Below are 288,358 nucleotides of genomic sequence, written 5' to 3'. Positions count from 1 at the left end.
ATGTAACTCAAAACCATAACTCTGCTCTCTTGCTTTCCTTCATTTTAGGCAAAAACCACGTTGCAATAAAAATGCAAACCTTATTCCTCTATCACCACTCCAGTAGGTAACAGAACTTCATAGTCAAGAGAAAGGGTTAGCATTTTTTTCCTTTGCTTTGCAAAGCTTAAAATCCTTCAGAAATTCCCTAATTTCATTTTTTCTCCTCTATTTTAACCATACACTTTCTGCATGCCAGATGGGTTTTCCCCAAGCTCTCACACCACTATGAAAACGGCTGCATTGTTTGTTAATTTATCACTGTATTAAAATACAATAGGTGAACCATACCTATGAATTATAGGTATACCTCCCATACATTCTGTACATCATGCTAAGCAAAAGCTGTGTTGTGTTAACTGTCAAGCTGAAAAATAGCTGACATTTGTTATTTTAATTGTTTACTTTGCTGAAATAAGCTTATATGAGAAGCTATGACTTTTATTAAATCTTCACTACAGCACTATTTTCACAGATTGGGAAGCAAAAACTAATTTTCAAAACTGCTTTGCCCTACAAGGTCACCGCCAACAGCTTGAATGCACATGTCAAGGAGACATCTGCTTCAGAGATACCACTCTATGTTAAATGTGCATTATTTAAAAATTTAAAGATACTTTTCACTTTTAAAAGTGCTTATTCAGTAATTATGTCGCTTTTAACTGGTGTTTATTAGCAAAGAATTTTATCCCCTGTGGATTGTTCTACCATTTCATAATAGCCCCCCTAAATTAGACCTCAGCATTTGCTTTAGAAATCCCAGTAAAGCATAGCCATGGATGAATTCACAGACAAGCTGTCTGTCACTGATCTAAATCACCACAGATTTACACAGTAAGTTTATACATTTTCTTTGCCCAAGTGTTTTGAACTCATTGATGAGACCAGGAAATTTCTCATCTGTTTTTTCTTTGAAATGAAAAATCTTGTTCTCAGTTAATCAATTTTTTCCATTTCAAACAAATGCAACTATGCTTGGCAAAAGAGAAAAATTCTTGGTACATTGCCCCCATGTTTCTCTGGCTGTAGTTCTCAAGTTAGCAGTTTCCCAATCTGTACTGTCACTGACTTCAGAAAAGCTTCATGTGTAAAGAAGACAAAATGTTCTGGACAGACAGACCTTTTCTTCATCTTTCCTTCCTGTTTCTGCATCTACTTTGTAATGGGATACAGTTAAAACCATAACTATTTTGTTTTGTTTTGTTTTTTGTTTTTTTTTTTTTTTACATGGGTGTTTGAGGATCAGTGCATCAATTGATTTCTATGAATTATATTTCACTTCATTGAGGTCTAGCCTTTCAATTAATAAAACTTGTACTCTCAGGATTGATCTCTTGCTTCATATTTATGGAGAGATTCCCATTGACTTTGAGCTCTGAGTGCTAGAAATAACAAGCCCAAATGTTTATGATTATATAGTGAAACAGCTCACTCGGCCTCCACTCTCAAGTGATTAAAGTTTCACTGTCAAGATTAAAATAGGCCCAGATTTTTTTTTTTTATTTGTTAGAATATACATATTATGCTTTGAATTTTAGAAGATGGAAAGCTCCACTTACCTATTTTTTTTTTTTTTTAACAAGGGATGATTTTTAACTTTTTACTGCTCAAAGTATGGTAGTAAAGTTACTATATCTAACTTTGGTCTTAAGGATCCAAGAGCAGCACAGGTTATGAAGAGAAAGAAAATTAGACCAATACTGGAGAAGCAGAGAGGTTTGCGGTAAAAACATTTCACTGGGGTAAATACATAAAAGAAAGGCGTATAGATTTGCTTGAATTTAGATTTCCTTACAGACATATGCAAAGGATTGTCTCTTTCATGCTTTCCTTCCTGGGCCATGAATTCTGCTGATCCTGTGTTCTCATTTCCCAGGGTCCTCAGGATTCTACACTGATTCAATGAGCCTTTCCAGCAGCTGTCAGTAGCCTGACTAGGACATCTTTTATGTCTGTTTATAGTTTCCTTGCTTACATCTGTCTTTCTTTACACATTCCATAAAAACAACTTTCAAATTCTTCTAAGTAATGCACCTTTCAATGAACAGGATTATTCACCAGGTATTACCCAATTCCCATTTGTGGGGGAATTCTGGGTTAAAGGAGCAAGCCAGATGGTGCAAATTGCCTGGCTGACCTGTAACTGCACGGCTCCACAACGTCTGTGCAGCATCCCCGTTGCACACGTTCGTGGATGAACTGCAGTGGTGACAGGTCTGACTCTGTTTCTGCAGGAGTCAGCTCTGCTGTCCCACCTCAGCCCTGAACCTGCTGCAGCTGAGTCAAATATTTGCTGAGCCCAGGGCTGTAACCTGCTGCTGCTGCCTTCATCTTTCATTTGGTAACTGCCTGATGCCACCTGTCTACCCCACCTCATACAGCAACTGGGACCAAAATGCCTCCCCAGAAAACTGGAAATATGTGTCCCCCTGCTGTGTTTGTAACTCCACCAATACTTTCTTGTGGAATTGAAGGAGCACAAAAATGCTTCTATCAAAGCTCAAATGGAACAACTTTTTTCTAATCCTAATATCCCTGGAAAGGTAGAGAGATCAGGTTTTCAACATATTAGGACTCACGCAGCTGAGTTAGATACGCCACAGGGACAAAGAAGCCATAGGATTTCCTTCCAGACAAAACTGTGTGACAGTTTCATAATTTCCCATTAGAAACTTGTTTATCAAATGTACTTACTGCATGGCAGCAATGCAAAGAAGGAGCTCCAGAAGAAGGTGGGATGAAAACTAAAGAGTTGCTGAATCCCAGCAAACCATCTGTCCTGACCTCATCTCCACAAAACCGGGATGCACCAAAGAAAGACTGCAGCCCTGTTAAATTGGCCAGCCCAGGGAGTTTGAAGGAGTAGTTGTGCAATTCATTTTCTACTTAATTCCTACAGTCTACATTCTACTATTTTCCACAAATACCACATATTATAAATTACAGAAAAGCCATGACTTTTTTTTATAAGATATCAGAATTCTTTTGTATTAACAATGTCAAATGATGTTTTATTTAGATGTCTATGTTAAACTAAAATATCCCAACTTACATGGAAACACTGTATTGTTGTCTACATTCATATATAGTCTGAAAAAATAATAATGGAAATTATAAAGATAAAATAAAAGTTTCTGTGACTTGTATCAATTATAGATCTAAATTTGGAATCCATTATGGGGTTTAAATAAATAAAAGAAAGAAAAGGACTTTATCATGCAGGGAAACAGTTACTCTAGTCTTTTAACTTTGGCCACTGAACAAAAATATATATATGTATTGCCTATTAACATCTGCCAACAACAAAACAAGATTATATCGAGAATTTTTCTAAGGTATATAAAGATATTTATTGAAGTTGTGCCATTCTGTACCTTTTGGAAGCTTGTTTTCAGTTCCTGGCATTTTATAAAAATTTAAATTATACATCACTGGTTAGTAATAACCCCAAATACGGGGAAAAAATACAAACCAGCACTAAAGGAAAAGATAAGTCTAATAGCAAACGATTCTGACTTATTTTTGTATAAATGCTGTGTGCTTTCTAATAGGATTAAAGACAATACACAATATATAACCTTTCTAGTATAAAAAAGCAATCATCTTTTAAGCTTTTCTAAGAGAGTGGTAAGAAGCAAGTGTATAGATACAAACTGGATACTTACAAGATAATATTCAAACTGAAGCAGGGGAAACAAGCAGTTGTTGAATGGTTAATCTCACGTATTTTTAAAGAAAAAAAAATTTACTGGGTTTTTTTTCTCCACTCTATCATCAATAATGCAACTCTGCTTTGTTTACATATTCCTTACAAGTGACCTGGGCTTTATTCTCCTTCCTATCCCTGCTTCACCCTAAGCTTTTTTAAGCTCATTTGTTTGGAGGAAAAAAACAACTAAAACATAACATTAGGATCTTTTATAGCTGAGAACTATTAGGATGAAATGTAACAGATATTAAACATAGGAAAGTTGTTAAAAATGTGCTAACACAAGTGAAATCCAAAAAAAAAAATATTACAGCGTGTGAGAAGCAAATAAAATTTTTCTACACATGTCCTTCAAAAAAGTTTAATACATAGTCAGGTCACATTATTGCACATCAAATTCTCTAGGTCTCTAGCTGCCAGTAGCAATTATCTGTAAGAGAACATATTTTCCCTCGTGACTAGCTATCGGGAATTTTTGACTATACCTAAGCGTAGCCTTGAGCAAAACTCCTACAGGGCATATTTGGAAGAGAGTATTTCATTTGGATGAAATATTAAGATTTCTGTGCAATATGTCTATCTATAAATTTATACATCTGTTTCAACATATTGATCTGTTTATCTGTTTACTTTAATTACATGAAATAGTTGTATTAAAATGTAAACAGTTCTGAATCTATACATTGCAGTGCAGAGTTTGAAGAGCAGTGTTCTGTTTCCCGAGGCTGCTGTCTGTAATAGCACAGGCCACCAATGGCTCCCACCCTGCAGGGCTCTGGGGGTGCACCCCAGGGCTGGCAGCACCCCTCACCCCGAGCCAGCACCCCTCACTCAGTACCATCTGATGGCAGTGGGGTGTGCCAGCGTTGTCATGGTGTGACTGATGGGTGGCTGGGGAAGGTTGGAGTCACTACGGAATAGGAACAAATCCCACCACTGCAGAGGGAATAGAAAGTAATATAATTGATTATCTTTAAAAATGTATGAGGCAATCCAGCTTGCTAGAGGATTTTAAACAGTGTGTGCTATGTCTGCTGTGATGGTTTACAAACCTTTAGATGACAGTGCGCCAAGTTTGCTACCACAGGTCTTCAAACAAGTTTCCAGTGTCAGGGTGCTGTAGATGGACAGGAAATGAAAACTGTGTAGTTGGATGATAATGGTCCATCCCACAGCACACAAGAACCACTGGACTCTACTAACAAGAAACAATGCAAATGTGAAGTAGAGTTAATAATGTATGAGATTAATTTAATTTCTGTCCTGTAAACACAGATGTAACCCCTGCGTTCAAATGAAATTATGTTGGCTTCATTTTGATATGAAGTGGGTCTCAACAGTACATTAACTATAAGAATGATTACTTGGTCTCATACTACACCCTCTGAAGTCTACAATAATCTTTTCATTGATTTCTAGGCAGTCAGATCAAACATTTATGCATTATGCATGTGTATTTATTGCATAACCACACTTAAAGTTATGACAATAGAGAGGTAAAAATTAACAGATTTTTATTCAAACAGAGCTAGAGAAAGAATGTTATTAGCAGGTTAGGGATTAAAAAAAAAATCTAACAGCAATAGACAATCACTAATTTTCTTCAACACAGAAGCTTGAATAAATACCAGAGCAAACACAGCAAAGACTCCAAAAGCTTTTACATGTGCTTCTATTACTGCAAAAGGAAACTAACATTACACCTTTGACAAATGGCTTATTCTTTGGGTCTTTATGGACCTGGTAGAACAAGAGTTGATACTATTTTCAAATGACCATGAAATATATGTAAAAGCAAAATAGCATAAATTTTCATCTCTCCTTTTAATAATACACTCAGAATCTTAAATTCTATTCTTTCTTCCTGGATTTTTCCAGATCTATCCTATTTATCTGATTGGATTTCTGTCCCATCGTTCCACATATTAGAGCTAATTAGTACCCCTGATGAGAAACAGTCCACCGATGGAAAAAGCAGTTGGATAAGATCTACATTAACAAATGTAGTTCATTTAATATCATTTGTGCTGCTGCATTATTAATAATACATAATTACCCTGTACAGGCTGCAAAGGGGAAGAATAAAATCATTCATTAATTTCTTGGGCTTTACAAAAGGAGTGGTATATTTGCCACAGGCTGGAAGAAAGGTATTGGACTTAGGGAATGTCATTCATCAGTTTTCCATGTCACACTAAAATATTAACTATTTTTTTGTATGGAAAGTACTGCTTTATTTAAATGAGATCCTTACCCAAGCCCAAGATATGATGTGCCATCAAGCCACTGGAATCCTCAGTTGTTATTCTGAAAGCAACTGAGCTAAGCAGCAGGACAGCCAACTATCTGAAAGCTGAGATTTCCAGACAGCTACTGAAGGTTGTTATCAATGCATAGAAATTCCAGACCAAACCCATACAGAATTTCCCATTACCTACACATGGCTATATTTATTGTACAATCTATTACTTATCTACTAATCAATCTAATATTTTTTCATTTACATGTGTAAGTTACTCCAGACTTTGAACACTGCAGAAAGCAAACATAGAACTGCTTTAATTTTACAAACTCTTCAGTCCAAATCAGTACTTTACACCACTTACAGAGCAATGTCAGATCCTGCTAAATTGCAGGCTAAAAGTACTTTTTAGGACATAGGATAAATTCATCCAACCATGCATCAAAATCTGTTGTTCTCACTCCAGTAATAGTGTCAGTGCTGCTGCACATGTTCTGCCTAAAGAATCTGTGTTTTTGGGGGGCTGGTTTGACCCTTGCAAGAATGTTACCAAACATACAAAGCTATCCTGCCTAATGACTTCTTCTAGAACTCTCATGTTGTTTGAAAAGAGAGAGGACATGCATGCTAAAACCCAGATGTTCTTTATTTTTCCTGGGAGCAAGTCCGATTGTTTACGGCTGCTGTGAGTAATGGATATGTCCACATTTATTCAAACAGGAAGGGTCTCCAAAGCAGTTTCCCCCTGAACAGGAGTGGGAGATATGTGGCAGGGACACACAAATCAATGTTCTTTATTACCAGGAAGATTTTGGATGACAATCATACTTGCTTTCAGAAATGCTTAGCTCACCTCTGACAGTACCTCAGAAATTTTGAAGAGTATTCCTAGTACTTTCTACATACTTCCTACAATAGATTGTGATTTAAAGAGTCAATTCAGCTGTGTCAAACTGCTTTAAAAAATCAAGAAATAGAATACTAAAATAAATGCATGAGACAGAAATTTGGGAATCTCTAGAAAATTTCAGGTACAGGAAAGACTGAATAAAGAGTTGAGTCTAGAAGCCAGAGCTGAGCTTATCTTGAAGACAGAGGGGGAAAAAGCTCATTTTATATGAATTAAATTACCATACCTGCATAACAGAGCATGTGGAAAGGGGCCCAGCACAATTAAATATGATCAGTTGGTAAAAAACAAAGTGCAGTGAATAACTGCTTGTCCCCTTAGTTAACCACAGAAAAGAACAGGTGTCATTGAGTCTGCACTCCTGTAATGGAGGGGATAATTCACATTGAAATTCTTAAATGTTACAGATTCTTTAGTGAAATATTTAGAAACTTGCTGCCAAGCAAAACACTACAGTGGAACTATTTTTTAAAGGAATGACTGGACAGCAAACACAAGGTCACCTGAAACTGTTGGTATCATTTGGTACAAGCCTGAGGAAAAAAACCCCACTAGTATTTATTATAGCAAAAGGATGTGTGGCGGTCATGCTTTACCCTGAGAAGTCAGGGCACTCTCCTCAGGTCCCCAGTCAGAAATGAGACATGCAGGAACAAAGAACATATAACAACAGCAAGGACTCACATCCATCTGGACCCAGTAAAAGTTGCACAGTTGAAATTATACTGTTTAGAGACACAGTCAGCAGCCTTCAGTCTGACAGTGCTGAGGATGGAAAATTAACCCACTTTCTGGAGGTACTGCAAACCCTTGAGCCACCTGCATCCTCTTCAAGAGTCCTACATCACCTCCTTCAGAAAAAACATAACCAAATCCTCTCACTCACCTAACAGTGATATCCAGCAACACAAATTCACAAGAAACTAAAAAATCCTGTTAAAGGACATAAAGAAATGCTTCAAAAAGACTAAATGAAGGGAAGCAAGGTAATAGAAACTAACTAAAAGCTTGAAGTAAAACATGCATTCCAGAGAGATCTGAAGTGTTTGACATCAAATTCTTCTTTCAGTTGACTTCTCAAGCTACTTATTTTAATCCTATGAAGTGTGAGCAATCCTAAAGGTTTCAAGTAAATATTAAGCATTTTAAAGAAAATAATCTTAATGAACATGTGATCAAACAGGACTTCTGGGATTGCTCAGATCACTGTGTATATTGTAATGGTCATTTATTTTGTCTAATAACTAAAATATAAAGACGTTCCTCTCGTTTCACAAAAATCTATACAGTGATATGTGTGTGTCTCTAGCTCCACTTTAAATTAATGAAACAATATGGTCTTAAATCTGTAAATTAAGAACTATCTATATTCAAAGACTACAAATTGGGAATTATTTGAATGCCACAATCTCACCTATACAACAAATGAAAAAGTTATATTTTCTTAAATAATGTAGGAGACATTTTTGTGATACATGTTTCAACCTTAATTTTGAGAAGTCATGAGGTGTCATTAAATCCCAAGTATTTTCTCAAAACATATTAAATTCAAAATACTATATATGTTCAATGTAAATAATATATATATTTAAATATATGAAAACAATATACTCATATATAAATAATGCAATTCTAAAAGACCAGAACAGACTCCAATGAATTTTAAGTCATACAACACAACTGAACTCAAGGTTAACAGCAATTTTATCCTAAATCGTGTTTGCTGCCAACAAGTCCTAGTTTTCCTGCATTTACTACAGGATGCCACACTGAAGATATATCACAATATAAAATAGATGTTAACAAATAGAAAAAGCCAGAAAACAAGACAGCCAATACAAAATGGGAAAATTCATGGACAACAACAGACATTAACTTGACAATCAGTCCACATGCCTGCAGTGTATCTGTCCCATAACTAATCCATCAGGATTCACTGATTCAAGAAAAAGCATCACCAATATAAGTTGCTTCCTCACAACCAGGGCTTCCAGGTAGCAGAGGCTCTTTTTCCTCATTGGAAAAAACAACAAACAAAACAAATCTCTAACATAGCTGGGCATTTCTCACCAGTCTTTCAAGGGTTGGGGATCTTTATTCAGCCTAATCCACTTGCTGTGAATGATGATCACAAATTCTGTGAGAGAGGAAACTCGTGGGTATAAACTTTAAGAAGCTGAATATATCCTATTCTTATCTACTTGATTAAATATTCCAAAAGAATATTCAAAGGCTAAAACTGAAATTATTATCTACTCCCTAATGATCAGAAAGGCTTTGGAAGAAATTCAGAGCAACAGGGGAAAAAAAGGGGGAATAAAGAGGTTACCATAATCCAGGAGTGTTTTCCACCTCCCTTATTCAAGAAAAATGGAAAGAGAAAGTCAGAAGACATTCAGCAATTTGACATTGTCTCACTCTGTTCATGCTAGGCTATGTTGAATGGCTTGCAGGTTTTTAAAGATTTCTAGAAGTTTAAGATTCAGGCGGTTGGGTGCAACTCAGGCAGATAGATCACATTGCAGCTTACAAATCAAAAGTTCTTGACAAAATGGGTATGTCTGATTCTACAAATTGTAAACACCCAGAACTTGACACAGGCAGCTCTAATAAATATTGAATATAAGATCCATCAATGAGCAACTTTTTTCATACTTTCCCTTCAGGTATGACTGGGCTTTTGACTACATCCCACCTCGCTGCTCAGCCTTTGCTTTGTGTCAAAAGACACAGAGAGCCTGGAGTGGTTGCTAGCACATCTATATTGATCAGATTTGGGGCATCTGAGCTGACCTCTCAGCAGTGTTTACACCGCAGCCCTGTGTGCCAATGAACTACTCTCTCCACTCAGCAAGTGTGATTTGTTTCCTTCAGTGCACCTGCTGTAGCAATGTACACCAGCAGTAACATGCTGCTGAAGCCACTGCAGGGAGTAATGCAGCAAAATGTCACACATGGATGTGGATAATACAGATTTGCTGAGCCCACAGAGCTGCTCTCTGAGCTGTCATCTATAAGGCCCTGTAACAAGTTTCTTCATTCTCCCTTCAATGAGGTACAACTAATTCCTGCATTTGTTGACTGAAAACACTTTACACCCGCATTTTTGTTTTTCTAAAACCAGAAGGAAGAAAAGCAATGCAAGACCTAAAATTGCATTAATTAACCTAAGTCCCATAACACATAATGGGACTTCATTCACATCATGAAGTCAAACCTTTTGTACATTTGGTCATGTTTTTTTAATTCATGCATTAGCCAACTGGGATGACAGTATTTTAATGCCCTTGAAGTTGAAACATATTTTTCACTCAAAATTTTTAAAGCTGTCACATATCTGACACATCTGACAGCCTTGGTCAATCCATTATCCCTTCCTCCCCACCAACTTGAGGGGCAGTGCTCAGTGCTCTGCCTCCAGCAGCTCTCTGCTCCCCCTCTCATCGACACCAGGGAGCAGCCAGCAACCTTCTGACTGAGGCTTCAGACCAGCAGCTTCTAATTCTAATCTATCACACTGCAATATCATTTCAACAGGCAAACTATTACACAGAAATATTTAAAATGAAGGAATTTTAAAGAAAGAGGGCAAAAAATATCACTAAAGTTTGCATTTAATGAAAATATTTCAACAAGTGAAGCATAACAATGCGATATTATGTCTAATATAGGTGACATCTCAGAAATCTCGTTAAAAACTAGAGAGCAGGCTTTATTTGAACTTTGCTGCCCTTATATTAGATTCCTTTTTTAGAATTAATTTATTTCCTTGTAGTTCTCATTATGTTTTATTGCATTCATGGAATAGTGCAGCATTTCTCTAACTAATTTAACACCTGTAAATTCCCACAGCTGCTAATGAAAGACTGTGTAGACTACCAGATAAATTCCTAATTCATATTTCAAAGGTTGTGAGTTCAAATCCTATTGAGGTTGTACTTATTAATGTTTCTATTAACTCTTTTCCATCTCTGAAGTTACAGATTGAATTAATACTGTCAGTTTTTGAAAGGAAGGAAAACATATCTGCTCAACAATGTCACACAAAGTGGGGATGAGGCAGGAGAAGGAAACAAACTTAGGACAATTCAGATGCAATCTCTATGCTTTTCAAAGTGATGGCATTCTTGCAATTAAAATGAAAAGCAATGAACTATACATTGTGACTCCTTTAAGAAACAGTGAAAATCCAGAGGTTTCTTCATACAGTGCAACTGCACTGACTAAAGCTTTGGCTTCCATTCCTGTCTTTCTAATATATTTTTCTTTACATTTATCATTTATCTCCCACCACCTCAGTTTATTCATCTCTAAAATAGATGCAATGCTGACTGACCTCCTAGTTAAGTAATCCTTAATCCTTCGGACATCCATAACTACTTCCATTAGAATTTTAAAGCCAATAAATTAAATGCATCTCCAATGGGATTTTGTCAGATTTAATTCATTAGTTATGAGAAACTTAATGGAACAGCTATAGATGTTCAAAGGATCAATTATAGCTAAAAAACAAGCACTTAGAAAACCATTTAGCTATATCAAAAAAAAGAATATATCACTGGAAATAACCCTGCCCAAAGAGACACCAGGAACCAAGCAGCCTCTAATATTGCCCATGACTGACATAGCTTTAAATGCAGCAGCTTTCTGGAACAATGCTCTAATTTTTGCTGCTACAGATATACATCTGCTATCAGAAAATATTATGCAAAAAGTTCAAGGTTTTTTTTTTTTAAATATATTGTTTTGCATATTAGATAACATCTGAGAAGCTGTGTTTTGTGCAGCCATTAAAGAAAGTAATTTGACTGGTGTACAAATATGCAATACTTGATTAGCAACCAGTACACAAAATTCCCTTCTCATTTCTTGAGTGGTAATTGCTTTTTTTCAAAAATACATCATTTTCTCAGAGTAACATCCTATTCTCCTCCTGTATTTTCTATTTACAAGTATTCACTGTACTGTAATGTTGACCTTCAAGTCATAAGGCTAAAAAAGTTTTCTTTAGTTTACTTCTCAATCTATTCTTATATAAGCGATAGCACATATTTCCAATTATGCACAACATTCTATTGAAATTTAAAAGAATTCATTTGGACCCACAATTCTATATTTACAATATAAATGCCTTCAAAAATCCCATAAAAAAAAAATCCACAAGAAACACACAGGAATTTTTGAGCCAATCTGAATAATTAGTTTAATCTGTTTGAAAATAAGTGGATATATATGTATCAGAAACACTGTTCTGACAATTTAAAATGAAAATGGTTCTCTTATTTGGCTTTCTCCAAACCAGTGTAAAACTGCTCAGACACGATGGGCTCCAGTTCTCTAGCAAAAATACCTATTTTTCCCACATACACCATGCTAGCAGGAGTCACCAAAACTCCCAGGGTGTGCAGTCTCTGGTGGAAAGGCTTGTGAGCAGTACACCATAACTGACAGTAAGCTCATGTCCTGACTCACAAGAGTCACTGCACAAGGGCAGAAACTTTTTGACCATTTTCTTTCATTAATTTGAGCACTGCTTTACACTGTGCCTCACGTTTGGGCCACAGTTATACCCTTAGCCAAATGACAGATGCAGACTCTAGCTTTCCTGACAGAATTTGCTTTCAAAAAGACTGACAAGTTCCTACTTGTTCTTTTTCCGGAGAAAAAATAATATTTTCATATATATAACTGAGGGTCATGCTCTTGGTATTTTCAGAGCTCTAAAAGCTCCAGAGACATAAGGGAGAGAGAGCTGACTTCTTACTGTTGATCACAAACTCTATCACAAGGAGAAAGAAGATTGAGACCTTGGTGTGGGCTGTCAAGATTTATACCAAGGGGGGCTGTCTTCAGAAGAAGGATAAATAAAAGCCAAATAACAGGCTCTTCAGACAGAGCTTTAGAATCAGGGTGCATGGGCTGAGGAGCCCCATCAATAGCATTTCTGCAACACGACCTGCCAAGAAAACTAGGGAGGCTCTGAAAAATGAGTGAACGGGGAATGGGAGAGTTTATTTATCCATATGGTAACAACATTCAGACAGCTCCTAGTAACATGCAAGATGCAGTAATATACTTGAGAGGAAATAATTTTGAAATATATTGTCTCCAAATTCTTATGATTCATACTAGCTTGTACAATCCTTCAGGCCAAATACCACAGTCCCTCCTCAGCTCTCATTCAAGGAAAATCTTCTCAAAATCAATAGAAGTTTGCTTATATAAGGAAAAAAGTGAAAACTAAGGATAAAATAAGGCTATGATTCATGGTACACATGAAAATTATTTTGGTTGTTCAAACATGCAGAGTATAAATCATAATAAAAAGATGCTGTACCACTGATGACCTAGTTTTCAAAATCTATATACAGTTAGTAATGGAACTCAACACAAACTCCAGCACATAAGAAAAGTTAAAGTCTATCACCTGGTTGACAGTTTTCACTCCTGAATGTCATGGTCTTTTCAGAAACTGTCAGCCCCCTACATTGCACCAGCTTTCTTGTTCACAGAATTATGTATGAGTATTTTGAGAAAAGACTACATGCTCTTAGGATGGGAAACATTCTACTTATGGTGCCTCTGCATAAAAATAACAGTCTTATAATTTCTTTTATTTTACCTTCTAATAACACAATCTGGGATTTATTTTGGAAGATTTGAGTGCTTTAGAATAATTTATCTCTCACAAAAACCATTACCATAACAAATATTTAGCTATTATTTAGGTCATGTTTAATTCATTTTACTAAGTAAAAATGTTATTAGTACAGACGCTTATGAAAATAAGTAGGATTGTTTTATTATTTAAAATTATATAGTGAAATTTTACAAACAAACATGAAATGGACAAAGACATTTCACAAGATATGTAAATCAAAAGACAAATTATTATTTATTCCTTTTTTTTTTAAGGAGGCAAAGCACTCTGTTCATTATCAAAGATGCTGATGCAACCTTTAGGGTTTGCCACATTTAATCGTCTTTGTTGTGAAAAGTGAGCCAATGGTCCCCAGATTTCACCAATCCTACACTTCTGTTATTTAATTTTCCAAATTTTTATTCATTTTAACTTATTACTCTTACTATTACCACATTCTTGTTTTAGACTATGAAATGCATGTACACATGCATTATACAATAAAGCAAAGCTGCTTAAATATTAGTAGGATGTGTACGATTTCTTTTCCTCCTTGGTTATACCCTTTTATTTTGTATTCATGCTCTTCACTCCATCATCATTTTCTGCTGAGACACACCATTGCAAACCCCTTCCAACCCAATCACTTTCATGCTTTTAATTTGCTTATGCTCTCAGTTTCTCCTACCAGATCTTTCTTTCAATCTGTTTCATGATACTTAAGGCTCTCCTTCCCCCTCTCTTCTCCCATCTTATTTCCACTCTGCTTTTTTTTTCCTAATAGTCTTTATATCTCCATCACTTGCATTCAACATGACACATTTAGGAATTTACTTCTTCTCTCCTCCTTATCTTTCTGACAAAGTACCTGTTCTCTCCCCTGCTGTAAAATTTCTCCAGGATGTTTTGTGAAGCCAAAGCATGATTTCTCATCAGCCTCTCTACTGACACATTAGCACATTGCTTCCTCTACTCTGCAGCAGAACAGGCTGTGTGTGCATGATGGGGTGTGTATTGCAGCAGATTGCAAGGATGGGGGGTGTTAGAATGCATCAATGTGTGTGTGTCTATGTGCATGCTCATATATGTGGGCTCATGTATAGGTGCCGGTTGCCAGCTAAACTCCTAGACCCTGTGAATGACTGCAACTAGAACTTGACCATTATTAAATTCCACTTCCAAGTCATGCTGTAAAAATATTTTGCCTTAAGCAAATTAAAACAGATGCAGAAGCTTAATATGAAATAGGAAATGCTTCCACCTCATTACCTTTCAATCTTTTAGAGAGTCTGAATCAAACTAGAACATGTGGACAGTACACGTGACAGGATGATTATATCTTTAAGTGTAAAAAAAAAAATTAGAATTGCTGATTGTCACCATATGATATCCAAAGGAATGAGGGAGCTGCTATTGGACAGCAGAGGACAGAGAAGTAGCTCTCTGCAGATATGGGGCAGCCAAAAGCACAGGGAACATGAATCCATGGGAATGATGCAGGCTCTGGATAAGAGAAAAAGGAAAAAGAAGTCCAGCTGAGGCAAGGACAAACATGTGAACATTAAAATCACCTGAACCTGAGTAAATATCTAAACTGAAGAGCCCCATGGGTACATGTTCTCTTCAGATAAACAAAATGTATTCTAATTATTTAACTCTTTCCTGGAACCAGAAACTGAGATATGAGCACACATGTAGAATTTATTTGGATGTTTCTAATACACACACATGAAAAAATGTTTGTTTCCTGAAGTTAGCTGTAATGAGACAGGAATCTTGCATGCCATTTTATAGATTCCTGAAGCTCCTTTAGAAATTTTAAGCAACACTCAAATCACCTCATTTCTACAAAATTACTGACATATCTGTTTTTAAGAAGGCAACCTTTCGATGTAATTTCTTCACAGTGAAGCACTGGGAGTGAGGACACTATGCCTGCTGCTAACCTCTCACCTCCAAATTTTGCTGTTGCCTCTATTTCCTTGTACACCTGCTGTTTTTCAGCACAGACTAGTAACCCAAGGGTCATGCTAATCTGCATTTATCCAGCCAACTGCATTGCATCTGACTGACCAATAAGGGAGGCACCTGAGTGATACTGCACCTCTTAAAGAAGTACCTGGATGGTTCTTTGCACATATAAGAGGCAGCACTTCCTATTCATTGAAAACCAGAAGCATGCAGAAAAATCCTTAAAAAGAAAATAATATCTAAATCCAGTAGTACACTGTTAAACACCTGCCATGTCTCATGCTGAATTGTCATCCCTTTGCCCTCCAAGAACTTGACAGGCCAAGTTCACCTCCCAGACCATCTTGATTTGAAAAGAAATAAAACATTCACCTTTTGAGCCCTCCAAGTTTTAGAGGCCAAAGGTCTACAGTAGGCAAACAGGTTAAAAGGACAAGAACAGTTTTACAATTAAGATACACTCAAGTGGGCTGATTTTAATCTAATGCCCCAAATACAGAAAATATTTTTGAACTCCCATATCTCATTTAGAAACACACTTCTCTCTTTTTCTCTGTCTCCTCTCTTTCAAGGAACAAAAAGAAGTAATGACATTCACTGATGACACATTTCAAGATGGGTAAGTGTGGTAGCAAGAATTAAATACAGGACATTGGCAGAATAATGCCAGCAAGAGGAATAATTTCACTAATCATCTCACATCTACCTACCCATTGGTTCTGCTATTTGGAACTTCAAGCTAAGCTTTCTGTCTTGAAATAGCAGGTCTTTGTTTCAAAAAGAAAAAATACCTACATATAAAAGCAAATCAAACGTCTTTCGCAAGATATGTATACATATAATGGCAGGCTTTTTCATTACTACAGCTATGTGCTGACTATATTCAATTTAGTCCTGTCACCCTCCTTCAGTTTCACAGTAATATAATTGTTATTACATTTTCATCAATATTTCATTTACTTTGAAAATAATACAGTCTCTGTCCACCTCTAGATAGGAAATTATTTTTTGTTTCTTATCCACCTTTACTGCAATAATGAAATATCTCCAGAATCATTGTTACATATGTTTCTTTTTTGAAATGCCATCCTTACACAGAGCACCCTGACAACCAGAGACAAAAAAAAAAAAAACTTTCCAGAAGTCACATTTCTCAGTGAGCACAAGATTATAATTTGAACAGTGCCATCAGTCAGATGGACATAGAAGAGATTGTGTATTTCATAAGGTTTTAGAACTACTGTCAGCCAGCAGTTATGTGTCACATCCATACAAGAAAACAACTTGAAATATAAATTTTTCTTCTGTCTTCTGTAATATATTTACTAACTCTATTGAGCAGCATATAATGAAGACACTTGTGACTAAGAGAATACTAACACGTCAGTATGTGGAAAATAAGGCAGAAAAGCATATTTTTGTCATTTTCAGAAGTAAGGGGGCATCTAACTTCACCTGCCAGTTTTCCCTATTTTGTCAGAGCTGAACAGAACAGTTCAGGCCACTCAAATGGGCTTCCTTGTTTCTTCAAGCCATCAGCAATGTGTCACAGTTCAAGCAAAGGACACGGCGCAAGGAGCGCACACTGCAGGAGCTGCAATCACTCAGCGATGTCCCTGCCATGGCCACTAGAAACTCTGGTGGCTCCAGGCCAGACAGCTGGTAGCTCTAAAAGATGAAAACATCACATCAACTACTCCCACGTACTGGGTGAAATGAGTCTTGTCATCTTGATGCATTTATCCACTGTGTGCATTTTGCAAGTTACTGCTACCAAGAGATGAGTGGTTATAAACACTCTACAAAATGCAGGAGTCAATAGAAATAGTGGTTCATGACTAGCTCAAGATGAGAGTCATTACTATTTTGGTGGAGGTCTTGGCCCTTTCTGAAACTTCTCTTGCACACTCTGTGCCTCTGCAAGGGTTTGCTCACCTAAGGACTGTAAACAGTAGGCAGAAAACAGCAGAATTTCTAAAGACAGCAATAGAAAACTCTGTGTTACATGACCAAATTTCTACATCATTCCCACTTGGCCAGGACTTTGACCATAGTGCATTAACCCATGACTGGTCTCTAGGATGACCAGTGTCTTCCCCCTTCACACACATTACTTATTTAGACAACACAGAGTAAATTGCAGGATGTACACTGTAACATAAAATCACATCAAAATTAGTATTAAAAAAGACCTATTTTTTTTTCTAGAAATAATTAGTGGAACTAGTACAACAGAAGAACTTTTCCTATAAAATGCTTCAAGTGGTGAAGATCCCTTGTGTTTTGCTTATCAGAGGAGTGATATCTGAATGGTGAAAATTCCTTTATTTCACACTTAGGAAGTATCAAAAAATATATTTTCCCCTGAAATCAATGTTTGGATTTCCTGCAGGAAAATATATTGTGTGTGCCCAATACAGTTCTTTACAGTTGCCTACAGAGAACTAAATGTTGACTTTTTTATTAATGGAAGTGAAGGAAGGGTTTTTTCCTTCATCTCGTTCTTACCAAATTTATTGCCATTAACCTTGCAGATAACAAGTATTCCATCTTTTTCTCTAATGACAGAAATGAAATAAACTCAAGCCACTTCAGCACTGCTTTGAAACTCTCCCTTCTGATGTGTCATCAAAGCAGTCCTGAACAGGCTTTAAAATGAGATGGTTAAATGAGCTGCAGTTCTGCAGCTCTCCCTCCTCCCACCTGTTGGATCCCATGACCTAGAAGTGAAGAAGCCACCTGCATCCCTCCTGCCAGCTCAAACTGTTCCATGTGATTACTGCAGCTGTATTCAGGGTGCTACAGAGGGATGCAGAATCACAAAAAGTATTACTGAGACAATAGCAATACTAAGTAAAATTCCAAAAAGAGAGCCCTGTAAGTGGGGGGAAGCCAACTGCCACCTGGACAGCCAGAACTACCTTCCTCAATGCACTCCACTGTAACTGACATGGCACAGCTACAGTCTTGACCTGGTAGTGTTTCATTTTATTAAACTATCACTGTTCCTAAATTCAGCCAGAATGATCCCAGATCTGTAATTTTTCTTCCACTCAAAAGCATACTGCTGTTTTGGAAAACATCCCAGTCTCCAAAAAGATTATGAGTAATATCATTCCATTAATACTGTTCCTTAGGAGTAATTTCATCACTATGTAAGTCTATAAAAGGGTTCTTACAAGGAGGGCAATAGAGTTGAACTAAAGCTGTGCAAAATGTACAAAGAGCCACATGAAACTATATAAAACTCACCAGGTCTGAGAAGTGCACTAATAATTTGAACCAGCAGGGCTTTGCTCTAAATTTTATTGAGCCAGAAAACCTTTCATTAAAATCAGAAATGTAATTTTGGTCACTATCTGGAATTGTACACATTTCTGGAAGCTAATTATTTCTCTTTGCTCCCCTTCTCCCCCTTCCAGGATGAATGCTGTGACTGTTACACAAAGCCACAGGTATGAGTTTCATGGTTAGACTTCTGGAAGGCTAATTGGCTCCATGTGACCAACATGAAACCTGCTACTGCTAAGCAGAGAGCCTCTCTGTACCTGACTGACATAATTCCAAATTCCAAAAAGAATTCTGAAAGACACTCTTTAAAACACTAGCACACTGAGTTGCTGCCTCCTGCTGCGGCTGGCCCAGAGAGAAGCGCCGCTGCTCTCGGCAAGCACATCGCTCCTGTGGCCTCTGCTTCCGAGGGACAGCTCCCAGCTTCGTCCCTCTGGCAAAGAGATTATGGTGTTACAGATCTCTGCCAGCTTCCACTCAAAGTTTCACTGCCTATTTGTGTAACCAGGGAGAAAGAAGCAAATCAGCGTTAACTCTTTATCTGGGCTTTCCTAAAACAAAAACAAAAACAAAAAAAAAAACAAAAAAAAAACAAAAAAACAAAAAAAAAAAAAAAAAAAAACAAACAAAAAAAAATTATTAGAATAGAAATTCAAATTTGAAACATAAAGTAATCCCTAGATGGATGAGGCACTGCCACATTCATGTCTTAAGTCTACGGTAAATCCAATGGCAGGGAGCTAGGAAATGATGGTTTGTTTGTTAAGTCTTTTGTTAATAGCTCTAGCTAAGAGTGTTTAAGTATAACATATACTCTCCACTCTCCTGATCACACATGCAGTAGGAGCAACTTAACACCCAAAAACATTTACAGGTATGCAGGTTCCAGATCCACACATTCTAATGGAAAAAAAAAAAAAAATGGATATACAGTGTATTTGGGGGGAACTAGAGCTTCATCACTCTTTGAGCTTCATCAGTCTTTAATATATATAAATCTGGTTTCTATAGCACTTACATGACCAGAAGTATAAAATAACAGCAGTAGCAGAAGCAACATCTTCTATATAAAAAAATTAATGAAAGTGGAAATTACTCCTTAGGAAGGGAAGAATTTACACAGAAACAGTAACCAGACCAGATAAAGTGTGAAAGTCAGGGGGTGAGCTTGGCATATTCTCAACACTGTAATTCTTATTTAAATTGTCACAGCTGAAATTGCAAGACTTGTTCTGTTTAAGTATGTTGAAGTAAAAATTTTGATAATAATTGAGCCTTTTAGACAAAACAGGATCAAATATTTGAAAATACTAGAATTTATTTTACTGATTAAAAAATAAGATATCATTCAATTTGATGAGGGCAATCAGAGCAAAAATATATAAGATCTGAAAGAAAAGAGACATTACACTTTAGTAAGAACTGGATAACCTTAATAACTCAAGTAGCAAGAGAGAGGTGAAATTGGATAATAAGATGTTATTAAACTAAAAGCATGGAAAATAATAATTAAAAATGACCATAACCAACAGATGACCCTTCATAAAGTCAAACAAGCATGCTGTGCTGCAAAACTGTGGTGTGATGTACTTTCAAAATTCATGTATCAGAGTAAGGTTTGCTTAAAAAAAAAAAATTAGGAAGTTTGTTGGCAAATACAAATAATGACCTTTATTGATCACAGCCTAACAGTAGATACATAGCATTCTGTCTTGCCTTCTGAATATTTGTAAGTAGCTGACATCAGAATTTACTTTGCTTAAGTGTAGAACAGTCAGCATCTGTTTAAAATCACAAAACTGTACGAGTAAACAGTTTGTGATCAAAAAAACCCCAACCATACTGTACTGTGAAAATGACCCTGAGATCCACCAATGAGGAATACATAATTATGGAGAGTAATTAAATTCTCTTTTTTGTTAGCATTTGCAAGTGATTTTTCCCCACAGATATCAAAAACATTGAATTAACTTCATTTTTGGTCATTTCCAGTGTTTCTTTTTTTCCTTTTTTTTTTAATGAAGTCTTCCTTTAACATGAACTGCTCTTGGTCACCTTTTGAAACCGGGTGTTGTTCCTTTGTTTACCAAATACCCCCTGAGACATCAAAAAAGCAATGTTGAGAACCAGGCCCAAAGAGCATATGGGTTAATCATCATTATTTCTACCCCTTCACCATTCAGAAGCAGATTCTTGCTGTAAATCACTGAAAACCAAACTCCACAATGTCTTCTTTCCTTCTACCCACATTTTCATTTCAAGCATCAGCTCACAAAAACATTTTGCAGGGAAAAAAAAAATAAAAATCAACTTTTCCCAGAGCTTTTTTTTTCCAGTTGATTGCTACTTCTTGGCACCAATTATAAGCAACTGCTTCACAGCTGAGCCAAAGCAGCACAGTCAGCAAAATCACAGCCTCTCTATTTGCAAGCAATCAGAGAGACTCGATGCAAAGGGGCAAAGGTGAGACAGACACCAGCCTAATAGGCCAAGGAGGAATATGGCCCTTGCTCTGCTCAGTCCAGGCACCCTGGCTGGTCAGAATGTAAATCTCTGGTAAACAATTTCACTGCCTGTCTGATAAAGAACTGCAAACTCAGTAGGAAGCACAAAACTGCTGGGACAAGGGGGACTACAGATCCTGCCACTAAAGCCAGTGTTAAAAATAAAAGTGTATAATGAAGTCACTGCCCAGCTGGAGTGAGGCATCTCTGGTCATTGGTCAATAGTGACACAGGTAACAGAAAACAAAGACCATATTCACTGCCTCTCCTTCATGACAGGAGACATCAAACAGCTGTCTGTACAAGCAACCTTGTGGGAATTCACAGTCTGCCTCAGTATCATGCTTCACACCTCAATTCCTGGCTCTAGTTCTTGATCTTGCTTCTCACCTGCTGAGCTGTGATTCTTTACTCTGTCCTCCATGTGCTACAGCTTGTCCCTGGCTGGCCTGCTTGGCCAAATCCAGCTCTGCCCACTGGCCACTGCCTTGCTGCCTGGAGGCTTTGGAAGTCTATCTCAGACTGAAACAAATCCCTCAACCCTGAAATAATGCATTATTTAATTACTGTGGGTCCTCAGTCATGACTCCAGAGTTGATTTCTTAGTCTGTCATCACAGCCTGATCTATCTCAGTAGCACAGCCATCTTATCCAGGTGGTGCAGGGTGTGGTTCTTCAGCTCAGAATATGAACTCCACTAGAAGTCAGCACAACAGCATTTGTCAGTGTGCTGGGGTCTCTTTGCATCTCTACTCTTTGCAGGCTTTAGCAGAGAAGTCAGCTTGATTAGATTTAACTCAGTCTTCTGGAGAGCGCTCAGTCATACACGATCATGTTTAAGTAATAAGTACCACAGAAGGTGAACAAAGTGTGATATGCATAACACAGAAAGCAGTTCTGATCACCTTGGTACCACACCCTGCAAGCTGTTGGCAAGTGCTATGGCTTTAGCAGTAATTTTGGATACAGTTGGGTGACTTTTTGCATTGATCACTACAGAAGTGCCTGGTTTTACCATTAAGTAATTTCCCTGGCTGATCTAGCAATAGTAGCAGTGGATACTGAAGTAGATTACATTAACCTAGCTCTCTGTATTCATAATGAAGTCCTATAAGATCTGTCTTAGTAGAGAGTGAAAAACAGTAATCAGCACACCAAGACAGAGCACAAGCATGAAATCTGCCTAGAGCAGCAGGCTAGAACAGGCAAAAGTCAGAAGCTCAAGTGAGAAACCCTCACTGCTCCCACAGGAGCACAAGTCTCCTCCAAGCTGGTTTTGCAACAGTAGGGCACAGGCTTGTTGAAAACATGCTATAACTCTCTGAGGAAGGGATGGTTACCAGCCCTCACCCCTCAGCCCTAATGCTGCCCCACAGAGCTGCTAGGCTAAAGGGGAAAAGGAGCTGACAGAGCAAAATACAAAAACCATGGCCAGATGTGGGGTGAATACCCACTTCTGGGGAAGGATCAGCACACCATACAACCAAGAAATTTTGAAACCATTTGTGGAAAAAACAATAATCAGGGCACAGAATGGATTTTATCAACAAGAAATCACTTCACTGTTGGCCAGTTCAAACTACAGTACCACTAGCCTGTCTTTGAGTGACCAAGGACCACAAGATCCTTTCTGGCATTAGGGCCAGCCTGCTCTGCAATCCTTCATCTCTTGGTTAATAATGTTACTTTGTGGGTGCATATACAGTCAGAAACCCAATAGCTGGCACAAGCTTTTGTCTTACTTGCTTTCTGCTTACACACTGACCTTGCTGACTTTCCTCACTTGCTCTGCTGCATACAGTACTAGCTGTGAACTGCTGCAAAAAGCTGTAGAACTCTTCCCATACACATACACAAGAAACTTCTTCTTCTTCATTTCCCTGTTTTACACTCATGCAGACAAAAAAGCCACTTGCACTACTCCCCAGTTTGTATGCACATAATTTTCTTACACTCCTGCCCCAAAGTTAAGCAGGAAACTTACCTAAAGCCTACCAAAGACTTTTGTCCACTGACCAGATCCATAAACAGAAGTTTGGGGATGATGAGTAGGGAAAAGCAGAATTGAAGCACTATGTCATGCAAGAAATCCTGGTAGAGACTGAGAATACTCTGAGAATCACACTTCCTTGCAAGGATAGCCATTTGTAGAGGACAGTCTTTCAACCCTCTCAACGGCAGCTGTGTTGAATTATTGTAATTTTTTTTGTTCTACAACCCATCATAAGAAATTGATTTGGAATTCTTTTTAAACATTCATATCATTTGACAAAGAAAATTCCCATTAATGCAGAAGTCATAAGCTCTACTGAAAATGATGCTCTCTTTCACGGGTCCTCATTTTTCAAAAACATGCAAAACTACATAACAACCAAACTAACAAATAGTATTTCATCACTTTTCTTTCACTTTCAATAATTCATAGCCCTAATATTTACTCTATTACCTGTGCAGCGTAAATATTAATGACATGCCACTACAAACTTTCTGACTAGATCAACAAGAGAGAACTCTTGCCCTTGGCCTAAAGACAAAAGATTGTCACTGTGATTAATAACAAAAGTGACAAAACCTTGTAACTGCAATCAAGAAACATATTATTCTAGAGAAACAATTCATTACTTCCTAAATGCATTTCACAAAGGTTTGAGATGTGTTTTAAAAAACATCAGAAAATCCACCCTGAAATTACTGTATTGCATGGAAGCTTTTGCAATCTTTTGTCTGCATTGCAATGTTCCAAAAGCTCTATGTCTCATATTTAGCAGGTCTTCCACTTTGCATGTTTAATGTTACAATACACTAGTAAAAATGAAGGTTACGTCCCAGTTTCCCTGAATGATTAACTTCAGCATACTTTTAGAGGAAAGAAAATTTAATTCTTACTTAAGGAGGTAGAATGGAATGCACTGTGCCACCAGACTATTCACCTATACAAAAATAAATTAAACAGGGCTCTTTCCCCCAGTTTTCCCTGAATGCAAAGCAACAGTCATTTATGATTTCATGGAATTAATCTACTCAAAACTTAGAAACTTCTGAAGACACAAATCTGTTAACACATTGAAAAGGTTCTTGCACTTTCCTAATGCTACTATTACTAATAAAGCTTTATCTGAACCTGCTTTAATGCACAAGTTTATTCAGTGCTGTTCAGCCACTTGATGAGCCAAGGTTAACATTTCCACTGTGCTGACACAAAAAATAGATAATGAAAGTAGGAATCTGCAACTCAGTATTCTTTAAAGAGTCATAAGAATCTGGTGAGAGACTGTCACTGTGTATAGGCAAAGACAATCTGGACTCCTGGATTCTGAACTAATACTTTGAACAGAGAGCTCCTCCCCGCTCGCCCCATACTCCCCACACAATTTCCTGTTTACTTCAGGAACAGAATGGGCACTTACCCTTTTTTCAGCCCATTCCCTTGGGAAGCTATAAACTTGAAATGCATTTCTGACATCTTGACAACTATGGATACTATTCACTGGGGGCTGCCTGAGATGGGCAGAATCCTATCATCTCTCTCATCCACAGCCATCAGGAAGAGCTCAAAAACCAAGTCAGATATTTAGTAGCAGATGAGTGAAGCGCAGAGTTTTGGCAACCTTCACCAGTCTTTGTTCATCAATTCTGTTCAGCTTTTCTCTCCTATGTTTGGCTTGCTGATCAAAGTCCAAAATGTGAGGGCTACAATATGCCTAGTTTAGCATGCAAATGCAAAGATCAAAAGCAGCCCTCCTTTTTACGAGCGCACACGCACTGTCTTAGTCAACAACCATATACATCCCACTTCTGGTTTTGCCCCTGGGAATATGAAATCTGAATTAGACTCAGAGGACAGGAGAGAGAAAATTAGTGGTATGTCATTTCCACCCATTCCAGCAGAGTTAGCCACAAGTTGTGGCATAAGCAATAAATTATATACTATGAAATTTCGAAGAACCACAGTCAATCAACATGAGATTCCAGTGTTTGCTTGTTTCTTTACTTTGGCCTTTATTTAATTACTACTCTGGGTATAAAACAATTTTCATGGATGGCTCAATCATATGGAGGCAGGAATATCTGGACCCACATCAGGTAAAGACTTGTGCTCCAAATATACACAGGGGAGCTCACTTTGAGCAAAGAGAAGGAGCTAACCAGTGCCATTGTCTAACTTCGCTTAGCACACAGATTTAAAACCTAGCAATTCAGATGTGAACAAGAGGAACTACTGTACCACAAGGACAAGATTTTTCTCTCTACTTCCCTATAATTTATAAACCATCCATAATGATGGCCCCTTCTGGTTCAGAGAACCCATCAGTAGGTCTCCCCTGATATCCATCAAATCTGCCCAGAGTCATCTTCAGGATCAGTGTGTGATAGCTTTTCTAATAATGCCAGCTCAACTTTGATCCTTTTTTTCAGAAGGACTTCTTTTCTTGCTTTATGCAAACATTGTCTCTGTATTGCTAGTGTGACTGCTTTTCCTCTCTTTAACAAAAAGGAAATAGAATAGAATAGAATATTTCCACTTAAAGGGACCTAACACTCATGATCTAGTCCCAGTGCCTGATCAATTTAAGGCTGACCAAAAATTAAAGTATGGTAGTAAGGGCATTGTTCAATTGTCTCTTAAACAGTGACAGGCTTAGGCCATCCACCACCTCTCTAGTAAGCTTGTTTCAGAGTTAGTCTACTCTCTCAGTAAAGGAACATTTCCTAATGTCCCATCTAAATCTTTCCTTGTGCAGCTCTGAACCATTCCCACATGTCCTATCACTGGACAGTAGGGACAAGAGATCCACTGTGGGGAGAAGACCACAGCTTGGAACAAATGAAGACATTAAAAAGTGCAAGATGTACCGTAATCCACCATGGAGAATAATACAATGTTTAGGTGTTTGGATCACATTTCTGCCCTCCTTCCCTGCCAAATGAAATTGAGGGAATAGAGCAGAGCTCCCCAGCTGAACATTTTCACAGGTCCTGATTCAGAGTTCATATTTAAAGAGGATGATACACAAAAGAATTTCTACAGAAAAGCTGGAGACTTAGTGTTACTTTAATCTTATCATAAAGCAGGATGGATTGTTCAATATCTTCTACAACAGAGCCAAGGAAAAGAGGCCTTAGCCTACTTTACCATTTAGTGAATATCTGAATGAGTAAATAAGAGGATCAGAGCATTAGGGGAGGAATAAGGACAGTTTCTATTGAACCACCCAAGGCTATTTAATTATTTATAACCTCCTTGATTACTAGTGAGAGGGGTCAAATCACTTTTGTAACACATGATTTTTTTATATCATTTTTCAGCTGGCAAGGTAAATGATTATGGCTTTTTTCCCTCTGGCTCCAGATGGGCTATAGTTGTTAATGTCTGTTATGTTAATAGAGTATGCAATATTAAGGAATATAAGATATTTATAACAAGTTATAACAGAGCTATGACCCAAACAAATCAGATATAAAATTTTAATGAATTGGTCCCTCAGTCTATTAATTTAGTTGTAGGGTAGAAAGCTAGCAAACATATTTTCTCTCTCAGGCACTACAACTGCAGAAAAACATTAGCCAGGGTCAAACTCTGTTGCACACTATTAAAAGAGAAGAATATGTTTGAAAGTAAAATAGAGTTTAATTTCAGGAAGATTTCTTACTAACATCACTAATTAGAAACAAAAAGTAGAACTACTTTTTCCACAAGTTGTTTCACTATTTCATACAATTTTGACAATACACATCTATAAAACCAAGAATTTAAAAATCTAGAAAAGATCCTTGATGAATTTACCATTATTTGTAATGGAGTAATGTATGCACAATGGTAATGTTTTCAGTTTCTTCTGGAAACCAAAGAATATCCTTTTGCATATGTGTATACATGCATGTATAAACACTTACTGGGTTACTGATCCCAAGGAATATTGGGATACATTCTTCACAAAATCCTCCAGACTTTAAAAACTGCTTAGAAAGTATACCATGTTTTTTCTTAAAAAAATGCGTTCAACTAGAATTTTTCTACACCATTTTAATAAAGGTCTTCTAGAAAATGCCTAAAGAAATTAACTGTGATTAAAAAAATGCATTATATAAATCATATTGTAAACCCTAACTTATTTTCAGAATCAATCATTTAAGGAGAGTCTTGTTTGAGGTTTTTTTAAAGAGTTGACTTGCTATCTTATGTCCAGGAATGTGTAATAGTTACACACAAATTCAGTTACCTAACAAATATCAATCCAACTACATGACTGCAGTTACTTAAGTCTCCAACCCAGATGTTTCATGTTGCTCCTTTCTCTCCCTCTCCTTCACTTTAATATTCAAATTTCTCATTTCATCTTTACCTGACTCAATTACCCTTCAGGATAATCTGCCCACACTTATCTATATACCCACTTAATTAATAGCACTGCCATTGCATTATGACTCTCAGAAATGTTACATTGGAAAGTGTTGGAGGTTATTTAATTACACAGCATTAACCATTCATTCCCATGATAATTATATTCCTGTGCACCCCCATGCCCACATAAATAAACACAGAGAATTTAATTCTCTCTTTTTGCTGGCCCTTGATCACAAACATCAGCACTGCATAACTGAGATCAAATTGACCCTGATCCCTCCAGTTCAGTTCAGCCACTGCAAGCGGTGTCAGTTCTGCATCACAGCCAGGTCTGAGTGGCTCACCTGCAGCACCTGCAGCAAAAGCTTACCCAGAGAGTTGTGCCTCAGTTTGCCTTGTACTTCTGGGTGCTTTTTCATAGAAACTATGTGGCAGAATGTCACATCCAGACCAAAATGGCTTTCACCTGTTTTTCATGATATTCTAGAAACACAGCACATTATAGCCTAATATATTTGTTGTCCTTTGTGAATCTTGGCCATCCCCAGGATTTTAATTTTTTTTAATGTTTCAATTGCCAAATAAACCATTAAAAGCTCCAATAAAAATGAATATTAATGTACTAATAACGCATACTCCTCTACACTACAGAATAACTTACTTTTACTACAGTTCTGCTTTGTATAGGGTGCAATAAAAACAACATCTTGGCATTTTATATTCACATTCTTTCAATTATTTTAATACCATTAATTAAGTTTTAAGTTTACAAGTTAAGTGTTGTTTACTTTTCTGCTTGCCAACACGCAAATACAATATCAAATCTGAGAGTCAAGCTAGGTCATCTTCTGCCTCATGAACAACAGCCAACAGAAGCTGAGTATCTCAGCTCTTTGCTAAATGTGGCCTGTGGAAATTCACAGAGCATTTCCCAGTTGGGAACACTGTGCTAAAGATTTCTGTTTGGAGAAAACTAAAAAGGCAGGGGGAAACTCCTAACATCTACTTTTTAACTTGGTCAAAAATGTATTAAATAGAAAGCACGCTTTACAAGATTTGGAAGCCTTGTGACTGCTTTCTGTGAAATAATTGCTTATTGATATCTGTGTGCTCTGTCTCCCATTTCTCTTCAAGTATTTTCCCATGAACACAAAGGATCGATCCCCAGTGTAATCAAGTTAAAATCTTCTGAGAAATACTTGGAAACAATCTCTCAGTCACTCAACATGGAGAATGTTTTTTGGGGTGAGGGGTAGATCTATCCTTATTTGTACTTTATAATGACAAGTTATTAATAGTTTCCACCATAATATTTGAAAAATATGAGAACAAGGGGTATTTCCAGCAAACTGTCAGTCAAGCTTATTGTCTGGATGCACCACCTACAACCACTACCTTGGTGAAGGTTTAATTCAGGATGCCAGGATCCAGACCACTATGAAGAGATTAAAAGGGAGGAGAGAACTAGAAACTAAGGAACATGGCAGGGGTCTGGCACATGTTTTAAAAACTGCTGCATAACAAATATGCTTTGGAGAAGCTTCTGGAAGCAGCCACAACACAGAGGCATAACATGACCAGCAAGGAGAATATTCCCCTCTGCTCAGAACACTCCCTGCTCCGTGGCACACAGGAGCAGGCTCAGAGCACCACACTTAATTCAGCTGCTTCCACACAAAGAGGGAGCAGGAAGTCAAAAGTCACCCTTAAAATACTCTAGAGGAACGATGAAAATATGTTCCTCATGACAAAACCAGAACACCTTGGCTCACGCTGGGGCTGACTTGATAACATTACACACCCCATGTTATATGTAGGAAATTTTAAAGCATCTTGTAAAATCAATTTCTCTCTAAAAATACCATAGAATTCAAAACACTGCCTATATTTCACAGTTTACTGCAAACACAAATATTTTTTATCTGAAACACATTCTTCACCACTCTGAAGCAAGACATTTAGCAAGGAAAAAAATTAATTTTGTGAATGATGAAACAAAAACAACCAGTTGCATTAAAAAATTTATACTGTGATGAAGTAGCAGAAAGGGAAAACATCTGGATGGCAATTAAATTTATCCACTGTTTTATATCCATTAATCTCAGGGCCTTTGAAATCTACTATAAGTTCATACCTGGACATTAAGTATTATAATAGTCATTTTACTGAGAGGTAAACTGGGAGACAGATATTTTTTCTGTCTCAATTCTCTTAAAAAAAAGAGGAAAAAGTAATGTCAAGGAAAAAAAAAAGCAGAATGAAATCAACAGTTTCTATTCTCTTAGCTATCCCACCACACTCTCCCTCAGCTCTCCTTCAGCTTTATCTGAATGAAACAAAAAGGTATTTGAAGTTGTCCTCACCAAGCTACAAAATGATACATGCAGAGTTACTCCTGCCATCCCCTGTTCTCTTCCCAGTCATGCACGTACTAGACCTGCCACCACTAAGTATATAAAGGCTGCATGATCTGTACTGGTTTCAACAACCAGAAAATCTTCCCACTGAGAAGATCTTTCCAAATTACAATAATCTTTTGTCTTTTCTTTTTTTGTAAGTACTACCAAAGACAGCCAGTGTACCTTCAGATCTGCAATCACCTCTGCATGACAGCACACACAAATACTCATATGTAAAAGCAACTACCCACATGCACAAAGCTAAGTCACACTATAAGCTCTACATAAAGAAATAAATCATTTTTGTTGTTTTTATTATGTTAGAAAACACTGAAGAACTTCAGGACTGTTCCTAATGCCTGAAGATTTAGTTCTCAGGGAATACACACAAAAATGGGCAAGGAATTCTGTTTATATAAAATTTTCAATATAAGCACACAAAGATTTCCAACCTCACTTTGATAAAATGCACCACATAGCCAACAATTAAATGAAAACTAATAAAGTGCTCCCACATTAGGCATGAAAACCTAGAAAGGCACATCTGTACTCTTACAACCATTTAATAGACCAAACACTAGCCACTGCTTCAGCAAGTGGAAAAAAAAAATCAATGCACATGTACTAATCAGAAGCTGGGAGCCACCGTGGCTGCCCAGGAATGCCAAATCCTACAGCTGACACTGCCTTTCCTCCACCATCCCAACCCAGAGATAACCCTGACCACTTGGTAAACTTCCCCTCTCTGTGACTGCTGGGGTATGGAATACAGAGATAAAAATAAAATACCCTTTTCTGTTTTTCTCCACTCAGCACTGCCACTCAATCATTACCTGCTAGACTTAGGTTTAATCCTAATTATGAGGAAACAAACAGTCATAATCTGAAAAAGCAATTTTACCATATTAATGCCTATTAGCTCAACAGAGTCCATTCTCTTCTCTCAAAAAAAAAAAAAAAAAAAAAAAAAAAAAACCAAAAAAAAAAAAAAAAAACACAGAAAAAAACCAAACCCACAAGCCTAAAGACTATGGGATTTCTTAACAGCTCTCTTTTCACACTTTACAGGAAAAGAGTCCGATGGTAAAATGGTAAAGAAATTCTACATTTAATCAGCAGGGAAAAGGATTTAGAAGCTGTATGGCACCCATTTCAAATAATCCTCATTTGCAGAAATAAAACAGATTTTTTTATTTTACTTCGATAAAAGTAAAACCTTTCTGAACTGTACACTGTTGAATTTTGGATTAAAGCACTACAGCAAGAACTTTTAGTTCAGATAGACAGAAGATGATGAGGCTCATTTTTAATTTTCCATGTATCAGAAAGCGTGGTAGAGTTAAATAGTGCTGGATAGAAATTCAGGCTGGAAGCAAGTCACAGAAACATGGCCTTGCTTGTGTACAGTCTAGCACAGTGCATGTATACAGTGTGGCTCTTTGTGTTTTGAGATCATCATTAAGTTTTATGAGCATGACAAATCTGCTAAAAAGCTGATTTTTTTTTTTTTTAAGAAAAACAGACACACATTTTCCTTCTGAGCAGGTTGCTTTGCTCATTTTTTATACAGCCTTTCAGCCCATCATGAGGGTAGTGTATGATTAAATACAAAGTGATAGCTCTCATTTCTCTTGTTTACGGTGATGATGCCACTTTTTACAAAACAGTTGACTTGCACTTTACATCACTCTTTCATTAGCTCATCTTGCTCCCCTAGGTTACCCTAGCCATTCATCACCCTGAATTGCACGCAGAAATAGTCCTAAAGTCATCTGATTTTCTATCTTCTCATACTTTCCCAGCTTCCACCACAAAAAACATGAGGTTATTCTTTTAACTATTAAGGGGGCAGAAGGGGAAGGAAGACATGGGCTCAATTCTGGTTCTAAATCTTTCACTCTTCTTACCCTGTAAGGGAATCACCAAATATTTTAAGGTATTTGTTTACAAGTGGCTTGTATATGTATGTTAGAAAATTAACAAGAAGTTAAAAATTATCTAAAGTGATAGATGTTGTACTTCCATCTGAAACCTATTTCTGTGGCCAGAGTTAGCCCTGAGAAGGGTGAGCTCCATTCTCTGACCCTTGCTGGCCACTGGAGCCTTCCAAACCTCTCAGCAGGGCAGCTGCCAGCAGAGTCAGACTGGGGAGCCCAGCCTCACCTCCCAGGCAGCCACAGCCATGCCATCACCTTCCCCATCAAACACAACAAACCCCCTCGAAGCCCCTATCCATCTTAATAAACATTACTGAATGAAAAGCTACTCCCAACCAGCTGAGCTCTCTGAAAGCAGGTCAGCAAATGATCCAGCTGCCCACTGATGCCTCACTCCTCCCTTGCAGATGAGCTATTTGGCACCTACCTTGTCAACCCGCATGATTTCACGTTTCTGCAGAGCTGGTTTTAGTTTTGAGATGCTCAGCCTTTTCCTCCTAAAGTCTGTCTTTACTAAAGGGGGTTTTAATGTATTTTTTGCCAGGTCTTATAAAGTATTTCAGGCAGCACCATGACTAACACTAAGAAAATACTGAGCATATACACCATGGATTCTAGGCTAGCTTGCAAGATTCAGAACATGTTTGCAAAACTCAGCAATGTCTAACAGAAATAAAAATATCTTTTCAACCAGTGTTAATAAATGATGCATATTTCCTCTGTCAGCAAGCTGTATTTTCTCCTTTTAAAATTTTATAATATTCAAAAAGATATCTAAAACGTAACTCAAGTTAGAATAAATGAAGGGCCAAGGAAAATAGTGATTATAGGCAATATGGTGACTTGAAGCTGATCACAATGATGACTGCCTAAATGCAATATTTTAAAATTCAAGTGTTCTGCAACTGTTGCATATTTTTCACATTTTCAACAGCATACATTTTTAATGTGTTTAGCGATTCTGTAGGAATCAGAAAAATATAATTGAAGGTTATGGGAAAAGTTAGTTTGCATCAAAGTAACTACAGATTTCTATAGATTGTGCATTGTCAGGTTTTTTGCAACAACTATTTTAAATTTTTGGTAACACTAGTGAGAACAAAACCACACACGTAGGAGGGAATAAAGGATAGACCAGACTATCTCTTGCTGAGTTCATATAGCCTCTACAGATGCACTTACCAACAAAAGATACAAAGAGCTTAATGATGCCTACATTTGCTGAATTATATTTCTCTTCCAAAGATATACACAATATTTCTATATTTTTGAAATAAAAATATATTAAATGTGTTTCTTGATTTTTCAGAGAGATATAACAGTTACATTAATATTGACCATATTTAGAGGAAAAAAACCACCAGAAAGTTATTTTTATTTGTTGCTCTTAAGGAAACTTGGAGTCAAGATCAAAGGGCACTTTGATTTGTTTGAAAGTTGTAAATGATCCATTTCCAGATTTTATAAAGTTAGTGTGCAATCTGTGAGTACTTGTGCCATAATGGAGAAGGAAGGCTCTTCAGCTTCACATGTCAATGTTGTAAACATGTAAATCTGGAAAATATTTTCCAAGCAGGCAGCCATGTGTAAAATTTACAGAACCTGTCATGAAAGAACTGCAGCTGCAGAAGTGAAAACTTCTCACTGCATCTTGAAGAATCCAGATGGGGGGATGTGAGAGATTTTTTTTTTTCCACCATGGAGGGTTCCAGCTGGATTGAGTTGTTGGTGCCATCAATTTTTAGAGCAACACTTCACCAAATAATGAAACACTGATTATCCAATCACAAACAACAGAACAGAGGAATCTCTTTAAAAATAAAATAGAAAAAAATCTGAAGGTAATTACACCAGTATGTGAAAGACTGTGGGCTAATTTATGACCGTTTTGCAACATGTCCAGATGTCACTGTGCTGAGACCACCAAAGTTACATTGCACAAGACCAAAAACAAAAAAAAAGTAAGGAAAAATACCAGTTCAGAATTAAACAGCAACCCAGACAGGCTATTGAAAAGCAAAAGGTACAAACCTGAGATTTGAACTATATAGATATATTATATACTCATATTGTGTATGAGGATACATACAAACATGTATGTATGAGGTTATATAGAATATATACACACAATCCCACTCAGCCACAAAATCACATTCACTTTATGGTCCTTCTATGGGATCTTAGGAGAAATAAAACTTTGAGCACCTCTTCACCCAAGCGCTTTCACCTCTGCAGAGAAATGGGAGAGTTAAGCCGTGTTCCTCCCTTCTCAACAATGAAGCCTCTGCCACTCCCAGCTTGTTTGACAGGACAACACCAGGAGCTGCTGTAATTAGACACAAGGGAGAATTCTGGGAGGAGTGGAGAGGAGTGATAAGCACACCCCACCCATTTTAGTGCACACTAACTGCTCGTCTTTTCCAGCTCATCTTCTTTGACAATGCCAGGAAATAGAGACCGAGATGCAGCCAAAGCCTTTGCTGTTGCTTATAGCATCATTGCACCACACTACCCAGCAAAGTGCACTAGGAAGAGTTATGAATTAAGAGTTAATTTTCACCTGAGAAAAGCTATCGCAGCCATGATGTTGTTTTACATAAGTAAGAACACTGTTGAAAACACACCAAGGAGTCTTAAATAAAAATCACTGTTAAACCACATAGCTAAAAAGATACAATTGTCAAAGTTAAATCCATGACCTCCCTACAATGATTCAGGAACAGTTTGGTCCTTTGATTTAAGTGCATCCCTTGACGCTGAAGCCAATTGTGGGAGATCATCTGTGCCAACCATCTTTTAAAATCTCCAAAAGAACTGAGGTTTTTGCTTTCTATTTATAGATGTATTAAAAACTTCTTAGGATATATTTAAAAATGACATGTATGAACTACTAGATGGCACAGAAAACAATGACAATTCCATTAATATAGAAATCAATGCAACTATTACTCCACCAGTATGTAATATTTGTGATATGCAATATTCTGGTATAATAATATACACTATTTCAAAATGAAATCTGCACTTAAATGCCAATATCCTCTCCTTCTGGCTTCTCACTTTATGACACTAACATAGGATCTCATTCACCAAGCCAATTGAAATTTTAATAAAAGAAAGCTGGAGTTTCTAATAAACTCCCGCAGCGAGCAGATAATACTAAACATCTTTAGCAGCATGCTGGTTTTTATTATTATTTTAGCTGTATATTAATATGCTAGTATTTGTAAACTCTCTAGTGTCACCAGATTTATTTCAAAAGGCTTCTCCACATTATTCTTTTGTGAGTAGCGTGTGTGACAATGAAATAATTTCAGTGAGTCTTTACTATACAGATGTATAAACTGAAGAAGAAAATACATCTTACCTTAAAAAGGACACTTTCAATATTACTTATTTGCCATTTGGGAAGATGGTATATTGAATTTTCTTGTTAAGGGTAAAATTTTAACAGGAAGACTAGCAAAGCTCACTGTGTGAAGATTTATTACCGATTTTGATACAGATAAATACACATGCTTTGTCCTGCCTCAGTGCTGCATGCACAGCCAGGTGAGATGTGCACAGAATACGGTGTCCAAGCACTGGCCAGGACCCACAATTGCTCCCAGCCAGCAGCAGGCCAGGTAGTTTAAAGAACAATTGCTTTAAGCATTTTTTCAGACCTTATCAGTTTTACTTGCAGCCCTACAAAAGGTTCCACCGAAGAAGCACTGGAAGGCATCACAGCCTAGACCCAAATTTTTGCTTTCCATCCTGGAGAAGAGCCTTTTCCTAGGGGATCCAGGCTACTGGTGTGCTCAGCTCCTTTCCTGTCCCATAGGCTTCCAGGAGTTTAATGCCACTGGCATAAGTGGTTCCAATAGACCCAATAAAGCCTTTGAAATTGATCCCAAAATGGGTCTTTGTCCTCTCAAAACGTTAGGGTAAGACATCTAGGAATCAAATTCTCTCCTCTTTTGAGCACAAAATCTGTCTACAGTGCTTAATTCAAGCAGGTTGCCTCAAGTATTTGTGTGGCAAATCAATTAGCAGCATGTTTAACAACATATATATAAAACCTTGTACTAATTTTCATAGATATTAAATTTAGCTTTCAGATGCTGAAAACACACATATGCAACTTTCTTATCTCATTTCAGGATAATAGCTGTAATTTTCAATGACAAAAAAAAAATTAGTTATTTGATTCCTAAACTGCCTGTACACTACCATTAATTCATTATCTCTTCCATTTTATTAGTTATGTTCTCAAACTCTACAGTGCACAAACATTAATTTGAACAGTAACCTACCCTTAAAATGCCAAAGTTTGTATTAATTTTGGCAAGTTTAAAAAAAATGCATTCATTGGCTTGCAAATGAAATTTATTCATACGAAAAAATTCCTCCCATACGCTGAAGCAGCTCATCATTAACATTCAAGGAATGTGAACACAGGCTTCATAGAAAACCATTAAAATATAAGGCAGCTTTCAGCCTATTTTAAGAATTTCAGAGAAATTTTGCATTCTCTTTCCCATGATGCCATGTTGATGTCAGGCTGCATTTCAAATAAAATGACAATGAAATCATTTCATTTCCATGCAATGTGCAAAAAAAAAAAAAAAGTCAATTTTTCTCTTGGCAAACTGAAGTCTGAAGTAATTAAGCACTGCTGTGTGGGTGGCAGCTTCTTCTCTGAAGTCAGCCTGAGATAATTACCATGTTAAAGTCAAAACATCATGTGCTGTGCTGATAGATAGATGGATGGAGAGATTGGGCATCTATTAAATGATCCATTTTGTTATGCTCCCTGGGAAATGTGCCATTGATGCCAATTAAAAATATATATTCCAAGTATTTCTAAGTGATAAAACTTCTATTCAGTAAATTGAATTTATTATTTACTGATCATGAAGTACTTAAAGACATAAAAATCTGGACAGAAAATCTAGGGGGAGAATTATATACTTTATGAAGCTCACAAGCCCCTCAATATCCGATTGCCAGTCACAAAATGTGCTCTATAATACCACTTTTAACTAAGATACTAAGCTATTTTCCTTTCAACATAAAATCCCTAAATAAGATGGAAATACAACAGATAAAAATCATCTAAGACTTCTAAATTCACATATATTCTATGGTATAACAAAGGTCTCTTTCAATGTTAATAATAAACTCTCTCTCAGCATATATTTATAATTAAATGTCTTCAAGTCTACATTTTTGGTGTCAGAAAAGTAAATGGACCAAAACTAAGGCATACCAGCAATGATTAATCGGTGCTATTTGTTGAGATGCCTCACAGCGAGGCTTAGCATGATAAAAACACAAAAGAATTCCATATGTAACAAGTTTTACACACGTATTACCAACACTGTCTTTAGTGCCTACTCCCATCACTCCATCAGTGAAAGGTTTCCACTATCAGGATGTGAAAGAAATGCTTCCCCTAATATTTAAAGGGAGCAGTTTTTATGCATTGGATTTGGATTTCATTTGCAGTGAATTCCGAGCACATCCACCTGCACCAATACCATTTTAGGTGCTATTGGAAGACATTTGTGTCATGCTTTAATAACCAAGGGCTAAAGGCAAGGGTTTGCTATCAGAAGCATTACAAAAAGAAACGACTTTCCATTCTACCTACTCTGCAGGTTATGTTTGATCTCATTTAAATGCTTTGAATAAGATTTACTCTTCACTGTTGCTATGATAAAGGTCATAGAACTGAAACTGTGCTTTTTTAAAATTAAGGACAGGAATTTCTGAGACTCTGAAGAAGGGTTTTTTTCATATTCCCCAAACATAAATGAATGTCATAAGAAAAAACTTGTGCACTTATAATAAAATGCTAATAGGTTTTCTCAGCAAGAAATAAAAACAATCAATATTTTATCTCTAATAGTAGATTTAGGTCTTGCTCTGAAGCACCTTGCTCAAGGTACTCAGATTCCACAGAGGCCAGCATTTGAGTAAACCCAGTATTTGTGTTACTGTTGACAGAAAACTCTGACATGCAATCTTAAGACCTTTCTGTTTAACAGATTTAAGCTAAAATCCCAGGCTGAGTGAAGCTTTAAAATTATCCTGAGAAAAGTTTAAGAATCTGTAAGGGCTCAGCCTCACAGCAACTATAATCCAAATATATGATTTGCAACAGCAGAATTTATTCAGAGTTTGCATAATATTTTCAACAGACAATTTTCAATACCAGCATAATTCAATTTTTAATGTGTTTCTAAAACATGTAGCTTTCATCATACTAACATGCACATGTCTTTCCTAGCTCTTAGGAGATATTAAGCACAATGGCACAGAGCTATGAGAATTAAAAAGAATCTACATGTTAAAACAAGGGGAAAAATGGTTAAATAGTATAAGGGGGGGGGGGGGAACACAACCAGCCTCAGACTTATCAAAATTTCTTTCATTCTCCATAAACACAGCAGTCTTGGCATCAGGCATCTGGAAAATAATCCTGTAGCATACTATAAATGCAAGCACAGATACTATCCAGTTCTTGTCAAAGGAATGCTACCTCATCTCTAACAAAGCTTGAACCCTGGTTTCACATCCCCCCTAGCTGCCTCCCAGCTGGGGCTATGCAGGGATGGGGGTGGTGGGTGCACAGACACCTCCACAGCTCAGGTGTGCAGAATGGCCCAGGAAGAAGCCAAGTTTGCAAAGCCTTCCCAGAGCAATGTACAGTGAAGACAGAGATCTGGATGCTATAAATCAGAAAACTACTTGCTTTCTTGAACAGGCTCATTTTCTTTTTCTTTATTTTTTTCAATAAGCACAGCTATTCGTCAGTTACTTGAAGTGCTATATTCTTATATGGTTTTAGAACAAATGTAATATGTATTTGCTAAATCATCACCATAACTGATATGAAGACCTTTATAGTGCCTGCACAAGTATTCATTCCTACAGCATTCTGCCACTGAAACATCTTTTTTTAAATGCAGAAATACTTTCAATTTGTAGAGAAGGACACCAAGGCTCAAAGAAATAGGATAATTTGTCAACTGTCGTAAAAGAAAAGTCAGTGCATGAAGCAGGCAGACAGCAGAAGTGTCCTAAATACCAACATCCATGACCTCTTCCAACCTTAGGCCAGAGTTCCTTCCCTCATTTATCCACCTGACACCCCTCAACAGTCACACCAGCTAAGTGAGCATCTCAGCAGATCCAAGGATCTCTTTGGGAGTGTTGCAGAGCACACAGACATGTAACTTCCTCAGCTGCCACAGGCACAATTTTACTTTATTCTGTCTTACAGCGCAACACCTTTTTGCAGAGGACGACTTCACAAAGCAGAGAATTCTCAAAAATCCCAGGGATTAATTTTAACCATGAGAGTGGAAATTCAGGACAAGTAACAGGTAACCAGGTACTACCTAGCACATAATTAACCATTTCAGCGTTGAACAAGAGATGAGAAAAGTGAGGCAATGGATGTTGCATGTCTGGGCTTGAAGACTGAAGAAATTCTCCTGCAAACTAAAGCGGAAGACCAAGAGCACAACGCACATGGCAAGAAAAACGGAGAACTTCAACTGAATGTACTTTTACAATAACCAACATTGTACATTAATAGTTCTATTTATAACAGCAACAATACAGGTGCTCAGGAGAGTGTTACTTTGTTATGTTACTTGCAATTATGTTTTGTTGTAACCCATAAATCTGTCAAAACAAAGAAAGCAATTAGGAATTTCCACATGAACAGGCAAGGCTGCTCCTTCCCACACAAATGGTGCAAGTAAACACCTTAACCCATGTGCCTGGTGGGGATTAGGCACTGAAACCTCCTCCTGCCTACTGCTGCCAAGTTTTGTGCTGCTCCATGTGTAACACTTTTATGCCAATTACCAAATGAATGGATTTGCAGTTACAAATAATCTGCATATTAACTAGGAACTTTAGTACAGACTAAGCAATAAGAGAAGTACAAAAAAATTTTTTAAAAAATGACATATGAGAGAGGAACATATGCCTATTACAGAAAATCTATGAGAAGGAGGTAGCTGCAAGGAAAATGTTTCGAGGGGAATCTGAGGTACAGTCAAAGGTCTGTCACCATCACCGTCCCTCTCATGAACAAAGTCCCTGTTTGTGCTTGGTGCCTTGTCTTCTCCACTTGCAACTTTCAGGGGAGCAGCAAGAGGAAGAGCAGCAAGAAGTGGCCATATGGCTCCCAACACATCAAGCATCAGTGAGCTCCCGATGGCAAGCTGCAGGGATGGCAAAGTGGCCAGCTCATGAGTTCTCAGCCACAGAGACAAAATGCAATTTTCTGGCAGCCCAACTGCAGGAACAGAAAAGTGATTATTTTGCTATTGACAAAAAATAATACATGTGAAAACGTGTGCAAATTTTAAAAACCTGACAGCCTGGGAGCAGGGAAGGCAAGTGGCTTGAAAGCAGTAAAAGGCCAGGTACAGAGGGATAAACAGAAAAATGTTGTTTTGCATCCATTTTCCAGGTATTTTTGAAAATTTCAGTTACCAGATAGAAATAAACAGCCAGGTAGAATGGTCCATATCAGTTCAGACAGTCAAATTTTCATTTTAAAACATTTTAATAGTTAAAAAACTGGACTCCATGCAATTCTATTTCTTACAATTTGCAGTTAAAAATCTCAATTAAAAAAGCATTTCATTTTGATGACTATAATTTAGTTTTTCTCTTGCCATAAATAAGTGCTCAGAAATGTTTACAAGTACTGTATCTTTTGTATAGTTCAAGGCACAATATTTGTATTCTTGAAGACAGAGTGACATCTAAAGGGATTCTGAAATACTCAAATCTTGCAAACAGAATCCAAACTGACAAAGTCAAGGGCATGTCATATTTTTGAAAACTGATGAGTTTTCAGGTTTGCTGTGGTTGATTGTCCCAAGTAACCATGAAAAGAGGATCAAATTCCAATTTTAATGACATGCCTCAGGGTGCCCTCAGGACAACTGCCATTTTTATCTTAGATTCTGCAGGTCCTCAGTGAACAAAAGAGGGAAATCAGCTTTGAATGGATTCCTTGCACTGTTGTCAAAAGTAATCCAACTGTTCTAAATATCTATATCCTAAAATATTTTCTTACAGCAGTTCTTACTAACCTAAAGTATTAAGAAAGCAGAATATGTAAATGGCATTTTTAGCTGCCAATTCTCCAAGCAGATCCCATGTTTCCTAATCAATAGGTATTATGACTAGAGTCCTTCATAAGTGGAACCTCTCTCCAAGACATTCACACACAAACAAAGAAAAATCAAAATATGGTTTCTATGTCTAGTTTTGGGAGCCAGGGTGGTATTTTCATGCATACAAATACTTCTACCATATGTTAGAAATATTTCTTAAATTATATCTTTCTGTAAATTATATCTTTTTTAAAACCATATTAGGATTTTAAAAAAATCAACATCAGTTTGTAATATCAAAGACAACAGTGCAGCAGAAATGTGCAGCAGAAATGTGGTAATGATGAGTTAGGTAACTTTACAATGGGCCTTTATTTCATTTTCCCATTAAGCATCTTCCTGAACTAACAGGGGAAAAAAAAATCTTACATTAAAAACATATTTTCCCCTCTTGAGCTGAAATCATGGTAAACTCTTGTGAATTTCTTTCTAGGAACTTGCCCCAGTGAACTACTATCAGCAGCAAAGCACTAACAAGCTGATTTAACTCTTTCTGGCTAAAAAGAATTTACCTCAGCTTTGAAGACACGTATTTACTAAAGGAGAAAATTAGTCATAGCAAACTTATGTTAGGACAACAGCACAGAAAACAGCTCTGGAAACCTGTTCTAAACAATTTATGTATCAATTGTAGGCAAGTGGGTTCTTCTGCCTTAATCATACAATCACATAATTGATTTAGTTTTCTGGTTTGTTGTTTGATTTTTTTAAAATAAACTTAGTTATGCTAAACTTTACCACAACTACAGTATTCCTTTTTCAAGTCAGAAGTAGTTGGCAAGGCTAATGTAAAACAAAAAGTGGGACCTGAGGCACTCAGACAATAAATAATGACAGATCCTTTCAGCAAGTCTTAATCAAGGAGATTAAAGCAACATGTAACTCTAGATGCATGTTAATAAAACAAGTGGTGAAAAATAATAAATGGAACATACAGAAAGATACATATCTCTGTGCTTCAATTAGTCTTTGTGAACACTGTCTTTTTTCTTCCTCCCCCAGCACTTTCAAACATATTGTAACTGACTTCATTTTTTGATGATTTTCAAAAGAAGAGTTCACACAAAGAGGAACATTTGAGTTTTTCTTTAAAATAATTTTTAAATCCAGTACCATTTTTTTGGTAATATATTTAAAATGGCCTGTGTTTGTGCTGGTTTTGGGCCCCATTCAGATCCTGACCAACTTCCCAGGGTGATGCAGGTTCTCACCCCATCTGCTACAATACTGATAAGAATTCCCAGACAGGCAGACATGGCTGTAAAGCCTTGAAGAGAGAACAGAATTAGAATGGTCTTTATTAGACCATGGATCAGTGTCTGTAGCTGCAAAGAAATTCATTTGCCCTATATCTACAATGCAGTTTGAACTTTTCCTTCGTTTGGCAAAGTACATCAAGTCTGATTTAACAATTCTCTTTGTGGCTTTGCTTTTCTGCCTACAGCTTCATATATTTACAAAAGGATAGATACATGAAGACTTCTGATAAAGTATAAAAAATAACTATCACTATACATGCTTGTATACAATTGAAGAAAACTGTATTAATAGAAAGAATAAGTTATAAAATGCTAGCAGCTGACATGGTCATGACTTCAATGTGTAGAGAGATTTTTATAAGTCATGCTCATTTATTGCACTAAGGAAAAAATACAAACCTCATTCTGCATTAAGAAAGCAGTCTTCAGCTCTCCAAGAAATATTGTGAAAGTAAAAGTTGGTATCCACAAAGCTGAATGAGGATGGTTATGAACTGCTTACAAGTAGCACACACGGCACAATTCACCTGCTGTCAATACTGACATGACATTTCATTCCTGAAGTATTCCAAGTTAATAACATTCACAAGCAAAACAAAAGTTCTGTTTGTTTGGCAGCAGCAAACTGGGGTCTGGATAGAGAACTGCACTGCTCTGGGAGAGGTCCTCTCCAGATCACCTCCTTTGAACACCTCAATGTGGAATTCCAAGCAAGCAAGGAATGGCAAGCAGAGCAACCCAGATCTGCTCCAGCTCAGCGGCAGGAAGGGGTTCCTGGCTCCTCTGTAGGTCACACAGCTTTATCTTGAGTCCACAAAAGGTAACAAAGGGCTCATCTAATGGAGGAAAGGAAACAGCCATGTGGGCAATGCAAAATGCATTGACATTGCATTGCATATACAGATTGAGAATATTTTTTTCCAACTCAGGACTTTCATATGGAAGATTTATATCTTAATCATTTTTTCTTTGATTGTTCATTCTCTATTAAAATTTAAAGGAATTAAGTTGCTATGGAGTAGATCAACTGGTGTTTCTGTTTTGATTTTTATGAGGATGTCTGCAGAAAAGTATCCACCCCTAATTCCTTGCAATTACTGAATTCTGAAATGTAAAAAAATTAGCCACAGGGTTTTTTCTAAAATCAAACATTCTTTAACCAGATGTGGGTTTTTTTAATTTAATATATTATATATGCATATATTTAGCAAAGCTTTTGTAAAGGGTAAAGAGTCTAAAAAAATAATATATTCAGTTCACAGTAGAATGAGTCCCAGACACAAAATCTCCAATATTCAGCTATTGCTGCTACAGCTTATGCACGTATCAGTTTCAGAAGAAGAAAAAGAACAAGTTTAAATAACAAAAAAAAATTGAGCAGGCAACAAAGGAAGATAGAAAATGAGACAACAGCAAAAATTAAGTAGATATACCTCAGAACATGTCTTGTGTGCATGGAAGCAGAAACAAACTTCATTTTTTTGTGAATGTCCAGTTTTCCCCTCTGAGCACTCTGCTGCCACAATATTCCCCCCCCCCCTAAATTTTTCTAGATAAATATTCACATTATAAATTACCTAGAGCCAGGAAGAACTACTCAGTTCCTCCCAGCTACACCTCCCTGAGTCTGGATGTGCAGAGAGAGTGGGCAACAAGGACAGGCATGCAAAATCATTATACCTAGAAATGTTTGAAGAAATGAGACAGAAATAGACACTCTTTGCTCTATCTCCTTCTACTTCTGTTTGATATGTGCTGTGTTTCTGGAGCATAAAGAGAGAAAAGCAGAGACAGAGGGTACTCACACATTCAATCCATGCCCCAAACAGCCACAGCATTCATTGCCTCAGCACGCCCCTGCCCTGTCCTTCTGGAGAGACACCCCTTCACCCAGAGCCAGGAACAGGACATCGGTAAGGACAATGTCCAGCCATTGTCAGAGCCACAGACCCTCTTCCTAAATATCCAAGACATTTTTACCTCTCATCTTGGTGCATAATTAAATAAACAGATCTATCAGGAAGGGCTGTGAGAAAGCCATAACAGAGCACCATGCCACAAATGATAAATGACGGTCATCTTGGAAGGTCTCCAAGTCAGAGACATCCCAGTTAGACAAAGAACCTTTCTAACACTGAGGAGGAAGGTGCCACATTTCCCCCAGTTCTGTGTGGAGCTCAGTTTAGTTAGTCATCCCACGTCAAACACAAAAAACAATGTAAATTTAAAATCAAGCTACACTCCAACAATTAATTTAACAATAATGGGTTAAAAGGGTATATTAGAAAAATTCGAATTTACCAGTATCACTTGCTTGTAACTATATTAAATTTGAAGTACAAGATAGATGCTTCTAACTTCTCAATTAAATAAAAGAAATAGTTATTAAGTGATGACAGTAATTTATATATGACTTTTTTCCAGAATTTCATGCAGCTCTTTTTATAGTAGGCTCAGTAAATCTGATGTTTACAGATCAAGAGAAAAGTTAACCAAAACCAGCTATTCAAATATTCCTAATCCTAAAGCTTGCTTTAAATTACATATGTATTTCAATTCACATGCTCACTCATTGAAAACTGAGATCTCAGCACGTTACTCTGAAATTTCAGCCAATCCAAGAAATAGACATGAATACAGCTCTTTCAGAGCACCTCCATAGAGGAAATACACTGGAAAAGACCACCTCTAGATTATTTAGTGATTGCTGTAACACCATACAGATATGTGCACGTACCAGCAATGGCACATGATGGAAGAACCTTTTCATTTCCAGTTTAATTGCAGATCAGTCATATATGCTTATATTTCAACACTGCCTTTCAAGTTCCATAGCTTCTTTCTTTTGTCATAAGATTGGCTCTCCACCATCCTTAGCACTCCAGAAGAATTCTCTCACCTGTCCTACACTGAATTTAACATTCTTGACTAGGGCTGATCAACAATGTACATTAGTTTTAATACTTATTTCCTACTGGAAATGCAACAATGCAATATCTGATGAGTACTATAACCTCTGTTATTGTTTACAATGTCAGTATCCCACAGCTATCCTTGCAGCTGATTCACATATTTGTAATTTTCTTTTCATTTTTTCCCTTTTCTATAATCTCTTTAATTTGAAGCCCTTCAATATTAAAGCAAACAATCTGATGTCAAAAGAAGAGCATTTTATATCCAAATACTGAACGCTAGGCCAGGGCTCCTTTTCTCTGTGGAGACAGTTGGCATGGAGAGGTAAGGAAGGAAATCAATGACCAAGCATAAAAGGCTTTTAACTGAAGGGAAAGGTGGGAGGGTAAAAAAAAATAAAACAAAACATCAGACCAAACAAAAAAACTACCCACAACATTGTATAAGAAACTTTGGCACTATATTAAAGAGGTTAGCTAAGAAATCATTTTTAATATCAGAGGTTTCCAATGCACAGCTTTCACTATATATAGTATAGTGCTAGAAGGACTGGTTTGCTTTGTCAATGCTTTTCTTTCAGAAGAGAGCTCAGATCTTCAGAATTACAGTATCCTCCAGCCCAAATTCCTCATATTAACTACCTGCTAGTAAATAGAGCCTTTCTGCATTAATAAAGGATATTTCTATTCACCACCCCCACCCACTTGCAGGCATTATAGCAGCGGTTTTTGTCTCTTCTGAAAAATATATCAATAGGAAAACTCCAAAGCTCACCCCCTACCCTCCAATCTCTTTCAGTGTTAAGAATTGAGAAAATTGCTTTATGTAAAAAGTCTGGAGTATTCCCTCTTGTTGAGAAAAACAGAATATAGATAAAAGTTCATCTGCCATAAAAAAGAAGGATGGTCAAGACAAAGTGTGCTTTGTGAACAGCAAGCCTCAGTGGCCCTCTGAATGGGGAATGGTCTTTCCCAAGGTTGGAAGGCATCTTTTTTCACTGTGGGTGATCCAGGACTAATCTCAAGCAAAGTAGTAATGATTACAAATTACAGACCAATTTCTATCTTGCCTGCTGTGACAAAGATTACTGAAAAATTGGTTCACTCACCAATGATGAGCTGTCCAACATTGTGCACACTAAAATTACACAGAACCACCCTCCAGATTTTTGGCCCCTGATGGAATTCAAATGGCCCTAGAAACATGACCAGTAGTTTCTTCAGCACACAGATCAACAGCCACATTTCTGGCCCTGTGGTGATGAATTCAAAAGCCTTGCAGAATTTTCTTCTTTTTAGTTTTACTTTTCCCTGTTTTTTTTAACAGTATACTATAGCAGTGAAATGCTAGTTAATGTGCTCAAATTGTGGGACTAGTCCTCAACAGGGCCTCCTCCATTTGCTTTATTGCAATGTTCAGGTGGGTCTGGGAGAAACAAAACAAAGATATGTCATTTCATGTTTAAATTCATTTCAGAGTGTAACTCTTGGCAATTAGGTCTATTCATAGAACCCCATAATGGAACAATATTTGTTTCTGAAGTATATATCACTGCACTGAAAGAGATGAATAGTACCTCCTCCAAGGAGAAGACAGATACTGAAAGGTTGAAAGGATGCTTTAATGGAATATACAATAACTTTAATAAGAACAACACACAAAACACACTTCTTGAGAAACAGGTCTTACTAGGCTGAAATAAGGTGCTGGCTCCTATGATGCTCCAATCTCTATTCTAACTGGTTTATATATTGTTACCCTTGGATGCCTGAAATATGTTTTACAAGCCCAGGATCTTTTTGAGTCACAGAAAAATAAGAACAAAATTCTCCCACAGAAAAAAGAGAAACCTCTCAGCCAGCTGGAGAGAAAGGAAGACAGATCATATAAACCAGAACAATTGAACACAACTGATAACCCTAGCACCAGCTGAATTTCGAAAAAAACATACTATAAAAAGCAGGTCTTGACACAAATACTGAGGTAGCAGGTCAACATGGGCTGAAATGGTGAGCCAATAGTGGGATGGGGCAGCAGCCTAGGGGTGAACACATCTTTGCCAAAACCAGCATCTTCCAATTGAGAATTTTAAAGCATTTTAAGAAGAGCAGTAAGGCATTATTCTCTCCAGTTTATGAATAAGCAAACAAGAATGGTAAGGCAGCTTACTCAATGTCACACAATAAGATGTAAAGAGGGAAGAAGCAGACCCCAGGTCTCTTGATCACAAAATCTCTCCATTTCATTTAATGAACTTGCCTCCCAGATGCAGAGAGATATTATAGTGCCTTAGGGCAAATCCAGATTTTCATAACTAAGCAGAATGTGAATCAAAATGGATAAGAAATTGCATCCTAAGTAAAACTCTTACTTAAGATATAAAAATGCAAAAATGTTCTTTTAAACGTCACACAGTTTGGAAAAAGACCTTTGTTCAGCAAAGGAGAGGAGTTTACCTTCCTGCCTCACCCTCTACAATCTCAGTATATACATTCAAGATGAGCTACTAATTTGGGCACTTAAAATTTTATACATTATGGAAGATGCAGTAAACTGGAAACATGGGAAATCTGGGGGGCGTGAAGCATAAATAAATGGGCACTTCCAACATTTGTGCAACTAGAAATGTCTTCAAGAATGGCACAGTGGGCTGGGCAGGTGAGACCTAACATGGAAATACATGGGAGGAAGTCAGAAAAAAGTTGCAGGACAATTTCCAATCCACATTTCATGGGTAACCCTGTACTTGCAAAAGGGGTCAGTACTGTTAATAGTCAAGACACATTAAGGAAAGAGTGAGCACAAAGGAGAGCAGAAGGCAAAGCATGATGCTGTCCACAGCACAGCACTTGTTCAGCACTGCTGCCAGCAGACCTGCAAAGACTGGAAAAATACTGCTCTCATTTCATTTGGCCCACTTAAAGATTTGGAGGAAACAGAAATACAGCTTTATTTAATGTTCTAAACTGCTCTCTGTGTATGAGGAGATTGGACAGCCATGCCAGTTTGTGTTGAATCTGCACATTATGTTTATGTGAGCTTACATCTTTTTAATGCAGCACGGTTACACTTACAGCAGTTTGCAGCTTCCCCAGGAAACCATTGGAAATGGGACCTGTGCCCAACTGTTTTTATCCTAGTTAAGTAAATAAATGAAATATGCTAATTAGCACCCTATTAGTTCACAGCAGGGAGTAATCCAGGGTACTTTTATTGGAAATTATTCTGTCATTCAGGAAGCTGCTCTGTAACAGAATGCAAACTGGCCCAATTTCCTCTTTTTACCAACAGTGGATGTCATCCAAATAATGGAGATGCCACTAAACACAATATGTAGGACACAGTGGTGTTGCATGAAACCTCCTTTCAGTCTCCCAAGAGCCTGGCCTAGAGATATGCTGGCAAAGCCCCCACTAGAGATGCTGTCTGCATTTAGATTGAGGGGTTGCTTTGTCAAGCACACTTTTAAGCACATAGTTTGTTTTCCTCCCTACAACTGGCATTTCAAATATTGCTCCAGAATACTTTCTGAACTTATACAAATCCATATTAATGTTGACTTTTTTTTTGTCTTATTTGCCAGAAATACTGAGGATGGGACACACCAGAGGTACATCTCCATACAACAGGAAATCGGGCATAAAAAAGTCATAAATTCCAAACTCAGTATTTTCATACTGCAAATTGGTTTTACATAATTTATATAAAAAATATAGTTTAAGTGGATGTAACTATAGATATTTTACCTCTTTGCTAACAATGTAGAGTTACCAGCCTGGTTAGTGCAGATCTTTAAAATCAGCCTGGCAACAAGATGACATTGGAAGTAATGCAGGAACTAAGAAAAAAAGCTTAATAAAAAAGTAGCATGTTTTCCAATCCAGTCTTTCAGAAACACCCATTTTCAAAGAGCTTTGGGGCTTTTGGGGATTAGACACTGTGACACATCTGTCAGGTTGCCAGTAAGCATGTCAAAACCTCCATCATGGTTTGAGTTATGCAATGAAGCTTACTTATGTTATAGAGATACCAGTAGAACACCTTTCTTTTGTTATCAAATTTATATGAAAAGTTACGGGGATTACCTTGGATTTTCTGACTGCCATTTAAACCAGAGAGGAACTTCGGTTTTTATTCCGCTGAGCAGAAAGGCAGTTTCGAGTGAGTTCCCTGTAAAACTTCTAGGTCTTCCTTCTGAAAAGGCCTACATTCAAGCAGTACTATATTGCATAGACTTAAGGCTCAAAATACAATTTTTTTTTTTAATTAAAAATATCACTATTTATGACAAGCAATTTTGGTTTTATTTAAGCATTTGAATCTTTCAATTGACATAGGGTCCAGTTTTGTTTTGTACGAATTACAGTCTTAATTCATTAATAAAGTTGCGCTGCTCATGTTCACTACAGTTCCTGACAGAGTTATTTAATCCCGATATCCATTTACACCATAATTGTAGCATTTACATACCTGAGTGCTAGCCACTGGAACCAGTATTTCAAATTTAAAGGGTCAATTTTAAAGTTGCAAAATTCAGATTAAGAAAAGGAAAGCAATAAGACCTTGGGTAGCACACCACAGTCCTCTAGCATTTCAAATCTACAGTAAATACTCCTTCAAAAGGGAATTTTTGTAACATAAAGAGAGGACCATACTACCAAGTGGCTAATGTAATATGGGTCTCCTGCCTTCAGTTTACAGTGCCAGTTAGGTCACCCAAGGATCAGGTCTTGCTGATGCTGTCAGGAAGGACAGTTTTACTCTGTATGCTTGGAATCCCTGACACAATGTGGCTCCAGTTCTCAGGATCCTCTCCTTTAATATCTAATAATATTGTGTGTTTTGTATCCAGGACTGTTCACAAACATGGCCAGTGGGTTTGGTCAAGATAAGTTTATTTTATTTTTATTTTTCTTCTACAACTGAGATGCTAGGGTCTTCACTGAAAACTAAAGAGGTAACATCAGTGACTCACAGCATGATGTGACTGTCAAAGGACTATCGACAGATCTGTAGAGAATACATAACGCATAGATCTTTCTTTGGGAATAACCCCTTTTATCATTAGAATGCTTTCCCTCATGCAGAATAAGACCCTGGGATTTCTCAATACAGAACAAAAGTCAGAGCCCTGCAATGTGACACAAAAGAGAGTGGTATTTAGGCAAATGGAGCAGTTACGATAACTGCAGCCCTCAGACCCAGCACTGCTCCTGCACACAGCTGCACAAATACCCAGGGAGGCAGCCCTGACACAGAACCTGCTGGTGCAAAACCCACCTGTGGAGTACCCTGGAAATACATACCCTCACTCCACATGTGAACTCGGAGCAGATCTGAGCCCATCTGTTCTTTCACCACTGGCAAATGTTCACCAGGGGAGGACTAAAAGGCTACCTGTGTCTCACCAGTAGCTGAGATCATTGACTCAGCATCAGAGAGTACCAGAACATCCCCAAAGAAGTCAGGAGGACTGAAACACTGCTCTGCTGGCAAGGAGACACCACGGTCAGATTAGCATTTATCTGCTCCAGTAACTGTTGAACACATAGTGGAATACATCTGCTACATACATTTATTTAACCTGTTGAAAAGTCATGCGGAGAGGAGAATGAGCTCTGAATGCTTTTACACATTTACAGTTGCTGGGAAAAACATTTGCCTTTAAATCCACATGTTCAATATATCCATCTCACTTTGAGTCTGGCCTTCTGAAAGGAAAATTCACAGCCTGGCATTGAGGATGAAAAAAAACTGAGAGAAAAATCCCTATTGACACATTAAATTAGACATGTTTGCAGGGCCGCCAGAGACAGCAATTACTCTGCTGCAGCTTCTGTGGATAGATTACAGCAGAAAACACTGACTGCTACCAGGTAATTCTACCTGCTAATTACTTGGGAAGACTCAGGTACTAAACTGACCTGAATGTTTTCATGGGTCCTGGGACCCATTAAAGGAAAGAACTTTCAAAAGCCACATAGTGATGCTGACAGGAACTCTGGAGCTGTTCAAAATCCATCAAAAATATTCTTGCAGTATAATGATTAGAGTTTCAGTCGGCCCCAGTCTGTGCAGGCATTCACATTTCTCAGCAGTTATAACAAAAAGAAGTGCTTTAATGGGGTGGTGATTTTTTTTTTCCCCATTTTTTTTTCTTCCAATTCTGACAAAAAAGTGCCCACAGCCCCTGATGTGTGTGCAGCACACACAGCCCCAAGCACAAACCAACCCAGCACACAGGTGGCTTTGCCCTGCAGAATGGCCCCGTTTGCCTTGCACCAGCAGGATGGGTGGGCCCTGTGATGGGGTGTCCCCAGTGGTTCAGTGAGCTCTGGAACAACTTCTGAGCCACCAGGACTTGGGCAGCACAGAGGGCAGGAGCTGGAGCTCCAACACTGCTCAAAAGGGCTTGCTGGGAGGGGATAAAACAGATTGTCACATCCAAACCATTAACTCCCCAAAGAGGTGATGACTTGCAATTTTTTTTCGGTGCCATGCTGAAAAAATACCTAAAAAGGTCAGAATTGGGAACCCAAGTTGCAAACAGCTTTCTCCTGTGGCAATAAGCTCCCTAACCCTGCTACCAAGAATGCTCTGGTTAGAAAATTTTCTTTCTTTGACAGCTAATTGCCAAAAGAACTGTTAACCATGGAATGTCCAAAAAAGAACCCCAGACCAAGGTGCAAGCACCTTTCTATCTTAAAAAAGGTTCTGCATGCAATTACCAAGGCAGAAAAAAAACACACAGAAAGCATAAGGAAGCTTTGTGTAAATAAATCTGTATCTAGCACCATTTTCCAGCCAGCACACCTACCCCATGGGGGACTGGGGTTGTCCAGTGTCAGGCATTAAATGAGGCTGAGGTATCCTGGTCAGGAGCACACAGCAAACTTTGGATACACACTGTTAAGTTCACATTTATAAGCAGTATTTCTTTCAGTGTCTTCTACAGTACAAAGGTAAGTGGAAAATTTTGTCAGAGCTCCAATACACAGGCAAAGCCCACATAATCCAGGACCCAGAAAATCTGCATTTCACATCTAAAAATTCAAATCTTCTATGACAAAGACAACCTGCCATTTGCCATTCTGTAAGAATTTGGGTATAATTAAATACTGCTAGAGATGCAATGAAAGATGTGTTATTTCCTGTGAGGAAAAAAGGGTGACTTAGAGGTTTTTAATATTATAGTTATTGCTTTTCAGAAAGTCTCCTCAGGAAACATCAGAAAATCCCTTCTCTCCAAATAGACAAGCCTAAAATTACAGATTCATTAAATCAGTGTGTGGGTAAGAAGTTTCTTCATATAGTATCACTATGTTTAAAAACACAACCTCCTTTCATCTGGTGAGGCTGAGCAATCTGTAACAAAAAGAGAATATATAAACAAAGCACACTGCTCCCTGGCACAGTCTTTGCTGTCAAAACTTGCTCCTGCCCATTTCCCAGTCCTACCACCGTCCCAAACTGTTATTTCAGGGTTGCATTAAACACATCAGGATGTACTTATTTAGTGAGCAGTGATGCCACCAGCCCTTCAGCTTGACACCAAATACATCTGATCAAGGCTCTGCTACAGAATTTAATCCACTAGGCAGCTGCCTAACATGTGAAAATATTCTCTACACAGTGTGTCTTACAACACTTCTGAACAAAACTGTTCTCTTTACTATATCCAGCAAAGAGTCCATTAATCTTTTTTTGAGATTACAGCATACATGAAATTATTAATAACAGTGCAGCAGAAATATTAAATAAACAAGTTGAGAATTGTAAGATATATACACATTACAGTTTATATAGGTTTATATAGGTTATCATCTAGTGAGTGTAACAAAACAAAATAAGTATGGAGTAAACAATTCCATAAATACTTTGAACTGCGCTAATCTTCCTATTCCATCAGACTAATCTAATTTATCTGAGCCAGTAAACCAAGAAAAAATGTGAGTTGCTCCCATTTTCCCACAAATAGTATCCCTTCACATTGTCTGTGACCACAAAAACTCTTGGACACATTTAACCAGATTTTGGTAAACATTATCATTAGAATTTTTTTTTTTCCTCCTCCAGACTTTGCTTCTCTTCTGTAAAATGAGCAGCTATTATCAACATGTGAGTTCTCCAGCTAGAAAGGGAACCAGGTGTCCAAATCAGGACTCAGTGGAAGCTGATAATTATGTATGTCAAGAGACTCTCTGGTTTAGTGGATGTTGCTACCTCCAGAGCCAGCACACAACTCCTGATAACAAGGCACAGAGGTAGCAGCTGCCCTCTGTACTTCTTTGGAGATGCAAACCACTTGATGACAGATTTGTTAAAGCTAGATTTTTAGATTCTTGCTTATGACTGCACCTTGCTTCAACAAGGTGCTCAGATCTGTATGCTGTTTTCAACAGGACAAGAGTCTCACCAGAAACAAAGATCACAGGGCCTTGAAGTTAAAGTTACACTCGAGGCCTTGCTCAGTGTCTGCTTCTTCTCACAGCGCTCTGCATGCCAGAGCAGCTCCTGCAGAGGTGCAGAGGGGGCTGCACATGGGCTCCTGCAGAGGTGCAGAGGGGCTGCACATGGGCTCCTGCAGAGGTGCAGAGGGGCTGCACATGCAGTGGGCTGCTGTCACACTGCAGATATGCTGAGGAAACAGAAGGATTCTCCTGATGCATCTGCGAGTACAGGACAGGCAGATTTGTTTCCCTAAGAGTTGCGCCAAGTTCCAGCCGTGATCTGTAAGAAAATTATTTTGTTTCTAGGCTCTGTTGCTGATATATAATCAGCAGATAATATTTGCACAACATTTCACCAACTTGTGGAATATTGCAAACATTAATATCCATAGAGCACAATGAGCAGGGGACTGAGAAGACTTACTAATGCTACTCCAAGACCACCCCAGTGGCTCATTAGCAGTTGACTTTACAGTTATACATGCAATTTTCCACACAGGCCACCTCCTAGGGAAAACAGATGGTGAGAAAGAGCCTTCTTTCCCCTTACCACCATCCCTGCAAAGAAGTAACTTCTCTGTTTTGACAGGTATTTTCCTACGATTAACATTTAACTTCACAAAAAGAAGAAAGTATTAATGTGTCTTGAGCAAATCAACAGCTATACCCAGGAGAAATGAACACATTCAAAACAAAAGGGATATTTCTATATTTGAAAAATTACATAACTATTTTTGCCTTTTTTTTTTCCTTTCAAGAAGCTTGCAAATGTTAGAGATATATTCGGTCAGTGCTTCAGCTGGACAGTAACATGTTTCTGTACAGTAGATGAAAAATGAAATTATATTTTGTATCTCTCATTGGTTTATGTATTTCCTGGCTTTATCAATTTTGTTCTCACAGATATCCAGGAATGCAAAAGAAATAAAATGCATAGCTAGCTCCAGCAACACAATTCTGACTCTGACACAGCTCAGATAAAACTGTGTCATATATAAATATTTTACTGAGTCCATGGATAACTTCTGTTCCACATCATGGCAGTGGTCCTAATGTCAGGGAGGGCAAGTAAAGCTCATGGTCTTCCTTTCACTATGCAATAATATTTATCTGTGAGGTAAAACCACATCTGAATCACTGAGCCTTACTTTCACCTGACACGTAAATTTAAATAAAGCCACAAAGGCAAAGCTTCCTTCTTCAACCCTGACAAAAAATATTCCAAAAAGACATTAAAAGGAGAGACCATCTTTTTCTGAAAGACAGAAATGTTTTTCACAAGTCAAACATGTATCATAATTGTTTCTGTGCTTGCACTGTAACTGATTTAAAGGTATTTATAAGTAAGACAAAGATCTGGATATTTTATTTACAAAAGCTATTGCAGTTTTCAGCAATTAACTGCTGATGCTTTGAATGGAAGGATGCAAGAGGACCATCACAGGTCTGACACTCTAGAAACCCTCTGCCTCTAGCAGCAAAAGCACATACACTAATGAACTGGATAGCTCTTCAAGAACAGCTGATTTATATAAACTACAATGGTTTCTACTGAGTTAAATGTATTTATAACACATTGCAAGATATAAATATGCAGCAGGAGGGGACCCCATGCTTTGCATGTCTTTTGATCAGGCACTGTGTTTATTGTCACTCATTTTAAAATCAGATACCAAAGTAGAAGGGACTTCAATCACAGTAACCCTATCTCATGGTGGTTTCAGAGAGCACCCTCCAGCAAAATGCCTAATTAGCAGCATTTTCTGAAGATTTGGGGCACCCAACTTGAGAAAATCTGTGTCTGATTTCCAGAGATGCTGAACAATCATAGCTCATGTTGGATCAGAAACAGCACAAGGTAGCTTGCCTGAAGGGCAGAGATGCTTCACAAGACCAGACATTACAAGACACAGGATGGGTGGTCACTTCAGTCTGAACACACACCCAGCAGCAACAGAAAACATTACATGTTGCCTGATTCCATCAGCATAAAATTAAGCTTCTTTTTTAACAGACAAGCAAAATTAAAAAGCTCTGGTTTGTATTTGAATTGCTGTTTTGAAGACTGTGACATCTGTTGTCGAGTTAAGCATAAGCAGCATCTCATATACAGACTCACTTATCTTGGTGCATAGTCTCTATATTTTAAGTTGTTCTTAATTTCTATATCTTTGACTCAGATTTTGCATAGAACCGTGATTTTTCAAATATAAGGGACATCCAGCAACTACTTGAATGTATTCCATGCAGCAAGAATGAAACTCAAGAAATTTAGGTACATTTACCAAATGCCTCAATAATAATGCTAGAATTAAAGGGACAGAGGAAAAGAATCTCCATTGCCTCCAGAACTCAGAATATATGTTTCTCTGGCTTTTTCTTTTTTTTTTTTTTTTTTTTTTTTTTTACTGAAAAGAAGGGAAAGAAGAAGCAAGATGTAAAGACAGCTACAATGGACTACAGAACAAAACTAGTCACATTTCATCTACTCAGAGTGTCACACAACACACAGAATATTTATATCACCAAAATTTCCAAATTTAGAAAAGTCAGACAAGTTCTTGGTTTAGAGAGTGGGCAACTTTTTCCTGGTGAGGGAGTAATATTTGGGTTTGGAAAATCTAATGAATGGTATTTTTGCTTTATAGTTCTTTTACAGCTGCTGGTTATGTATCTGATGTGACTGTCATTGATAGGAAGATATTGCACCGATTTTTATTAAGGGAAACAAGCATCTAAAGGCTGACCTAAACCAAAACATCATGTTTGCAAAGATTTGAATTCACATTTGAATTTAAATGCTTTCAATTACTGAACCACATTTTTACGTTTTGCCTACAAGGTGATGTGGGCACAATAATAAATTAGACCCACTGAGGGGGCTCCAGACACCAAACCCTCTAATGGTGGTCTCCAACTGAGAACTATTTGAACTGTTTCAGATATGTGCTCTAGGGAAAGTGAAACAAGCTTCAAAATTCAGATAAATGTTTCTAAAGCTATTGCTTATCTAGCAGAGTTATTGCTTTACAGACAAACATTTTCAATCCATGGAAGGGTGTGGGCACTGAAATACCAGAAGGGATAGCTCTCAATTCCCTTGAGCGTAAACTAGTCCAGTTGAAAATTTTGCACAGGGAAAATTTTAGCTCATTGTGATTAACAGGTTTCACTGCTACAGCAAGTAACTGGCAGTGTGTTTATCCGCTCCACAAATTATTAATATCCTGTGTGCCCATTGCAATATGCTGTTACCAGGTAAGCCCTTTTACTCCCTCTAGAAGGGGCTCAGGAAGGATAAGCAGCACTGCCTTCTCCAATAAATAAATTTGAAAAAAAAAAAATAATAAGCTGCCAACACACAGACGTGTTAATCTCTTCCACTTGAGAATTATGAAGGGGAAAGTAATATGGTCTGTAAATTATGCAGGCAGCCCAGGAAGCTCAGTTCAGTGTCACTCCATGCCACTGGTGTGGTCATGGTGTGACTTCTTAACAGTCTGTAGGAATCTTGGGGAGGAGGGTCAAGATGAGGGGGGTGACTTGTCCATGGAATTCACAGTCTAAAGGTATTTGGCATTTCATTCCCCATATTAAACAGATACTTTATAAATGTTCCTGCCCAACCACAAGGAATTTTCTCACGAGTTGCCAACGATTTGTTATAGGTCGATTCTTGCTTAGAGAGCAAGGGAAAAGAGAGGGCACCCATTCCAAAGGGCTGCCTTAGCACAGTGACATAGATATTGAAGTAAAACAGCCAGAGTCACACAGAGAAAATAAGGACCTCCAGTCAGCCATCTCAGATAAAAACAAACATGATCCCTACAGAAATCTACAGCAGTCTGAGAGGTACCCTACAAATGTGTCTCTCTACTTATGGCTGCATCTTTCTGTGGAGTAATTCTTTAAATGGACTTCAACTTGACATGTTCCCGCCTTGAAAAATGTTTCCCTGTACTGTCACCCTACTAAAATGAGAACTAGCACGTTGCTCCACAATTTCAGAGGAGCAATGTCTGACCTAGGGCAGAATCTTAAGGTTTAGAGTCAGTAGAAGTGCAGACTGTCAAATTCTGCTGCAACAGTTCTGCTTTGCCTTCAGAACTGATCCACAGAAGTACCTGGGGTCCACTAGAGAGGAAGTCCAAACAATGGCATGAACATGACACTTGCTGTTCAGTCTCACAAAGACTAGACATGGGTCAATTCTATTTGGAGGGAGCAAAATATTTGCTATGTTACTACTATAATTTGTAAAATGAGCGCTTAGATTTCACATTAACAACTATGCTCTGAAAGATAACAAAGAATGTACAGTATCACCCTCTATAATGCACAGATCCAGGAATTATGAAGAGGTGGAAAAATCCAGTCTGCATCGCTAGGAAAGTTTATAAAAAATTCAGAAGTATTTAATAATTTACACAGTTGGACCACTGACCTTAAAAGTTATGTTAAAAATTAAGAACCTCAAAAAAAAGCTATTCAAAAATACAGACTACACTTAACATAGGTTATTTGTTCCCCAAAATTATTAAATATGAGTGAATTTAATAAAAAATTACATATGAATACAATTACATGCATAAGTAAGTGTGATCAGATCTGAGAACTTCAGAGCCTCAGCCTGATGCAGCATCAGGCTGAGGCAACGAGTGAGTGTGGCACCTAAGGAAAAAGCCTCTCTGAGGCACTAACAATTCTCATCTGTGCTCACAATACTGAGGACATTTGCAGCCTGGCAAAATATTTATTGTGAAACTCATCTGAATTTAGATTTCATTGCGAATCAGACAACAATCCCTTTCTCTACCATACCTAATGTATGAAAAATTATCTCTAAAATGTCAGATCCTTCCATCTTATTACACCTTATCTATTCATCACACAGGCCACAGTAAAACAACATCTAAACAATGATTTAAGAAACACAGCTATGATCTGAAATCTGGTATAAAAAAGGATGTGCTTATTAAGTGTCAGTAACATGGCATTCAATGGAATAAGTGTTAACATCCTACCTGAACAAAATTCATAACTCAATTAGAATGACGAACATATTCTTCACATCTCTTTAAAACTATTATATAGATTTATTGGTACAGAATACCAGTAATTTGGTCACTTGGCCAGTGATTAATCCCTAGGCATACACTCTGTAAAGCACTTCATGATTTGCTATGAAGAAATAAGTACACACTGCAAATATAACAAGCCCTTCACTTGAGAGGAACTTTTTTGGGTTTCAGTTAAAAAAAAAAAAAGAGAAAGCAAGCAGTGTTAACTTCCATACATGAGAAGTGTTTCTTTGATTGCCAGGTGCTGAAATATCTTGCTCAATTTGCCTTGACTTAGGAAGTGCTCTCTGATCTCAAAATTGTTGATCCTAAAAAAAAAGAGCATTGTCTTAAAAGAGCAAAGCAGACAGTACAATAAAAATAATGAGCTGGGAAGACTCTTAAACCTTTTACATAATAGAACCTCTCATTGCACTGAGGAAGATTCCCTCAAGGCCCAATGTAACTCTTTACTTTTATTTTGGTTTAAACAGGCAAACATCATAGCATCAACTAAAAAAGCCACTTATTTACTAAGCATTCAAAGTCTACAGCAGTTAAGAGGATTAATTGTCTTCATGCATATGAAATTTAAACATAGGAGATTAAAGACAAACCAACCTGGTCACACACAACTAACTTCAATTAACCTATCTGCACCCCCTAAGCATTTTTGTTAATAAGCACAGACCACTGGTCCCAATTCAGATGCTGATCTTGAGACAGGTTTTCTCCATGTGAACTGAGAGAGAAGCACTGTCAGAAAGCTTCAGAAGGAAAAAGAAAAGAAAAAAACCCAAAAACTCTTGGAATAAACTGTAAAGCAGCAGCTGCAAAAATATGCCAGCTCGACCACAGCGGAAAACATATATGGAGACCTCCACAGCCACCTTCCAAAACTACTGGCATTTAAGCATCCAAACCCTGGAAGCAACTTTAATGTAATTTGAAACCAACTCTGACTGCAATTGATGGGACAGGAAACATTACAAGCTATAGCTGCTCCACTCATTTCAATGACATTACAGTGCTGAAGTGATTTATATCTATCACATTAAACATCTTCTAATGGCTACTACAGCCATTTTATTCTTACATAATTAAATTAATAACAGTCAAACCTCAGCTCTGCCTGTTACAAAGCTGTGTTCTTTCTGACCTTCACCACGTAAGAGGTTGCCAGCAAAGAGCTGCAGCAATACTAAGTCTTGAATAGCATACACTTGTCAATATTGGTTTTCAGTATTAGAATCAAGTCCAGTTCTTCCTAGTGATGCCTTTTCCACAGCAAAATACTATCTTGAAATCTTCCTGGGTGCACAAATTGCAATCATTGCAATAACCAATGGCTGAGAGGGTCAGGGAGGGAAGAAGCATTAAAGACTCCTGTTAAAGACTGTCAGTGTTGTAAAACACAGGGTTTATTTACCCAAAATGTACAGGACTTGTCCATAACAAAGACAAGAAATTTCATTTAATCATATGAACAACCTATTTTGTGTCCTGTAAGGACAATTTAACACTGGAACACATTGCCCAGACAGACTGCAGTGTTTCCATCCTTGAGGATGTTCAAAACCCAGCTGGACACGGCTATGAGCAACCTGTTCCAGCTGACCCTGTTCTGAGCAGGAGAGTTGCACTTCAGGATCCAGTCTACTCCAATTGCTCTCTGATTCTGCAGCAACTGTTATAATAGTGGTACCCACTGCTTCAGTCTCCCAGCAGAACAGCAGCAACAAACCCCCTCTCCACAAAGTCAGAAACCTCTGTTACTCATCCATGGCATGGACGTTTCCCTGCTACCCATCTTCTGATACTTTTGATCTCTTCTGATTTCAAACCATAACACCACTTCAAGCAGCACCCCTCGAAAGTATTGTAATGCAAGTCCCACATTTAACACAAGATGTCATGGATTTTTCAGTTTATCTGGTTTTTTGAACAATGGTACCACTGCCAGCTGTCACACCGTGTGCCTTTCCACTGAACAGGGCAAAGTACATGGCCAGTAGGTGACAAAGAGTCACATAGCAAAACTGAACCTAGGATCTCTAGTTTTTCTGATTAATAGTTAATTAGAAGAGGTCTTGAGATAATACCAGTTTTAACCACTGGTCTCATTTGCAAAAGTGTCTGTCCAAATGGATAATTTTCCTGCTAGCCCTTTGCAGGTAATCGCCTCAGCCAACTGCAAAGCACTGTGTACTCCTCCCTCTGAAGTGCCAGCAGAATTATTGTCTAATTTCACTAATTTCCAACCCATTACACCTGCACAAGCCCATGTACTCTTCATAGAAGCAGGCAATATCAGAATTTGGCCTGATCTGCTGTGATGGCATATAAAGAGCATCCCACAGAAATTGTGGAGAATTGCCAATTCAGAAGGGAATACCTGGCTGACAGAGCTGCCCTCCCCTGAAGCCAGACCTTTCCTGCTGCACACCCTTCCTACTAACTCTCCACAAAACTCTAGGTACCTGAAGGAATCCAGAGCTCTAGATTAGGAATGCCACTTTTTTCTTTCATCCAGTTAGAGTAACATACCCTCTTCTAAATAAACTGTAATTAGAGCAGTTCTAGATAGCTGCTCTAATGTCTGGTCTCAAGTGTATCACTTTGGCTACAGGAACAATTAATTCATTAGTAAAAAAGTAAAGAGTTTCAGTGTAAGAAATTATATGTATTCTCTCCTGCAACATTTCATGGCCAGCCAATTGACTTGATGATTTGGGCATTCAAATTTTGGACATAGAAAGATAACAGTGAATCTAATTGGTGGCAGATGGACCATGGCACATTTCAACAGTTTCTCAGTGACTGCAATCTTTCTGCTAATAAATCAATGCAGTAAACCTCTGAAAGTTCTTTAAAATAGAAATGGTTAAATATCCAGTGAAATACAGACTTGAGGCAGAGACGAACCCCATGTACCTCTTGCCCCTAATTTCTCTAAATATTTAGGCAGGACCAGTGAGTTTCTTGCTCCATTTTTAAAGGAACAGAATGATATATCATGTGAAATAATTTTCAAGTCATCTAGTGTAGATTCCCTGGTTTATGTTTCCTTCTTGAAGGCTCCTTCACTAAAGCATTGTATATAACATCTGGAAGTGCTGTAACATGTTTCTAGAATCAAGGAACAGGTTTGTTGTTTGAGATTTTTTAAAAGTAGAACTTCAACAATGTAGCAAACACTTCACAAAACAAAACAGCACTATTTACAATAATCATGTCGTGATTTTTTTTGCAAAATTGAAACTCATAGAAGTAAGGTCTAGAAAGTCATAGAAGTAAGGTCTTATGTGGTCCATAAAGGATATCAAAATATAAATCAAAATTAAGAGGACAGAATATTAGAAACTATTGTGTGGTAGCTACACAGGAAAAGAAAATGCAATTATTCATTTAATAATATCTTTCCCTAGCAATTATGTATTTTAGACAGAAACAGTCAGACCTTGCACACAGTCATGAAACTCAGGCCAATTGCAAAAGTTGGGTGTTCATCAAGCAAAAAAGAGCCAAATAAAAACAGCAGGTTAACCCAGAACTAAATTATGTAGAAATCTGACACCTTAGCTGCCCTTGCAAAGCCATTTCTCCCTTGGCTGTAATGCTTGCATGGACCCCACCAGCACAAGGCAGTGAGCACCTCCTGAATCACAGGCTGGTGGTGCCCTCTGATTGCCAGGGGAGAGGAGAGGTGCCTGGATTAGGGCTGTGCAAGTCCAGGCACAGGACCCTCAGTGCAACACCAGCGCCTGCAAAAGCTCGCCACTGCTTAATTAGGGGGGGAAAAAACCCACCAACAAATCTAAAATATCTCACAAGCTTGAGTGAGTATTCAAACCATCAAGGTGAAGCATGAATTAAAACCCCACTCCATCAAAATATTGCTAAGTAGAAAGTGTTTCTTTCTTGTTGAAACTCCTCTGAGTGATATAAGTAAAATTTATAATGAAAAAAGAGATCTCATCTACAGCTCAGTATCCAGGATATTATCCTAAGATACCAGAGAGCCAAATTTGGATTTGTACTGCAAGGTAAAAACCAAAAATATATTAAAAATAATAATAAAAGAAGAAAATTTCTCACTATGCAAGTATTCTGGTCACATCTCAGCACACCACAGTTCCTCTGCTTTTGGTTTCAGCTGCTTTGTGCATGAGCACCATTCAGCTGCTGCCTGCTCAAACAGTGCCTCTGCAATTCAACTTCGCTCATCTTGTTGCAGAGCTCTGGTTTCAAACAAATTATTGACTATGAGGTATCAATAACAGGTTGAGGTAGCAAGGGCAGGATGATTTTAAAACAGTCATTGCCACTTAAAAGGAAGATCAAATACCTAACAGCTTACGTAGCTGTTAAGTATATGTGAGATTCTGAGCCCAAACTATCAGTCAAAAGTCACAAAGAAAGTCTGAGCCTCCAAAAATCAAAGCACTTTAATCACAACCTGTTATTTTAGCATATTCCATACACAAGCAGAAGGCATGTCTGTTACTCTAGCAAGACAACAAAATTGAGCAGACCCCTCACCCTGTTATCTACTGCAGGACTGAAGTCTACAATGTCCCCTTAACTGGTTAACTGGTAGAGTGTTCCCAGCAATAGAAAAGGTATGAGCCTTGGAGACACATCAACTAGGTCAACCTGATCAAAATAGCTGCCTAAGAACGGGCAGCAGTGGTTTTATAAGAACTCTCCAGGCTGGCTCTCTACTCTCCAGTAACACCTAGCTTGTTTCAGAGGGATTAGGACAGTACTGAAAGGACAGGAATTGCAGAATAAACAACCATTTCTGGAATGAAGTGCTTCCATGAAAAGGTAAATCCTTGCTCCTGAAAACTCTCACTATTCAACAGACAGCAAAATTAACATCAAACTAACCAACAGAAGTTTCCCTTCCATAAGTTGGCCAGAAAGGGAAAAAAAACACCATTCTCTTTTTTCATATTCCTCATTCTTTACAGACCTGAGCAGTCAAATCAAGCAAGTTGCTGTCAGATTTGCCTAGACATTTATACTGTATTACTGATTTCCCAAAGAGGGCCTGTCAACATTGAGACAAGGCTCTGAAATCCACTATCCAATCTCATCAGTACAGGAGAAACACACACGCTGTAGATTAAGCCCAAATGTTAAAGTGCTCATTTGAATCATCAAGATTTCCTCAATATATACACAGTAATTAACAACAAACAAAAAAATCATAGAGAGGTGATAATTTGACAATGGTCAATTCTCTGCAAGAAAAGCAGAGGAAGCCTGACCCCACAAGAAGGGATGTATAATGCCTGGAGACCATCTTTAGACAGCACTGTAATCTAAATGAAAAAAAAAAAAAAGCTCTTGTCCATAATGCAGCATGTGCCACTTAAATACTAAAGATATCTATTTTTAACCTTGTCTTTCACATTTGCTAGACTGGCAGAACCACTTTAACCTAGAAGTCTTTGTGTATAATCTTCATTTCTTGTCTGTCCTCTTCTGTTTTTATCTTGCATTCTGTGTGTATACAGCTGGTATATAAAGAACCTTAGCATGAACAAAACTAAAAATCACTTAGAAATCCTCACTGTAAAAAGAAATCACTGCATTATAGGATTAATCTGTTGAATATCAGGGTTTTTTAACTGCAAAAAATGTAGAAACTGGCCATGTGTCAAGGTTAGTCAAGGTTAGCTGCTGAATTCATGAAAAAGACAGACAGGTTTGTGTCATCAAACATGATGATTAGTTTCTCAGTCCCAGAGTGTCATTTCACAAATCATTGATAACCTCATCAGGTGAGGTAAGTCAGTTCACATTTCAAAGATAAAGCCCTAAATAATTGCCTTAGCAAAAGTAATGAGGATTATGAAAGCCAGAAAACCATGATTTTATCAAAACAAATACGAAAAATAATCTTGAAATCAGTTCTAGGCATTCTTACATATTCTAAAGCATCATTTTTTACCTATTTAAGACCACATTGCATTTTTGCAGAAATCAAAATCCCAAACAAGTCAACTTTTCTTTCTAAATATTTGCTTCCTTTAAGTTTCCGTACAAGTTCAAATCCAACACCCATGTAATAGTACATTATACGATTTTTTTTAATTATGTAGAGCACAAATTTATGGCAAATGGTGCATTAGGCACAGGTATTCTAATGTTTATTACCAAACCCCAGCTATCTAAAATTCCTGGTAGCTGAAATAAGGTCGTATGCTGCCGTACCTAACTATCAGGGGAACTTATTTAACATGATTAACTGAAACCCTGATCCTCTGAATTCATATTCCCTCTGACATTTGGATTATTAAAGCTATAACTGCTCTGAAAAAGAAAAGGCTAAAATGAGCTAAGAGGCAAAGACTTTTCTAATTACTTTGTTATTTTAAAACGAATGCCAGGTGATTACCTAGGCAAGAAGAACCAGAGTGCCCCAGCTGGAATGGCCTACGGTGCACTCGGACACGATGCTGGAAGGCACAGCACGGCCTGAGACACGAGGTACAAGAGTTACAGTAATGTGATTACACGGCTGCACAATTCAGGAATGTGAAAATCCTGATGGTTCAGTTGCAATTCTGCTGGTCATTTTGTGTGTGTAATTATTATTGATTTATTTCTTGACTCAATCTCAGAGAAAGCACAAAAAAAAAAAATCCAGGTGTAAATGTAGGTTTTAAATGGTATTTTCATTTGGCATTAATTGTTTCAATGGTATTTTTAATTCTGCTGTCCAAGATATAATTTTTTTTCTCTTGACTTCAAGTTATCACATACTGTGCTTTAGCAAAATGAAGCGATCAAGTGTGGAATGGGCACTGAAGGCAAAGACTCAATAAAAGAGCAGCATGCTTTTCAATCTGGCCTTTTAAAACATCCACTATCAGAGGGCTTTGGAGGTTTAAGGGATTAGATACCATGACACATCTGTCAGATTATTATGTAAGAAAACTTTCCTGCTGTTTTCTGTGGGGAAAATGTCTGCTATGGAATATTTTTTTAAAAATTAAAACAAAAAGACACAAAAAGGCAATATTTGCTTCATAGTTTTTATTTCATGGAGAAAAAAAAAAAAGATAACTTATTTTTCCTGGCCTAAAACCAAATTATATTTAGCACTCTGACTGCAGACTTCTATCTGAATATGGATTAGCAGAATGCACATGCTTTTACTGTTCACAACAGAGATTATGCAAAGATATCAGGATTTGTAGGTTGGCCTAACTTAGCAATAATTTACAGAGCCAGGAATCACTGACAGCATGCAAAGAATTGCAATGAAATGTGAAATGATAATTCATGTTACATTCCAGTTACATGCTTAAAAGCACTTTAAATGACTGCTAAACTTAGGAAGCTTTTCTGTCTAAAACAAAAGCCAAAATAATTTTATGAAAAATACCCAATATCATCCTCCTGCTCACACGCTTTGTTTGGGTAACACAGTTACATCTCGTCTGTGGTGTGGCAGCAGTGTCCACATCCTGCTGCTGAGGGTACTGCAGAGCAACAACCAATCTCCAAATTCACATCACACATGGCTGGAAAGCTGCAGCTTCATTAAAATTATTATGAGAAGCAGAAGTCTGAAGCCATCATCCACCACCAGTTGGATACTACAGATTTAAACAATTATTGTAAGTTCTGTATTGGTCCATTCTGATCTTCAAGTTCTGCAATTCCCATGCCCCTGCTGAGTTCTTTTAGACATCTCGCCCTTACAGCAGGGGACCAGATGATGCAGGGCTGTTTAGGTGGTAAGAGCTACAGTGCTGTGCTACACAAACAAGTCACAGAGGCAAACACAGCAAGAGCTGAATTGGATGTTTCTCCTATTCCAATAAATTTTCTCTCTCCTAGCACCTGAAATTTACCTTTGCCAGGAATTCCATTACCAACTGCACAAAGCACTTCAAATTTTACTTTGCATAGACATGAACAGAAAATAGTTGTCAATAGATAGAAACTAGAAAGAGGCAAACTAAAAATAATCAAAAACCTGGAACACCACTACAGATTATGATCAGGGGAACAGAAAGGGTTGGTTTGTTGTTGTTGTTGGTTTTTTTTTTTTTAATAGGCATACGCATAGATATAGATATATAAAGTTTCTCCCAAACTTGACCTTCACAGAAGCACAGTATGACCATGAAAAGTAATCCTGCTCAAGGATCAATTCTAACTGGTTTTTTATACTGACATTATCACAAATTGGAGCTACAGGGTTCCAGTCTCAAGAACTGACCCATTACTCCCAAAGGGTGCAGGCCACAGCAAGAAACTCCTGTGCAACTGCACAGAGTATATTAGGGCACTTCCTGAGCACAGGAAGCTCTCAGCACTGACACACTCATTTACTTAACATTTCAAAAACATCATCCCACTTACAGTGGGGCCCTTGTTTCTTCCTCTTTTCCTGACTTTCTGTGAGCTGGAAGCTAAAGGAGGGGTGTTCTTGCCCGCACAAAATCATTGCACCAAAATTTCCCCGAATTTATAGTCTATGACTCGCAGTTCCATGTTCTCACTCGTGGCATTTCTGTAAACCAGAGCATCCTCAGTAGCAGGCTTACAAGAGCCAAAGAGCAGAGCATCAAGAGCCATGAAAATACACACTCCATGCTAAATAAGAATGGTTCAGAACATGACAGATTATATTGATGAATATATAACTTGCTAATAAAGGATAAGCACCTTTTGTTCACAGAAATTGTACAAACACTAGTCTGGAAACACTGGGTCATATTTTGTCTCTGTGTGTACCACTGCCATTCATACTGAAGTCAGTTTAATGCTCATTGATAATTTAACACAGTTAAAATACCATTCATGGCTGATGATGTACATATATAGACAGCAACTATAGTCAGTTTAGAAAACAGTCAGTTCATTAACAATATTCTTCACAAAAAAATAGTTTCTAGGAAACTATGTACCAGAATGTTGATTCAGAAATCCATGAGAGTCTCTCGTTTACATGTCTCTTGTGCGAACAATCTTCCCTCAGCTGGGTTCCCTAGCCTGACTTTATAAACCTTGATAAATCTCATTAATCTGGAAAGGGGGAATACTCTTTCCTCATATTGTAAGTCAGAATTAGGAAAGTGAGTTCAGTCTATAAGACCAAGTAATCCATAAGGTTGCACAGCAGCATTCCGAAATTCAGCTTTCTAAACTATGCCAACACTTCTCATTTGGACAGAATCACTGTACTCCGACTCTGTAGAAAACTAGCCAAAATTTTGTTGCAAGACCCCATACCTTTGCAACAGGCATTTCAAAAATGCTCTATTTCAATCTGAGATGTGAAACATCCAGAGTCCTAAGACTTGAAAGCTTCAGCAGCCCCAGAATTACTAGTCTATGCTTCTTTCAAATGATTATTTAGTCTGAAAATATTTGGAAAAAGGATGATGCCTTGGCTCATTGTCAGAAAAACAATCTTTATTGAACACTCTAGTATTCCAGAAATCTGGATTTAATTATTTTGAGCAAAATTCATGTGTACATGCATGCAGATCTGTAGAGATATATACATTTTGTCTTATTTACATGCAGCCCTTACATTTAGACTTTGGGCAGCTTATGCAGACGTTTCTTCTAGTGGGATTGAAAAACAGGTTCAATCCAATGTTTATAAGCAGCTGGCAAAGAGATGTGAGCATGGCTCTTCAGGGGCAGAGTCTGCCTGGCACACACAGGGTCACTCTCTGTGCACAGGGGTCTCAGATGAAGAGCTACTCATTCCAGCAGACACACCACAACAAACAAACACAGGCTCAGAGCCTCCGGCACAGCCAAATCTTGCTGCATCTTTGCTCAGCTCTCCAGAACCTAATGTACTCTCACTCCCACACTGAGCATCTATCAGGGCTTTCCTTTTGTTCTTCACAGGGAACCGCCACAGAAGTCTGAAATTAATTATTTATTTATCTTTCAACAAAAGTAAATAGGGGCACATACATTCAAGAATACAGGCTACAGTGCACTGCAATTTCCTTTCCAGTGACACCCACATCTAGCACTTCCTGGCTTCAGCAAGGCTTTCATGCAAGATTTCTACTAAAAACACCATCATTTGCTTTGCCTCTGGCCACATTTAAATTCAAACACACTCCTATTTTACATACATCTCATATTTCATTTCTGTTACTATGCATCATCCACATTCCTAATAACCATGATGGGATGACGGTTTCTTACAGCAATTTTTCAGGATTTTCTTTTCCTCTTTTCCTGTACTCTGACTCTCTCCATCCTGCCACAAGCCCGAAGATGTTGTTCAGCTATTTTCTGGCCCCTCTTAAGTGAATCCTAGTAAAGCCATTTGGTCGACAGGATCTGTTCAGAGTCTTTGCGGAGATTAGGACGTGCCGTTGAGTCATGGGGGGCCACTGGCACAAGCTGCACTTTGGAACTCTGGCCCCATCCATGCCTGAAGACCCCAGGTTACAGAACATCCTCCCAAACATGGGTCTACTGCGTGCAGCCAGTGCTGCTGTACTGAGGAAATGTCTATTACTGGGACATTGGAAGTGACTGGAAAGTTTAGATCTTAGTTTCTAGTGGTTTAGCAGGAATATATTGGATCTCTTTTAGTTCAATCTCTGAACAAATAGGGAAAAAGAAGTCAAATGATTCTTTCTGTCCTGCATACAAGAAAGGGGGAGGATAAAACTTCCCTTCTCAGCCTGGTACAGGACAGATTTGTTGCTCCCGTTTCCCTTTCCCACTGCAGTGAGATCTCCCCTTGTTTCAGCCTACGAAGATGGCCGGATCTAGCGCTGCTCTGAACAAGGTCACACCCAAAAACCTTGATGCCAGCCAAGGGCCACAGGGTACACAAATGCATAGACAATGTAAACAACCAACTTGCTAATAACCACCCCCAAATCCAAGTTACGAGAAATGACACAGGTAGGTTTTGGACACTGCAGGTAAGCGCGCTTCCAAAAACAGCCTTGTGCATTACAATGTCCTTGTTCTTTTCTTTTGAGGATCATTTATCTTTAGTTTTGCATTAAAGTTCACAGCTGCTAACTCAAGATGGACATAATAGTAGGAAAGGGGCTTAAAGAAACTTCCAAACATTTACCTAAATAAGAATTTCTGAGGGCATTTATTAGCTTTGCGGCTAGAAGGATTATTTAGCAAAATAAATATGAATATTAAATAAAACAGTCTACACACTCAGGATGGTGCCAAATACTAATGTCAAAAAAAAGCTCATTTCTAGGCCTACAAGTGCTTTTTTTCCAAGTCAATCAAACACGTAGCTGATCCCATGCCAAAGCATTTAATAAAACTAAAAATGTTAAGTACATCTTAATGGCTTTAGCCAAAAAAAATTCATGAATATAAATTCTGTTGTTGAAAAAAGTTTCTAGCAGGAAAGAAAAGCAGCAATGTTTCAGTAAATGTCTAAGCATGTATCCTAAATGCAGTCATAATGAATGAGGAAACATATTGTACATAAACATTTGAAAGACAAAAATATGATCCATAAAACATACATCATCAATAACTATAAACCTAAATAATAATTACACCACATTCATCACATTCAGAGGCAGGTAAAATATAGACTAAAACGGAGGACAATATGCTCCTGCTCACAGTGTAAAATGGCCCCTTGCCTGCAGCACGTACAGTGTGCCTATGTTGCTCTCTTTTGGTGAATGTGCAGTACTGACACAAATTTCTCTGTGCAACAACTCCAGCCTTAAAAATATTTATTCAACTCTGATTCCAAAACTAATCTTACAGATAACCTTTAGCTTCTGATTTTAATCCTATTTAAATGCTGATTATTTTTTCATTGTTATTGCATCTCAGAAAAGGTTAATGATGTAAAAAGTTAGCTGCTCTTGTCCTTGCCTCTTCACCAGGCCTATATGCCACAAGCTACTTTACCAAAGTGGCTCAAATACTTTACAATACCTTATCTACATGCACAAAAATATTAATCAAAAATACGTATGTTGAAAGGGAAGAATAGTTTTGGAAAAAATACTATGATAAATTGTTTCAGTTTTTTAACATGGCAATGGCAGTTGTACTTTATTGCACTGGAAGTTAAGGAAGGAGAAGCAAAGGCCAGCAAACAGTAAAGCATTCACTGAAAAATTCAGTGTAAATACAGTTGTTTGTGTGTAGTGGCAGAATAAAGAGGATATGAAAATTAAAGCAAATGGATTTGTTCACTTCATGCTTGTTGAGAGACCCCCACCACAGTCCATAGAGCAGAGACCTAGCACAGCATCATAACACAGTCTTTCCCACTTTCTATACTCTCCTGCACCTCATCCTCTCTGTCCTCCTGGTTTAAACTCTTCCTTAGCCACCTTCTCACCAGTGATATCTTTAGATCCTTGTTTTCCTCATCTCTTGTCCTATTTTGTCTCTTCTGTGTTCGCCTGTTTGCTTGTACATATGTTGCACTATAAAAATGTTGAATAGTAATCCCTGTCCTTTCCACCTGGGCTGCACAAAACTGGAGTAATAATGTTTATAACCAGTTCTGTGTGGTAGTTATACAGAGCCCAGTAACCTTCAGGCTATTTCTCATTCAGGACAAATAATCTAAATTAAAGAGATTAATCCTTAGGGTACACATGGACTTAAGGTACTAAAGGAGGGCAAATACTTTGCTCCATTTATTTTTGTGAAAAAGTCTAATCATCAAAGGACAGTCTTCTTAATTTAAGCACCTAAAATGAAGCTTTCAAACCTATATGAATAAAAATAAGCAAAAATCATTCCTCATTAACAAGACAGAAAACTTATTGGTTCTCCTGGATTTCAGTGGCACAAAATGAAGTGCTCAGCATCTTTAAATCCTCTTTCTTTTACTGAGATGTATTAACTGTGGTGACATATAATTTTAGCCACCACAGTTTGAAAGCTTTGTCCTTCTTCTTCTGTGAACAACAAATAAAGGAATACATAGATTTTGCATAAGTATAAAAAGAATAGCTACTTAAGGACTTAGTGACATTTAGAAAAATCTTATCTTTTAACGTATTTCAAAAAGCTACTCATTCCACTTGATCCAGATGCACCCACCTGCGGCATGGGTTTTTGCTCCCCGGCTGCACGCAGCTCTTGGGAGCCCGGCTGTGGCGTAGCTTCCACGTGCTGCCGGGGTTTGCTGCCGCGGGTTCCCGGACACGGCTCCGTGTCTCGGGCGCGTGGGCTGGCCAGCCTCTGTTACCGTGTGCTAGGGATCCGGTAAAGGGGTAAGGAATTTGTCCATTTACTCCATGCTTGGCTGGAACGGTTTATTGGTCACGTGGCGCGGTTCGATGGAAGGATGCGACCGCTCCCGGCACTCGCATGGGAGAAAACAGCCCCTGGGTGCCGGCGGGGTAGGATTTTATGGAGGGGCGGGGCGAGAGGATCCACGGCCTGCCGGCCAATAGGGGCGGCTGCCGTGGCGGTGACGCCAGCAACAGCGACCAACCAGAGAACCCCACAGGGGCGGGCACCGAGCCGCGGGCCGAGCGGGATCATGTGGATTGGGGTGGCAGGCACGGGGTTTCCCGGGGCCGGACGGGGGAGTGGTTACAGGAGCGGCAGAGGGGGAAGATCCGGCAGCAGGCAGCGTGGGGCCAGAAACCACGGGGGGGAAACAACACGGGGGAAGCGCGGGGGTACACAGGACTCGGCTAGCTAACACAAATAAGAACCCCTAAAACCCAATCCCAGGATGCAACAATTCCCTCTTTTTCAAAATATAAAAAAGAAGAACGGCTGCTTGATCTTCGCTCAGCTTCTGCTCTTGGCGTTTCAGCTGCTGCAACGGCTGCCCTTTGCAGATGGAGAGGGCCTGCTGCGATGATGCTGGGGTGGTTCTTCCCTGGGTGCTTGGGGATAGGGGTACTGGGACAACTTTATTACAGACATGGGGATTTGGGGCACACGCAGACTGGGGTGGCTAGAAAGTTTTCCTGGTGCTTTGGGGAAAAACATTTTTCAAGGAGATCGTAGGGTCCTTTTTCCTTTTGCGTCACCTGCGGTTTGATGCAACCCCCCGATTGGTGGGGTCATCTGCCGCACTCAAAGGCACCCTGATGTTTTGAACTACCACCTGCACAATTACTTGGTAAATCACAGCTCCCCTTAAGGTGCTGTGGCCTGCCTTACTTTTATCTTCACGCGAGGCAGGTGCGTGTTGTTTCTTCAGTTTTTTGGGGGAATGGGGTCTCCCTCCCCCCCTCTCCCCCCTCCCACTGTCCCTGGGGGTACCCTGCCCAAAAATGGACATTGAACAACAAAATGTCCTCTCTGATCACAGTGGAAGCTCTGGCGTCTTGCTGGAGGCTGCTTCGGACCAGCGTTCTTTGGAGGCACAGCATCCAAGGCAGCAGTGTTCATGGATGCCGCTTCTAGGACAGGCTTGTCCTGAACCTCCGAGCCCTCCACATGCCTCTCAGCTGTCAGCTCGACCTGTTCCACGGAATCTGGAAAATGCTCAGAGACCCACAACAGCTTCTCCCTCCCCCTGCTTCCCTCCCTCCCGGGTCTCCGGGAACCATGGGACTGCAGAGTTGGGAGCTCTTGTTCCCCCCCTCCCTCCTCTTCCCTCCCTCCCGGATCTCTGGGAATCATGGGAATGTGAGGCAGGGGCTCCGATTCCCCCCCTCCTCCTTTTCCCTCCTGCCCAGACGTCTGGAGCCCATGGGAACTTGGAGGTAGGGGTTCTCGTCCCCCCCCTCCTCTTCCCTCCCGCCTGGATCTCTGGGACCCATGGGAAGATGGGGACAGGGTGCGGGGAGCAGGACGGGGGCTGCCTCCCTCAGGCAGCGGGGTGGAGATGGCAAAGCTCTCCCCGGTGGGGGAGGGCTGGGTCAATGACTCAGCAGGGAAGACATGCAAAGGACTCGAGGGAACGCCCACACGAGGGGGAACAATGGGTGAGGGAGTAACCTGACCTCCTGAGGGGGCGGCGCCCACGCCTACAGGGAGGCAGGTTGGGGTTGGGTCAAAGGCGGGGACACTGGGAACAAAGAACAGAAAGGGGTTGTGGGAAGAAGAGCCCCTGCTGTGCGGCCAGCCTCTGTTACCGTGTGCTAGGGATCCGGTAAAGAGGTAAGGAATTTGTCCATTTACTCCGTGCTTGGCAGGAACGGTTTATTGGTCACGTGGCGCGGTTCGATGGAAAGACGCGACCGCTCCGGCACTCGCATGGGAGAAAATGGCGCCTGGGTGCCAGCGGGATAGGGTTTTATGGAGGGGGAGGGCGAGAGGATCCACGGCCTGCCGGCCAATAGGGGCGGCTGCCGTGGCGGTGACGCCAGCAACAGCGACCAACCAGGGAACCCCGCAGGGGTGGGCACCGAGCCGCGGGCCGAGCGGGATCGTGGGGATTGGGGTGGCAGGCACGGGGTTTCCCGGGGCCAGATGGGGAAGTGGTTACAGGAGCGGCAGAGGGGGAAGATCCGGCAGCAGGCAGCGTGGGGCCAGAAACCACGGGGGGGGGAACGACACGGGGGAAGCGCGGGGGTACACAGGACTCGGCTAGCTAACACAAATAAGAACCCCTAAAACCCAATCCCAGGATGCAACACCCACTTAATCGGTAAATCAAAGAAATCATACATGGAAGTGTGAGAGTTAAACCAATGAAAGTTTCTGAACCTCTTTAAAACTTCCCTAAAAATCTGTGAGGAAACCTGTGTAGTTAAATTGCTGCATCCATACACAGAACAGAGTAATAGCAGGAGAATTATTGCGACCATGCCATTTGATTAGTATTCCCACTACAGCTGCTGCCCCAGGAGTAACTAGAAGTTATACCTAATGCAGATATCATGATGAGTGAAATTTTAAACTAATTACTACATATAAATAGTGAAGACAGAGATTAATGGAGCCATACTTCAGTCAAATGATTCCACCAAAGTAATGAATGGTAAGAAGTGAAATTGAATAATTCATAAACAGCAACACAGCTCTGGACCAGAAATTGTAGTAACTGTTTTAACTAATGGCCCAAACATGTATCTTTGCAACATAGAACAGAATCAAAACAATAGTGTAACTCAGGGGACAGGATATCAGATAAGATGTAATAATAGAAACTGGTCTCAAGAGGAACAGAATGATTGTAAAATCATAGAATCATCAAGGCTGGAAAAGACCTCTATGATCAAGTCCAAGCACTGCCAAATCCACCACTAAACCATATTTCTAAGGGCCACATCTACATTTTTTGAATACTTCCAGGGATGATGATTCCACCACTTTCCTGGGCAGCCTGTCATAATGCTGGACAACCCTTTCAGTGAAGGAATCTTTCCTAATATCCATTCTAAATGTCCCCTGGAGCAATTTGAGGCTGTCTTCTCTTGTCACCTTGGAGAAGAGACTGACCTACTGCTCTCTCCAATTACCTGTCCTTTCAGGTAATTAGAGAGTGCAGAAAGTTCCGTCCTGAGCCTCTTTTTCTCCAGGCTAACCACCAGAAAAACAGATTTGAAGAGTTGAGAGAACCCTGAGTAATTATCTGCTACAGCACTTCTCAGCCCTCTCCATCCTACTCAATCCTAGCATCAGACTGCTGCTACTTCAGAGTACATCGGGGCAAAACCAAGGAGGAGACACCTGGGCTCAGCACAAGGACAAACCTTGTGGATAAGTGTTTGAGATCTACACTCCCTGGTCACATGTTTTCCCAGGGTGCCCTTGCAATTTGTTATACAGCCATAATTCTTTGTTTCTCACTTGAACACTGCTTGCCAGCACCTCGATGGGGGTCATGCAATCACTTGAAGCTAGGCAGAATAGAGTGCTGTTCAAGAGGAAAAGTGTATGAATTCCCACAATCTAACACAAAACAAATATTTTTTTTTGCTTTCTGCTTCCCTCAGAGAGTGACTTGCCACTTGTGAGATAAATTCCAAAACAAGGAAGATTTTAAACCCACACTGCAATGTGTAAGGACTCATTTTCAAACACTTAACACAAGTTTAAGTCTAATGCTTGCTAACATGGGCTGAGTCTCAGTGATGTCTACTCATCCTGCCCTGAGTTTGTCAAATCCCTTGCTCCACTGAATACCACCCACTGCTGTATAGCTCTGGAAACCAGTCCCAACAAACTGCAAGACAATTTTCTGCACAACTCCATTAATTGTGTCTTGATGCCCACCCCATACAGCTCACCACCCTGCATGTCTTCCTTTTCTACCATCCTGCAAGCCAGCTGTAGAGAGCAGAAGAAAAGCTGTCCCAGCCTGGAGAGCAAGGGGAAGGGAAAAGTAATGCTCTGTACACTCTTTAGGCTGGAGTTCTCTGCAGCTGGTGGGATGCAGCCTGTTACATCCATGACCCTTCACAGCTCAGACCAGTCAATTCACTCATGCTGATCTAATAACTCCTTCATTGGAATGATTTCAGTTACAGTTGAGCCCAAACATAAACAGAAGGCAGAAATCTGCTGGTTACAGTCCCTTGACACAGCTGATATATCCAAGAGCAACTTTCTACCACTGAGGTTTTATTAAGGGTCACAAATATTATTTTGCCTTTTAATTTACAGTTTACAGAATAAATGCAAAGTTAAACACCAAATCCCAATTACCCATAGTAAGTGGTGAAAAATACCCTGAAATACTGAGCTTTAAAAATTAAATCAAAAATAGAAATAAATAAATAATAGCCAATCAGTGTTTTTGCAATTATGCTAACTTTGATCTTTAATATCTCCAAGTTGATTTGTATCCTATTGCTACAGAAATCAAATCATTTTTGCAGTTGATAAACAATCAAGTTTACTAGTTAATTAAATCCTTTTTAGATTTCCCCCCTCTCTTTCAATTTTAATGGAGCAAAACTTTGAGCTTTTAATAGCAAAGTGGAGCAGCATTATATAATTCTTTAGTTGATGTTCTTAATTGCAATTACTGGTTTAAACTAGAGAACTCCTTTGGGGGCAGCTCAAGAAGGGTTTTTCTTCCTTAACTAGAGAATTAATTAGAAAATACTTGGCTTTTCTATACCTCTGATAATCTACCTTTTTCTCTTCCAAACCACTGCAAGTTTCCCATATCACTGCGATGACATGAACTGGGTTTGTAAATTAAACCCGATTACATGTGACATACTTAGTTCATACAAGTTACACATTAGTGATGTTTCAGAATCCTAAATAACACTACTATTTTATGCTGCATTATAAGATACTAAAAAAAAGTTTTCCTGTGATGTCCCATAACACAAAAAAATATGAAAAGCAAACTGCTTTTTAAAAGGTGAAAACTTAAAGAAAGCACCTTTGATTTGCATTTTTCAACATCTGATTGCACAAATGCTGCTGGCCCTCATATTCCACCTGATAAAATCATGCAAGATCATAAGTTTAAAAAAACAAAATAAACACCAAACCACTTACTTGATATTGATTTGTAGAAAACTACTGCTATCTTAAGAATTGCTTCTCAGCTACGTAGGGGTAGGGCTATCTGCATTATTTGATGAAAGAGTGTTAACAGAAGAAAATTTTCCCAGAAACAATAACTACCAGTACAAAAAGGCCAGGGTACTGCTGGAAGCGCTGGTTGCAGCGGCACACAGGCGACACTGCTGGCACCTGCTGAGGATGGAGGCAGAGTGCAGTGCTGGCAGAGAGAGCACGGCTGCAGTGCCGTGGTGTTTGCCACATTGCTGTCAGGTTTCCACATAAAGTTCCTGAGCTAGAAATAATCTCAGCACTCAGTAGTTTAAGACCAACATGACCAAAATGTGAAATCCTTTCTCCACACAGAATAGCAAACCTTGATATTGAATTTTATGGGTGTACAGACACAAGAAAGGAGCATTGCTGGACTGCACTTACTAGACAGAGGAGGCTCACTAGTAAGTGTGCAGTGAAAGGAAAGTTGTTTCTGAAAAACGTGACATTTTATTTAAAAGTAATAAAATGCAATAGCACTACACAGGAAAGTACAATTTAGTGTTGATTAAATAATTAAAGTGTTATACTTCCTGCTGAGGCTCTGCAAGCTAAGCTGCAACTCAGGTGAGGTACAAATTCCTAAATAACAAAAATGCTGACATGACAATATGCATATTAGAGTTACTGGATGTTGTTATCATTGATAAAATGTATATATACACAATTGTCCTCCTAAAATTGTAAAACAAGTTATATGGCTGCCAACTCACAGAAATGTGTATACCAACTTTATTTACTTGAATTTACTATAATAACCAATAAAGCTACCCTGCACAGGAGAAAAAAAATTACTGTGAAATAGATGTAATCACTGTGAAAGCTTGACTGAGAGCCAAGCCTCTTCACAATGTAGGTGTTTCTCAAGTAAGAGTAGACATACAACTACTTCAACATTCTAATCCTAAGTAGGTTTTTTATTATCATTAATAATACCTGAATTGGTGTACTTGAAAGAAAGTATACAACAGGCAGAGGTGTTGCACAGTATACTAATTGGATACTATTTGGGCAACTGAAACATATTTTCTGTAAAAGAGGTATATTCAAACTCAGATAAGCACATATACTTGGACAGTTTCAACACTGTTTCACATCAGATGATGATTCATATTTCTATTAAAGCTTTTTCCTCAAACCCATATTTTTTTAGCATTTGGAAGTTATAAGATATACAAAACTTACTGTTTCCTCCATTTGAGTGAGTTGGGGGAGGGAAGAAAGAAGAAAAACTGCAAAGTTTAGGAAGAACAGTCTGAGTTAGCAACAACTTCCTCTACTACAGCAAACAGCCACCCTACTCTGACAGCTACTACAACATGTGCAAGAGGCACCAACGGCTTGGGAGAAGGCAGCTACAGAACTACTGCACTTAGCCTGCTTTTCAAAAAATTCCCTTGCTACCTACCTTCCCATTATTCACCACTGTGAATAACTGTGACCAGTATTCATCATTGTGACCAGTATTCTCATACTCAGTGGCACACCTGTAGGGCAAAGCATTTGGCTTCTCAGTTGGACAAAAGGCACATCACAGCTGAAGGAAGTTGGGGGTTCTTGTGTTTCAAAACAAAAGCAGAGGGCCATGGTGACAGGAGAGGAACATACAGGCTAAATCCACTGCAGACAGAAATAGAGGAAAGCACCAACTCTGTCCAGTGTGCCATATAATCAAGTTTAGTGAGTATAATCCAACCACACAGCTTTAGGCAGTCATTCTGATTAATCTGGCAAACCATCCCACAGATTAACTGAATTAAAGTTTGGAAAGATGCTGTCAAGTCCATTTTACCAATACTTGTAGAAGTTATTTTGAGTGCCAGAGGAGCATATCTTTCACCACACCAGTAAGATTTCTCAGTTGCTTCTGGCTGCATAATGTACTAAACACCAAAGCAACCAACAGTGTGACTGAAGTTAAACTGCCCCACAGCACACTTGTCTACTACTGTGCCATTTTGATGCAGCTACTTTGTTCAGTCTCTGAATCAGAATAAAAGAAACCAGTGGGCTTGAATCCCACACAACTGTGAAAAAGCACATCACGCCCATGAAGATTACAAACCCTGCATGGGGAGGAAAGAGGCCTGACTCAGCAGAACACCTGCAATCACCTAACAGGGCTGAATGGAAAAGGATAGGTGGGATGGAATAAAGTCCAACTCTTCCAACACTTATGTATTTCTGAGATTACCAACTATTTACCAAAAATGTGTCTGCACTGCACAGTGCCCCCAGTTCATTAGTTAACAGAAAAAGTCCAAATCTCTGCACAGGACAATTTGTACTACTTCTCATTGTCTATGTTTAGTTGTTTGACAAATTTAGTATCTTTGTAAGGGACATTGTAAACCAGTTATTTTACCAAACAAACAATAGAACTAATGAAACCTGTAGCTGTATGTGACCCACAAGTTCCCAGACAAGCAAGCAACGTCAGAGCTGCAAGAGCAGCTTCAATTTTGAGCGAGACCTTTCAGCACTCAGCAGAGAGGTGCTTGCACGCAAGGGCTGCTCAGGGCATGGGTACTTTCTCCTAGAAACACATTTGGAATTTTCATATTTGTCTATTCTTGTGCCAGATGTACCTTTGCTGAGTCCACTTGCATCACTCAGAGTTGTATTTCTCTTTGCAAAGTAAATTAATCCCATCCCTCTTGTGCAAGGACAACCAGAGTGATAGTCTGATACCTGGGTCAGATCAAGAAATCTGTGCACTACATAGTTTGAAATACAAGTATTGAATGACTTTTTTTTTTAAATCTTGAAATTGAAAGCTTCTATTTAGAAAATAAGGTCCTCTATGTCCTTCTGATAAGCTTCCAAAAGAGCCAGTGGATTATGGGGAATTTCATAAGGAATAACTGACTGGGTATTAATGATATAGGATAGTCAGATGACACTGCACCACTTAGTTAAAAACAATATATAGCATTAGTGAATCCATCTCTTCTGCCATGGCAGAATTACTTGCCATAACAGCAGATTATTTCCATAAAGGTGGGCACAAAGAAAACTTTTAATGTGAAACCATCTCCAGGATAATGTTTTTTTTCTCACCATATCCTCTTACTTTTTATACTATTTTTGGGCTCCAATCTACCTCATGACTGCCCCCTCAGCCTTGAAAGGCAGCGAGTGGGCTGCCCGTGCTCACACATCCCTCCGGCAGCACTGTGTGACAGGAGCTGGGAGCAGTGGTGCTGTGAGGGCACAGCAGCAAGGGTGGATAGGAGTCACCTCCCTACGCTCCCCTACCCTGCAGAACGCTGCTGATCAGTCCTGACAGGGGCCAGCACAAAGGGGACCGACTGCTGTGCAGCCACCTGAGCCAGCATGGCACGCTGAGGCAGCTCTGGGCACCCGTGTCAGACACCACTGCAGCCAGGCACGGGCTGCACTTCACTCCGTGGTGCTAAAAGCAGGCTGACCCACGCCGTGGGTACTTGGGGCCACACACAGTAGCCTTAACTGCGTCATTTTCCAGCATAAGCTATAGCATCTCTATTGAAAGGAGGGCAGGACTCAGTTCAGTATTAACAGATCTCCTTTCTGCAAAAATATTGCCTTTTGTTTTAAAGAAGATATGAGGATATGTTAAAAACATCAAGAATGCATCTGCATTGATTCCCTACAAGCAGAGTCTTCTGTTTCATATACGTAAAAGGTAAAATTACCCCCATTTCCTTAAGAGTCCTAAAGTGCTACAGGTATTTACACACTAACAAAGACTCTTCTGTCTTAACAAGAGATTTCAATAATGTAGGGAACTGCACAGAGGTGGCTGGCAGAGAACAAAGAACACAGATGCAGAATAACAATCTAACACACGGGAATTTTACCACATATAGAAAAAAATTACGAATGTTTTTAGCAAATGCTGAAGTGAAAGATTTGTCAGTAAGAATGCCATTTAACAGCAAATTATTTCCTCCTGAAAATGGATTCCCATTGCAACAGCTTCAAGTTAACTGTTTTAAAAATGCATGCAAAGCTAACTTGCAAATACTTATACTTGCTAACACCTAAATCAGATGCTATAACTTTCAATGTAATTCAGTCTTTTCACAGAATCAGTTAGGCTGGAAAAGACCTCCAAGATCAAGTCCAGCCTGTAACCAAACACCACTATGTCACCTAGAGCATGGTACCAAGTGCCATGTTCAGCCTTTTCTTAAACACCTCCTGGGATGGTGACTCCACCAGTCACCAGGTGACCTCCCTGGGCAATCCATTGCAATGTCTAATCATCTCTCTGAAGAAATTCCCACAAATGTCCAACCTGAACTGCCCTGGCACAGTTTGAGACTATGTCCTCTTTTGCTGTCACCAGTTCCCTGGGAGAGCAGCCTGACCCTACCTGGCTATACCCTCCTTTCAGGGAGCTGCAGAGAGAGATAATGCTACTCCTGAGTCCCCTCCTTCTCCAGGGTAAACAACCCCAGCTCCTTCAGCTGCTCCTCATAGGATTTACCCTCCAGACCTTCCACCCATTCCACTGCCCTCCACTGGACACCCTGCAGCACCTCCACGTCCCTTCCTGCACTGAGGGGCCCAGAACTGGACACAGCACTCAAGGTGCCTCACCCGTGCCAAGGACTGGGGGACAATCACTGACCTAGGCCTGCTGGCCATGCTACTTCTCATATAAGCCAGGATGCCATTGGCCTTCTTGACCTGTGCTGGCTCGTACCCAGCAGCCCCAGGTCCCTTTCCACCAGGCAGCTTTCCAGCCACTCTGCCCCAAGCCTGTGGCACTGCAGGGCTTTGCTGTGACCCAAGGGCAGGACTCAGCATTTCTCTTTGTTGAACCTCATACTCTTGATCAATCCAGCCTGTCCATATCCCTCTGGGCATATTTTTAATATTTTCACTTGAATATACAGGGAAGGTCATAAACCATAAACTTAAGGTTTTATGTATAAAAGTGAATTTGTTCTAGAACTCCTAGACCAGATAAGGAACCTTTTAGATATAATTTTAAGCTCTGAGTAATTTGTTTTCTTTTCAGTACAGAGGATCTCACTTAGAGACTAATTTTTCTATAATGAGTATAAGACATTCTTTCTAGGCAGGACAATAACCCAAGGCCAAGGTCTACAAATAGGTGTCCTTATGATGTACTTCAAGTAACATTTCCTCCAACATCATCTAAGCAATATTTTCAAAAAGGTATTTTCCTTGCTCTGGTCCTCAAATAACGCGTGAAGTCTTTGTAATTTTTAATAACTGGCATTTCCGAGCCCATCTCTGCGCTGGGGCAGTACGAGCGCCGGGGCTGGGTTCGCGCGGCCCCGGAGCCGGGTGAGCGCTGCCACCGCCCGGCCCCGCCCGGGGCCGCTCCCCGCCGGCCTCCCCTGCCGGGTCCCGGCCCCGCTCTCGACTAATTAACTGTAAAATCCGTGTACCTGTAATAACCGCGGGGAATGATAAAGAAAAAGGGCGATACTTTTAACTAACCGCCAGCAGGGCTCCCGGAGGTGCCGCTATTGATAAAGGAGGAGCTCAGCGCTCCCCCGCTCCTCTCCCAGCGCCGGGCGGGCCGGGCTGGACACGCACCGGGCGCGTTCCGCGTGCTCTGACACACCCCTACAGAACCCTTTACCTCACTTCAGTCGTGTCGGAACCGGGTAAAGATCATCGCTGGTAACATCTCTGTGCTCCTTTGCTTGGCATCACAGCTCCCACGGCACCTGAAAACAGAGCCGGGATCTCGCTGCGCTACCAAAGACATTGCGGGGCTGCCCTCACGGCCGCGCTCCATGAGCTCGTTGCTCCCTAAGCAGAGCCCGGGTGGCAGGGCCAGGATGAGGGGTGGGCAGACCTGCTGGTCAAAAGGCTGCAGATGCAGCCAAAGCAGGGCTTGCAGGAGCTCAAGGTCGCTAATTAAGACTTTTAGGATCACTGGTCTGATCACAAAGCAAATTGCTGCTGTTTTGCAGAGGAAAGGGGTAACTGCTTCCACCTAGGGCACTACCTGCAGTTGGGCTACAGGTGCAGTCCAAAATTCACCCGCAGAGCACACACGCTGGTTCTGAGGAGCTGCAAAGTGTAGCATGATGTTTATTGAAAGTGCTGATTCACACATTATATTAGGAACACATGACCGCTTTAGGAAAGGTTATCAGAAATACAAATATGTTAAGTCATGTCAGACATAAACCACCATCTGGTCCACTTTTGTACATGCTAAATGAAATGTTTTCCTAGATTTGTCCATAGGTATGGAGAGTAGCCCTCTCTCTTTTGGCAGAGTATTCTGTACAGGCTGACCTGGCCCAGTAGAAATGATATAGTGAAGTTCAAAAAAAAAAAAAAAAAAAGACATGTGCACCTCCTATCCTAAAGCTCTGTTTGAGTCTGGCAAGATAAGCTGCTAAGCTGGAAGCTGATCTTATCCTTATGGCCAAAAAGTAGAATACAATGGAAGCCTCCTCCAAGAAGAGAAAATTTATAGCTTTTATTAGGTGTTACAGATAACCAGAGTATGCTTTAATAGTCACTGTATGGACCAAAAGAGATATACAATTAATGTGAACATACTGTATTACTGAACTAGTATTACCACAAAAATTAAAAAGGCTTTACCAGACCAAAAGATGGCTTTGATCTGGTAATCTCAAGAGGGTTTTTTATTTGTTTACAAATATTTTTGTTATATATTCTGCAATTCTAGAGCTGAGGCACTACAGCACAGGCATCAAAAATCTCAATCAAATTCCCAGTTTTTATATATCCTATGACTAAAACTTCTTAAAAAATAATTTCCATACAACTTCAATCTCAAATCTCTTAAGTCTCTTAAATTGCTGGATATCAAAAAACACTAACATACTTGCTCCTGAGGATAATTAGCCCCCAAATTATTTTTAAAGTATACCTGAAATACGTTGATAATTTACAAACACGCTTCAGGGTTAAATGATTCATAAGCACACGCATCTTTGGTGAATAATAACTATTCTGTTCTTTACTCAAATAAAAAACCTAATTATTTTTAAATCTAGAGTAACTGATTTCTTTAATAATTATTTCTCTAATGAATAAGGCTCACATGGCACAATGCTGAGTGGGATGAATGGCTGTATGTATCAAACCTGGAATGATGTTTTCAGGCTACAAATCCTGTAAATGCTAGGCTCCTGCTCTGGCTCATTTTGGTTTTGTGCTGTTCAGCCAGCCTCAGGAATCTAGATCTGAATGAGAGCTTTCTAATGAATTAGATTTCCAACATTTAAAGGTGTCAGCAATCTAGAAAATGCTGTCCATTGCAAAGATACATTCTACAGTAGGTATTGGATTGCATGCTAAAAACTACAACAAACCAATTAGTTTAAGTTTTAAATAATACATTACAGCTGCAGTATTTCCTAAAAATGTCTGCTTTACCACTTAGGCAGTGTAACAGAAAAACTATGCACTATGCATGCGTGTGGAGCTGAGGATGACTGCTTGCTCCCAAAGGAAACCTAAAGGCACAGGATACAGGTAATGTGAATGAAAACCTGGAAACAAACATTGGCTTCCATTTTATTACAAGAATCCAATTAGAATGCCTAAACTGATATTTTACTGTTTGTTTATTAGATGCCTTCGCTTTGGCTAAAAGATACTACATCATGTCCTTTAAGAAAAATAGCAGTATTAAATAGATCTCATTTCAGAAGACAAATAAAAATATGTCTGCTTTAGGTTTGGCTTACAGAGTTTGGGGTTTATTTTAAACATATCCAAGAACTGATCAGATTATTTTTGATAACTGTTACTGTTCTGCAAGAGTTTTCTAGTTATCTGCTTTGTTAAAGGACATTTGAGACAATAAATAATATAGTTTACAATAAATAATTTTCAAGTCAAAGTATTGTACTTACAAAATAATGTAATACTGTAATAGAATCTTCAAGAACAATTCCATTTTATATATTCTGCAGCAAAAATAACATTTCTAATAGGAAGGAGTTACTTATAAACCTAGCAAGATCTACACATTCACGTGTGTGTAAACAACAAGGTTTATTATGTTCCCAGAAAAGCTATGCTTTTACAGTAGGCTTTCAGCTAAATTTTATTATAATATGATGGTAGGAAATATATAACAGTGCTTATGTTTAGCTCCATCACAAGTTAAAAAAAAGAAATTGAGTGCTATTATTTACAATCAGCCATCTCCTTTTACTTCACAAGTGACTGTATCTGTGTGTGAACAAAATGTTAGGGCGAGGCGTTCCAGAGGGACTGCAGCTAGGTTTGGATGAGGATGATTTCAGGATGAACAGTGAAGGTCTTGGCAATAAATACCTAGAAAGGATATGAAAAATACAGCAAAGTTTACAGACAAAGCAACATTCAAGAGCAAAAGAAGTAGTTGTTAATGTGCCAGACTTTATAATTGGTGTGTGCAGGAAACTCAGTACAGTAAATACTATTTATGAAACACAGAGGGCAATAGGCACAAACTAACCCAGAAAAGGAATCTAAACTCTGTTGTATGAGGATCAAACAGCTTTCCAGTCCTTTTTGTTTCAAGCCATGAAATAAATAAACAATGGAATCCTGTGTAAATAACAGAATCCCGTTTAATTTAAACTGGGCAAAAACTGCAAGTGACATTAAGCATCTTATAAAAAGTTGGATTGTAAATTAAAAAAAAAAAACTGGTTAGACACCAAAAAATATTTCCATCTCTAATGTCATAAGAATAGACATGCTACCACTACTGTAGTTAAAGGAAGAAATGATCCTAGAACCTAGTAATTCAATTCACATCAGTGACTATTTACCTTTGAAATTCAGGCAACTGTCTAGCTTGTATTTATTCTAAAAATACAAACAGCAGTTTATCATATGCCTAATATTAATTCTTAGATATTTTCATGCTGTAATTACCTAAAAGTTAATTGTAGAAGTCAATACAGTGTGCAAAAAATAACATCCATACTAAATCAGAATTTCACAATGAATTATGTCAATGTTAGGATGGATTAACAGAACACATTGTATAAATTATTGCTTAAAAATTGTTGTGCAATTCTAGTGAATCATACTGATTAATGACAAATAACTTAAAAGACTGGTTAGACTGATCTCATGGATAGAAACAGCAGCACTGTGTCAAGGGGAACAATCTATATAAGAAAGTGTACACATTTGCTTTGTTTAAGCTTGAGAAAAACTTGATCACCAATATATTTTTTAAAGAATTTGTGAAAAAATAAAGTCTCATTTGGAATGGGTTGGTGGCGAGCTTGACACTTCACTATGTCACCAGACAAGTCCACCCTTTGCTTGGTGATACAGTACAAAACTCTAGTGCTTCCCAGAGAATATGCCATGTAATAGATAAGGTCGTTTAGCAAGCTGTAAGGACCTAGTGGCAGATTTTTTTTTTTTTTTTTTTTTTTTTTGTAACACAGGTTAATTTATGACTTTTTACACAGTTTGATTTTAGGTAATTTTCTTAGGAGATTTTGGAATAGTTTTTGAGCAATCCTATTATTTCATTTACTTAGTGGATTTACAATTAAGAGATTGAATTGAAAAGGAATTTGAGAAGTTATTAAAGAAATTCGTGTCAGTTTTCATTATCTTTTTATCTCTCCCTGTACAAATAAATTTTCTTAGCTAAAGAGGTATCTATTTGTAAACTGTGAACGCTTTAGTTTCATAAACTTTTGTTTCTTAAACGCAAACAAAATAAAAAATTTGTTTGTGCTCAGAAAAAGCAAAGTTCTTCAAATTAGTTTTTATAATGTCTTGAAAAAATTGACTTCTCATACATTTATTACATTATACTCTAATATTTTCTTGCACCACACAATTTTATGGAGAGTCAGGAAAACTATTATTAGTAGTGGAGATTCATTAAAAACAGAAACCTAAGTGAAAAAATGAATTGGTATTGTGGTTCTCCCACTTCTAGAAAAGTAGTTCATTACCCTTACAATTGTGGGCTGTAACAGACAAGAGAATTTATTTCCATGTATGTCTTTCATTTCACAAATTCAGACTACCATGGTTAACTGGCATATTGCTGTATTCATGTCTAGATGAAACATTTAACTGTAACTTTAATCAGAGTATGACACTCCATTACTGATATTTAGGATATAGAGGGCTTAGATTCCTCCAGCCTATGAAATTAATGAATAACTTCTACTCAGCATCCAAAGAAATACAGAAACTGGAGACGAGAAAGTTGTCTTGGACCATCCCTTTCACTGCATTCCAAAAGCAAGTCAGTTAGCTGAGTACATTAGAGAAATCTGATCTGTTTGAATAGCTTGTGGTTGGTCATGATGTAAAATTTTCTGCAGTACTAATAGTAAAGGCAATAAAAACTTTGAGATTTTCTAGTTTTAGCTAATCCAAAAGACTTTACCATACTCCTGCTATAACTCAGTAGATGTTAATATTGAACATGATTGGTTTGTGGCTAACCTACTTTTGCTGTGATCAAACAAATTTAGTTTCTGGTTGGCTTTAAATTATGTTAGAGTGTCTTAAGATCCACATGTCAATAATGTATGGGTCCAGTGTATCAAATAACTAATCTGGAATATATCAAGTAAGCAATTAAGTAATAAAATAAGTTTCATAGATAATATACCAAAAATTTGTTTTAAATGCTTAAATCACAAAGCCCTTCTATGAAACAATATATGTAAGATATTTTATATAAACAAAACATTCGTAATTTTTATATACACAATAATTAAAATGGGATAGAATTTGGATCCTAAGTAATATAAAACTGACATTTAATTCTCTATCTATGATTGTTTAATTGCAAATTACTGACTGCCACAGCTGGAGCATTCTCAGTAATCCCTACACTGATAATATTATAACCCCTATTGTATCCAGTTGGGGAACTAAACCAGCCAATGGAGAATCAGGTAAGTGCCAAATAATTCTTTTACTATATGATGCTGTTTTGCAAGGTTTGAAAATATATTTATGCTCCATAAGATGGAATAATAAAGCTTTTGATCTATAGGTTTTGGAAATCAACTTTGCAAAACTATGCAATACAGTAAATCAGATGGCACTTACCTGACCCTTGGCTGGAGCTGTGCCCCTATAGCAGCCCACTGCGAATGTGAAGCCAGAAGTATCTGACATGTTAGGATACCTCTAGGAATGCAAATCTGGAAACAGTGACTTTGAGGGATCTGAGAAGGGGAAGAAAGGAGATTTTCAGTTCACTTTATGGAAAGCCTTTGCTGCAGCTAATTAGGCAGTAGGCAATCAAGAGTTTTTAATAAGTGTACAAGATGTACACAAGTTTACAGAAGTTTAATAAGACATATGAGATGTGTATGTCAAGTTTTCTTTTGGCAGCACTACATGACTGGGGTAGTGAGATTAGAATGACTGAAAGTCAGGGTCAAGGGAAATGCTGGGAAGTTTGGTGTGTTTTTTTCTTAAATACAGAGGGAACCAGACTTAAAGAAAAGTTTAGTGGTAGCAACATGGAATAAAAGCTGTTCCAGTACTATCATTTATATGTATAATTTAGGAGGAAAATATTCAAATTTATACCTTGTATCATCCCAGTGGTGGCTCATCCCAGTTGGGGATCCTCTTGAATCTGATGAATGTTTGTAAACTACCAGCAGGCAGTGTTTACAAAGCTGTACTATTCGCTGGCAACACTGGAGCTGCTCCGGAGTCACCGCCTCTGAGCCTTTACTGAATATAGTTTCCCAAGAGCTCCTATGATGGAAAAAGAAACAAATTCATGGTCTCTGTCACAAACTGCAATCTAAGAGCTTCATTGCTTTATATCATATTTAACAAAAGAGGAATAAGAGAAAAAGCACGACCTTGCAGGAAAGGTACAGGAAAAGTTTATACTATTTACCACAAATACTGGCAGATGCTGAGTCCAAAACACAAAGTAAGAAGTTAATCTTTATATGGGAAATGTCCACTGCCATTTTTCTTTTGGTTTGTTCCCTGAACTGTTTACAGAGCCATTACTTAGGTTTAGCACATAAAGAGTTACGGTCACAAAATTGTACATTTGTCTTACAACAGGAATAACACAAAACACTTATTCAACAGGCCTGAATGAAATTATTATATTAAAGGAATTAATAAAAGTAATAAATTATTTCTAAATGTCCACACAGCATAATAATACTTTTATTTTAAGTACGTGATACTAAGAAACAAATATGATTTACAGGAGAGTAGTATGTGTTCTGCTTCCTTATCCAAAAAATCATATGAAGAGAGTCTCTCAGTTTAGTCATTCAAATACTGCTTATTATTTCCTTTGGTCACATGGGTTTTGTCTACAATTAAGTGCCACTTGCAGAGTACATCTATAGAAAAATTCCTTTTGTTTTCTTAAGAAGCCATTTTTCTTTGAGAAGAAAAAAGCCACCAAGGCCTACCACATCCATATAAACCAGGTATGTTTCAGCACAGAAGACTACAATAAGTTGTTCTTTGCACAGATCTCAGCATTCTTGTTTGTGTAAAATTCTGACCAAATTATAAATCATTCAATCAGTTTTAAAAGACAACACGGTGCTTGTGAAGAATTTTTTTGGACAAAATTATTATCCAGTAGCACAGATGGTTTGTAAGATTGAGCTTCTTTGTTTGTGTATGAAAGAAGCACTTCACAGAGTGAGAAAAATTTCCTGCATCTGGCTTCGACATCGCATCCAGACCAATTTAGCCTTGCCCACAGAGAGCAGCAGTAGATTTCACAATGCCCGTGTAGAAAGTTCATCCTTCAAACAACATCATAGAACCAGCAAGCTCACTCCTGCCTAGTAAGATTTTTTTTAACTGAGGTGCATTTCACTGTGAGGGTGGGGAGACATTGGCACAGGTTGCCCAGGGAGGCTGTGGTTGCCCCAACCCTGACAGTGTTCAAAGCCAGGTTGGATAAGGCCTTGAGCAACCTGGTCTAGTGGGAGGTGTCCCTGTCCATGGCTGAGGGGCTGGGACTGGATGATCTTTAAGGTCCATTCCAACCCCTTAACATTGTATGAGTCAATGATTCTATGATTAGGATGGAATTAAGACCATTAATGACTAAAAGATGAGCTGTATGTATAGCTAACTGATTGGTCAGCCTGGCTCCTCTGTCTAGATGTTATGTTCCAGCTGAAAACATTCAGTCCTACAGAATTTTCATTGCAAACGTAAATTTCAATGCTGCAAGCATTTGTCCTTAATTATTATTCATACAATTGTTTAAGTATTGTTTGTATACATCAAAACTTTAATTTCACAAACTGAATAATCATAGAATCATTTAGGTTGGAAATGATCTCTTAAGATCATTGACCCATACTACTACTTTTCTTTAATGTATTTTTTGTCAATTGTTTTCTGTCTGGGAACTGTCCACATGTATTTTTATATACAAATTAATCTATTGTCTTCAGTCTTTCCTCATGAAGTCATGTTGGTAGAAAGTAGCAAGATGACAGTCTAAGTATTACATTCCTTCAACAGATTCACATTGCTACACATAATTATATTATAATTCACTCCATAAAACTCAGAAATCCTGTAGAAGAAACTTTCCTGATAAATTCCTTAGGTTCTGGACTTTGTGATAACTTTTCTACAGTTAAGTGGCATTTTTTCAGTGACAAATAATATATGGCCTGCTGCAACTGTGACTGACTATGAACTAGTACTATATAGTTACCCTAATAACATAAGCTGAGATTTGGAAACATGCACATGAATTTTAATGAGCTTTCATATAAATGTGCCTGTGCAACTTCCTCCATGTGTTAGACAGATTCAGTTTATTCTCCATTATACTGCAATCAACAGGGATCAGAATTCTTTTTCCTAAGTTTAATTGGTTATGCTGTAACTTTAGCTTCCATACATTAGTAAGAAATCACAGACTCCTCGCTAGATACAAAAAAAGAGTATTATACTGGATTGTGCAATGTGGTCAATCATGTGTTATTCTTTTTATAGTAATCTGAAGTCAACTAGTTCTTCTAGTTTTCTTCTATTGGTTTTAACTGTTCATTATACAGTAAAACAAATGAACCTTTATGAAACACTTTACATCACCTTTTTTTCACAGAGATTTTCTTTGTTCTTTCTTTTCATTTAAATAGCACATACCTAGCAGAGATCTAACCAGCAAGAGGAAACCTTAAGGCCATTAGCTCCACTCTTCTCCCAGGACGTCTATCTTATGAATAGTGAACACACTACACTCCTTAGTGTATTTTCATATAGTAATGTTGTTTCTGAATCAGCACATTTATACCTCTTTCCCAGCGTGTTTCTCTACATTCTACACACACCCTATGTTTATTCCAATCTGTTCCTTAAAATGGCACAATGAACTCTTGGGGAAGAGTGATGAGAAGTTGACCTCTCTGCTACAGAAGTGCTGCCCCATGTGTGTTATGGGGCAAGAAGAAAGCTTGTAACTGAATAAACAAGACACTGGCAAGTTGCAAACAGCCTTTTTGTTTTCTTCCATGAATTCTGTATTATCTGTAACAAATGTTTTACATGCAGAGTGATTGTTACATATACTGGACATTTGTATATTACTTTTACAGTATTTTTAGTATCTTTTATGTAACAAGTCTTCTTACAAGGAACTGGATCTTCGTCAAAGAATATCTCCACTTATAATATTTTATGACAACAAAAGCATTGAGCTTGTACTGCACACTTCACACACCTCTGCTAGCATGAAGAAAAGAAAAAATTGTAAAGAATCCTAACAGCTTGCACAACAACAAGCCTTCAGCAATGAGATGATGATAAAAGACCTGTTGATCTTCTGGACCACTCAGATCCCTTTTCTTCTTGTTATCTATTTTCTTGGAAAACAATTAACAAGGGTAATGTGCGAGTTCTCCACATATGATCAATGACTATATGTGAACAACATATTGACTTGATTCCTTTGTACATACAATATCCAACAGCACATTAATTGTTGTAATTCATTTTCAATACATATCTTAGAACACCTTATACAAGCTAACAAAACCCCCTCCCATTCTTTATACATTTTATATAGTAACAGAGAAAATGCTCTTTTTTGTATACAATATATTTAATATTTAAAAATTTTTATTCCTATTTTATGAATAAATTGGTGGGTGGGAGGAATTGTTTAATACCCTTGATGTGATCCCCCACATCTATATTTCTACCAATGCCTTTGATTTCAGGAATCTGAAGTGGAGGTTATAGAACTTATTTATTCCCCAACAATGGCCAGATCTTTTCTTCCCTATAGAAAACTTGTATTTGCTACCCAGAACAAAAGGCCTGCTTACATGGACATTTCATACTCTGCATATACTTAACTTTCTACCAGTATAGGAAACAGTGAATGTAATCAAGCACAGAAATTTGAACTCTTTATTAGTAAATCACAGAAGTGACATTGCACCTGGCATGAGATGTCAGCTGCACTTGTGACTGAACTCTCCTTATGAGTTTGGAGCACAAATAGATACTATGATTTCTGTGGATGGCAAGTCCACATTAGACACAGTGGTCTGGCCTAAAAACCATGCACCATCCAGCAAAAGAGTTGACTTAAGGCTGAAATATTTTGAATATTAGATTTTTTACTAAGATTATTAAATTTGTAAATACATTACTAAATGTTTGATTCCATTTCTGAAAAGGTTGGCCTTGATTGCTAGATTTCATTCAACTATATATCTTAAGGTGCTTTTAAAACAAGTTCAATGTATTACATCGCTCTTGTAAATGAAAATGAGCAACAAAGTATGCCAGCATTGATTGTAATTATGAAGTTATGAAGAAGAAGAAAAGAAAAATCAGCTTACCCTGAACTACAGAAACAGTTCCATAGGCCTTGACCATGGCTCCAGAGTAAGCGATTAAATACACGGTTAAAAAGACGGTAGAGATGTAAATTTTCAATGTCTGGAGCTTTCCAGACATGCTGTAGAACTGCACGGACACTTGTCCTGACTATATCCAAAACCTAGGAAAGAGCATTCCGAGTAAATCAAAGGCATTTTGCAAAACCAAAAGCCAGCTGATGGCTGATGCCCTGCATGCATACAGACAGCTATCCCTGTACATATGACCTGTACATTCCTACAGAGGTCTGGGGTTCATTTCCGTGCATTCATCAGCTAACTTTTATTATATGCTCTTTCTGTTAGTAACATTTTGCAAAGCCAAATCAAAATATTTTATTTTTATTACTGGAAAGGTCATTTCTGTTTTTTCAGTCTGTTCAATATAAGCTCATTTAAATGACAGAAAGGATAAAAAGAAACAAAATGGATACAATTAAAGACTAGAAGCAACTTGATTAACCCAAGCATTGTATATCTTCTTTCCCACTCCCTTGTAAAATACCATTTATTTTATAAAGAACTAAAATGTCCTGAAAAACTACAAACTGCCTTTGGTTTAAGGTCTGTTTAAGCTCATTGTTACCCTGGATCAAACCATATTAGTGTAGCTGGCAAGAGACAGTAGTGAAATCAGTAAGTAAGAAAATAATCAGCAAGATATCTGTGGTCAATAGAAACATTTAAAGACACGCCATGGATTTATTACATACAGACTACATTTAAATGCAAGAGCATAAAGGCTGAGCTGCATTCAGTATAGTGCTAGACAGCTGCACATCCAGCTTACCAGAGTCCTGCCACTGAACTGGGGCATGGAAGGAAGGTGGGAATTAATTGTGCCTGCTTTTAAATATCTGGATGTTCTCTTAACTCAGTCTTCTATGTTCCTTTCATGATCCCTGGAGAGAATCAGACTCCAGAGTGTCTTGGATTCTGTCTATTTAGATACTATCCATAAGTCTGGGAGTAGTTTTGTGACCAAAGTAGTATTTAGACCACATATTGACACTCTGAACAGTGTGAAATCTGTCCTACAAAAAAGCCTACGATGCATGTAAACTATCAACATAAAAGCCAGTTAAATCCATGACATTTCCTTTAAAGGAAACATCCTTTCTGCCTCTTTTGCATAAGAGCTTCTTCCAAAAAAGCAATCACACTCAAGTGGGTGGTAAACAGATGGAGGTGTTTGCTAATTTGGTATAAGATTTTATAAATTAGAAGGTACAATGCTTTCCCTGGAAACTTTCAGATATGTAGACAAACTGATTCACGTGGTGAATCATGGTTCTCCAAAGGTGAAAGAGATTTAGTAGAACAGTAAATTGTGAAAGAATGGTGTGGAATTGCAATTTTTAGATCCTACATAACAAACTGTTGTTTATAAATTGTCTGACAATGAAGGAAACAAAGCTTAAATAAACAAAATGCTTGCAATAGCACAAGGAAGCTGTGTAGTATGCCTAATGGGCAGAAAAATCTATAGATACCTAATAATGAGAGCCTTGATGAAATATGGTTTTTCCCATGTTATTTAAACACTTTTTGAAGACCTGGGATTAGTCTGCATGCACAGGTCTTGCAGTAATTCCATGTACATAATAGCCCAAAGTAAATACAATACTGCCCTCTCTGTTGGGAATCTTTATGAATGCAAGTGTCTAACCCACTAAAACCCACACCCATGGCCTACTCCTCCCAAAGAGTGAGATAGAAGGAGCAAGATATTAAAATCTAAGGGTGCTGATCTTTTTTTGTGACAGCAGGAGCTAAGCCCAGGTTTTGGACTGGCCCATGCCTGTAGGACAGGCTCAGACTTTCAGACACTTCCTCTTCCTAGCAGCACTAGCCTTCATGCTTCTCAAACCCTTTTCCTTGTATCTCACCTGTCCAAGGCATTCCCACACACATGGCTGCTATCTGTGGTCAAACACACACTTGAAACAACTCAGTCACTAAAGCATATCAAGATCAGCCCTGCATTTCTTTGCAATGTTACACTGACTAATAGTATCTCCCTGTGTCAAAAAGAACAATTCCACCCTATATAGACTCTCTCACTAGTCCAAAAGACATAAGCTAAGGACAACGATGCCAGTGTAGAGCTTTTTCTTTTACTGTAGTACCTGAAGTTGAAGAAAACTAAGAACTGAACATCTTAGAGCAAGCCACAGACTGCCAAGTACTCTGGAAAAAAAAATCTTTCTTGCTGTTTTTACTGTGCTGATATTGCCAATATGCCAGAGCAGGAAATGTGCCGGTTAATTGTCCTTAATTTGCAAACATGGCAAAAAAAAATCATCCATTTAAGAATAGAGACAAGGCATTGCACAGGGCTGGAACTTCATGAAACTTATATCTTCATTTTTCTAAGTTAATTTCCCTAGCTTGCCTTAATTTTTCTCTTTAATTTATAACATTTACTTTAACAAAACAAATTATCTAGGTATAACGGAACAAGACGTTATGAAAGGGCATATTCAAAACCCTCTGGTAACCATCAAAACACGTTTAAAGAAATTATGTAAAGCAATGCAACATGAAGCAGTCGTAACTCCTCCCATATCAATATCTCTTTTTATTGAAAGTCTTAGAGGTTAAATTTATTTTTAACATGAATTGATTTAATTGGTTTACTTTCAACTTACTTCTCAGTGCCTCCTGTACCTGTGCTGTAATGCCAGAACATTACATACTAAGAATATAAGTGTAAGTTTAATTTTTCTATATCGCGTTGAATAATTGTTAAGCAAATAGAGCTGTCAGGTATGAACACTGTGCAATCTAGTACATTGCCCAGGTATTTTCTTCTTGTTTGTTAGAATTTCCCAGTAAGTAAGAGTGAAGGGGACTGAGATTCTGTTTTGTATTTCACAAAGTTGCAAAAGCTACCTTTGAGACAGATTCCTTACTTGCATAAATATTCTCCACCTTGCTCATTTCTCCTTCACTCACCTCATTGGAATATAAAACATACTTATTTCAAATCAACAAAAGACATTTGGCAGTCCTCAGCTGCAATGTCATTGTCAAAGTTAATCCGTTTTTATAAACTACCCTTCTAAGAATAACTATCTGATTGCTTGAAGGGATTGAGGTTAAAAGCAGTTTAAAAAAAAGGCAAATCATTTCCAGTGCAAGCAAAGATGAAGGGCTCACTAGTGCTTCAGGAATTATAAGTCTCCTAAAGTTGTAAAAGATGTCCTCACAAGAAGAGCAAAAAGTCCACATTTCTGATTGTGCAGTTTTTGCAAGTAACAACCTGGCACATCAGACTCTGTGATCCTGACTTTGTACATGTGCCCTTGGTTTAACATGACTGCCAGTCAAATAAAGGGCAGAACCACCTTCTATTGCAGGCTTTCTGAAACAATGCTTAAAGGAGAAAATTCTTTGCTTGGTAGGTCCATTTTTTATTCCACGTGATCTGTTCTAATGCTGTGGGTCAAATACTCCAACAGCCAAGTGCAGTATCACTACTTCTAATGGAGTTTTAATATGCCTGCTCTGAAACTGCTGACTGGTGCAGCCCTTATCAATCAAATCTGCCATGTGAATACCCTTCTAAGAATGTTAGCTAGAACTGAGGTATGTAAGCACTAATCATTTATTTGCTTGCTTTTTTTAGGAGACTAATTTTTTGAGAAATTGATTTTTAAATTATAATCCAGAACAATCATGCTTCTCCAAATATGAAGCAACATAATGTCCTTTAATAGAATTAATGTGTATCTGTGTTAGTACCAATAGCCTGTATTTTGGCATCTCAAGTCACTCCCAGCTGCTGCTAAACACCAGTAGAAACACTGCTATGCATCTACTTTAGATGACCTTCTGAAAATGAAATGTCACTTACTTTTCGTTGCTTTGCTGAATCCAGTTTTACCAACCAAAAGGATGACACTTTTGTTTTATGATATTTCCAGTTATCCATAATCTGTGGTCATTGTAAAACACAAGATAAAAATACACATGAAAACAACTGAAAGCTGGTCTTTCATTCACAAGCATTCTTAACCCTTAAAAATGTGAGCATCTTAAAGACCACTGTGAGAAGTTTTCTCTAAAAGAAATAGCAAAATATGTGCAAATTTATGTGGGGCAACATTTGCAAAGATCTGTGTGATGCTTCAGTTTAATACCACCCTCTTTTCTACCTGATTCTGACAATCATACGCTACAAAGCAGTTAGAAAGTTGTCTGACTGACTCAGCTCGGATTTTTGAGAGTAGTAAGTTCAGTAATTCATAACAGCTGATCTATTTAAATAGTGAGGGGTTTTGCTGCATATGGGACATTAGACATACCTGGAAATCATCCTTTCTATAAATAATCATATATGAACTGCTGCACTCTCCTAAAATGTAAGTGCTACCAAAATAGCTCAAGCTGCAAACATACATTTTTATTCTCATTTTGTTATTTTATCTTTCTGCTTTACTCCAGACCTTCAACAAGTTCTGTCTCGCCAGCACTCGTTTTCATCCGTGATGAACTCTTTCCCATCTGGAATTGGTTATGGTCAGACGAATTTCAGAAGAGCTCTGCCCCAGAAAGGTGCGGGGCTCCCCAGGCCGGCGCTGTGCGAGGCAGCACCGCCAGACGGAGCGCTCGCAGCCGGCTCGCACAGAACCGTGCGCACTCGGGGCATCACGGACAGCATCTCACGGAGCATTCTAGCCCTGCTGCTCGAAGCCCAACCTGCTGGCTCTGAATATTATCTTCCACCAGCACCAAATCAACCATCATTACAGAAGAATTCCTTTCCACTCCAATGTAGCTGCAGAGATTGCTAGAAACATAATCAACATTCTGGAAGCTCACAGAGCTCAGGACATTTCTGGCCAGATAATAAATCAGATGAATTTTAACATATCAAGGACTGTGCTCACTATATCAGAGCACAGGTGTTAGTTTGAATCCTTTCATTTTCCTTCTAAAATGAGAAGAGAACATCCATCTTTATTTTTTTCTTTTCCATCCTGTTAGCTTCTTTGCATTAAATGTTTACAAGGTATTTAGAAACCATGCAATTTCTGCTTATATATCAAGTATTGGGGTTTAACTGACCTTTATTTCGGCATTGTTTCACATGTCTTTGATACCAAACTACAAGGCTCAGGACAACATTAGATGTGAGAAAGGCGAATTTGGTAGACTACAAGAGCCAAAAAGAACATGACTGGTGTTCTTTATGACCCTCAAACCTCCATTCTGCCTGCAGTATACTGTACTGTGATCACTAGTATGCCTGCTTGAGAGCAAGTTAAACAGGTCAGGGTCTGTTTTAACAATATCAGATGAAATATGAATTGTAACATTCTTCTTGGCTTACTTGAAAGTTTGAACTCTCTATACAATGAAAAATTGAATTTTCCTAACCCTCCTGATTATTTCTCACATATTTTATAAGGACATAGGAATGTTTTCAGTGCTGCTCTTTTAAGGTCAGAAAGCATGCAAAGCTCCAAGCTTTCAAATTCTTTTGAGTTATCCTGAGTTCTGGAAGTTTTAGGGCCACAGGAGCTAATGAATCATAGATTGAGCTTTTTACTTTTCTTCATTTCAGTAGCCTAAACAGTGTCTAGCCTGTTCTTCTTTCTTATTTAGAGATACTTACATCTTCTATAATTAATTCAGATTCTTCATTTGTTTTTCCTGGGAACTTTATTCTCAAGTCATTGATAAGGAGAAGAGTCTCTTTTGTCAAAGCAACTTCTTGCTCTTTTGTTTTCTGTTGCAGCAAAGACTCACTCTAAAAGCCAACACAAAGCAGAGGAAAACATTTCAAGCGTGCCATTAAATCACATTACAAAGATGTTTGCTTGATCAAGAAAAATTCTAGAGTGACATAAAATATATTATTAAAGTGCATAGACATATTATCTAATACAGAACTAATATATATCACATACATTAATGCATCACCATTACTGAGAGTTGTCAAGAAATCCAAGAAAAACAGTTAAAATGTATGCTTGTTTGAAATAGAATAAACAAACATATATTACGTATTTATGGCACCCACAATTTAAAGTATAAATCTGAAATTGAGATAACAGAGTTTGAATTTAAATTCAACATAATGAAAAATATTATTAGTCATAAAAGCATCCTTTCAGTTCGTCACTTCAACAATTTAACATAAACAGGCAGTATATCACAGGGCCAACATTTCAGGAAGCATTAAAAAGGACACTGTTGTCCTGCTTTAGTCAGTAAGGGTCTGACAGGGCCTCCAGTTGTCCAGAGTTTTGTTTAAAGTATCAGTGCTTTTTACACCAACGCGGATCTGAACCCCTGCAGCGTCTGCAAAAGACCATCCCTGGAGGATTTGGGGGTCTTCTTTAAAACATGGCACACTAGTTAGAAGTGTTTCTGATCCTCTTTCTTTACTTTCACATACTTTTGCATTTTCACATTTGCAAGACCAAGTCAGTCTAATTTTAACGTTTTTCAAGATTTTTCAAATTTTTTTGGTATTTCTAATCTTTGTATCCTGTAACAACTACAATACTTAAGGGTATTTTTATTTAAGTGAGTGATAAATATTTTCAAGCACAAAAAAATACTTTGGTATTTGGTATGTGTTAATGTGGCTGAAATAATAAGATAGCAAATATTTTGAAATCCACTTTTGTTTATAACTCCTATAAGAACATGTCTGTAATTCCAACTATAAATGATTTATTTCAAATTTTGTTTCCCTATGTTTAGAAGATTTGGATCTCAGCAGACTCCAAAAACGGCTTTTTTCTTGCCCAAGGATAGATAAACTAACACTTTATCCAATTATTTCTTCTTAGTAAGTCACAGTTTATCAATTTTAATGTTATTCTAGCAGTAATATATATATCATATATAATATATAATATATTATTCTTAGTTGCAAAAATAATTATGAACAGAATTCCATTCAGAATACAGTGCTAAATTATAAGTAATTCTTATCCATTCTGTAAGTAATTTTATTCACATCATTTTTAGGAAGCATGACCTAAGCTGTATCACCCAAAGTAATTGTTCTGCACATCAAGATCAAGATCATTTCTGTGGTGGAGCTTTCTCAATGAAAAAGAGAGTATGCTTTCTTACTAATGTTAGTTTAAACGAGTAGTCCATTTTTAACATCAGATGGTAAAAATCTGCTTTTAATCTTTCAGTAATTTGTATTTGATATAAAGTTAATGTGAATAGAAAAATCCATATTAGCACTGTCTCATTAAACTCTCAGGGTACATCATGATGATAAAAGGGTACTTTTTAAACTTGAGATAGCTAATGCAATAAAAAATACCTTTTACACGTTGTTGTGAAGACACAATCTTAATGTCTTTCCAATTCTATTAGCTGACTTTAAAGATGGAAAACCATGTTAAGGAGTATTTCACAAGATGACAGCACACAATTTTAAAAGGACCTTTTTTCATCCTTTAGACAAAACTTCACAGGCAAAACAGACAATGAGCGTTCTACCAGATAAAAATGATGATTAGAGATAGTAAATACTACTAAGCAAGTTAATTAGCATTACAAAGGATTGCTCACAATCAAAGCTCACCACAATACAGAGAGGCAGCAAATACGGGTTAAAAGTGCCAATTTGTTTTGCCCCATCTCCACACAAATTATTTGGGTGATGAAAAATATAGGTCAGGCATCAAAGCACAAATGGAAACACTCTGGCACCAGCAGGCAATGCAATCTTGAATGAGGCTGGGGATTGATCCCTGCAAACACTGCCTAGGGATAAGTGAATGTGGGCTCCATCATGCCAACACAAAAGAAGAAATGCTTGGGCTGTGAAGGAGATACCAATGAGGATGACAATCTGCTAACAAAATGAAAAAATATATATGGTCCAGAAGTACACTGTGAAAAGTATAACAAACCACACAAATTCTAAACAATTAAAAGTGTTTGATCTGATCTATTAATTATTTGGGCCAATTGCTTGTCTGTCTCAAGGAGAGGGTTCAAATGAAAGATACTTTATCTTCTTTATTAAAAAAGAGAATGGCTTCTGAATCAGTTACTGCAGTGGTGTATCCTGAAGACCACAAACACTGCATAAATTTTCAGCTGTTCACTTTGGAAGTAGAGCTCTACTGCAGTGGTATAGCATATGCAAAAGAGGTCCAGTAGGTTGAAAATTAATCTCACCATCTTTTACAACGGACAGCCATACAAAAACTTACTAATATTTTGTTCTGGAACAATGTATTTACCCTTGGATTATACACTGAGTCTGAAATCTGGATGTATTTTTGTTACTGTAAAGATTTTGAAGGGGGTACAGCCTTACTTCAGAACCAGGAGCCCCCAAACAAATCACAGAAAATTTTTAGGAGAGGTAATGATTCTTTCTATTTTCAAAAGCCTATTTAGGAGTGAAAGTTTCCCATTCACGAAGTGAAGGTTTCCCATTCTCTTAAGACACCCGTTTTCACAAAATGTAACATCTGTATTGCTGCACCACGAACACTGAGACATCACAGCTGGCACTCATCCCATATCACACACAGGTCTAGGGATTTTATATGCTCAAGTGTCTGTCAAAACAATCTTGACTACAGTACCTCAAGTTTTCCAATGTTGCAAAAATTACTAGTGTATTTATTGAGTTTTAGAGAAGAATGGAACACATTTTGAATGCAACCTCTGTGTTAACTCACCCCTGAAGAGTTCATTGTTCCCAAGGCGGCTGTGTGAGAGAATCTGGCTGAAGATGGGCTACGACTTAAAGAGTGAGACCTGTTCACTGAGGCTGTTCGCTGCATTTGGAGAGAGGCTTTGGCTGAAAAGGGGCGCTGCTCAGCTCCCTGGGACTGCATAGTGAGGACTGATATGGAACGAGGGCAGCTCACAGAACGCCTTATTGGACCTGTGGATTGGGTGGGGGACGAAGATGATGGAGACTTTACATTTTTATTTGAAGGTTTGCAGTTCATTCTACCTGCAGACAGATCAAATGAATGATGTTATTACTTATTATTTTCTTAATACCCATTTCTCAGTCTTTGTAACTAACAACACATATGATCAATGTGTGCATAGATGTTGTACTACAATGTGTGTTGACTAACATCTATGTAGAAGTCAGTCACGTCAGATCCCCTAATAATACAGAATTTACATTCTTATAGGAACATTTTTTTCTTCCTCATATTCAGCTTTAACCAGAGTCGAATCCACTATAACACGCATGAGATTTATGAGAAAGGGTATGTGCTCTTTAGGTCAAAATGTATGTGACTTCTGTGTGTGGTTTTCTGACTTTAAAGATATGGAAACAGGAGAGAAAATTTGCTCAGTGGATCCTATACTTGCAGATTCAGTATCTCTCATTTGCTAAGGCATAGTTACACCATTTTTTAATTCAGTTTTCTGCTAAACAAATGCTGCTATGAAAAATAGAATTTTAGAAGCAGCATTATACATATGCAACTACATTATAAAATTCTTTGAGACAATACATCACTAAAACAAAAAATAACATGGTATATATCTATTAATTTAGAAAACATTTTAAAGAAACTGAAACAAACAAACCAGTGTTTAACCCTGAGATACAAAGTTGACACATTCTAAAAGACTGAGGAATTTAATATAATTAATCATCAATGCCAGACTTACTTGGAAAAGTGATCATTTAACTTACCTGATCGTTCCAAGGATTTGTATTTATTTTCTTCAAGATCATATGAAACTTTTTTCTCTTTTTTTTCATTGTGATCTTCCTTTTCCGTTTCTTCTCCTGATTCTGACACACTGCTGTCACTATCACAGCTACTGTCACTGCTGTGGTTCTTAGGTTTCCTTAAGGAATGTGCACTTTCTGGCATTGAACACAAGGGCTGAAGAAAAAAAAAAAGAAAAAACACCCAATAAATTGAATTGAATCCCAAAGAAACAGCCGCCTATCACACTAGATCCCTGATTCAGGCAGGTTCAGGCAGTATTTGCACAGCTACAAACTTTCCCAAATTAGTTGGAAATTTGTCCTAAATTTTAGAATAATTGCTTAAATATTTCACTAAATTCATTCCACTGTAATTCTAATCTTTGTAGACTAATCTTTGAAGAGCAGCATAATATAGTAAGGGTGGGGGAGGAGTTATTTGAAGTATGGGCTGCACTACCAAACATATTGAATTATGGCTTGAAATCATAAATCAATTGATTCAGAATACCATTTACAATCAGTTCAGGTTCCTCACTGATATTTGCAATAACTGAAACTACGGCTTAACAATCATCGACATAAGTAGAAAAATACATCAGGGAACTTTGTCTGTTTTACTTTTAAAAAGAAAGTGATTAATCTAAACCCTGCAGAGAGCAGAAACCAAAGAATATATAACAAGCTGTGCTGGGGGTTCTTGATGCCTCATATGCACATGGGATTCAGTGTCATTAACTAATTAATCCTGTGCTATTACCAAGGATACTGCAAGACAAAAACCAAAAAGGTGGAGACAGAGAAACTGATCCAAGAACAGAAACTACAATTGAAAAATTTTTGTCTTTCATCTACCATTAGTCAGACACAAAAAAATGCAGTATCTTCCATTACTTCTGTTCTCCTAAGTAGGCTTATGTGGTCACCTTCTTTTCCTACACACTTTCCTTCCAGTAAGTCTCAGCTATAAGAAGCTATGCTGATAGCCTCATCTATCAAATGGATTTCAATTAAAGATCAGATTAAAAAAAAAATTAAAATCACAATTTCTGGACATATTTTGAGTCAAAGTGAAAAAGAACTCTCAGGAAGAATTTAAATTTTCCTAATGTCTTAGCATGATGTAATGCACCTAGATTTATCATGAGGGTAACAGGAAAAAGCCCCAAAACCTCCTGTTGGTGCAAGATATACTTTATAACTAAATAGATGCTACCTAAACTTCTATTCCAGACAAGGAAGGGAAGGGATTTCTGTCACTAACTAACAGTATGTTTATGCCATCCCAAGCTGTTAGACCAGATAAGGAGTTAGAGAAGAATACTGCATTGAGGAGAGCCCTGACAATTGTTGTTACACAGTGAATATATATAAGATTGATATGTATCTGTCTGCCAAAGGGATAAAAGTAAGGTGCCTCAACACATACCACTTTATTAAAAATAACTCTTCTTATCATGAAATGCTGTGTATGATGGAGCCATATTGATCAGATATTCCTGAGGAGTTACACAAGGTATAACAAACATTTTCAGTAATAGCTCACAGGGGTATACATGCTCCTCACACATTCTACAGTAAACAATATCAATTAATAAAGAAGAATAAAAAGAAAGATCACAGAAATTACAAAAAGCAATAATAACAAATAATAGCTGAATCTGGGTATAAAATGATCTCTTAAAGAGACATCTGATTGCCTAGCACATCTTGCCTAGATCATCACCTTGATTTTAGCCTTATGGTAACCCAATTTTTCGGTGATTAAACTCATCTGATCTTTTACCAAAAGAATTAAAATTAAAATTAATTTCACATTTCCTCTACAATAGCTGTTATTTTAGTTCTAGTCCATTGTCCTGCACACTTGGGTAACCTGGACAGTATGTAGGTGTCAGGAGCCCTCTAGAGGCTACAAATACGTTTCCAGAATGCCCTTCTCCATCTATGCAAAATTCAGTGGTATTTTAAGTGCAGGAAAAAATGCCTTCATTCTATGAAATTCTTGATTTCTTTTTTCTTACACTGAATTTCCAATTACATTCAAATAAAAACAAGGCTGAAATTCCTAGCAAATATGGAATAATTGTTAGATACAAAGCTTGTATTTATTATTTATACGTGCACAGCCCCCAACCTCTCCTATGTAGAGATATGTATCTGGAAATGTAGATGTTTATATGATTCTATGTATGGAGAGCATGAGGAGGAACACACCTCTCTCCCCTAACTATTCCAGTTGTCTTGCTAGTTTTCTGAGTCCTGACTGATGGGTTTTTTTCAAGGAAGAGTACAACTCAAGGCAGAGCATCTGACCTAAGAGTACCTTCAGTCAGCAGGGCAGCCACTGAATTTAAGGGGGGACAGACTCCATGACTTTCTCAAAGAACCTTTCATGTTGAGTTACATGACATGAAAAGTATCAGTCCTGTGGTTGTTTTTTTTTTTTCGATTTTTTTTCTATTAGATATATATGCAAATAGTTCTTTATTTGTAGGATTTTATGGTTACAAGATGAGGTTTACAGCTGGATTATTGTCTTACCTGACAGACTGATAGGCAATAATACTTTCCACTGCCTGCCTCACTCACCAAACTTTTGTATAGACATATATTTAGACATTACATATCTCACAGCAGCCACTTTACAAAGAGGTGGTCAATTAACGCATATGATTTGCCATATGCACCTTAACCCTTACAGGGAAGAGGTGATGCTCTTTTGGAAAAAGATTACCAGGACCATCTGCATGGACATCTGTATTTCAAAGGGAGCACACAGGACATTATGCAACCAGGGAAATCTCTGCTTACATGGTTTCACTGTAGACAAGGTTTAAATGATTGAGAAATGTATCAGGGCCACAAAAAAGATGCAGGAATAAGAATCCTGTATAGCATGAAGTGTGCACAGTGCAAGCAAAAGAAACAGTCTCCCTGGATAAGCTGGTTTCATTGTTTTCTCTTTTGACTTCATCAATTTTAAGGGGGAAAAAGAAGAAATTTTGGTCATAAGCAATTTTTTCTTTCTCGTCTAAGTGCAAACAATATTGTACCAGTAAGGCAGCTATAAGATACACAATCCATTTTCCTGCTATAAAAGAAGACCATGGCATATAGTCTTACTCATAAATTAATCAAAATTCATCTTAAAACTAATTGAGAGAGGTTTCTCAATTTGGGCTTAGTACCCTATTAATGTTTAATTAAATGTTGCAGTCTCCAGCCTGGGAATGTCTTGTGAGCAAGGAGTGTAGAGGCAGAATAGAACAAGTCAGTGTGCATACAGGCAACCAGATAGCTGCTCTCTAGGGTTACTGGGAAAAGACAGGCTTCTGGAAAAAGGGAAAAGTGTGACTGAGATGTTAAACTTGAATAACTGACCCCACGTTAAAGAACTGAAAACAAAATTTCAAGGAAAAGAATCTCTGTAAGAACATGGAGTGAGTGTACTGCTAGGGTGGACTGGGTTTTTTTTTTTTCTCTTGCTTAAATGAATCCACTGCTGTTAAAGCACAAGCTCACAAAATCCCCATATTTTAATGAGGTCCCTGCAAATCTATCTTAATACCAGATCGGGCATGTAGATCCTCTTTCCAGAATGAATGCCTGTAATAAGATGTAGCTCTTTGGATTCTTGCATATATTTAAAGTACCTCTTCAAGCTCAGAACAATTGTCAGCATTCATTTTGTACAGATAGCCATACATTTGTACACCATGTCATCAGAAACATAAAATGCTGTAAAAAAATTTACATGCATCTATAAACAAATCCATCAAAGCTCAGAACAGAGATGTAGGCTCTTCTAAGCAGACTTGACCTAAAATGTTTACAGGATATAAAAAACATACTTATTCTAGTCAAGTCCAAACTATTTATCTTTACTGGCTTAGAGATATGCAGTTTATTTAAGGCAAAGACTCACATGAACTATGCACACAAGCAGAAAGCATTAAGCTAAAAATAATATACATTTACATTAAAAGGAGATTTTGGATACAAAATGGGTTCCAAGATATATTGTACAACCCTCTTAGCAAGGGAGCAAGTTACAGATAGATCAAAATTATAATTAATTCTTTGACTTTCCATAGTGCCTTTTATCCCATGATCTCAAAAATCCTGATTTTGGCACTAATCAATTAAAGATGAAAGCATTCTTTTGAGATCCACTATTGATATAAAAATCCTTTCACACACTGAAATCAATCTCTTGTACAACAGACGATGTCATGCATGGCAATTCCTCCAAATAGCTTAGGGAGGGAAAGAAGGATTGCATATCCCCTTAAAAATTTAATGGGATTTAGTTGGACAAATGGCAGTCATACCTCAATTCATACTTCATAAAAAAATAAAAAAATAAAAAAAGGTTAATGGCAGTCTGAGGAAGAAAACTTCCAGCCCAATCAGCTAACTAAATTCCCCACTTAAAATTCTCAGAAAACCTGTCTATAGAGTGAAATAAAAAATTGGTATCTAGAAGTCAAATACCTTAGGTCCTCGCTGCCTGGTGCATTTTCCCGTTAGCTTTTCATCATCTATTTCACACTGCTCCAGAAGATCCAAAATGTCCTCCTCCTAGAAATGGGAATTTCATTACTATTCATTCAAAGCAGGACATACCCTGTCCTTCAAAAATTCAAGCAGAAAGTGGTAGAAATTTGAAATTACTCTGATTACTAATTCCTGAAATAGGACTAGGAATTCCTCCACAGGAGGAAATAGAAATATTTCTTCTCATGCATGCATCTCTCCTTGCAAGCAACATGAAATTGAGGGTTAAAATCAAGTCTTAACATATATTTAAAAAAAAAAGTCTGAAGAAAGGATTGAACAAAGATTCATGTAAAACTGCTGGATGATGCCATCTACAAAGACGTAAAATTATTTCTCAAATTTCAAATTACATTATGTTAGCTGGTTATTAATATAGCTGGTTTCCACTGTCTCTGACTAAGTCAATAGGCAAATCAGGTAAAATTTTTGGATGCTTTAAATCCTTCAACTAGTGGAGCTGGTTTTAGGGTACCTCTTGTTCCAGTCCATACAAGTGGATGAACAGGCTGGGAACATTACTGGAGGAAGAAGGAGGCAATTACCAGCTCAAAAGCAGTTTCTGCCAACCTCTGGTTTGGCCAGGGGTAAGGCTGAGGATCAGGGATATGGTAAAGTATCTTAAAGCCATCTAGCCTGTCTCCACCCTGGGTCCACTGCAGTTCATCCAGATTCAAGGATCTGGCCCACAAGCTGCACAAAGAATAATAATAAGATCATGGAACGCTATCAAATGCTATTTATTAGCCGTCATACATGATTATAGTGAAACTCATCCATGAGGTCATGAATTCAAAGTAACTCCTAAAGCCAGTACTCGGTGTACTCCAGTACCTTCATTCTTTTTAAGGGGTTATTCATTTCCCGCTGAAGTGAAGCTGCTCTTCCAGCAAGAAATGTCTGGAAAGCAGTGGCTAACAAACTCTCATACTTTTCAAGTAATGTCTTATCATCAGGAGGGTAAATTCGCCTGAGAAAGGAAAAAAAGAACAGTTTAGGATAGAAGCTGAGGTATTCATCACACAAAAGTAATGTCACTAATACACAGTCTCTTTTTTAACTTGTACACATCCCATCTATAATAACTACATAATATCAAATCATAAAACATATACTCTGACCATTGCTCTCTAAATCTACTTCTAATTCAGTGAACACATTCATGTTTAAACCAGCAATTAGCCAGACAAAAGAAATAACATGTAGGTCATTCCAGAGGAATACCAAAACCCAGTTTTGCAGTGCTCAGAAATTTCAGTGGGTGTGAGTGAGGCATACAGGTGTGAATGATTCATGAAATATGAACAAAATATTTTATGTCAAATTCAAAGCCACAAGATAATTTGTATTAGCAATAAAAGGAGACAAAACAATTTGTATTAGCAATCAAAGGACACAAAACAGTGAAAATCTGAACAACAGCTTTGATCCCATGAGCAGGATATGAATTAAAGATTGAGTATGTACTGCACTTGAATGCTAAGTCCTCCAAAAAATTAACAGGAAGAAATAGGTGCTGTAAGAAAGAAAAAAAGCCTGGTACACAGATATAAACGGTGACTGATTTTCCATTAGAGCAGCTATGCCATTATTCTCTAAAATCACAGGTAAGGAGATTATGACAATATCAGAAGCAGGACTAGCTGATTTATTCATGTTGATCAAGTAACAATGGGCTTTGAAGAAAACAACTTCAATCCATCTGTCATGAATACCCAAAACACAGCCAGAAATATGGCTAAGAGGGAAGACTAATTTTTAATGTATTGTAAGGAGTAACCCATAAGTTAATTTTGCCTGCACTGTACAAGGCATGGACACCATTTATACAGTGCATGGCATTATGTGACTTCTTTGTATTTGTGAGTCTTTTCTAAACTTTTTATAAGTTTCTTTATTTTCTCATTCTCCCTTTTTAGACATTTTCTCCTTGAAAAGGTATCTATCATGAGGATTTTGTTGCAATGACAAAAAGGATGATTTGATACCATTAGTCTCAGGGCAGTTGTAGAACCAAATTAAGATGCTTCCAGTTTGCATTACACATCTAAAGGAGATTTAGGTTTAATTTAATTTAACTCAACACCTTTTAATGGTGTTGATTCTACTGCAGAGAAAGTGCCATACAAGAATGCTTTAAAGAAAGGGTAATATTCTTAATGTATTTAGAAATAGACTGCAGCTAAAGGCCATGTACATCCTTTCCAATTCCTCATGATTTCACAAGACCTCAAAATAGTGGCAACTGCTCCAGTTGCCCCAAGACTCCTATTGGAGCCTGCTGTGCTTGCAGACAGACATGGACTAAATCCACAGATGAAATCCAAACCTCCTGAGTTTCACTGAGGTTTCTCTAGATTTTTATTCAGAGTGCAATTTTAATCCGTTCAGCAATACTAGCATCCAAAATTTCCATGATTCTATGTCAATGCCTGACACAAGTTAGTCCTGCTCTACAGAGGAAAATCACACGGAGAAAATGCTGCATAACTCTCAGGTAAAATTCCTCTTCCTCTCTAGCCAAAACTACTTCCCTTCTCATGTTCTGCTGATCCTTCAGCCTTTTCTCAAAGACATGGTAATAGGAAAACACAAAGTTGTTCTGCCTTTTTTAAAAGTGCAGATTCCTCATAAAGTGACACTTTTTCCTGAGGAAAAAAAAATTGTGTTTTTACTGATTTACATTAACCCAAAAGCTAAATAAAGAGACCATGTGTCTGATTTTCAGTCAAGAACTGAATAAGCAACTTAAAATGTGATCAGTTAATAAGCTAGACATTTAAGTTAGCAAAAAGAAAAATGTGTTAAAGCATCATGGTGCTTTTCTTTCTTTTAGTAGCATGAAAATAAACACTTTGTCGCTTCATTATACATCTAGAGGTTTTTCTTACTTACAAGTTCAGCTCCACACATCAAGAAAATATGTAATTCAAAGTTACAAAGAAAGACCCTTTGTAAAAATGTTAAGTCATCAAAAATGTGAATTTCACAGAAACATCTATCTGTTTAAATGAGAATTTTACTGGGAAATCTAGAACATCTGCTCAAAAAAAGGCAGCAATAAAGAACAGCAATAAAGGCATTCTGACTAGTTCACAATAAAATATGTGAACTCAGATATTCTCACATTCTGGATGAATGCTATAAAGAGTTGGCAAATATTCCCACCATCTCTTGCTAGCCATACTCCGCTCCCTTTCACCAAATATTCCTAGGCCACGCTTTCACTTCTCAATGAAGCAAACAACAAAAAATAGTAACAAAAACATCACAAAACAAAATTTTTGTTTTCTGGTCAATACCTGTTATAACTGACAATGTAAAGCTCTCTTTTGGACATATTTTACCAAGGAATCTGAAGGTACTTACATTTCAGCCAACCAAGATCCAAAATTCAAGTGTCAAAATAAAAGTAAAGTATTTCAAATGTCAATCTATTCAAAATTATGGAAGCACCCATAATTTTGGCAAGCCTCAGAGATACAATTAAAATATGATATTTTTACAGGGGAATATCATACTGCACCCCCTGCCACCAAGATAAGAATGATTATATGTGATTAAAGAACAGGTCCATAACAACAATGATGATTCTTGGTACACTGAATGTGAACAATCATGTCTTTGAAGCAAATGTCTTGCACAAACAATAGGGTGACTGATGCCATATAAATTCCTAAGTGCATGGAAAAAATTGGAATCAAGAAAAGAACCATCTGAAAAAAGATACCTGATGTACATGTATATATTTTCTATAAGTGCCTACACATTTTTGGCAGAAAATTATCATCTACCACAAATACTTGTTTCCACTGTTCCTAAAGAATACACTGAGTATTTCCTACTAATACAGTCAAAAACATTCACCTGTAGTTCCCCATGTGTCTATTTTCATGCTCCTCTTTGGAAATCTGTTTACGTACTTGTGCAAGTCTTTCCTTCTACAAATCAAGAAAGTAAGACAATTAAAACAAAAGGGAGTATAAACCATAAGCAAGAAACAGCACTTTTTTCCATTCCTACCAGTTCTTGTTTCCTCCTTTCCAGTGTGTGGCGCTGCCTCTCCCAGTCTGAGGAACCTGGCAACAGTTTTTTCACAGGCCCCTGACCATACAGTCTTTTTTGAGCCTCAGCCTTCTGTTGGGCTAAATTTTTCCTTTTATCACTTGTCCTGAAACACAGATGATATTAAGAAATGTCAATTCAATGCAGCCAAAATGAGATGCGCTTTCATATCAAGTAAATAATCTGTATTTTCCAGTCAGTCATGTGTTTATCATATAAAATTAGAATTGAAACATTAAGTTTATTTTTAATATTAACATTCATTGCTACAATATTTTAACACTTTAAAGAATACTGTATTTACTCTGTGCTATAATTTAATGTACAAACATGATTATATCTATTTTCCTGAGGTGTAGATTTTTTTCAAAATATCTCAGCTACAAAGTTTTCCTCTAGAGGGGTATGGCTTTTGACTGAATGTGACACTATCATTCAAGAAAATTTCCTTTATGGCCACATACCCATGACTGCATGCATATGCCAACTTTTCAAGATTTGAAAAATTTTTAAAAATAAGTACAAAAATTACTATTACCATTCATTTTTGCAAGCACATATGCATGAAGAAAAATTAAGTTTAGGTTAATTTCTACAGCAAAACTGACAGCAAGGAAAACATTTATATTTTGAAATTATTAAGGTGGAAAAAAGGTTTTTCGTTTTCTCTAAGTCCAATTCCAATTAAAAAAAAAAAAAAATTAAAGCAACAGAAATAGAGCTGGACTGAAGAAAAGAGGACAAGGTACCGTATGTTGAGAAGCTTTAATGCATTTAGCAGAACACCTTTTTTTACATCATAGTCTATTTTTTGATCCGTTCCAAAGCTTGGGGCACGATTAATCTGAAAAAAAATGAGACACAGAAGACTCAGGAATGTTCAGGTTCACTGGAAACACACCTATTGTAACAGGCTTTGTAGAAATGGCTCTTTCAAATACAGCAGAGATTAAGAGAATACATGTTGAGAAGTTCTTTTCCATTTGTATATTTTTTAAATAGAGTACTGAGTATCACAGATACTGGGAGCTGGGAAATGTACCCTTTCAGTCACCAGGTCATCCAGACATTTACAGTGAACACCATTCAAGTCCTGAGACTGTGAATCCAGTCTAATCTACTCTTGGTAGCTGCCACCAGAAAATTTACCACACACAGTACTGTTAAACACATCATAACAGATGATGTGCCATGCTATGGTGGTCCAGCACAGAAAGAGTCAAACTCTTTTCTAGTTCCCAGTCTGAAAAAAACTTTAAATACTACTCTAAAAAGTAACAACTATACAAGGACAGAAAGAGGCTCTAATCCAAGGTCTTTTTAAGCATATTTAAATAACTTTTCAGATACACTTGACAGCAACACATAGAGATCTAAGTTATTAAATCAGTACATAGTGTGAAAACATAAGATAATTAACAGCCTCCGCAACAAAAAGCTTATAAGCACAAGATTAGAGATTAAAAATTGTACCATAAATATAAAGAAACAAGGAAAATGCAACTGGGAATCTCATAGTGAGACTAAATCATACATTTAACATCCTGACAAGTTTTGGACTCCCTGCAGAACCTCAGTTTTCAGAAAGATTTGAGGAGGAATAATGATTTATTCTAGGAACTCTTTCCAGGCTGGTATAAAAATTTATACTTGAGTAATGGGTGCTAATGACAGACAGGAATCTCACCTTGATAGTGAATGAGCAGTGCTGGTCACAGAAGGGACAGATAAAAAAGAGCTTCAGAAGTGAAAACTAATACCTTGTGCCCCACACAAATTAGAAGTGGGAGACAGTTTGCATGTCCAAAGCAGAGGGCAAAAGCAGTTTATTTTTTTTTTTTAGCACTCTAAATATATTAGACCTCTACAGCTGTAGGACAGAACTATCGTGGCTGCTGTGCCACCCAGTGTCCTGTTGCTGAGTCCCAGCTGCCCCATCATTTATGCTCATAATTGACAGGTACCCTTCAGCTTTGAGAATCAGCTCCTTCACTGCTTTTCCAGACAGACTGGCAAAGTGAGCAGTGAGATCTGATGTTGAAAGAAAAATCTTGAAAATCCAGCAGAAATAGTGAAAAGATTTATACATATTCTTTTTTGGAAGACTTTCATCCAAATATTTAATTGACCGACCTCTTTAGACTGTTCATGTACTACCATATCACAAAGAAGACAATAAATACAGTTGCTGACTAATCTGTACGACTGTGGCATTGTAATCTTGATAATGTGCTAGTGATATGCCACAATAGCTATTCACAATAACAGCTTACCAAACCATTGTCTGTGCATCTGCCAGCTGGGAGATGGTTATTTAGAGTTCAGTGGCCCGAGAACCAGGACATGCACAACTAGGTTGTGTTAATAAAACATCAGTAATTTTATCAGCAAGGCACATCTTGAAGACTGTTGTCAAAAACAGGATTGTATGAGAGACCCCAAAAGTACAAGCAAATGATGATTGCAAAGGCCTTGAAAATCTAGACACTGATGCCAGTGGTCAAATTGTGTTCACTACAGGAATACAATCTTGTAAACTAGATAATACTGGGCCTAGAGGTAACAAAGATAGCACATGGCATGATTCCGGGAGGTGCAAAAGACTTGTGGTAAAACTTGGAAACAATGTGGAATTGCTGGCCAGTAAATGAACAGTCAGTAAGTAGATTGTGGCAGTAAACACAGAAAAAGAACCCAAAGTGAAATTAAGATCAAAGATGAAGAAAACTTCACCATCAAGAGTGTGTTCTTCCTGGTAAAGAACATAAGACACTGAAAATTTGGTATAACCACCTACCCATCTCTCCTACCCCACGGTGGCCTTTGGACCTCCAGGGGTACAAACAGGGCAAGCATAACACAAGAGAAACAAGTAGATGCCAGAAAGCTTGTGTATGTGAACTTTAATTACTTCATTAATAGAAATTAGCAATAATTGATTGGTTTAAGATGTTCACATTCATTTGACCTGGATTGATAACAAAGTTTTGAACAGATTTTGCTAGCTCAGTGACACTAAATAATAAATGCTGAATGTGAATATAAGGTTTCTTATGCCTTGCCCACATAAATCACAAAGGAAGTTAGGTACCCTACACTTGAAGTTATTAAAATGCATGTTATCTTTTTCTCCAGTGATCACAACTTTGTGATCCTAACTGAATATAATGCGGGTGAACAAGGCTGCAGTCCATCCAAGAACTTCAACTGTATCATTTTGTTTCACATAAAATAAACTAACTTGGAAATTTTAGTCAAAAAGTAAAGCTGGATTTCCTGGGAATCAAAGGGACATCTAGGTCATTGTTGCTACTCAGAAAGGATGGAGGCTGCACAGATGCTTGCCAGAAACACTTGGGGCCACAAGATGGCAATCCTGCATTTCCCACAACCCTCACTACTGTAGAAGGTTCCGGAAGTTCAGAAGCATCAAGGAGCAGGGGAGCTACAATGCATCAAGGCAATATAAACAAAAGTCAGCTCAGGAAAGAAGAGACATTATAATACGTTGCACAATTTATTTCTTTTAATAGTTTGTTAAGCTATCTTTATAACAGAAAAGCTACATGAGGCATGGAAACATGAAACTAATCATCCTAATCCTATTTTGGCAATTTTCCCATAACACTGGGAACATTCAGGGCCTTGTGATTAGGACTTGTTACCAGTGTTAGAAAGAATGATTCACTCCCCTAAGGGGTTTTGGCAAAAAGGAAATGGTGGAAAGAGATAAGATGGAAATCTGTGGAAGTAGCAGAAGCGTTTTAGAAAAAAAAAAAAAAGAATTATCTAGATATGTGCATACATATATAAACAGACTATATATATTATGTACAGTCTATGTATATACACTGCAAATTTGACCTTTACTACACTACACACAGCATACATAGATTGTGCATACATCTACACACTCTGTTGGAAGTGCTGCAAAAAAGTATGAACAAGCAAGGTAAAAATAGTAAATGAGTATGCAAAATTGGTAAGTTTCAAAGTTAGAAATTTCTATTAGTTTTGGTAAATGTCTGGCAAAAGAAGCTGAAGGATACATGTATTACCAAAAGCAGAAAAGGAAATACTTGGAGTTTTGCTTTTAAAAAAAGTAATAACTAGGTACACAGTTCCAATTCCTGAAGTATTCTCCAGCAACTCAAAATGCCAGAGGAGCATTTACTGCTTTACTCCCTCATACACAAGGAGTTTGGGATTATATGATTCTTCTCTGAGACCCATAAGTGGGTCTGAAATCCCCCAAAATCTCCATACCTTATGGAAACATCAGAGCAGACAGAGAGGTGTCCTTCTGAATGGACTCCCTATGCTGGCTGACTCACCACCTCTCACAGAATTGGTCTGTCAGCATTTGCTACCAGGCTGAATGAAATAGACCCTTCAGTCTGCACTTAAAGGACTAGACACAGTTATATGCAAGCTACAGGCAACCTACAGATGATAATCTGGAAGTGTAGTGCTAAATCAAAGGGACAGCAAGCTTCAGTGGACAAAAACAGAAGATGTTGATGTAGTACAGACTAAGTTCATGTCATGTGCTGCTGTTGGCAAGAACATCAAAGCCACCAAATATGCTATGTCTGTATGGCAAAAGTGGAGGAATTTTATTTTTCTAATTAAAATTATAATGAATCCCTGAGAGAAATACACATGACAAAACAACTGTTGACAGTATTAATGGCCTGCAAATGAGGTTATAATTCAGTAAGTTAATTGTGTACATTTTGTTCATCAGTAGCCAAATCATATCCATGACTTGCTGTCAATAGAGAGATATGAATACATTTTGCTTTTCTCCCCAAGCTGCACAGCCCTCCAACCAGTTAACAGAATGAAATAAGACAATCTGAAAAAAGAGAAGTGAATGTCATCTATGTGTTAGTAATAGGGCAATATAAGAGACACAACAGACAAAGTTCAAACATTTCTGGTTGAAAATGTGTGTGAGCACCACTTAATTTAACTGTACCCCTAACAAACATATCAGAGAAGAAATGTTTCTTCCAATCGCATCATAACAATTGTTTGCAGAATTTCCTGTATATCAAATTAGTTTTCTCTGTTTATGGCAATGCTTTTAAAAAGCACAGGAAAGCCACAAAAAGGAGAAGATAAAGGGCACACATTCAGAAAAGTTACCAGAGCCATACTACATAGCCATATTCATGAAGGAAATCTATGTAGCACCCACTTGCTATAATCAAGGTCCTCCAGCTAAAATAAGAACTACATTAACATTACATTTCCCATTACAACTTTCAAAAATATCTGAAATGCAACATTGGTCTAGGAAAACAATTACCTTTTTTTCAGTATCAAAAACCACTGCAAGGTGATCACTGCACTTCTGTATGGATGCTGCAGAAAAGCACATTTATATACTCAACAGAGCACAGACTTTCTTTGCAAGTTTTCTTACTTAGATACAGATTCAGCTGGGGCTTAGTTAACTTCACACCTAAAAATTTACTTCACATCTGTATGAAGAGGTTTACCTCTAGGAGCCATGGTTTTAGTTTTCTGTCCAGCAGAATATCAAATCCCAGGACTTCAAAGCAGACGCTGTCACTTCCTGGTGCTTGCCCTGGCCTGCACATACGGTAAGCGTGAAGAACATGCGGCTCTGCAACTATCAGAGTCTTCACCACCAACTCCTGCAGGGATGTGGTTCAGAAAAATTCATCACGAGAGAAAACACCAGCACATACTGAACTGCAGTGTTTCATGCTTTAATATTATAAATTTCTTTTGCATATCTACTAGAAAAAAAAGATTTAAAATACCAAATAAATAGTCTATAGTAAATAAATTATTCCTATGTAGTAGCACATATAACTTAATATAGTTCTAGACTATTGTTATATTTTATACAAACTTTGAGACTTGCAATAAGTTAAATATTAAAAGCAAACAGGTAATATAGTACAGTATAGACAATCTTCATCCATTTCATTTTGCAGTATAATTTTTGATAAGTGTTCTCAGAATCATACAAACAGCTTTCAGCTCTAACAATCTTAAGCCTATTCTTCATCTAAAGACACCTGTAACACAACCACTTCAATGGTACTTAAGTACAATCATATATGCAACACTGACTACAATTTTGTAAATATTACACATAAAATTCACTTTATATACTAAAATAAAGTTTCTATGAATTTTAATGGCATGATTCCTTTGTATTGAATTACTTACGTGAATAACTGTTTGAAAGGACTTTTGATCCTCAGAAATATGCTAACATTTAATTTGTAATCAGCCTATGAATTTAGTTTTTTAAAAAAACATAATAATAGTTTATAGTATGTCCTTTGTGACATCCATTGCTGAGAATTTGGGTTTATAAAGTTTCAAAAATCATTCTGAATTGCAGTAAAGCAGATGGCAGAAGCAATTAATTTTCTAAAAATACACAAAATAAAATAAAGTGCTTTAGTCTATCTTACTGAAATATCACTCCAGAATTTGGAGACATCGAGATTATTTGTTTCTAGAAACTCAGTAAACCATTTTATGGAGCGTTTGCTTCCTTTGTCTTCTGTTTCATCCCGTTCAAAGTGTTCATTATGTTTATTGACAGAGTAGTTAGTCAGATGCATATACAATTGACTCTAAAAAAAGGAAAAAAAGTCATTTTAAAAACTTTTAAAACAATTCTAAAATAGTAAATTCAAAATCATGTAAGGAAAAATTGACATTAAATCAATAAAGACATAATCAAACAGCTCATATTTGCAAATACACTACGTGCAGATTTAGTGTTTCTGATTTTGGGAGATCGCATGACTGAATGCTCTGTAGCCTTCTTACAACAAAACCTGGGCTTCTACTTAAGCCAGTTGCAGTGAACTGATCCACCACTCCTCATCTGGTTAGACACTGTATCTGCCATTTTTACAGGTCTCTATATAAACAACTACCTAAAAAAGTAAAGAGCAATTATCATAACTTAGAGAATGATTACATTCCACAAGAAGCAAACAATAAAGTCAGTATTTGGAAGTGCTACTTTTAAAGTGCTAAAAGACACTATGGCATCTGCTTCATAGACAATCCCACATTTCAGTTTTCACTGTAGCTTATTTATGAGAAGTGTTCTCATGATAGTGATACTTTAAAACATCTTTTACATATAAACTCATCTGCCATGCTGATATCTGCCAAAATTGCTCATTTTTAACTGGCTGGTAGCCATACATCAGAGGGAGGTAAATTTCAAAACATACATTACATAAATGACTGAGTGCTACAGTTCCTTTATGGAGCAAAATGTCACCAGCAATAGACTCATGTTATCAGTTGAATTCAAAGAAAGCATTCCTTTTCCAAGGCCAATTTATAAAACATGATCTGTACATTTACATTATCTCCCAGAGATTAATTCAGCTTTTCACTTACACTATGGTGATGCCTGTCCTCATCACAGTGACAGTTCTCTGTCATGTTTGATCAGATACATGAGAGTAGATGATATTCTAAGGTGACCAAAAGCCTTCTGTTCCAATTCATCTTTAATAGATAACACAAGCCTTATGCTGTCATTTATCTTACTACACTTTCTTATCTTTAAAAAACTTAATGAAATTACCAAAACCAATCAATTTAATTGCAAACGAGTGAACAGTATATTGTAGTAACACTAGAAGCAATGAATTTCTCCCATGGCTTCATTACTCCTTTAAGAATCATTCTGAAATCTATTGGTTTTGAGTCATCATACCATGAAATTCAAATTATTTCAGACAAAAGTAATTATGTGTTAGACTACCAAAAAAAAAAAAAGTTTGGGCATCTGAACTGACAGTCCAAAGTTTTTTGGAACAATGTCACTGTGGAAATATGTCATCCAAAGAACAATGTCATTAGTGACAAGCAGGTTATTTCACACAATAGACAACCTCCAGCATGAGCTGTGTTCTGTGAGAACACAGAAACACAGAAACAACTGCCTGCTCTGTTTATCCTCTCAGAGCATATTTCAATGCTGCTAATGCAGAGATTAGCAGCAATACCCAAATATTAGAAGCAAACTATTCCAAATATAGTACTGGAACACTTCCAAATATAGCATTTGTACTGGGCCTCAAATTGTACCTGCGTTTTTCAAAGGCACACCAAGAGATGAGCAAAATTTTAAGTTTCATGTAGGCAAAAAGGCTCTATGGTGTTTCCTGTTATATAATCACATGGAAGCTGCTCTAAAAGCAATGGAGTACAGAGTGAGGTATAACAAACCTAATCTACTAATACCTTCCAATGCTGCAAATCTACTTCTTTCTTAGACATCTGCATTTTGGTCTGAGCCAAAAGAGAAGGGTTTACACCCCCCAAGAGGGCAACATGCTATAAACTGGAACAAGAGGAGGAAATTGTGCAAAATCTTTAGCATGACCCTTACCATTTTTCTCTGTGTTTATAGGCAGCCCTACTGAATCACCCTAAAGCTGCCAAGTACATGCTCCTGTCCCTGCTGAAGCAATCTCTGACAAACAGCAGCAGCAGCAGGAGATTCCCTCGTCTTCAGGGACTGCAGTGAGCACTGGACCCTTGCAGTGCTGGTTCTCTCCTTTCTGCCTAAGTTCCCAACACAATGGCTGAAACCTGGCAGGACCCTCAGCAAAGGCTCCAAACTTCATGGATGCTAAGCAATGATCTAGCAGGAGATAAACCTTATTAGCACCTGCCACCCCAGTCTCAGTCTCAGATGAACATAAAAGCAATGTGCCCGTTCTTGCAGTGATTTATTTTTTGGGTTGTTATCTTTTGCTTTCCTCTAGAATATATTTAAACTCTTTAGCATACATACATGCAAAGTCATATAAAATTTTATATATAAGCAATAATGGGATATACTTGTGATTTCGATAGAAAACCATGTGTTAAGTATCTTTCACATAAAATTTTTTCTCTTCAATGACAATGCAGAAGTTTATCCAGATGAACTCAAGTCCCAGTTTATTTAATTTTACCACCTGCAAACACTGCACAGGTTAAAGTCTATACCATAAGCAATAAATTGGAATGAACTCCAACTTACCAAATTTGAGTCACTGGGGGGATGATACTTTTCCGTGCCCATTCTCACCAGTCCATCATGATATAAAAATATTTTCAATGGATCACAGGAGGTTACAAGAATATACACACGTAAATCAAACTTGTAGCCTTCCATAAGAAATGGTTTGTCAAGATATTCCTGAACAATTAAGTGATCCTGAGCTTGTAACTTTTCTCCATTTCTTATTAAAGAGATCCTGGTAAAAACAAGAGTTATTTTAAAACTTGGACATTACTCTTTGAAATAGATTATCAAGTAGTGAGGCTAAAGTCTACCTAGAAAAAGAGAGATACCTGATTTTTCGGGCAGAGAAAAAGTTCCATTCCCTTACAAGGCTTTTGGTTTCCTGTGCTTTATTGTGATTCACTAGATGAAAAAAGGTAATGAGCCATTTCAAAGTAACTTTCTGCTTGCTTTGATTCAACAATTTGTAATAATGGGTTTGCTCTACACTTAGAAATTGTTTGGCAGAACGACCAGTCTCCAGCTTCTGTGATTATTCCTCATGCAGCTCTAAAAATAGACTTCTAGTCTTTGTCACAACTTCTGCCCGAGGCACAGGCTGCAAAGAACTTTCAGTGCTAACCTTAGGTGATGAAGTTTGCAAAGAAGGACACTGATGTGTATGACTGAGGATGGCATAGATTGAGCTCAGTATTTTTGTATTTCCAGTTCCCTCACACCAGAATGAAAAAAGGTTTATATATGAACTGTGAACTTCCAATCTCTAACCACATAGACTTTTAAATAAATGTAAAAGCTAATATTTTCAGTATACAATTATTAACATAAAATTCCCAGAACCTTAATGCTACCTTAATCTTATTCTCTATTATTTATTATACATTTCAGATATATGTATATATACATTTCAAATTATACATTTGGTATTGAATACTCCTAACAGAGTGAAGTACTTTGCAGAAATTTCTCTGAACTATGCTGGTACCTTTCCCTTTAGCTTATCTTAGCCCTTATCAAGAGGACTGATAAATGAAGAAATTGAAAAGTTTGGGAGCCTTACTTTTATAGTAATTCTGACATATGCTGAAAAACTAAAAGCTTTACTATATAGTATAATTCAAATTGATATTAAAAGCAATAAAAGCTAAAACAAAAATATCTAAAAAACTGAAAATACAATTGCAATATTTATCTCATTGGATTTTTACTGCGCAGCCCTGTCACAAATCAAACTTCTTCAACTCAGGTGCAGGTTGCAGTCTCTTCAGGGGTGTGCCCTGCTTCCAAGAGTGCACATCCAGCCACATCCCCAACAGCATTTCCTCTGCCTCTCCTAAACCTTCTGGCTGCTGCTCTCAAACACCTTTATGTTTTTCTGACTGGCTGCAGTTTGGGAACACAATGGGGTGTTTGAGCTGGTTTTAAAGCTGTGAAAGATCCTGACCTCCCACACACATCCCTGCAGCCTCCAGCCACCAAAACCCTGCCATTTATGCCCAATACAATCTCACCCGATAAATTGAAGCACAGCAGAAAAATTCATAATAAAATAACTCTGTTAATAATAATTATTTGAGTTTATTTAAGGCTTATGAAACCTTCACCCAATACACTGACTTTCACACAACTCCAAATACAATCTTCTTTTTAATACACAGCTACTGTTAATGTTGTAAGTAGCACTGAATGTCACTTTTAACAGGTAAGAAGACTGAAATTAACTCACAACTCACCCATGCCCCATTGCACCATTAGCTGGTTTGACTATGAAGGTTTTCTGTCTACGTTTCTTCTTCAATTCTTTTACATAGTTCTGAAACTGTGTGTATTCTGCAGGGAAGATCCATGTTCGAGGAATGAAACTGTACTCCTGAGGCTGGCTCTTGATCATTCTGCACAAAAAGGGTAATTGAGTTAAAATCTTTTGACTACTTTTGATGTTTCAATCCTCAAGATTAAAAAGCACTCATGACAATTTGACAAGGGAGCTTTATCAGCAAAATTCTGTAATATGAAAGCAAACTTTTGCATTTCTTTAAGAATAGTTAGAGCTCCATTACATATTCATATGAGTGTGAATGTGTTATATTCAAAAGCAGACTACCTTGAGCATTTTTGCTTATGTGCTTATTATGTTACTGGTATCCATCTCATTTCTTGGCATCCATCTCACTCCTGTTACAATTTTTGGCCATTCATTCAGATGACTTAATGTTATTCCTATTCTTAGAAATACTGAACTTATAACAAACAATGGATTTTTTTTGGGGGGATGGGTTGGTATTTGGGAAGTATTTTAATTTTCATACTGGTAGGTGTCTGGGGAGCTATGAGGATCAACAGACACAAAAAAGAGGTGTTGGGAAGTTTGAATTTTCTTCTTGGGTGCAAAAAAGATTGAATTTTAAATTAAAAAGCAATTAGAAGTAATTAAGGAAGAGTTTTTTGCTCCTTTTGAAAGAATTTTAAAAATAAAGAATTGTAGTAAATAGACTTTGACACAGGCCAAGCAACTCATTCATTGACAAATCACACAAGCTTTGATTAGTCTTTGATCCCAGTATATTTGGATTAAGATTCCAAGAGCACCTAATTTAATCAAAAGAAAGCAAAGACATTCAAAACAAGATCAAGCAAGGATGGAGTAGGGTGAAGAGGTGGAACAGAAGAACTAAAATAAAAATAGGGAATCAAACTCTGACTCTGGGGAAAAGATGCAGCAAGGTCCTGATCTCCCTGCTTTAATAGCTGCGGCACCTGAGGTAGTGAGTATATCTTATTCTATACCTCTGTTGTTTGTGAAGAAAAATGGCAGAAGAATGGTAAAGAATTCAGGTGGTAGAAGTTTCCATCACCCAGAGCTGTGTATGTGGCAGAAAGGAAGTTACACCCACACCACGCTGTCGTATGGCTGAGGTACACACAGGTTGCTTTAACGCTGGTTAGCAGCCAAGGTATAGGAGCAACGGGGACTCGGTGGTACTATGCACACTGGCATCATGGTTCCCAACAGGATAAATTTAGTCTTTGCTGAGTTCCACACTGGTGCAGCTAGCTCATTTCACCTACTCAGAGTACCTGAAAATTCCTTCATACAGAACGTCATATGAAATTAGTTCAGGTAACTCACAACTACTCTGTAGCACAGAGTGGACATTTCTAAAATACAAATATCCACAGACCAACAGAAAGGAATTGGAAGTTTAAAATGAAATTAAGTGATACAGGAAGTTCCCCAACTTCATTTTTTTTTTTTTTAATGTCACTATTGTGAAGTTTAATACTTTTTAATTAAATACAGATTTAGGTATAGTTCTCCTTTTGTATTGAAAACTAATAGCACCAGCATAACTAATGTATAAAAGAGGCAATATAATTGCCATTTTCCATTTCTACCATGAGCTTATGTAATACTCTTGGGCAGATACTTTTCCTTTAAGTGGCGAAAATACTAATGGAAAAAACAGAGCTTTATTTCAGCCCCATGTGTAGGGCTAGGACCTTAGCCAAGCCCGGCTGGTATAATGGATACACTGTCACCAAACTGTGTAGCCAACTACCCAACAAACACTGCAGAAACCACAATAGCTACAGCAGCACAGCATGAGGTTCAGTGCTTCAGCAGCTTCATTGTAACTATTATTCTTACAAATCTAGTTCAATGAAGGCCACTAAATATTCAGGAAAACTTCGAAAACAGAAGTAGATATTTGAATTCTGATTCATTTATATTGTTAAACTACTCTCCATCTGCTCTGTCTTTATGAATGTTATTACTTTGCCAACTGAGTACCTTATCTAGGCAGAAATTATCCTTTTTTTAGGCAAAAAACAATTTCTGTGTAAATTGTAGTTTTAATCCCTCTCCAGATTATTTATCATATGCATCCTGTTACATGCTAGAGACCTGTCATTTAACTGACTCAAGGGTTTCAATACACACATTCCCTAGTCACTGAATATAGCTTCAAGCTATTCCTGATATATTGATATTGTGACTGAAAGTACATCAGTTCTATACGCCTTATCTGTTTAATGCATAACTGGGTGGATTAGAAACACTTAATATTATGAAGTGGAATACTTCACCATTGTTTATAGGTTCTGGGGCTCACTAAAACTTTCAAAAAAAGAATTCAGCTCTGTTCTTTCCCTGCAAGGCCCTATTCAGAAAGGGCCTTAGGAACATCATTAAGAAGCCCGTGGAATCAAGGCCTATTCCATTACAATAGCCCTATTTTTCAGCACATGGGTTGAAAAATGGCACTACTATGAGTAGCCACTTTTTCACTGTTCTATCCTTTAGCTTTTGCTGTCCTTATCAGGAGGTCTGAGAAACAAACAGCAAATTATTGTTCTTCTGAGTACTATTTTAGCTCACAAATGTGGTCATACTGTGCTCTTGATCTCAAAGTGTTTTCTGTACAAAAGAATAAATGGTGTTTAACAAAATATAGCTCACTAAAGGCACAACCTTCTGTCTAATAACATAGATTCCACTGCCTAAATTTCAAAATCCTCTGACTTTTCACATATGAAAAGTTAGTGGGTATGTGTGGATGAGAATGATTCTTGGCCCATGATCAGCTCATGAACCTTTTAAATATAATCAACAAAGGTGCTGGAAAATACAATATTGCATAGATGGATCCATGCCCCTTCCCACTCATCCTGTGCACCTTCTCCCCCATTTCCTGAATTCATTTTGTAACCACACTGATCCTTCATAACGGTCTCTTAAGATCTAGTTGGCCCTATGACGGCACTTCTATTATTACTTTTTTCTTTTCTGTGTTATTATTATCCTTGAAAATTATGCTCCTGCCTTTTTTTTTCTCAATTACATACATTCCTCTTTCCATCTGTTCCATTATTCTGTGTTCCTATACTTTCTTTGCTGAGTTGTTTTCTTTCATATTACACATGTTATGTATTACACTGCTCCCTTCCACCTTTCTGCATGTGAAAACCACATGGTCCTGTGATCCAGAGTGCCTGGATATTGCCTGAAAAAAGAACTCTTGAAGTGCATTATCTCCTGAATAGTATTTTCCTCTCAAAGTAAGGTAGATTTGTTCTTTCACTCTATTCCCAACAACTTGCATAAGGGTGAAAGGGTGAAATCAGTACAAAAACAAATATGGAAGTAAAAGAGAAAAGAAGTCTACTCTCTACCAATTCTCAATATATTTTCATTATCTCTCAATGATGGTAATCAGTAGAGTCAGTAATGGGAATAGAAAAAATGACATGCTGCAGTAAACAAGACAAGAGAATTAGTGTTTCTACACATCCAAATTTTAAGACAGAACAAGAGCCTGTTCAAAATCCTGCATTCTACAGGAAAGAGCCTGCTCAACCATGTATCAGAACTGACTTACGATTTCACCAGCAATCTCAAGGCATATCATTTTGATTTTTATAAAGTATGAATAATAAGTATTGAGTTGTGAGGGCCAGTATTGAGAAAAAAACCCAACTGATTGAGCCCTGCTACATCTACTAAGTGAAGTCACAACATAGATGTTTAACCCAGAGTTATACTGTAAGAGAAATTATTCCCATTTTATCTATATGTGCAATCTCAGCACTGAGTAACTTTAAACTGTGTTTTGAACTCAGAATTCAGTAGGTTGAGAGAGGTACCATCAGACTGTATTTGAAAGAATAAGTGCATGATAACAAGAGCCTTTTGTCCATTTTCCATTTATTTTTTTTTTTAAAGATCACAGAACTGCAGCAATACACAGGGGTAGCACTGTGTACCAAGCTGACTGACTGCTTCCAAGACCTCTCCAAACAGCTGTTTGCCTCCATGTGCTATCTGTTTTTACTTTCAGTCTGAGAGGGGCAGTGAAAAGTGCTGGTGCAGCACCACTGACACAGGGGACCTCTAGCCCACACGTAGGACATGGACACACCACAGCAATGCACACAATATTTGTACCATAATAGTTGCATACATTCTACATGTGTTCTAGTTACAGAACAGAAAAGGAAAGAGAAAGAAATTGAAAGAGAGAGAGAGAGAGAGAAGATATCACATTAATTACATTCATATGAAAACAAATTCTGTTCTGTTAGCAGTTAAGTTGTGTGAGGGCCAAAAGATTAGCTCTATTAATAACTGCTCTACAAACTAATTTAGACTAGAAGAAAGTATTGACATATATTTACCCTCAAACCTTTCCTTACTAGGCTATCAGATCATTATTTAGTATTGTTTTCTTACAAGTCTTACTCACAGATTCTCAGCTAGGATAATTCCTCAGAACCCAGTTATTCCACTAGAGTGAGGAGAATTTGTAATTAGACAAATGAGCCTCACTGACTAATTTCTTATATAAACAGTAAGATGTTTCACATTTTTTAAATTTGATATACACAAAAACATAGCCATTAACTATTTTAAACAAGTACTATCACAGAATTGGTCATGTGGGAAGGGACTTCAGTGGGTCCTCTGGTCCAGTGTCCCAGATGAAGCAGGGTTATCCTAGAGCACATTGCACAGGATAGTCCAGATGCACTATCCAGCCACATACAGTTCTTTTATTCTGTTCTACTATTATGGGATACATACATGGGTGTATTATGTATTAGGCTTATTGTACAATAATTCAAGACTCACCTCCATTCTGCAGTGTTTAGACAAAGAAGTGAACCCACATAATACTCCACTGAAGTCAGTTGGAGAAATAAAGTAGCCCACTCCAATACTACAGATCCAGGACCAAAGCTAAAGTTATTACAGAACTTTGAAAATTATTCTTGGTCCTCTCCTAGTTTCTTAGTAAAAATAAACAAGCCTCAAAATCAATAGTTCTGTATATTATTGCATTAAATACCACAGCTGGAAAACTTCTTAATATTAAAAGAAATATTACTTAGTCATGTTTCTTGCCAGGAAATCCTTTCTGCATATCTCTCCCATTCCTGGAAAATGGTTAATTCTCTGAGGAAGTAGGAAAAAAAAAGGAAAATTAATTGAAACGTTTTAGTTTTTCTGGCATACCTAATTACAATCATTTAAAACATTCAGCTGAATGCTCAGGCAAACACAAGTCCTGTTACATCTAAATTATTTAAGACAATATCTTACACTATACTACCTATTCTTAACAATGCTAAAGATGCTGCAAGTTGTATTCTCTTCCATCCATGTAAGTGCCCATTGATTTAATTTCATATACGTGACTATCATACTTTTATTCACAAAGCTATCTAGAAACAAAGAACACAAACACAAGATAATGGTAAAAAAACCAAAATATTTATTCACAGGATTGTGGAGAGAGAGCTCTGATTCTTAACTTACTGCTTCAAAGCTTACAAGAAACTTAAAAATGATGTTTTGTATCTTCTTTAAATTGATCATTCACAACACCCAACTGGCAGAAAAAAGCATGAAAGAACAGCCCCAAATATTTATACATCAGATTCCAAGTGGTAAGAACAAACAACTCTGGAAAAGAGAATAGGATTTTAAGCTATGCAGTGGTACAGCCTTAATGCAGCCTGTTTGGTTTGGTTTGTGTGGGTTTTTTTTCCCCTCCACACAAATGGAACTGAGCAGTTACTGACAATTACTGAACATTTCAGAGTAAAGCAGTTTATGGAAACGTGTCAAAAATCTGAACTGCCACTGCACCTGATAGTTCCGCAGCTCAGCAATCTTCTCCTGCTGCACAGCACAATCACTCCAGATCAGATTTGCTGTTTCATCCTCATCACGCGTTTTCACAAATCCCATCTCTTGTATTACTACACGCACTATGGAGAAATCACACTCTTAGGGACTATTTTGAATCTCTAAAATAGATTAATTTTCAACATTTAAAAAATCAGTTAAGATTTTAAACACTTCCAATATAGAACCCTTTGACTGAGAACAATGTTCGCATAGCAAGCTATTTATCTTGCAATATTTCCATCAGTCTATTGCAAACCTGCCATTACAATGTTACAGCACCTTACAGTGAGGCAGGAATCAGCACAACCACTGATGGGAACTGCAAAGAGCTTCAAGGTATTCCCCAATCAGTCAGCAAAAATCCTCTTGTACACCAATTAGATTTAATCTTGGTTATGCCATAAGTTAATTTTAAAACAGTGATGATTATAAGTGTCACTGCAGATAGGGACAAAAATGCCTCCTTAGGGAAGGTACCATGTTGCAAAAGAAAATGCATGCATTATTTTAATTTTTAAAAAAAGACTGATTACATGCCATGCATAACTCTGATTCTAGGAAAAAAATATTTAGCACTGAACATGAAAATACAAAACATTAAAGGATTTTACTGAGAAGCCTCTGTATAATAATTAGAGTATTTAACATTAAATTTACACTGCTCATCTTTCAAGGCTTTAAGTAAACTTCCAAACACATATATAACAAGTATTTAAAAGGCTCTTCCACAGCCTCCTTGATTACTTAAGTTTTTACATTTCAAGGTAACAAGTGGGAATCAATATGAGTAACAAATGGGGATTAATAGATGCACAGTATCCAAAGCTATGAATTAATGTTACAAGAAAACCCCAGGTTTCTTATAAAAGAAACTCCTTCAGAAATGTCTCACTGTCAGCTTGATGCAGAGTCCATTACTTCACTCCATTAACCAGTAACTCTCACATCAAACGCTATTAAGATGAAAGCAAAATATGCAGCTTCCTACCAATTTCATATTTTGTGCCAGCTATATTGGCAGTGATGACTCCATTCTTCTTCTTCTTCTTTCTGACTTTTCTTTTAATTGTGCTCTGATAGGGTAGTTCCGAACTCAAAGTCAGAGGAGTAGTTCCATGGTTATCTTTGAAAAATAATATTGTAACTGTCAACATTTTTTTAATCTCAAATAACATATACAAATTAACTAAAAATACAAACAGTACTCCATCACAATTTATAGGCACAAGCATACTGATTAATTCATAGAGTATATTAAAAATCCAAGACTAGCATACCTCCTTCATTAGGAAAGGATGGCATTATAACCTAGGATAGTGCAGAAATAGAGTTCAAAATCTGTTCCAGCTTTTCAGTAAATGGTGAAACTGTCAAAGCCAAATTACTTAAAACTCCAGTCATGCCATTTCAGTCTCCGGTTGTAGAAAATATTAGTTCTGGAATGGTTAGATACCTGTGTAAAAAATGTAAGAGAGACTTTGTCAAAGACAAATCCTGAAAAAAAAGTAATTAGCAGGAAACTAAATATGAAAACACTTTTAATTGCATGTATAAAGAATTGCTTATTTTAGAAGATTGATCAAGCTATTGTAAATACATAAGTTTGTTCATTGCAGTTCAATTATTTTCTTTCTGGAAAAATAATTTTGCAGTACTAATTTTCAAAATGAAATTATATTACCTCTTTTTCTAATTTTCATTTGGGTATGAGACATTTTGGACATGAAAATAGGTAACACTGAATTAAATCAATAATGCCATTTTCTATCTCCATAAAGTTCAATGAATTTAGTGTTTTATATTTTAAAACATATTTTAAGTAAAAAATTAAATTAGACACACTGTGTGATAGGTTTTCAGTACCAAATGGGAAATAACTGAAATCACAGTAATAATCTGTTTCCTCTTTTTCACTTTTCGATGTTTTTAAAAGCAATTGTCCAATAACCATGTGGAAAGGTGGCTGCAGTTTCATGACTACTTCATGACACAACAGATATAATTTGAAGACATTTTGGGTTGACAAACATTTAAATTTTCAGTTTTTAAAGTGAACACTTATTTGCATAAAATGCTATTTTTTTACATCTACAGTCACACAAAACTCCTTTTTTTCTTTTTTCCCTCATGAATACAGCACTACATGAAAAGCCACACATATTAAGAAGCTTTTTAGGTCCAGCTTAAGCACATAAGAACAATGGGTTAAAATATTAGGGAAAAAACCTTGGGAATGCATCACTTCTAAACACACTGCTACTTGACTTTGGGCATGCAGCACTATTATACCAAAGACTGTAAGGAAATAAATGTTGTCTTTGGCAGGCTGCCTCAAGCAAATTTACAAGTTTCAAAACATATCTAACATGTTACTGATCTTTAAAAGCTTTCATTTCTTTTCTACATTTATATGTGTAGCTAAAGTTTCTCACATTAGCTTTAAATCAGTTTATATTGCTGCTTTTGCTGATTGCAAGACTTATTTAAAATAGCTTATAGAGAGCACAAGGAATTTCTTCTACTATAAACAGCAGAAAATTACAGCAAAGTCAAATCAGCCATGACTTATGATGCGAAATATATGTGCTCCTAAGACTGGACAAGATGCGCATTAAGAAAATCACTAAAACATTATTTACAAATTCACATTTTTTTCTTTTTCTGTGTGTGTGTACACACAACAGAGGAGAGAGAGATGTATGTTCTGGACAAGTCACTCGCCTTTTAAGAAAATACAAAAGCAGATATTTTGAGCTCCAAGATTTAACATCCTTTCAAGACAGACATTTACCCTTAGCAGCCCAGTAATGCAAAACCATAAAAAGAGCAGATTATGTTTTTTTTATGACTGTCACAAATACACCAGGAGTCAAATTCTGCTTTGTAACAAGACAAATCTCCCTCATGTCCATTTAGTGCCCCTGTGTATTTATCCACAAAGAACGGGAGATGTTTTATACACAGATACAATGTCAGACAGCACAGCAGTAGCACCCAGCCATTTTGAAGTTTGAATATTTTGGATGACATTATCTGAGAAGGTGGCCTGAAAGTCCTCGGGCCCACTGGCATACTAAAATTAGACACAGAGTTGGGAAAGCAAAGCATTTGTCCTCCTTAAAACCACTGTGAAGGAAAAGCAGTGCTGGGCACAGTGACTCACTGGCTATTGCATGTTATCTGTTTCTCAGGCTAAGAATACCACCAGAGTACAAGACATGTTTAGTTCCTGGGAATAATACTGAAGTATGTCTGTTAGACAATTAAGGACTTCTATGAATGTACAAAAATGCATGGCAGTTGTTTCTTTGCTGTACTGACTAAAAACTTGTAATAAATTTGGAAGAATATTAAGAGGATTAACATTCCCTGTGAGAAATGCCAGCCCTTTACTAACACAGCATGACTTACAAGCTATGATATGCTAATAAAAAGAGAGCAGCTCATAGAAATTTCATTCACCTTAAAATCACAGAAGATTATCTGCCCAAAGTTACTATAACACACCGTGTTCTGAAGGTGGACCATAAAATTCCAACCTGCACCACACTGCTGAAATACTGCCTTTCTTTAGATAAACACTATTCTATTCTTCTCAAAAGGATACTCTTTAGGGTCTAAATAGCACGTACCAATACCCAAGGTCTGTGACCAGTCAACTTTTAAGCACACATACATGAGTTGATGGTAAAGATTTATGGCCACCTTTGGAGTGTTCTAAGGACAATTAGTAGTTCAGCCATATGGAAAACAAAGTAATGGGACTGTACTCTGTACTCCAACTTACTTTAGGATTTTAACTTTTCAAAAGCACCGTTCCATACCAATAAATATTCGTATTCTGACCTAAGCTTGTACGTAATAATTAAAAATTGTTTTGCAACTCCTTGACTTCTCTTCAGTAGTCCATCTTCAACCAGGCATTTCACTGAATACCAAAGCACCAGCAGTTCTAAACCATTAGTTTTCCAAAATATTTTACCAAGGATGCAGTCCTTCCCTTTGTTCCTTTCCAAAGGGCAAATAAGATCCAGTGAAATGGAACAGTCTCAGCTTTTTTTCCCACCATGTCACGTGATAGATGAGAGACCCTGCATCTCATCTGGGGGGATACATTACCCAGTGAATTGCTGCTGTGAGTTGCAGGCTCAGTCATGGGAGCAGTAGACTTGCCCCTGTTTAGACCCCCTGCTTTGTGCATCCCCAGTGCAGTAGCATGAGATGTTCCAATTCTGCAGCAAGAAAACCCAACATCACCCTGCTGAGGAAGCTGCAACCTTCCCAGGTAAACTGCAACTGCTCCTCTAACTGCCCTTAGATAACCAACTCTCTAAGCAGAAGAATGGATCACTTGGGAGAGACAGGAATACACCTCTCAGAGCAATAGCTGGAAGGAGGACAGCACGGTAGGACAGGCAACATGGCAGTGCACAGGCTCTGGCAGCTACAAGCTCCTACACCTCTTTTTTAATTCTATACAGTAGAAATCATCCCAAAGTTAATTTGTTCTCTGAGCCAGGTCCTCCCCAGGCATCTTCTTCTAGCTCACATCTTCTGATTTGTTACTATTGCCAAAACCTACTCCCAGGTCAGAGCACAGCTGAAGGAGAAGACTTGCAGCACAGACTGCTCTGCAGGCAGCCTTTGCCAGTTACAGGCCAAAGCTGATTGCAGGACTCACCCAGATCATGCACAGTAACAGCAGCAGCATTTTCAGGTAATGACTACATCAAATTCTAAGTCAGTTCTCATACCTGTGACAAGTTTTTGCTTATAAAAGAAGCATAACCTATAAGGCGCGTTCAGCTACAATAATGCAGAGGCATATCTCGCTCGTAATCTACCTGAGAGACCTGTTTCTAAGAGATTGCTTTTAATAACATAGGAGAAAGAATTCTATTTTCAAACTGGGGCTTTTGGAGCAAGTCAGCTGTCAGAAATCTCTGAATTCACACTCTGGCAGAAAAGGATTGCAGTTCCTGCTGCATATGCCATTTCCCTCCTGAAATCCTGAAACACATAAATTAGTGAAGGTTTGTTGCTCAACCATACAGATTCACGGGTAGCTGAACAAAAATGAACAAAAATGGTCAACATATAAATGGAGAAAGACTTGTGAAGAAGAAATGAAAGCATCTTCATCAGGTTAGCACACTCTTATATAAACAAGCACTTTGACTAAAAGTGCTCTATAGAGAAAAAAAAAGATGAGATGTTATCTTTACAGCTGCCTGACAAAGGTGTGAGAGTGACAGTAGGAGAGATACATTTCTGTCCTAGAAAGGCACAGAAGACAAAAAGGGAAAAAAAAAAAAAAAAAAAAAAAAAAAAAGAAAGAAAGAAAGAAAGAAGGATCTTTTTTCCTCCAGGGACAGGAGAGGCAGGATACTCTTGCTGGAGGGGGAAGTGTTGCACATGGACAGAGTACATAGCAGATGCTCAAGTCCATTTAAAGGAACAGTGCCTTGGTAAAGAGCAGGGGACAGTGGAAAGAAGCAGTTTCATAGTTAATAGAATGATTCTTTGACAAACTGTAATATATTCTAGAAACTCAAAAAATTAGTAGTATTTCATGCTGTTACACAAATTAAGTGTATCATAAGTTAGTAAATTGCCCTGAAAAATACTCTTCTGGCCTGGATTATATGCAGGTATTTTTTAACAAATCCCTCTCTAATTTCCTTGATTTTTTTTCCTCCAGACTACTCAAAATATTATTTTAGAACAGATTTTCAAACTAGCAGACTGCTTTCCACTGAGCCCATTAGTGCAATTTACTCAGTGCTGTCACAAGTGTCTGGAAATGCAGAAGAGCTGGAAGGAAACCCACAAAGCTCCTGACATAAGGAGCTTTCACAGTGAAATGGAGACACACTGGAGATACAGTTACAGAACTGGACAGATGACCACAGGGACGGAAGGACAACATCACAGTGCTGCAATCCCCACTCTTCACTTAGCTGGAAAATCAAATTAACAAAAATTTCACAGAAACAGTTAAAAGAAAGATGTGACCATAGTCTTCAGAGCATTGACCTAGCAAACATCCGAGTTCTGGGACTTGTTCAATCTAATATTTAAGTCAATTACCCTTAGATCTTAGAGTGTGGAAGTCTGGACACAGCATAGTGAGGGGTGTGCCATTTATTACAGTTATGCAAACCTATAATCTACTGTTGATCTGGAATTAAGATATAAAATGCAGATTCAAAATGAGATTAAGAAATCAACAGAAATTATAATGGAGAAATATGCCTTTTTCAAGATCACGCTCAGCAAGATAATAACAATTTTCAATAATGAAACTGCAGAAGTAAAAGCCTCCTACCCTTTCATGATTTTTTAATATATGGCCTTATAAAAAGTATGTTGAAGTGTTGCTGCTACAAAAAAGCATAGTGACCAGTTTTATTGTTACATGTTCAAAGAACAATTTGGTGGCAAGTTCTCACTCTTACAGAGAAATTCTATATGCAAAAAGCAATCTTCATTTTGAGACTTGATATGTCAAAGTGACAAGCTTGTTTTTAAAAGGCTATCTGTCAGCTGGCTTAAAATTGCATGTAATTAGAGCTTGGTTCAAAATATTCCCAAGTCAAATTAAGTCTATTAATTTAAACATCCTTCATTCCCACCATCAAAGAGATGAGATATTTATTCAGCAGTTCTTTCAGATAAAGAGAATGTACAGAGTTCTCAGGTGTTTGATTTGCTAAATGGACAGGTACAAGCTACAAAGGAATCCAAACAGCATGATTTACACAACTTTTTTTGAGTCATGCAGTTCTGTAAAACAACTGTCTGAACTAGTTTATCTGAATGGCCAGCATTTCTATTTCCCTAAGCCACCAAACCAAATGAGCAAGCCAGGCTACAGTGCATTATTTTAAATGGCTGGAGTCCAACCAGGAAAAGACCCTGCAGTGCCAGCTCCAAGGCTCAGCAACACACAGTGGGCACAGGGCCCCGGGAGCTTTGCAGTGTTAGTTCACAGATTTTACTTTGGTCTTCTCCTGACTTTGCACTTCACAGCTTTGGATTGAATTTTTTTATTGTTTAATATCACAAAACATCTATGAAATGATAGATATAGAACGTCTGATTCAGAAAACAGGAAATGGATTAGAAGCTGTTAAAATGGTGGAAGTTTCACATCACAGTTTCACAGGCATTAATCACTTCCTATTTACAAAATACAGAGATCACAACTGAGCATAGAAGCATTTTTTTTAATTTCAGTGTTGTCTTGAAGCAATATTGCTTTTTTTTTCATTCATCCATTTTCCAAAATGAAACTTCAAAACAAATTGAAGTGGCCAAATTTAAATCAATGTCAAATCTTTCAAATCTGAAGATTGATTTTCTGTGTAAAAAATTACTTCCAAAGTGACTTTCACAGCAGAGCATACAATGTGACTATATGTTAGCTCATTCTCACCCTTCAAAAGCCCTTTCTAATGTGATAACATATTTCAGACTGTTACCAAATTGAGTACTATAGAGTTTCATAGTTACGGTTTGAATATTGAACAAGGACCATAAAAGCCACTGAGGCCAAATTAGAAAAGCACAGAAAGGTCAAGGTTTGAATCTTTTACTTGTTCAGTAAAACACTGAAAATATATTAATTGACAAGGCAAGAGAAAAGAATCTGCATGACTTAAAAATCAATAATTCAAAAATAAAATGCTGTGAACTTTAAATAAATATTATTTAGCATTCACAATGGCAAGGAAAAATATCGACAAAATAGCTCAAACAAGCAAATGTAGCAATGCTTTTATACAGTAAAATCTAAATTTCAGAAAATACATATCTCTGTCTCTTGCTGCTAAAAAACATCAGATTTCATGTTCTACTCTCTGCCAGCAAAAAGCAGAGACAATGCATAGATCTTGTATTACAGTCACAGACACTTCACTAAGTGTCAATAACAACATAAATCTGACAGCAGGACATTCTACTAATTCTGGAACATAAAGTATTCCTACCCCTGATCACAGTAAGTTCCACTGAACACTGCTGAATGGAAGCCAATCTCTATTTATTATAGAACCATTATATACAACCATTTTAAAATGTTTCATATATATGTGTGTGTGTGTGTGTGTGTGTGTGTGTGTGTGAAATGGTTTTAGATAAATACATACAACCATTACACCTTCATTTAAAACAGCACTGGTGTGCTGTAGGCATTCCCACATTTCCAGGCTAGAAATGCACACACCATCAGAGGCTCAGCCACATCAGCCGAGGGCAGCTGATGGACAGCTGAGTGGCTGGATAGCCATGGCCACAGGAGGGCTGGAGCCCTGCCACCTCAAACGAACCATTCCCCTGAACCAAACAGCACAAGGACATTTGTTTGCTTTGTGTTGAGGACCAAGGCCAGGAAGCCACACTCACTGATGGACTCACACACACTAAGGGCCAGCGCTCTGCGGTGAGACAGCCATGGCCTCAAATGAATGAAACAGAGATGGCAACATTCCATAATAATCCTGTTTCATAGTAATATTGAGGTGTGACATTAACATTATGGGTGTGGTAGGGGGAAAGGTAGACAAGAGAGAGTTAGAAGAGAATTTGAGTTGTGGCACCTGTGGGAGAATCTCTGCTCTTCTTTTGACTTCGCAGTGTGCCATCCATGCTCTTCATTACAGCACGTCAACACACACCAACAGCTACCACACAGTCCTTCAAATTGTGTACACCACACACTAATCACTGCTGGAATTATACTACTCCTTTTTTTTTTTTTCTATCATTTGCTTCTCATAAGATTTATTTCTCTAGTAAGAGCTAGAGGCCTTAGGGATCTACAAGATAGGACAATTTAACATTTTACATATATCAGCAGAGCTGTCTTAGCATAAAAAGCACTAATCCTTCAATGAAGCTGATATGTTTGCAGTGATTCATTATATTATAAATAGACCCTGGGGAGAGATTTGCTAAGGATCTTGGGGAAGGAAAAAAAAGAGAAAAAGATATCTTTAGACCATTCCCCCTCACACATCAAATTCTTCCTCCCTTGCTTCAAGCTGGCAGCTTTGGCTCAGTGTGAAAACAACCTCAAGCTCAGGAACATAAGAACACAAATATGGTTAAATTAACTTCTACAGAGTTATGTGTATCACAAGAGCCACACTTCAGCCCTGTGTTGGTCTGCATCGTTTCATCTCATATTTTACAAGCCCGCGATTCATAGATTCATTTCGGCATCACTAGACATGGGCTGCAATCCTCACACACGGCCCACGACAACTCTGATTGAAGACTACATCATCCTAATTCACATACTGCCACATAACACTGTTTTCTAGTTTAACAACAAGGGTGACACTCCCACAGCAGTCTGAAATTTAAATCAGCAGACATTGGCCTGTAGTTTCAGCATTGGCTATGCAGATGTTAAGACAATAATCAGGTCTTGAATAAATCATGAAAAAGAAGTTTCTTGCTATCACAAGAAGCATTTCTTCAAAGGCTTCTTGACCATGAAAGTACAAGTAAGGTGCTCTTACATGATTACAAAGTTCTTTATCACATTATCTTGACATTTCCAACTATGAAATCATTTGCTCAGCTCCACTGGCAATACTTGTATGCTTGTATGAGTGTTGGTAGATCTCTAACATTTTAATGACTGTCATATACTTCTACTCTGTAAAGAACAAGTGACAGTCAGAAATAGTCACAGTTGGCCTACAATATCACTGAGACTACTGCAGCCAACACTCAGTGCTAGTAAGAGTTTGCAACCAGCTGATAAATGAACCGGAACCCCCAGCAGCTATAAAACATTTCACAAAAACATGCTTCCTTCCCCATAGCTTAGTACTTGGGGCTCAGTGGGGTACCACTGATTTGAAAATATTTTTGCACATAAAAACGGGAGCACATCAAGCAGTTTCAAAAGGATGTGAGCCCTCAGAAGCTTCTTTAAATCAATTGACCTGATTTATAGAAATTCCCTTAAAAGGCTGGATTGGCTCCAAACCCTCTGTGTCACAGTATTTTATCCATTGTAGGGGCTCTAAATAGAGTGACCATCCTCATCAGCAGTGAGATGAGACTCCATTATACTACTACAGGAATATTTTGTGCAAATACTGCTCACCTGTAGAGAAACACCGCATGTAGTCACAAAGCCTAGAAAAATAACATCTTAAATATTGATCCTAAATGTAATACTTTGAATGCGCAAAATAACAAAATAAGAGAGAAAAGTGAAGTGTACCAGACTTTATATGCACTAGCTTTAATTTTTACTGAAAACATTAGAAAAGCAAAAAGCAATTTCCTGGGATTTGCTTGAACTCATAGGATCAGGATAATGTAGTTTTTGAATAAGTACAGCATTACTGAGGTAACCCTGTATTATTCAGTAGTTTGTTTATTGACTAATCATGCACAATCTCTGAGCTGCAGAGCCCATACTGACAATAGCACCAGAGCTTTTTAATGTAGTTTAAAATAGTTCCAAAACCAGAGGAAAAAACTGCCCTAAGTGTACTATTGCCTCCATTGCTTTAATCACAGCAGAAGCAGGGCTCCAAGTATGGAACAATATCACAGTTAGTCCTGTCCTTATCCATCTTGGTCAAGTCCCAAAAAGCTACACTTAAAAGTAAGAGGTTCTGGCATGTGTGCTACCATTTTTCATTTTTTTTTAATTAAAAAAAAAAAGTGTTGGTTAAGATTGAGAGTTAAGAGATACACTTGAAAAGTATTTTGAAATAATAGTCCTCAACCAGAGGCTGGAGCAGTGGGATATTCCATTCATTTAGCAAGGCTCAATTGTATTTTCAATTGCTTTAATCTTATATTTCTTAAAGGTGCATTCATAATGAAAAATAAATGCATAAACTTACATAGTCAAATGCATGCTGACTGCAAAGCTAACTGCTTTTCAAATATTCAAAATAAACAAATAAAATAATTTCTTATTATGTTATAGCAACATACATCACTGCCAGCCAAAATAAAACATGACTGGGAACTGAGCCACATACTTTTTTTTTTTATCATATTATCTTAGGCAGAAAATGATGACGTTTATTCTTTTGTGCTTCTGACTCTCTCAGATATATCATACACTTCACACTATAGAAAAATATATGCAATATATCATACACTTCACACTATAGAAAAATATATGCAATATATAGAAAAATATATGCACAATATAGAAAAATATATATAGGGAGTAGCATATTTGCCTTATAACCACAGATAAGGAAAAAAAGGAAATGCACCAAATTTAGTTAAAGGCATTTTTAAATCCAAAGGTGTGGAAAAGGTACAGCACACCTAATAACCAAAACAATAAATCTTTCAGAAAAAGTTTCATGCAAAGTGTCAATACAAATAAGAATAGAGATGATCACAACTGACTTACCAAACAGGATAAAAAGGACAATAAACTGGCATTCACAGTTGGCTATTGATGCAGGACTCTGAATATTACTTCACAAATATGAAATTCCTTCCCAATTTTTTTAGCTCCTTTGATTGCTCAAAGGAAGAAAAAGTTTTCTTTGGGAAATTTCCTAGTCCCATCGTTGTAAAGATATGTACAAAAAATCACAATTTTCTCAAGTCTGTAATGTAAATGAGATCAACCATACAGGATTTTCTCTGTAACTTAGTGAAGTAAATATAGATATTTCTATTGACTTTTGTGGACTTTATATCATGATGTTTCAGTTCCAGGACAGACCTGCTGATGACACAATTAAGAATTATAATTAAGACTCTGGTCTCATCCACATCAAAACTAGAGTCCATTTAAATTGAACTCTCATCACAGTAGAAATTACAGCTCAAACTGACTGAGCTGCCTCTAAATTTCTCTCTTTCTTGACAAAGATTACAAGCTTCAAGTATCACTTTCAGAATTGCTTGGCTGTTTAGAGGCCGGACTTCATATTCCACAGCTCATGCAGGATTCACATGTTTAGAAACAGGGATTACTGTGCAGGTGATATATAGATACACTGCCACAGAAAATGCTTCATGCTGCTCTCCACAAGTACATTTTGTCCAACTAATGGTTCACAATTTACTGCATTCAGTAGATGCTCCTGAATCTAGCTCTCTGTTGTAAGGAAAGATAAACTGCAAGCTCAAGGATGGATGAGAAAAAAATATAGAAAAGGAACAAGAATCCTGGAAAAATAACTCATTGCAAAATATATGTGGTGGACAGAATGCATGAGCATTCAAACTGAAGGCAATGGATTTCAATTAACATAGTCTGCAGTAGAGTCATAGTGAAAAAATACACAAACAAACCAACCAAACCTTTGCAGCAGCATGTGGCAGGGTGATATACCAAATTCTTCTGCATACAATTACTGATAGTGCAAAACATTTATTTATCATGGATTTAGCTGACAAGATTACATACTGCAGAATACACAGTCATACCAGGACCTCCCACTGATATAGAAACAGATTTAAAATAATTCTGCAGTAGAAGCAAAATGAAATCACTTACCGTTAGTATTGCATTGCTGAAACTATGTGAGGAGTCAGCTCTCTGGAAACAGGATTTTCTATCAATAATTGACAGCTGATGCAGTTTCAGGCAGTAATACACCAGGGAAAGACCGGCTGCAGCAGCAGCTCCTTCCCATTTAGCCTATCTCTAGCACTTTTTAGATCTCTTTCTTAACCCTTTCTAGGTATTTTCTCCCTGTGTTTTGGGTGGCAAGACAAAGGCATGATATATGCTATAAGAAAAGAATGCATTATTTCCCACTTTACTTAGTGACAAGAGTTGTGGGAAGAAAGTCAGTAGGCTTTAGTCATAACAATAAGCTAAAAGAAGTACAATCTAAAACCAGAAAATGACTCCGTGACTGGAAAGAGATATAACAGGGATATGAGCTACTGTAACCAGGACAATGGTTTCTCCAAATGTAGAATTAAGAGGTCAAGATCACAATAACAGAAGACACTAGTATAGAAGAAGGCTAAAGAAGTTAATAATTTGCCATAAGAAAAAAGATACTCATTCTCCTCCAGGCTTGGACCAATGAGATCCAAGATTTGAAATCAAACCTACCTGGTTTCAGTGAAGTCAGCATTACAATCTTACAGATCAATTTTTAAACCAAATGAAATATTAACTGTAGTAATGGAAAGAGAAAAGGTACATCCTTTACTGGAATAGCTGTTTCTGTAGTATTCTGAAACAATTAATATTCCTCAAATGAGGTTATTTTCTTTTACTATGTCAATTTATACCAATAAGAAACTGTTTTCTGACATCACTTCAAAAGATGGCTTTTCTTTGTCATATTATTCTTTTACATTAAGAAAAGATTGCTCTGATTTGACAGCTCAGTACATTTTAATGGACAGTCGGCCACAAAGGATATCTGACAATAAAAGGCTTGGAAAGTTCATTTGTTCAAATGGAAAATAAACAAACAGCCACCAAAAAAGAACAACCATGGAAGAAAACTGGAGATACCAAGTTCACTCCTTTCTTTTGCATTATTTTTATAGGAGTCAGGCCCATCTTGTGCCAGACAAAACTGACTGCACCACTACTGCCAAACCTATCCCTACAAGGATGTGATGCCTTACGTTTTAGCTTTCATATTATCCAGGCTCTGCACTGCATTAGTATATAACTCTGAACTGCATATAAAGTGTTAGCAAGTCCTCCTCACAGTTTAGTTAAATAAAACAATCCTTTTCCAGCCCAAAAAGTGTAAACAACAGGGAATTGAGGAGAGCAATCTGGGAGGATAAGACTCCATAACCTGAAGCTAATTGGACAATTAACCCCAATATGTAAATGGACCAGAACTTATAAAAGTGTGACAACGTGTGACCCATCGTCCATCTTGGGTGTAGCCTCAGCCAGGCTCTTGCACTGCCCAAGGTGCATCCTTTGAAGGCCTTTTAAGAAATACCTACTTTATTCCTTTACCACTGTCTAGCCTCTGCTATAGGTAGCCTCTCAAGGCATCAGATGAAGTATTATGGATAGATTCCAGTGAGATGGGAAAGGATATATTCACATAAACTGTTGCCAGTCCTACTAGCCCAAATGCCAGCCTTTAGAGATCAAATGCAGGTAGAATGCAAGTGGGTAGCAAAGTGTGCAAAGGCTACAGTGTATGCAAAAGACATTTCCCCTTACTTCCTACCCTCTTAATTTGCAAATGATAGGAGCAGAAGCTCTCTCTGAACAACAGAGAATGTCTCTTGCTTGCCTTGCCAAGAGAAGGATTAAGGTAGCGGTACTTCAGTCATGATTGGCCAGGTACATCTTCCAAATTTGAAGAAATTACTTCATGGACTTCAAAACAATAGGAAATTATAGGAGAAAAGTTAGTGCAGCCAACTGAGACACAATTCTATGTGGAAGAATAGAACAGGAGTGAAATCTGGACATCTCTCCTGAAGTCTATTCCCACAGATGACTTTTCCCCATGCCTCCTCATACTATCTTGGTTCCAGGTGTCTTACACCCAGCTGTTGCAGAAACACAGCTTCAACTGTACCATTAATCTATTATCCTCAAACAACTGTAATTGTATTATATATGCATACCACATGACTGAGACTTTTTATTTATCAATGAAACTATCTGTGTCAGACCTTCCCAAACACACATTCACAAGAACAGATCTTTTTTATTTTCATTTCTAATAAATTTTATTTCATTTTCTCATAAAATATCAAAGGCTTGCTTCCTGTATGTGCTTGTACTCCTGAGTGTTGCTTTTGGCAAAAAGGCCACAATGTCCTTTCATTTTCTCTTCATACCTAGAGGCAACAGAACAAAGTAATATATAGGCTTTTTTAATTGACTGCTCGGGGTCATTAACTGCATAATTTCTCAGCTGGTGTCCAGACTTTCAAACCTAACTCTGTATTGTTCCCTTTCTTGTCTTCTATTTCTGCACTTGTGGATGCTGCTCTGGGTCAATATCTGTCACTGTCTAAGCTGAGTTGCCAACTAAGCACCACACCTCCACTCACTCCCTTCCCCACCACCTCAATCTCCCAGCATGGGTGAGAGAATCAGAATCAAAGTAAGAAAAGTCATGGGTTGGGATAAAGAAAATTTTATGGGGAAAGCAAGAGCTGCATACACAGGAAAAGTAAACAAGGAATTCATGAACCACTTCCCATGGGCAGGCAGGCATTGAACCATCCCCAGGAAACCACGGCTGCATCATGAGTAACAGTTCTTTGGGAAGACAAAAGACATCACTCCAAACATCCCCCCCTTCCTCCTTCTTCACCCCTCTTCATTTGCCAAGCATGGCTGTCATATGCTCTGGGATACCCCTTTGCTGGGCTGGGATCTGCTGTCTCAATTTCCCATGTATCCCCAGTCTCCTTGCCAGCATGGCAGTACAGGAAGCAGAAAAGGCCTTGGCTCTATGTAAGCCCTGTTCAGCAATAAAAAAAACATCTCTTATCAACACAATTTTCAGCACAAATGCAAAATGTAGCCCCAAACTATGTACTATGTGAAGAAAATTAACATTTCCCCAGCCAAAACCAGCACGTTATCCTACAAAACTCCCAAGTCTATGAATTTGAAACAAGTTTGGCTTGAAACAGTACTAATTCCTGTATCCCCATGCTTTATTTTATTCATTGGGTATCTCCTTTTCATCCTCAGAAACATTATTTTCAGCAAATGCTTCCATTTTTTAAGTGGCACAAAATGTACCAAACTCATGTTCTCAGATCATTCTTGTTCATTTTTAGAAAAAAAAATCCTTTTTATTCAAATTAATGCCTAATTGGTAATGCTTACTAGTAATTTATAGCCTTTCAAAGACTTCAAGTTGACATAAAAAGTTAGGATAATATTATATCCCTGTAAAAAGCCCCATGAAGTAAAATGTAATTCAAAGGGTAGATTTTTCTGGGTGAGTAAATTGCACATCTTTGAGATTTCTTTTGCCAATAATTCACATGAAGTGTTTTTGCATGTTTCTCCCACCTTCCACAACACCAAGATAAGCTTGGAAGGATAAAACAGTATTACAAATTCACAGAAATTTCATGTTCAATGAAGGCTAAACACTTGACAACCACGCACAAAAGCATAGAAAGCACAGTCTTCTATCACATAGTTCTATTCTATATTTTTCAAGAGAAGTTCATTCTGTGCAAGCAGATAAGAGTGATTTCCCCATCAAATCACACAATATTCTGTCCTGTCAGTCCACTTGTTTTTTTTTTTTTTTTTTGGTCATAATCAGTATCAAGATCTTTGCCTCTTCACCTGCAACAATTCAGTATTAAGCATCTGATTTCATTTTCTCATGCTATACTCCAGTGCTTCCACTGCACCCTATAGGGATATAACTGTGTTGGTTTTCAAGTGCTAAAAATAAAACAAACACATGTCAACCCAAGGACAAAGTTGAAAGCAAACATACTTTAATGTAACCAAAGAAGAATATATTTAGAATTTTGCTACTAAGCAAGGATGGAAATAAACATGTCAACACATTGCTGTGTCTAACTGTGAAACCCACACCCTACTCAACTCTTTCTGCAGCATTTATTATATATGAAAAGTGGATTCAGTCTATCTTTCTTTCTTCTGAAGAGTGACTGTTAGTACTCTGTTACTACTGTTGGCCACAAAGGGCTCCTGAACTGCGGTGTAAAGCACTTCCATCCTTTTAGGCAGTCAGTTTTTCTATCAATTAACAGTACTGTAGCCATCTAAGGTGCATATTAAACTTCAATTTGGAATCCTTCCACAACCAAACACAAAAGTGGGAAGTAGCATGACACTCACTCCACTCCAGGAAGTGAAAAGTGATCCCTAAATCAGAATGTTTTCTTTTGTCTTTATTTCATTATTGCTGTTAATTTGGGCTCTCTGTAAAGCAGTACTATTCCTCTGTCCCCAGAAATGAATGTTCATAAAAACCCCATGTGATTATATTTTTTAATATTGCCTTTGAAACAATGTGGATCTATATTTAAACATTTTCAATTATTTGAAATTCAAATTTTAACAATGGGAAAACAAATAGTACAATTGTATACAGAGTTCTTCATTTTGGAGATCCTGTATTCTGATTAAAGCTGATATTGAAAGCAAGAACCATTATGTCTGCTTTACTTAACCTTTCAAAACACAGCGCCAAAAATTTATTCTAACGATAGAGCTTGTTTCCTGGCACATGGTAATCAAGACAGAGCAAAAGTATTGGTAAATGAGTATAAATTAATGTGATAGAATTGTAAAACTATGTTGTACAGCCATATGAACACTTCAGAGAGAAGGCGAGGAGGAAAACTGGGAAATGCTCTTAGCAAAATCTATTATTTAACCCCTACAGAACCTGTAGGTTCTTGCCTTCACTGCCATAAACAAGAGGATTCAGTAGACTGGGGCACTATGGAATCTCCTGGTGTGAAAGATTCGGGCTCCAAGGGGTTGCAACTCTAGAAAAGGAACATTTGCTCTAATGCCCACCAGGTTCCAAGGCTGACTCCTTCAGAATGCCACCTTTTTTCTCATATATCCATTCAATTGCAAATTATTCTTTTACCCATCAGTGTAGTAGACGTCAACAAATTCCATTCTAAATTTAAAAATACATTAGTATTTTAAACATTAATGTTAAAAAGGTTCACTGGTTCTGGTAAACTTTCCAGTAAGCTCATAATGTCTGCAAAAGGAGTAGTTGCAAAGTATCATTCTGGCAGGACTTTAGGTAAGCATTAATGAAGCTCTAAAGGGCTCCTCGAGCTTAATAAGGGCCATTTGACTTCCATCAGCAGGATTCAAATGGCCCCAATTAACTTCTAGGTATGTAGAAAATAAAAATTAATCGAGGGTTAAGTGTTCTGAAGTTCATAAGGGAAAAACAAAATCCAGCTAATATGCTCCAGTATGAATGCTGTGGTACCTGCGGTGAGATTTCTTAGCTTTGACAGTTGGTATGCACCTTTCCAAATAAAATTAACTCCCTCTTTTAGGCAAATCCAAACTATTCCTTTGCCACTCAGATCATTGTAGAGTCACTGTATCAACTATGGATGATGGAAATACCTCATCAAAAAGAAAAAGCCTGGCAAGCATCCATCTTTTTTGTCAGGGACTGATATGAGGCCTATAAAAAAAATTCAGTGTCTTTGTGATTTAAGATTGCCCAAAAAGCCACAACACTTCAAGGCAGTAATTTTCTGAAGATTTGTGGAAACATATAAAAGTGAGAAATTAGCATTGTTGGTTTCTACAAGATATCTTCACACTGATAAAACCGTAGCACAAAATTTAAAAAACATTAGTAACTCATATCAAAAAATTATCTTGCAACATGCTGCCATGTGCATTTTTTAAGACAGGAACTTTGCAAAAGTAGATGCAGGGTAGCTTGGAAGATGTTATCCATTTCTCTATTTCAGACATTAAAGTTTCATTTCAATTTCTTGTTTCCTAAGGATTTACATACTTAGATTAATGTGTTCTCAATTAGTATGAGACATCTGCAAGTAGCTAGTAAATGTAAAAATACTCCTTAACACAACATTAAAATATAGGCAAGGAAAAATATGGGAAAAAAAAAAAGCACAGAACATTAGAAAATGTGGATGTTCAAGAAATTTGCCATATGTATCCTACAGAGACTTTTAAAATTTATAATAAATATCCACGGATGGAGATTCAAAATCAAGAAATCATACTTCAGTCATTCTTGATGTTGACAATTCAGAGTGAGCACATTCAGCAGTCAGCATCAGTCTGCCACATTTCACCTTCAAAATTCTATTTATGGCCTTCATAACCAACATACAGCATTAGAAACATCTTGGAGAAAAATTTAACTATACAGAAAACTGCAAGACGGCTTTGTGTCTAACTGCTTCTTGATCAATTAATCTCCTAGTTCTTCAGACTTGTCCACAACTAAATCTGTGCTGCCAATTTACCACTATCAGTTTTGGAAGAAAATGGGAACAAATTTTATTTTGATTGCAAACCTGAGCTTCAGACTACTAAAATGACTGTTAGATTACTGGAATAATTACCTAATAACTGCTGACAGGCTTGATCTCCTGGCCTCTTCTAACACTCCCAAAGTGCTGGGCAGAACCCTTTGGAAATATGTGGAATGTATCCAAACCATCAGAAATCTAGAATAGGGGCATTTTTCTAAAGAAAAAAAAAATTTAAACCTGACAACTATTTTTCTATACTATCTTGCATAATATGGCAAATACCTGCAGGTAAAAACATATTTTGTCATTATAAAAGAAGTCACATATTCTGTAATAAATAGCTCATGTAGTTTTCTGAAGCTTTGTAACATTTTTCCTCCAGAGAATCTTGCTTCAGAAGTGATAGTTCCATATGTCATCACAGACATTATATTTATTCATCACACAGGAAAACCCCTGGCATAATACCTGCTTCTCTATTTTTGTTTGTTTGTTTGAACTATCATTAGTTCAAACAATAACACCTTATTTCTACTAAAAGCCCATCGCAGCACTTAAAACAGGAGTAAAAGCTTCTACAGATGCCAAGTCACTGTATATTTTGAGATATTCTGCAGTATTTGGGGGACAACCAATTCCCACAGAGAAAAGTACTTCTAATCATTCATGTGTGGAAAGAACCAGCATGATTTCTCTGAATATTATTTAGATAGGTACTAACACTCTGGTTAATTAATAGGGGATTTAGACAGAAAAGTATACTGAACTAGGGGTGGGTGGGATGTGTGCGTTTGGTTGGTTTAGAGGGGGTTTAAGAAGGAACAAAATCTAATTTTGGTACTCAAACTGCAAATACGTAAGAAAGGCACAAAAGCGATCAATACCGAGACCTTAAGTCAGTTTCACAGAATTCAGCAGTACGTTCAAATTCCAGCATCAATGCATCTCCCTTTTGCTTACAATTATGTGTGGTTTCAGAAGCAGAAATTCAAAAAGATCCCACAGATTACGGGCTTCCAGCTAAGCACAGGAAGATATTTAACTTGCATCTCCAGAGATTTAACTTGTTCTACATTTCAGACTCCACTGGGTACCACTGCCGAAAGACGATCCCATTTTAACCTTAACTGGTTCTGAAGAGACCCGGCCCTACGTGCGATACGACCCGCACAGACGATGGGCTTCGCATGCAAAAATTGAGGGGGAGGGGGGCGAGAAGAGAAAATTAATACCTTTCATCCTGAAATGCCTCCTGGTTCCCTATTCCTCACACTGCGACACGCGCAGTCATCCTCCCTCCCTGCGCGAGGGCTGCCCGCTGCACTGAGGAAACTTCCCGCGGGGCCGCTGCCCGCGCTCCCGCCGCACCTGCCCGCGGCCCCGGGCGGGCAGCGCTGCTCCGTGTGCTCCGGGGCACCGGAGAAGCGGCGGGGCTGCCGGCACTTCCCCGCGCTCCCGCCCCGCAGCATCGCCCCGAGCCGGCGACAGATCCCGCTCCGGCAGCTCCGGTCGCCCCGCAGCCTCGCGGCCGGACACGGCTTCCCTTCCCCTTCGGCGATGCTGAATCACTGCGGGCCGCCGCTCCGCCGCCTCTCCCCGGGGGTGGCAGCCTGTCCCCCGCCGCCGCAGGAGGAGGAGGTGTCGCGCCCCGCCGGCCCCTCACCCTGACCTCACCTGCCGGGGCGCGGGCGGGCGGTCCTGCAGCGCTCCGGTGCTGGCGGGCGGCGCGTGCTGCGCCTCACGGGCGGCGCGATCCCGGGCGGGGCGATCCCGGGCGGCAGCATCCGCGCCGGGCACGGGCGGGAGGAGGAGCGGGAGGTTACGGCGGGGAGCCGGGACAAACCATTCCCTGCGAGGGGGCACCGCCGGCGGCCGGGCGGCCTGGCGGGGCGGGGAGCGCGGACCCTCCCACACAGGTACGTGCGAGGATCGCGGCCGAGGGGCGTCGGGCGGCGGCCGCGGAGCGGGGCGGGCGGCGCGGCGGCCGGGGGCAGCGCTGCCGGTTCGCCGTGCCCCCCCCCCGCTGGCGGTGGAGCGGCCCGCGCTGTCTCGCCGCCCGAGGACGCGAGCGGACCCGGCGGCCACGCGGGCAGCGCCCGGGGCGGCCCGCGACCTCCGTGGGGAGCGAGGCGGGCCGCGCCGCCCTCAGGACCGGCTACGGCCGTCTCCCTTCGGCCCCGCCGAGCCGCGGGACCCGGGGCCGGCTCCGGCTGCCGTCAAGTGCCTTAGGAGCCCTGCGGAGCGATCCCCGGCCGCAGAGCCCCACGGGCGCCCCGAGCGTGCCCCGCGGTGAGGCGCAGGGAGCCTCCCCGAGCGCCCACGGGGCCCGGCGGCGCGTGGGGCCGGGGCGGGTGGAGGCGCCCGCGGGCCCGGAGCCGCTGGCGGTTCTCCGCGCACAGCCCGGCACCTGCCCGAGCCACAGATCCGTGCCCCCTGCCCGCGGCTGCAAACAGGATTTTTTTTTCCTCTTCCCCTTTGGAACCGTAGCCAAATGTTTTCCTCCCGTGTGCACAACCGCTGTTTGCCACTCTGAACGAGCCATTTCGGGCTTTTCCTGAAATATTTCGCATCTTCACGTAAAGGCACGTGACCTAATCAGATAAATGCCATAAAGATTGAAAAAATAGAGAAACGCTTGTAAAATAAAAATTTTCAGGAATTTATCAGAAGAATAAAAAGTTTCACAAAAAAAGAATACTTACAGAATAAATAATAAAACCCCAACTGAAATTTAGTCAATTATTTCAGTAGATTATGAGGTATCCTCTGTGTTTATCAAGGTTAGGAGCCCAATTCACAAGCAGTGGAAGTCACCATGGCATTTGATTTCATCTGCATTATGTTTGCCATGGAACTAGCTGCAATCTTTTATTGTCTTCTGGTTTATTAATTAATCATCTTACTTTGTTCATACTATTACATTCTTAAATCACACATTCCTCACTACTACATACCTTTAAAATCAATTCCAGTCTAGTCTTTCCTGCACAATCTTGCCTAAAATAAGGACTTCCATGAGAATGTCTACAACTACCTCTTTAAGGCAGTTAGAAATAAATATATTCAGTAGGCTTAGTTTCAAGTTTTCTATTTCTTGGTCAGAAAGAACTGAAACAAAGTTGATAATGTTAAATGAGAACAAAAATTTGATTGCAATTTGATCAGCATTAAGGTACTTTTTTTTTGCTCTATTATAACATCTTTCAAGGTAAACTGATACTTTAATAGGAACAGATTGCAGGCTTCTTGCAATTGCTAAAATGATTGTTAAGGACAGAAAAGCACATGAAAAATCCTTTCGGAAATCCTAGAGAGATATCAGACTGTTCTCTCATGTGTGGTATCAATTTGTAGCTTGTAAAGATGAATTTACTTTTTACAGACATGGTAGTTTTCATTGGGTTGAATGACAGATTACATTGTGGTTCCTCCTGATATGCTGAATTCATTATTTATTTGCCACTAAAACCTTTGTTGGGCTTGTCAAAAAAACCCAAAAAAAGCAGAGATATAATTTCTGGCCACAAACATGTAATCTGATAGAAACTCCCATGCTTGTGTAGGTAAGTGTTCGTAGGAACAGGTCTAAATTTTAGTGACAGAAAACCCATGCTAAAGCAATGGGATCTAAGCTCGTCCCCATTATTCTCAGAGCTGTGCCAAAGCTCCTGATGTGCCAAGCTGTTCCAGGATGCTCCTGAGGAAAGGTTTGATTCTCCTTCCGTTAGTCATTTGGAATGCTGCCACTGAGTGCAGATGAAACCATTTAGAAGGCTGACATGCACTGCATGTTATCTCTGGGTCAAAGCTTGGGTTGGGCATACAGCAGCCCCTGCCTGCTTTGTTTTAGCGGTGTGTCCACATTCCATAGCCCAAACCAGGCCTCTCCACCCCAAGCAACGTGCACACCTCTGCTGAGCAAAGTGTTCCAAAGATCTTGGGAACAGCAGCAAACCACAAGCAGGAGTTTGTGATGAGAGATTGCACCCAGCTGTTGCTTTATGATTCACAGGCAAACCTGAAGTTTGAGAATACAGTTGTGGCCTGCTTGGCTCCTGGGAGGATTTTAGGATAAGCCTCCCCTTTCAGGTGCAGCTAATGCTTCCTCTTTTCAGAGGGCTGGTACCAATGGGTGCTGTTCTCAGCTGGGAAAGCACAACCCAGGACACATCTTCCCAGCAAAGGCCAGAGCCTCACAGCAGAAATGCTTTTTCTCCTCCCCATTCCTGGGGGCAGGAGGCATTAATCTCTTCCTGAACGTGCTTTTAGTTGTTGTTTCCCAGAAGCAGATCAGATTTACTCTTTTTAATGCGATCTGCATTCTGAATCACTCTGAGAGTAAATGGTACTCGCTACCTCCATGTTGAAACATTAGAGCTAACAAAATGTAGTAAGGAACCAAAGCAGGGTATTAAATACACAGATGCTTAATTAGGAGCATTAAATAGAATTATATTTTTAATTTTGAGCTAGTTTAAATATTGAATATTGATGCACTTGAGATCAGATGTGCCTAGATAATTATTGTAAGTAGAAATAGTAATAATATACATTTTACATGGCATGAAGATTATCTTATGAATGTCACAAATGAACAAACAGGAAAGACAGAAAGTGCTTTCTCAGAAATCTACATATTTCTATGAATTTTCTTCGTTTTTTCCAATTTTTTCCATGCAGAAGTTCTGGATTCCTTTATGAATTTTAATTGTTACAGTTGAAGAGTGGTGAGGGCAATCAGATCAGTTCTATCTTCGAGAGAAAGAATGATTTATTTGAACACAGTTCCTATTTCATCAATCCTGTTATTACGAACATATTCCCTGAATAATTATGAGCACTGTAATGCTGTATATGTAATCCATCTCCAAGTCAGTAAATACAATGTCCTCAAATTACAAAGAGGATAATTCAATTGTCTAAAGAACATTGGTATTTGAACAAAGTCACAAAACAGACTTGGAAATGCAGACCTATTTCTCCTGCTCACTCAACCACCAGCTTACAGAGCTGCAGTAGGATGTTCAGTCTGATGTGGTCCAGAAAACTTGAAGTTGCATTTTACCTCTGCTGTTGAAACAGGCTCTATCCTTGTGCAACTGTGAGTACTCACAAATTCCAAAAAAAATCTTCAAAATATTAAATGTGACAATCATGAGGTTCAAAAGCTTTGAAAACAGAATCAGCATATAGATTTATAATAGGAATAAAATCTATGCCTATTAGCTAATAGCTATAGGCTATAGTGTTTTTTTATATTTGCACAGCACTCAGAATATATTTACTAAGTAGATAATTACACTTTTCTAAACAAGTGCATTTTCCCACTTGCTATAGAGCCATGTCCAAACATAATCTGTGCTGTCATAAACCATCCATTTCCTAGTGTCAGCCTAGAAAACATTAACAATGAAGAAACAAGGTTCAGCTCAACTTCCATCCCTATACTTTATATTCCCTTAGGATTCTTGCTACAATACTTCTCAGGCCATACATAATTTTTGCTTCAAAAAGCAACACCCATTTCTTTTATAAGCCATCTGCTCAGCGTGTTAGCAAAATCCATGCAACAGCTTCCCAGCAGCACCAACACCTGCTAACAGGGGATGGTGTTTCAAGCAGATATTGCCAGTCTGTCACAGCTTCTTATCTCCTCTCTCTCTAATCTTCAGAGTACTGTCTGGGATTATCTCCTGGAAATCAAATGCCCAGCAAGATGGCTTGTTACTTTTTATGTATCAGCAAACATGTACTTGATTGAGTTCATTAGTGCTGTAAACATCTTTTATTATACAGATCAATGTGAATTTACAAGCTGTAGCAGTATGATATTGACATAATGTAACATTTCATATTTAATAACTTTTTATAGTCCTCAACACTCCAAACACGCTCTGGGTGAAACTCAGTACTGATGTAAGCAGATACCATAACACCAAGGCTATCCATGGACTACAGTCAATTATCCTCAAGCTTAATGAGATTGCTTTGGTTCAGGCATGATTTTGAACAGCTTTAGGATAGGAGCGCTTCTATTTTTAACCACACAAAATATTATTTTGGAGCATCTGTATCTGTTTAGTAATCAAAGCTTGGAGGTTATTCTTCAAATATCTTCAAGTTTCCATCTGCTGTCTGCCTCTGTGTAAGAAAGGAAGTCCCAGAATTTCAGCAGTTTGGAGAAACATTTGCTTTTGTTGAGCAGCCATGAAGAAAAAATTGTTCTACTGCATGAAGGCTTAGGATCAAATGAGGCATAAGTTGAAGGAAAGTGGAAACTTACATTTGCTGGTCAACTAAGTTACTATGTTCATCCAGGAAATAAAACCAGTTTTTGTAAATATTCACAAACTGGGGCAAGTTCATATAATGTTACTAAATACTTATGCTATTGCTGGCATGCAGGCCCAGGTAGAAAGAGGTGTGTGAGCTGCTCCTTCTCTGCAGTTGGACATAGCAATGAAATCATTATTTTAAGCAATATGGTCAAATATGAGAAAAGTGGACATGAGACTTCCACCCCACCAAACGTGTGCTTTTTCCCATGCATGTCCTTTCACAGTGTAAAAGTTCTCAGTATCTGTTCAATCCTTACCTTACCAGGTATAAGTGGAAATTCATCCATACAGGTTTGTTGAAATCAGTGTGAAGTGATTGGCTCAGTACTTCGATGTATTGTAATGTGACAGCTATTGGGTGTTATATTACTATCACCATAACCATTTTTAAGATAATTGGTGTCTAAACTTTACGACTTAAAGAAGCTCTACATCTTTTGAAGATGTTGATTCAATTGACAGAAAAGTCTGCATTTATTTGCATTATTATGGTCTCCTTATGCTTTTTTAATTAAATTTTGCCTGGGAGGAAAAGAAATCATTTTACATAAGATGCTAGAACTTGTTTGGATAGGGTAATGCACCTCCTAAACAAAACTTTTTTTCACTTGGCAATACCATATGTAAGAGTTACTCTCCCAACGTTCCTATCAGGTAAAAATGATGCATTTCTGTTAAAGCAATGGATACAGATTCAAATGTATTCCAAGGCCACTGGTTCAGTGTTACGTCAGGCAATGAATTTGTGCCTGTCAGATGAGTATATTGTCAAAAACCACCCAGGAGATAGTGATCTGGAATACACAAAAGGTTGAGAAAAATCTATTATCAGCATTTACCTGATTTACTTCCCACTTTGTACATCACTTGAAATATGACCTCAGGAGCCCCTGGCTGAAGGAAGTGCCCAACTCCACTCAGGTCCCATTGACATGCTCAATAGATTAGAGATAAAATTTAATAGATTATAATAGACATAGAAAGATAGATAGATAGATAGATAGATAGATAGATAGATAGATAGATAGATAGATTATAATAGGTAATAGAGATATAATAGATCATAGATAATTTTTAGCATATTTAAAATTTATTCAGGTATGCCTTTCAATATTACTTGATATGAAGTAAGATTTTCAAACCCAACCAAGAATCACATGCTAAGGCACTACCACAGTGACAAGGCAGATCCAAGGTCAGGCCAGGAAGTCAGTCAATAGACAAGGATAAGGCCCTGCAGTTACCAGGCAGATCCATAACAAAACCAGGCGTGAGTCCAAGCTGAGGAGCTGCCTGAGCCACAGCCACGTTGTGGCTGTACAGGTGAGCAGCACTCCTCCAGCGTAACTACAGCAAGAGCTGGGAACTCAGGGCCGACCTTAAATAGAGCTCCTGAGCCCATGGCTGTGGGCAGGTCCCAGTTGAGGCTTCTCAGCACCTTTAACACATATTAGTGCCCTCAGCACCCTGACACAACAGGATTTAGAGGAACCTGGAATTTAATTTATTTATTTTATTTTATTTTATTTGAAATTCTGTGGTAGAGATTGTAGGACTTTTGTTTTTGTGTTATCTTTCCCAAGGAACTTTTGTACAGTATATCTCATATTAACTTAACAAAAATTTACTGGATAGGCATATGAAATTTAATTCAGAGTGTAGAAGGAACTTCCCTGTTCAGCAATAGAGTTTTGTTTGCCCTTTCAATCGAATATTACTTGCTAGTTACAACAGGAATTTCTGGTTCTAGAAAAGGTAAACAACATAAGGGTTAACTTGCAGGATAACTAAAAATACTCTGACATAGGTAACATTTTCTACAGACAGAATAATATCTGTTTGCTCTTGTTTTGTGACATTTAGAGATTAAAAATTTGTCTCTGTTGTGTAGCACTCACCAACAGGAACTATTAACAATGATTATAAAATAAACTGAAATGTGTGCAGTGAGGCCTTGTGGAAGCACACTATGAACTGATCTCACTGAGAGAATGCAGATTTCCATGCACAAAATAACTCATATGTCAAAACCTGTTTTATCCCTCTTTAAGATAATGAGTGGGATGCAAATGTAGAACAAATAGCCCAATATTGACCTTCATGTCTTTAAAGCTCAGTGCTTCTGTTAAAAATAAGAATTTTGCCAGAAATGATCCAGAGCAGATAGTGCCAGATTATGGGTTTGCTACAATCCAAGTCCCATCCTACTCCTATGTCTGACTAAAAGTCTGCTGCAATCCAGTGAGTAGAAGAGAAAGAACGTGTCACATTTTATAAAAAGTGCAGTGGACTCAGCAGCTCCATGAAGATTTGATAAGATTTTACCACTTAGAGGTCCAGCCACAGTAACAGAGGGTTAAAATTGTCATTCAATATAATTATTCTGCATTTTACCCTGTTTTGACTCAGGTATATTTTCTGATTACTTCGTTCTCATTTTAAAGACTATGTAGGACTTAAGTTTATGTGAATTTGGATTAAATAAACAATAATTGCTTTGTATTCCTTTTCCTCTTTCAGAAAAATGAAGGCAAGGATGAATTTCACAAGATTCAACCAAAAGTTCTAAATAACTTAATATTTTTGAGATCCAAGTAGCCTAATAAAGCCACTACTTCAGACTTTTTTCATCATTTAATTGCAAACTCAAAGATTTTACATATGAAATTATACAAATTGTTCCTAGCTAAAGTTTAAGAGGAGGATTTTTATATTGAGTACAAGTTATAAAGCTATCATGTCAACACAAACTAAATGGAGATTTTAATCTTAAACATTAGAGATATAAAATGGAGTTAAAAGTTAATTAGTTGTTCATCTATGACCAAGTTCCCCTGTCTATATATCTCCCATGGACAGCAATTATTTTATGGACAGCAGGAGGGATATATAGGAATAACATAGTATTTTAAATCTGGAAAAGAAGTAATATAATAACTTTATATTACTACTTTCAACAATAACACACAGCAGTAATAATAATAATAATTTTCTGAAGCAACTTTATTGAAACACTACCAGGAGAGGACACATTTTAAAACATTACCTGGGGAAAAAAATGGGTTCTGAATTATCAGAGACACAGAACTGCCAGATTGTTTTCTTGTTTTGGGTTTGTTTTTTTTTTTTTCTAATTATTATTTATTCAGAAATCTGTGTAAGATAGAACCTGCTGTTTCATATCAGTAAGAAAAGCTTTGAAATGTTTATCAGCTAACCAATATTTGACCCATCTATTTATCATGTTTAATGGCAAAACATAGTGGAAATGGTAACTTTTTCACCATTATTTGATTTTCACTAGTACTTTTAATTGCTTTCTAAAATGAAAATTTTTAAAAAAGAAAAAGAAAGTCATATTATCAAAAAAAAAAAATCATACTCTCAAAAAGGGTAAGTGGAGTTGTCACTTTTGTATAGTCAAAGTATTCTTTCTCATATTCTCCTTTCATTATGTATAAATATTTAATCAGTATATATTTATGTCACAACAGAAAGCAATATAGAAAATAGGAAAAAACCTGCTGCCAGAAAACATGTTTATTTTTTCCATATATCACAAATTAAAACAGACTATAAGAGCATGAAGCATTCAAAAAGAAACGTGCAGAACAAGTCTGTGAAGAGATCTATGTCTGCTCATATAGGTAAGGCTACACTGGATCAGTCTGTCCCCAGATGACCTCGTTTTCCCTCAAGGTCTCCAGCTTTCTGAAGACCACACGTTGTTCCACTGATGTTTACAGGGGTTGTCTAGGCAACCAGATAAAACAGAGATTTAAAGGGGCCTGCCCTGTCTGTGCTGTGGGCTCCAAACTCACATCAAGGAAAGAAACCCTGCCTGTGGGCAATCACAGCCTGGGGCAGGAGAATCCTCCAAATTGTAGCCAATCCTTTTGTACAACTGCTTGTTGTAGCAAAGAAACAAAAGACTACTACAATTAGACTTTACACAGACATGGTGCATTTTGATTCAGACTATGGATTGTAATTTTTTTACTATAATAGATAATATTAACATAATTTGCATTTCCTTATGATCTCACTGGATTTTTATGTCCAAGAAGTAACAGTGACAACATTATCGAGTGACTATGATTAATTATTTCAATTATCGTAGAAAACAGAGAGAGACCCCATTCAAAATTAGTCCCCCATTGTGATGCAGCTGTACAAACATGTATTAAAAGAGTGTGTCTGGACCAGAAGTCTGCAAATTACTCCTCTCAGAGTCATCAGGGAAAAGATAGCAGCACACATGGAGTACACACAGGCAGGGATGAACCTGGACAGTGTGTGTATTGCCAAGATTGTAACAAAATCACAGTTTCTCCTAATTAAAGCAACACTTTTTCTCTCGAAATGAGATAGGTTACCATCTCCCATTATCTTTCTTAAAAGACTATATTGCATATTTTCCTGTTGCATGAGGCAAGTTCTACAATTCTTCCATAATTATTTAATTTGTTCTCCTCTCTCCTGCACATATATGTGCTCCAATTCTCCTGGCCTCATTTTCTTCTCTCTAACATTTTCAAATATTCTCTTCTGTCCTACAGCCCAGCCTTTCTCTTCCCTCCTTCTTTGAAATCCCAGCTGCCATGAAAATCCTGCTCTCCAACACCACTGAAACTTTCAGAAGCCTTTTACTTCTAACTGTATAACCCTAGAATTTGTGGATGAAAAAGCCCTCTATAAATGGTAAGTATTGGTATTGATTGTTATTAATATTTGCATGTTAAAGGATTCATATATAAACCATTTAGCTCCCCCTTCAAACAGACAATACATTGAAAAAATATTCCTTCTTTGTCATCCAGGGGCAAAATGAATTTTAACTGAAAGAGAGCAATTGCAACCTGGATTTAACATTTCTAAGAAATTATACGAATCAGTTGTTTTCCCAAGAATAATTTCTAACATGTCTTTCGTGCCTATTTAATATACTATCCTATGCTAACTTTGAGGAATGGGTATGGCCAATTATACTCTTGTCTCTTCAATAAATTGATGCAATGTTATTGCAGAAAAGAAAAAGAGGATGAAAGAGAAATATGTCCTTCAGATAGCTTTTGAAGAGTAACAGGCACAAAACTAGAAAACACACCCCAGTCCAGTGTCGCAGGTAACATCCTGATGTCACTGATGGCAAAACATATTTTGAGTATGAAGAAATCAAGACTTCATTTGAGACTTGAGAAAAATAGTTTCTCATCAGCAATGGCTTTTATGGCCTTTGCCCCTGCTGGGGTGTGCTCAGGGGATCAGAAACCTGGTTTGTCTTCTCAGTAATGATGAGGAAAGGCCCTGACTCATTTAAACGTGCCTTCATTTTTGTTCAACACTATCAGTGAACATTAATATCTAATGGACCAAATATTTGGAGGAGGCAAGGGATGCCAAACACCACCAGACTGTGCAGCTGAATTCCACTGGTTTTGTGAACTCTTACGAAATAACAGTTCTGGTAGTAAATCTACAGTACAGCAAAGGGAAAGACCAAGTAAATGGAATAGGGTGGCAAACAAAACAAATGGAGGCCAAAAGAGATAGGAAAGAGGGAAAAGCAAAGTGTGAAACTAAAGGCATATAAAGCCTTTGGAGGATAGAAAAGAACATTTTTTGGGAGGAATAGAAATACAATTTCTTTTAGCAGTATAAAAAAATTAAAACTAGGAGGGACAAAAAATATCTGATTAAATCACAGAATAATTTTTACTGTGATAAAGTAGATAGAAGGAAAGATTTCTGAGGAGAAATATCAAAGGATAAGCTTTGATATCTAGCTACTTCAAGTGATCTACATATATAATGTCATCACCTCTGAGTTAAAATATTGCACTGAGCATAAGAAATAAATGCAGATGTTATCCCCAAGACAGTCAGATTTCTATACATCCTCTGTAAGAGACCTTGATTGATTAATTTTACCTGAAATTGTTTGAAAGGAATTACAGCATTGGAAATGAGAAATGCTTGAGGATAATTTTTATATGTAGACACATATTGGCTAATATATTAATTGGGGATGCATCTGCTTTTTGCACAAAAAGAATGGAGTTCTCTTCTTGTAAATGTGATGGTTAAAGTCATAATACTTAATACCAATTTAAAAGCCCTGTCTGTCGCATTCATGTGCAAAAACTGTACTGCACATGGTTAGCATCTTTTAAAAGGGATTTCAAAAATAAAAGCTTCACTGGAAGCATTACTTTTATTTCAGATATTATTAGAAAATTACCTCTATATTTCAGATGTGAAACTGAGTTTATAGAAAATCTGGCTTGGACTAAATGCAAATAGAAGTCAAAGTTCTCTGTTTCATGAGATTAAAACAATGCTTGAAAACACTCAACTTCTCTTTCTTGGTGAATCAGCCATACATCTATCAAATATACAGAACATCTACTGATATCAAAGTATAGTCTGACAATGGCTTCTCAGGCTCTGAAGTTGTGGGGAAAAAGCTTTTACACTGACATTTGCATTACAACCACTTGAAATAACCACTTCTTCTTTGTGCTAACGAGAATTAATAAGTTCTTCTTGGCATGCACTATAGATATTTCTCCTTTTAGTTTTGTGAGTCAAAGACAAACAAAAAGAAATACAAAAATAGTAAATAAACTTTTAATCTGGTTTTTGGCTGCTTTTTTTTTTTTTTTTCATATGGAAAGTGCTTTTACTCTTTTTTTTCTTGCATGGATTTTTTTTTCAATAGATTCACCCCATGAATATGATACTATTATTGGTTTTGCTTATTATTTCCTCTAATGAAAGGCTACTGGTCTAATATTCTTATATTAGTTCAGCTTCTTGGCTTCCAAATGTAAGGAAAAAGCACTGCAGACACCTGACTGAAGAATCTGCTGAAACCCTCTGAGCATGGAATGACCACTCATTCATGGCACTAGCAATATAAAAAAAAATTTTTAAAAAGACACTGAGAAGAAATTAAAGCATTTAAAGGCTCAAACTCTGGAAATAGCAGAAACTACTGGAAAAGAAGGCAAGAACACTTCAGTGTACATCTGGAAACAGTAAGTGTTATTTAAAAGCAAGTCTATCAGAAGGAGGTTTTCCTTCTGAAAATAGCAAGTGCTGATGCATTTGGCATATTTAACACTTCTGAGCAATCCAAGAAAAGGAGGATATTCATGAAGCTGGTACAAAAAATGAGGAGTATTACATTCTAAATAAAAATGAAGCATATTAAAGTTATATGCTTTGGTCCTGAATGTTTAAAAGTGTATTTTACTTTATAAAGTTGGGATGACAAGGTTCTGTTATATTTACTATATAAGATTGGGGTGCTAGAAGTGTACAATAAAGTGTGACATTACCCAGCCATAGAGTAAGATCTATTGAAGATTTCTAGATTAAAAAAAAAAAAAATTTAAAACCCTTCCAACTTTAAAAAGCCACTGGTTTTCAACAGGAAGTGGAGCAAATAATAGAAATAGACTCCTGGGAGAAGCAGACTCCAGATGAGGCAATTTAGAATCTGCCAGAAAACTAGTACTTGAACAAGTGTTGGACTGGACTCTACCTGTTGGACTGGACAGTTTGGAACCTTAGATATTACCAAGGGTTGAAAATACCATAAGACAAAGATATCAGAGGCAGAAAAACACCCAAAGCTGGAATTCCTGAGCAAGGAATAACAACACAAATAAAACAGATGGAAGACTCTGAACATTAAGCAAAACCTTGTATTTATTTGTCTTCAGGTGCCAGGGGTCTGAACCATGAAGAAACTGCATGTTGCTGCCTTGGATGACTGTTTTCTGTAGAATAAAAACACTTGCAGCAAAAGATGATGTATGCAGAAGAAATAATAAACATAAGAACAAGTGGGATATATTACATTAGGCATATATGCACAGCTCCTAGCATTTCTAGGAACTGTGCTGTAACTCTGAGATAAAAACAACAGGTTGTAGAAATATAAAGGGGTAAAAATACAGACTTATGCAATTTCATTTTTTTTTTCACATTTTAAAAATGTGCTTCTAGAAATTAAAAAAAAAACAGGAAAACCATCTTAGACTTTCTTATTTTCATCGTTCTTATTTTTAGATGGCACTACTAAAGATATTACAGCAGAAGAGCTGATTATGCATTAAGAACTTTTTTAGCTAGACTTCTTTAACCAATACTTCTTTAACCAATATGTGACAGAGAGACACAATTTACAGGACATACATTTGAGCAGAATACAGTGAAACCTAGATTTAGATGTGAGACTACTAGTTCCTCATCATTCCTCACTTATTGGGTGCAGAGTATGTAGGAAAGCTTGCTGAACTCTTTGAACTTTCCCCGCTAGAATTAAAATGACCTTCAGATAACCTAGCATATTTCACTTCCAAAGTGAGTTAGGCTAAACTAAATTAAGGTCATTTTTAATTCTGAGGAAAAATAGATACTGAGGCATTTAATATAGCTTAGACTACTTTAAATTAACAGTTGTAATTAACTTGGAGATCTCTGTAGTAAAGACCTAAAAAGATAAATTTAAAACACCACTGTTTTTGTTTTTTGTTTTTAATCTTCTTAATTCTGTAGAAGGTGATTCAGAGTCTTAATATACAATAAGAACAAACGGTATAATATTGATCACCGCTCAATTATGGTAAACATGCAAGTAACTAAGTAAGCTACCCTGAAAGTGGCTTACTATATAGTTTTTAAACAGCTATGCATTTTTAATAACTTTGACTACACAAGTAGTATTTCTATTCAAATCTGTAGGAGTAAACTAGAATCAAATATCAAACAAGTATACCATCAACTCTGACTTAGATTTCATTCCTGCTATAGTTCATGTGCAGCAGTACAAATATGTTGCTTAAGTACTAAAAATACAAGAAAAAGAAGTGATTTTTTTTGTTTGCTTTCCTCTACTCAATATGTACAAAATCAACTTATACAGAATAATCTGCAGAACAATTATAAGCAACTGAAAAAAAAGTGCTGCATGGCTGATAGCAAGAGACTACACCCACTGCCAAATGATCATAAGAGATAAAGGCCAAGAACTGAGCAGCTGGACTTGCCCATTAAGGCAGTCTGTAGCTTATCTCTGAAAAAAACATGTCTGTTCTGCAGGACATTGACCTCAACACAGAACCTGTCACCTCCTGTGATGAATTAACATGTAGCCACTATCCATAAAAAATTTGATCGAATGCTCTCTTGTAGGGGGTAATACTGACAGCAAAAGCATAGAAGCTGTTTTGTTAAATTAGGTCTAAAACATCAGAAGAAAACCCCCACCTTGCAGCTTTATGGCTCTTGAGAGGCTTGTGGTGAACTGTAGTTAAAAATCAACAAGGGAATATATAAACTCTTTTTTTCTATGTTTACATGGGGTTTTTTTTGACCAGTGGTTATCTTAGGAAATATTTGGGAAACATCTAATGCCAAGAAAGAGAGGGTGGCAGTGGTGAAGTATTGGCTGCTGGTGTAAACTTCCTTTGGAGCTTTTTGCTTTAAGTCTGCCTAGTCACACTGAAGGGAGCCCAAGTTGTCCTTGGACCTTAAGACTCCTTCCAAACAAAAATGTCCCTCAAAATTGTAACATCCATGGGGTGCCAAACACTTTCCTGAGGCTCCAGATTCCTTTTGGATTCACAGTTGAAGAGCATCAGAGAACATTTTTCAGGACATCTGGCAGAGCAAGTTCTCAGCCAAGTTGCTTTAGTTTCATAGTGGATTCAGGGGCTGGCAGTCTCAGATATTGTAGAAACATGATGTAAGTCCTTTCACTTCTCTCTGAGGGGGTGGGTCCTCAACTGGAATGAAGGATTAAGCCTTCCCTGCAGAAGGATGTAGTTTATTGCTGTCTGTATAACTAGTATAGGGAGCAGGGGAAATTGCTGTACTCCTGCTTTCATCCTTTCCCTCAGCACATCTACATGACATAATTGATATATTCTTGGCAGGTCTGAAATTATGCTGCAGTGTTGAATATTCCTGTTTCTGGGTCAGAAGCTGTAAAATTTGGAAAATATCTTCCATATTCACAAAGAAATACATATGCTTCTTGGCACGTTAGCAACCTGCTAGAAAAGCATCCCACACTGGCAGAACAGGGGTTAGCTGAGAGCAGGAAATGTGCCAGTAGCCTGGAACAACCCAAAAGGAAAACAAGGAGTTAAATGCCAAATATATCATTCTGTTTAGAAGAGAGAAGGAGGCTGCCAGGGGTATTCAAAGATGAAGGAATGTGGGATTTTGGGAAGAGCAGTCTAATTTGGTATTCAAGCCCCACTGTTTACAAGCACTGCTGCAATGGTAAGGCAGGCTGGCCACAGAAAGAGAACCCCAGCTAAGGCAGGTACATAGTCATAAGGCAAGCAGAGCCTACACCCTCAGGCTAAGGATGATCAGTAGGGATGGGCTGAACCATCAGTCTGTGTTTGCCAACCCCTTGCAATGCAGGCACACCTCAAATTCGAGAGAAGAAAATGAAGATGCGTAATGATTTAAATTTAGTGACTTGTTTCAAATCTGTATTGAAAACAACTGCTGTAGTTGCTACAGAAATGTCATTATCTCATCTAGAAATCAGAATGATTATGGAGTGAAAGGATATGTGGCTCCAGAAGTAATTACTATATGAACAGGTGATTTCTCCTAAAAACACCAGAGAGTCTTTAATCTAGAATAAATTTATGGTTTTTTATCCTGAAATGACCCTCTCATTTTTAGTTCAAAGTCTATGTAGGGTAAAATATGTGAATTTCATGAGGGAACTCTACATCTGATACAGAGCTTTAGGCTTTATCAGAGTGAAGGACTGGTCTTGCTAGGATATTCCTAACTGATAGTTCCCAACAAATACGTTAAATAAATAGATGAAAACCCACTGAGAGTCATTGAAACAACATCATCAAATCACATACAGTTCTAAAACTGCTGAATTGACTTTCTTTGAGTATATTTTTTTTAAATCTCATATAGGTCAGCAAAACAAATGAAATTTTAATTTTCAGATTGGGCCTTTAGTGAAATATATTAACAGACACAAAGAGAACATTTTTCATATTTGCATTACTTCATTTTTTAACCAATTGTGTTGAAAGAAAGGCAAACTACTTGTTAATAAGCAGTGATATGAGGCATTTCAGCATAAAAGGATTTTATATAAGAAAATTAAGGAAACTAAAGATTAGGGCTGGAATAATAGTGACAGTCTGAATGCTAAGTGATTGTATACACATAATATCTAAAATCATCAGTATGTTTTGCGATTAATCAATTACTATTAACTTGTTAATGTAGTATAAGGTGTGTGAGCAGTGAGAATGTGAATACAAATGTCTAGCCCTAACTCCTTATTTCTGTTATCTTTGCCTACAGGTGTAATGCTAGAACCATGGATGTGGTTAATTTAATATTTCACAGCACTGTTGAATTATATTTGTTAGGTTTCTGCTAAAGGGAGTGTTTGGGTAAAAACATTTATGCAAATCCATCAGTGCTGCATGTGCATTAAGAGCATGTGGTTATTTGAGAACCAGTGTCAGTGCATTGCTGCACACACACACACACACACACACATATATATATGGTCTGGACATGTATATGTAGGATTTTGCTGGAGTACATGCAATGACCAGCTGATCCTTGTCCACCAAGACCTAAAGGGCAGTAATGTCTATTGAACCTTGGTGGATTCCTACATATGCAGCCTTTGCAGCATAATTTGCTAGTGAAGGGATGAGCTGTAACACCAGGAATATGCTAAAGATGCTGCAGCAAATCTCATTTGTTAGCGATGCCACTGCTGTCTTCTCAAGGATATCAAAATGCCTGTCAGCACCTGGATGAAAATCAGCTGACTCAGACTCAATCTGGCCAAAATGAAAATTATGATGGCTGGAACAGGGAAAACATTTTAAACTGGGATAAGATCTTTATCTGAGACATAATTTTCAGATTTTTTTTTAAATACTACAGCACCTCAGAGTTCTACTTTTTGTCATTGTATGAATGATCGAGACGACAGATGGCAAAAGTACCCTCTCCTCTTCCCATGCTTAAGTTCTCCTCCTGGTGCAGAACTGGCCATTGCAATCTACATGCCATTCCTCAGCAGAGTGAATTACTGATAACTCACTGAACCTCTTTTTTAGTGCATAAAGAATGTACAGACTCCAGCTTTGGCAAAATGAAACAGCTCTCTTCAATCATAGCTGCTTCACTGCCCTCAATGGTTTGCAGGTTATTTCCTCATGATGCTTGAATCTTGTTTCTATCTTCAAAACAATAGAGACCTGGCTTCCTCAGAGACAGCTTCTTTAATCATAGAAACATAGGTACTCCCCTGAAGTAAGCAGTATCACACACATCAGGATAATGCAAGGGAAAAGGTGAAGAAAATCAGGAGAAAGTCCCTTAAACTGAAAAGTTCATTGATCACAACCTACAAAACATCAAGATAATTCAGGTAAGTGTTCCCAAAACTTTGCAGCTATATAATCCAGGCAGCTTGTACAGCTGTCAAAGCAGACCACACTCTGGCTAGATCTACCCATGTTTCCCATACACTGTACTCCACTGCACAGGCTCAGGAAACTGGAAATTTCCTAGAAGTATCTACTTTAGTGTGCATTAGTGTATATGTATAAAACCCTGAATTTTAATAAGGTAATTCAGTATTAGGCTGTGATAGCATGTGCTTCACCAGCAAGCAGCCCACAGTGCTGGGAGAGGATTTTGATAACCCCAGTGAAGGATGGTAGCCAGAACAATTCCTGCAGCCTTGGAGAAAGAATGCTGCCAGAAGAGGCTGGGTATCACATACATTGTCCTGGCAGAATATATGCAGTTTGTGATCCATAAGATTAGCACTTCTGCTCTCCACTCTCTCCACTTTAAAGCACATAAAATAGAGCCTTTTTTTGATAAGCATTTCCTTCCAGAGCTAAAACACTCAAAGCGTTTCACATGATAAATATATAAAGAGAGCTATCATCAACTTGAAAGTCACAATACCGCTTGAAAATGTGTAGCTGTAGCTATTTATGATGGGTGGCAGCAAAAGGGGGGGAGGAAAAAAAAACTCTTTCCTGGCAGCCCGCTTACTTTCTACGTTTTTTTTTTTTTCCCTATAGTCTAGTGAGCCGTGTAAAAACAGTCACTGAACAGGCGGCAAGTGCGAGTTTCCTCCCGTCGGCCGCCGGGGTGCAGGCCCGGGCGGGTGTCCTCGGGGATGCTCAGGGGCGCGGGGCGGGCGCAGCCGCAGGGCCGCGGCCCGCGCGGCCTCCCGGGGTCACCTTGGGCAGAGCGGCCTCGCCCCCGCTTCGGCCGCTGCCCCGCGGGCGGGCCGGGCCTGCCCTGCGGCAGCGGGGGCGCTCCGGGGCCGCCGCCCGCCAGGCCGGGGATGCGGAGCGTGCCGAGACCCCGCGGGCGTCGGCCGCGGGCACCCACCGCCCCCGCCCCCCCCCGAGCGGCTCCCGGGCGGGGGGCGCCGCTCGGGGCTCCCGCTGCCCCTGCCCCGGGCCAGCCCCCGCCCGAGGCGGCGGCAGCGGCCCGGCCGTGGTCGGCTGCGCCCCCGCGGGCGGCGCAGCGGGAGGAGGCGCCGCCCCGGCCGTCATTTCCGCCGAGTGCGGGGCGGGGGAGGGGGCAGAGCGCTCGCCTCCTCCTCCGCGGCGGCCGGAGACACAGAGACCCAGAGCGGGGCCAGGGCAGCTCCGCCGCCGCTGCCGCCGCCGCGCCCGCGGGCCGCGCCGCCCCGCCAGCCGAGCCCGGCCCGGCCCCCGCCCGGCATCCCTCCCGCCCCCCGCCCCGGCCCGGCCATGGGGAACGCAGCCACCGCCAAGAAGGGCAACGAGATCGAGAGCGGTGAGTGAGGGGGACGCGCCGCCGCCGCCGCCGCCCGGCTCCGCTCCCGGAGGAGGGCTCGGGGCCGGGCCTGGCGCGCCCGCCCCGCGTCGCCGCCGCCGCAGGCCCCGCGGCCTCGGGCCGAGCCCCCCGCCCCTACAGGCCCGGCCGCGGCCTGCGCGGCGCCGCGGGGAGTCCGCCCGACCCCGGCCCCGCCGCGGGGCTCAGCGGGCTCTCGGGAAACCAGCGGGACAAGCCCGCCCGCGGCCGCCGGGCCGAGGCCGCCGCCGGGCCGCGCGTGCGGCTGTCCCGCAGCAGGTGTCCGTCCCCGGTGGAGGAGGAGCCGGCGGCGGGGCCGCGGTGTCGGCGGGCAGGTGTCGGCGCCTCCGCCAGCCTTCATCCTCGCCCCGGCCCGCTCGCTTTCCCCACCCCCGAACACACCCTGCCGGCGGGGGAGGCCGCCCGCCCGCCGCGCTCCGTCTGCGGCGGGAGGGTTTTCATCCCGCTGCGGGGAATGTAGGTCAGAAACTCCTGTGCTCGCCCGGATCGTGCAGCCCCGGTGACCCCGCGGCCGTGCCCGCGGCCCGCGGCGCAGCCCCTGCCCGGGGCGTGTTTACATCGCTAGGAGCGCGCGGCGAGAGCCCTCGGTACGGCGTTGCTCTCCTGAGCCCTGAGTAAAATGGAAGACAAAAGCATTGATCTGAACTCGTCATGGCAGGGAGCTTTCTGCTGGTGTTTCTGTTCGTTTGTTTGCTTTGTTTTTGTTGTTTTGTTGGGTTTTTTTCCCCCTCTGAGTTTTTCAGCATAACTTTAAACAATATAAAGCTGATTCAGTTCTTGGGAAAAAAACCCCTAGACTTTATTTTTTTGCATGTTGACTTACTTCCTTTCTAGTGAAAAACTTTGGGTATGTTTGTGATGGATAAGAGTAAAGACAAGACGTAGTGAGCAGGCAGTTGTGCAAGCTCAGTGTTGTGACAACAATACCCTTTGTTACTGGAAAATCCTAGGGCATTAAAATGGAAATAACTTTCAGCGTTCAAGTTGGGGGGGTTATGGGTTTGGTTTTGGGTTTTTTTGTTCTTGTGGTGGGGTTTTTTTCTCGGTTTTTTTGGATTTTTTTGTTTGTTTTTGTTGTTGTTCGGTTTTTTTAGTGTGTATAAGTGTGTGTACTTTTTGTGTATTTACTATTGAGGTCTGGGGTAGAACTAGGTAACCCGATTTGCATAGGCCGGGTCCTGCCCACACAGCATTCCTCTGGCTTCCCAGGGATCTGCAGTGGCTGCCTCCAGCTGTGGGAGCACGGACCTACCTGCTCTGGTAGGTCTCTGGCTGACCTACCCAGTTCTGATTGTTGGTTTCACCTTTCAGTTCTTATGTCTTAGCTCACTATTATTTTAGACTTCACAATCCAAATCTGTTATGAGTATTTGACCGTTATTGTTTAGTGGTTTTATTTTTTAGTTGAGTGCATTAATTTTGATGGGAAGTATTTTAGCCTAACTATAAAGATAAGTATGGAGAGGGTGGATTGTTTGAAGTACTTCAGATGACAAAACACTGCATTTTGTACTTCATGGTAACTGTACTGCTATTAGTTTGTGCAATTAAATAACACTACAACACACAGTGTTTACTTTCATTTTAATTAATTCTCATATTACAAAATACAGTAATTTTTTAGGTTACAGGAGGAGTTTCCTTCAGAATCTCTCTCTCCCTTTGTTAGTGTTTAAAAATTAAATGCTGCTAGAGCCATCAAGCTCAGATGTTTAATTACTCAGTATATTTAGCAACAAAATTCTGTAATGATACAACTCCTGTAACTAGGAGAAAAAATTGGTCATCATTTACATACTGCTGGGAAAGACCAGGATTCACTTACCATGTAAGATTGATAATATATGGATACTAAACAACTAATTAATTATTAGAAACAACGTTTGGTTTACTGTCAGTGAATGTTGATTGTCGTCTATTCATATGGTACATGGTAACCAAAAACTGAAGAAATATACAATGAGATGGAGCTTTAATATTTCTGAACTATTTTTTTGCATTGTTAAACAAGTTTTCTAGTTTTACGTGTCAAGTGTCCTCAGTAGCCTGTATTCCAGATTACAGGACACTGAAAATGAAGTTGTTTGAAGGGGTAACAGAAGAATATCCAGCTTTGAATTCTAAAGGTGATATTGTGCCTTGATTCATGAATGGAGCTTATGGAATTGTGTGGATCAAGGGCATGCTAAGGTCCTTGGAAGAACAATGAAGGGTAACACAGCTTCCCCTGATAACTATACTTACTAGTTCATGAAGTGTAATTTGAGACCTCTTGCACTGTCTATGGTCAGCACAGTAAATGCTGTTCACCCAGCTATGGCCCTTATATCCTTCTCATTTATTGTAGCTTTCCATTTATAGTGAAATATCTTTAGTACTTGTTACTTCACTTAGGCAATGAAGTGGAATAAAACCATGAGTATGTGAACACCAGTAGAAGATGAGAGGAAATGTTTAGGGGTATTTCTGGGCTGAAGTTGCAGGTGAATGAATTCTGAGTGGTGGTGGTTTCTTAAGTTTGGTCACCACAAGAGTGAATGGGGCTTGTGTAGCAGGGAGGGGAAGATACATTATGTATACAGAGGATAGAAAGGAAAGCTTCCGTTTAATCTGTTAGGGGTTTATTTCTATGGCCTTCTGTTCCACATTCTCCTAATATGCATTGGGTTTTGACTTGGAGGACCAAAACTAAAAGTTATCCTTTGGTAACAAGAAGCTTCAGGGTTCCGGCTCCATTTTAAGCTTTGTTTTAAATGCTTTGGTGGTTTTCCACAGCAACCTACAAATTCTGAGGGCCTTTTAGAATAGTAATATAAGTATCTTTCATTTGAAAACTGGAGAGACACAATTATCAGTTGCCATAAAATTTACTCTGATTCCTCATCCTAATATTCATTTAATTATTCTCTTTGTTATTTGTTGGGTTTTTTTCAGCTGCTCCATTTACAGTAGTTGAGAACTTTTGCAACCTAGAAGTTAAAAATATCAACATGTAGTAAATATCATTTTTTAAAAAAGGCCTCAGGGAGTCCTCCTTAACTTGTTGCAGTTAATGTGGGAAAATGTTAGCTTTATTATTATTCATTATCTTGGAATAATTTGTGAAAGTAGCATGAAGCATAACTACAACACATCTGAGGTTTAAAAAAGGTCACATAACTTTTTAATTCAGCAAGTGAATCTGTTACTTTCAAAATCATTAATTTTACACAAAACAGGAATGTTTTAACTTTACTAGAACTGCTTTCTAAACTAGAATGAATGTGAGCCCTGCAAAATGATATACTTTGTAGAAAGTTTTGTGTGTGTTTTACTTCAAATAACACAATAATAGAGATTTTTAAAGTAATTATGATGTATGGCTCTGAATTATTTCTCCTATTAGATATGGAAAGGAATGTCATACATGACAGCAAGAGGTTTGGCTATAAATTAATAATAATCCCACTTGCAGTTTTGTTTGTGGTTTTTGTTGGGTTATTTTGTTTCCCCCATTGCCCATTCCCCTTTCTCCCCTACAGATTCAAGAGTACTTAGGCGTGATGTTGTCTGTTTCTTTGTAAGCACCAAACTGGATGAGAAACCAGGTGATTAGAATACACTGTTCAGGGTCTGGAAGACGTGTAAACTTTGTCTTCTTCCAGTGACGTGGGCTTGGCTTCTGAATTTTATTTGCTGGGATTCAGATGGTCTTTGCTGCTTTTTCTGTGGCAGTATGTGGTAGCAAATTGCTCTTAAAATGTATTTTAAAAGGAAACTATATAAGATTTTCAAAGCATAATTCTGTACATGTATCTTCTTACCTGGTAGCCAGATCTCTGGTTCTATTAATCCAGCATGATTTCACTAACTTTGACTTCTGTGGTCTTTAAATAGCCAAATACAGCATGTGTGATGTGTATTCTGCATGTGAGTTTTGTGTTCATTCACTCCCACTTTTCCTCAAAGTATCTTCTTTCCCTACAGTACCTTCAGTATGACAGAGTTCCTATTATACTCAATTCTTTGCTTTTTAACTCTTATAATTTGTAGAAAGTTTAAGTAGTGCTCCTTTGAAGTGTGCTTGAAAAGAAGATGCAGCCTTCTACTTTTTCTTTTTCCAGTAGATTTTAACCTCCTCTGGGTGCATTTCTTAAAAATTGAGGATTTCTCTTTCTTTTCATATTTTTCATATGTATTCACTGCTGGTCATTCTGTTGCATTTTCTTGCTGAAGACCAAAAGAGACCACAAGTATATTTCTTGTTAAGACTACTAGATGAGGCAAGGCTCTATCACTGCTGACCTTGGTTAGATTAAAATTGGTGAGGTAGAGGTGAAAAGCTCTGTATCCATTGCTATCCCAAGATAGCTGATTCCCTGTCACTTTTCCAGAGACTCTTGAGTGTTTTTGATCAGAGTGTAGTTTTATTCAACAGAGAGTCTTTTTTTCTTTTGCTCATTATGTTTAGTGCTCAAATTTTGAAATGGGTAGCTTTTGGAGCCTTGTTCTTGGATCAGAACATCAGCTAAAATATGTATTGTATAAAGAGTAATTAAAAGTACATATTGGAGTGATGCTGGAATGGCCTGCATGAATAACATCTCTAAACAATGTATGTAAAGCTTCTTTCCCACTATGTTGGGGCTGTATCCTCTATTAATCAGGTAGATTTCAGCAATAAGAAAATAAGAAATATTTTATTGTAATTACTTGCTGAAAGAATATCTGAAAATCCCTCTGCTGTAATCACCAATGTAAGACTACCAGTATGCATCATGTGAAGAGAGGCACCATCTGAAAATTCTGCTTTAATTAAAAACAAAATGCTTATTCACAGCTTGGACTAGCAAAGAGAGAGGTTATCACTCATTAAAGATAACCACATAGTAGCATAACAAAAGGTCAGAAGGGCCTCCAAGTGATAAATTGATTTGTATTTAGCTGTTGTGGTTAGGCCTTTATTACAGGCTCAGACTACTTTAGAGACAGAGTGTTTTAAATTACTTGGCATTCCCTCCTTGCTGGGTTTGTTTAGTGTTTGTTCAACTACCCATCCACATTTGTAGAAGTGACATAATCAAAAGTAATATCTTGAATAATGCTGGGATTTCTCATATTCTTTCAAGTCGCTTTGTTCCTTGGCCTAATTAAGGCTATGCTGTGCTGCAAAAATGAAGCCTCTCACTGGTAGCAGAATGTAAGGGTGCAGCAGTGCTGGCTATGGTGTGGAGTGCAGGGCTCAGCTGCGTTCCACGCCAGGCTGGCACGGAGTCTTCTCCAGAGGGTGAAAGGTCTTCTGGAGCTGACACATCCCTCCTTTGGACAGAGCTCCTTTGGAAAGGCTTTTGGACAGCTGTCAGATTTTGTGTTTTGCCTGCATACTTTCTAGACATCATAAAGGACTTGTTAGTCCAGATTCACTTTTTTTCTAAACTACAGCAATTGGTTTAATAAAGAATATTGTTTCTGCTGTACAGCAGGTGAGTTCCAGATCAGATCTGATCTAGAATCGGATCTAGACTGGTTTTTTAATCAGTGCTTTTAGCATTTAAGCTTGCAAAGTTTTCAGTGTTAGGAACCTTGAGTCAGTGGGGATTTTCCTTATAAACTTGTGAAATTTAGGGCTAGAACTTGATAAAACGTCTACCCTGCAGTGCTGCTCTCAAACTTTGTTTCAGGTACAAGGTGCTATTTCATAAGCATTTCTTTCATTTGCAGTTCTGCTTTTCTGTCCCCTGCTACTTGTTTTCCTGCCTCTGTGCCCTCAAGTGTGCTGGAGTAACTATGTGACAACAAGGTGAACTGATTTTGAGTTGATCTAGGTTAAAAATAACCCTACAGAAAAGGGAAAGCTGAAGGGACTTTAGTTAACCTGTATTTGGCTTCCTGATTCAGTTCACAGCAGCCACACAAGCAGTTGGACCAGTGCAGGTGGGGTATGGCACAGAGGAGAGAGTGGCTAGCAGGCACTAAATAGGAGCTGCCTGACCTACTGCTGCTGCCAAAAGCAGAGCTGTGGTTTCAGGCTGTACTGCAAGTATTTTCTTACCATAAGCGGTTTCTCTGCTGGGAGGTAGAAGTGTTTCCTGGGAAATGGGAAAGAGAACAAAGTAGCAGTGGAGCTCTGAGGAAGTAATTGAAGTAAGGAGTATGTTGTCTTAGAGTTGCAAAACTAGAAGATAAAATCACTTTGTTTCCTTTTGGGCTTCTATTTTCTTTTTTTTTTTTTTAACCTTCCCCTTCAATGGTTGGGAAAGGATTTAGACACATTTTATTTCTTTTTGTTATCCTGGTGTTCAGGAGGGCTAGTCACGAGCTAGGACCCCATTTTGTTTCTACAAACATATTTTCTTCACTGAAACTGTTTTGGAAAATGAGGTAAATACTGACAAGAAATGAAGGTGAGACTAGTTTGTGTAGCAGGAGAATTGGGATGCAGCCATTTAGAGGGTGTGCTGTGCAGGGAGCTAAAGGGAGCTGCTGGCCTGCCTGTGGTGTTGGGATCAGCAGCGGTGAGCAGGAGTCTCTTCAGGGCTCCTTTGAGCCTCTCTTTGGCACCTCCCTTGCTCTTTCTTCCACATCTCAGCAGAATCACATCCGCTAAGAGTAAGGTTTCACAAAACAGCTGAGCCCATCTGGTGACTTGCACTGTTGAAAAATCAGGTTTTATTCCTAGGCCCTTCACAGGTCATGATTCAAGTGTTTTCTCCAATCCGTTGTTAAGATATTTTAATAGGCAGAAAACAATGCAGGTTTTATCTCTTTGGGTTATCCATAATTATTTTTGCACACAGAATCAATTCACTGAGGTGTCAGATGGCAAAAGACAGATTCAAAGAAAACGTTGAAAGCACCATTGGCAATGAAATGCTCAGGTGGCAAGAAAAAGGAGTCTATATTTTTTAGCATTGAGGTCTTTAAGATCTCACTCTGACAACTTCTTGAAAAAATTATTACTCCAAACTACCACTTTCTCATCTACATTTGTTTATATGAGAAATTCAAGACTTCAAGTTTTTGGTGAGAGATGCTAGCACCTAGCAGTTGGACATCTAGAGCTATATGAAGGTAGAGAAAAATAGAGCAAAACATTGCTTACTTCTATCTCTGCACTTGCCATATGGATCTTTAAGACAATAGTATTTTAGAAGAGGAATTTTTTTTTTTTCTGTTTAAGATTTTCATTTTGTATCTATTTATTTGTTTTGTTTGGTTGTTTTTATTGTTATTGTTTTTTTCCCAATTTGCTATTCAGAGGAATAAATGTAACGAAGTTTTTATTTCTTCCATTAAATTACCTTCTGCTTTTCCCTGCCCAGAAGGAAAAGGTGTTTGCTGGCTTTTGGTAGAATGAGTTCTGGTATGTATTCCTTGTTATACATGTAGTAAGGGTTAGGCTAACTTCTTAGCATTATGCTATGCAGTAAAGGTGTGGAAATGCCTTGGTGTTTGTTTTGTGTGGGTTTTTAAAGCCACAGTTTTTGTGCCTTCTGAATAAACAACCAGTTTCTCTACATTGGGATGTCATCTGTCTGTAGTTTTGAGCAATAGTTTTGGTTTCAGAAATACTTTTCAATAAATCAGGGAGGCATGTAAATATGCTCTGCATGTAAGAACTAAATGGGTGTCCAGATTTTGAGAAAGCAAAAATCATTTCTATGGCATAGCTGATCTTTACCAGAGAAAGCCTGATGAGCATTTTGAGCCAAATCCTCCCCTTAGGAAGGGCTTAGAGAGGTGCTGTTCTACTTGCACTGACCTTTTTCTTTAGAGAGATACAGTATTTCTGTGATAGACTAACCGTAAAGTAGCAAGGTATCTTACCTGTGTGTCCTTTAAAATGTTGCTAGCTGAGTGAATATCTAAACTGTTTGGTGCTTTGTAAATGTAATTGTTAGTTTGTTATTCCTCTGCCTCTTGTTAATTTGTATCCTTCTGCTAAAATACTGTAATATTTAAAGCCCCAACATCAAGAACTTTTTGTTTCTTTTGTTTCATTCAGGTTAAGCTGTTTCTAGGAAGTATGTGCTCATTAACATACTGTACTTGCTGCTAGCACTTGTCTGTAAACCCACAGACATTCACAGCTGCCATGTGGCTCAAGAAATTAAAACAAAGGAAAGTGCTTTTTTGGCAAGAAGATGGAAACTTGAAAGATAGAAAAGACTGTTACTTTGCCTGTGCCCAGAATCAGTTTGCTTTCCCTCTCACAAAATGGCATAATTAAGGATGTATGTACTCTGCCACTTCAGTAGTTGCATTGTTATAGTGATTAAGGTTAGTTTTGATTACTATAACATTTAGGCAGTTTGAAATTCTTTGTCTTGTAGCAAGCTGCAGTAACAGTTTTATTGTGTATGTAAATTCTGATTGTTATAAGCATATGATAATGTAGCCTTACTTTGCACAGGACGAAATTGTGATTTAACTGCATCAAAGTCTATCATTAAGATAAAGTTTTTAATGCAAATTATCTATGTTCAAACATTTTATTAACTGATCCATAGATTATTGTGGAGGATGGAGGTTTTGATCAGAGTTTCTCATTGAAAAACAGGGTAGGTGGTGAGAGAGAGAAAGAGCATTACATAGCTAAAATCATGCCAAGCCCATTTGAAGGATCATGGTATTTCCCTCGAACAGCCATAATGAAAGAAGATATGTTCTCATTAACTTGTTGAGGACTGTTTTATATTGGCTAGTTTTGAAAATTCAATGCTTCAGTTGTATGTTTGTTTTTTGTGAAGACTTGTGTAGTGAGAAGCACACCCTGCAACTCCCAGCACTGGTCCTCTGCTTTGGGAACTATGGGTTAAGCATTCTAAAGCAGTAGAGTGCAATAGTGCATTGTGTGTTCAAGCTGGATTCTCTCCACTGGCTGAAAAATCCACATTGCAATGGTATGTGTGTAGTGAACTGAACTTCAGAGAGAAATTAGGTGGTAGATCTTTTAGCTTAATATAATGGCATGTATGAATAACAAATTGCAAAACAAGCAAGTTTTGGAATTTAAGTGTACAGCAGCTTCATGGGATGTGGAATTGCCAGGGAGAGTGAGGGTGTGTAGTGGTTTGTAGTGTTTCTTAAGGTGTTTCCTGATTTTTCTGCAAATTAGCAATTTTTTCTCTTGAATTCCTTGAGGATAAATGATCAGATGCAAAACTGACATTGAAAAAATTAGCCTGCTTTTCACACGGATTGCATTAATATCTAATAAAGCTTAGTTTCTATCTAAATTTGGTCTATTGTTATGACCTGCTTTCTTCCAAAAAGATTCCTCTTTTGATGCTACCTACCTCATAATCCAACTGTTCATTTAATATTCAAATGCAGAATTTATTTTATTTGCATATTAACTTCATTTTTTTATATTGTACTCCAAGGTAGGACATTCTTGAACTTTAAAGAATGTGTAGAGTTTGGGGTTCTTCAATTTCAATTAACAATTTTTGGTTTTAAGCAATACTTACTACCATGTGTTGGTGATGAACATCAAACACCTTGCATCTCAGGTGAACACTCAGGAAAAGGTTGGCAAGGATGGAGTGATGTCCATGTCCAAGGATGGAATGATGTCTATGTAATTGCTATGTAAGTGGCATCTCTTATCTAGAATAGCTAGAGGGCATGATCTGTAAAACTGTGTGGCATGGGGAGTGAGGGATGTCCTATGCTTGCTTTTTTCTTACTTTTTTTAAGTAGCTGCTTTGAGTCATTGCTTCTATTGGCTTTTTCCTTAGGAACAGGTATCAATTTATTCCTAATAAAACATTAGCGCTCTCCTTGAGAATGAGAAACTACAGAAAATGAGGATGGAGAAAAAACAGGCAACAGCTGATAAAAGAAGGAACACGAGTCAAGAAATGTAAAAACAGGGAGCTCTGAGCAGGATATGGTTTGGGTCTTGTCCACATACTCCCATCCCAAAAAAGGGAGCTGATGAATGCTGGCCAGAGATGCTTGAGGAGGTCAAAATACCACAGGTGTCCAGACGTCTTGGAAAGTTTCTTCCACGTGGTTACAGCTTGGTCAGAGCAGTGGAGTCGCTGATGAAGAGATCCTTGAGTCTCTGATGAAGAGATCACGTGGAGATCTAGAGAGGAAATGTATAAATGTAAAGATGAACCAAGAGCATCTTAATAAGAAGTTTTGGAGAAGCTGAAGTCGAGGTTGCCATTAATCCCACTTGGACTGTGGCATGCATGTGTTCCATCTTATCCCCAAGGGAGCTAGCTTTCAGGACCCCAGGCAGAGCATTATGGATGTGCTCATATCTTTAATGTATTTTTCCTGACTGGGCTCTGGATTTAGCCCAAAGTACAAGCTGATCCACCTGGCATTGTGCCTCTCCTGATGGTAGGAGATCCCATCCCCTGCTGTCTAGGCAGGGCAAATGCTGAGAAAGTGATGTATGAGGGCATAATGGAATTTTCCAAGATGAGGTGTGAAGATGAATAGGATGCCATGAAGCCTATGGAAATACTGCATGGGAAAGACATGTATCTCACGGGACAACAGTCTTCTGCTGGGGTCACTCCTGCCTCAGTCTGGTAGCTGAGTTCAGCTCTTGCTACAGAGGCAGAGAGGACACCCCTGACTACTTCATGCCAGATGCCCAAAGATACATTCTGGCTTTGTTCTGCCAGATGTGCCAGGTATACTTGGCACATTGTATAGCTTCAGCCAGTTCTTGTGGGGTTTTTGGGTTTTTACTTTGGTTTTGGTGAGTTTTGTTTGTTTGGGTTTTTGTTTGGTTGGTTAGTTTTTTGCGAGGTTTTTTGTTTTGTTGGATTTTTTTTGTTTTCTTTTTTAATGGAAGTGTCTCTAGAAGCTTGGTACTTTCAGGAGCTAAAATGGTATTAGTTATTCACTTCAGAAGAGTTGGGATTTTTTCGGTGGTGGAGGTTTTTGGGTTTTGTTTTCTATTTTCTGTTTTCAAACAGATGCTTGAAACTATGCAGTTTATTAACAAAAGCATCTGCTAAGTAATTGACAGCAGAAATATAGAACATAATTTGGCCAAATAACTTCTTCTTTTCACATATAAGACAGTGATGTATGATGATTTGATTGAATTTTCAAACCAGTTGTAGCCCCCATTACTTGTCACTGTTACTTTAGAATCTTTTTTTCAGGACCTATTTTAGAAGCAATTTTATAGTGTCTGCTGGGCAAGAGTCTTCAGAGTAGAACCTGATTTTTGTTGGTATGATTTTTTTGAAAAAACCCAAAACATGTCTCCAGCTTGAGGTTTGAGGCTATAATTATGAACCATTCTTCAACTTGCTGTTTATGCAGTACTTACATGACCAATTTTCCTTGGCAGTAAAGCTGACTTGAAAAATGCCTGCCCTTATCACCCCTGCTCTGCTCATAGCTACAATTCACTGCTCCTCCTGTGCTGATACAGCTGTTCAAGGACTGCTCTGTGTCTCACCACAATGGTTAAGACCCTTGCTCCCACCTGGTGCTGCTGTTTTAACCCTTTATGTCATGAACCATTCTTAAAACACCACCCCACCTTGTGCTGGGCTGATACAAAGGAGGGATCAAAATGGGGAAATGGTGTTGCAAGTGGCTTTTGCCATTGAAGAGAACACACATGTTTCACTGAAGGGGAGAAGAAAACACTACTGTTGCACAGTGTCGATATCACCTTTTGGATATGATAACATGAGATGGTTTTTAATTTGAGGGACTCTTCAGAGCCTTCCCTTGATCCAGAGGTGCTGCTGACTGACTTTGTAGTGCTATGCATCACCATGCCATTCTCAAATGCTATCTGCAAGAGTTGCCCCAGTTTTTGCTTACAACTGAGACTAAAATAGTGTTTGTATCATTTTAGTTCTGTTAAATGTGATTATCCTCATGGTTGTCAGCACAACTTATTTTGTCAAAGGTATCAAAAAGATTACCAGCCTTCCTCTTCATATTTTAATTGCTCCAGAATGTATTCAAGTATTTGTTAAGACAAATAAAACTGGAATATGACTAAAACATGTACATTCCTTTTAGATAATAGCATGTGAGTAGGGAGTAGCAGGAGGAAGAAGAGATGTACAGAATTGTGCAGCAGCACAATGAGAGATGTGAAAGAATCCAATACCAAAGTTAGCCTAAATGGTATGGTAAAGCTAGAGGTGTAAGCATTGGAAATTTAGTATGATCTTTGGCAAAAAAAAGAAGGCATCTCTTGCATTTATCTTTTCTGCAGTTGAACTGAATTCTTGCTTAGTGGTGAAGATACTGATTTTCTGTGGGATGTATTTTTCATTTAAAGTAAAAAAAAAAAAGTTCATAGCCTTACTGCCCCTTCTTTCAAAAATAACTTAATGGTAGTTCTGCCTTTCTTTGTGTGAAAATAATTCCAAACAGAAAATAGTAGTTGGCTGGTTTTACACAGTTCTATTCACAACACTATAATTTTCTCCACCAACTAAATTGACTCATTCATTTCCACTAATACATACAAACTTTACTTGTTCTGCTGCCAGTCTAGTTGTTAAGAGGACTAGCCCAAGACACAGTGGCTGAGAAAACAGAGCAGTGGATGTTCAGTATGGAAAGCATGAAAGTGCAGTCCTTTCACATGCGGTCCCTTCAGACTTGGACACAAATTTTTCACCAGGAGAACTGTCAGCCACTGAAATGATCTCACCAGGGAAGTGGTGGACTCACCAACTGCAGGACACTGAAGGTGCAGCTGGACAGGGTGCTGGGCCATCTTGTCTAGGGCATGCTTTTGTCAAGAAAGGTTGGACCAGGTGAGCCTCGAGGTCCCTTCCATCCAGATGTTCTGTGATTCTCTGACATGTTACAGAGAAGCTGAGTAGCAGAGCTTGAGATTGTTTGATACTTGTGCAGCACTAGAGAGGGGTTTGTAAAAAGTGACTGCAAGCTGGGAAGGAGACAATAGGTACATTTTTAAGAAATAAAGCCAGGGTGCGAATTTTGATTCTTCTCAAATGGTGTGAACACAGTTGGATAGTCTCAAGAAGGCAAGAGTTATATGAAAAACACTTTTGATTTCTTGTTGAATGCACATTTAATATTGAAAAGGAGACATTTAGTGAGGGAAATACATTTGGGGAAAATGTATACTTCAATTGCAAAAGATGGAATATATTCAGTATATGGGTGTAAGCCACAATATTGGCAACTTTCTGAGTCGAAGTAATAGTAAATACTGAAGATATGAGAAAATTAAGAAATAGTATTATTAATCCCTATTGAGTATTTGCTAATGATACAGGTATCAGCTATAGCATTGTAGCATGAAGAGCATCTTTCATCTTCCAAAATACAGAAGTATATTAGTATTGTGTGTTAGAAAAAAAAAAAAAGGAATTGTTGACATGTCTGTTGATATTGCTCCTCTTTGGGACACTTCTTTCCATGCTGAAAAGAGCCCAATGGACCTTTATTACACTCCAAGGATATTATGAAACACTAGATCTCCCAAGAACTATTCAATGAAAGGTAGCATTAAATTTTTTCTGGTGTTTCATCACGTGGCAGAGTGTATTCTCTCATGAGCGATTAAACTGCAGATGCTGCTGACATCTGTTATTGTTTGGGAAGTTCCCATTTCTTTGTGTAGTTGCAGGAGGGTTATCTGAATCAGAATTACTTTTCCTGCTGCAGCAGTATCAACCTTGCAGTATTTTATGAGACAATACGTAACCACAACAAAACCAGTATTTCATTTTTATAGATGTACTTACTGGGGTGGTTTTGTGGTCCAAACATGGAGTAATTCTCACAGATTGGATAATTTAGAACTGAACTTAGAGGACTGTAATGTGAAGTAACAAAATACTGTGATTAGACTTCATTGCTGTTTAAAAAGTACTTCCAGCTAATTGTTCTGTTCAAGTACTTCTTCACTGGTGATAGTATTTAAGAAGAGATAGTAAAATTAGAACAGCTTTGAAAGATGACCTACAAGCAGATATAAATCTGGTCCTTGAAATTTTTACAATTTAAGAAGGCAAAAATGTAGTCCTAACAGTAGCCTAACATTTATAGATGCTTTATACTGAAGTATGCATACTTAATGTATAGATGGACTTCCATTTAACTGAAGGAAGAAAAGCTCTGAACAAGGGCAAGAAGAGATTTTCCTACCATCACCAATGAATGATTTTTCAGGTTGGAGAAAGTGAGGAGAAGAATAACAGTTTTAATACAGCAAATATAATTATGCTCTAGGCAAGATCATTGTAAACATTTTATTGTATTTTGACAATGATGTTGTTGGTGAGAGATACATTGGAATTGAAGTCAGGAAAATGGGAAGAAACAGTAGTTAATATATTGACAGCTGCATCTTAAAGCATTCATGCGTTAGTAGCTCAAAATTCTGTACTATATATTAATATTCTGTGGACATTGTATGTGTCATACTACAGGAAAGCAGGTATCAGTTCATCTTTTTACTGGTAAAGGCAAAAAAGAGTGGAGATGATGGCCAGCTCTTGTTCCATTCCCATCGTAATCACCAAGTTTGATGAAGTGGCCAAAATAAGAGGCCTGTTTCAAGAGAAGGTCTTTTAATATATCGTGGGGAGCTTTTTTTAAGCAAATGTATTTGATTAATTTAAATAAAAAGGAAATAAAGTATATCTGAAATATTTATCCTCTTAGAAATTTTTTTCCATTTAAATCTCAGAATGTGTGGGTCATACTGCTATTCCAAGTAGCATTAATTTTGATCTGAAATAATGATATGTATGTAAGCCCCCTGTAAATAGGGGTAATTTGCAGTCTGTGGTGGTGGTGTGGTAGTAATATTTTGAATTTGGGTGTCTGGTTAAGGGTAGAAAAATTTGGACATTTATGTTCAAAGCTGATTTTTTAAAGTTAAGACATTAATAGGTAAGGGGTCTGCTTTTCTTTTGTTGTTCTATTGGCACATACTAGCATGGTGCAATTAACATTTTTTTACATTAATGAATGTTTTAACCTCTTAACAAGAGCATTTTTAAGAAAATTTTCACTTTAAGAAACTGAAAATCTTTTTAAAATGAAATCTTATATTCTGGTCCTCTGTTACACAATGCAAGTATAGCATTTTCATTAATTCAAGCTACATATTGCAGTATTACTTGTTGATTTATTAACAAAAAGAATCTAGCTTAGGAACAAATTAATTTCTGAGGACCAAGACAGTTTGTCTTAATTCAGTGTTTCTATTTTAGTACATGTAACAACATAAAAGATGTATCTTTGCTGTAAAGTATTTTCTTCACGTTCTTTTCATTGAGTGATTTTAATGACAAACACTCTTAGGATACTCACTAAAAGAAAATATTTTCTTGCCAACCAGTGTTTATACACCATGCATCTGACTTGTGTTTTGTCTTTTGTTTTCTAAAGTCTGGTATAGAAAGTATTTGTGGGCTAGTGACATAGTCATTGTTAATGAACTTTACCCCTCAAATCCTGCATCTGTTCAGGTGATATTTAAAAAAGAGAAAGGAGATGTACACTTTGTTGAAACAAAGTGCCATGGGGTGTTTTTTAACACCTTGTATTTCAAGAATATATTTTAATCTCATATTACAGGATAATTAATAGTGTTATTTTAAATAGTAGACAGTGATGACTATTGCAGATTAAAAACTATGCATTTTAATATTTTTAGCAACTCAATATTAGTTTAATTTTGCTTTGCTTTGAAGTAAAGGTTAGATTATTTCAGTATATATATTGTCTTTATCAGTATATTCAGGTCGTTTTCAGTATCTTACTTTGCTTGGTAAGAGTAGAATTATTCAAACATTTCTTATGCTGTCCTTTCTTATCACATTTGTGATATTATGGGCTGGGTAGATTTCTAGTGAAAATGAAGCCTGGAAATGTAATTTTCCTATTCTTGGTAAATAAACTGAAAAGTCCACCAAAACTCAAACCAGCCAAATTGATGTTTTCAAAATAAAAAACCAGGCAGCTCACCGGTGGAATATTTCAGGTGGGAGAACCTGTGTACCTGTATTCATTTGGGGAAGATGAGTGTGTGTTGTTTCTGAGGGGAGTCAAAGACACAGCAAGAATACCCCACAAAGAGTTTGAGCAAATAGTGGAGACAGCCTGTGAAAAACACAGCAAGCTATTTTTTGACTGAGCATGGCTAGAGAAAACTTGTTATGGACTTCTCACCTTCGTTTCTTTGTATAGGTAGAATTTTATACATTCTTTATAAATACCCAGGGTTGAATCAAGATAATCTGCAGAGCAGCATTTCACTTATTTCTGTTCAAGTGATGAGTGAATGATGAAAACAGGTAACCTGCTCAGGTAAAGTAGGTAGCAATGTGCATTTGTGTGAGGAGCATGGGTTTGGTTGTTTTTTCCTTGACTAGCAGAGCTGCAATGATATGTACTGTCCAAAGATTCTTTTGCTGTATCACCTAGTTCTTTGCCTTTGTTTTATGGTTTAGTGTTTCTATCACCAGGCCAAGATGTGACTTTTCAGGTGATACATAATTTTCCTTTCCTGGGCAGTTAAAGATCAGTATATGCTTTCTCTATAGAAACAGCTTCTCAGAGTTTGTGATCACACACCACCAGACATAAAGCGTGCCACTTCATTTTGTAAAACTGATATTCTCTTGCTGCTAAGAAAGTTTGTAATTCTTGTGTAAGTTTATAAGCTTTAAAAAAAACTGGTGAAACTATTCTGGTTCTGTCAGGCCTCTATTGTCCATAATAGAGTAATCTTAAAATGAATTTTTATGGTTATATAGCTCTTATAATAATTGAAGGATTCCTTGCTCCCCCATGATGGGGGAGGGTGGAAGGGTTTTATTAAGGAATTGAACTTATTTCCCTCATTTCTATGTATACTTCTTATGAGTCCTATTGAACTTCTTTCAGATGTAATTAACATACACACAGAGCCCCTCTCTGTTTTTTCATTACACCTCTTTCCCAAGCTGTCTTTCCACATAGATCTGTTTCAGACAGATTAGCTTTATGTCTCCATTATGGTTTTGTTCAAATTGGAGTTTTTACAGTAGTGCATGCACACATTGCTTTAAACTATTTTCTGTTGAAGGTCTGTATGAAAGTTTTTTGATTTGTTACTAAAAGTTAACCAATGCAGTGGGTAGAGAATAAAATAAAGCCTCATTTTCCTCCCTGCTTGTTTTCTTCCTGTTCTAATAGTTTTTATTTCTTCTTTGTGAAATAGGCACCCAAGTAACATTTCATCATCCTGGGGATAAAAAAGCAGCAGTACCTACAGCTGAAAATGATATGGTTTAAGTATTGTCACAGTATTGTCACTATTGTCACAGAACAAGGATAGTGTCTACTCTTCAAGGATGGTATTTAGTAGCCTTTGGCAGCAGCTTGTCCTGATGCTGCTAAAGGCTACTTCATCTTTCTTCCAGAGTTCTGTAGGTCTTTCCAAAGGAACTCAACCAATACATTTCCTTCACTGCCTGATCCTGAATGAGTGCCAGGATAGTTCCATACATTGTTCTGCAGGAAGTACCAGTCTGTGGAAATTCAAATACATGCCTGTATCTGTTGTTACAAAGAATGTGTAAACAAGGGCCATGTAGAGGTTATGAAAAGAATACTAATTCTGATTTTTTTAATGCCTTTGAATGCCAAAATATGAAATATAAATCATGTCTTTAGAACATCATTTTCTGTTTAAATTATGTCGACAAGTACTTGTTTATATGGTTTGATTTGTAAATGTCTTCCTATGGAAAGGCAGTCAATTTTACTAGTCAGTTATTGTCTTTATTCGTAAACATTCATAATTGGTATGACAACAGGTTGATAGCAGTTTAGTTGACTTTATCCAGTATCACTTGAATTCCTGGTTATTATTTTTTAGAATACAATAAAGCTAAGAGATAATAAGGTAGTTTTTTCAGTAACATAGTTTGTAGTTTGCATATTTTTATGTTCAAGTTAGAGAAATTTATTAAACATTTTGGGAAGAAATCAATCTGTATAAATATTATATCAAGTTTAAGAAAGACAATTTGGGATCATGAGAAGGGAATAGGTATTGTGATAAGCCTTTGCTCTCTGGAACTCTTAGGGAGTTTTTTCTGAACTCAGAAGTACTCCTAAAAATGTCATTAGAAGCCCACCCATCAGTGTTTTGTAGGAATAGCAGAAATGTGTCATGCTCTGGTATCACGGTATGAAAATTGTTTGTAGATACTATTCAGCTCTTATCCGAGGTCAAACTGCAGTATTTGTTGACCTTCCTACTTAGGCTTGATGCACTGAAAATCTGGGCTGTTAAACTTGGGAGTCATATGATTGTCTAAATCCTTACTTCTCATTCGCGATGTTCCAGAAAAACAAGGCAGAGGCCATGCAATCAGGCTTAACAGTCCTATTGCTTTTAACCATTTCTGAATTTCTGTTAGGGGAAGTATAGGGAAAAAAATAGGGAAATTATTTTGGGAAAATAATTAGCTTTTAAAATTAGTTGGCACTATTAAGCACCTTTCATCTGTAAACTGGCAAATAACTGCAAATATTAATTTAACAATTAACTCTTTAGAAGACCTAGGCATACAGCAATACAGTGAAGTGACTTCTTATAATTACCCTAGGCTTGTAGTAACACTTGTAGTAACTTAAAATAATGTGTATCTTCATTTTTTGCCAGTCATACATCTAAATTGGCAGTCTGTTACAGAGAGAAAACTATACCTTATTTTATGGCAATTAGTATATCAATTTACTTCACGTTCTCAAAGTGCTTATTAATTTTAGCTCAAAATAGATCAAATGTACCACATGTGACTGCTGTATCATAATACTACATTTCTATTTTTAAACCTAAATGGACTCTGGGAAAGTACTTTGCAAACTTTTGGCTTCTATTGCAGGGCAGGTTTCCCATGTGCTCCTGGGTAAAGTGCCTCCTAATGGGATCCTGGAGTAGCCGTTCGTCTTTCTGGCCATGTTTCAAGCTTTTATGTTTGTTAATTAAAAAACACTGAAATAAAGTCAGGTGAATTGTGTAAACTCTTCTTCAAAATAAATAAGCTGGGGAAACTTCATCTTCTTCATTTCAGTTCAGAAAATGTTCAGATACTGCAAGGGAAAATGAAATTTATGCTGAAAGTCATGAGCTCAGAATCATATTAACAGTATTTTGTTTTGAAATTGTTTTCTCTGTGAACCTAAGTTCAATACCAAAGAAAAAATGTTTGTTTCCTTATAAGTGACAGGCTTCTCAAAACTTATTAATCTCTTATTAAAAACAAGCCTCATTTTAAAAATATGCCAACTATTGGAAAGTAAACAGTCTTTACCTTTCTTACTCTGCAGTCATGGCGTCATGGCTCAGAATTGATGTTTAGGTTAATATTTATTTTGTAATGGCCAATCGGGATCTCTTTATCCCCACTGCACATGGTCTGAGTTACATGTTAGATCTTGCCTCACCAAATCATCGCAGTCATGAAAGTGGATAAAGAAAGAGTCCCCAAGGCAATAAAGAATTTTAGTCATTTCTAGGTTGAAGGCAGCTGTAGAATGCAACAGATGAGTCTTAGGAGAGCAGGTGAAATGTTACTAAACTGTTGATTCCATGGCTCTGTCAGAGCATGCAGTGCTGTTGTACACTGATTGTGGCTGGGCCTTTGAGCATAAATGTGTGTAATTGCCACTTGTAGTAATTCAGTCTGAAAGTTACAAAGACAAAAATACCAATGACAAGCAGCACCATAGATACCAGTATTTAACGTTAAACACATCATAAAGGAATATTAATTATTTTTGCAGTCTGAGCTGCATCATAATTTGGGGTCCAGGGGAGTAACCTTAGGTGATCTATGCAATCCATGATAAACTTTGGATGTTTTGATTGCTTAGCCTGTGAGCCAAGGAGCAGAAGTGCTTTTCTGAAGTCAATTTTCATGCTGCAGTCTTGGCTCTGGCTGAAGAGATCACACCCCAAGGTCAGATTATTTTTTTTTTTTTGTTATTTCATATGAAGAATAAAACATATTAATGATGCTGCATCCAGTAAGTTTTACAGCTTAAATGTCTCAATCAGTATCTGTAGCAACATCAGATGAAAATGAAGGATAGCAAAACAAAATCTAGCAAACATGAGTGTTTGAGGAGTTTTCTTAGAATGCCCAAAGTGTATCTGTAGTTTGGTATTCATTTCCTAAATCAGTTATAGCCAAGTCCTAAGTTGCTAAAATACTGAAGAATATTAAAGATGCGTGTGTTTCATCTTTCCTTTATGCCGAGTTGGCACTCAGTAACTAAATTAAGCTTCCATTTCAGTTTGAGAACTGAAAAAGAGTTGAGATAATAAGATTGTGTTAAATCAGTTTTTGGCCTTTCACCTTCTAAAATGAATGTCTGAAAGAGAATTAAGTGTGAAGTTGTATAGAGACATGGAATATTGTTCTTTAAATTTAAATGGCTGAAAAACTGGGGCAGCAAGGGGTTAGGCTAGTTTCTTCTCCATGTACAGTGATACGCCAGACCTTTTTATCTAGAAAAAAAATTTGCCTACGCTACACTCTTGGAGCCTTGCATTGTACAACTTTATTTTATTAATAACATGAGACAGTAAAACTCTTCTAATTGTTTGAGACTGCTGGTGAAGATGCCTTTTCCTGCTCTTTAACTTACCCTCAAGCTCAGGTTTTGTCTTCACTCACCATAGTGGTTTCAGATGCAAAGCTCTCACTCTGTCCTTCCTCCGATCCTTGTTTCAATTTTACCTCTGCCCTGTGCCAGCTCCCTAATGCAGTCTTGCATCAGTTCTCAATTATTTGCCTGTTAGCCCTTCCTCTACTTTTTTTTTGCCTTTCCTCCCCCCTGTTCTGTTGTGAAATTCTAATTTTTCACCGAGTGTTGGTGACATTCTGGTATAGTCTAATACTGTTATGTTCCCCATGCTTGTGTCATAGTTGTTCCTGAAGCGGACACTTACTGGCAGAGAAAAGAATATTTTCATTTTAAACTGTGTTTTAATGGCTCACTAATTACTTGTAAGCAAAGAAGCAAGTGTAATTTCCTTTATCTTTCATATTTTAACCTGTTTTAGCAATGGTTAAAGTTGCTGGTGTAAATATTTCACTTAATATGTTTTCTCAGGAGGCCTTAATTTGCGGTTTATTTGATTTAGGAAAAAAAATCAGACTTTATTAAATGTGTCTTTTTTTATGTGTACTTATAATTCTCTTAATTTTTAATATATCAGCTAATTTATGTTGTTTACTGTCAAAAGTGTGATATTAATACATCTTCTTGTCTGATGCAAAAAAAAAGTTAACAACAATGCTTGAACTTGAGGATGCCAGTTTAAGCATGAAACAGCAAAATAAGTCTTAATTTAAACAAAAACCAGTCAATTTTATTTGAAATTGTTTCCGTGTGTATGTCTGAGTTTTCTGTTGAATTTCAGGCTACCTATTATTTTTAGACTATATAAATTAATGAGAACAGATGGAATGTATGATTAGAAATTTTGGCATATTGAGCAGTCAGGCTGAACTGAAAAATACTTGAATGTATAACATGTGGAACAGAATTACATCAAAGAGGTATTTGCAAAACCATAGGTGCAAAAGAATTCTATGAAGAAAGGCAGAGAGAACATCTGAGCTCAGCCTCCACAGCACTGCCCAGGACATGAATAAGTGGCCTCTTGTCTTTTAGGTGGCTGTGTCCAGTCCTGTGTCTGGTAATTGTATCTCTAGATGTGTGTTCACTCCTTTAAGGGAATGAAACAAATAATTTCAACAAAAAACTGTCCAAATGAGAGGAAGGAGGAGGGGAAGGTTTTCAAAATACTGTGTAATATATATATTCATCTAATGATGTTCATATATGATATTCAGAATAAAAATATTTACCTAGAGACATGAATTACATTTTTAAATAGTATTTAGAAGAATTTGTCTTTGTAGAAAAGGAGGAGAGTTAAAGGTTCATGCTGAGTTTGCTGCCCTGCTATTTTCATTCCTATTCTAGGTGACTGCAAGCATTTTGTTGTTAGGGTTGTTAGTACGATTTTGTTTGCAAATCTTCTGAAAGTATGCTTTTCTTATCTATATTCCTTGAACTGGATGCTTTAAGTAGAACAAAATTTGTACCCAGAATATCAGCCTTTCTCTCCTGTTTCTTAGTGTGAGTATGTATGTACCTGTTTTTCCTTACAGCAAGGAAGGAAGATAAACTTGGTGTTTAGCATGAATGGCAATGAGGCTGCAAGTTTTCCAGCAATGCATAAATGCATTGTTAACCTTACACAACTTTACAGAAAAATCATGTATCAGCAGTGTTTTCAGAAATTACAATAATACTTTGCCTTATTTGGCTGCTAAATGAAGCTGATATTTTCTTCTGAAAGTGTCAACTTCACAGAGACAAAGGAATGTAACTGTCATATGTTACATAATAATAATATGTAAGCACTCATTTTCATTTCAGATAAGTATTCATTTAGGCTTTTATTTCTTGTAGTTTAAGGGATGGGCTTTTTTTTTTGTTAGATGGGCTTTTTATTGTATTAGAAAGGTGAGGAGAGGGCTCAGTTACTGCAATTACTAAGTTCATTATTTTGATACTTCACTTAAATGGGATGCCATGTGTTTCCTTCCACCCACCCTCTCTAGAGTGGAGGAAGGTGGATCTTATAGTGGAAATAAGTTTAGAAAAATTGCCCAATGTAGTGCTACTGTTACCTCATTTTGGCAGTTGGCAGCTTTCTTGGGTAGATTTTAATTTCAGAGGAATTGGAAGAAAACCAGAACCTTCCCACATGCCATGTGACTCCCAGAAATAACAATTCTGTATTGAGCTTGTTAGGAAGAGCTATGTGCATCTGAGACTAGCTCCCAGTGAAACATGTTTGTTCTTCCAGGAGGAAGAAATGAAGCCTCTGGCTAGTTACAAACTTTTAAGCATTTTTTCTCAAAATGGTTCAAGTAAATTAAGATAAAAACTCAAGAGATGTCTTCCAGCTCTGCTAAATTAGAGAGATTTTTATTTCCCAGAAATAAGAAGGGCCTGTACGATGCTATCATGAGATGGACTTCAAAGTCAAGACATGTTCTTTATTTTGGAGTAGTCATGATTAGGATGGCCTATCCTATGATGTGACCACTGCCAGATGAAGGATGACATTGCCAGCTATTAGCAGGAAGGCCCTAGATGGTGAAGCCTGTTTGGCAAAGGATCTGCTCTCCCTGTGTGCAGTCTGCAGTGCAGGTGTGTGCTGAAGCACACGGTGGTACACAAGAGTCACAGTATCCTTGCTCAGGAGGGTATGGGGTTGATTGTCACTGCTTTGAGAAGATGCTTTTAGTGGCAATTCACAGTATGAAATACAGTGATTTTCACAATGCATTTTTAATTACTCTTTGTTCTTCTTTCTCTTTAGAGAAAATAAAAGGTAAATACAATTTCAACTAATGGATATTCTTGTGTCTAATTAAAAAGTAGCTTCAAGGCGATTTACTGTGGTTGACCTGTCAGTTAAAAGTTTATATTATACTTAATTTAAAACTATTTCATTATTTTATTTAAATAGTATTACTATGGAAGAGTTTATTCTTTGTGAAATCCAATGGAGTGAGCTGTATTACAGGTAGCCAGCAAAACAAAAACCTTTTTCTTAGAAAGAAAATATTTGCTTTTTAAACAAAATGTAGAATTGCTAAACTTCTCAGAAAAAAAAAATGTTATGTATTATCAAGCACTCATTTTCCACTAAAAATAAGTAAAAATGTTATGTTCAGCACAGCTTGTAACTTATTCTCTATAAGCTGGTGAAGGAATCACTAGTTTCTTTTGATTTTTTTTTTTTTAAATCTTTGATCATGCTGCTTTGAAAAGGGAAAATACAATTGAAAGGTTGAGGATAGAGTATTAAGGAATTGTATCTTTGCTCACATTCATATTGCATGTGGAGCTGGCATGCCATGTGAATTGTTTGACTTTGTTCAAACAATTCTTCAGAGAATTACAAAGATTGGTGTGTTTAATCCACAAAAAAGAAAAGAAACACTATGGATTTAATCATGTAGTGTTTCTTTCCTGGAAAGTGCTTTCTGTTTCCTGTGCTTTTAAACAAATATAAAAGCAAATTAAATATAGGAGTTTAATACAATCAGTAGTCATGTGTTTATCTCATTCTTTGTAAATATAAGAGTGAAAGATATCTTTTACCATTGTACCTGTCCAAGCTTTAGTTGTTTTTGGCATTTGTTGTGAAGTAAAACTTGGGAATGCCACAAGGTAATGTGGACTGAGAAAGAAAGTCCTGTCGTTTACTGGTAATTGTATTTAATAAATAGCTAAAGGCAAATGCTTAATTTTAAGAAGTTTTTTAACTTGGTAAGTTATTTCTGTTATGTAAATACTATTTAAGAATATATTCAGACTAATAATAAGTAAATTCACCTTATGTGAAATAAACTCGTTATAAATTAGAATTTTTAAATTAAAACCCATCACAAATAGGGAAAAAAGTACAATCTGTGAACTTCATTGCTGCTTCACTAAGAAAAATAGCCAGTAATTAAAAGGTTGGTGTGTGAATTATTTCCCGTCTAAAAAATCTGAGATATTCAGTTGTGTTTGTACAACATATTACAGATGAATAGCTGAGTACTTCCAAAATTTTCTGTTCAGTATTGTAGTTTTTGTACCTCATGCTTTATTTGGTCTTAAACCAGCAGATGGCATTTGTTACTCTGTTTAAGTGCAGACTAACCTATATTTTGTAAACACGGTGTAATTAACCTCATAGTATATAGAGAAGTCTTGTTTTCTGAGCTGTGCTTCTGATGCCTCTGCAGTCGTGCAAGTTCCTGCAGTTGAGATTCCACTCATTTAGCACAAGGTGTGTTTGGTGAACTCTGAAATGCCTTCTTACACGTTCTGCAGCCTCTTGTCCTGTGGCCAGCAGCATCCTCTCTACTTTTCAGGGTTTAATGCCCGTGTTCCACTCTAGCTGCTGTGGGGGACAGTGAGTGCTTCACTTGTTCCTCTGTTTTGTGGGGTATCTGAAGCTGAGCAGGCTGGTGGGAGAGGAGGGACCAGGACCCTCTAGGGCAGCCTGCAGTCTGGTGAGGCACTGGAATACAGGGGCTGTGTAGTGGTGAGTGCATCTCTGCAGCACAAATGTTTTGTACTTCAGACTGTACTCCATGAAAGGCACTACTGTATTCTCAGTTGCACTCTCTACTCCTTCAGTCTATGAAAAGGCACTATCCCTTTTAATAGAGTTACTTTGGGTTTGCTTTCTTTCTTATTTGGATATTTTTCTAATTGAACCTAAGTGTCATATAATCAGGGAATGTTCCAGTTTTGGAGGAAAACAAAGGTATGAATTTAAAATACTTACCTCAAGGTGGAGTCATTTGAGTTATTTTTTCCCCTTAGGAAGTGTCCTGGTGATTTAAAATGCAGATTGGCTTCCTGAAAGTGTTACTAAAATGTATCTGGTTACTCTAGTATTTAGTATTCTGATCTTTTACTGTACAGTACAGATCTGATAGTGAAGTGTAGCTGCTAATATAGGGAATAATTTTTGCCTACAAGACTTCAGTTTAGGTGAACATTTTACTGCTGTCTTTTCTCTTCCTTCCTCCCATTATCCTGCATCAAAAACTATCTGTGAATATGACTCCAGATCTCTCAGGGTTAATAACAATTTGTTATGTGTGCCACTCTGATTCTGGACACATAATGCTTAATGTGTCCTAGGAAGGAGTTTTCAAAACTAAGTGTGCCTCGTATGGAGCAGTTCCTTACAAGTTCCTTTGACTAAGTAGCTAAATCAAGGAAGGATAGACTAAACCTGTAGATTTTGGAAAAGGGAGAGCTCCTCTACCCAAAGTTTCCTGTAGCCAAGATCTTCTCCACAGCAGCTTCATACCTGCAGGAGCCTTTACGGTTCCTGTGAGAGCCAGATCTTCAGCATCCTTGTTCTGATGGAGAATGGCCAGAATGGAAGCAGGGAGCTTCTCCTTGAGCCCAGTCAGATACTGAGCAAAATGTCTACATGGTTCTTCTAATTCAGGAACTTCATCTTACTCATTTTGGATCAATAACCCATTAATGCTCAATATTAATCAACAGTAGTAATTAGTCTGATGTAAATTAAGTAGACCAAAACCTTTATTTGCTGTTAGGTTTTTCAGAGAATCAGAGCAACTGAGTTCATGCTAAATCGCTTCACAGTTTAACCTTGGATTTTAATTTTAAAAGTCCATATACTTGTATGTTTTTTCTAGACCTCATTGGTTCAAAAGCAAAAACAGCTTAGTCCTGGCAGACTACTATTTTGTGTAAATACAACAAAAACCACTTACATAGGTACTTTCTCTTTGGCTGCAAAATAACAGTACAAAACTTCTGATTGGCTGTCAAGCTTTCGTAAATTGTGCTAGGAAGTAAGTACAGAAGGTTATTTGAGCAGTGTGTGATTTGGAGGGCATGGATACCAAGCAGAGTTCACCAGTACTTTCGGATCTCCTGTACTTATGTGGAAACAGCTGTTTCAAAGATGGTTCCTGGCTAACCTTTGTTTTACTGTGGAGCAATTGTGTAATTTTTATTCAAATTCAGCCAAGGTCGATCTTGCAGTCCGAGCTGTCATATTGGCCAGTGTCAGTGAGCACAGCACCTTGAAGGAAGCTGTGAGACAGGCGTGGAGCAGGAGGTGGACAGGCATGGTCTTAGGAGAGAAATCCAGTTGTCTTTGGCAAATTGGATAGTTTGGTTGAAGATTTGCCATTTGTACTGAGAGAGTTCTCTGTCCCCTTCTTGTCAGTGCTAGATTTGGGACTGTGACTACAAGGTGTTTGATTTCAAAAAGACCAGGTAATGTGTTGGTAGAAATGAGGAAACTTGATCTGCTGCCATGGTATGTGTCCACAATACATACATGAATCACAACATCTTAGATGATGAATTTGTCAAATTATGACAAGAAAACTTGTGGAAGAGTAAGAACTTCTAGCTTACATTTGAAAAATCAGATCCTGAATTTGACGGTTTTATTTCTTTTTTTACTCCGAGTTCTCATTTATTTTTTTTTTTATTCATTTTGTATGATCATGATTAACAAGCAAATGATGCTGTTTGACCATGTGAGCTTAAGTTAATGCTTCCTGATGAGAAGGTATTAAATGTGTGCTGCAGTTAAACTGGTGTACAGTAGATGCCAGCAGAGACCTATGGAGTCAAAATAGAAATATGACTAGTGTTTCCATAGCAACAACTTCCTCCTGGCGGTCCTATTTATAGCAGTGCTGCAGTCCCAGCCTCGGTGCAGCTCTCGGAGGGACTCTCTAGGAAGGGTTAACCTTGTTAGAAAAAACGTAGGCATAGAGGCACACTAAAACTGTATGGGTTTGCTTTCTTGGGTTTTATTAAACAATGAGGTTCCTGATTGTGTTTATTTTCTTTATGTATGTTTTGAAAAATCTTTGTTTCAAAATGGAGAGCCATTAAAGCTGTAAGCTGTGAGCAAATACTGCTCCTCCTTCCGTGTGTTTAAGAAGAAATGCAACCCAGTGGAATAGTGCTGGATGTACAGTGAAAATCAAAACACATCTGCTTTTTCAAGAGCCTTTTTTTGTCTCTCTACCCATAATTCCTTCTGAAATATGCATGCCTGGCAAGACTCAAAATGGATTGTCTTCAATTACATAATTTCGGATGAAAATGTAGGGGGGTTTTTAAGTGACAAAAGGGCTATCTGTATGCTTTGTTTTACATCCTTTTCTCTCAAGGTTTATATAACAACTAGAAAAATGCCACACTTATTGCCTAAGGCTTATAGCACAGACACTCCAGGTTTTTTAGTATATATAGTGTAAAAAATTCGAGAGTCATTAAGTGCTTAGAAGCTTTTATTTTCAAATTCAAAATTAGACACTTACATTCTTTTCATTTTATGAAATTTGTTGGCTGTGTCTTTCAACTTACAAATACCTTATTGGTCAGTAAGAGACCAGCAAAATTTGGCAAGATCCCCAAGCTCTTAAAAATGGAGGATCCTTCAGTAGTACTTTGTTTCAAGTAATTGTTCATTCCTTTTTAATAAATATTAAATGCTGAAGTTGGATTTTCATCTTTCATTCTTGAAATAAGTGATGCATAAAGGAGAAAATGTGTTTCATCAAGTCATCAATTTTAAAAGCAAATAAACAAATTTTCTTTAACCTCTAGGAAAAATAAGTTCTTAATTAGTCATTTATAAGGTATAAATTATTTTTTCCATTGATTACAAAAAAAATTTGCTGAAAATGTTCCAGTATGTCTCTTTAATGCAGATAGAGGCCTGTGAAAAAAATAAATATTTAAATTTAAAATATGTTTCATATTTAAAAGAAGGTAGAAAATAGTGGTTTTATTTAGAGAAATAGAACATGAAACCAGAAAAATACCGTTTCAAGATATTAAGGAATTAAAACCTAAATTTTATTTAGCTAGAGGTGATCTGAAATTTGATTTGTATTGTAAACCCATTTTTCTAGGTCCTGACAAGGAATAGATTTAATTGTCTTAAAAACTCTTGTTCTTGATTGCAAGATTCTCAGGGTTAACCTTCATTAAACACTAAAGAATGGTGTTATTTGTACAGTCCTGCTTTGCCTGAATATAGCAAAATGCACACATTATCCTTTAAAAATATTTCAAACGATTTCCAAGTAAAGTTACAACACATGGTAACATGCTGTTACTCAACCATCTGGGTCCTTTGAGGAGAGGAGTGTTCTCTCATTCTTAATCCTTCATTTCTAAGGCTTGACCGGTACAGGAGAGTTTCTTCTTAGAAATTGAGATTATTAAAAATAAATTATCCATGTAGCTACCCTGTAGATTCTTTTTCAGCAAGGAACTGGAAGATCTGTGGCTGGGTTATAATGCTGTGTGTTGTAACATGCCACAGGGCATCAGCCCCTGGGAAATCTCCCTAACCAATAGGCTGGCCATCAGGAAAATATAAATGGCTTTGTTGCCTTTATCAGCTTAGAGGACCACTGTGTTAGACTTTGTCCTTGACTATCATCATGATGTTGCTTTTAATAAAGTTGTAGGAGAGTTTTGCTGAAATACTGTTTATCAAAATACCAGAATTTGTACATGCAATATAATGTCTCGGTTTTACGTTACTTGTTGAATGTTATTGCTCTGAGTTTTTTAATGTGTTTTAAAATTTTGCCAAAATGTGGTGGTAGGAAGATAGCAAAAATAAAATTTCTGAAGAAAATTAACAGTTGAGTGTTGACTTTGGCTGCAAAAAACTGGAAGTTCGTTGTCTCTTACAGAACAGGAATTTCAAATTCTTTCTTGCATTCTCTTCTTCCTATATAGCATATAATTTACTTGCTGTAATTAATTAGAAGATCAGTGTGTCAATAAGATGAAAGATTAAGTAAGTGGAAATAGGAAGTTCCACCTTTAAAAATCATGGACTTCGTTTGAAGACATTGAAAGCCATGTGAGATGTGGGTCTATATGGTAGTTTTTTATTTTGTCATTGGGCAATGCCAATCAATGCCAAGAATTTCCTAGATTAGGAAAGTGTGTTACTATCTGTGAAAATGTGACCAGCACTTTCTTTTCATATTTTATGTGTGCAGAAACTTCTGTAACTGTGTACACTGGCAGTAGTTCATAAAATTCAGGAAAATTCAGGCTTTCGCTTAGGATTTCTTCTAAGAATTTCCTTTTGGTAACGTGTTTTCACTTAAACTACTTCTGTGATGTCAGAGTATGAGTATTTATGATTCTTATTTTTGTCCCCTGCCTCAAGTGTCCAGTTTAGACATTTGGGTGCATTAAGAGCTCTCAATTTTGGTGGGCAGAGTTGCTCTGTGGCAGTTTCCACATCTCTCCATGGACTTGACATGGCTGGCAGACTGTAACTTGTGTAATGTGACTTTTGTAAATTATTGTCTTTTAGATCAGGGAAACAAAATGGTTTAGTTGAAGACCTGTGTGAAAGATAAGAGAACACAGTGTTGTTTTAATGGCTCAGAACCGTGGGAGAGCAGAGAGACAAGATAAGCACACCATCACACCAGGTAGCCTTGTTTACTGGAGAAAACAGCCAAGGTTAGAGAGAATATGAGTCTCTTGGAAGGATTCTCTCAGTGCCCAAAGACTTGCAGTGAGGTACAGGGGGAGCACATCTGTACAATTCCAGAGAGGCTCTTCAGCTCCAGAAAGATCACCTTGGAGGGAGTAAGCATCTTGATGTTGTCTTAAATATTTTTTATACTGTTGTATGGGAAGTGCATGGCCTTACTCTGTTTTAAAGTGTTGGGTTATATATGGCATGTAATATATCCCCTCTGCCTATTTGTGACCCCTGGTAAGGCAAACAGATCCTCCTGATCTTCACTACCTCTTGTTTCTGGCAGCAGAGCCTTGAACCAATGGGATGTTGTGGATGTCATAGTTGGTCTTGGAACAGAGCAGGTGAAAGGCTGGAAGGCATGAGATGGCATCCAGGGAAGGTTGCAGCAGCAGACCCTGATGGAAGAGCAGCCTGGGCACCGCTGCCTTAGCTGATGCTCACCCAAATTAGCAGATGGCTGTGCAGAATGTAGGCATTTACACAATTGTTCCAAATTTTGATCAGGGGCTGGAGAAAGAAGTTACATTTCCAGAGTATCCGGAGCCTGCAAGCACAGGGCATTCCTGGGTTTTGTGTAGAGTCTGGAAATGTAATGGGTTGTGCTGGCTGAGGCCAATCACAAGTGTAGCAGTGCCCATGAGGAAGAACATAGCCGAATTTGTAAAATCTGTCTGTTGGCATTTTTATTGTTTTAGCACTGTCATGGACACTTTGTCAGCATGAGGGTTTTTTTCTGAGGCACAGGGCTGTTATGAAATGGTTATATAATGTCCAAGGGTGGGTATCTGCTGACATTTGAAAACTATGCAGTGAGAAGTATGGTGGTGAAAAATGAGAGATATGTCTTTAACACGTGTTGACTGTAAGACAGGAGACAGATTGTAGAAAACATATTTCAATCTTTCTTAAGAATAGCCTAAAGTTTTAAGAAGCCACATTATAGATGTGCAGAAATATGTGTTTCCATTTTCACAAAAACAAATATTTAGTATTACCCATTGTAAGCACGCAAAATTACATAATTTGCAATTATGATGTTAAATACAGCTTTCAGTTTCTTTTCCTTATATTTTGTGCCACTAAAAGCTACACTTTCTAAACTTACTCCACAGTTGAAAATACTAAGATTTCTTGTGAAAGAATGAAATCTTATCAGCAAAAAGTTAAATGTGTTTGGTTCATTCACAAAGTAGCGCCCAGTTTGAAAAAGTACAATGCAGTTGTGTTTAAATGTGCAATACAATTCAACTTCTTCACTGATTTTATCCACAAAGGAGTAAAATAATAAGTTTTATCTTCCTTCAGTAATAAAATAAGTTTGTTCAGTAGTGTTTGCCAGTAACTTCCTTGCTTAGGAAGTTGATTAGTTGAAAGCATGAGAGTACTAATGATTAGATTCCAGCTGGTTATGTTTACTGTGATAATGTGGTACTCCATCTTAATAACAGGAGAGGAACTGCAGAATAGTTACTTTTGGGTTTTTTTCACGTGAGGTTGTGGTAAATTAAAAAAAATACCTATCTACTTTCTAATCTTTACTTCTGAACAGGTTGTTTGTTGTACTCTTAATATAAAATTTATACTTAAGTATGAAGTGTAATGCATTAAAAAGCTATGAGAGCACATACTAGAGAAATTATTGGTTGTTTGTTGTTTAAAAAACAAAACACTTTTTAATTTACATGAAAAGAAACTTTTCGCTGTATAAACCAGTACATCATAGAGCTTTCCTTAACAGGAAGTAGAAGAGAGTCGTGGTTAGCAAACACTGCAGGCAGGAAGCTCGACACATGCATAGCTCTTAGTGGCGCTGGGTTGTCCAGCTCCCTTTAGATGTTTTCTCTTTTGCTTTGGTGAGAGTCACTGGTGTGTGTAGATGGCAGGGTACAAGGAGGTCCCTTGTAGCCAGGGCACGGGGACGGCCACGGCGCTGCAGAGACTGGAAGGGTTTGCTAACCGCCTCTTCCATAGGCACTCCAAGAATGGTGCGCATGAGCAGAGAGCGGCTCTGGAAAATGAGAGCCAGCAGTGCTCTGAGTTCACTGTCCAGTGGGACGCATCAAGTAAGTGTGGGGAGGGGTTTGTTTCTTTTATACGTGTTTGCTCTTCAGTTTGCCTCGGGAATGAAGTGTGAACACTGACCTGTGATACGTTCTGGGGCAGTTTTGTAATTCATTACCTAAAGGTATTCATGGGAAGAAGAGCATATTGCATCAGGCAGGGGGAGATGGGGGCTGCTTCATGGACTGGTGGCTGGCAGGAGAATTCATCCTGCGTTCCTTTTTCTTTCAAAGCACAGTTGACTTCTTTTGGCAAGCCCCCACCCCACTTCTTACTTCTAAATTACTTATTTCATTTTCAAATTAAGTCAGTGAGTTCAGCAGAAATAGAAGACTCTAACTAAAGACTAGAATGTTTAAACTTCAAAATAGGCAGACATTGCCGTGCGGATTAAAATTCTAATTAAAGGGATGTTCATCATTCATAGTTTTATTTTAAGGGATATATACATCAGAAATGTTCTATATAGTGGTAAACAATATAAAATTGAGTTTGATTTTAACTATTACATATTAAATTAGTGTGGGAATGCTGATTAGCTTTAACTTCTTAATTAGTGAACAGTTTACAGTATTATTTGGATTAAAATTTTTCATGGTTGTATTTTGAGTAATAAAAGAGATTTCAAAAAATCAGAATCTAAATAAATTGGCATTTGATTTTCTTTATAATTTTAAAGCTGTGTAGTATTTTGCAAAGCAATACTTGTCTCTGGTTAAATACTCATTTTAAAATGTTACAATATGGTAATTTATGATAATTTCGTTCCAAATTTCAGATTCATTGATGGATTTGAGATAGCACAATTATTTCAGTTGAAGATAGGCCATGTTGGAAATTCTTAGCATCACAATATTACCATGAAGAAAATCAGCATTTATACTTCTTATATAATTTAAATTTAAATGAAATTTAAAATATTTTATGGGTAGGGAGTGAATCTGTTCTCAGAGGATAACAGTAAACATGGAAACAAAAAGGTGTTAATGCAGTGATCTAAAATAGATTAAATCTAGGTCTCCCAAATGAGACAGGAAAGAATTGACTAGTTTTGTTGGGAAGTTAAATGATGAAAGTGCATAAATTCTGAGCTTTCACTTCTCCATAATGTTTTCAGCTTGGTAAAAATAGGCACATACTTGTGTTTATGTAGAAGTTCTTTTTTATGTAAATAGCTGTTTGAAAAAAAATAACACTGAAGCATTTTTTGTTTATATAACATGAAGAAAAAACATGGTAATGACCTACTGACACTCACAAATTGCGACCTGTTTGTGTACAAGTCTCTACTTTCTCCCCCTCTTCATAAGGCAGGCTTCCTAGTGTGACATGTTTGATGAGGAAATGGACTGTCGTGTCTCTTGATAAACATGGTGAAAATGGCTGTTCTGTGAATGCTATTTTAAGTCGTAATTGAGCAGAGCAGTTGCATGCAGTTTTCTGAGCTGAAGTTGCTGAGCTGGTAACTGAATGGTGGGTGACTATGTAGCTTTGGTTTGGGGATGAATTTCTGAATCTTTATCCTGAAATTCTAATTTCAATCTCTAGATTATTTTTTTAAAAAAAGAATATAAATTACTGTAGGTACCCATGAACTGAGTCCACATTTAAAGGTTCTCATTTTGCTACCACTGTAGCCAGACTGATAGAGAAGAAAAGGAGAACAGTGGAGGAAGTATTTCTGTCTACTACTGACTCCTAATTAGATCTTCAGAAAAATACATCATCTGTGAAAATAGTTTGTAAAACATGAAAGAGAAACAAGGTATTTGGGGTTTTTTGTTAATTTCATTTTGGTTGGTTTGTTTGTTTGGGGGTCATTTTGTTTTGTTGTAGGGGATTTTTATATCCAAGAGTGCAATGTCATAGAATTGCCTAGAGTCATTGAATTCAGTTTGTAGGTTAATTTCACAGAAAATTTAATGAATAAGCAGTGTTTTAGAAACATGCTGGTGTTTGTCTTGGAAGGATATTTGAATATTCTCAACGATTCTGCCAATATCACTGCAATTTAGAAATGTTAGTGTAAAGTTTTAGGTGAAGCTACTTAGCAGACAGCATGAATTACTCTTGAAGTTCAAGGCAAAACCACTCTAATTCCTGAAAAAAAATTGCAAAGTGACTTCCCAGAGTTTTTGTTGTTTTAGGCTTCAGGTAGAATCCATTTGAAAAGGAAGTGAATGTATTTATGTCTTCTGGTGTAATGAAATACAATAGCAGGTCTGCTTCTTTTACAAGCGGTTTCTGCAGAAGCTCTGGGTTTGCTGAAGGGGAAGGAGCTGCTGGTTGTTTGGGTGGACTTTGGGTTGTCAGTCGCTGCTGTCAGTGTTATGGTTTGAATAAATTACCATGTGGTCTATGGCCTTAGGGGATTTTCAGTGGTTGAGTTTGAAATTTAACATCTTTGCTTTGTTTTGATATATAAAGCATACAGTTTCTCCAGCTTGCCTTGGATACTTGGTTGATGCATGAAATTATAAATGTGTTTTGTAATATCCTCAGAGTCCAATAGGGCAGAGGTGAGTAAGGGCATCACAGGCCACGAAATCTGTTTTAAAAAGCTGACTGAGCACACATGTGATGGTACAGCCTGAACTGGTGACCAGGTCAGTTGTGCTGCACCGCCCAAGGGTGAAAGGGACAGGATGGGAGCTATCAGAACGATGCATTTCATTCTTTGTTTAGGAGTCTTGACTGTGACCACTTGCAACTATATGGAACCTACATTTTGATCTTTGCTTTGTTTTTTTAGTTGCTTGTTGCTCTTTGAAAAATTGAAATGCGAAAGGAAAGGAGAATGAGGTTGCTTGGTTTTGAATGTAGAGACAGTCAGATCAGTGTGTCTTGTATTCTTGAACCAATAAAAGCGTTTTCCAAATATGCATAAGAATATCAACAACTTGGAGAGCTGAAATGGTCAAGAGAGTCACCACTAGTGCATCTACCATCTTCATAGTCTCTAAATTGAAAGTGGATGGGTGATAAACAGTCAAAAGAATATCATTTGGTCTCTGATTCAAAATGATACCAGTATACTTTCAAATACAGTAGAATGATTTATAGAGATTTAGCTGAATAGTTACTTGTGTATGTGTGTGTAGAGAGAGAAAAACACATGTAAAATATGAAATAATGTACAGAGCATACTGTATGAATTGCTTAAAGCTTTAGAATAACTACTAGTTGGGTACAAGTCAACAGATAATTCTGGTCTAAGGTTGCCATGGAAACAACCAGTGCTTGATATAATTGAGAACATCTTAAACCCTCCTGGTGTTTGCATGCTTTTTTCCCCTGCCATTTTGAGTTGCTTTAGACATGAAAAGGTAGCATTGGTCAGAACAGTAGTAGTTAATGAGCAAAACCAAATACCTGTGTCCTGAATATTGATTTTGATATTCTACTGGTATCTTGTGCTTCGTAGTTTTTTGCATCACAAGGAGCTCATAAGGAAGAGCAGCTCTCTGGATTCTGTGTGCTCTCTTTCTGGTTAGTGTGTAAGTGTATTTAGAGATTGAAGCACTGATTTGGTAGAGATTAACATATTTCATCAACTGTTGGATTAATATTTGGAGCAATATGTTTCTGAAAACTAGCTCTTCAGCATGAATGGTAAGTCTTTTCTATTCCCTTTTGACACGTTTTTTGTTTCGTCTTCACAATCAGGGAAAATCTACCAGGTTTCCCTTTCTTGTCTGCAGAGCTGCATCGACTGCTGATTTCTTTGTTTTTGTAATCGACTCACTGTGGGTTTCTATGTAAAATTATTAATCTTAAAGATTTGCAGTTTTTTATTAAACAGTTTGCTTTGCATGACTGGTATTTAGTGTTTTAAATTTTATTTTAAAGCTTTCTTTTAGAAATATCTGATTTGGTCAATTTTGTAATTGAATATATACATGTCTGTTCACTTAATTTTCTGTGTCTCTCATAATACATTATTTTCTGTGAATTGATACAAATCAGAGAGGCCTTCTGAAATTATTGTAATCATCACCTGAAAAATCTAAACAGGCTTTTGTATTTCATCTGAACCAGCTTATTCTGCTATTATTTTTAGTGTTCTAAATGCTGGGATGGCAGAATAGTTGAGGTCATTCATGGAAGTAAGGGAGGGGAGTCTCATTTGAAATGAGATACTGTAATAGATCTAGTAAACTTATCAGGCAGGTATTTGCTTTCCAAAACCACTGTGACTAGTTATTATAAGGTACCTTGAATATAATGGAGTTATGAAGTGCTATAGTCTTGCTTGTAATATTATTGGAAGTTGTTTTTTTTTTTTCAATATATAGACTGTAAATTTGTTTTCTTAGAAAAATATATCCTTTGAAAATTGTTTTCAAAAAGCCCAAATATGCTAGTTTCCAAAGTGATGCCTTTTTGTTTCAAACAGATAGTCTGGAGCTTTGGAAAATGACTTGAGACAGAGATTTTTTGAAAAGAAAGAGCAGTTAATCATGTATGTGGGGTGTTTATGTGCATGTGTGTCTGTGTGGTTTTGCTTAATACTACAAATTTAAAGGACCATTTTTACAAAAATTTCACTTGTGTACATGGCAGGGAGGAGTTATCCCACTGCCTTATCTAATACCAGCTTATCTATACTTATCTCATACAAATGTGTTGAGGTCATCTTCCCCAGAATGGAAAGTGTGGCTGTCATTTCCTTGCTGTACAAAGCACAGATGTCAAAACCGATGCAGTTATTAAGGCAGTGTTTCAGTACTTTGTACCTACAGGATGGAGATTTGTGGTGCAGCATCATTCATGGCTGTTTAAATAAACCTAACTGCAGGCTGTCCCTGGAAGTGGTGGCCCAGCCCCTGGTGTGTGCTCCCCACATGCCGACAGGGATGCTGGCAGGTGGGAGCACAGCATGGCCCTGCTGTGGCCACAGGCCCAGGGCCGGCCTGCATTTGCCGGGCAGGGACACGATGGTGTCCCAGCACCCCTGCCAGCACCTGGCCCTGCTCAGCACAGCCTCTGCATTTCCTCCCTGTCACACAGCCACCTCCTCTGCTCATGGAGAGGTCTCTCCTGGGGTCAGAAAGTCTCCACTTTTCACCAGCTGTTACCAAGCTGGCTTTTCCATCACATTTTCCTCTGTTTCTCGTACAGTTAGGTCCTAGCCTCCAAAGGAATTGAGATTTGTGGAAATCAGCTCTGTGAATTCTGAGTTTTGGGTTTTTGTTTGGACATTCTCTTATGGTTTATGAGTCATAAAGGAATACATTTCACACGAGCTAGGTGAGAAAGAGGTTACAGTTGTTTGTAACCTCAACAATTATGTTGGGTTTTTTGTTTGTTTAGTGGTGTGGGTTTTTTGGGGGGTGGTGGTTCTTTTTTAGGGTTGGGGATTTTTTCTTTCCCCTGGGGGTTTATTCTGCAATTTGCATCTGTAGATTTTATTCATCTTGACATACAGGCTCCCAGCTCCATTAAAACATAGAAATAAATAGCAGCAACTTTTAACAGGTGTTGATTCCCAATCAAAAATACCTATAAATTAGTCTAATTTTGACAACGAAAAGGTAACTATCTCCTGCTCCATCAAGATTAAGTCTTTGCTGTAAACATTTCCCCATTTAAACCACTTATGCTTTTCAATGCATTTTTGTGGCTGTCTTCACTGCAGCAGTGTTACATTACACCCTGTCAGCAGATAAAATCAGATGCTTTCCTTGTGAAAGATGGCCAAGATGCAAGTGAAACCTTTATGAAAAAATTATGTATTTTCTTCAAATGCAAGTACACATGGCTAATTTTTTCCCCTTTTATTTCTTCCTATTTTTCCCTCCCCCAAAAAGGTTATATGCTTAGATTTTTTTTCTAGAAAGACTCAAAGGAAAAGCTGTTTTTCTATTCCTTTGAAGCTGGACTTTTGTTTTGAACAGCTTGAACAGATAAAGCTGTAAGGTCAAGTAACTAATAGCCCCAGCTCCCAGGGGTGAAAGGTATAGTCTGCTAAATCTTCTGTTTCACTAAGAATGGGCTTAATATTCTGAAATGTCACTAATTACATGATTGGGCTACTACTTTCCAATACTGCAAATAGAGGTAACTGGTGATACAGACATTTGCACTCAAAAGACAGTTACCAGATGTGTGTGCAGACAGATGGAGCAGTACATGGAAAGGGCGTGAGCCACGCTGATGGACTCTGCTGAAATAGTGTCCAGTTTGTGCACACTAGAGATAGGCATGTGGAAATATATATATATATATATATATATATATATATAATATATATAAATGATATATATAATGATATATAAATATATCATAAATATATTGGTTATGTGCACTGGGAACATTTCTAACAGCAAGGGACAATAAGCAGCAACTGATTATTCCCACTGCTCAAAAGATTTTAAAAAATGGAAGGATGCCATGGAATTTCCGGGTGCCAGAACTATATATCTTCCTATGTGTGTCTCATGGGAGTAATGCTTTCTTCTTTTCAAAAATTCCCCACTGTTACCCATTAGCCTCTGACAGCAAACTATGGCCATTTCTTGGGTGTTAACTTGGGTTCATATTTTATTCTAGTTCTTGTACAAAATATTTGCAAAAGACAAGATAAAAGCTGCTGCATTTACGTAATTCATAAAATACATCCACAAACTGAATAGTCCCTCACAGTGCTTGGTTTGGGGTAGAAGCAAAAAATGAGATTAACAGAACAGAGATTTCTTCCAAAGGAAAGAGTATTTGGTATGTTGTAATCTTGAACTCTGAATTATTCTAGTTGCCATTACATTACTTATGTATAATTTTTTATCAGAAAGATTTGGTTTTTGCCCTTGTTTTTAGTTAACATCTCAAATTGTTTATATATTTGTTGGTGGTGTTAGTCCTGCTGTTGTAGGGCAAAGTTCACAGAAGTTTCTCAGCTTTAATTGTGGAGGTTCTTATAGGTAGTTTAGTAACTTGCACAATGTTTTTGGTATTTTTCTTTATTCATCTTTAGCTGCTGACAGATACCCCAGCCCATTAAGAATTAATGTGTTTTAATTTCTTCAGCTTTTTTTTTTCAGGTTTTGCAGTTCAGTTCTATGCAAGTTTTATGCATGCCTTTATGCTAAATAAGTGCTGAATTTACCCAGTTTCTCTCTAAAATCCCATTCTTTATCAGAATGGATAATAAACATTCTTACCTACTTTTTGCTTGCCTTAATCCTGAGACAAACAAAAACTTGTTATTCACCCAGTGTGTTGAATTGTGAAATGTGTTTATTTACATAAGACATCCTTATTCAGGAAGCCAGTCTCTGCTATTTAAGGGTATAAATGAACTTCTCCTGCTTGGCTGGTTACTGCAGGCAACCCTTTCCTGTAAATATTGAAAGCATGTTCTGCAGGAGATATGTCAGTGCAGTGATGTGTCAGAAGCTCAGATCTTGTGAGGAGATGAAGAACTATTTTGCTGATTTATCCTGACAGCTGTGAAGATGTCTTGCTGATCCCAAAGTATCTATATGAGAATTTCTGTGGAGTTTTAATAATGCAATGGCTGGAACAAGATAGCTTATGGGAAGTGAGCTTAGACCTGAGTGCACATAGACCAAGATTGGTGCATCTACTATTATTTTTGTGCCTTGTATTAAATATTTGAAAAAAAGAAAAAGCAACAAAGTAGTTTCTCAAGTAACTTTTTAAATGCATCCATACAGTGAACAGCTCCTGCAGTTTTTTAGTTTAGAGTATAAGGAAGAAGATAGTTTAGTAAAACTTCTAAAGTTTACTTTTAAAAGGAAGGGGTATTTCTGCATGAGTGTGTGTGGTACTATTCCCTGCTTGCAGGGAATTCATTAGCCAGTATGCAAATAAGATGAACTACCTGCAGATTTATGCTTACTGTTGCTAATAATCTAGCCATAAAGCCTGCTCTCAGGGATAGCTGCATGGCAGTATGGTATCCTTTGTAGTCACTGAACTTCCACAAAGAGGAATTGTGGGGCAGTGCTATGGAGAGGGAGGTGGGTACTGACCAGTTGCCCAGAATCTTAATGGTGCAGAGAGCTTAACTAGAGGGAATCTACAGCAGGTGCTGAAAACATTTTTCTTGGTAAGTGTATTTGTCTGTAAGAGGAAAATCTGATTAATTTGTGTGTTTGTATTAATTACTAGAATTTGCTAAAAACCTTTGCTCAAAAATGTGATACATTTACAAAATACTTTATAGTAGTGCCCTAGAAGATGTTGTTCTTGGAACTCATTCTTAAACTGTATTCTTTTTTTTTCTTCCCACATGGTAACCATGGAAATATATGCACTGCAGGAACAAAAGATGTTTGAATTTTGACAATTGTCACACAGTTTTCAGCTTTCTTTGTTGTATTGTTAATACCTGTTATATTTCACACAAGTGGAAGGTGGTCTTTTACACTACCGGTCCTGTGGTAGTTGTAGCATTTTAAATTATTTGCTGGATAAAGTTCAGCCACAACTATAGAGGACACTGCACAGCTGCAGCTTAATTCAGAACTGCTTACAAAGTACCTCAGTGTATGACAATTGAGTATATTACATGTTAAGATTCTTCACAGATTTTTTTTCTGTATGAACAAAATTTTTAAGTGGGGAGTGTTATGTACTGCATTTGAAAGTAATTGTATTAAACACATAATTCATTAATTATGTTTTCAATTGTTGTATTGAGTAATTCCATTAAGATAATGGAATTATTCAATACAATAAATGAAAACAAGCACTTAAAATTAGAATTATTTCTCAGAAGCCTTTTCCGCAGTCCAGTGTGGTGCGTTCTTGGTCCAGTCATGCTAGCACAAGCTGATATCCTTTCAGAAAAAAAGCAGTTCTGTCTCCCATATTTGCCCATTTCCACCCCACTTGTCCCTTCCCTCCCCTCAGGGAAGCATTCATGAGAAGAAGAGAAGAGGGAGCTGCTTCTCTGCTCATTCCCTGCCTTCTGCCCATTACTTTTCAGTCTGGGCTGGTTCCCTGACCTGGCTTGGCAGTCAGACACGAAAACACTTTTGCCCTTTCAAGGAAGGTCATTAGAGAAATGCAGGAGTGAGAGACTGTGGGAGATCAGGACTGATGTGGGGTTTTATCAGCCCATACTGAATACTGAACTGTAGCCTAACAAACCAAACTGCTTTTTCTTGGGCTTTAAAGCCTCAAATCGCATGGATTGTTGCAAGAGAGGAAGTAGATTTACAAATGTGTCATCTCCTTCAATTAATGCTTCAAGGGCAGGAAGAGGGTATGAGTGACACTCCTTTCATTAAGCCAAAGCCTAGTTTTAATATATTCCAGAACTAATTGAATGCTAGTTCTAACTGATCCATTTAGAGAATTGAAACTAAACCCCAACTCTAATCCATCAGCAGAAGCTTGCTAATAGCTCTTTAATTTGAAAGGGAAACTTGGGTAATAAAGAGGGGTGGCAGCCTGAAGGACCAAAATACCTAAAGGTGGGGTGGAACAGCTCTCAGCCTCCAGGAATCTGCAGGAGGCTTTGTCACATCCTAGACCTGGATGCTCAGATGAATATATTCTGCTTGTCAGCATTGAGGAATTCTTGCATATTATTATTACTTTAGGATTTGAGTAATAGATCCTAGGTTGGATTATAAGTTTTGGTTGGCTGCTGTGGGGCTTTTGGAATTTATCTTCTGTTAAGAGAGAATTTACTTATTAAAGTATGTGTTTGTAAATTTTGATGAACTTTGGGTCTGGATTCTCTTTTAGATTAAGAAAGCAGAGTTTTATCTCATATGTGTATTTTTTTTTTTTGGAAAATAATTCAACTGGGACATGGATGCATGTACAACTGCTGAGCAGTGCTAGTACAAGATTTGATTGTGTTTGTGACTGAAAAACGACTGCTTTGCTTTGTGACTTTACTGATTTACATTATACATTTGGGGAGGGCATTAAACAAAATTTCAGGCATTCATATCCTAAGTGACTCTGTTATTTGGGTACGGTTCTGTCTCCCCAGAGTGGCCCCTGTTATATTATATTTTTTGTCACTAGCAGGGTTTACCACCTCTAAGCAGTACTTTGGTATTTAAGAAAAGATCAAGGGAGAAAGACTGAGCATTGGATTTGGAAATGAAATTAATTATATTGTCTATAATAAAAATAGAAGGAAGTCAGTCTGACTGTGGCACTTGTGTGCAGCGCAGAATTCAAGAAAGATCAGTTTTATCTCTGATGGCTGAAAACCTGGCTCCTGTTCTGATGTGTCTTAATCTGTCACATCTCTTGTGCAGGCTGTTGCTGTGTAGCCAGCCAAGTAAAGAAGTGAACTGGGTTCTTTACAGAGCTCTTAACTGTTTTAACTTTGATTTTATGAAATTTACAAAATACTGTTTAGCTCAAAACATGAAAATCATGGACAGGATTAAAATAAGATTTTTGCCTGTGTTCCAAAATTGAATTGTAATGGATAAGATCAATTTGTATTTTGCAATTGCTGCACATTTTAAATTAACTCCTGAAGGTGCTCCTACGAAGATCAGATTCTAGCGCTGCCTTCTAGTTTTTAGGCACAACAGCTGTAACTGGTCTTAATTTACTGTTTATCCTGTTTGTCTCCCTTTTTTCCATGCCTCTCTCTTTTCCACTTCTTCCCCATTCTTTCCAGTATTCCATAGAAAAGTTTACAGTTAGATAATTAGTGCTTCCATTTTAATAGCAAGCTTATATTTGGTGAACAGCAAGCTTAATTCAGTTAATCTACTAATTAGTAGATACATAATTCTTACATGATCATGTATCTACTAAGAACTTCCTGGTTCTGTAGTTCAGCAAATGGGCTCTTTCAGAACTGCTCCATGTGTTTGGCTCTGTGTTTCTGGGGAATGTTGGATTTTGGGGTTTTTTTGTTTGGATTGTATTGATTTGATTTGGTTTGGATTGTTTTTTTAACTGAAGGAAGGTTCTTAACCATTTCAGCTGGTAAGCTGGTTTGCTCTGCATCACCTGTGTTTATCATAATTAGTATTTAAAGAGAAATATGAAGTCGAAACCTTGATAAATGAGGTATTCAGTTGATGCAGTTCATTGATCTAGCCTTGGCAGAAACAAGACAGTCTCCTTGCTCGTCAAGGAGAGGGCCAGTGGCTGTGAGAGGGTCATGAGAGGGCCAGTGGCTGTGCTCACTGCAGTGTTCAAACAAGGTGGACTTGCCCTCAACCAGGCATATATCACCTGGACATCTTTCACTCACCATTTCCATATTGTGAGGAACAAAGTGTTTTGGTTTTGTTGACAGTCTGTTTCAATGATAACCATCTTAGTTTGTGCTTTGAAGTGTTTTCCAGCTATTAAAATTTTAACTGGTGCTCACACTGCTTCCTCTGAGTGTATAATAATACTTAACAGTTAGCTGTGTTCATTTTGAAACACTTGCCAGGGCAGAGAAACCTTATTTTGAGCCTTTTTATGTTATTCCTGCTAATCAAAAGAAAAATATTAAAAAAATTTAGATGACAGGTTAATGGTGCAAGAATGGGACTCAGAACCGGAATCAAGAGTTTCTCACTTGCATCTCAAATATGGTTCCATAACTGCAGGATTCACTGAGGTATCTATATACATCTTGATAAAGTTTAAGGCTATAAATACACTTTTTATAAAAATGAAATATACATATACATTTACCAGAATCACTTCATACATATTCATTTTTCCATTAAATGATTTAATTAAATAGCCCATTTAACTCCAGATTTCAAATGATTATATTACAGTTTTGGAACAAAATTTGAATTGTATTTTGATAAAGGGCATTCTAAATACCAGACAGAGACTGGCATTTAGCACAGCAGATGGGGGTTTGTAGTGGTGCCCAGTGTTTAGTCTTAATCAGTTTAGTTCTTGCTTTCTTGCCGTGAATCCTAGCCAAATATTTTTTTTCCCCTTACCAAAAAAAAAAAAAAAAAAGAAAAAAAAAAAAAAAAAAAAAAAAGAAAAAATCCTGGCTTGCTGGCTCTTGTGGGAGATGTGATTGAGAATAACAAATACTGTGCATGTGGGAGGTGGGAGAAAGGCAGAGTAACTCATGGTAACTCTCAGGACTGTTCCATCTGTGACCCCTTTCCCTCTGCTGTCATTGCAATCCTGCAACCGAGAGGTCCTCACCCTCTTGATTTTTTTCAGGAGCTTGCTTCTGATTCACTTGCCCTTAAACTGTGTTTTAGGTCAAAGTACTCATTACAGTACTCATATCCTTAGTTAACTTTTTTTTTATAAGCATGTTAACTTTTCATAGAAGAGTTGATCAATAAAACAAGCAAACATATTGTGAACGGTGTGAATATACTAATAGAGACCAATCTCCTCGTGTTTGGGGATGGGCTCAGGGGTGTTTGGGTTTTGCGTGTAGCAGAGTTTTTTCATTTGTTTGAGGTTGTTGGTTTGTTTGCTTGGGGTTTTCTTTAATTCCTCCTGTGCTGGCATTACCTAGGAACCTCTGGATCTTGGGTTCCTCTTTCCTTAGAACGCAGTTCCAGCAGACTTTCCTGCTTATCCTCATGCTGCCTTGGCTCCAAGTACAGCTCTCCACAAGCCCCCTGTGATATGCAAGGAGTAGCTGAGACTTTGTGTTGTAGTGGCTGTAGCACTGCTTCTGACCAAGGTGAACCGGAGCAGGTGGAAGTTGTAAGACTGCTTCAAGCCATTGACTTGTGGTCCTTGGTCATTGCTCCATTTCTTCCCACCTTCTTCTGGATCTCACCAAATTTCCTGCTTTGGGTGTTTGCACTGCATAGAACCTGCCTCTCCTGCCAATGCTTGCTCATGTTCTTCACAAAGGGTTGGGTTTGTGCTGTGTGTTTGTGCTTGCCTAATCCCTGGACAGCTGGTGGGCGCATCCTCTCTGCTTCCAACTGGTGTCCTTCCTGCCATGTTCACTTGTTTCTGCTGTGGTCCTTGTTGTGCTGGTGCTGTTACCTGTGCTTTGCTGTCTCCTTCTAGTACCTTCCTTTCTTGAGCAGCAGCTCCTCCTGCTTTGGTTTCAGCCTCCTGCACTCCAACTTCTACTGTACCAGTAAAGCCAGTCTGAGCAGTGTTTGTTGCTGGTCTGTGCATACGTTCCTTGCCCCACTCTCATCTTCACTTTGCTCAGCCACAGACAAGTGATCCTTGCTCTTCAGTGTTTATGGGAACCTGTATATCCACATCCTTAGTTACTTTTTCCTGACAGCCTTACGAAATAAAATCATGCTCATATGGTGTCCATATCTGACCCCTGAGTACGTTCCACTTTGCATACAGTAACTTCGGCTGTGCTGTTTGGACTTCCCAAGTTGCTGTTATTGGGTAATAGGACTGAAATCTGATTGAGATTTCTTTTTTTTTGGAGACTGCTTGCCACTTCTTTGCTATCTACCACATGTCATGCAATTCACACATGCTGTCTTCTGAAACAAAGTGCTAAGTAGTGGGAAGATCACCCGATTACAGGTTTTATTGTGATCCAGCATGCTGTGATGAAGATAGATACACTATTGTTAGCAACAGTTCTGTGGATGTGTGTGTCTTGGAATAGATTAATTATTAAAGATGCCAACTTGATCTCCTGAAGTTTTCTAAGCTGTGCTTATTTCTGTGATGCATCATCTTTTTTTCATACTGAATTTAGCTGCCGTTGGTGATTTTTTTCTTTCTTTGCTCAAACATTCTGTGATTTAACATGAGTCATTCTGTCTGTGTGGGAAAGGGCTGGTTTATTACAGGGTCTGTTCTTGAGTGGGGAGGGGAAAGGGTGGAATGTATTTGTGTTTTCTATGTGTTTGTTGTGGAAATGCATAAAACTTTTTTTTCTTCTTCTCTTTCTTTCCTCTCTTCATCATCTCATCTGTGTGGGTGAATGTTCCTGCAAACCCTTGGGGAACCTATAGAGACGTTTGGTATGCTCATTCCTTCATTAGTGCCCAAAGTCACAGATGCTAGGTACAGTTTAGACTAGAAAAGCAAAGAGCCACATCATCACAATGTAAGGTGGCTAAAAATGTGCACTTGAGGAAAACCTCTAAGTCATCATCTATTACACCTATTTGCATCATCACAGTAATACCAATGGCCACTGCTACCCAGTTGGTGTAAATTTTGATTCTGCACTTGAAAGTAGAAATTAAATGTGTTCTCCTGTAGCAAGAGCTGCTGTTTTGTGCTTGAGAGATAATTTTCAAAAGTTCAAATTCCAAGTTGTGTTTTGAGAAATGACTGAAGTGCATGCACTTAAATTGCCTAAGTTCTGTTTGAAAGCACCTGTGGAATTGTGTTGAGATGTAGGAGCCCAGGTGACCGCTGAAAGTGAGAACCAGGCATAATTCAGTGTGCTCTCTCATTAGAAAGAAACTGATTTTAGTAAAACTGAGCACAAAACATGAAACTGTTTTTAAAAGACAGTGATTTTCAGATAAGTTATTATCCTTTGGTAGCTTTATTTTGAAAATGTATGTTCAATGCTGCTTTCTATGAAAAGAGGGCCAAAGTAAAGTAGAACAAGGTAGGAGTTTTGTTGCAGGAGAGCTTGTGGCTTAGTGGTATTCTAGAAATGAGAGATTTTTCTCATGAATCCACAATTTGAATATTTCCAGCTGGATCACATTTAGTTCATAAACAGCATTCTTTATTCCATAAGTAGAACAGAGACAAAAATGACTGTAAATGTCATTGTATATTTTTATAAATACTGAATAGTCATACTTCAGTGTGAAATAAGTGGAAACTTAGAATATTTATTTATATGAACAGAGATGGCAGGAGGGATATTTAACATATGTACTGTAATAACATGAAAAAACAACACCAATTACTTTGTGCTTTGGCTGTGCTATGTAGTGTTCATGTTCACTTCTAAGCTACAGCCACTAAAGTTGGAAGGCTCAGCTTTTTTGTAATCTTAATGATTTTCCTGAGTTTTTTCTTGTCATTAAGAGAAAATATTTGTGCTGTTTTGATGTAAATTGATGTTTGAAAAACTATATCAGTATTCCTCACTTGATCAAGTCATCTCTGTTCTCCTAATGGAAGAAGGATCATCAAACATGAATTTGGACATTGCTAGTTTCCGGTTTTTGTGTTGAAAATTATTTCATGCCACAGGAAATCCTGTCCTATCTTCAAATTAGAATAATTAAAAGTCATTACATGAATAACCTCAATAACTTATAAACAAAGGAAATATCTTCTACACACAGGGTAAATATGTTAACATTTTTTGCTGATTAGCCACTAAAATATGTTAAACTCTCAGTTTTAATACTATTTTACCAGTTTCTTCAGTATAAACTGTGTTTTTATTGCTCTTCTTAACTATAAGTTTAGAATACTGAATATGTTCCTCCTCTGTGATATTGCTTGTTTCTCTTAAAATAAAATTGCTGAGTGGATATCATGCTTTAAACACTTTTCTAATGTTGAGGTCAGACAGAACTTTTGACAACTTCTACGAAATTACCATTTTATTGGTGCTCTATCAGAGCCAGTAGTAGTGGAAGCCATAAACCTCCTTTGAGTGTTTTGTGATAATCAAGTCCTATAGCACACCCAAGAAGGGGGGAAAAAAGGAAAAAAAAATACAACCAGCCTTCTCCAGGGCTGATGTTGTTTTTACTGCTGCTGGAAATGTACCAGTACAATAAGAGAATTTTTGAAGTTTTCTTTGTCAACATTAGTATTCACTGAAAAGTACAAGGAGGTTCTGATTCATCAAGTGATTTGTTTACAACCTGTTATAAACCTAATTTTTTGACTGTCAGAATGTAAAATACAGTTGCTAAAACACAGAGTGCTAGATATTGACCAGAATAATCTTGGCATATTGCTGTGTATTTTTAGCAAATGCTTGTGGCAGAACGTCACAGTACAGGAAAAACACTGTTATTAATGTTGTATTATGTGAAATGATTCAGAGAACACACAACCAGTATGATATTTTATTGATTCTGTGACTCTTTCAGAATCACAGCAATGTCTGAAACACCTCCCATTAATGACTGTGCATGAAGTAATCCACATTGATCTGGCTGAGCATTGATATTCAAAAAAAGAGAACAGCTGAGAGATGATCTGAACAAAATATTTTGGTGCACATTTTAAACAGTCATCCAGATTTTTGCCATTGTATATTTCTTCAATTTCAATGGAAAATCAATATTAAAACTGCATATTCTCTGACTGTGGGCATGCCTAATGTGCAGTGTTGTTGTAGCCCTGTGCTTTGTCTTTGCTTGCAGTAATGCTGTCCATTTGGTCCTTGAGCTTGCAAACAGCCTTTAAACAAAGGTGATGAGGGGAAAAAGCAATGAGATTGACATTACACTCAAGCAGCTGAAAGAAAATGCAACGTTTAATTAAAGAGATAAGAAGTCAATCTTTGTGGAATGGCTATTTATAAATGTCAGGTGTTTGGTTTTTTCCCAGCTGAATTAAGAATGTCTAAACATCACCTTAAAGCCTGCTTGCCTGTAGAGTATTTCAGCTATTAGAGCTGGTAAAGTTTAAGTAATTTGTGTAGAATGATGTAGTTACTCCAGAAAGCTTAGCTATCACCTGGAGATACAGTAGAAGTTCTAGAGGCATCGATGCTTGCTTTCATCCATGGTGAAAATAGCATATTATCAATTGAAGAAAGAAGTTGATAATGAAGTTCATGTATTTTGTTAACAAGGCATCTCAATTACACTCATGATGAATTATATTAATTGAAATGTACTTTTTTTGTGTGTTTTCAGTGAAAGAGTTCCTAGCCAAAGCCAAAGAAGACTTTTTAAGAAAATGGGAAAGCCCCCCTCAGGTATCACTCATTTAAGCATTCAGTAATTTTCTGTATTGCATTTTTGGATAATGTTATCAGTCTGTCATGAGTAGTGCAGAAAACAGAAATTATTTTTGTGCAATTTGTAAAGGAGTTTCAGGTTTTTTTAATGCCAGCTTTGTCACTTTTCATTGAAGTTTATCAACAAAGATTCTCAGGTTTTCTCCAGATTTGAGCTGATAAAATACTCCCACTGAACAACATTTTCTCTTATGAGAATGATGTTCACAATCAACATGACAAGACTCCAAATCTATTGGCATGGTTTTAGTTGAGTTTTTTAATAACCAGAAGCATTAGCACAACTGTGATTTACCATGTTAATAATTTCTGTCATGATAGTAAGTAGAATTAAGACTAGAGTATAGGGCTTGGGAGCAAGTTAAAGAGCTTGTTAGAGAGAAATCTTGGAAAATTTGGGATTTGGGGGAATGTTCATTCTTGTTCTAATGAACAAGAGATATTTGAGATGCTATGGCAATGAATGTCTGAGAAAATGTACTCAGGGATGTGCTCTTTGGACAACTCTCATGTAGAACTGTCTATAGTGCTTGGGGTTATCTGCATATTCTAATATTCTTAACCGTGCAGCATGCAGGGGTTATTTATCTGCATGTTATATTCATAATCTGTTTACTGCTAGATGTTCCTTGCTAAGCATTTATGGACAGCTGTATGGACAAATTACAGAAATGTTGATATAATTCAGTTAAGTCTTCTTCTGTTTTAATGAGTGCAGTGTAAAATCTCTTTAAAATTCGACAGGTATCAAATTATAACAGTATAGTTGGCTATAGTTGTCTTTGTTAAATGTAGTATTTCTCAGCTTTTTTCCATAACTGAATTCATACAGGTAAAATTCTCTTTGGTATTATTGTAAACAATGTGATTATATCCTACATGTAGAATACTGCTGGCCTAGATGATTTTGAGCGGCAAAAAACCCTTGGAACAGGATCATTTGGGAGAGTAATGATGGTGAAACATAAATCCACAGAACAGTATTATGCTATGAAGATACTGGACAAACAGAAGGTTGGTATAATTTATAGTAGGTTTTGTGCTACAGAAGAGTTTGATGTAGATGAAGATCTGGTAGCTCTGGCTGAACTGAGTTGCACACACTGTGCTTATTCTTATAACACTTGGATACCAGTGATAATTTAAATGCTTTATTTGTCTTTTAGCCAGTAGGTTCTGTTGTTGGGATTGTGTAGACTTTGTACAATGGCCAGTAACATTAAGAGATTAAAGAGGCTCCAAGTCCAAGGCAGTAATAAAATATTTTTGGGTATATTCTTTGCTTAGGTTTTGTAAGGTGGCCTGTATGTTTTTTGGCAAAAGCAAAATGTAGTGCTGTAGTTCAAATAAACAGATAAACTTTTGCAGGATAGTTCAAAAATACCTAGATCAGAAATTCTCAAAATTTTCATTTGTGCACCATAATTGAAATTAAAATTGTCTGCACAAATAACTTATTTTCTATTCTTGATCCTATGAGGTATTACTTTCTGTATGTTTATTTGTGTAATAGTCCTGTTGCATCTGTAGTAACATTGTAGGTAGAACAGGAGTCTCAGAGCAGCTGTCACATAATGGACATTTTCTGTGTTGTAAACTTCAGTGCTGTAGTCTGAACCTGTGTTGCTGCTCCAGCCCGATATTTTTTTTAGCAATGTCATCTGATAAAATTTAAATTTTAAATTTTACAGTACAGAATTCCAGGATCCAAAGAAGTATTTTAACAGAATTTATCAATACAAGTGGTTTTTAATGGATTTGACAAGTTTTTCAAAAGTGCATTATTTAGGTTAGTGGATTTTGTAAGACACTATACATAACTTCACTGCTGTGTAACAAAGATCATATTAAGACAATATGATCTGGCAAAAAGAACTTAATAATCAGCAACTAACAAACTCAAAGTCAGCGTTGCCTCAGTGTGGACTTCTGCACTTAGGCATTATTACATTTCTGAGTAATTTTATGTAATGGGACTGTGGCAGTGACATAGTCACTGAGTTTTTTCCTGAGTTACAGTTCCAGTACTCTTTACAGTGGTTGCAGTCCTGGACCTTGAATAATGGGTCATTTAATGAAGGACTGCTTTATAATGGTCTCACAAACAGAAACTAAAACAAACTTACCTTTTAGTGTCAAACCTGACAGGATTTTTTTTTTTTTACATAGAAAAATACAATTTTTTGCATTTAAAGCATTCTCCTGTTATAATGGTGTCTAACTTGTATTTAAAAAAAAAAATCCAATTAAGTTAAAATGACATTCCAGTATAGTACAAATAAAGACAGCCCAGCCATTTCCACCCATGTGGAATGTGCCCTCAGCATCACCTCGGTATGGCTGGTGGCATCCTGCAGGCAGAGCTGCACAAAGAGCACACCACCAAACTTCAGATTCTCAGCTGGTTTTTACTTTGAACCCTTTTTTGTGAATGGCTGAGTTATGATCACTGGAGCAGTTTTGGAAATAACATCTTACTTCAGAAAGCTGCCATAAAAATACTCAAAGAGTTTTTTTGAAAAAGTTAATTAAATTCATTACTACCTATCAAAAATAGAAAGTTATCTGGAAAAAGCAAAAAGGTTACATTTTTAACAACTGCAGTGGACTTGCAGTAAATGATTCACAGGATTATAAAGATGTTTGCATCCAGACATCAGTTTTCTGTTCATAAATTCGATGGTTCTGTCTATAATAAGAAGTCTTGATGTGTTCCTTTATGAAATATCTGCTTTTTCAACTTAACTTAGCATAATTATTTATTTATGTATTTTTTTAGAAATATGTAGTAGTTTCCATTAAATGTTAAAAAAATAGGAGATGGTTTGGTGAGAACACATTTCCATCTCTTTGTTTATGACAGAAAACATACAGATGTCTGAAATTGGACAATAGGCAGGCTGCCTATAGTTTTTCATTTCCATTTTACTTGAAAGAAAGGGAAAGCATCCAGTGTATGTCTTTGTTATCCAATCTCATGCTTGATTCATGGAACATGAAAAATGTGTAATAGATGTTAATGCAGCCAGGAGTTTTCTGTGTAAGGATGTTATTCCTCTGTCTGCTTTGAGTTAGGAAGGCTGTAACATGCCACTGCTTGGCTAGTTTAATTGTGTAATTGTTTTTGGAAAGAAAAAATCATGAGCAAGAGCGTGGGTACAAACAAGCTGTTGGAGAATCTGCCATTACCAGACACTGTTTGGTATATGGGAGGCTGACACTGGCCATGCCCTGAGCCTGGGCTGAAGTGTGAACAAAGCTGTGTCTGAAGCCCCAGCTGGACATTCTGAAGTTTTAAAAGCAGCTTCAGCCTGGGGTGTTGCTCCATCCCCCTCCAGTACTTCACTGGGAGGAGATGCAGGAACAGGAGGGAAGTCTGGTCTGGCACTGCAGCTGAACACCTCACAGACAAGAAAGAGCCTGGGCTTTCTTGCTTGGATGGACAAGATCATTCCAGCACTGTAGCTTTTTAGGGACGAAGGAGATACTTCCCACAAATGAGTTGATTGCAGCAAAACTTTATTTGTACCCTAAAGAACTGGAATTCAAAAGAGGCTTAATTTTTAAAAATCATTATTTCCTTTGTATGATGTTTATTTCAAAACAGTAGTGAGTTTTTATAGCTACTACATTTTGCTTCTAAAAGTTCAATTTAAATACTATTTCAGTCAGAGTTGGAATATCTTGATTATCTCTTATTTATAGCAGTTAAATTTGATTACCAAACATAAAAACGTGTTTTGATCACTCATGTACATTTTCTTCTCTTTTCCTATGGAGCAAGGGATAAAACCTAATTTTACTTGGAAATCATGCCATTCTGAAAATGGGTTATAGGTAAATTGTGCAATAGGGATTAAATAAAATGGATATAATTCATTATGCAATGTTGGGGTCTAACACAAGGAAACTGATTATTAATTGCTGAGAAAGAATAATGATCAGAAACCTGCCAGTTGCTGCCTTGTTAGCAGCCTAACATTTTAATGGATTATAAGAAGTAACTTGTTTATAAAAATGGAGATTTTGAATTTGTATTCTCCTTAGTTTTGTCACTAATGTGTAAGCTGTATAACATAAGCCTGTTTACTTCTGTTCATAGGTAACAAAATTCATAATTGTGTCCTACACAGTTTCCTGCCTTCGTAGCAAAGGGTCCAAAGATCAATTGATTTTATTGAAGTGCTGAGGAAGTATGACCATAATAAAATAAGCAATTCATAGAAAATGCATGGAGGTTTTCCTTACTGACACTTACACTCAGCAAGTAGGAAGAAACACTGCAGAGTTGTCTGCCAACCATATTACACAAATGTTACTCTTTAAAATGTTATTACAGTTTTTAATCCTTTCTTGGTTCTGTTATTGTACTAGGAATCCATAAGGTTTTTCATTTTCTGTAAAGTTACAAATCTGCTTTCAACTAATTGTTTAACACTGAAAAGTTTATCAAGAATGATAAAATATCACACTTAAGCTGAAGATTGTTTTTTTCTGTCCTAGGTCGTCAAACTGAAGCAGATAGAACACACACTGAATGAGAAGAGGATATTACAAGCAGTGAACTTTCCCTTCCTTGTTAAACTGGAGTATTCTTTTAAGGTAATCATTGCTTTCAAAGTAATTGTTGGGTTTCAGGGAAGTGTATGCTTACACTTTAGATATTAATATATATAACTTTTACTGTACAATAGTTCAAGTATTTTTGTTTTCAAAGATGCTTCATTTGGCACTGTTGCCAGGGCTTGAGTAGGAGTGGAGTGCACTCGTGTACACTTCATATACCCCGGTTCATCAGGTAATGTTTGAGAGGATATCTCCAAATAAAAAAATAAAAATTAAAAATTAAATTAAGTTAAAATCCTCAGAGTTTTCTCTTCTCTTGGAGGGCAGTTGGATTGTACAGCAAGGGAGCTTTAAGGCATCATTTTACCTTTGAGAGATACCAAAGCATGTCTTCTGTACCACTATATAGAATGGTAAATTTATAATTGTTCTGCAGATCTTTTTGCTTGAGATTTATAACTGAGGCAGGTCTTATTGACAGTTTTGACCATGAAGATTGAGCTTAGCTTCTAATTTCATGACAGTATGTACTAGTTAGTCCGTGAAGAAATTGAGAAGCTTTCTAGTTTATGGAGTGATATGTGCCTTCTTTTTTCTTCTTTTTTTTTTGAAAATTTTAAATGAGCAGACATGTTCTACGTTAATCTTTAGAGGTTTGAGGTTTAGGGCAGGGGCTGTGGAGGCAAGAATACCTCAGGTTATCAGTTAGAAGTATTGAAGGGTTCAAGGCCTTGCCTTGCAGGAGGCATCTTACCCTCTCTCTGTCAGGTCTCTTTCACACCAGTCTGCGTCTGGACCTCACTAATTATCTTTATCAGATTTGCTTTAAAATATATTTTTTGAGATATGTGATGCTTCTTTTGCAGTTTGTCAAGAATTTCTGCCTATGTTGCCTTATATTTGTCAATGTCATTGGATGGCTACAATTTTTCATTTTCATTCATTAATAAAATGTACTCCATGTAGGAGTTGTAGAGACTATAGCATGCCTAATGTGTATTTGTGTGTGTTTACTTGTTTCCTTAATTTCCTTAGGACAATTCTAATTTATACATGGTAATGGAGTATGTTCCTGGTGGAGAAATGTTTTCACATCTAAGAAGAATCGGAAGGTTCAGGTAAGAGTATTAATGACACCATTCCTTTAAAAAGGCTTAATTTACTGATTTGGGAAGAGGGTTTTGTAAAATTTTTTAGCATTGAAGAAAAACTTCTGAAGGGTTAAGTGCATTTACCTCTTGTTCAGTGAACTTAAATTAGTCAGGCAGTGAAGAACTCCTAATTATTTTTCATTTAGTTAATACAGGCATTTGTGATCTGTGCATGATAAATCTTGGAATTCCTATGCATATTGTCACTGAAATTCATGGTAGTTTCTAAAAGTAAAATCTGAAGTCAAAGCTCTGCACTGTGGGATATGTTCATCTTGATTTGTATGTGTATTTTAGCTGTAATATTTTAATTTAGGGAATGTATATATCCATTCTGAAACTGTTTGGTTTTGCTTTTTCTTGTTGCACAGTAAAAGAACCAGTTAAAAGATACTTACTTTATCTATCCCTGACAGTTAGGTGGTTGTTTTGGTACCTCAGCATAAGATTGGGATACTTAATATTCTTTTCATTCTTCACAGTGAACCACATGCACGGTTTTATGCAGCTCAGATAGTGCTAACATTTGAGTACCTCCATTCATTAGACCTCATCTACAGAGATCTAAAGCCTGAAAATCTTTTAATTGATCAGCAAGGATACATCCAGGTATGATACTCTTAATATATTTAGGGAGTGAAGTTTTGTCTTGCAGTATAGATTTAGGTAATTTGAGAAAATGTGTTTAGAATAAATGGTCTATTAGCATGTTTGTGTGGAGCATTCAAATGCTGTACTGTCTAGTAATGGTTAAAACCCTTGGGTTGTACTTCCTCTGACTAAAATTAAGTATGCACAGTAGAGCTGTCTGCAGTTGAGCCAGTTGTCAGGATTTCCCTTGGGGTCTGTGGTGAGAAGTAGGTGATTACATGGCTCCGTTCATATGACCTATTTTATACATCTGCCCTAGAACAAGATGAAAGATGCCCTAAACTCTCTGATTCTCTGCACTGTCTGTCTCAGTAGTTTAGGAAAACCAGCTCAGATATTAGCCCTGGCACGATAATACTTAATGTCCCTCAGATGAATCCCACCCTTGGAGAGTCCTAGCCTTCCCAGCACAGCTCGGGGGGAGCTGAGGTGAGGTCAGCACTGCAGTGCTCAAATGACAGCTTTGGTTTTACAACAGCCTCTCATGGCACCTTCTCATCTTCCTCTATCTCTTATGTTTTTAGCTAAATGGCAAATGGGAAGGCAGAGTGCAGCAACAAGCACTCTGCAATGCTGTGCAGTCCTTAAACTTAAAAGGAAGTTCTTCCCTCATTGTGTCACCTTTTGCCACAGCAGAATCAAAACAAGAAAATACATAATAAAATGTTTGAGAGAAGTGTAAAGGATTCATATCTTCCATTGTTTATAACTGTAAAATAACTTTGCATGGAGTCTAAGATAACACTGTAGGGAGAAGATCAATACAAGTCCCTTTAACGTAGTTGGGGAGCACCATTAATGTACAGCTGGTTTACTCCATTTGCTGTGAGTACTTTACTCCAGCCCTGGCAGCTCTCTCTGTGCAGCAGCATGTTTTTGTGATGGTGGCAGAGGGAGGTTTGTGTTCATTTGTTGATGCTACAGCTCCAGCTTAATTTTCTTTTTGTATTTTAAAGCCATTACTGTTTGTCCTGTGTCTGCAGCGTATTCTTCTTACATAGACTGATGTGCATTCCCAAACACAGAAATGATTCTTTGCTGACTGAAGCAGGTCTCTCCAGTCAGCATGTCACCCACTCCATTCAGTTCCAGCTGCTGATGCTGTTGTTTCTACCAAAAATGAAGTAAAGCTGCATTGATAGTTTGGCTTCTTCAGTTGTGACATTAATGTAAAGCAACATCAGCACAGGTTAATTGTACAATTAGCAGTGATTCTCATTTGGTACAGTATGGTTTCTCAAGGAATGGGTTGAAATTGAAACTAAGAAGGAGGAAACTAAAGAAACCAGCATAGACTTGGTAGCTTGAAACTGATCCCAGAATTCCACATGTAATTACCTGGGTTCTGTATGTATTCCACAATACGGTCCAGGAAAAAACACAGACAGTGAGATATTGCATACAGAGTTCTGAAAACTTACTGTAGAAAACATGACAAGTGAAATGAGGAATTTATAATGTCCCAGTACTTGCCATTTGTGAATACAGTTATTGCTACATTTCCCCCCCCTCAGGCCTCAAATAAACAAATTTGACTCTGGTGATGCTTTCAAAGATACTCAAAATCAGAAGTTACTGGAAGACCTCTTCTATGTTGTCTTATTCCCACATAATTTTACATATGACCTTTGTACGCTTATGCAATAAAATTCTAAATTTAAAAGACTGGGGGATATAGTGACCCTTTTTGTGATTCACTTATTTGTTAAGTCAAGGAAAAGATAAATATCTTGTTTATATTCTTCAAATTTCCAGCATTACGAACAGTCTGATGTTAAAATATAAGAAAAATCAATAATGTAATTGCAGTACATGTGGAAGATTAGTAAGCCATAGTTTCCAATGATTTTTAATATTATAAATAGAAGCTAGTGTCAGGGTAATAATACATATTTTTTGTTCTTTATTAATTTTATCATGAGACCTATTTATCTGAATTAGAAGTACTAAGAAGACTGACTAACAATGGTACATCTGGCTATATGATACTACATGATTTGAGAAATAAATTTTTCCCCTGTAAAAAACGGCTTTCCAAAATATTTCTAAAGTACTTAATTTTAAATTTCTTTGTAGCAATGCACTTACAATCAATTTATTTCTTCTGATGACAGGTCACGGACTTTGGCTTTGCAAAAAGAGTAAAAGGCAGAACTTGGACGTTATGTGGGACTCCAGAATACCTGGCACCTGAAATAATTCTCAGCAAGGTACTTTGTCTTGTTACTCAGCCATGCATTTGATATAGTTAAATCTTCTCACCCAGTTTTCAAGCTCTGAGGGATAAACAGCTGCTGATACTTCCAAAAATTAAATCTTGACTAGTCAATTGACAAATTGACAAATGACACAAAATGCAGTCATTGCTTTGTTTAGTATGCCAAAACTTATGCCAGATAAGGAATTTTCACATAACTGTACCACACTTTCTACATATGCTTGCCACGTAACTTGTGAGGGGCAAAGAGATTTAAGGAACCTGTAATTAAGTTATTTAGCTAACATCCTTATCAGAAGAACAGATCTGAGTGATTACATTCTGAAGTGTTAACACACTAGAACAAGAACCCTAGAGGTAACAAGAACTGTGTATGGGATGAATCAGTAGTCATTACATAATTAGTTGCAGGGTTTCAGGTTTAAGGCAGTTGACATCAAATCAAACCTGACAAGCCACTGGTTTTACATGTAAAGCACATGCAGTCTAAGCTGACTGTAGATCTGTTTGTCTATTACTTGCATTAAGTGTTCCAACATAAAAAAGTATTCATCCTATAGCTGTTTAACTGTAGCACTGTATGATTTGCAAATGGAAAATACAGAACTGCTTACACTATAAAACAATAGTAGTGCATAATGTTAAAGTACACCCTTAACATGTGCTTTAATTAAATACCCTTTGCAGATCGTCAAAAGTGAACAAAAAAATACTTCTGTTTGGGGGAAAAAATGTTTGTTGTTTGCATGGTTTTTTTCCCCTGTGCAGCAGAAGAAATTGCAATGCACCTACTACAATGTCTTCAAAATAGATTTTCCTGAAAGACTGAGTCTGAGCCCTGAGCTTTGTAAAAAATCTCAGAGAATATATATGAAATGGAGGAGTTTGATGGTTTCTTTGTCTTTCGTGACATTGAATAGGACCTACTAGTGGTTTAAGGTTCAGGCTTTTAAGATCAGATCATAAACGATTCTAACAGCTAATTAACTAAACTTTTAAGCTCTTGTAGCTGGTTAACTACATGTGAAACTGAATGTTCCAAAATGCAGATAATCAAGTGAAATGGTGACAGTGTACAATATAGGAAGTGTTGTTATGTATGTTGTTATAAAGAAATTTCCTTAAGCTTTGAAGAATTATCAGTCTGTAACAAAATTATTTTGATTTTAAATAAATAAGTTGTGCCCATTTACACAGGAGTGTAAAGAAATCACTGACACTTATCACAGGAATGTGTACAGAATGCTTTATTTCCATCATTGTTTCATTGTTATTGCTGTATTAGGTTTTAAGTGTGTTGTTTTTGGAATCAGTGAATGCCAGTTTGGTTGGAGTCAGGTTGTAAGTTCTGCATTAAATGAACAATAATCTATTTGCTTTCTTCGTATTCCATAAATATATAGATTTGTACTGAAAATCCTACCCTGTGTTAGAAACTGTACTAACAGTGGCATGTTTCATTTCATTCAGGGTTACAACAAGGCAGTGGATTGGTGGGCACTAGGAGTGTTAATCTATGAAATGGCAGCTGGATATCCCCCATTCTTTGCAGATCAGCCCATTCAAATTTACGAGAAGATTGTGTCTGGCAAGGTGGGTTAAGGCTCTGGGTGTTTTTACAAATGCAGTTCTTTTTATAGAACCTGGTTTTTGGTGGAGATGCAGAATTCACTGGCCACTAGACAATGAGAAATTTGAAAAGGACCTAGGAGAAGTTTGTAATGTACATTTCATAAGTACAGACATTGTTACTTGAAAACCAAAGTTATAAAAATCTCTTCCCTGCCTTCAATTTTAAAATGAAAGTTACTAAATTTTATGCTTCGATTAAAGTGATCCAATGACTATTAACAGCTACTTAGCTGTGTGCTTAATTTGCCTAGCTATTTTCTATAATTGTTTTTGCAATTTTTGAGAAGCCCTAAAAAAAAACCATCATTCCTAGGTCTCTTTACTTCCATGGTCTTATAGGTAGACCTGTCTAATGTTGTTTGGCTTTCATTGGTATATAAAATTTTTGAAAAGTGTTTCCAATGTTTCCCTTTTATTTTTCATTGATATCTCTTAGTGTGCTGGATAGCAGCAAAATGTAGTCATTCTGTTATTTCCCTGCCAGCCAGTGTTGATTCTTTGTGCTCACTTGATTTGTTACAGTTGTTCTCTTCCTTGCCCCTGCATAGGCTCATGCTGTGCTGCATCTCAGGTGCCTCTGTAATTCCAGTCAAGGACAGTAGCTCAGCAGGCCTGTGATGCACTGCACTGAGGCTGACTCTTATTTAATAAAGAAGGTGATTGGTGGTTCCTCTTTGAAAGGTTTTAATCTTGTGAACCTTCAGCTGTGTCCATGAATATATGGGAATGATTTTACAAAGACATATTTTTAAATAAATCTTTTTCTTCTAAAATCTTTTTCTTCTAAAAAACAAAATGTTGGGTGTTTTTTGTAGTTTTTTATCTAATTGGCTTGACATCTGTAAAAGGTCATCTACCTTTTTTACTGAGTCCATGGATGGACTACAGCAGAAACAGCACTGGAGATCAACTCTGGAAACTGCAATTCAGTCCTCAGTCTGGCAGTTTTTTATAACCTGAGGTCTTCCATTTATTCTACCCCATTTGCTTAGTTCTCTACTTAAACATTTGAGTTAATATTTCCTTACTTCTCAGTGGTCTAGATATTATTGTCATTAAACCTGTGAATTTCTCGTAATCTACAATAGAACCATATTGGTAGGTAAACTCAAGCAGGGTCCTTGATAACTGGACTTCTTGATTTTTTGAAATGTTTTTATGTTAATTAATTCCATGATCTGTATTTACATCATAACTGATCAGCTCAATATTGGGAGTGTCAAACACTGAGACTGAGGATGACAAATACAGCTTTCTGCCTGTTCTTTTCCCCTTCCTTCTCTCTGCCAACTCAAATGGTGTCAGTAGATCATTTGTTAGAGAAACCCTTTGTAATTACATCCCACGAATCATCTTCAAATATCCTTTAGCCAGGTTTGAATGAATTGCAAGTCAGTAGTGTGCTGTCTTCAAAAAGTGCTGTTATGTAAGGCTTCTGATGTTGGTGCATTTAGTTATGAGAAACAGATTGCAGTACAGCATAAAGTTCCAGATTGACTTTTCATATATGATTGCTGAATGTACACTTATTTCAGATCATATCTATGTATTCATATGCTGTATATATGCTATATACTGTGTCTCCTCTGTGTGTGTATATATATAATATAATATAACAATTTATACCTAGAAAATAGCTGAGAATGTCTTGAGATGATGTGTTGTTAAAACACCAAGTTAAACTTAGATTTTAGATCACTGTTACATTAAATTAATATCTTGCCCCCTAGAAACTTCCAGTTCAAGAAATTGTAGATGGGCAGTGTAATGCTACTGATAAAGGCTTTGTGAAACAGAAATACATGTGCAACAATAATCATCTCTCTTTTCATGCATTCCTGCTTGATTTGATTTTAGAAGAAAGATAAAAAATTGCCCTATTGTTTCCCTTTGTGTCAAGTTGTTTCCCTTCACAGGGGAAAGAATCAAATTTGTATAATGTTTGTTAATGTTGCGGGTGTGTAATTTTAGGTGAGGTTCCCATCACACTTCAGTTCAGACCTAAAGGATCTTCTAAGAAATTTACTGCAGGTAGATTTGACCAAACGATATGGAAATCTCAAGAATGGTGTAAATGACATAAAGAATCACAAGTGGTTTGCAACTACAGATTGGATTGCCATTTATCAGAGAAAGGTAAGACCCTTCCTGATCAAAACTATTACAGGTCTTTAAGGGATTGAAGTAAAATTTCTAATAATTATTGTGTTTAATTTTTATTTCCTAGATCTGTGACTTTAAATTGAGAAAGGGTGAAAGTAGTTTAATCTTTTAAGGTTCCAAAGGATATGTAGAGATTTAATTATGTTTGTTTCTTCTGGGTATTTCAGCCTGGACCTCTGTGTACATTCACGTTCTCTTTAACACACATGTTGTGCATTAGTCTATTTCTGGATTATCTCAGGACAAGGCATCTCCTGCCTCTCTCACTTTTTATTTAACCCCTGCTATAGTGGCATCTATAAATACTCCTCCACAGCAGAAATGAATTTGTTTTCCTTTCCAGCCAGCTCTTAGCACTCAGACTGTGCTTCAGTGTGGAGAAGCTCATGCCAAAGCTAGAGCTTTTCTTTTTCCTCCTAAAGCAACCTGCTCCCTCTGTAAAAAAAGCTAGAGATAAGTGATAATATTTAAAGAAATTGGTTTGAATTTGAAATGCTAACAGTCTTGACTATAGAGGCATGAACTTGCTGCTGTAACAGCAGTATTTTAAGGGCCAAACCTAAATACTAACAATAGTTTATAAAAAGAAACTGGTTGTTTGGCTACACAAACTGACAGTGCAGTTGTTGAATTATTCACTAATGTATTAATTACTAGAAGACAGGGTACAATTAATGCATCCTGTATTCCTTGCATTAAGAATAGATATTTTTAAGAAAATATTCCCCATTGTGGAATTCTAATTATCTATTCTTCACTTTCTTAATGCCTCTTTGCAAGGCAGATTTCTATGCACCAAGATTCATTTGCCAGTATGCTGTTTGGGAACACCCTGGTCCCATAATATTAACAGTGTTTTAATACTGTGCTACATACTCTTAGCATTGCTAGTGTACTGCTATAGTGAATTACTTTCACATAAATAAGAAATATTTTTAAATGTTAAGAAGTAGTGGAGTCAGAATAGCTATTACTAGATTTAAAGGGTTGTGAAAACTGATACCAAGTAAGTTTGAAGCTTCTAATTATAAAGAATAAATACTGTAATACTGAAGGTCTGAAACAACAGCGTGGATTGTAATATCATTCAAGTAGTCACAGAAATACAGCAATAAACCTTAGACTTATACTAGTTTTTCACAGTGGCTGTTACCACAGCATGTATTCTCCTGAATAAACATAGTGTTCCTTGGCAGCTAATGTCATGTGAATGGGGTTTTTTGGGTGGGTTTTTTGGGTTTGTTTTTTTGGGGGGGGTGTTAATGCTACAGTCATAAGTAAATCAGTCAATTACTTAATATTTCGGATACAGAATCACAAAATATGCTGATTTGGAAGGGACCCACAAGGATAATCCAGTCTAATTCCTGGCCCTGCACAGGACCCCAGGAGTCACACCGTGTGCCTGAGAGCATTGTCCAAACACATCTTGAACCTCTCAGGTGATGCAGTGACCACTGTCCTGGGGAGCTGTTCCAGTGCCCAAACACCCTCTGGGTGAAGACTTCTGATATCTGACCTAACCCTGCCGTGCCTCAGCTCCAGGCCATTCCCTGGGTCCTGTCACTGCTCACTGAGCAGAGATCAGTGCCTGCCGCTCCTCTTCCCCTCACGAGGAAGTTGTGACTGCACTGAGGTCTGCCCTCAGTCTCCTCCAGGCTGAACAGACCCAGTGCCCTCAGCTGCTCCTCACAGCTTCTCCTCAAGGCCCTTCACCATCTTTGTTGCCCTCCTCTGGACACTCTCTAATAGTTTAATGTCTTTCTTACACGGTGGCACCCAAAACTGCCCCCAGCACTCGAGGTGAGGCTGCCCCAGTGCAGAGCAGAGCAGGACAATCCCCTCCCTTGCCTGGCTGGGGATGCTGGGCCTGATGTCCCCAAGACATGGTTGCCCCTGCTGGCTGCCAGGGCACTGCTGGCTCAACTTGCCATCTACCAGGACCCCCAGGTTCCTTTCCACAGCTGCTCTCCATCCTCTTGTCTCCCAGTCTGTGTATACATCCTCAGGTAGCTTCATCCCAGGTGCAGAATCTGGCACTTCCCAATGTTGAACTTCATATACTTGCTGATTGTCCAGTCTTCTAATTTGTCAGAGTCTTTCTGCAGAGCCTCCCTGCCCTCCATGGAGTCAACATCTCCCAGTGTTCTATGGCCTATGAAGTTACTTAGTATCCCTTCCACTCCTGTGTCCGAATCATTCATGAAGATGCTCAAGAGCACAGGTCCAAGAATTGAGCCCTACAGAGCCCAACTCGTGACAGCTCACCAGTCTAATGTCATCCCATTCACTGTAACCTTCTGTGTCCCACCTGTGAGCCAGTTGCTCACCCATTGCAGGATATGCCATCACGTCTTCCTTTCTTTGTGTGTTTCCATATGTATTAACACACTGCCTGATAAGATGATTGTACTTGGGTCCAAACAGGTATTTCCACTAAAAACCAGTGTTATCTTCTGCAATCTCTTTTTAGCAATTTCCATCATGAAGATAATAGGAAAAGGTCTGATGTGTCTCATTTGAAAGTGTTCTAAAGGTCAAGCAGTAAATGAGATATTTTCTGTGCTGAGTTTTGTTGTAAGAAAGTAACTGAAAATTAGTTTAAGAAGACACAGAGACATAATTCAGATACTGGTAATGTGTGGCTTTGTAGGCTAGGTATGTACACAGACACTGTTCACTCAGGTTAAATCTCTGAAACACAAATCTTGTTTTAAGAATAAGAGGATATACACCTGACAACTGCACACAAAAAATCACAAGTTACTGTTATTTCTTGGCAGTGTATAATGGTATTACCCACAGTCTGGAGTTTAATTTTGTTACTCTGTTCTGTACCTCTTTAATTTACTGATCTACACATGCAACACACCCTATCTGCAGTCTACCTGGGGACACAGTGTGGTGTGATCCTCTGCCTCAGCTGGAGCCTGCCCCGTTTTGTTATCTCCCCACCATTCTGCCCCTGGCACACCTACTCCTTAAGATGTTTGGGAGAGAGATACTTGTCTGATTACTTTGTATTTCCAGGTTTAAATTTGCATCACCTGCATAATTTTGTTGTCATTTTGCTTACCTTACAGTACAGTCTTTAAGTGACTCCTTCAAGTCATTGCTTGTGTCTCATTGTGGCCTAGTTTTTAGAAGGCTTTCACTTCTCACTTAGGTCCTAGGAGGAACTTCGTAAAAGATGCAGAACAAATTCTTTTCCACTTGTATTAGGTTAGTTTTTATTTGAAAATAGAAGATTGTTATTAAGTAGGAGGGAGAGGCATTCGAAACTTTCCTAAGATTTTTGTGTAGTGGTGGTGGCAGTCAGTGTATTCCATGTCCTGTGCTAATGAGCTGGAAGGAGCAGGATCGCCTCTGCAAGGAAAGGACTAATCTTTGTTTTGAAGTGGAAATAATTTTTTAATGAGGTCTGTCAACAAGAGATTAGTCTTTTTCAATTTAAATTCACACATCTAGGCCTGTACCTTCTTAGATTGGTTTTATGTGCCACAACTTAAACCTGCAATACCTGATTTCTTGCAGGATCTGAGAAGTAATGAGTATTGCTGTGCTCATTATTACAATGTTAAATCTATTGGTATTTGGCCAGTAACATTTCATGTGCCTTTTTGTGTTTCCTACCAATACAGGTAGAAGCTCCATTCATACCAAAGTGCAGAGGTCCTGGAGATACCAGCAACTTTGATGACTATGAAGAAGAAGATATTCGTGCTTCTCTAACAGAAAAATGTGCAAAAGAATTTGCTGATTTTTAGTAGGAGTAAGAGGACAAGATGACATCAGGGCTCACATTGGGATCTTTGCACTCTGTTAACAGATGAGGTGGAGCTGAGACCATCATATGTCAAAACAGTTACCTAGTTACTTCATTCCACAAAGCTGACTGAGGTCTTTATTGCCATCTTCCATGTGTGCAGTTTGCACCAACCCTTCTAACTAGGCACAATTAAGCAAGCACTGTTTGTGCAGTAACACAGAATAATAGACCACTTTCCTACTTAACTTTGGTTTCTGTCGTTCTTTGTTTCTGTGTATTGTTCATTTTCCCCCTTTGAAATGAAGTAGTTTTTTACCCAAGAATGCTCCATTTTATTTTGAATAATGTATTATTTGTGTGAGTGAAATGGAAGGTGTTGCGGCTAGTGTGATTTAGACTGAAGTGAAAGATAAATGTTGCTTCTAGTCTGTGCCAGCCAATAATTCATGTCTGTCTTGTGTCTGATGCTACAATTTATAATAATTTTTTAGTAGCTCAGACTAAACCTAGCCAACATTTTTAGCATTTTTGAAGGTAGTATTTATCGCCATATAAATGTCTGCTAAATTAACTTAAAAACATTTCTTCCTGGAGGCTGACCAAAATTCAGTAGAATCAATTGGATGGCTTAAGTAGGGGACAGTAGCTAGACCCCGTGCCTTGGTTTTCTACATCCCTGCAGTTTTCATCACTGCCTCCTTCCTTTCTATTTCCCACCTAGGCAGTAGGCAAGTTGCCATAAGCAGACTGTACCATGGAGAGCTTACAGTCTCATGAGAGGGAGTAATTCCATCTGGTCTGGACTTTGGGCCATGTTAAACCAAGTCAACTTACCAGCATTTCAGTTGGCAGGTGTGAAATTGCTTAAGATCAAGAACCCTAAACTCTTAAAGGAAGTTTTGGTCAGTACTGTAGAGAATTCATTTTGATTCACTTTTTCTTCTTCATTTTTTTCTTATTTTTTTTTAAGTAGCCAATGTTTTGGCTCCAAAAGTATTCCTTGCTTCAAGCCTTTTTTGATTACAAAAGGCATCCATTAGAATAAAAACCGTCATGCCACAGAAAGCAAAATGCGCTCTGCCATTAGCTATGAAAAACAAATGGTTTAGCAACTGCAAAATAATGTTCTAAATGCATCGCTGGATGAACACGGTTATTTTTTGTTAGCTGTTAAGAATAAGAGGTTATTGCCAAGTTTTTATTCTGGTATACTATATTAGTAAACTGAGGATGGAGTACTGCTACAATCATTTTCTTTTTAATTACAGCACTTCATTCATGAAGAAAAGAGATCAAGTTTAAAAACTGCAACAGCTGAGTTTATTTTAGTTGTGTTGTGTCTTCATTTCTAACCTACTTTCTTTCAATCAATCAGAATGTATGGTCACACAGATACAAGTATTTGGGTTTAATTATGTTTTGTATACTCTCACCAACTGACTTAAAAGGTATTGCTACCATGTGCTAGCTTTGGGCACTTTTACACATTTATTTCAATGTTAATAATCAGTGGCTCAGCACTTTTTTCAGGGTTGCTTTTAAACTTATTCATAGTAGTTTTATTTGAACACTTGGTTCTGGCTGTCTCAGTGACCTGTCTTAAAACAGCACATCTAAAAGTTTAAACTAGACTCATGTTTTATGATAAAATTACATGCATACAAGGATGAATTGTTTTTTTTAAAAAATGAGCTATATTGATACATAGCCATTGGATTTGTTTGAATGCCAGTGCAAATAAACAGCTGGCGTTCCTTCCTTTTAATCTGTACGACGCTCCTAAAAGAAAGGCCTTTGTAGACATTTTACAAAAGAGTATGAAACATACCACCCAATGTTCTGTCTCTTTAGGTTGTTGAGCATTTTTGCACAACGTCATTAGGAGGCTGACACCGAATGCAGTCTTTGTCCACCCATATTTACATACATGCAAGAAAAGTATAAGATACTTTGCTGTAGCAAATTTTATGTAACAAAGATATATCGTCACATTAATAAATTTAAAGAAATCCTTTGTATGAAAATGTTAAAATCTTTTGTATTTCATTTAGACCAAGGACATGCTGCTGTATGCTAGCTGTATGCGATAAATTCTACAGTAACTTTGTTGTCGTTTATGAACTTTAAAAGATTTTAATAAATGTTGAAGATCACAATTTGATTCTGTTATGATTTTAATTTTTAATCATTACATTTATAGTTCTAGAATGGTTCAAAGATTTTTCTGTTCTGTAAAATACTGTAATCATTCATCTTGCGTGTACAATAAGACAAAAGTCTAGGAAATTGGTTCTGACATGTCTGTCTGATATCCAGATTAAATTCTACACGGGCATAAGTGGAAAAGTCATCATAATGCCATGATATTATGCTATTTTTTAATTTTATGAAAATCCTGTTAGAAAGTACAACACTTTTCCAATATGGCATAATAGACTTCAGTATGGAAATGAGATTCTATTTTGGAAAAGGAGGGGAAATGTGCAATTTCCAAGGCATTAGTGAGTACATTTGACAATGTGAGTATTATACAACCCTCTCATTTAAACACAGTCATGAAATATAACTACAGAATATTATGTTACCTGTATTTAATTTGAAAAATCCTTTTCACAATATGGAAAAATTGTATATCTATGACAGTAGAAGCTTGTTAATTTTACACATTTGAGGAATTAAGTGTTGAACTATATGGTATATTTTAATTGTACTCTAGTTGTATGTAACTTTCATTTCCAACATAAAGGATTGTATCTCATTAAGTAAATTGCTTTTTTTATTATCTTGTCAGTTGCATTAAAACCCTTATTTTTAAATCCTTTAAAGTATTTTACTAATTTTTGCAAATAATTAGATGTTTTTAAGTGCTGCAATAGTGTGCAATAGTAAACATTTATATACAGAAGTGCAAATTAAATTATGTACAACACTTGTGCTGCTTCTTTGTGAATCAGAATGTTGTATGATGACAGTTGTTGCACCTCCCCACATGTGAGCAAGGTTTGAGAGAAAGAGGAAAAGGTTGTGAAACCTACTACACATATGAGTTGGGGCACAGGAAGCTTTACACTAACTAGGGTGTCTGGAGAAGGTGGCGTGGAGAACATTAAAGGAAGGCACTATGAGAAGTCTTGGACTTCCTAGACAATCAAAAGCAAGCAAGGTGATCATCAGCTTCAGTATTGTTTGTCTTCATTTTATTTTCATTCAGACTCGATGCTTTTTATTAAAGATAATTGCCTGTTTTTAAACTGTCTGCAGATCCCGCTGTACAAACTTTGTGCTGTGTCTCATTGTGCTGTGAAACAACTGATAGAAGTAAAGACTGTTCATGGTCTTGGCATTGTCTGTCTTGAGGCTTTTTCTGCAAGTGGTGTTTGGAGAGGCTCTAGTGCCTGCTCTGTAATGCAGCTCCTCCTCTTCCCACTGTCTGAGCCAAGCTGTGGCCTCTGTGCTTCTGCTGCTGTACGCTTGCGACTGCGGTCTTGTGTTCTTGGTTTCCTGGTACTACTCCTACATTACATTTTAAAGACCTTTGTACTTTTTCTAAAGCTGAGTTAAAAACCTGCAAAATTACTGTCTTCTGCTTTTACTACAGCGCCTAAACAAACACAGCATGCTGAGCCACAGATTTGAAGGTGTCATTCAAATCTGTTCTGATTTGCTGCATAAGGAAGACTTATCCCAGATCAGAATTGAAGAACCATTCCATAAGAAACTGGTAAAAACCAATTCCATTCTCTAGCTGAGGTGCATATAGCTGATCTGGATCTGTTTAATGATATTTAAAAAACAAGAGCAAGTTTGACCACTACAGTTTTACAAGTGTGGGTCTTGCATACATTTTAAAAATGTTTTTCATTGAGAGGTATTTTCATGAGGTATTGACTGATTTAAGTTCTTTAACAAAAAGGTAAAATATGAGCACCTAACTTCAAGCTGGGCAGTAAAAGGGTTACAACTCCACAAGGATGTTTAAATGCCTTATAGATAGTAAATGTTTGTCATCTAACATAGGGATTATGTGAAGTGTTGGATTTTTTTAGAAGTGTAAGATGGATACCTAGAGGCAAGACAGGATCTCAAGATATCTTCCCTTTCTAACTTCTGAATTTGATGGTGAATAAAAGTATGAATTAAATCTGTGATCTAGTCACATTTTTACCTCTTTTTATTGTTTGGATTTGGGAAAGGGTATCGTGTGATAAAAAAAGGGATGCCTGAAGGAAACTTGCATATACTGAAAATGTATTTTATTTTTATAATTGACTAGTATAAAAAGTCTAGTCCCTCAGAGGGATAAAAACAGCTTGAGGTTTCTATGACATCATTAGGATCAGTTCCCAACAGTGTTTCAAAGCCGGTAAAAATTCCTTTCGAATCCTCACAGCTTCATTGTGCTGTTCCCTCCCTTGGAAGGTCAAGTAGCGATGTCTTTGCAAAAATATATTCCTAAGAATTGTGTATGTATGGCTCTTTGCTTTGAAGCTTTAAAGAAACGTAGTTGTGGTGTTCATTGACATGAGCTGCTGTCAGTGAAGCACAAATGGAAGAGCCAGTGATAAACTTGTACATTTCTTACTGCTGCTTAGCTTACAGGTCTAGATTGTGATGGAACACACAGTGGCAATCTAATGTCTGATGGCAAGGCTGCAGCACAAAAACTCTTCAGGATGAAAGGTTGTTGGAGTTTGAGGAGGGAGATCAGTGATCTGTTCCATCTGTATGCAACCACAGTAACAGGTGTTTTCCTTTGCTGGGAGGTTGTTATCAGAGACTTCTTCCTTTGCCTTTGCTTCCAAAGAGCTGTGGAAGATTAGAGAGGACACAGCTGTAGCTATGTTGACACAAATGGAGCAAGGTCTCAGCCTGGCAAGCAGTGTGGTATGTTCTAAGTGTGTTCAGTCAGTTCCAGGAAAAATTACTGCTGACTAGGGCAACAAAGAGAAAATTGGAGTGCTGGAAAGGCTTGGTTAACTGAAATTCTTCCCCCACCAAGGTAATTTGATTCAGTTGAAGGGAAAAAAAAAATACATCCAAGACCTCACTTAGATTTAGTGGTGTGTTAATGCTTTGGTCTACACAGCAATATCACAAGAATACCAGAAGTATTGTTTTTTACTTTGTATCTACATTGCTACTTTGAATGTGTATGCAGTTATCTAAATAACAGTTCAACAAAATGAATGCTTGATTGGGATGTCCTTTCACTTTCTCCCGTCTTTGCCATCCTTCTACTTGATGTTTGCATGAACTGGGGATCTGAGTGGCAGGACTCTATTAATGATAGGTAACACCTTGGATAAGTAAAACATGATTCACCTATCTCACAGGCATGTTAATTCAGGTTAAGCAACCAGCATGTAATCATGTTATAAATGCCCAGTTTATAAAGTGTCTGTTTTCAACTGCCCCTCTAAAAAAAGGCAGTGTGTCCTCAGTTAATACATTATCTTTATTTCCCTTTTTTTCTGGCCATATGCACTGGGAAGTGTGCATCTGGCAGACTTGCTTACCAGTGGGAAAAACTAAGAGAGGAACTGAGCAGGCAGCCTTAGTAAGAACATCCCATTGCAGCAGAAAAGAGGATCACAGTGGTGGAACGTGTGGTGTAACATGCACTAGCAGATTGTTAGTGCAAGCACATGAATTCATCTCCACAGTGGTTCTACTTCCACAGAAGTGTCTGCTCTGTGTTTAGGACATAAACAGGGCCTTGGCTCCAGGAGGACATCCACTCCAGAGAGCCACCTCCCAAGGCCACAGCACCCACAGCTCATGGATTCTGGAAAGGAATTTCAGAGCAGGACTGAGTTTGCTGCAAGGGATGTTTCCTGCCAAGAGAAGTATTGCAGGGAATGCTGGGAGGAAAATAACTCCCTAAAGTCTCATAAACTGATTTGGTCTTTTTTAAAGCCACTCAAGGAAACTTGAAATATCAGCACAAATGTTTTTTCACTTGGGATTTGTACAACACAAACCTCTGCTTTAGGGCATACCTACTATTATGTCTGAAGTTATTAAACTCGTCTTAATTTTGCTACTATATATTGACTAACAGAACTCAACTCTAACTTTTCTTGAAGTTTTTTTTAATGTTTGAGGTTACTGCAAAATCCTGTCAACTAAAATCATAAAAGTAGACCATCTTTAATGTCCCTTCCAACTCAAAGTATTCTATGATTGCATCTTCAGGAGCTTTCCATAACCAACTGCTCTAGTTACATTTATTTGCCAGTAGATGTCACATTTACATGGTGTGGAATGCTGTGTAAGAAATGTCAGCTGCAGAGCACAGTAAGAACAAGAGACTTGGAAAATATTTAAGAGCAGTAGGAAATGAAAAATTTAGATTGTACCAGTCACATAATATGTCAGGGATTAATACATGCTATACCAACCATGAGTATTTGTTCTTTGTGTATTAGTAGATTTTGCCTTTAAATCCTTTTTGAGTTAATAGTTGCAATATTTTTTACTGGTTTTCATATCAGCATGAGCAAAAAAGGAGGTTTTGACACTAATTTGAAGGAAAGAATTTTTTTCATAATACGTATTATTGCATGGACTATATAAAAATTTCACTAAAAATCCCTGATTGATAGTTCCTGTTTTCATTTGAAGCTAGAACCAGAGGGGAGTGTCTGTACTAATAGCCCACAATAACATTTCTATTTTATGTGCAATTGAAAGTTCAAAAATACACTGTTTTTAACCAAAGCTGGTCGCCAATAAAAATTGAAAAGTGTTCCTATGCTTATTTGTTAAGTAAATAGTATTTATAGTAGAGTGGATATAAAATTTTGAGTTGGATGGTAATCAAATTTAGATATATCTCTACTAATTATGTTTACAGGCAAAAGAACAACTGTTCATATTTTTCTGAATTATGTGATCACCAGAGCAGTTGGAGAACAAGTTACAGCAAATGTGCTCTTGAGAGCACCCGTGATCAGAGCCTCATCAACCAATTTAAGAGCTGAGTAAGTTTTTAAATTATCAGTTAAACTGTTACAGTCTTAATGCAGAACTGTTGAATGTCATGTCTGCTCATGTTCAGATGCATCTGGGTTTGGTTTATATCAAAGGACAGAGTAGAGGGGTGATCCAATGTGTGACTGGAACATTTGCCCCCCTGTAACAGTGCTTCCTTTCTTGCAGTCTATTTTGGCAACCACTGTCCTACCAAAGCAATGTGTGCATGCTTTGAGCTTGCATATTGATGCACAAATCATAGGGATGTCATTTCTTCTGCTCTGCTCACAGTTCAGAGCAGACAGAGCACCTGTAAGTCCCCCCAACAGAACCAGTAAGTGAGAGCTACAGAAAATGTCCTTCCCTGCGTCTGGGGTGCTTTCAGAGGGCTGAGGAGCAGCATCCTCCAAGGCTGAGCAAAGAATGAAATGCCAGACTCTGGTCTTCCACACCAGCATCACTTCTGGCAGTTACACCAAAATAACAACACGGAGAGAAGATGCCTGTATTTACTGAGACATAGTCCCTTTACAAATCTTAAAAATCTGGATATTTCTGACAGTCAGGTTCTTCACTCCCAGGAGAAGAGCTTCCCAGCAAAGTAGGCGAAAAAAACTAGCACTAATTTTTCAATGTACTGTTTGAAATATAGTTTCCTGCTTGTGTTTTGTTGACACGTTTCTGTCTATAACTGTTTTTCTGAGTGCATCACCATGTTGTGCTTTTTCAATTGCCTCACTTCCTACAACCAAGTGCTACGTTTTAGATTTCCCAGAGAGGTAGTAGCTATTTTGCTGAGATGTCTGAGCCATATTTATATAAAATGTTTTTATCAGGCTGTATTCCTTTTAACAGTGTTGGTATTTCATATGAATAGTTTTTATAAGCTTCTTGCTACATTATTACAAGCTGGGCAAGTGGCAGGTAATACTGCTAGTATGGGGACAATGAGCTGTGGTTTATACAATGATTTTTTAATATGAAGTATAAGCTTTAAAATAACAAAGGTTTAAGTCTAGACAGAAGCTTTATTAAATTTGAGCAACTAGCACAATAAGGAGTTGCACAACAAAATAAGTAGGGCAGGAAATTCTCAGTGAAGTGGATATAATTCAGGTACAGGAAGATTTATTTAAGCAATTCAGTCTTGGAATAAAGAGGAAGCAAAAGCATAAAGGTATCACTGGCCTTGCATTGTAGTCAGCTGCTGGTATGAAGAGGGTGCTACTCTAGTCATCTTACTGGAGATTCATATGGTTATGAGAAAAAGGTCAGGTAATGCATATTGTATCAAAAGTACCTTATAGGATACTAAAGCAAAGGTTTCAGGCCCTCCCCACCAGGACAAAAGCCCGATGTTTGCCCCCCTGCCTGGTCAGTGAGTCTGAGCAGTGCCGCTCCCCTCAGCCTGGCAGCCAGGAGCTGTCACTGATCCAGCACTGGTCACCTGCAGAGCTCTCAGCCTGGCAGCCAGAGCTTTCACAAAAGGTTGTGCACACCTACAGACCTCTTCTTTACCTTGGAGGAGTGTACCCAGGGAACTGTATGGAAGGTAAATTCAGGCCCACTGGCTGCTGTGCTCTGATTTTGTGTTTAACACACACTGTAACAAAACTACCTCAAAAATGAATGCCAGGCTGGAACCAAGCCGCTCTGCTGAATAACACATTGTCGCTCTGCTGCATTCTGGCCACGGGTTTTCTGCTTCCCTTCCCTCCTCACTTGCTTAACACCACTGCAATCTTTAGGCTTTTGTCTAGGCTTTATGCAGAACCTCAGAGCAATTTGACAATACCCAGCCATGCAGAACACCCTGGCAGGTAGGAAGGGGACTGTGAAGAAGACACAGCATGGTCTCATTGAAGGACATTCCTGGCCAAGTCAGAAATTGAAGAGAGACATTTCACTGCTGGACTTCATGGGCTGGGAACGGTCTCTCATTCCTCTGTGGAGTGCTGAAGTAGGAAAGGGACAGCAGGACAAAAGGTATTAAGCTGTTGATATTGTGGAGAAAGGTAGGTGGCAAAATTCCATTCAAGCAAACTAAAAATACTATGGATAGGGGTGGAAAAGACCTTAAGAGAGGAAAGACAGTTTTCTGAGAGTAAAGTGCTGATAAGGTGCAACTGGACCAGAAACAGGGATTTTTCCCTCTTTTCTTCAGGTAGGAGCTGCCAGGAACTATGGAAAAGACCCTTGGGATGTCTCAAATCATCAGTACCATATAGGTGTGATGTAAGTGTAGTGTGGGGTACAGGACCATTCAGAGCAGACTGGAAAGGGAGAAGGTATTGCCTAGACCCTAGTGCAGCCCAGGGTGCAGCTCCAAATGTCCTCTCCTGGAAGGTGAATTTACAGAAAGGGGAACAAGATCAGAGAAGGCGGACCACAAAAGGGCTGTGGTCATTCAGATGTTTGAGTCTATAAAAGAATGTAAATACCAGAGAAACAGAGAAGTCAAATATTACACTAAACAATATTAAACTAAAGATTATCACTACAGGAACAAACAGGGATAAACTGTTTATATATATTTTTAAGTTGTAGATTAAAATTTCTTAATCCTCAGCAAATAGGAGCTGGACAGAGCCTTTCTGCCAGGCAGAAGGCTGAGATTCCTCATGGGCCCCAAATCAGCGCTGGGTGTGAACGGCCTTGTGTGAGAGCTTGGCTGTGATGCCAGGAGATCAAACCCCACGGCCTGCACGGTCCCTTTTCGGTCTTGTTTTGAAAGGAAGGAAATTATGCAAAAGGGATTTTTAGACTGTTGTTAGTAATTGACTGAACATAGCTATACGTTAATTCAGTTTGCTGGGCAAGCTGGCGTCTTACACCCATGTCCCTTCCACACTCATGACAAAAGTTACTGAGAAACAGCCTGTGCCCCATGCTGCCTGTGCTGGGCATTACAAGGAATTGAGGATTTTTTTTGGCCGCCAGCCACATCTGGATGAAATCTCTTTGGTTTACTTTCTTCCTCACAATGAGCAGCAGGAACCACAAACGATCGCGGCCAGCCCCGAAATGTCTCCCTGAAAACCCAGAGGAGAAGCAAACACCTTCCAGCGCTTGTTCCACGTCTGTTCAGGCACCGGCGGCACCAGCAGTTCGCAGAGCCGCCCCCGCCGCGGCCGTGAGGGGAAGGCGCGCCCGCGGCGGGCCCCGCGGGACTACAACTCCCAGCAGCCCCCGCGGCGCCGGGCGGCTCGCGGCCTGCTTGGAGTCTGCGGCTGAGGGTGCTGGGCTTTCCCGAGGGCCCCGAGGGCTCTGAAACGTTCGGTCGTTGTTGGCAAAGAAATACTTGTTTTGCACAGGGCTAGATCCATTCTACTCTGCATAATGCCACCTTATTGAGAGGGGCTTCCCTCAGTGTGATACCACGCAGGTCCTGTGTTATTTTCTCACTCAGCTTCCCCAATGCCTGTGTTTAACCATGTTTTTTTTTACTCAGGGCACTGGAATAAAGAGGGTTCAAAGGGCTTTATTTAGCCCTGAGGAGCTGAAATTCAGTACCCTCTGCACAGCTAGCAGGGTGCTACGCTCTCCTTTGCCACATGTGCGGTGCATTTTGTCTTCTACTCTTTAACTGCCAGGGATAAAACAATTCCCAATTCTCCTTTGCAGGAGGAAACTGGCATTTTTCAATACCCAGAAAACAGGGTCCACTGGTGTCTGATACCTGCGCTGACCTTTGCGTGTTTCCTCTCTTGTGATAGCAGAAGTTCAGACACACACACAGGATACACCCCTGGATCTACCAACCGTGGTCTCATTTAGTTCCCTCCACGGCTTGGAAACTTTTTTTTTTTGGCCAGAAGTGGGATGCAAATAGTCAAATAAAAGGCTAATTCACTTTTCTGCTTTATCTCCCTCCAGATGTAATTTCATTATAATTAAATTACCTTACCCCAATAATGAAAATCAAAGCCACAAATCATATTCCACACTGAATTTTTCCACAACCCATTTCCTTAAAATTCCTCTTTGCTGTTCAAGGTCCTTTAGAAGGAATGCATGCACTGTGTGAGCCTCACTTCAAATACTCAAAGGATTAACTGAAGAACATGATGAAAGGGAGGGTGTGAGTAAAATAGCTCGTTTATATTTGTATCCTCAAATGTCAGTCATTACCAAAGTTAGAAACCAGCTGATGCAGAAAACTCATTATGGCTTCATTTAGAATGTTTATTTCTTTAGAGACAGAAAAGAATTGCCTTGCTTGGCTCTCTTGTCCAACACAAATAGGCCACGTTTTACAGTACACTTTGGGATGGGAAGTAAAGAGGGTTTTGTTTAGGGCACAGTACACGTAATCCTCTATTTATTTTGTTTATCTGCATTTATTTAAATCCCAAAGCAGTGAGGACTGTTACTGCCCTCTGTTCTCAATGCTTCCGTCGATATTTGAGTGCCATTACTTGCAAAGCTCCTGCAAGCTCTGGTTATTTATCTGGCAGCAAATAAGACAAAATGAAGTGGTTTGGGAAGTCATGTCCACAGTCCTTTGCCCAAAAGTCCACTTTGCTGGTAATTTTAGTGCTTGTAACTGTGTCCAGTTAGCAGTTAGGTGACCTGGATCTCCATGCAGCCAGGGTGCAGTAAGCTTTGTCTGGGAGTAAGATGGGTGCAGCGTGCCTGGGACAGCCCCAGGTGCCCACTCTGGTGGCCAAGCAGGCTCCGTCTGTCCGTGCCAGCTGGGCACTCGTGTCAGAGCTCTGCAGAAATCAGGCCAGAGTCATCAGTAGGTTCTGTGCAAATCCCCAGGTAATTTGTCATGTCCCACTTGTCTTGCAGCAAAGAGCAGGAGCGTCATTTGAGTGGCTTGTCTCAGAAGGAAAATTTTCAAGTAAAACATCCCACAAATTTGAAGTAACCCAGACTGTTAAGGATAATCAAAAAGTCACAGCATCTGAGTATAGCTGAGATTTATAGTTGAGATTTCTGCTTGTGTTTTGTTGACACGTTTCTGTCTGTAACTGTTTTTCTGAGTGCATCACCCTGTTGTGCTTTTTCGTTTGCCTCATGTCAGTGGCTGGGATGCAGCCCTGGCTACAAAGCCCGTGTGTTGGGAAACAGGGTGTTGATAGTCCTTGCTTGATTTCCCTTGCACTGACAGTGCATCCAGGTAATGCCTATATGCCATTAGAAAACATCAGCAGTCAAGGAAATACTGAAGTGATAAAAAAATAGTGTAAGAAGAAAAAAAGAAGTTTTGTTGCCAGAAGAACTTGACAACTTTTGTATTAAACTCTGTGGGTGAGATTTAATTGCCAGTGGGACACTTAGTAATTTGTAAGCTCTATTGAGTTTATTCTTTCTTCATCCCGTCGGTATGGTCTCCTTGTGAAATGAAGTCTGGAGCTTGGACGAGTAAGACTTGCAGACTCAGAGCCTCCATCTCCTCTCTTTCCCCGGTGCCGGCGGTGGCACGGTGGGGGTGATTCGGTTCTGCTGTCCTGGGTCACTCCTCCTTCCCATCACCCCGAGCCTGCAGCTGCAAGAGTTCCACAGAAAGCCAAGCGTCTGCTACACACATACGTAGTGTAGAATGACTTGACGAACTCACTCTAGGAATTAATTTTTGTAACTTTTATCAATTTGCCAACATCTGGTGACGCCTACTTTCTTCCTCGGCTTGGTACTGGATCCTTCAACAAACAGGGATTTGTTTCCTTTCCGTTACCTGTTACACCCCGCTTGTTAGGAGGAGCAGAAATGTCCACAAGGAGGCCCCAAGAACCTCAAGCCATGAACCGAGCCCCGAGTGCTGCTCTCCGGCCGTGTGCCGCCCGCAGGTCCGCGCCCGCCCATAGCGGCCCCCCCGGCCCCGGCGCTGCCCGCGGCTCCCCAGCAGGTAAGCTCTGCCGGGGTAAGCTCTGCCGGGGTAAGCCGCTCGGCGCGGCGCCGCTCCGTGCCCCGCGGCGCTGCCGGCCCCAGCCCGACGGCTCCCCGAGTGCCCTCCCGCGCCGGGCGCGGCAGGGGTGCCGCGGCGCGGCGCCTTTAACGCGGCGGCCATGACGCGGGCGGTCCGTGTGTGGCGGGCGCGTCACGGGGCCGGGCGGGGCCGCTCCCGGTGTCACTCGGAGCCGCCGCGGAGCGCCCGCTGCCGCCGGGGGGCGGGGGCCGCGGGCTCCGCCGCTCCGCAGCAGCCGGTAGCCATGCGCTGGTTTAGTTGCTCGTAGGTAGGTTTTTCTGCCTTGCTTCCCTCGCCCCCAGTCAGAACTGACAATGTGGTGCAGTGCGAGCGGGCTCGGGGGTGCCCGTGAGATGCTGAACGCGTGTCACAGCCCCGGCGCAGCCGCGGGAAGCGGAGCCCCGGGAGCCCCCGCCGCCCGGGCCCTTGGGCTCCGCGGGAGGTGCCCGCCCCGAGCCCGGGGGCTCCGGGCCGTGCGCGGCCGCGGCGCGGGGCGTTCCGCAGGTAGGCTGGTGCGGGTGTCGTCTGCAGTCACCTCAGGTGAACCGAGAAGTGATTCCAGGGAATGCGTGGAGTTGTTTGGTCAGGAAGAATCATCTTTTCGATTAGTTTGTTACTGTGTTCTTGGTGCTTTGCACGTTTCTACGTGTGTAATAAAGGATCTTCTTCTTTTTTTAAATTCTTTTTTCTTTTTTCCTCACAGCAATATTAATTGCTATTCTCTATTTTTTGCAAAGTTTTAGCTGAAGAGCATGATTTCCCTATTCTGTATCCCAGAGCTTTGAGACATTTCACTGGCATCCATTAATGCTACAGCAAGAACATCCTGAGTCCTTGGTCCGTTCTCTGGTGCTCTCTGAAATAGAAATGGCTTACTTGAGAACAGAAAGGAAAGGCTTGGGTTATTTCTGCATGTTCTGTGGAGCGATGGAAAAAAGCTATGTGGTGCAAGTGCTCCAGCATGCTGCAAGGAAGGAAATGAACTGGATTTTCTCCTGTGTCCTTCATGTGCTGTGTTCCGTTTTGGAGTTCAGTGTAGCATACCTATAGAAGAAGCTGCTCTAGTGCAGGATGGGAGGTCTTATGGATAACATACCGATTTAGGCCTCAGGAGTTTGGGGCTTAATTAGTAACTCTGCTTACCAGCTTTATTTGCACAATGAGCATAAGTGACATGTTCATCTGTATCCAAGTCCACATTTGTAAAACAAGGCTATGGATTTCCAAACCTTTCTAAAGATCTCCCATCTGTTTGGATCTTCTGTGTCACAGGATGACTGAAGGCCTATCAAGCTCTCTTGATACACAGCTATATATTGCACGTCAGGCTCCATGTATATGAATACATACAGTTTGATCAAAATTTTAACGCTTGTGAAAAGGATTAAATATAGTATTACTTTCCTTGATTTTCAGGCAAGAATTATTTCTTGTGTTTGAAGCAGAGATCAACTTTATTTTCTAGTTCATTAGCTACTATCAGCTTTGCCAGGCTTCCAAGGAAATCAGTCTTTGACAGCACTGTTGCTCTCAAGTGGTAACATGGATGTGTCCCTGTAGAATGCTTGTTTCTGTTACGTTACGCTGCGCTGGTCATACTACCAGTTATTAAACACAGCTCTTTTTTTCCTCCCTATTGATCAGTTGCTGAAGTAAAACTTCTATCCTCCCCATGCTAATTGTTGACATGGAAAACAAGGAAAATGGCTCTCTGGATGTCAAAAAGTAAGTGTTCCTTTTATGTAAACAGCACATGGATTTTGAATGTAGTTTTCTTTTGAACTATAGTGGCCATCTCCATCTTTGCTCATTTCAAACACTCCCTGTTCTTAATGACTTCTGTTGTATTTCAGCTTTGAAATAGAAGAGTCCAGGGCACTGAGCTGATTATGTGGTAGGACTGTATAGCAATGAAGAGATGTAGAAGACAGTAACTTAAGTTAGGGGAATGTTTTTTTCTTTTCCTCTCAACCAGAAGCTAAAGCAAGTGGTAGCACTGTAGCCAATATTGTGCCTCTGCTCACCTGTCTGTTAGTGGCTTTTGCAGAAGCAGTGCCTAATGAGAGAAGTGTCTGTGTGGAAGTTACCTCTCTGTGTCCTTCTCTGCTGACCCTGTCTAGGGCTGAGTAGTAGCAGCATATCACTTAGGTGTCAGTTCCCTTCTGAAACACATACTTTAAGCTGTTTATTGGAGAAGCCTGAAGTTGCTGGGGTTTTATTTCAAGACCTAGAGTGGGAATAAGGCAGAGACGTGTGTACTGCTCTACACCTTTCTTTTGTGTGGTAAACTACAGGCTAAGGCATAGGAAGTTTTTATAGGCATTTATTTAAGATCAGAAATTCTTTAATTAGGACTAGCATTTCTGAATGACATTATGGTCTGAGAAGTGAAATTCTGTGTGGAAAAATCTGACCTTGCTGCTTTAGGATTACAGAAGCCATGGTGAGAGAGATGTACACATATGTGTATATATTAAAGGAAAAAAAAGACCATAAGGAAAGGTACTAGAGTAAGCTCTTAGTCTGTTCTGTCAAGCTGCAACACTTTATGCAGCTGCACCTCATTATTCTCTTTCAGATCTCTCTTACATAAGCTGTCCAAGAAAATGTGACAATGCGTAGGCTACCAGGCACTAGAGTAAGGTAAATAATGATGGCCACTTCAGGCTACTGATAAAACACCTGATTATGAAAAGCATCAAAAGATCTGATGGCAGCCATTAAAATCAGCATCCTCCCCCTTCACTTGAGACACTGGCTACACCACACCAGCATAAAGAGCATTTTCCTATTCAGTGGCTCTGAATAATTATCGTGTGTCCCTCAGAAACCACCTTCCCTTTTAACAGTCTGGTTTCTACAATGAGCACTCTGGGGTGGGAGGAGAAAAGAGACAGTCAAAGCAGGGACAGTTTACGTTTAATCATTTTCCCCAAGGCTTGGGTGATAAAGACTCAACCACTGATTGCTAAGGTGGCTTTTTAGAGTGGATGGAAATTGTATTTAAACTGTGGGGCTATGGTTTCTAGATGAATGTATATTATATGTATGTGGGCATGTCTACAAAGGAAGTATTTGACACTTTCTTGAAGTGCTTATAAATAGGTTGGATAAAATCTGTTTGTTCTCAGCTATATCCTTTCAGACCTTGCTGCTTCTGCCACATGATGGCAATAAAGGCACAGGGACAGTGGTGAAAAACAGACAAGCCTAATTCTTATTCAGTGTCAGTGCATCTAGTATTTAGTTTCAAAGCCTAAAATGCCAGTCCTCGTAAGATTTTAAAGCATCCAGGATGTGAGGCATAAGCCAGTGTATGGGTTAAGCCATGGATGCTATATATTCCCTTGTCTTGACTAAAGCAATGTCAGCAGCAGTGTGAGGAGGAGACTAACAAAGTCTACAAGCAAAATGAGCATCTGTGTGGGTAGATGGGTTAAAATCCAGCCAGCCTCCAGCAGTCTGCCACATGCCTTCCAGTCTTCTGCAGCTGTAGCTGTGGAAATTGGCTCCACTTGAGGTCCAGCATGATGCTATTCCTTAAGGCAGGAACTTGCAATTAATTCCTGTGATTAATTTATGAGTGAGGTAGAGCCCCTGAAGTCATTGCAGTTGAGCCCTGGATGGGGCTGGACCTGGACCAAGCTGTAGTTCCCTAGTGATAAAAGAGGAGCTACAAGCTAAAGCACCTGGGCTGAGATAAAAAATTGTGGAAGGAGGGTTTGGGGCCATAGTTAATTTGAAAATAAAGTGTTTGGAGAAGTAAGCAAATGACAATTAGGTGATATTTTTATAGACTGAACCTTTTATTTGCTGTTTAAGAAGGGTTAAATTCAGTTGTGTTTTTTATTTTAACTGAGTGATTGGCATTTTGTTTATTTTTTATTAAAAATGAGTAATTGAAAGTGTCAGTCTGTGTCTTAAGGAAAATGCAAAGATTTAAATATAATTATTCCTCAAATGCTGCTTTTATAAATACATGCAGATTTTGTGTGACAGCTTTCACATTTTACTTCTTAAGCCTCAGAATGTGCACAACGCCAAAAAATCTTATTTGAAAGGCATTCTTTAATTAAAAAAAAAAATACACAGGAAAAAAGTGCAGCTCTGATATGGCCAGATAGTCTCATTTTCAATTTTGCTGAGTGTTGCTCTCTGTGTAATCACAATCAGTAAAGCAATTCATGAAGTAAGTCATCATGTGACGAGCAAAAGTAAGAAACTGTTTCTCATTGCTCAGAGATCTGTGATAAATTAAAGAAATTGCTTTTAGAAAGTCCAGTGTAACACAGGCTGCAGGTAATCCCTGTGTACAGATTTTGTTGCCATATTGACAGACACATTTCAAGAGTTTGGGGACATGCAAAAATCATTGTTTTCATGAGTCCTCCTTCACAGGACTCAAATAGTTGTAGAAATAAGAATGTTGTAGAAACAATGATGGGAGACAGTCTTTGATGCTTTGAAAAATGGTCTGCCCTTGATTCACCCAGTTATTTTGCTGGAAAACATACAAGTCCAGGCAAGGCAGAGATGCTATGCTGACAGTTGGAAAAGAAAAAATTGAAGGACAGAAAAAAATACTGTCAGGAGAGTATAATCTGTGTTTCTTTTCCAGCTGGTGCTGTTGAAAAGTCTTGCCTCTAAGCTTCAGACCAAAAAATGGACAGGATTCTGACACCTGCCCTAATCTGTACATTTTCGATATTGTTTCATTAGCATTACAGTTAAGCAGGTATAACAATGGAAAATATTTGGCATGAACTTCAGGACTTCTGGTTGGGGAAACATGTAAAAGAAGCTCTTTGATATCTTGCTCTTCATCCTCATAAATTGCAGTAGAAAAGGCAGTCAAGCTCACCGTGTATCTTTTTTTACCAAAAATTTTTGGATACACCAAGGTTATCTTTGTGGTAGGGTGATGACAGTTTGAGGAAAAGAAATGCAGGATCAGGATAGTAATATGAATGTTTTGTTGTTTTTGCCATTGTGGAAAACAATTGCCTGAGGTTAATCACAGAAGGAATTAATTCTGATTGTGTTTAACAGATGTTTTCTCAGATGCACAGCTATTTAAAAAGTCCATAGATTGGTCCAAAGATGAGTCTGACAACAGTTTTGGGAAATTTTCTATATTGAGAATTAGTGCAATCATTTGGTGCTTCTTTTTTGTTTTGATTGGGGAGTTCTGTTTGTTTGTAATTGATTTGTTGTTGTTTAGCAAGGTAAAGATGGCTACTAGTAATTTCTACCCATGTTACAAGGACAGTCTCATCTGTGTAAAGAATAATCCACATATAATTCTTAAAGTATTTGGTAGCTGAAAACAAGCTGCAGGCTTGAAAGGCAGGAGTTTGGTACCCCAGTTGTGGCAGTTCTCATTCTCCAACAGCAAAGACAGCACTCTTGTGGGAAGATCCTAACTGATTACCTTTGGCTGATGTGAAGATTCATATACTTTCTTGTTTTCTGAAAGGAGAGGGGTCTCAGTTTTCCCCAGCATCAGGTCTTTGGAATGTAAAAGAACAGGAGACACCGTTCTGTATTGGAGTGGGGGAGATGTATCAAAGAACACTTTTCCTGGAGAAACAAGGAAGGAGGTGTGCACAAAGCAGCAGCAGATGTTCTGCACACCTTTAGTGATTACTTGTCTGCATTTGCACTTTGCAGTTCACTAGAGAATGGAAGACCTCTGGATCCTGCTGACTGGGCTGTTACTGATGTTGTGAATTATTTCAGAACAGCTGGATTTGAAGAACAAGCCAATGCTTTCCAGGAACAGGTAAATCTTACCTTTTGACTGCCACCAATTTCTCACATTGCACATTTTTGCTGTGTGGGCCTGGTTATATACTGTAAAATGGGAGAGAAAATCCCACATTAATGGCAGGATTTGAATTTGTTATTGGGTGACAATGCATGGGACTGTGATCTCTGAGTAATAATATTGCTCTGCAAGCTGTGGATAATGAGTTGAAGTTTGTTTAAGATAGGATTCAGAAAGGTGAGAAATGTAAATAAATTTTCTGGCTTGAACTTAGTCTCTCTACACAACCCACTCAGTTTCACTGTCTTGTTATTTAAAATGTGAATGGTGTTTAAAATGTGAATTTCCTTCTTTCTTAGTGTGTTGTGTAATTACACTCATGAGTACTTACGAAACCTGGGGCCTCTAAACAGCAATGGGATTGTGAAGGCATAGGGTGAAAAAGGGGCTGCTGTGTTGCATTGAACTTGGCAGTACAAGTGAATATGGAAAGGACAAGTTGGCACAAAGTTGGCAGAGGAGCAGTGTGTTTGTAGGACTCAGCCTGAGAAACAGGTTGGGTCTTTGTTTCTGGGCCTTGTAACTGCTGATACTAATGGAAGGCTTCTTTTGGTAGATTAGATCAGCAAAGAGCTCAACAGTCAGGGGCGCCCATTGCAACTCACCTGCCAGCAGCTGGGGCTGTGTGTTAGTGGGGCAGAATTGGGAAGTCAGCTAACTTGGCCTTAAGCTCACCCGTTCCATAGAGAAGTAACTTACATCAGATTGGCAGCTCAGCACCTCCCCAGATAAGTCTCTAGGTTTGTGTGTGACTGCCAGGAAATTAGTCACCCACAGCTGTAATTAGTTATCAAAATAGATGGCTCGGCCTTCCAAGGTACCGAGCTGGTGCAAGTTGATGGCAGCTTTGCAGGGAGACTGTACATTGCACATGAAATAACATCATGGTTGGTCAGGTTAATGTTGCTGACCTTCAGCACCACGTCTGTGAATCCAATCTGATTGTAACTGGTGCATATAACAAAGTATCTAATATTAGTTCTTTGTTCTTGAGGGTGAAAAGCCTGGTGTTGGGTGATTCTCTTGCAAGTCACAGACAGAGGTTCTTTCTGCAGCTGCTGCTCATTTTTCAGAATTTGAAGATGAGTGAATAGGCTAAAAAAGAAAATGAGTGTGTCCATTCCTTAATACCAGCATCCATGTCACCAGCCCTGGAAATGTGGCTTAAAAAAACATAGGCAAAGTAATTGTGGTCTCTGGGAGTCTTTTCCTTATACTGACAGATACCTCTGACTTCCATCAAATATCTTCACCTCTTTGCCTCACAGCTGGCTTGTCAATAATATTGAAGTAATTACTACTGATTTTGCAGCAGAAAGGTGAGGCTAATTTTTCAGTTTTGGCAAATCAGTTTGCAACAGCCTTATAGGCTTTATTAGTATTCTGCAATGAGGATAAGTGGTTTCAATAGGGTACCGAGGACTCTGCTGGGACAGCCATGTGCAGAAATGTGACTGTGATTCCACTGCCAACTTCACCTTACGCTAAAACCTTGGAGAGAGAGGCTGACAGCTGCCACCAGGATGTGTCCAGGAGCTGAGGGATGGATAATCACAGCAAAAGTCATTGCCACTTCCTTCCCTCTCCTTTCCATTAGCAGCATGAGAAGCAGCAAGTGCCTGGTTCTACATGCCAGGTTTGCCAGCCTTTTCCCTGTCTGCACCAAAAATAGCCCCATAAACAATCCTGTCCCTAACTTCTTATCAGTGGTGCTGTTCAGTTTCTTCTACACTATTTGCTGCTACTAACTTTAACTGTGTTCTTACAGTATTTTTTGTCAGGATCTCCCAGGTATGGCAGTGCAGACAGGTTCATTTGGAACCCTTAGCTATCCTCTGTCTGTAGAGCACCAGGCAGCAGCTGCAGTTCTGGTCATCTCTGTCATTTGCAGTTGCCTGGGCCCCAGAAACCTAGTTTCATTTGATCTACTGCCCTGTATATGTACTGGAAGAGGAATGAGATTGTAAGCAGTAAAGGAAAGTATTCAGTTTCACCTACAACACTGGGAAATTGTTTTCCACTGAACTGCTTCAGTAGGGGTAGCACAATGTTTTCCTTACAAAATATCCTTAGCCCAGAATGTAATCACGGCATCTATTATTACACTGAGCTTTTACACAGCAATAATTGAGTTCCCACTTTCTTTTGATGAATCTGAATACGTTTGGACTCACCTAAAACAAGTGACTCAAAAAATCTTTAAGACCTGAATTTTTTGTACAATACTTTAGGGATCATTAGAAGACATTTTAAGGGCTGCAGAATGTTTTATTAAAACTCTATTGTAAGTGCTGGTAAGAAGTGATGCTTGTATGACGATTATCTGTTATTCCTTCTTGGAGTTCCACTGATGTCAGCAAATCAAAAGAGCTCACTGATGAAAACAGATTCAACTGAAGGATATTGCCCAATAACAAAAATCCATAATACCAGCAAGCAAATCAGGCAAGCCAAGAAGTTGGGGACACAGGATACCTGAAGAGGGAGGAGTAGCAGTTGCAGGACAAGGGTGTGAACACCTTCAGAGAAGTACAGCCTGCCAGTTTGTGAGCTGTCTGTAGGAGCCCTGGAAGCACAGGGGACTGTGGCTCACTCCAAGACTGAAGTTGTTTACAAAGTCTCAAGATGTGCTCATGCTCTGACTTTTGTTATGGCCCATGTGGCTTCTTGACCATGATGTTGTGATAGCCAGATACGCCCAGGTGACCCAGGGCTGGTTTGGTGGCCTCACTGCAATGCTTTACCAGAAGGGAAACTGGGGTTTGACATCAGCTGGTGTCCACTGCTGCTTTCTGGCAGAGCCATGGTAGGGAGGAGCACGTGAGTGCTGGCTGCTGTGCTCTCGTGTTGGCTTACCGTAAAACTTCGCACTTCTCAGTCACTTAGTGCAGAAGAGGTGGTGGGAGGACTTGAAGCTTAACCAGTCCCCTGGTTATTTGCTGAAGACAGCGTGATACTGGTGTTGAGGTCATCCTGGCACAGTGGGGAATTACTGTTAGCTTGAGTTGTGCAGAGAAGTCTCTCTGCAGTTAACATTAAAAAGACATACTGAGAGCTAGCATTGAAATTGCATCCTGAAAAAAATCCAGAAAATAGAGAGGTAGCAGAAAAAAGATCAGAGAAGTCACCAGAGCATACAAAATCTTACCTGGTGCAAAAAAAGGGTGTAGCAATTCTGCAGAAGCAGGTTAATGTGGAAAACTTAAAGGAAGTGAAAGAGGTAAAGCTTACAATTCACACAAAGATATAAAACGCTTGAACTCAGAATATGTAATCACTCATTCCTACACAGATGTGTTTAAAGAATCAGTTTTCTATTCAGTGGAAGTCTTAGTAGTTACCAGCATTTCTAGAAAACACAGGGAACCCTGTGGAAGAAGAAAGGAAAGGAATAGATGCTTTTTTCCTATTCTTGGAGTTTCTCCTATTCCAGGTACTGGATTTACTCCATTTGGATCCTACCAAGCTGGAGGCTGTTCTTCCTCCATAGCATCGTTGAACAGCAGCAGAAAAGGCAACTTCAGATCGGTCATAGCAATGAGCAAAACACTCACTGGTGTCAAAATTCCCACAGAAAGAATTGTGACGAATGGAAAAGAGAGGATAGAAACTGGTTTTAACCATTAACATTCTCAACAGTAATTGGAAAGAGGCACCTGCTATAATTGGGTAAAAAGTTATTGGAAACTTCTTTTCTTTTAGAATTACTGTTACTTTGTACTCCCCTGAGGGATTAGTAGTTGTATACGTCTTGGGAATATTTTTTAAAAATACCACTTTCAGCTGATCTTTGACTATGTTGTGGTTTGTCCATGTATTTTGTATTTATAAACTTTATCAAATTTTAAGAGAGATCAGTCTTGACAAATTCCTGCTGAGCTCTAATAGAAATCTTCTTTTCATGTTGCATTGTAATCAAGGAAGGGATCTCTGATTTTTACAAGATCATAAAAGGGAGTGGAGAGATGTGTATTCTTTCTCTTCCATTTTGACTTTAAAAATTATTTGGAGGGAGTTTTCAAGCATATGTCAAGGTTTTGAGATGGAAAAAAAAATCCAAAGCCTACAGGATTTCTAACCTAAACAGGTCAGAAAGTCAAGGTCAGAAAGGAAAAAAAAATCCTACCATATCTGTGATTTACAAGAGGTATTTTAAGCAGGAAAGCGTAGGGGTTGTTGAGCCCTAAGCTGGCAAGTTGCTGCTTTTCTTGTCTTCCCTTGAAAGCAGAGGAAGAGAAGTTCTCTCAGTGTGTCAAGCTCCAGTTAGGCCCTTCCAAACTTTCTGATTGCAAGAGTCTTTTCCTTTTTTTTCCCCCACAGGATGCATGGCCTTTTAAAGAAGGCACCTGAAGTTATTAGCAGATATTCACTAGTTTAAACTTGCATATTGCTGTCAATAGTAATTCTTCTGAAATGCACTTCATAAGCTGCATTCTTAGGAGTATCCTTCCCTAAATGGCTGATAATTAGGCATTCTTCACTTGTACCTATTAATTAGAAAAAGGTTTACAAGGAGGGAATTTTGAAATTAGGCTCATTTGGATTTTGTGCTTGACTAAATAGTATTTATGCCTTAGTCAGCACAGGTGAGCACTTGAAAAGCAGACAGCAAGCAGAATTTAGCAGCTGTGAACATGGTTTCAGGAAAATCAAGGCTACTATTTTCCTCACTGATCCTCTATAGTGGTATTCCATTTGTTGCATGACTGTTCTCCTCTGTTAGATTTGTATATTTGTCTTCATCAACTCTTTAATTCTTCTTATAGGAAATTGATGGCAAATCATTACTGTTGATGACAAGAAATGATGTACTGACTGGACTTTCATTAAAACTGGGGCCTGCGCTGAAAATCTATGAATATCACGTAAAACCTCTACAGACACAACATCTAAAGAACAACTCTTTATAGCTAATTGTCTAATTGGGGTCATGCTGTGCCTCAAAGGAAAAATAAGCAATTTGGTTTCATGTGATGGAACTTTGTAAAGAGAGAATATATCTATTAAGAGTTTAAACCAAATTAGAATATATATCCTATTGGATAGAGCTGGCAATATACTATATGCTGAATCTGAACTGAGAGAGGTGGTGTGTATTTTTTACATAGTACATAATGATTTTCTCTTTTAGGAAGTGTCAATGAGCATGTTGAGATAGCTACATCACTGTATCCAGAACAAAAGGGAGGTACGTCATTCTCATTTTTGCGCCAGACATGTTCTTGATTTCATTAATTACGATACCAAAAAATTAAACAAAATCAATCCCAAAGTTTACATGCATCTTTAGAGAGAGGAACCAATTAAAGTAGGTTTTGGTTTACACTAAAGACCTACTAAAATTATTACTACTTATAATTTCAGGATGGGACTGACACTTGCCAAGTCACCCTTTTTTGCAGAGGGTCCTATTTTGACCTTATTAAGGTTTACTCGTGGTATGCTGCAATGTTTAAAGCTGTACATAGAACTAACATAACGCCTTCAATAGCAGAAGGTGTTGCCGACAGGTGAAACTGATTTGTGTATTTTTTGCTGTCCTTTAAATTTTCAGCTTTTCACCTGTTTTTAATAGTAGTCCTATGTAAAATATAGTTGGTTTTTAAGGGTTTGTGTTGCTTTGCAAACAAAAAAGCTTCATTTTATTCCTTTTTTAATTTATGATTGTTTTCTAACATTATGCAGAAATTTGTAAAAAGTAAAATTCTGCACATTTTTAATATTGTCTGTCTTTGGTGTTGTAATGATTGATTTTTTTTTATGCTTTACTTAACACTTTGAATACTTGTTTTAAGAACTGAAAGAAGCTGTCTTGTCACCATACATCTCTGTTAAAAGAGAGTCATGTTCAATCTGTTTGTACTGGTTCCCTATTTGATAGGTTGCTTGCTATATCCCAATAAAACATTGCTTATGTTTGGATTCAGTTTACTTTACAGATCTTTTACTTTGTTGTGGTATACTGGAGCTCCTTTTCTCCATTTTCCTATTAAAAAGGTACCAAAATCTACTTAATATTCTATGTTGTTGTGATTACTTTTAACGTCACCTACCATGATATTTAAAGATTTAATTATTTTTTGCTCTTTCTTCTCTGATGTTACATCCTGCTGAAGGAGAAGCCCTGGCCACAGCTCACCAGTAACATCTGTGTTTCCCTTAGCCCTGTCCGGAGCTGTCAGTGGTGCGGAGCTGCTGTGCTGGCCCTGGCACACAGGGTGGGTCCATTTACCCCAGAACGCCTGGGACACAGCACACGGATGGTGCTGAACCCTGTCTGGGCTCACCATCATCTCTGGCCCAGACAGCTGTGTCATGACCCCTGAAATGGGGAATTGGGGTTGCATCAGTGATGCTGAGCAGAGGAACAAGGAAGGAGGAAATAAGCGGGAGAATGTGGTGAAAGTGGAGATGGTGAGGGAGTGCCGGTGGGAAGGGAGAAGGGTGCTGCTTTCTGCCAAGTGTTGCCACGATTCAGGGAGAGGAATGAGAAACTCCTGCTGTCTCCTGCCTGGGTAGTGGCCCTATCTTCACTTGGACTTGGCCAAGAGTGAGGTGGCTGTTCATGGCTTGTGGTTACTGGTGTTAAAGGGAGGAAGGAGAGAGAAGGGACAAAGCCATGCTAATAGCTATGCCATAGGTGAAGCTCATGGTATACGCTAAATTATATAAGTATATACAGCAGCGTGTTTTCTTGAATTCTTCTTAACCTTTACATGGTACAATGTATTTATTTGGAATTTGAGACAATAGGACAGAGATGCATTCATCATTTCTTTGTATGTCCCTTGTACTGAGCTTACTTCAGGTATTGGTAGCAGTAGGTTTGTAAGTCATGGTCTGAATTCTCTTTATGATTTTATTTATAGTTTGGTCATGTCCAGAGATACCTGCTGGGAGTAGGGCTCTGCTGGAAGACTAGATTCAAATAGAGATCATCAACCCTGCCTTGGGGAATTTTGAGCTATAGTCTATATCTGGCTAATTTTGGACTGCAGTTTAAAAATTATACATGAAATTCCTAAATATTTTAATAGAGAATTAGGTATGTTTTTGAAAAGGATCATGAAAGCAGTCTGGACATGCTAACCAGCACTGTATTTGTTGAATTATTTTGGATGAGAATACATAGTGCTGTGTTACTGAAGGATTAATGGAATATTCTTTTTTTCTCTCCATTTGTGTGTTTGGTATGAGATTTACATTTTGTGGTCCTATGGAAGACAGAATTTGAAGTAAAACATACTTATTCCAAGAGGGAGTAAAAATCTCCATTGTGCAGACATGAGAGTGCATTTGATGACTATTGAACAAAGTTCTTTCAGTTAATATGTTTAATGAGCAAATGAATTGGATTCAGAAACATCCAGATTTTATTTCCCCTTTGCTCAGCACCACTGAGTCATACAAGTAAAGGCCTAACAGAAATCTTGTTGCAAGTGCAAAAGGGAATTTGGAAAATATTGGTCAAAACGGTGACAATTTTTTTTACTGTCTCTGATTTTTATTGTAGTTTCCTGCTGTTCTCTGAGCTTTCTAATGCTGCTGTTCTCTTTGTGCAGTTGACTGTTCTGGTTTTGTCTCTTACCTTCTCTTTGCTGTTTCTGGAAGAACAAAAAAATCTTCCTAAGAGACTGAAGGGTTTAAAAGAGGAAGTCAAAGTCAGATTATTTTTAGCTACCATTCCTCTTGCAGAAAACACAGCTGCTGTTGAGATGAAGAAGCAACTGATAGGCATTACTGGATACCATGTCAGTACTGCAGCTCTGAGTTGCAGAGCTATGCAGGAATCCAATTTAAATCATGCCCTTTTATGTGCCTGCAGCTGGGAGAGTCCCTCTTCCTTAAAAGCCCTGCCTGTGCCCTGGGTGATGGTTAAGCTGCCAGCATCTGACTGCTCAGCTGATCCAGGGGGTGAGTGTGATGAAGGTCTTGGCTTTCACACTGAATCACAATTTAGAGAGTGCCCTTCTCCTGGAGGCAGCTTTAAGGAATAAAGCAGCACTGAGCTCCCCTGCCCTGCTGTCAGTCAGCACAAGAACAGTCATGCTGCAGCCAAGGTCTTCCCTGTCCTTCCTCTCTCCTAATGTCAGAAGTGCATATCTATCAAAATCTTTCATATGCTTTTAAAATGATTTTAAAGCATTACAATATGTCTGTTCTGGTATGATGGGTGTGAAATATATAGGAATTGTTCATCAGCTCTGGTTGCTCTCCTCTCAAGCTTTGGATACACAACATGGCTTGTTCTCTTTGCATCCAGACAGAGCCAAGTACCACACATGAAGCACATGTAAGGCACCTGTCAGCAAAGTAGGGGATCTGTGGCAGTACCTGTCCACCAGGATCACTTTCTCAACCCAGAAAAAATTGTTCTGACTTGTTGCTGCTGTCTCCCATCCCTACATGTTATTGGTCACAGTTTGTTTTAATGTGCTGCACTTGATCAGGTTGTAGAAGATTATTTGCCCATATAATTACAAGACAAGATTCAACAGCTGTAACAAAGGGAGTAGGCCCCCATGCATGACTCCTGGTTAGAAATGGCCCTGGCAAAATGTCTCATTAGGCTGTCAATGTCAGGGATTAATTGCTAAATGAACTCTTCCTTCTTTTCCCTGCTTTTTCCAGCATGTTCAAATTCTACCAAATCCTCTCACTCTTCCTTTTTAAAAAAAATCAGCATTTCATTGATCTTTTGTCTTCAACAATCCTCTTTCCACCATCACACTTAAGTTACAGTGACAGTTGTTTTAAAATCAGAGTGCCTTATTTTCTGTGAGTCTGACAGACACTGCAAATTTATTTCTCTTTTTTTAAATGGCAATATTGTAGAACATTTAAAGGCTGAGTCTGAGTAGGACCAGAAAAATATTACCTTACTTTGTCTTCATTCTGTTTTTTTTACTTCAAAGTCAAAACAGCAGTTCCTTCTCTTTTAGGAATGGCTTTTGGCCCAAAAGTCATGTGGGAGATGAAATGACTGTAAATGTGCATGTTGGAGGGTGTAACAATCACTGGCTCATAAGCAGCAGGGTGAGTGGAGCACTGTAGAGGAGGGTCTGCTTTACTCTCTCCTTCACTTTGGGCAATTTACACAGGCAATGGATTGGCTTCTTCATCAAACGAGAAGACTTGGAGATTCTTGGATCAATCTCTTGGATTGACATCTTGGAGATGGCATCCAAGAGATCTCACCCATGTCCCATTCCATCACCTCTGTGTTGCTCAGTTTGGACAGCACTTTCCCCAGGGGAAGTACTGAGGACAGTGGCTGTCATTAGCCTACTGGCAGGGGCAGTCTCTATTGGAAGAATGGGCAGACTGATTTAATAATTAACTTTCATTCCTATTGGGAAAGTCTGTGTTCTTTTTAATAATGTAACGGGGTCATTAAATTACTTTTTGCTTAGCCCCTATAATTAGGGAGTTGATTTAGTGATGTTCATTTGGATCTTCAATGTGTGTCTAATTCCCAGAATATCATTGGTCAGTAGTCACTATAAATTTGGGAAATGCAACCTCAGGCACCTGCAGAGCCCCAGGGGAGCACTTTGAAGACTGTAAGTGGTTGTTGGTCTCCATGTGAGAGTTTCATTGCTGCTGGTGAGTCCTGGAGACCACTGTTGTATTTATATGCTGCACTCCTGAGCATCCTTGCTGAAGGAGCAGTCAGCAGTTACAACTGCTCTATTATCAGCTGATCTGCTGATAAGGCAGCAGCAAATGTCTTGGCATTGGCAGACTTACATTCATCTCAGGATGTTCTCTTCCCTTTTTTGGATGATTGCTATAATCCAGCTGTCCCTCTATAGAGTACACTCTTTGGTACTTACTATATTAAGGATGCCTCTGATTTTAGCAGCTAAATTTTATCAGAAAAGGGAGAGAAAGCTCATAATTTGCACTGATCTTTCAGATTCAAGAGTAACATTGCTTTGTCTTGTCTTAGTGGATGGTGGAAGGAGGAAGTCAAAGTAAGGAACTTGTGGCTGAGTTGTTCACAAGCTGGTGGCCAAACTGTGGGGAGAGAAATGTGGAAATGGGTGTGTGCCTGGGTGTAGCAACCCTGTTTCGCAAGGACACTCTTCAAATTTCCTCCTCCCTTCTGCACAAATAACACACGCCAGTTTGCCTGGGCTTTCCTACCTGGAAATATGTGTGTCTAGAGGATTTGAAAACATTGCAGGAGTATGAGGTCATTAAAGCTTGAACTCTTGTCTTTTTCAGTTGGATGTAATATAGAAATTCATTCCTAATGCCACATTTGAGAAGTGGCAGAAGCCCTCCACTGTACTCAGGCACTCTGGTTTCTGTTGTATTTGCCTCTGAATCAAAGGTTTCTTTACCCCCTGATTTATCTAATTTTGAGTCTCTCCAGTATTGCTTGAGTTGTTTTTTGTTTTAGTAAGAACTAACCCCAGATCATGTTTTCTTCTGATGTGATTGCCATAGATTAATCATACATCAGCTGATCTAGTAAGTGTAATTTATACACATATTTTATACACGTGTGTGTGTGTGTGTATACATGCACTTAGGTACTTGTGTGTGTCTTTCTCAGGCTGCTATGAATGGTGAAGCTCTCAGAAAACATTTTATATTATAGTTGACATGTGAGTTGACATTTTTGATCCACTAACTGGAAACATTTCATATGTTTCCTTTCTAGATACAGCTGTGTACTTTCTAGGAGGGATATGGTTGGCTGCTGTATATATAAAAATAGCGGAATTCTAAATTCAGAAGTATTTATTTTGAGATTTTTAGCCAGAAACAGTTTTTTGGTTACTTTAAGTAGCTCAGCTTAATTTAGGGTCAGGATTATGTACTCTTGATAAAAGCAAGGTTAAAATAAGAAAGGAAATAGACAACTTTAAGAAAGAAAAAAAAGTAGCTGTAATAGTTAATAAAAACTGGCAGGTTTAAATATATATTGGAAAGCATGTAGCAATATATATAGAATAATACAGTCAGGGAAGACAGATGACTTGTCCTGACCCTGACAGTGACATCTGCTCTCCGTCTTAGATACTGGCTGATGAGTTTAGCTGGTACATTTTATCTGTGTGACGTTGGTTGTGCGTGGAGCATGATGAGCAGCTGAGGCAGGCTGTGTTGGACTGTCCTGGGCAGTTATCAGAATTGAACAGAAACAGAATGGGAAAGAATCAAAGACTAAAAAGATATGTTTGTACACTTGAAATACACTGTTTCTTGGTAAGAGACTTCATCCCCTATGAACTACTGGGATATAGCCCAGGACCAGCAAGGTTCATGTTATCAGCAAGAAGGTATATTTTAAACAGCAGTTTTACAGCCTGCTAGCTGCTGCTCATTTTCCATCAAGTGTGATGGCGTCAGCAAAGCATTGCAGCTGCTTCTGAGTAAAACACAGTAAGCAACTTGAATAGCTCCTTAGGACAGGAACTAAAAAAACCATCTGTCTTAATGAAATTAATACAAGTCCGGCATGGAGACTGAATCTAATGAAGCCAATGGGAATTTGGTCAGATTTCAGGCCCAAGTGAGCCTGGCTACCTCACATTTTCAAGAATGATTTATGCCACTGTTACCTTAATCTTGTTGCCATATGGGACATTGGGGCTGCTTCCGATTGCCTAAGTGCTTTCTTTAGAAGCAATCTGCCCACGTAAGTGACTCAGGATTGCAGTGCTGCATGGAGCTGCACTGGGATGCTCCAAAGACAGTGAATGTCTGCCTGTTTGTGGGGGTTTATACAAACCACACTGAACGAGTGTATGTGTGTGCTTGTTACCACAGGAAAGGCTCAGTAAACAACTGCTCACTGCTCATTCTCTCCTCATTCTGCCATGGAGGTTAGTCCACTACTACCTTGCAGGGCTACAAATGAAGCACAAACAGTAATTAAAGAAACCTTGTGCCTAATGCAATAAATTTCTTATAAGGTAGAAAGGAAGTTGGTTGTGCAGATCTGCTTTGTTTCAGAAAGAGGTAAATGCTGAAATGTTCAGTAAGATTATTTTTCATCTATTGGTAGTGAAGTGTCATTTGGAAGATTGGTCACTTTTTGAAATGAAATTGGATTAATTAAAATAGTTCTTTTACTTACAATGTTCACATTTATATATAAGTAGTAAATAGTCAAAAGCTAGTTTGTTTTTTGATGTTGCTCTTTATTTGCCTTTAAAAGATACATTAATAAATTAAAAGCACCTAGAAGTGACAGAAGTAGCAAAACATAAGCCTGCAAGTACAATACAACACAGTCTAAGAAGGTAAGCAAGAATGTCCCCAGGAAAAGCTAGAAGTGTTGTAAATAAAGCTTTCAGAATTGGCTGGTGACCAGAGACCATCATAGCTGGGACAGCCTCACTCCATGGTCTCAATTTTCCTGTTGTTCAGAGGATAGCTCAGGCTGGTGGAGTGTTCTTCTCTTGCATCTGTTCATCAAGGCAATTTTCTATCTTGCAAGGCACATCAAATGTCACACAAAGCAGGACATCTCCCCCATTTTTGGTGCCTATGAATTTAATAATTGTACCCAGAGCAGTGCTGCATGTCTGCCAAACTCAGGAGGCACAAAAGCAACTTAACTGCAGTTTTTAGAGGTTACTTTGGGCACTTCTATTCGATTTGTACTCTGTCATATGGAGTCTGTGAAAATGACGCTCAGAGAAAACAAGAGAAAGGGTTAGAAGCTGTTGGAAGCTGAGCAGGATTCCTGTTGCACATGTGGTAGCCACGGTTTGTGAGATGAGAGTCATTGACTGTATTGTTTTATCTCAATGTTCAAAGCTATCACCTGGGGTAAATAAAGTAAAATATGCATTACCTGTCTGTCTAGTCTCCCTACCCCTCTCAAATGTAATAGGACTACATTGGTTGACTCCTGCCTGCTCAGAAGTCATGATAAGATTATTAGACTAAAGAAAACAATTTAATTAAGCCGACAGAGATAGCCCAAACCCTCAAATCACCTCAGTAATTAATGTAAAAGTACTATAGTAACTATAGTCTGATGAGTAGCAGAAGCAGTCATTCAGTCAGAACACATGCAGAGAAAGTAGTCAACAGCTATAACTATTCACACCACAAAGGAGATACAAGAGATAGGTTTTTTTTTTTTTCTTTCTCTCATTTCCTGCTTAAAGAAATCCTGTTTCTGACTGATTCCCTGTTCAGTCACTGGGTCAGAACCTCAGCTCTGTAGATCAGTGTGGCATCAAGGGGTCATGACAGGTTATGTCAATGAAGTAGGAGGTCTTATGCCTGTATATTCATTTTACTGAAGAAATACAAATAAAGAGAATATAGAGATTTCCTGATTTTACATGTCAAAAACATATTACAGACATCAAATTAATTGTTTCATTAAAAGGTCTGGGAATAGCTAGTTTAAAAATTAATTTACTCTAATGTTTCCAGCTGGGATTTTCCAAAGAGCTTAGGGCACTTCAGTCTGCAAATCACACTGAAATTCAGGGACAGACTTGGATTTCTGATTTCCTGAGGGTCCTTCATAAATCCCATGTTCAGGAGTTCACAGAGGGAAAAGTAGTCAGCAATGGAAGAGGACAATAAGGAGTAAACATTGATAGGAAAGCCATGCTATTAAGTTTATCAGGAAGGTTGAGTAGAGCCAAGAGGTTTAGTTTCCCTGGGCAGCTGCCACTCCAAACTGAGATCTCCTCTCATCTCTCAGCATGTGGCCTTGTGCTTCAAAAAACTTCTTCCGGCCAAGTGTGCAAGCACAGGAGCCATAAGGAGCTTCCACTGGAATCAAAACCTGAGGGAGATGAGCACAAACACAAAGGTTATGTTTGAGACAGGGAGATGCCAGCAGAAAATCTGGCTATTCACCTCCTTAATAAAATCATGCCCAGACCCTTTCTCTCTCTTATGAACATCAGTGGTAGATGCTAACATTATCACAAGTAAAAGTGGATCTATAATGTCTACCTGAAGGAGGGAAAGGATAGGAGAGCACAGTAGCAGAATCACAAGACTTTGGAGAGAGACTAGAGCATAAACAGACTACAGACCATTAATGTCAATGGAATAGCCCAGTTTTTCTCTTTCATGTGAGCATAACATAACAGACTTTCAGCTGGACCTAGCTGGCAGCTATCTCTTGCCCTCTGCCTGATCCCAGGCTTGTACCTCATCCACTGTTGGACCAATCTGGGATGCCACAGTGCATTCTGCTTGGGTAAAATGCACAGGTTGACATTATAATCGAGAGTCAAATTCAGTGGAGAAAACAGGAAGAATTTTTCAGACAGTTTCTGTTACAGATCCTTTTGATGTCCAAAATATTCCACTTGACCTTTAGCTTTTATCAATAACACAAGAAGGTAATTATTTATCCTCCTTTTGCAATCAGTTTAAGCATTTTTTAGAGGTAATGTGGAGTTTTTACTGGGGCTGGGAGAAAGTTTGGTTGCTTTAACTCTGTTTTATGTAGAACTGCTGCTATGCTTTGAGGCTGAGTATTTCTAAAGAGGGCAGTCAAGTTGTATTTGAAGCATTTACTTACTTCTTTGTCATTGGTCAAGCCTAGATTCTTCATGTCTACAACGTTATAAAAAGTGTTGTTCAAGACGACTTCTATGACCTGTACCTGAAACCATGAAAATGGATGAGACAATGAATTAGGGCACCTTTTCAGTCAACAGCCTGGCAGGCTTTTCACTCTGTGTAAAAAAGAGCAATGCCACCCCCCCAATACAGTTGATCAAAGGCAATCTAGTGAACATGTGTACGCCTTCCACTTTTATTCAAGTGCTGCCAAGAACTGAGTGATGTTCTCCCCCATTGTGTTCCCAGCTGGGGAGCTTCCAGTCTTAGACCTGACAAAGGAAATAACAGTCTCATGTTGGTCTTCTCAGTGGTGCAATTGACATTCACTATTGTTGAAGTAAAATATCATTAGGAGGAAAGAAGATACCTGTGACACTCTGGAAAGGACAAGCATCTGGATACAGTTGATAGTTTTCTGGTAAGAGGGTGAATATTCCCCACAGTCAGGTGGTCCGGCAAAGGCTTCAAGGATGCATTCACGGATTTTCTTCCTAGAGGTAACACAGGTTCTTACAAAACCTTGTATCAGCTGTCTGCTTAGATCTGTAATGCTCTGCTGTGGGGTGGTTTTTGTTCATATTTTGCATGTCTTTTCTGACAAATATATAGCCCATGGCATTTTATGGAAGAACAATTTGTCCTTTCACCCAAATTCTGTTTCCTCTCCCCACCCCTGACAGATATATAATTCACAAATAGGTTTTGTTAAAACTATTTAACAGATCAGTTATTTTATTCTCCTGAAGTGTTCTGAACACTGAACTGTTTGTTTGAATCCTGTTCAATGATGTACCCTTCGAGAGAGAAGTACCCCTAAGACATGCCTCTCACCCCTCATAACAAGAGCTTAGTGCTGCCACTGAGACCTGTGAGTGGCTGGTGCACAGCAGCTGTGGATCTGGCCCTTAGACCTTCTGTCTTGTATAGAGGGACTTGGTGAGTATAGATTGGGAAATTAATATTACTTGATATAACATATACCATATGCAGTCAAAGTCAAAATCCTTGCATTCGCCGTATGACCATTTGCAGAAGAGCTCTCCACAAAGAATCCTGTCATGCCTTTCAGGAAGTGTGGTGTGTTCATTCTTATAGAAGCCTTCAAATCCAGATTGTGTTGTCTTCATAAGTTTCAGGTCCTTAATTCCAGCAAAGACAATCAGAGGACCTGTGATTGAAAATTACAAGAAAATATGAGCTTCTTTTCACACAAAGAAGGAAACCTTTGGGTTGTTGCACACTTGCATTGATAGCTCCAGAGCCAGAAAGCAGACAATAACTTTCTGCACACTGATAATGGCAGAAAGGTAAGAAACAAGACAGAAACTACTGAAGTCGGGCTCAATCTAGAAAATGGAGAATCCCATCAAGTGATCTGCAGTTAAGGAAAACTGAGGATAGACTTTTTTATCTCTCTTGTAACTGGGACGTGTTGGGTTGGCTCATGGCAGATGTCAATTTAGGAATGGCTCTAAAGGGAAGTGAAATAGGCTACCAGTGCTGTGATGCACAGCAAGAGGTGTGGGGCCTTTTCCAAGAACACAGACAAATATAAAAATTCTCTGTATAAAGGCAGAGCCTCAGTCAGTAATTTGCTTTAGATACCCATCCTGATGGGAGTTTTGCATCTCTGAGAAAGAGAGCCAGGAGCCAATGCAAATCCCTGCAGTTCAGCTAATGAGCAGGAGCTGGCACTGATACAGATGCCACCCACAGGTTCAAACTGTCAGTGGCTTTGCTCTTAGCCACTATTTATAAAATGAGCTGTCGAGGATCACTGCTGCATGGGTGGATCATTGTCTTCTAAACACCAAGCAGTTGTGACCTGAATTTTTTCTGCTGACACCTTTTGAACAGCAGCTATTTCAATTTCAAGCAGTCATTTAGAGCACACTAAGATGGTAACTGAAAATTTCACTGACCAGAGCTGCCAAAAAAGTTTATTCAGAAAAGAGAAACTTCATGGCATGCAGGCTTATTCAGGGCCTGTGCAAATAATCAGGGGCTGAAGCCCAAGCTGCTGGTTTTGTGCTGCTCTTGGTGCTCACACTAGCTAGTTCAAAATTCATCCTTGAATATGTCAAGTGCTTAGTAATCCTGCCTTTAATTTGGAAGACTGACAAATTTTGTCTTTAAATGATGTCTTTGAAGGAATTTATACTGGAAATAATTCTACTGTGGTAAGCATTTCTATATTGCATGGTTATTTATAGGTTTGGGTGTTTTTAAACTGTTCTCTGAGTGGATATTATTGACACTGTATCTTATCTATTTATTTTCTTGTTTACATTCATTATTGTTTTTGAATGAGTCTAAGGAGGTGTATCTATCATTCTGCCTATGTCCCCCTGTTATTTACTAAAGCTGTAAAAAAATGTAAAGAAGAGACTGACCTTGGACAGGATATTCTGGAGTTTGTACTGATCTTGAATAATTCATTACTTGGGTATAAGACTGTGACACACAGGTATTAATGTAGTGCAGGTACTCTCAGTGAACCTGGAGAGATATTTATCTTATATTCAAATACTTAGCCTTATTTGAAAGAGCTCCTTGCAACAAAAGATTGACTGAAAGGCTGGCTGACTGTGCAGCAATCAACCTGAGACTCGCTCCAAAGGAGACAGCACCCAGGGAGAGTTTCCAAGGTGAACAGCTCATGCTGTGCTTTCAGGAGGCTTTGTGCTTGTGCTGTCTTCAGTTGACAAATTTTAATTCTGTTAAGTTACTTACAATGTTTTGAGTTTCCAAAAAACTCTGAGCCTTTTATCAGCTGATACAATGGCAAAACATAATTCTATTAAACCTCACTAGGGTTTGTTTTTTTTTTTTCATTATAAGAAAATTGTTAAACAATAGGATTAACTGAGAAATTAACTCCCATGTCTGGCTAATAGGTGCATAGGAGGATGCTAAATATACAGAGCATTCTCTTAGAAGAAAAATAATAGTGATTTGAAAATCTTCACTTTGGTTATTGTTCACCTAGGCAGGGAATTCTAAAGAAACAACTAAAGGGCTACATGAAGGGATGTCTAAGAAGGAAAGGTGGTTTCTTCAGTAAGCCATAAAAGCTTTCTGTTTGTGTAGAATCTGAAGTTGCAGAATTGCTTGTTAAATTTTCATGATGATGAAAAATTTAATACAATCTACATTAAGAGCAGCAGCTTTTCAAAAAAAAGTATAGACTCTTTTTGTTTCTTTTTTTTTTTTTTTTTTAAATTCAGGTGTCTTTTTTAACATTTTCAAGAAAATACAGTCAATACTACTGAGGCTGCCAAAAGTACAGCAGTAGTTAACAATACTAGAAACATGAAAAAAAGATGAGGAGGCCAAGAGGCACTGGAGACTTGTACAGGCTTTCTGTGTTCTTTCAGCAGGAACACAGGAACAGTGCTCAGATGCACCTTTCAAAACTTGTGTCCTGTCTGCAAGTGAAACTGGTCTTGCTACTGGTTCTGGATAGGATGGGAAATAGTTCTAAGTTACATTAATGTAGTATAGATAGGTACTGAACTAATGCCTAAACCCTCTAAAGCCATTGTGTGAAATGATACAGTGGCCTCAGCTTGGTTCCCAGTAATCAGGGAGATGCGTTAAACAAAACACCATCACAGTGAGACTGAACTCGGGCCTTTGTTGTGAGCTATAGCTCACAACAGTAGAGATAATCTTTACACTCCCTTTGGAATGTCAATTCATGGACAGACAGCTGAACTTGAAAGCCTGTCTTTTAAGTATCACAGAACTCTTGGTCAAGCCAAATTCTGCTTTGTTTATGCATGGTTTGCAAAAACACTGAGCATACTGAAGTATTTTCATGTGAAAAATGGTTCACATATAGACCAGAGTGCACACCATGTTCAAGCTAGTCTGGCTTGCAGCAATGAAATTGTTTTCTTAGAAATAAAATCAGAGCATGTAGACGGGAGTTTGAAAATTACTGCAAACAAGGCAATTAGCCTGCAGCAGTATGGTATCAGGTAAGGATCATAGGAGACTGCAGGTTGTAGTATAAGGTATAAGCATAAAGTATAAGGGAGAAAAGCCTGTTCTCGGAAGGCTGTTAAATCCTGTGGCAAGATGTAACAGTTCTGCTGGATGTGCTGTTGTAACTATTCCATGTTTGGGCTATACATACAAATGTGAGCTGTGTCAGTTCTTCAGCCATGTCTCAGAGATCAAGAACTTCAAAATTACACTCTAAAAATATTCTTTGGTTTAGACCTCTGGACTAGTCTGGCTGTGCCCTAAGCCCTGTAACACCTGTAGCTATCTCTAAAGCCATCTTCATCTCTCATTGGCAGAAATATTTACAGAGAAGTAGGGGACGTTGCCAATTCTTTTCTCACCATTCCGGCACTGCTCAGCTTCACAAAAGCGGATCCCATCAGGAACACATATGAATGAGTGGATGTGGGGAACACCATCCTGCAATTTAGAGCAGGCATGTAAGTAAAAGTGCCGTAAATATTATTATGTTAATTTGAAAACAGGAGCTAAGAGAGTGAGGCATGACTACAGCATAAACAAATGGAATGTATTAGTATTTTAGATACCTCATGTAGACGTTGCCATGGTACTTCTTGAACGTAGGTTTTGACGTACGCCACTTGGCAAAATGTTGTCATGAAGTGATTGCAGATATCTATAGCAAATTGTTCTAAACTTGAGATCTAAGGCAGCAAACAGTATTATTAGAAAGAAGCAATTACCTCATGTACAAAAGTAGATCTTTCTGGTTGTTGTAAGTATTTGGGAAGAATCAGAGTGATTAAAAACACATTTCTCTTATAGCTAGCTTGGCTCTCTGTGCCCAGTCATTTGACCAGCTTGGAGCATATGCTGCAAATAGCAGCTACAGTTGTGTCAAAAATCTTCCATTCTGTGGTACAGTGAGCTGCAGTCCTTGGACTGACAGAAACTGCTGCAGGAGTCTTATGCTTTGAGGATATAATGCTGAAATAATAATTTACACGATTATTCTGATTGATATGGTGATATTCTAATTAAGTTTTACAGGCTAAAGATGGGATTTCATTATGGAGAAATTGAGTGCTACGGATTGTCATTATGATACATGCAATTGATGGCAGTAAAAACACAGAAGAATTAAGAGGAGTCTCACACTTTGAGACCTTCTGTTTAAAAATACTATATAGGAATAATGTGGGATTATGGGCTATTAAATTAAAAAAAAAAGATGGCTTTTATATGACAAATCCACACAAAACAGTGCTAGCTCTTAAGAAAAAAAGGCTTTGAAAAAATAAGAAAGAGTTCACAGCACAAGCAGTGGAGGAGGAAAACTAAAATCACTGAAAATTACTTTGGTACTGATCTGATATGCAAATTTGAAAATAAAAAGTTAGTATAACCAATAGTTCCAAATGAAGTTGTAAGAAACAGCAAGGCTAGTTAAAAAATGTTTAAAAATACCCCATTTTTTTTGGCCAACACAAGGACAATATTCTTTATGGTGTCTGTAGGTATCACAAGAGAATTGTTTCCTTCCAGGTACTCCTGAGGAGAAGTCAGCCGGAGATGCGTACACACTTCCACTTCTTTAACGAAATGCTTCTTTCCCTCTCTATGGAGGCGAAGGAACTTAATTGAATTTTTGCCATATTCACAGTTGAGGACTTCAAGGTCCTTGATCTGCAAAGAAAACACATACCAGTAGTAAAGAAATGCAGTGGAAGCCTGAGTTATGCTGTCATGCCACAGTGTCAGTGAAACAGGGCTTATGGCCTTTATTTTTGTAGTTACCTGTGATAATGAGAATATTTTCATTATAAATTTCAGAGTCTTGATGGGAAGAAAAAATGCTTTAGGAGACTGTTATTGTATTAGTAGCAGCTGTGATAAAATTTTAAAAATTTCTGGGAGAGAGATTATAGAACAGGAGTTACAGTGAACTAGTCTCTCATTTGTCATCTGTGGATTAGTCCTGACTATGTAGACTTTCACTGAGTCTCTTCTCTGGGATCATTTGTTTGCATTAAGCCCTATTACTAAGTTTTACCCTGCTTCTGTCGAACACACCCCATTTACACATCTCTTACAGTGTTGGAGAGGCTGTAATAGCAAGGTCACAAAATGCTGCAAAGGGTGTGAGGATTTCTGTTGTGCTAAAACATCCAGAGCTCATTGCACTAGACTTTCCATGAGGCTGAAATATCCCATACTCCATATCAACAACTTTTAATGCAAATCAGCCCCTTTTCATGTAGACATAATGAGAATAGAGAAAGACCATTTTCCACACCAAAATATAAATTGAAGCTTTTTATGTGTGAGTTGCTAAAAGATTATCAGATGTGAAATCGCTTAATTCAGACATGTTTGTTCCTAAGAGAAATGTAAATGCACTTTAAAAATAGTTGAAGAAAGCCTTAGCTAATTGTAAGTAAATTCATTTGGTTCAGAGATCAGAGCATTTCTCCGGCTCAGTCCCTAAGGGCTCAGTCCCCAGGGGTGACTGAAGGTGCCCAGGGTGACTGAAGGTGCCCAGCGCATCGGGCAGGGTGCGGCGCTGACCGGGAGCCCTTTCTGCGGCCGCGGGGCAAGGGCTGGGCGGAGAAGTAGTGAGGGGAAATGATGTTTTGCTTGTCTGAACACCAGGGTTTTTTTCAGATAGTTGTGAAAAAATTGTACGGCAGTCACGGAGAACTGAAAAGAAAACAAAAAGGGTTTCGGTATCTGCAGGTTGGAGCTTTTTTAAAGCAGAATATAATGAATATTCTAAACAGCCAAAACATTTTTTTCTGTTTTTTGTCAAAAACATAACTTGTCAACTGTCATTTTGTTCCCAAAGAAATCGCGAGCATTTTCCGGCGGCTCCCAGGAGCCCTTGCCGCGCTGGCCATGGCCTGCCCGCTGTGGAACCCGCTTGCCCAGGCCGGCTGCGCCGTGCCGGGGTGCGCTCCCTGCTCCGTGGGCAGGAGCTGACAGCTCTCGCAGCACAACTTCTCCTTTTAGAGCCGCTCGCGGCTCGCCCTGCGCAGCCGGGAAACCAAAATGCCTGCGGGATCTGCTTGGAGCCACCCTGCTCTGCTCTTACTTCTCTCCCTCGTGCCCCTGTGGGCCGCCGAGCTTTCCTGCAGGAATGAAGACGGGGAGACGGTGGATTGGTGAGTAAATACCGTGCAGGGGAGAAACGCTGGGAGAGCAAATAAATACATTGAGATTAAACCGCGGGAAGTGGGTGGGTCACCGAGAAGCAACGCAAAGGCAATCGCTGGTTCAGCGCTGTTGGCATGAGAGTAGTGGCGGAGTGCTGCGTTTGAAAAACCTAGGATAAGTTTCTGAAATCTGATTTCATTTCCCTGAATCAACCACTGTGCTGCATCATGACTAACTGCAGAACAATCAAATAATCACGGTTTTACGCAGCGTTCATGTCTCATGATCAAAGGGAGCGTAACCTGTGTTGGGGTGCCAAGGCTGCGCTCGCCAGCGGCAGCCCCGGGGCCACGGCCGGGCCCGGGCTCCAGCGCACGGCTCGGCTGGCCCGGGCACCACGGGCGGGGAGGGCCCCGCGAGTCCCTTCGGCTGGTTCTGAGCAGCAGCGCGGGGCCTCGGGCCCTTGCTGAGGGGCGCTGAGGGGCAGCCGAGCCGCCTGTGCCCTGTGACTGGAGCAGAAGTCGCTCCGTGCCCGGAGCTGCCGTCGCGGTGCTGCCCGTGCCATCCCACTGCCAGCAGCGAGCCCAACTTCGGGTATTAAATGATTAATTGGATTAATGAGCTTTCAAGATGAAAAGATGCAAAATACAGTTGCATAATATTCAGCCCAGATTTTAAAAGTGAAATGAGGGCCTTTTAAAAAGTGCTTCCTGAAGATAAATATCAACCAATTTCAAAAGAAAAATGTTTTTCTTGTGAACAACGATTAGTTTGGATACAAGTGCTAAAGAAGTAGGCCCATCCCTTTCCTTGCACTCAGAGCTAATTGCAGGGAAGGCAGGTGCTCCTCACACCACAGGCAGGAGCACAAAGCTGGCTTTGCTCTCTGTTGGCATAGCATCAAATGTATGAGGGTCTAATCCATCCCTGTGACTTGTCACCTTTGCCAAAGCCCTTCTGGATAATGTCATTCTTTCAGGAATCAGACTCTTAGTTGGTGTAGCTACCTAGGAACTTGAAGGTATGAGATATTTTATTTCTCCCTAAACTGGATTCATCCCTTGCAGAATGAGGTTTTTCGTGAAAAACAAATGAACATGAAAACCTGAACAAACAAAAATGAAACAAACAAAACCCACAGACCAATATATATACAAACTGTCAATTTCTTAGATTAAGACAATTTTTGTATTGAAAGTTTCTGAGAAATTCTTTGAAGGCTGTGGCTAGGAGTAATTCACCTGTGCCTCTGTGTCAATGCCAGTGATGTGGGGCCTGATCCAGGAGGGAACTGGGGGGTCTGCACAGGCAAATCCGTGTTCCCTTTCACAAATTTAGCAGGTAGGACAGGGGGATTACCTTTTCAATATGCCCTGATCAAAAGAAGAGAAACTTGCCTGTCTGCTGGGGTCATCCTGATTTACTGAGAAGAGTCAGCCTTTGGATTCTGGATTTGGTTGCTATGAAGCTGACAGGAGAAGCAGAACTGAAACTGCTGAGATGAGCCTCCTCTTAAACAGAAGATGTCAATGTCCTCTTAAACAAACAACACTGCATTATTTTCAGTTGTGTGTGTTCCTGCTATGCAGTGGTTTCATCCTGCAGTATTCCATAACTACCCAGTATTCACACACCCTTTCATTTGCCACTGAACCAGAGGGATCACTTGCTTTGTCTGACCTGATCCCATCTGTGCTCCCCAGCTGGGCTGGCAGCTCCTCCCTGCACACAGTACCTGGGCGGCCAGAAATCTCTCCTGTGTTTTCATTTCTCTCGGGATCTCGTCCCACAGTCCTCCTGCACCTCCCACAGGGGCCACCCAGGCAAATAGCCGTAGGATCGGCTCTCTGAGGAGGGCAGAGTCTTTCCTTTATTCATCTAAACTCACTGTATTCTGTGGGAAGCCTTCCCTGCAAATAAAAGCCAGAACTATGCTTTCTGAGAAATGCTGAGTCAAGGACTGGAGCCACCGTGCACATTGTTTGTTTGGACTTTTTTTGAGGGGATGGGGAGGAAAGGAAGAAGTAAAGATGTGATTCTTGCTTGTAATTTGTGTTCAGTCAGGAGCAAACAATGTGACAATGCTAATCTGGTTTAAGCAGATCTGCTCTTTCTTGGTTCTCAGGAAAATAACTTTTACTCTGCTCCCACAAACGCCTAAGTTCTTGAGAAATTTCCTCTGCACGAATAGCACCAAAGATTTTATACAACTTTAATTGGTAATACACTCAGCTGGCTTTCTGGAAAGAGGCAAAACATGTATCTAGTGGGAATTGGCAGGCAATTTCCTGATAGCTCAATGACTAGCATTTCGTAAGCATATCTGCTAAGGTGGGTTTGTCAGATGCAAGGCTGTAAACACTTCCAGAGCATAAATCTTTCAGTAGGTTTCAAAGTAGTTTGGAAAGACTTCATCTACTAATTCCTGGATCAGCTTTTACTACTGTAACTACTGCTATTCCTCTCCTTTCCAAATCTTCATTTCAAATCTTTTTTTCAAATGAAGGGATTGGTATGACTCTTGGTGCATGTATAGGCACAGACCACTTTCCCCAGCCTAGTTATATAAATCACTTTCTTCTCTGTGATCTGTCATCAGAAATTATTTCTCCTGAGATACTTTAGGAGATCATTCAGTCAGTGGCAATGCAGGTGGATTACCAGGACCACCACTGGTGTGTGTTTTTCTTCTGCCTGTACATGTACGTTTCCAATGGATTAAATGTTCTTCTCTAGCAAAATGTTTTCCTCTGTGTTTGGAGATGTCTTTTGTGACCAACTCAAGCCTGTAAGTCACCTGAGCAAGGTTTACTCCTCCTGATATACTTGAGGGGTTAAGCACAGGCTGCATTTTTGTTAAATAGTGTAGATTGAAAATAATGCCACTCAGTCCTTACTGTTGACATTAATAGCAAATTACTCAATTAGAGCCCTCAGAGAAAGTGGCTGAGTTAATTACATTGTGATTAATCCCATGGACTTGCACACTGGGAAAACTTGTTTACTTTATCAGGAACCATAGTATGAACTGAGCTATTTACTGACAATATTGAGTACTTCACAATTTTGAAGAGATTTGTATTCCTGGCTAATGGTTTGAAAATTTCCAGTCTGCAGCAGTTCATCAGAGTGCAAGTCTGTTATGGAAAGTATGACTGGAACTACATTTTATCACTTTGCTTTATACTTATTTTGTGATTGTGATATATATAAACATAATATAATGCATTTTTATTTCAATACCTAATTTTATCTATTTCGTATAAAACCATATTTATATAATGTAGAAATTGTTTGACCTGGGGGGAATGTTAGTCTGGGTTTGGGACCTGAGGTTCTTTACCAGAACCAGGAGCAATAGGGATTTCATGGACTTAACCAAGGTTGCCTCAAATTCTTCAGGGGTACCAACAGCAGTCTGGCCACAACAACAGGAGTTTGGTGCTGAATCAGCATCCCTTGCTTGCTAAAAAGCAGAACAAATTTGTCTGCAGCAGGGACTGTGCTGCCAAACTGCAGCTGGTTCCTGGGCTGGATCATTGTTTTGAGGCTGAGATGTCCACACTGCTCCCCCTCCAGCCCAGGCATCCCTGGATTCACCCTTCTTTTTCTCAGGGAAGGAGATACTCATTTACACATTCAAACAGGGTGGTGATAAAAAAAAAAAAACCAAACAATTGCTCTTCACTCGTGCAGGTTTGCTCTTTACAAGCTGCCAAAACATGCCAAAGGACAGATACCCATGCTGGGACTGGAATACCTGTACATGGATGCCCTGGCTCCACAGTGGCAGCTTGGTAAATACCTCATCAACATGACACAGGGTGCTCTGGGCCAAACACTGCAGCAGCTGTATGAGACATATGAATCCAAGGCAAGTGACATTTCATTTTTGTTAGTGTTGTTACTTGATATTGTATGCAGATGACATGAAAGCAGCCAAAATAAGTTTATAAGGCCAGGCCTGACCAATGGATCTGCTAAAACATAGGGGAGGAGCACCTTGACAGCTGGGCAGATTATTTGCAGTTTTGGCTACAATTAGGGATAATCCTCAAACTTCTGATTTCTAGTCAAGCTTTTCATATAGTTAGAGTATTGTCCATGAAAAAAAAGAGTGTTCATGCATTCTCCCTTTGGCTTCTTTTCTGTAATTCATGTTAAGCAACACCTGAGGGTGTAAATTCAAACCAAGGTCAGTGGTAATTGTTACAGACACTTGTCCTAAGCCCTCCTATATGCATGTGTTTCATACTCTGACTCAAATCAAATCTGGGCTTTCTCTGTCCCCCTGAAATCACTGTGACTGCTCCAGCAGTGATACGCTGCTTGTTGACCTTCTTTTTTGCTCCCACCCTCAGACACCTCACTTACATTTGTGTGAAGTGTTTGTAAAATATCACAAGATTTCCCTGTAATTATTTTTTCCCATATATATAGTATTGTTGGGAGTCTGGTTGTGTCTTTGCATTTCTCCTGTGGATTTGTGGTAGGGTGCAATTAATTTGTATGTAGAAGAGACTCCCAAAAGTCACTCAAATGTTGGCAGTCCAGAAACATGTCAAATCCCAGGTCTTAGTGCAGCTGTAATAAACTGTTTACAAACTCATAGTACATTGAGAGAAGAGGCATGTCCCAACTCCTTTGAAGTTCTCTATTCAGGGGAAAAAAGGTGTGGCCGTATGCAAATATTTTGCAAAAAAGCTTTAATTGCTTGCCCTTAATAACAACAGTTGTCATTTTTACTCAGCAAATATTTTTTACCAGATCTGATTGCTAAATCAGAGAGAGGCACAAAAAACAGAGAGTGGAACTTCTTTGCAAGCAAGTGCCCACTAAACCCATGCAAACTGGCTTAGCAAGCATATTTAATATTCAACCCTTGGGAAAAGGCTACTGCAGTGATTGGGAGCGCTTCCACTTCATGTCAGCTGAGGCCCTGTGGCTGAATCTTCAGGTTTATTTTGCTGTAATGTCTGTGGAGACTGTGTCAGCTGAACTGGGATCAGGATTAGGCTCGTGATGTTCACACAGAGGAATCCTGAATTCTTTCTTCTGTTCCCAGCAGATTTTTGCTTAAATGCCTTTCTCTTACTGAATGTCATGTTTCAGAAATGTGTGTTTCCCTGCAGAGGAACACCACTGCATATGCCATGTACAACGATGAGATCCCTGAATCAGACTCCAAAGGGTCAAAACACGGACACACCAAAGGTACAGGGAGAGTCCCAAACTATTATTTTCTCTTTTCTAAAGTTGCAGATAGCATCTACTTGTCTGTCTGTCTATCAGCATATCTAAAATTCCTGCCTAAAGCAAAACTGAAGAGTGATTTGCATGGTGTGTGGTTTTTGTATAGATACCTATGCTGCAGCTTCTGTTTTGGTTTTGTTATGCCTGTGCTGTGTGAAGGATCTTGGGGCTTATGGACTCTTTGTTTCAAGAGTTGAACCTAACACAAATCCTTTTAGCACCATCCTGTGCCTGATGGCAAAACAGTACAAGATGTGAAGGGAAACATTCCCTCAACAGAAACCCCTCCAAACTTTCTGGGGCAAGAAACTGCTGCCAAGATCATGGAAGCACTGTAGGATGTAGTTATCAAAAATCGAGACTTTAAATGAGTGTAAACTTCAGTGGAGTTTAAATGTTCCCCTGAGGAAGCAGATGGGGTTTGCCCAGCCCGATGTGGAAATGAGCACATTTTGCAGGGCTGTATTTTCAGGCTGCAGCAATGGGCACAGCTCAGGAGCCATGATCCACCCTGGAGGGGAGAAGCATAGCCTGTCTCTCTGCTGCTTCCCCATGGAGGACAATTTGGTCTGGGAAAGAAGAAACAGTGTTGAGAGAATCTGTTTCCCCTTAGCCAGTGAATATTTGAAGTGAAGAAAGATGAGCAATGGAGAGAGGGTCACAACCACTAAATTGTTGGAACTCTTGAGGACAATATTTGAGCAGAGGAAGGGGGTGTGAATGGATTTTTTTTTTCAAATAAAACATGATGACAGTTTGAGTTATGCAGGAAAGAATTGATGCAATTTTAATACAAAATTTGTGTCTCCTATGGTTTATTAATCTACTCTAGAACAGCTTACTGTAGACATTAGCACATTGAAATGTGGTATCTGCAGCAGCAAAACCAAAGTAGGGCACAGCTCTATCCTCTCAGGGTTTTTTTCCTCCTTTATTTATTTGCAGTAACTTTTATTTTGACAGGATTTCTGCTCTTGGATAAATCACAAGGCTTCTGGGTGATTCACAGTGTGCCCCTGTTCCCTCCCATCCCTGAGGATGGTTATGGATATCCATCTACTGGGGAGTCCTTTGGACAGACAGCCATCTGTATAACCTTCAGATATGATCAGTTCACAGCAATAGGTATGAAAAGCTTCTCCCTTAGAAAGCCTTTGTCCCACCACACCTCTCTGATTGCTTTCCTTGAGGTTTCACCTCAAAAATTCCTTATTCTTGACCTTTTTTTTTTGTGACATTGGGAAACAATTGGGCCTGGAAAGAGCATTCTTGGCTTCAGTTGTGTTTATCCAATGATTTCCTGTGTGAATGTGGGAAATTCACTCTTCTGCTCTGTTTTCATCTCCCTGTGGGGACTATCAGGATAATAATAGTCACAAGTGCAGATCAAGAGTAAACCCAGTCCATGCAAACAAAATGCTTTGGAAATAAAAAGTAGGATGATTAATCACCTTTAATAGTAATAGCTCAGTCAGCAACAGTCATCTGCAGTTCTAAAAATGTAAGGCAACCACTGCTTGAGCTGGAGTAGTAGCCTTGACTCATCAGAAGTATGAAGTATGGAATAAATATCGCCTAGAATTTTCCCAGGTATTTATTTGCCACAAAAATTGCCGATACTAAATATATAAAAAACCCCAAAACCCAACAAAATATAGCTGCAAGATTCAGAACTATCTGGCAGTGATAACTGGTACTGGAATCATGAAAAGGGATTATTGAAAGACATCACCAGAAGTCATATTGGCATGTTCTTCAACTCTTTTCACACTGTTTTTTCACTCTTCTCTCACTTACAAACCTCAAATCAAATTAATGAATGACACATGCTGTGCAAATTGCCAGGCTGGCCACACCTCAGAGCTATCTAACCCAGGTTCCTGTTTGTGGAAACACATCTATGCATGTGTTTAGCAGAAGAGGACAAAAAATGAGATGCATATGCTAATGCTGTTACTGCCTCATCCTTCCAGCTTCTGCTAATCTGTGGTTCAGGGATTTCCAGAAAGACTGGAATGTTTCTGATGGACTGGTTTTCCATTAACTCACCTAATGAGCCCATTTGTTCCCTAGCTGTTTATGCTATCCATGGAAGGACTTCTACAGTTGAGCTGTGCACTGTTCAGAAAAGGAGATTTCTTCTGCAAATTCAAGCCAGATGCTGAAAGTTCTGTTCTCCCTAAAACCAGACTAGACCCTTTGGCAGCTCCTCTGTTTGCATTTGGCTTGGCAGCAGTAACTGACTGGAAACTGTAAATACAGACAGGTTTGGATTTACACGTGATGTCTGAGTGTTCCATGGCTGCAGAGAGGCTTGAAGATGAGCATGGGTGGAAGTGGCAGTGGACCACAGCCACCAGTTAACAGTTCTGCTAGAAATAACGAGGTGTAAGTGGAAAGCCTGAGTGTACTCTCACAGCCAGTCTTTGTGCTGCAGGGCCAGTCAGAATACAAAGCAATACACAAATTCTTGGTTGCCAAAATAAGACACTTTGACACTTAACTCATCCAGGAGATAGGCTGTGAAGATTAAGAAGGATTTAGGTTTTCTGTCCAAGACAGAACTTTGCTCTCTTGGTTGCTTTTCTTTAACCCATTTTAATTCTGCATGTGTTGATTTCTGTGGGTTTTTCTCAGACCAACAGATGCTGATTTATAATCCAGGAATCTACAGCTGTTCCATCCCTGACATCTTCCAAGCTGATCTCCCAAATCTCCAGAAACTCTGTGCAAAGTCCAGGCTGCCCTCAGTCCCCTTGTACCACCTCTCCAAGCTCCAGTCAGCTCATGGGGAAACTTTTCTCCACTTTGCAAAGTCACACTTGTTCATAGATGGTAAGAGAACCTTTTGCTCTCCATATAACACATTCTCAATTAATTCTTAAAATATGAATTAATAAATTATTTTAAAATTCATATTCTCTCTGAGGGAAAAAAAAAGAAGTTCAGCTTCAGAAATAAATGTAACAGAGGGTAAGGTGTGCTGTCCCATCCTAATCTTCTCTCAGCCCCACAAAGTAAAAAGCTGTCTGGTCCATCCTAAGGTATTCAACAATTAGATTTTCATGAAAATTATGTTCCATTATCCAACAGCAGCAATAAAGAAGAAATAGGGGGGTTGAATCATCTGGGGTTTTTTTCTTGTGAAGAGGACTTGCAATTTTTTTGCCCTTTCCCTTTTTTCCTGCTGTTTGTTTGTAATGGGTTTTCTAGAAGGAGAAAAAGTAGAAACAAACTTCTGGAAAAGTCAAAATAAGGGGAGAGGGCAAAATTCCCTCTGGCCGACTTCATGCATTACAATGAAACTAGCACAGTTTAGATCCTGCTTTTCAGTCTGTTCTTAAATGAAGGAACATGAAACACTCATTGCCCACACCCTGTGTTATTCCACAGATATCTATGTGGCCTGGATGGCTCAGGAGCTGAAGACTGATTTGTTGGCTGAATCCTGGCAGCGTTCTGGCGAAAAACTTTACTCAAATTGCTCTCTTGACTACCATGTCTACAACATAAACATAATAGGGACGCCATTGAACTCCACCTTTCATTCCATTAATGATCATTCCAAATGGGCTGTTTCAAGGAAATACAAAGATCAGTGGACATGCACTGGGGACTTGAACCGTGCTGCTGAGCAGGCTTGGAGAAGTGGTGGGTTCATCTGTACCCAGAACGAACAGATCTACAAAGCCTTCAGGCATTTGGTAATCCAGTATGAAAGCTGCACTTCTGCTCCCAGAGAGCTGTAACAAACCATTCCTCCCAACCAGCACAGCCCTTATTACATGGGAAGTGTAGGAAATACCTCCCTTGAACTGTATTTTCACTCTGAAAAGCAGCCCTGTGAGTTTCCAGATGTGCTGAGCCATGCCCCTTGTTAGCTGTAGGAGTGGGTGCTGTGCAGGTGAAGGGTAGCTGTTTTCCTGTGGTGTGGGGCCCTCAGGGGGTGTGTGCTGGGCCCTGCTCTGCTCCCTGACCATCTGGGATGGGATGGGATGGGATGGGATGGGATGGGAGGGATGCTGATGCACAGGGCTGCACCAAAGCACATCTCTGTGAACACCCTGCACGGGCATCCCTGGGCACCTTGGGAGTGGAGCTGAACCTGGGATGGGAGGGACAACAGAAACCTCTCTCATGAGCTGGGCTGTCAGCACTGGGCAGGTAGCAAGGGATAAGTACCCCCAAATAGTTCAAAACTGCCCTGGATTTCTGACACTGTTGAGCTAAATCACAGCATTTCTGCTCAGCTTGGGCTGAATCTATAAAAGAGCTGAGAAAATTAGATCCAGGCAGGGAGATGAGTAGATCTGAGGACAGGAAGGCCTTATTTTTACATGATTCATTTTTAGAGAATTAATGAACTTTAAATAATCTTTAAATTATCTGTAATCAAGAGCTTGGGAATATTTCTAGTGCTTTTATTCATGTACAGCAATTTTATAAGCAAATAAACATGTCCAAAATATGAATAAACAAAACAAGGAGTAACAATGGTCTGTTTACATTCTCCCTCTTCCATCTGTATAGTTATTTGTGGTTGGTTACAATGTTTTATAGCTGCCAAAGGGAAAATGGAGACAATGAGGAAAAAATATAAAGAGAAGAATGTATTTGAAGAAAGATATTATTTAACCTACATTTTCACATTACAACAAATGTGGCTGAAATTTTTAATATCTCCAGTCTCAGGCTTAGGACCTGAAGTTTGCATGGTCTTGCTGTAAAAACAAAGCTGATTTGCAAAATCCCAATACACTCGTGTCTTCAGATTTCAACAGTCTACTTGTGTTTAATATGTTCCTATTTATATCTTTATTTTTCCTGAATTGCTAATATAAACTCCAGTCTGAAGATCTGGCTGTCCCACTGATATTCCTGCTTTGCTGTGTTTGTAGTCCCCACCACTGATCCTCCACAGAAGCAGGTATAAAGAAATGCCCCACAACTACAAGAGGTTGCCAAAGATTTCTTTCCCTTTTCACCCTGAACAATCAGCCAAACAATGAAGTGTAAAAAGTGTCAAACTATATCATTTCAGAAAACACTTGTGCATATTTCTTGAAGAGATAGAAATAATCCATGTGGCCTCCATAACAAAGGGAATTGTACAGGAATAGGTTTCATAATTAGCCAGTCTGGATTGAAGGTAGCTTGTAGCTTATGGCTCAGTGAAAATAGTTTTGTTGCTTAGATATCCTGCAAGAATTTTTTTATTTTATTTTCCCTCCATATGACCCAATAACATTCAATAAATAATTTGTTTGATAATGTAATGTTCTTTCTCTGATGCCTGTCAAACTGTTTTACATATTTACTTCTTGTTTAGCTAGCTGTGGTCAAGCAGCACCTTTTGTGGCAGTGAAAATTGCCAGTGACACAGAACACTGCGCCATGGCGTGGTAGGGCATCACTCAGATAAGCCAAGACCAAATTAATTTCTCTTGCCTATCTTTTCAGGGCAGACACTGACCTAACCTGCCTGTCTGAGCTCTTGTATCTTGCCCACAGCTTTGTGTAAGCACAGCTTCAGTGTATAGGACTGGCAAGAAATCCTCTGCTGGAGACAGTGCTGGCAAAGCTCACCATGTGTGTCAGAGAGCACCTGGATCTGTGTAACAACCTGTATTTCTTGTAGTATTTTCAAATACTCGGTCACAGGGTTCAGTAGCAAAGAGTCTCTGTCCCACTGGTTGTCACAGCAGTGTTGCCAGCCTCCTGCTCCCCAGGCCAGAAGTCACCACTGCATCACTTGAAATAAGTGCTGATTGCTGTACTTAATTACTTGGTCGATTAATAGCTGTCATAATGTTTTACAAGACTACTTAAACATTCCTCTTTCATTATACCCAAGACTGCCTCCGTTTTAGCTGTAACTGAGGAGGCATAAAGAGCAGTGAAAAGATGCAGAGAAGCAGCTGTACCATCCAGCACTGTAAGCACCTCAGCAGCCTGGCTGTGCACACACTCATTTCAGTGGTGTAGCAATAAAAAGGCTGCAGATCTGGTTCTCTCATTTTTTGACTGTAAACAGCTTTAATTCAGTTTTGCTTTTGTTGTGTAACTTCTCTATTTGCATATCCTCGTATTTTCATGTTATGAAACATGGGCAGACTCTTTGTTTCCCAAAAGAGGCTAATAATCAACAAAATAAACAGTATAGATTTTTAAAGGGTTTGTAACTCGAAAAGCCTTAGGGCTTTCTTCAAAAATGCAAAACCATAAGCCACTTACTCACCCTCATGTGCCCTCACAGCATGCCCTGTGTGAAATGTTTACTTTTTGCCTATTTTATAGATATATTAATAAGGTTTTAAAATTTAAAATATGCTGTTCTATTTTAAGACACCAAACACTCAAGAAACATCTGCCTGTCCCAGTGATTCTGTGCTGCCTCTGCTGCCCACTGTGACCCTTTTGACTGGACAGACTGGTTCCTGCAAAAGGGGATGTGTGGTGTGGCCTCTCTGCAGTTCCAGGGGGACCTGCTCAGCAAAACTGACCCTGCAGAAGGCCCAAACACTGGACCCTGGCTTGGAGAGGGAAGAAAGCTGCTGCCTTGTGTGGAAACCTGGAATCTCTTCTCAGCATGCAGGTTTGGCTATTCTGACCCTTGGGCTCTGTTCTAGTTAGACTAAATGAGAACATTTATTATACATGAAAATTGTTTGCCAAGGGAGTAGGAGAGGCCAAAAGCAAACATTATTAATCCACTAAACATTACTGTAGTGCAGCCAAGTTTGTAACAAACACAGCAGTAGGGGTGGTTGTTTGGTATAAATTGCCCTGCAATCATTTCCACAAGCCGAGGCTCGGCCCCAGCACGCCTGACACGCTGGCGGGGCGCAGGAAATGCAGACACAGCCTCTCCAAATCCAACCCCCCTACACCAGGGCATCTCCTGCCCTCCCCACAGCCAGAGCAAGGGCAGGACTCTGCCTCCCTGACACTGCTCAAAAAACCTGGCTGTTTCTTCTGTAAACCCCTGTATCCCTGAGGATGCTTCCCTAATGCTGGTAATTGTGTGTCAGTGGTTCGTTGTGTTAGAACAGTGTAGTTTTACACAAAGCTCATGCAAGAGGTGAAAGGATTAGACATTGAAGAAAAGCTAAAAATAGAAAAAAACCTTGAAGGCTTAAAAATTTAAACTCTGTGAAGTTTAATTCCAGCTGAGCAATTACAATACTGGAAAACAGGCAGAGGCATGGCAGCCTGAGCCCACTTCACAGGGCAGCCTTTGTGGTGGAATTGCTTCTGGTGTCTCCACAGCAACTGAAGCTCTCATGATGGAAGAGATGAGCAATGTATTGGAGAATTTCTCAAGGACTCTGGGGCTCCATGCCAGCTGCCTGCCAGCAAGTCAAAGGAAGCTTTGGGAGCAATTTCTCAGAGCTGGGAATCTTCTTCAAGGCATGCTAATGTAGCCTGGTGCTTTGTCTTGTCACAGGGGTCTGCAGGCGTATTTCTGACTAATGAAATGCTCAATAACATCACTGTGAGAAATTTTTTTAATGTATCAAAGCATCCTTGGCGTTATTAGCATAGCCACATAATTACCCACAGAGAAACTTACACCCATATGTTAACGCCCATAAATTATTGTGCAGATTTCTTTTATACCTTTATTTTCAGTTTCTGGGAAGGATACATCACTGGGTACTTAATATAGTCATTGCTTCAGAACGTGTAAGCTGCCCATGCCTGCAGTAAAATGTTCAGGAGGCAGAGTGGTGCTGGCAGCGTCATCTGAAAGCTCAGTAAGCCAAAGCCTAACTGTGCTCAGGGTGTGATGCAAGAATACGATGCACCTCTTGAATTTCACAAGAGGTTTCTTAAAAAGACAAGAATTAAAAATGAGAAAGGAGATGAACAAATTTGTGTTAGGCTGAAAAAATTTGTGTTAGTGTGAGGAAAAACCCTTTGTAGCAGGGAAAAAAATCTTCATAGTGAAAGGCAGAGAGCCTGATCTGAAATTCCAAGCTAGGATAGCAGTATCAGTGTATTCTAGATATCCTGATACCCTGAGTTGCTACCCATATGTGTCACATATCTGACACGTTTTTATTTAGACTGAATATACCAGATTATAGATCTAATCTTCTGAATTTTCTCATAATCCTCACAAATTTGGCATGAATGCCGTAAAAGAAATTGTGTTTGAACCAAGAAATCAGTTGTAGCACTTTTAGACCTTGGATTCAGACAGCATAATAATTTTTTTTAATGCAGACCCATTGTATGTTTATCTTTATGGTCTTTAAATGATTTACCCCAGTATTGAGAGTATGCTATTCTATGCAAATATCATATGTTCATTTTACTAAAATCGTTAACTATGAAACATTAAGACTTGAAAAATATATCTTGCTTTTTATAAAGAGCTGTGTTACACTTTTACTCAAGTTATTTTGGTAAGTCCTTTTGATTTTATATTTTCCATTTGCGTTTGCTTGACATTTCTACACAAGGTGTCTGCTGACTATTCTGGTTCTCTGTAAGAGGGATAAAAGTAAGGAACATTCTTCCCCTCCTTTGATCACTTTGCAGCCTGGGAACTGCAAACTGATGTTCAAATACTCAAAGCTTACAGGAGCAGAGTGTAGTATTTAATGTTGCATGCTGGAGTGCTGGCAATTGCTACAAGTGGTTCACTGTAGTACAGTAGTTTCCAGCATTGCCTCATTTATTAATCATAGAAATGTTGCATGCAAATTAGCCAGAGAGTTGTGCATCATAATACAGTAATCCAAAAATCTGTCTTCACATGTATTAATGCCCACAAATGTATCACATTATAGCCCTGCATGGTTTCTCTATTACATTCCAAAACCTGCCAAAAGCTCACTAAAAGCTGTGTCACCGAGTGTTTTCTTTTTGTTGCTTACTTATGACTTTCTAAAGAGTGAGAGTATTTAGCTCCAGGGCACTTTTGTGTCTGCCATTTTCCAGGGTTCTTTTTTTGGGGTAATGTTCTGTCAGCCAAATATCAATATTTCTCTTGCTATAACGCAGTTTAAAAATGTATTTTTTCACTAGTAGGAACATGGTAAGCACCACTGTCCTCCAGCACAATTTCAGAAACTCTTCCCTGCTCTGAAAGCTGCTCCATTTCACATCCTGACCTTGTAAATCCTAGGCACTGTGCAAGGAAAATCTCATCTTTTAATCTCTTGCTTTCTAACTACTCCAAATATTTTTTTCAGGAAGGTCAAGGTGAGAATGAAGGTACTGAAAATTTTGCACAGAACATTTTGCAAAGAAAGAAACTCTTCACAGCAGATAGGGACAATTTGTGCAGTTGTATTCCCAGCTGCTCACCAGCCTGTCAAAAGATGGAAAGAAACAGAGAAATGGCAGCAAAAACAGTTTGCAGGACAAAGGAAGAAGAGAGAACAAGACAACTGAAGGCAAGCAAGAAAGGGGAAGCAAGGGAAGAGCAGAAGGAACTTTATAATGGTCAACAAGGGAGTCAGAGGCCTTGTGTGTTGTGACAGAGAAACTTTTGGAGTTAGCTGTGCAAAAATCCAGTTAACAGGATGTTTCATTTGCCATGGTAGTTACCTAACATTTAACCATTTTACAGATACAGTCTCCAGAGGCTACTCCACAGAGATAAAAGCAAAAGGCATAAACTGAAGTGACTTAGCCAAGTGGTAAAAAACCACAGTGCAAACCAACACCCGAGCAAGTCATTACCTCTCTGTTTCCAAACCTACAAGAGCTGGGGTAAGGTGAAGTCAAATGCATTAAACAGGTAAAGGTAGGAGGGAGAAATTCATAAGCTAGGCTAACCAGTTTGAACCATACATATTTGAACAGCATGCTAAACCATTTTTTTAAAAAGAAGGAAGCTTCTATTAAGGTTTAAAGCCAATGTACAAATACAGTAAAAACGAGAGATGCAAAACATTCACAAGAGTAACTGCAGGTCATTTCATTACAGCTGGTGACACTAACATGAGCTGCATTCATTCTTGTAGCACTGAGAGTACCACAGGCAAAAAGAAATAAATACAAATACAAAAGAAAGTAAAAAGAACATGCATAGGGATTAGCAAACTTCTGCCTTTAACACTTTGCTCCTGGGATGATTATTATTATGGGTATTTTGTACAACATATGGCCTTTTATTGTCAGGTTAAAAATCAAGCTTTGTTTAGAAACCTCCCC

General features: G+C 38.4%; 5 protein-coding genes and 2 long non-coding RNA genes across 17 annotated transcripts; 5 read left to right on the top strand and 2 right to left on the bottom strand.

Moving 5' to 3' along the window:
* Window positions 1-83,749: 83,749 nt before the first annotated feature.
* On the bottom strand, window positions 83,750-149,128 carry TTLL7 (tubulin tyrosine ligase like 7). 5 transcript variants are annotated; one of them, XM_053985262.1, is made up of 22 exons: window positions 148,840-149,128; window positions 147,256-147,379; window positions 129,489-129,664; window positions 129,200-129,334; window positions 128,170-128,291; window positions 127,406-127,473; window positions 122,252-122,410; window positions 120,534-120,750; window positions 117,943-118,107; window positions 116,989-117,147; window positions 112,231-112,325; window positions 111,440-111,587; window positions 111,284-111,357; window positions 108,251-108,386; window positions 107,354-107,440; window positions 102,836-103,031; window positions 101,850-102,130; window positions 98,795-98,929; window positions 97,031-97,111; window positions 93,133-93,293; window positions 88,856-89,029; window positions 83,750-85,612 (listed from the first exon to the last, which is right to left on the bottom strand). In XM_053985262.1, the coding sequence occupies exons 3-22, from the start codon at window positions 129,511-129,513 to the stop codon at window positions 85,492-85,494; spliced, it is 2,739 nt and encodes a 912-aa protein (XP_053841237.1). In that variant the 5' UTR covers window positions 129,514-129,664; window positions 147,256-147,379; window positions 148,840-149,128; the 3' UTR covers window positions 83,750-85,491. The 5 variants fall into 5 exon arrangements, 4 of the variants coding, with proteins under 4 accessions (XP_053841237.1, XP_053841240.1, XP_053841236.1 ...); XM_053985265.1 differs by lacking the exon at window positions 147,256-147,379 and adding an exon at window positions 88,446-88,485; XR_008438381.1 differs by lacking the exon at window positions 147,256-147,379 and adding an exon at window positions 88,367-88,485 and having other exon boundaries at window positions 85,525-85,612.
* On the top strand, window positions 149,018-161,462 carry LOC128811557 (uncharacterized). 2 transcript variants are annotated; one of them, XR_008438383.1, is made up of 4 exons: window positions 149,018-149,081; window positions 158,063-158,204; window positions 160,311-160,543; window positions 161,234-161,462. It is a non-coding gene; the product is annotated as an uncharacterized LOC128811557 (long non-coding RNA). The 2 variants fall into 2 exon arrangements; XR_008438382.1 differs by lacking the exon at window positions 161,234-161,462 and having other exon boundaries at window positions 160,311-160,706.
* Window positions 161,463-167,050: 5,588 nt separating this feature from the next.
* Window positions 167,051-234,690, top strand: PRKACB (protein kinase cAMP-activated catalytic subunit beta). Of its 4 annotated transcripts, XM_053984900.1 has the most exons (11): window positions 197,849-197,961; window positions 199,465-199,556; window positions 216,276-216,337; window positions 217,265-217,393; window positions 220,883-220,981; window positions 221,981-222,063; window positions 222,579-222,705; window positions 224,862-224,957; window positions 226,436-226,558; window positions 228,569-228,733; window positions 232,402-234,690. In XM_053984900.1, the coding sequence occupies exons 1-11, from the start codon at window positions 197,927-197,929 to the stop codon at window positions 232,525-232,527; spliced, it is 1,137 nt and encodes a 378-aa protein (XP_053840875.1). In that variant the 5' UTR covers window positions 197,849-197,926; the 3' UTR covers window positions 232,528-234,690. The 4 variants fall into 4 exon arrangements, with proteins under 4 accessions (XP_053840876.1, XP_053840875.1, XP_053840877.1 ...); XM_053984901.1 differs by lacking the exons at window positions 197,849-197,961; window positions 199,465-199,556 and adding an exon at window positions 167,051-167,357; XM_053984902.1 differs by lacking the exon at window positions 199,465-199,556.
* Window positions 204,682-207,144, top strand: LOC128811338 (uncharacterized). The gene is made up of 3 exons (XR_008438322.1): window positions 204,682-204,804; window positions 205,365-205,511; window positions 206,880-207,144. It is a non-coding gene; the product is annotated as an uncharacterized LOC128811338 (long non-coding RNA).
* Window positions 234,691-247,060: 12,370 nt separating the features above from the next.
* SAMD13 (sterile alpha motif domain containing 13) lies at window positions 247,061-257,167 on the top strand. Of its 2 annotated transcripts, none has more exons than XM_053985160.1 (3): window positions 247,061-247,143; window positions 251,089-251,200; window positions 256,012-257,167. In XM_053985160.1, the coding sequence occupies exons 1-3, from the start codon at window positions 247,091-247,093 to the stop codon at window positions 256,153-256,155; spliced, it is 309 nt and encodes a 102-aa protein (XP_053841135.1). In that variant the 5' UTR covers window positions 247,061-247,090; the 3' UTR covers window positions 256,156-257,167. The 2 variants fall into 2 exon arrangements, with proteins under 2 accessions (XP_053841135.1, XP_053841136.1); XM_053985161.1 differs by lacking the exon at window positions 247,061-247,143 and adding an exon at window positions 247,997-248,061.
* DNASE2B (deoxyribonuclease 2 beta) lies at window positions 251,181-282,167 on the top strand. Of its 2 annotated transcripts, XM_053985158.1 has the most exons (9): window positions 251,181-251,200; window positions 256,377-256,433; window positions 270,118-270,261; window positions 272,628-272,943; window positions 276,632-276,809; window positions 278,068-278,149; window positions 279,152-279,313; window positions 280,826-281,023; window positions 281,582-282,167. In XM_053985158.1, exons 4-9 carry the CDS (start codon window positions 272,831-272,833, stop codon window positions 281,935-281,937), a joined length of 1,089 nt encoding a protein of 362 aa, XP_053841133.1. In that variant the 5' UTR covers window positions 251,181-251,200; window positions 256,377-256,433; window positions 270,118-270,261; window positions 272,628-272,830; the 3' UTR covers window positions 281,938-282,167. The 2 variants fall into 2 exon arrangements, with proteins under 2 accessions (XP_053841133.1, XP_053841134.1); XM_053985159.1 differs by lacking the exons at window positions 251,181-251,200; window positions 256,377-256,433; window positions 270,118-270,261 and having other exon boundaries at window positions 272,825-272,943; window positions 276,632-276,732.
* LOC128811217 (uricase-like) lies at window positions 263,383-272,679 on the bottom strand. The gene is made up of 8 exons (XM_053984643.1): window positions 272,668-272,679; window positions 271,250-271,579; window positions 270,370-270,486; window positions 270,163-270,241; window positions 266,792-266,978; window positions 266,178-266,301; window positions 265,767-265,850; window positions 263,383-265,016 (listed from the first exon to the last, which is right to left on the bottom strand). The coding sequence occupies exons 1-8, from the start codon at window positions 272,677-272,679 to the stop codon at window positions 264,879-264,881; spliced, it is 1,071 nt and encodes a 356-aa protein (XP_053840618.1). The 3' UTR covers window positions 263,383-264,878.
* Window positions 282,168-288,358: the final 6,191 nt, after the last annotated feature.

The sequence above is a fragment of the Vidua macroura genome, chromosome 9 (genome assembly GCF_024509145.1).
Source record: "Vidua macroura isolate BioBank_ID:100142 chromosome 9, ASM2450914v1, whole genome shotgun sequence".
NCBI lineage: Eukaryota > Metazoa > Chordata > Aves > Passeriformes > Viduidae > Vidua > Vidua macroura.
Note: the sequence above shows the minus strand (reverse complement) of the source record. Positions and strands in the feature narration are given on the sequence as shown.

Coding starts and splice junctions, on each gene's coding strand:
- PRKACB (XM_053984899.1), top strand. CDS start 199,370: ATGGCAGGGTACAAGGAGGTCCCTTGTAGCCAGGGCACGGGGACGGCC. Junction 199,557..216,275: donor TGTCCAGTGGGACGCATCAA/GTAAGTGTGGGG, acceptor GTGTGTTTTCAG/TGAAAGAGTTCCTAGCCAAA. Junction 228,734..232,401: donor TTGCCATTTATCAGAGAAAG/GTAAGACCCTTC, acceptor CTACCAATACAG/GTAGAAGCTCCATTCATACC.
- SAMD13 (XM_053985160.1), top strand. CDS start 247,091: ATGCTAATTGTTGACATGGAAAACAAGGAAAATGGCTCTCTGGATGTC. Junction 247,144..251,088: donor GGCTCTCTGGATGTCAAAAA/GTAAGTGTTCCT, acceptor TGCACTTTGCAG/TTCACTAGAGAATGGAAGAC. Junction 251,201..256,011: donor CCAATGCTTTCCAGGAACAG/GTAAATCTTACC, acceptor TTCTTCTTATAG/GAAATTGATGGCAAATCATT.
- DNASE2B (XM_053985158.1), top strand. CDS start 272,831: ATGCCTGCGGGATCTGCTTGGAGCCACCCTGCTCTGCTCTTACTTCTC. Junction 278,150..279,151: donor AAAACACGGACACACCAAAG/GTACAGGGAGAG, acceptor TTATTTTGACAG/GATTTCTGCTCTTGGATAAA. Junction 279,314..280,825: donor TGATCAGTTCACAGCAATAG/GTATGAAAAGCT, acceptor GGTTTTTCTCAG/ACCAACAGATGCTGATTTAT.
- TTLL7 (XM_053985262.1), bottom strand. CDS start 129,513: ATGCCATCCTTTCCTAATGAAGGAG. Junction 128,292..129,199: donor TGGCACAAAATATGAAATTG/GTAGGAAGCTGC, acceptor ATTTCTCCATAG/TGCGTGTAGTAATACAAGAG. Junction 112,326..116,988: donor TAAAACCATGGCTCCTAGAG/GTAAACCTCTTC, acceptor ATTTTTTTTCAG/ATTAATCGTGCCCCAAGCTT.
- LOC128811217 (XM_053984643.1), bottom strand. Junction 270,242..270,369: donor CATGGCAACGTCTACATGAG/GTATCTAAAATA, acceptor TCTAAATTGCAG/GATGGTGTTCCCCACATCCA. Junction 265,851..266,177: donor TCCTTTCCAGAGTGTCACAG/GTATCTTCTTTC, acceptor TCATGGTTTCAG/GTACAGGTCATAGAAGTCGT.